The sequence below is a fragment of the Heteronotia binoei genome, chromosome 6, assembly GCF_032191835.1.
Source record: "Heteronotia binoei isolate CCM8104 ecotype False Entrance Well chromosome 6, APGP_CSIRO_Hbin_v1, whole genome shotgun sequence".
NCBI classification, from domain to species: Eukaryota; Metazoa; Chordata; class Lepidosauria; order Squamata; family Gekkonidae; genus Heteronotia; species Heteronotia binoei.
In genome coordinates this window covers 30,005,629-30,279,285 of record NC_083228.1, presented here as the reverse complement: position 1 = coordinate 30,279,285, position 273,657 = coordinate 30,005,629, and the positions used below count along the sequence as shown (strand labels likewise).

The window sequence follows — 273,657 nt, the reverse complement described above, 5'->3', positions numbered from 1 at the left end:
AACCAGTTCACAAACCATAGCTTGCTTAATCATGCAGGATACCCAACAAGTTGCATTTTTGTAGGCTCTAAAGATGATTTATACTTGGTTTGTACCTGTTTATCTCTGATTTCGCTAGTAGTAGCTTGTGATATCTGAATGGAGAAATCCTTGCTTTTTCTCTTGCATACAGAGAAGGAGGGCTTTTTTGTAGAAAAAGCCCAGCATGAACTCATTTGCATATTAGGCCACACCCCCTGACACCAGGCCAGCTGGAACTGCGTTCCTGCTTTTAAAAAAAACCCTGCAGAGAAGAAAACACATACCAATGGAAAAAAATTACCTCTAGTAACACTTAGTGACTCATAGACCCAGCTCTTTTTAAAAAAATCAATTGGTGTTGTGACTAAGAGAATTTCCTTCCAACTTCCTTTAGCACAGAAATTAAGTTCCTTTTTAGACACAGTCAACCTGGGCCCATTGATCCGTGCTACAGTAACCTGGGCACCCAAGTACTCTAATAGACTGTATGTGAAGTATCCATAGAAGATAACCTCATACCAATTGGCCCAAAATGCCACACACTGGTTATCTAGTTTAAGGCGCTTTGCTTACCTAATGCCCATCCTAAGATCACTGCATTGGTTGACTATTTCCAAATTCAGTTAAAGTGGCCGATTCTTCTCTTTATAGCCCTTAATGACATCATGTACCCAAAAGACCATCTCTTCTCATACAAGACTGCAGGGTAACTCCAATCAGCACCTCCTCTTCTTTCCCCCTTACACTATGGTAAATCCACTACTGCCTTAATTTGAGATTCTACTGTGGTGGATCCCAAATTATGGAACGGCCTTCCAGAAAGCATTAGGAAGACCTTTACTTAGTTAAAAAACATTGCACAGCAGAACAGTTTCGAATGGCATGAGAAGCTGGAGAGAGGAACTGGCAATGAATTGTCTTGGTTTTCTTTGGGTTAACTGGCTCTGTTCATTATGTGTTTCTGGTTATGTGAAATGTATTTTCATAGTACTGTGTTTTTGTTGTATCCTGCGCTATCCTGAAGAACAGCTGGCTTAAAATTAGGTAGGCCATCCTAATGCCACAGTGGGTTAACAAAATGCCATCAAGGTTGGGGTGGGTGGGAAATAAATAAATGGCAGCAGGATCTGGAATGTAAACATTGATAACTGTCACAGTGATACGGCATCTACACATTATCCAGAAATATTTGTTAACATGTCTGACAAATTCTGCCCAAGAAGGACAGGGGGCTTATTTTCATGCCTATTGCCCACCAGTTCCATTGGACACTTTGATTAGGACTTCCTTCAAGTTTCTTTTCTAAGAGGTTTATCTAACCTCCAGACAAGCAGCTCAGCACTGTAGTCCTATATTTAGTTGACAGCGCAGCAAAGTTCAAATGCTGGCCCAATTGCAAAAATTAAAGGGAAAAAAAAAAAAAGATCTGCTGAGCTGAGGTAGCTTGCCAGACAAGTAACACTAAACCTGCCTGGAACTGGGCTATGCGTCCTGCAAACCTCTGAATATATCGGCAGCCAAGCTCCACCAATCAGTGAGTTGAGACATACACAAACCAAAAAGTTCAGTATGCTGCAGCCAGGAAACTGTCTGCATTCAACCAGATCTTGCACATCTAATCTAAACACATATGCTGCCCCGAGAAGTCTCCCTGTTTTTCAGTGGCATTTAATGTTGGAATAGTTCACTGTAGCCTAATTTGAATGGAAAGTGTAACGAGTAATTGCAGGTGAAAAGGGGGCTGATACATTGTGTGGTGTCTGATTATCTCCTGCTGTTGAACTGGCCCCTCCCTGCTGTGAGTGAGCATTCTTTTCTGTCATTTAGAGAAGTAACTGCCGCTGTTTTGCCACAAAACATGTTTTCTCTCTTAGCTTACTGTTTGCTTCACTGTATATAGTTAATAAACAATGTTCAGTGTTACGTAAGCAAATACATGAGCTGAATGATTATTACTTCACACTGGACTCAACTACAAACTTTGCTAATAGAAGAGGTACAGTATCCTGAGCCTGGTGAGTGAAGGGATATTGCCCCACATTAGTTCGCACATTTAAATATAGAATATATATACCTCCCTTTGCCCTGAGAAGTCTTGCTGTTTTTCAGTGGCATTTAATTCCAGTGAAGCACATTTAGGATCGCGATCTTCAGTCAGTCAGTCCATCGGCTCAAAACTGTGCCTTGAGCCAAGGTGCTGCGTTATTATGTTCCTGTGACATAAGTACTTTGGAATCAACTCTCTTTTCTTGGGTAGAGAGATTGGCCACTGTTGAGTATCGGACTCTGCACCCGCGCCGCGCAAGCCGGGACGTCCTCGGGTTACCTGGCGCAGCGCGGGAAAAGTCACCGCCAATCAAGACCAAGCGCGGGAAGTTTAACTGGCCAGGATTGGGCTGGCCAGCAGGGGGGTTGATCCGGGGTGCATGTATATATTAGCGGACCCGGCCGCGTGTTCCCCAGTTCTGTAATGTACCAGCGATTAAAGACCAATGCCTTTACCACGTCTCGTCTCCCAGTACATTACACTGGCGACGAGGATGGGATCTAGGTAGGTCCGGCCGGAGACGAGGAAGGCGAGAGACCGCAGGATCGGGCAGCCCGCCGCCACCATGGCGAACTCGAGCGTAACGACGGGCCATCTTGCGGAATTCAACCCGGAGCACCCCGAGAGATGGGAGACCTACACCGAAAGGGTCGAGTGCTACCTGCGGGCGAACCTGATCGACGATGACGAGAGAAAGAGAGACGTCCTGCTGAGCGTCTGTGGTGAAGAGACCTTCGAGATCGCACGAGGTCTCTCCGCTCCAGCTAAGCTGACGGAGAGGACCTACCGGGAAGTCGTGAGGCTCCTCACGGGCCACTTTTCACCCCAACCGTCCATCGTCGCCCGCCGATTCCTCTTCCACAAGAGGGACCAAAAGTCAGGGGAGACAGCGGCGGTCTACCTGGCGGCCCTTCGGCAGATCGCCGGAAATTGCAACTTTGACAAAAGGGACGAAGCCCTGCGGGACCGTTTCGTCTGGGGCCTCCGCGACGAGCGATTGCAGCAGAAGCTCTTCGCGAAGGAGGAGCTAACGCTACAACAAGCCTTCAACGAGGCAACGGCCTTCGAGAGGGCCACCAAGGCGTTCGGCCAGCCACGAGGTGAAGCAGTCCACCAAGGGGAAACGGAGCCAGAAGACCGAACAGAGGAAGAAGCGTTTCAACTCCGGCGGCCCCAAAGAACGGACACAAGGGCCCCCACTAGACAGCGAGCGACGGAGAGGGCCACCGCCACCACCGGTCCCAGGTGCGCCAGCTGCGGCGACCCCCACGAGCGCCGGGACTGCCCGTACCGCAACCTGGACTGCCGCAGCTGCGGAAAGACGGGCCACATCGCTCGGGCTTGCCGGGCCAAGAACAGCCGCCGACAACCATCAGCGCATCACGACTCCCTGGACACCCACACGACGGCATCCACCACTCTGCAGGTATTGAACTTGCCCCTATCGGCCCCAGACAAGGTCAAAATGTCGGTCCTAATCGAGGGCGCCCCCTGCACCATGGAAGTGGACTCGGGTTCCTCCATCTCCATCATTTCGGAGGAAACCCTCAAGAAACTATGCCCCCACCGCCGCCTTCAAACGAGGCCAGCGGACTTCGTACTGAGGGACTTTCAGAAGAACCCAGTACACATCGTGGGGTGGGCCCGGGTGCATGTGGAAAGAAGGGGTTTCAGAGGGCCCCTGGACATCCTAGTGGTCAAGCGCCAACTGACCACACTTCTAGGGTTGGCTTGGTTCAATCCCCTGGGGATCCAGCTGGTGGGGGTGGACCACTTGCAGGCAAGCAATTTCGACGGGGTCTGCCGAGAGTTCCCCGAGGTCTTTGATGGGTCTTTGGGGAGCTATAAGGGTCCGCCCATCACCCTACCGATTGACCCAATGGTCAGGCCCATAAGGCTTAAAGCGAGGCGCGTCCCGTTCGCCCTTAAGCCGAAAATAGAGGCAGAACTGGACCGCCTAACGGCCCAGGGCGTCCTAGAACCGGTAACATACGCGGAATGGGAAACCCCCATAGTAACGCCCGTCAAACCCAATGGGGAGGTGAGGATCTGCGCTGACTACAAGTGCACGATCAATAAGGCGCTACAAGACAACCCCTACCCAGTCCCGGTGGTCAGCCACGTCCTAGCAGCGCTAGCCGGGGCGAAGGTTTTTGGGAAGCTGGACTTAGCACAAGCATACCAGCAACTGCCGGTCGACGCTAAGACAGCGGAGGCGCAGACGATCGTGACCCACAGGGGCGCGTTCAGGGTTAAACGGCTGCAGTTCGGGGTCAGTGTGGCTCCGGGGATATTCCAGAGCATAATGGACTCTCTCCTTAAAGGGATCCCCGGAGTTCAACCCTTCTTTGACGACGTTTTAATCGCCGCCCCCAATGAAGGAGAGTTCTGCTGCCGCCTGCGCGAGGTCCTCAGGCGGTTCCAAGCGGCGGGGCTGAGAGTCAAAAAGGAGAAATGTTTGTTAGGGGTCCCGCGAGTGGAGTTCCTGGGGTTCGCCGTGGACGCGGCGGGGATACACCCGACGGCGGACAAGACCAGGGCCATAGTCCAGGCTCCTGCGCCCAAATGCAAGGCAGAACTACAGAGTTTTTTAGGATTGTTGAACTTTTATCACACGTTCCTACCGCACAAAGCCGCCGTAGCGGAACCGTTGCACCGTTTGCTGGATAAACAGGCCCCGTGGGTCTGGGGCCAACGCCAAGCCGCGGCGTTCCAAGCAGTGAAGGACCTCTTGGTCTCTAACGCGGTACTTCACCACTACGACGAAAACCTACCCCTGATCCTAGCTTGCGACGCCTCCCCCTACGGAGTAGGAGCGGTTTTGGGGCACCAACTCCCGGACGGGAGGGAAGTGCCAGTCGCGTACTATTCACGGACTCTATCTCCAGCGGAGCGGAACTACGCTCAAATTGACAAGGAGGCCTTGGCGATCGTGGCGGGGGTGCACAAGTTCAACGACTACCTCTACGGTAGGCGTTTCACCATCGCCACGGACCACAAGCCGCTCCTGGGCCTCCTAGCTCCAGACCGTCAGACCCCCCAAATCCTATCCCAGAGGGTCCTGAGGTGGAACCAGTTCCTGAACTCCTACACGTATGAACTGGTCCACCGCCCGGGTAAAGCCATGGGACACGCCGATGCCCTCAGCCGCCTGCCGCTCCCCATGACAGAACCGGATCCCGCCCCTGCACATGGGGTAATGCTCATTGAATCGCTCCCCGAGCGCCCCCTGCACGCGGCGGAGGTGGCTCGGGCAACAGGGAGGGACCGCATCCTGGCACGGGTCAGGGACTGGGTGGGGAGGGGGTGGCCATCAGGCAAAGTCGAAGACGCGTTCAGGCCATTCGCGTCCAGGAAGGACGAGCTATCAACCCACAAGGGGTGTGTGCTTTGGGGCAGTCGGGTGGTGGTTCCCCCCCCCTTGCGCAAGCAGGTGCTGGAAGACCTCCACGAGACCCACCCGGGCATCGTGAGGATGAAAGCCCTGGCCCGTAGTTATGTGTGGTGGCCGGGCATGGATGAGGAGATAGAGGGGTGGGTGAGGAGGTGCCAACCCTGCCAAGAATCCCGGCCCGATCCCCCATCAGCCCCGGTCCACAGATGGGAGTCTAACAGGCGACCATGGTCCCGCCTCCACTTAGATTTTGCAGGCCCGTATCAGGGCCAAATCTTTTTTATACTTGTGGATGCCTACACAAAATGGCTGGAGGTGATTCCAGTAGCCTCAACCTCCACAGCAGCAGCCGTCCGGGCACTCAGGAGGGTCCTATGCACGCACGGGATCCCAGACACCCTGGTGACGGATAACGGTACTGCATTCACCTCCCGGGAATTCCGGGAGTTCACGGAGAGGTACCTCATACGACACATAAGATCCGCACCCTTCCATCCGGCCACCAACGGCCAGGCAGAGCGGATGGTGCGGACCACCAAGGAAGCACTGGGGAGAATAGTACAGGGGGATTGGGACCACCGCCTCTCAGCCTTCCTGTTCCACAACAGGATCACCCCAAACCCTATAACGGGATCCAGCCCCGCAGAACTGCTTATGGGGAGGAAACTGACAACACGCCTAGACAGGCTGCACCCCGACCGGGCCCCCGAGGTCCGCGGGTCCCCAGAGGTCCGGGAGGCGGTGCGGGGGTTCTTCCCGGGTGACCCGGTATACGCGAAGAACTTCGCAAGCGGTCCCGAGTGGGTCGCGGGGAGAGTCCTTAGGGTGACAGGTTCCAGGTCATACGAGGTGACCACCGAGGGGGGCCAGGTACTAAGGCGGCACATAGATCAGCTGCGCCGCCGCACCCTACCCGAAGAAACAGAGGAGGTAGGGAATAGGGATCCGCGGGCAACCGAAGGTCCGGAAGGGCGCTCGCCAATACAGGAACTACCCACTTATGACGCCCCTAGAGACACCGAACCAGAGCCGGAGCCTGAAACAGACCCCAACATCCCGCAGCCAGAAGCAGCATCGCCCACAACGGAACCAGCCTCCGCACCAAGAGCGACCCCGAGGAGATCGACACGGGAACGGAGAGCACCGGCGTACCTCCGGGACTATGTGGTTTAAACTAAGGGGGGAGGAGTGTTGAGTATCGGACTCTGCACCCGCGCCGCGCAAGCCGGGACGTCCTCGGGTTACCTGGCGCAGCGCGGGAAAAGTCACCGCCAATCAAGACCAAGCGCGGGAAGTTTAACTGGCCAGGATTGGGCTGGCCAGCAGGGGGGTTGATCCGGGGTGCATGTATATATTAGCGGACCCGGCCGCGTGTTCCCCAGTTCTGTAATGTACCAGCGATTAAAGACCAATGCCTTTACCACGTCTCGTCTCCCAGTACATTACAGCCACTCTGCCCTTGCAGCAGCCAAGGTTATGTTTATCTCCTCTCTTAACAACCAACCAAGGGTCTTCCAAAAACGCTGCCCACTTGGGCAAAGGTTTCAGCTTTTCATTCTCATTCTGCACCAAATTATGTAGATTTTCTTCATAAAACTGCTTTGCTTGCATTTAAAAAAAATGGGAGGGAACTCCCCTTCACATATATATATGATAATTCCTTTACCATAAGTCACTATTCTTATTATTCTTATTCTTTTAGCCACTTGGAAAGCAGCAGCCACATGTGGGGAAATAGATAAAGGTGACAAGTAGCAGGTCTAGCTCACCTACACAGGAAAAGGCGGAGGAGCAGCAGACCACATGACTGCAGTTGGGGGATTCCGCCTCTGAATCTTCTTTTGGACACAAAGCCTCCCCACAAACAGCGGGGGAGGAAATCAGAGGATGCAGAACTTTTCTGTTTGCAGGAAGTTTTAACAGAGGCTTTCAACCTTCCCAAAGGTAAGTTTTTTAACTTCCCAAAATGGGATCCTTCCTCTGCGTGATCCAATGCAGTCCTTTCCGCCACTTTGCATTTTGAAAATCAGACCTCTGTGCCCAGACTCTAAATTAAGAAATATACTTTTGGCAGATTCTAACTCTCAAGTTGCACTTGCTTGCTCCAGTTTTTTGACTGCAGGATTTAGAATTTGCAAAGATTTCACAGAGGAGTGATATAAATGTCCCTTAGGCTTTGCATTCTTCTTCTCCCCCCCTCAAGAATACTGTAAGTTCCCTTCTTCCCTTAAATACCTCCTTCTTAAGTCTTTGAGCTTTGTTAAAGCTGCAGTACTTTAGTCCTAAGCTCTGCTCTGAGTTCGATCCCCGGTGGAAGCTGGGTTTTCAGGTAGCTGGCTTGAGATTGATTCAGCCTTCCATCCTTCCGAGGTTGATAAAATGAGTACCCAGTTTTCTGGGGAGGAAAGTGTAGATGACTGGGGAAGGCAATGGCAAACCACCCTGTAAAAAGTCTGCTGTGAAAGCAACATCACCCCAGAGTCGGAAACGACTGGTGCTTGCACAGGGGACCTTTCCTAAACCTTTGTATATCATACTATAATACTCCCATACAAATGGCTGTACACTTTCTGTATTTTATATAAATTAGTTTGTTTTGATCTGTGCTGGCCATGGGCCGTAATAATAAACTGACTGACCCCTGTACCCCCAGAGTAGCCTTAACTCAGACTAAACGCAGGAAGTAGTACAGCTCTTAAAAAGTTCACTTGTTTATTTTAGGGTATTTTTATCCCTCCACTCCTCCGAGGAACAAAGGGTGTATGTGCATGCAATGTTTCCCCCGCCTCCATTTTATACACACAACAACCCGGTGAGGTAGGTTTGGCTGGGGATATATAAACCCAAGGTTTAGCCCAAAATGCTAACCGCTAAACCACACAGATTGTTTTCGGGGGGGGGGGGCTTAATTAATCCCCCCAAAAAAAATCTAACGAAAAAAAATACAATCTTAATTCCTTTGCCTCCCAGCAAAGGTCTTCTCCAATGTTCCCTCTAAGCTGCAGAGCCTTGTGAGCAAAAATTCTACCTTGTGAGCTGCTGCATAAATGAGTGTGCTCCGGGGTCATCCTTCCTGAGCTAAGACAAAGACGTATGAGCTGGGGGCTAAAAATCTGTGAGCTAGCTGACGCTAACTCAGCTTCGAGGGAACACTCGTCTTCTCGGTCAACACCGAAGGACATACAGAGACTAGCCCTAGAGACAGAAAGCCGGTTACCCACCATCGCGACGTTTACTTCCGGTCTCAGACCGAACCGCGTTTCCACTCTAACCTCCAATGCGAAGGCTATACGGCGGCTTTTCGTTACCGAGACGCCAAGCCCTAGAGCGACGCCACTCTGTGCCCGCAAGGCCAATTGCGGCACCGCCTTTTCTTACCGGAAGTTCAGCCTGCCTGTGCCGTCCTACTCTTTGCTTTTGCTACGGCCTTGACGGCTGCAGCCCCGGGCAGTCCATTCAGGAAGCGCCCGCCCGCCGCGCACAGGGGATTTGCCTCTCCCGAGCGCCCCCGCCAGGCTCAACCGAGCGCTGCCGCTTGCCTGCTTGCGGCCGCCGCCCGGGAGGGTGGCTTTGTCTCTTGCGCCGCAAGCCCTCGAATGGGTTGCTCCGTCTTACCGAGAGGCTAAGGCCGTGTCCCCTTCGCCCCACGCTGCTGACGCTTTGCAAGCCTGCAACTGCCTGCTTGGCCTCCCCTGGCCATGGTGAAGAACAGCAACAGCTGCCCTTTGCTGCTGGCAGAGGATGCGGGGAGGGGGTTGGAGGAAATCCAGCCGAAGCGAGAAGGTCGGTGCAGGAACCAATCAAGGCCAGCGCAGGGCCGAGAGAAGGACGAGGGAGCAGAGGTGCCCCACACAGACTGCAGCCTGACTGTGACAGCCCCCCTCCTCGCTTTAAGAGCGCCACCCAAGCCAGCTGCGCATTCCCACCGCCTTCCCTTTACCATCAGCATCGTACCTTTTACTGACATTTTTGTTGTTCAGTCGCACAGTCAATTCCGACGCTTTGCGACCCCATGGACCAAGTCACACCAGGCCCTCCTGTCTATTTATTTGCATCCTCAGGCATAATACAAAATGAGGTCAGCAGAGATCGGGAGTCGGGACCACAGAGGTAAACAGAACTGGAGAAAAACAGCACACTCAGTCCGTGTAGAAAATACTCAGTATAATCCACGATAAGTGATTTTTTTGTAAACTCATGAACAATTCAGTGATACAGATAATAAACCATCCTATGCATGACACCACTACTGTCCAAAGAACCATGCCATTTTTAACTGTAGTCCAACAAATGATAAAAGAACCGGTCCAATTTCGTTTCAGAAGTATCCTTCAAGGGACTGTCTTTTGCACTCATAAGGTTCAATAGAGTTGAAGTGCCATAATACATCTCTAAGAAATTTATAAAATACATAATGACTTATACAGACTGGAACAAGAGGCAACATAAATTAATGTACTTCAAGTACTTTACTCATCCTGGCTTTCCAAATTTGTAAATTCTTTCTGGAACACCACTGCCAATCCTTCAGCATTTGAGAGTGTTCAATATGCCATTGGTGGGTTCCAGGCTAAAAGACTAAGGCTGCTAATGATGTTCAGCTGTTGCTTTAAGTCTATTCATTGTTTTAAAGGCGCAGGTATTTGTACATGACTACAAAAATAGTCAATCCCATTCACTAGAAGAATTGCAGATTTATACCCCACCTTTCTCTCTGAATCAGAGACTCAGAGCGGCTTACAATCTCCTATATCTTCTCCCCCCACAACAGACACCCTGTGAGGTGGGTGGGGCTGAGAGAGCTCTCACAGCAGCTGCCCTTTCAAAGACAACCTCTGCCAGAGCTATGGCTGACCCAAGGCCATTCCAGCAGCTGCAGGTGGAGGAGTGGGGAATCAAACCCGGTTCTCCCCAGATAAGAGTCCGCACACTTAACCACTACACCAAACTAGCTCTCTAGGTCAATAGTCACTAGGTTACAGGGAAGAAAAAGATTTCCTAACAGTTCCTTCTGGGTATTAGAATATAGCTAGCCGTCCAGCAATATATGTTGGATGGAATCTGGACTGTTCACCCCACAAGGACAGACTCTCTCACTATACAGGATTTGGAGGAATCTGCCATTAAAAAAACATATTTGAAGGAAAAGCGTTAATCTTTGCCAACATAAATGCTCTCTGTTGCTGGGGGGCTGTCTCCACATACTGCAGAATAAAGGCCTATAAGTTAGGGAAGGAATAAATGGGTTCTCCTCCCCATCAGGGAGAAAGGTTATAGCCTCACCTTTCACATGCTACCTTATTTTCCCACTTAGATGGCATTACTGAGCTACTACAAAAGCTTTACACTTTCTGCCATGCTTTGTATTCGTAATGTAAATGCAATCCCTTCCTTGCAGACCGAAGGGGTACATTCTGTTCTACCACCTCAGCAGCCCACTTATCACACCGTGTTTAGACTAGGCCTTTGCAGATGCTTTTCTGCAAGAAAACAAGGGGAGAAAAAAAATGAATTATGCCTCTTGAGACAGGAGAAGGTGGGAGACTGAGCATTGGGCTCCTCAAATAACAATATGCTGACTGTCCCAGGGCCAAGGACTATTCACCTGGCCTTTACCAGAGCTAGAGCCTTTTTGGCAATAGCCACTGCTTGGGGGAATGCACTTCCACATGAGATCTGGGCCCTGCAGTACCACGAGAGATCCAGGCCCTCAATTCTGCGGGACCTGTAAAATGGAACTGTATTGCCAAGCTTATCGGGGAGACAGGGGTGTTCTTATTTAGCCTTCTGCTTCCTCCCCTCCTTTTGCTTCCCCATAATACCACAGAGGAGCGAGGAATAGAAATAAATACTATTTTAAAGAGCTCACTGAAAGCAGAATCTATCAGACCCAAGAAGGCTTTGGGTTAATGGGTTAGGGTTGTTTCATTGCTGGGGTTAGATTCTTGCATGTGTGATAAAAGTATTGAAAAATTTGCTGCCCATTTATCTTGGCTAACAACAATGGTGACACTTGAATCGGATTCTCCAGTATAAACACTATATCGTCTGCAAAAGCTTTGTATTTATAAGAGAATCTTCTAATTTTTAAACCTTCTATTTCTTCATCTTTTTGAATTTGTTGTAACAATATTTCCAGGGTCATTATAAACAACAGTGGTGATAACGGACATCCTTGCCTTGTTCCTTTACTCACTTTCAGTTCTTTAGTAAGATCTGCATTTATACACAATTTTGCATATTGATCTGTATATATTGCTCTTGTCATTTTTATAAATTGTTCCCCTAAATTAATTTTTTCCATTACCGCAAACATAAAGTCCCAGTTCAAGTTGTCAAAGGCTTTCTCTGCGTCAACAAAAAATAAGGCCGCTTCCTTTTCTGGGTGCTTCTCATAGTATTCCACAACATTAATGACAGCTCTCACATTGTCTTTTATTTGTCTTTTAGGAAGAAATCTGGCTTGGTCTTTATTTATAAAATTGATCAAATATTGTTTCAATCGCTCTGCTAAGATTCTTGAGTAAATCTTATAGTCGTTGTTCAGCAATGAAATTGGTCTATAATTCTTTACATTTGTGATGTCTTTATCTTCCTTAGGAATCAAAGAAATTGCAGCTTCCCTCCATGTCTTTGGGATCTTCCCTTCTTCTCTTATTGTATTTAACAGTTTCAACAGTTTGGGTGTTATTTCATCCTTAAGAGTTTTATAACATTTTGATGTGAATCCATCTGGCCCAGGGGCTTTACCCTCTTTAATTGCTTTTATTGCTGCTTCTACTTCAATTTTCTCTATTGGGTCATTTAATATCTTTTTCATATATTCCGTCAAAGGCGCCACCTGGATATTCCGTAGATACTCTTCCATTTTTTCTTTGCTTATATTTACACCTTTAAATAAATTTGCATAGTATTTAAAAAATTCTCTTTTAATTCCTTCTATTCTCTTTTAATTCCTTCTATCAGACCCAAGAAGGCTTTGGGTTAATGGGTTAGGGTTGTTTCATTGCTGGGGTTAGATTCTTGCATGTGTGATAAAAGTATTGAAAAATTTGCTGCCCATTTATGTCAAGAGTCATCTCCTCCATATTCCTCTTCCCTCGAAGCCTCAACTAAAGCAGTACACGCTGCTCTCTACCCGCACAGGATTCTGGCAATTCAAGCCTGTTTCACATGTACAGGAGGACAAATTGGCAGTGTTCCGAGATGTGTTTTAACTGTTCCTTTGCATAAGAGGGATTCCATACAAATAGGAAACTAACAACCTACGAGGAGCGGTTCAATCCCCTTCGTTTGCTATGCTGCTTTTCTGTTTGCTAGTAGTTGAGGGATGGTGGCTCAGTGGTAGAGCATCTGCTTGGTAAGCAGAAGGTCCCAGGTTCATTCCCCGGCATCTCCAACTAAAAAGGGTCCAGGCAAGTAGGCATGAAAAACCTCAGCTTCAGACTCTGGAGAGTCACTGCCAGTCTGAGTAGACAATACTGACTTTGATGGATCGAGGGTCTGATTCAGTATAAGGCAGCTTCATAGGTTCATATGTTAAACCTTAGAGAGTATTCCAAGGTGTGTGATCTTTCATGATGCTCTACCTGCAGTCCGAAGTAGATTGAAGCTTTAGGTTGCAAACCTGCACACAACATTTCTTTCAGAATAGACCCCAAGGGACTCAGCTGCACCTCTTTCTAGATAAATACACTTGAATCCTGGAACCATCCAATCAAATCTTTTCAGTTGGAAAGTGTTCAAAAATACACTTTCTGGATAAATCAAAGGGACAAAGAGGCAAAACTAATGACCCATGCACAGGCATCTGAAAGTAAATCATGCTAACTTTGATAAGATTGTCTCCTAATTAAATGAGCTCAGAATTTCAGCCTTGACTTACAAAGCTACTGTTTAGAAAGAAGTTTGTGTTGCATTAACTCTTGCTGTGAAACAAAAAGGCTACTGAGAAATATTCTACTGCAGCCTGGTCCAAATACAGTTTTAAGGGTGCATACATCCTTGCTGAAATCAACTAGCTTAGTTCCACCTAACACTGTACAGTTTTGTAGCCTTGGTCATGGTATTCAGTCATAAAGCAGGGTTTCGTGTCTACCATTGACTAGGTAAAGGTCACAAGCATAAAGTGTCTCCAGTATTTTCACTTCCAGCTTGTCAAAACTAGCACTGGGATGAAGTATGTAGGAGAACAGTGCCTTGAATGCCAAAAGAAACATTTAATTCTTTACCTATTAAATCACAATGAAGAACCATGCACTAGAGAACAAATAAACACTAGCCTGCCCTCTAGTTCCATTTGAGCTTTGTACCCAAAGCAGGATGTTATGCACATACACATCAGAATCTTCTAGGTATTTAAGCCCCACTTTACTCTGTGAGACCACCCCCCCCCCCCCGTAGGTGTGCAAATGATTTTAGCCACAGAAGACAATCCAAGGATTCTGCTTTCCCCTGACCTGGTGTTTGCTTTGTGCTCCAGTTAAAAAAATTTTCACGCTTGAGTTGCAGTTGATCAAATTAATTATTAACATTACAAAATAAATGCAACAGCTGATTCACATGCATGATAGCTTTACTTCCACATGGACTGAGGCCGAGACAGAAAACCTTATGCAAAGGTCAGGTGTTAGAAATAGCACACCTGGTAACAAATGTTTGTTATGGTGGTAAAGACTGGTTTGAGAGAAAAACCAGACACACGCACACACAGAGTGGTGATTAGATCGATTAACAGAAAGGAAGTCACATTTAAAGCAAGTGGGAGCCACAAGGGCATTCATAAGGCAAAAGGGAGGATTAGGTTGAAAGGAAGTGCACCTTTGGAGCCCAATTTCTTCTCCTTCATCACTGAAAGGACCTTTTGCAAGGAATGGGGTGGTAAAGCCCAGGAATGACCCACCTAGAAGGTCTCCACATGCTTTCTAAGCAGAAAGAAATCTAATCCTAAACTGATTAGCACTTCCTTGATACACATCTGAACATCTCACTTTGCATTTAGAGCCTTATATGATCTCATTCCATTCTGTCTGAGGACGTGTGTGTGCACACAAAAGTTCACACCCTGAATAACACTGTTGGTCTTAAAAGTGCCACTGGACTCTACCTTTGTCCTTGTGAAGCTGCTTATTCCTGAGGCCATCACTACATCCTCTGGCAGTGAATTCCACATTTTAAACACTCTGTGTAAAGCAGCATTTCCTTTTGTCTGTCCAAAGGCATCCAACTTTGGAAATCCTTCAGCCTAATTAGATGCCCTTGAGTTCTAGCACATTGGAAGAGGGAGAAAAATTTGTCAACTCTCTTCATCTCATATATATAATGTATTGCATGTCTTGATGCTTTTAGCAACTCCTCAAAACCTCTTTTTGCATGTCTAATTATTGATTTTTATTTTTTTTTTTGCTATGAGCCCTGTGGCACAGAGTGGTAAGCTGCAGTACTGCAGTCCAAGCTCTGTTCATGACCTGAGTTCGATCCCGGCAGAAGCTAGGTTCAGGTAGTCATCTCAAGGTTGACTCAGTCTTCCATCCTTCCAAGGTTGGTAAAATGAGTACCCAGCTTGCTGGAGGTAAAGTGAAGGGAATGGCAAACCACCCCGTAAAAAGTCTGCCATGAAAACGTGATGCAACATCACCAGAGTCAGAAACCACTGGTGCTTGCACAGGAGACTACCTTTAATTATTGATTTCCATTTATTTCCCCAGAGCCTGTGGTTTCTTCTTTCAATTCATTGGGGCAGACCTTCCACTTTTTAAAAGAAGTTTATTTACTTTTTATAACTTTTTTGACTTGTGTTGTTAACTATGCAGGCTTTCTTTTAGAATTTAATTAGTTTATACGCTGCCTTTCTCCCCAGTGGAGTGCCAAAGTAGCTTACACCATTTTGCTCTCCTCTATTTTATCCTCACAACTACCCTGTGAGATAGATAAGGCTGGCCCAAGGTCACCTAGCAAGGTTCCCTGGGACAAGTGGGGATTCAAAACTGGATCTTCCAGATACTAGTCCGACATTCTGAACTACTGCACTACACTGTCCTGGAGTGAGCTAGCTATCCAAGTGGATTTAGAATCAGCCTAAGGATGTAGTCTGTTGTGCTCACTGGACTTGTTTTGTTTATTGAAATTGCATTTTGGTCAGTCACCTGGGATCCCCACAGGGGAGAAAAATTAAGTAAAACAAATGTGCGAGCAAACATGCATGCCCCAGAATGCAAGCATTCAGAATGTACTTAGCTGATGAAGCGGTTTCATCAACAAAATATCTCTTCTAACACTAGCACTTTGCATTGTGCACTATAGGGGACAGGCAGCGAGCAGCCTTCTCAGTAACTATGGCAGTCACCTCACAGTCCCTTTGAGGGCCAAGTGAAATTTCCAGGTGCCATGAAAGGCAGCCCTACATACAAAACTGTGTAGTAATTCAATCTGGATGTTGTTAAAATATGCATCAAGGAACAGCTGCAGCTGGCATATGAGCCAAAGTTGATAAAAAGTGTGCCACAGAGGAAACCTGAGCCTCCAGAACCCAGCAGCACCCTCAAGCTACGAACCTGCTTTTTCAAGAGGAGTATCCACCCACCTTTAGCATGGGTGGATTCCTCCACCCTTGACTGTTATTGACTTTCACCACACTCCCATTACTTTAAGAATTTTCCAGGATTTCTGCAGACAGCACTCTTAAGGAGAAATGGAGCTAGGTGTCTTCTGCAGTTCAGGAGGACCAATGAGGATACACTCCAGTCCCCATCACTTTTGTTAGTCATTGAGACCAAGGCTGTTTCTGTTCCTAATCCAGAATGGGTCTCTCCATAATCCGTTTCTTCCAAGTGTGTCAAAACATATGACTATTATATGTCTTTTTAGAACCTACAACCACGTATGTCGTTTGGGCGTTTCTGTCAAAAGCAGGCGACCGTATAATACATTTTAACGGTCCAACAGAAGAAGGTGGTTTTGTCTGGTGCCGCCCTTCATGCAAAACCAAGAAAAACCTGCACCTCCCCAAATCCTCTCTTTTGCACTGCGTTTACAGCTTTTCGTCCCTCTGGTGGTCTTGACCCCGCCATCCGATAACCAGCGAGACGGCTAGAAAGTGTCACAGGCGCGCAGCGGCCCTCCCCAGCCCAGGCGCCAGAAGCCCTAGATGCGCGCAGCTCCAGCGTGGCTCCTCACGTCTCCCGGGTGCCACAGCACAGCAAGTTCAATGGGGTTGCCTTCCCAAGCAAGCAAGCGAGCGAGGGGCTCCGGTGCTGGAGCCTCCCCAGCGCCTGGGCCCGGCGCGCACCAGCCATATCCGGCGGGGCTCTTGGCTCGCCCGCCCGCCCGCTCCCGCCTCCTCGGCGCGCCCCTCCTTCGCCGCCTGTCCCCGCCTCTCCTCCGGGCCCTCTCGTTTCCTGCTGCTGGCGGAGGCCGAGGGAGAAGGTGGCGGTGGAGGCGGTGGACGGAGAGAAAAGTGCCCCGGCGACCGAGAGGCGGCCCGCGCCCCCCCTTGCTCGCCCCCCAAGAAAGTCCAGCGCCGCCGCCGCCCCCACCCCCTCCTCCTCCTCCAGCGTCCTCGTCTGTCTCCCCCTTTCTTTTCTTTTCTCTCCCCTCCTTCCCCGCTCTCTCCCTCCTTCCTCTCCAGCCACTTTCGCCTCCCGCCCCGGGACAATAGAGCAGGGAGATGTCCTCCTCCGCGGGCGGCCACCAGCACAGCCAGAGCCGCGCCATCCCCACCAGGACGGTGCCCATCAGCGACTCGTCGCAGCTACCTCATGACTATTGCACCACGCCCGGGGGGACCCTCTTCTCCACCACTCCTGGAGGTAAACCCAGGCCGGGGAGGGGGGCCGGGCCTGCCTTGCTCGACGCGGCGTCCTGATCCTGCAAGCCAACGCGCTGGGGAGGCGGGTTGCAGGGGGCCGTGCAATTGAGAGCCTGCAACTGTTGCGCAGGGGGCCCTGCGGGGATCCTGCGCTTTCCGGGAGCGTTGCGTTGGGTGGGTGGGTGGGTAAGCGGGGGTTTCGCACGGGGAGAAAAAGGTCATGAGTCCTGGGTGGGAGTCCCGCGGCGCGTGTCCCAGGAAAGCAAAGCGCTGTGCCCGAGCATGTCTCCTCGGAAGGAGGCCTCGCTCTGCCGAAGCGTGGCGAACGCCCTGGGGTCAGCACCAGCGAAATGGCGAGGGCAGCAGCAGCAGCAGCAGTCCGCGCCTATGGCGAGCAGCGGGCGGGCGAGGGGGGAGTGTGTGTGAGGGCAGAAGCGCGCGACTTCCCTCGTAGCCGAAAAGGGGAAGCGGGAATAAGGGTTACGTAAAAGCCAACACGAAGTTGTGTCCCCGCGTGCGGGTAGGATCGCGGCCGGGGAGGCGAGGCCTATCTTGGGCACAGCAAGGCTGGCGGCGGCGGCGGCAGGGAGCTATTTGTAAACAAGGCCCAGGAGCCTCGAGGAGAAGCCCGTGACTGTTGCACAATAGGAGAGGAGGAGCAGGGCTGGCGCGGCTGGGGGAAGCCTCTTCGGCAGCTGCCGCCGCGGGAGGGAGGCCGAGAGACGGGCGCGAACTCGGCCGCTCTGCCTAGAGGAAGCCCTGGAGAGAGCGGGCCGCTGCCCGCAAAAGAAGCGTTAGGGGCGCTCCCTCAGTGGGTGTGGATGTTGCTGGCCGTTGAGGCCGGGAGAAGCCGCCCTTGGAGGCCTGGCCTCTCGGACAGTCGGACTGCTCACTCTTTACCAGTGGTTTTGTTAATAAAACGGATAGTAGGAGTAAAAAATGCCGCTGTCTTTTTGTATGTTGAAAAGGCATCTAACTGGACTCTCTTGGCCACACCAGAAGGGGCTGCGTGAGATACGAATCCTTCACCCTAGCCCGATTTAAAAACTTAGGATAATAAACTGACTGATCCTGCACGCAGCGGTTCAGTAAAGGCACGCAGGCAGAATGCTTGGAAAAGAAAAGGAAAGGTCCCCCGTGCAAGCAGCAGTCGTTTCCGACTCTGGGGGTGACGTTGGTTTCACAACGCGTTCACGGAAGACTTTTTACGGGGTGGTTTGCCATTGCCTTCCCCAGTCATCTACGCTTTCCCCTCAGAAAGCTGGGTACTCATTTTACCGACCTTGGAACTTCCAAGTTGGAAGGATGGAAGGCTGAGTCATCCTGGAGCCAGCTACCTGAAAACCCAGCTTCCACCGTGGATTGAACTCAGGTCGTGAGCAGAGCTTAGGACTGCAGTACTGCAGCTTTAACACTCTGCGCCACAGATCTCTTAGAATGCTTGAGGGAACTGTTAGTCTGGTTATGGAAGAACTGGCCCAGGGTGTGGGAAACCGTTTTAGTCAGGCAGTGGAGTTTTTGCTGTTGAAATATTAGTTGGGAAGGCATTGCAGTTTGTCGGCGAAGCAGTGGCCTGTTCTTGCAGTCTCCAAATGCAGTACTTTAGAAAAAAGGCTAGTAGTCCCCATGCTGGTTTCTTACTGATGTACAAAACTAAAATATCTAGACTTCCCTAAACTAAAATATCTGGACTGTTCTCTCTGTATCCCTTAAAAACTCAAATATTCTTTGCCTCAAGCATAATTTCCAGTTGTCGTCAAATGATATGTTAACATCAAGGTTCACCTGTTGCACCTATGCTAGTAGGAAATGAGGATCGTGTATTATATGTCCACTTTATGCCATTTTCTCCTCAGCTCTTTATACCTAACATGGACTGCCATCTGATTCCATGGGAATCAGTATGACTTGTATCTGTGCAATTATGTACAGAAATATTGCCCTTTTGTCAAATTTTGGCAGGCTTGTGGATTGTTAATATTTACCAGAAGAGATATTTTAATTTGCCTTTATCACCTTTTTTTGCATATCACACTAGTGCCCAGTGCATATCACACTGAGTCCGCTTGCGGAGAGGGCGGGATATAAATGCAAAGTAATAAATAAATAAATAAATAAAAAAAAACCCAGCTCTTTTATTTGCACAGTTGAATTGAACTTTGTATGAGGCCACCCAAAATTATTGATGACTTGTCACTTTCTTCTGTGAATAATGGATTTCCCTCATGAACCTGCTGCATTTTGTGCTACTCCTCTATTTAAGCCCTAAGTATTTGAATTTATGGGGAGGGAGGGCCCCTTTCACTAAGACACTGTGCCTTTTTTGGTAGATAGTGGATTTTTGGTTCCATATGGCTGAGAACTACAATGATAACCTCTCAAGTGAAAGCAATTAAAAGAGAACTTCATGGCTAGAATATGTCCAAAAACTATAATAGGTAGCAAAATAAATTGTAAAAGTGCCTCTGGATTTCTAAAGTATTATAGTTTGGTTCAGACCATGCCGTAGTTGTAACCCTGCACAGTTAAATCATCTTGCGTGTGTTTTTGGCCCTTACACATTTTGGGGCTGTATTTATTTCTTTTTTTAATACGTTTTTATCCTGTCCCATCTTCAGGATGCTCAAGGTGGCGTACATGATCCTCCCCTCCTTCATTTTATGTCAATCAATATGGTGTGAGGTTAGGAAGTGAGAAAATGACTGGCCCAAGGTAAGCTGGTAGATTTGATAGCAAGTAAGGATTTGAACCTGGGCCAGTTCAGCGCTCTAACTTCTACACCATGCAGGCTATCCTTGGATAGCTGTAACAGAAATTTAAGCAGCTTCAGCCATAAACCTGAACTTTGTGACAGTGATGTAGGTTATTAAACCTTAGTTCCTAAGGTAGCATTTCCTCCACTGGAGGGTGTGTGTGTGTGTGTGTGTGTGTCACGAAGTTTTATTAATTTCAAGTTGCTGCTCTGTGGTGGCAGTTTTTTTTTTTTTGGTACATCAGAAGTTCTGTGTAGAAAACAAACTACACTTCTTCATGAGACAACTTCTTAAGGAAAATGGAGCTTATATACACAGTAGATACCTCCATTTGAGCTAAATCCAATAAACTTAAACTTAATGTGAGTTGACCAGTTATCTGAACTTGCTGTGTTTTCTACACAGTCATATATTTCCATGTAAGCTGCATTCTTCAGTTCCATTGGAAGCTCTGGCTATCCAAATATTTGACAGCTGGTTATCTCAGCAAAATTATATATGTGAATTCCCCTGCACTTCATGGCAAACAGTCCACCCTGAGCCACTTTCACATGGTCACCCTTAGCCTCCCATGGTCCAGGATGGATTGGGTCAGGAGTAGCTTCCCACTCCAGGAGGGCAGTATATCAATAATAGGAAAAGAAAATGTGAAAGAGGACAAATGCAAGAATTTAAAGTAGGAATTACTGTCTGCTTGTTTTTTCCCAAACATTTTTTTCCTCAGAAGAGGAATTAAAAGGTATACTTGCCTCCAAGTTAGACATTTTATTTCAAATACGTATATCCTAACTTTTCCCCAAATGACCTCTCAGCATCTTAGAAACAATATCAATAAAACCAAAAATGAATTCCAAAACATTGTGAAAGGAAATAATCCACTCAGAGTACATTAAGAAAAGGAGCACTGAAAGCCCTGCTGTCTGACACCCTAGGCAAGGCTAACGTCTGATGCCACCCCCCTCCCCTGCATTGATAACATCACCAAGTCACATGGGGAGCGCCTAATTTGGTGCCCCCAGAAGGCTGGTGCCCTAGGCAGTCGCCTAGTTCTCCTAGTGGCATGGCTGGCCCTGCTTGCAAGCAAAGCAGCCTTGTACTCTAAAGGTAACCCTTCTCACTGCCTCCTGAAGCCAGCTCCACCAGGTGGGTGCAACAAAAGAAAACGTATGCCTTAGAAGAAGAAGAGCAAAAAAATCCTGGCTGGGGAGGAAAACTGACATCAGGAGCATAACTAGCGCATGGGGGTCACATAAGGAGAGATAGACATGGCAAACGGCCCATCATACTTAGCCTCTTTTCTTTGCTGAAGAAGACCTTAAATGAAAAGCTGATTTGCTATTAGCAATTTTGTTTGCACTTGACCTAACATGATTCTTTCTTGGAAAATAAAGGCTTTTTAATGTGACCTAGGTGTGGCAGGATGAAAGTAGCAGCATATCAGTAGATCACATATTGCATGATGATCTAGAGGGATTCAGGTGAAGCTGGATGAGGTTGAGCTTGATTTGATCCAGCAAGCACATTTTATGCTAAATGAATGCATACTTGGGATCACTTAACTCTTACAGTATAACTAATGCATTTGAAGAGTACTAGAATATGCACTCTTAATGTTGTAAATTTATAATGTATCTGTGGCCCAAGGGATTATAATTAAAATAACAAAACTGGTCATGTTGGCAAGACTAATGTTGGCCTGTCCATATCTTGCAGAATTTAAATTGTTCCTATGTTGAAATCACTCTAGGAAAGGGCAGACCAAAGTGGTTTTGTGCAATCTGCCTTTGGAAATATTGGTGGATGCATACCCAAATATTAATATTTTTATAGCCATAGAAAGGGTGTGGCTCAAAGGGAGTCAAATGAGGTGTCCCAGGTGCTTTGGGAGCCAGTGCAAAGTACCAACGATTGGAATAGTACTGTAGAGTGTGTCTATGGTAGATAAGTAAAGGAGAAAGAGTTTAGGAAGGACAAAGTATCTGCTTGCTGCTTAGGGGTGCCAAGAGGAACTGAGGAGAGGCAAAAAGCACAGAAATTTGGCAGTGTTTCGCTTGGTTTCTCAGCTTATACAGTGTTCCTTCTGTCTTGTTAGGAGACAAGTACCATGCTTGGTCTGTTTTTGTTTTGTTTGAAAGCACTGAGTGTGCCTTATTACCTGCCATGGACATTGGCATTTTGCCCAAGTCAACAGGGCGTTGAGGCTAGTGCCAAGAGGAAAAAGACATGAGCATTCGTCCAAGAATTGACACTTTTGCTGAATCTTGCATTCAGAAGCAACTTCATGGCAAACATCTTGGGAGCTGTGTTGGCTGAACAAAACTGAAGTAGAAGGCTTTTCCCAACTCGTCAGTTGTTTGCTGTCTTTCAAGAAATGGGTTCTTGTTGAGAAAAGGAGTCATTGCTGCTTTCTGAGAGCAGCTAGAGAAGGTAATGACAGTTAAGTTTCTCCTTCCTGCAGCTATCAGTTCCAGGAATATATATGGGCACAGAGCATGCCTTTAATTCCTGATCACCACAGGGTGTCCTTACTCAATGTTTATTTACTCTTTAGTCCTTAGCATCTTGTTTTCACGTTCAAGGGGACTAATATATCTCAGACTAGTTTTTCCCTTTGGATTAAAATTGCAAAACACAAGGCACAGTGTCTTAGTTTCAAACTTCTGTATTTCCTGAGGCTGTCAAGATCAAGGAGTTGGTTTTGAGACTGTTCCAGCACAGCATACAGAAAGGCTGAAAAGAAAATACTTTAAAAATACGACTGTGGGATGGATGGTGGTGCAGGACTGAGGTGCAGGTTATGCAATCAGAATCCTTCCTGTCCTTCTTAATTTGCATGGACATCTAAACCTTGGTGTATTCAAATATGAAGAGTTTAGATTTTTAAATTTTTATTATTATAATATATTTGTTGCCATGTAACCACTCATTAGCTGAACAGTGAAACTTGAGTAAAACTGTACAGTACTGAATGGCATGCTGGGTTCCGGCATCCGGTCTAGGAATATGGAATAAATGAGCACACTGATTTGACTCCAGTATCCTGGATTTCATGCAGCTTTGCAGAGTGGCTTCCAAGAGACTCACTGCCCACCACCTGCTGTAGTCACCTGTTCATCTCTCTGCTAGTACCAGCTGCTAGTTTGGACCCTGTAGTGGTTTACAGAAGTATTGTCCCACTGCATATGTTCAGTTAGCTTAGTAAAACCACCTCTCTGGAATTAAAGGTCTGTGGATGACAGATTGTTACAGTTCAGTTTTGGGTGGGACTTAGTGCTGTTTTTACTTGGCAGTAATGCTGCGCAGTGACACCTAGTACCAAGTCATCATAAGTAGAGGAATGGTATGGTTTTGCACAAAACACACTTGCTACCTTCCAAACCTTTGGTTTTAATTTCTTGGTTGTAAATTATCACCTGTCATTTTGAATGCTTTCACTTAGTTTCCATTTATATCTGTATTTTAATGAGGTTCATGATCAAAATAATGACTATGGAACTGGCCCCTGTGTTCATGGTGTCATCCAAAGAACCTGTTTAATGTATTGCTGTCAGCAGTGAGCCCTTTTTCTAGGCAGTAAGCTTTGCAGCCCAGTTCTGTTTCCGGACTCCCTGTTGTTGCAGTGCAAGTGGTGGGGACAATTGGGGGGCGTTTAAGCTACTGGTATCAGCCAATGTCAGCTTTCTTTCTCTGTTCCTGTCTCTCAAATATTGCATAGATTATGCTCATGTGAATTATGAGTCCTTGATTCTATATCCCATATTATTTTAGAATGTCCTCTCCTGGCCTCACAATGTAGACAATTTTTAGCTGAATATCTCCAACACAATGTATTTACTAAAAGGAAAATTCTATCCTACCTTTTAGAAGATGTTAATCCCCGTATTACTACATGTATTGTGAACTTCTTAGTAGAAGCCTATAAAATTAAATCTAGACATACTACTGTATTTTAATTGCTGGGTGTCTACTTTTGATTAGTATTATTGGCTGCTATTTTAATTGATTGTTTATATATTGTTCTTACTATATTTCAGGCCTTTGTACCTACTTTTGATTGTGAATCATTATTGCTCTCATGCAAATAAAGGTCTGAACACTGCATAGATTTGCATTTTTGTTTGTAGAAAAATACAGGATTTATCTTTTTACATTCCAAAAATATGCCTGATAATATTTTATATGCCAGCTAAGGTTATAAATGGTGCATTTAATTTTGCTGAAGTAATAAAATAAATTTTAGGTTTGATTGGAAAATAAGTATTGCATATATTTCAATTTCCCACCAATTTTCTATGTCCCTCCCCCCCAAAAATGTTTTTTTTTTTACCAGAAATTGTACATTTCTATATCCAGGATAAATGTGCTTAGGGTCAGCTGATGTTGTCAGCAGCCTATTGCAAGTTCCTTATCCTCCAATATATCTGCAGATACTGAAAATAATTAAACAGGTCTGTATCCCAAAGTAAGCTTTTGAACCACCCCCATACCATACCCCCTCAGACTTTGGGACTGTGCCTAACAGATTCTGGAACTCAGCTCAAATCCTAGTCTTTGGGAATCTTGGAGGCATCTACCTCTTAGAAGCTCAAAATCCAAGCTTTGGGTTGGAGAACAGAGTATGTCCCATAAGAATTCCAGAGTCTGTATATGATGGGCCATCTCAGAACTTATTTTGGGCATAGAGCTGTTCAAGTATCACCAGTTTTGTGACTGGATTAGAGAGTAAAGAACTGGAACTGACTTCGGCCTCCTTAGGATCAGAGTGTTAAGTGGCAAAGTCGAGTTGGAATGAGTGAGAAGACAATCTAAAAATGGATGAGTTCAATGTCAAAATGCTTCCTTGTGGAAACTACCAATATTAAAATCCAGATATTTAAAAACCTGCCACAGCTGAATGTACAATCTGTGGTTTTATGCATTTGTTTATTTTTAGTTTTTTAATCTAATACAAATAAAAAGACATACAAATGCCTCAAGGTTTTAGTACATGCGCAGGTGATGCACTGCATAGCTTCTGGAGGCCTCACCTGCATACGTTATAGTTTTCATAGCTTTGAAGTGGCAACTTCCTAAACATTTACAAGAAGCCCAGGCCTGGGTGTTTTGTGGATAGTGTTTGAAGCTTGTAAATAAGTTGAAAATAAGCTTTCAGATTCTGTTTACCCATTGCATGCTAGTCTTCAGTCACTTAGAGGACTTTTATGGCCTGAAAGAACACCAGTAAGGAATCAGTTCTCATTGAAGTTTGTAAATTTTTCCATGGCTGGACTCTTTTAAAAGATTGTTGCTTGCTACAGGTAACAACCAACCTGTCTTGCAACTCCCTTCTTTTGTCCTCTGTTATGTAGTACCTGTTGATGTGGCCTGGTGCACAGAAGAACACCTTTGTTGTGTCATCTCATTTGATCCTATGGATGTAATGGGACAAAAGAAACTGTTGCTTTGTTTTGTTGGGGTCAAGCCATCAGGAGCGTTTAGGTCATAACAAAAGCCATAGTTTGGTTATTTATAGTACTTTTGGCAGCCGTTCTGGTTGGTTGCCTATATAAGGGAAATGGAGGCTAAGGTGTGTGATTACAGAAGAGCCAGTCATGACAAAGATGAGCATATCCGAGATCTGAGCAGAGAGAAACGATGAGTGAGATTCAGAGGAACTCAGATGGACAAGAAACAAATATCTTTGTTAAGAAGAGAAATGGGGAGGCTGAAGAGAGGCATCACTTCCCAATTTTTGTCAGTTTTTTTTAAAAAAGAAAATGTTGTTTCTGAAGTGCTGCAGTGCTTATTCTCTTCCTTATCCCTTTTTGCCTTTCACATACCAAGAATGAGAATTCTGCAGAATAATTTCCTTTGTCTATTCCATATATTCTAAACCTTTGTGCTTGCTTTCATTAAAACCAGACAAGATAACTTTCTTAAGCTGCAGTAATGCAGTCAGTTGTGTTACAACAGCCGTTTTTATTCTGCAGTGCAATTAAATGGATGTTCTGCCTTCAAGGGAAAGCTGAGCGGTAACCAGAAAGACCTACTTGCTTTGTGGGACCCCTGTAGATTTGCCTGTTATTATCATTGTTTTTGTTATGCCATTTTGCTAGGGCCATGTTGCTAGGGCACATGCACACACACACACACACACAGAGAAGGTGCCATACCATTGCATTTTTGAGCACTTGTGCACAGATGGCGCGGCAATGCTGCAAAGAAGATTCCCCCATGCTCCTGACAGTTGGTATGTTATTCAGTATGATCCACCTTCTGACCCTCAGCTTATTTCCCATTTCTGATTCCATTAGTCTGCGCCTTAAATTCTTGGCTTTGACTCTGTGTCCTCTTGCTATCAAGTTTTTTTTATTTTATAAAATGTATAACCTGTTGCTGTTATCTGGTATTTGAAGTCATACTAAAAAGGTCCCTAAAACAGCTTGCTCTGGTCCCTCAGGTTAAAGTGCCTCTGTTGTGTAGCTGTAGTAAAAAAAAAAATTGTGTCTGGAAAACATTTGATCAGGAATCATCTTTGTGTCTTTGATTGATGTATCTATTGCACAGACAAGCTCTTCCAGAATCTTTAAGTGAAAAGCATGAGGGCATTGGGAGTGTTTTGAATGCATTGACCGAGTTTGAATGGGTGTTATAGCTGCTCCTCAAACTCTGGAGGACAATACCCAGACCCAAACTTGTTATCTTTTTAATCTGTTAAAAACATTTTCACTACTTTGCATACTACTTTACTGCCCACTCCCTGTATGTAGGACTGCTAATTCCATTCCATACTATTGTCTGATGAAGTGTGCTTTTAGCACAGGAAAGCTCACATTTTGAATAAAACATTGTTGGTCTTAAAGGTGCCACTGGAGTCCAACTTTGTTCTCTAGCTTCAGACCAACACCACTGTCCACCTGCATCTATCTGGAGGATTGCATTGACCTTCATGCTGCCTTGAAATTGACCAGCTTTCCGCCTCCTAACCAAGAAATAAATCAGGAGGGTTAATATGGCTCTTGAGAAAGCCATGTAGTAATAGCAGAAGGGTAGATGGTAAAAGTATATGTAAAAATATAAAATGATCAGAGAGGCATTTCTCAAAAAAGAATATAGAAGGAAGAAGAACAGAGTAAGCCAAGATGACAGTTGAGGTGATTGTGGTGGGGCAAGTTGTGTGACACTAGCTTCTCCATCCCAGGATCAGCCAGTATTTGGCACATTGGGTGCCTTTGCACTTCAGCAGCACATCCCAAACCTTCCAATTCCAGGAAGATTAGAATGGAATATTATGTAGTGAGTAATGGCAGTCAGTGTGCTAACCCCTAGAAGCTGCCAGAAAGGGAAGAGGCAGAAGAAACTGACAACTATTCAGAACTCCTAAATGGCAGGGAGCAAAGAGATGTGAAGGAAGGAGATGGCTGTGACAGGGATGAGAGCAGAAGGAAGCAGCAGTGTGTTCTTCTCTCGATTTGAAGCTCAAGGATCAGAGACAGGGCACTGGTCTTTGGAGAGCACCTCCCAAGTACAATTTGGCATGGATGGCTCTGTACCTTTGTCCTGAGCTGGAGGACTATCCCTGACTTTAACAGTGCTTTGGAGGCAGTTGCCTTTGAAGTTCAATATAGTGCCTGAGATTAGATGCCCCTTTGGTATACAATTGCAGTGAGGACAAATTTTGGTCTGGCTGCTAAAGTCAGCCCAAAATTGTAGACCCCAGAGCATGTTGCCTCTGTACATGGGGAAATTAGGCTGTCATGTTAAAGTGGTGTTGAAATCAAGTGCATCCTAAAAACAGCAGGAGGAAAAATATGCCTAGGAGTCCTCATCAGCTTACAAGCTATATATATGTGGTAAATGCTAACATCTTTGGAGTAAACTTACGAGGCTTTTATCTGCAGCCAATTTGGAGTAAACTTACGAGGCTTTTATCTGCAGCCAATTTGGTGTTCATGCATTGCAATCAAAGCACTTGTTTTAAAAACAGCAGCAAAAATGCATGCACAAATGAATGTATTATGACTCCAGGCAGTTGGCCTACATACAGGTTTGTGCCCTATCTGATTAGTTCTGTTAAAACAAGTATTGTTTCTAACTTACACTGGACAGGGAAGAAAAAACGCCCCCGGGTTTGCCAATCATTTTTCCATTCCCTTGTATCCTAGGTACCCGAATCATCTATGACCGCAAATTTCTGTTAGACCGCCGCAATTCTCCCATGGCTCAGACTCCTCCTTGCCACCTTCCAAATATCCCAGGAGTCACCAGCCCTGGTACTATGACTGAGGATTCCAAAGTGGAAATAAACAATCTGAACAATCACGATGGGAAACCTATCATAGGTAAGAGAACATGGGTAGTAGTAGGATGTATTTCCGGTGTAACTTTAATGTGATAATTTGCAGTCTAGGCTGCATCTGTACAGGGATTTTACCCACATGGAATGGAGGAAAGCCCTGGATTTAAGAGGAACACCCGCATGACAGTGCGCTCATTCTTAGACTGTCTGTTGACATCGCTGGTTCTTTTCCTTTTAATCTGGGCAAAAACAGGACCTTCCTCTCTCTGGCTTAAAGGGGAATTGCAAAGTGGCACATTTATCCGGATGCTGGGCCCATAACCACCATGGGGATGGGGTGGAGCTAAGTTCTGCTTTCAGAATGGTGTGGGGCAATTTGTTTCAGTGTGCCATTCTCTTGCAAACTGCCCCCTTTTAGCCATTTAGAGGTGTTTTCCCCCCATTTCCCAGTTGATTCACACTGTGGGATTGCAGTCAGGCTCAATAGGGAAAGAGAAGGTGAGGGCAGAGGGGAACTTGTGAACTTGGGGTTGTCTGGGTGATCATCACTGTTCCATTTGTACTTCAGCCAAGACATGATGGGGGGTGGTAGAGGCAGCGACTGCTCTGCACAGCCTGGAACCAGCTTACCTTAAGGATTGCTTTCTCCCATATGAACCTACCTCTTTGCTCCAGTCATCTTCAGAACCCTTGCTTCGGTCCTCCCTCTGCCCCATCTGAGGCTAGACAGGTGGCAACCTCAAAATAGGCTTTCTGATTTGTGGCACCAAAAGTTTGAACTCTCTCCCCAAATTCATCTGTCTCACTTTGCCAGTGTCTTCTGCCAGCGAGGGAAGCCTTTTTGTTTTGTTTTGCTTGGCACATTCTCAGTAACAGTTATGAGCCTCCCTCCCCTGATACTGGTGGTGTTTGTTTTTATGTGTTTTTATTGAATTGTGTTATAATTTTAAATGGTTTTTACATTAGGGACCCTGTTCCTATGGAATGGTGGAAAAATGTTTTTAGTAGCTAAAGGTGCAGAGACGGGCGCGTGTGGATGGTCTTCCTGCCTGTTGCTGTGCCGTTTTCTGCTGCTCCCATGGCGGAGGCCCATTTTCACACTCCCATCTGCAAGCAGCCCTACTTGTATCAAATTGCAATTTATGTGCTTCCAAGTGTGAGCCAAAAGTTAAGCAGCTGCTTTTCCTGGAAGAGTAAGCGGTGGTTCTTGCTTTGTCCCTGCTGTTCCACCATCCCTCTCTCTCTGGTTATGGAGTTGAAAAGCAAGCCTCAGGAGCAGGACATTCACTTTTCCTGGAGGTTTAAAGCAAATGTGGGTAGTCTGAGTCTTTGCTGGCAGATGGGCTGGGTGGAGTGGGATTAGCCCAGCTCTGTCTCCTGGCTTTCAAACCTGAGAAGGCAACTAGCATAATCATAGATTGTTTGTAGTGATGTTTGTGTTTTAAATGGCCGGAGTGGTTGGAGGGTTACAGAGAGGAAGTAGATGGCAGCTGACTGTGGGAAGGGAGTGATCAAATGGGCAGGAGAATGGCACGGTTGAAGGGTCTTATTTATTTGAGAGTCTGATTCCTGTAGCCTCACTGTTTGTCATATTCTGCTCTTGCCCTGAGATGCTATAATGATAGCAATAATGCTGCACCTTTTGTTAATCACAGAAGAATAGGATTGCCAGCTCAGGGTGGGGAAACACCTGGAGAATTTGGAGGTGGAGCCTGGGGAGGTGGGGTTTGGGGAGAGGAGGGATTTCAGCAGGGTACGATGCCATAGAGCCCATCCGGCAAGACAGCCATTTTCTCCACGGGATCTGATCTCTGTTGCCTGGATATCAGTTGTAATAGCAGGAGGTCTCCAGACCCCACAGAGGTTGGCAACCAAAACACAACAGACCACTGATGTTTCAGATAGTTTGCTTGAAAATTGTTTTAACTCCCAAGTGCAGCTTAGGATGCGTTCAGTTATAGCTACAGAATTTATTGCTTTTTAATATGAAGTTTTGTGCAGATCTCATGTGAGTTGCTGATATGTCGACTTGTTTAAGGATATATAATACATCAGTGGGGTAAAAAATAAGAAACTGTTCATTGCTGCACCTTAATGGTTGTTAAATCATAGGAAGATTTAACCTGAAGTGGTTGTGGCCCTGTGGAGCATCTGTGGCTGTGATGGCATTTAAGTCCTCAATGAGATTGTTTGCTTTAGCCCATTGATGGTTGACCTGTTCTACAAGTACACCTAGAGTTGTAGCCAAAGTATGATATACCATATGTTCAAGTGCTGTGCCTCTGTGCCATGAATTTCACAGGGAGCGCCTGCACATACACTTGCCTATATAGATTTCTGGGCTAAAAGGTAGAACTTACAAAATGATATTGACAGCTGCCTTAACTTAAAAACAAAACCAAAATATCTGATTTGCTCCTAAGTGGTGGTTGTGGCCTAGTCTATGCATGTAGTAGAATGAAGTGACAGAATGTGTTGCAAGTGGGCAGATGTTTCATCACATCAAACTCTGTACGAGTGAATAAGCCAGCACCTCAGGGACAGCTTCCACCCATCACTTTCTTTGCTGTATTGCTTTTCTTCTTAGTAGGGAACAGTTTGTTTGTTTGTTTTATTAAATGCAGGAGTGCATTCAAAGCTAGGATCTATCTGCCATCTGAATTAGTATATCTTGCTCATCTGGCCCAAATTTCATAAATGATTCACTGCTTGGAACTGTTAAACATGTTGTGCATAACATTTGTCGTCCAGAGGCTCTGTTCTGATACATGTGTGTCTGCTTACTTCCCCACCAGGTGATGATGCTCAGTTTGAGATGGACATCTGATCTTCCTTGAGGGTAACCATGGAGAGATACCAACTCCTGACAACCTGCTCACACCTGATTTGGCCAACAGGATCAACAACTGAAGGATGGAAGAAGCAGAAGCCGTTTCCACTAGAATCCCCACTTCAGCTTTTGAAGTGCCAAAGGGATAGGAGGACTGTTTTCCCCTTTCCTTGACTCCCTCCAGCCATGCCATGCTGTCCCTTACCCACTTTACCCCCCCTTTTTTTTTATGCCTATCATCTTCCTGGTCTGTGACTGAAGCCCATGTTAAATTTATATAGAGCTAAGGAATGAATCTTGGCTTCTCGCACTTTAGAGACATCCTACCAAATCATGCACATGTGAGAACATACTTCCATCAGTAATTGGATATTTATTGCAAGCTACAAAAAAAGGGCCGTGAAACATGTCTGAAAGGGCAAGGCTCTGCTGTTGTTCTCTTCTCCCTCCTGTCAATCTTAGCTTAGAAGCCAGTTGCTGTTTCTTTTACTACTGTATGGAAAGCACTCACTTGGGGTCTGTTCCTCATTCCTCCTGTTCAGTCAGCGTATTCTCACAAATGGGAACATGGTGAGGTTCTCCTTTTGCCCTTCTACTTAATCAGTTCCTGTCTTGTTCCTTTGGAACAGGAGTACTTAATCGAGAAAGAGAGCCATCATGTGATTTTAACTACTTGCCATTTCATCTCAAGGAGTGCCTCCTAGAATATCCTGCTTACAAATGATTGTGTCACCATCTCCAAGCTTGAATCCATCAGTGTTAAAGGGGAACCAAGGTTTGTGTGGCTGTAATGTAGGGGTGTCGTGGTTGACAATCCTCTATGTTGTTTGTCCTTGACCGGTCTTTAATTTTTGCTGCTGTTAATGTTTGCTGAATTCCTTGCAAGTCTACTATTGTGCCAAAAGGATTAATCAAAATAACCTGGCTATGCTTGACTAGGAGGGGCTTGGCAAAAATCTGGTGCTCTTGGGAAAGATTCCTGTGTAGGCTTTGGGCACCCTGAGAATAGGTTGTTGGGTTACTGGGATGCTGATTTCACGATGCATGACTTCAGATAAAATAGTGGGAACTGTTTTGTATTTTACTGCAGTTTTCTCTGGAGCAAATTCATCCCTCTGCAGGATTCCTGAATTCATGCATTACTGAATCAGCTAAGGGAGCCGATCAAACTTGAGTCTGTTCAGAGCCAGTTGTGGTGTACAGAATAGTGGCCTCAGTTGCCAAAGGCCTCACTTACTCTGCTCATTTGGATTTGTCACCCATTTCTCTCCCCCCCCACCTCTTGGGTTCATGTACTGATTATTTCTGCAGGGGGTGAACTTTGCTCACATTAACTGCTGCTTGCATGGGGCTAACAGGATTGTTGCAGAGAGAAAGGACCCTTGTGAAGGGAGTGCTTAGCCAACCAGGTTATCTTGTGGCAATGGCAATCACTATGGGGGGAAAGAGGTCCATTTGTGTTCAACAAGTTGAATGAATTCAGGCATTAGTTGCAGTGCCTCCTGAGAAACTGAAATGTGTGAAGTGGTTAGATTAATCGATTAAGAACCTATGGATTGGTTAATGGGCATCTGATAAATCAGGCAATAGCTTTTGATGAGATGTTAATTATTTTTTAACATACGTACCTGCAAAAGCGGTAGGTGTTTGATGTCCTCTTGGAACAGGGATTTCCACCTTTTCCTTCTTTCTCACACAAAGAATGTGTGTTTCCCTTGCAGTTTTTTTAAATAATTGATTCATTGATTTGAGCCCATGAAATTGGCTGTAATTTCTTTTTCTATGAGATGTTTCTCCCAGTTACCACGTAGCCAGTCCTTGCCTCATATTACATCATAAACCTTCCCAACAATGGAGATGATTCATGGGCTACTTAAAAGGCACATTATCCATTTCCCTGTGACTGATTCTCACCCCCATTCTAGTGATGGTTGAAAAATGGAATAACACGGGGGCAGGCAAATAATATGGGAAACTTTGTCCCCATCCTGCAATGTTGGAGGGAGATGTGGCAACCTTGCTTACGATACTGTTGTTTAAGTGGAACTAGCTTGGCCTGGGACCCAGCCCTGGGAAATGACTATCAGTCTCCCCTTGTCACTTGGAAATTGGTCCCAGAGGCCAGTTTAGAGGGTGGAACCTCTGCTCAGTTCATTGATTCACCTTCTTCTGTCTCTGGCCCCTGAGGCAGAATTCTCATGATCGCTGCAAATTTGTTTTTGTGATTTATTATTTTTTTTTTAAAGGGAGGGCCACTATTATGGAAAAATCATTTTGTTTTCTTTCTGCATGTGTGGCAGTTCAAGGGGGGAGCAGAGGAGGAAAATACAAGACTTGTTTGGTTCACTTTTTTTCTTTTTCTTTTTGCCTACATTAAAATGTGAATAATACAAGAGCAGAACTGCTTTGTAACTGTTGATCTCTCAGGAATAGGCTCTGTTTGCGGTGTTTCCAGGGAAAGCAGCACCACTTCTGAAGTTGTGGTCAAAAAGCGGTTTTAAACTGTGATTAGTGTAGAGGGGGCACTCTTTTTAGGGCACTGCCTGTGCTTCCTGGTTGGGTCAGGATTGTTCTGAAATGCAGTGTAAGTTCAGCCTGCAGTTATAACTGGTTGTATTTCCATCTTTCCTCCTTCCGAAGCACCAGCAGTTGTTTCGGGAACCTCACTCTCTATAGGTGAGGTAGGACGGATACAGCTTTGCTCCACAGTGCTGTTGGCTAAACTAAATCAACTTTGATAAGGAAAAAGAGGAGGACAGTACTTCAGGTGTTGCTAACAGCCACTTTTCTCATCATGGTAGAAGCTTTTTAAATTAGTTTTGGATTCGAGGGGTGACTTCAAAGTTATTTATCCCCATTCCTCTAAGGTTTTAGCTGTTAAAAAGAGGTATTGACGGCTCCAACCCTTCCACAACACAGGGGAAAAAATTGGATTTGAAATACAACAAAATTTTTCATGTGCTGTAATCTGTATAGCTGCTGCTTGTACTGGCTTGCTGTTGCCTCCATAGGCTGCGCTACAAACACGAGAGGGGTATTCTAATAGTCAAAGTGCAGACTTGGGACTTGGTGGATTTCTCTTCTTGCTCTGCTGCCAGTTTCCTAAGCAAGTCACTTACTGTGCCTCAGTCCTCCAGTCTGTAAAATGGGGGGCGATAGAATCCTACCTCACAGGGTTGTTGTGAGGATAATTTTTTTGTTTTGTTTGTAAGGTACTCTTGATTAAAATAGGGATGAGTGCCATAAAGAAGCCAATCTTTGTTTTCCTTATAAAATTGCAGAGTGGGTCAGTCACAGCCACAGAAGTATCATCATCTGTACAGCAACTGATTTTTCATAGGAGTGATATTTTTAATTGAGCAAAAAGTAAAGGGTCAGAAGTATTAGCGCTGACTCATTCCTGTTTGAAGCTGAAAGATGGGGATACATCCTTCCTCCCCAGGGCAAACAGTAATACAGGCCATTGTGCATTTCATCTCCACCATCCATCGTCTGTCCCACCCCCACCCCCACCCCCATGTCTTGGCCTCCGCAGAGTAGCTGTGGGGCAGAAGGGAATTGCTCTGGCAACACCTGTTGCTGTTCACACTGATAAGCCAGAGGTTAAGAAAGCTGTCTGCCAAACTAGACAGTGAAGTAAGCGTGTAGCCACCATGGGGACAGCATCTGTAAGTTTCCTGTGGGAGGTGTCTTCTGCAGTGCTGCAAAGTCCGGATTTCAATTGGGGCTGTAACATGGGGAGAGGAGGGGGGTTCAGCTCCGGTGCTATTTTCCCAACTCCGGGGCAGTGCTTACCTCATCGGGGGGTGGGGGACTGCACATGCATAGTATCAGGCAGCCACAAGTTAAATGCATTGTCTAGTTTGGCTCCCCACTTCATGGAGGAGAAACTGAAGAACCTGAGAGGGAAGTGGGCATTAAGCCTTGGGGGGAGGGTCTAGTTTGAACAACCTGGGCTACCAGGTGCCTGTCCCATCATAGCAGAGTGTGTAAACAATGCCAACAACACTAACTAATACACACACAAACTTCTCTAGTTCTACCTGTCTTGTTCCCTACCTGTATTCAGTGCCTGCCACGTCCTATAACGTTGACATAGAAACCATTCCGTGTGCAGTCTTTTTGATGTACCATCACCGTGAGAGCTGCATTTCTGTGCTTCCAAGTCCTTACATGCCTGTATGTTCAGCATCACCAGCAGTTGGGAGGGAGTGGAGAATGCAAAGACTGTTTCCACCAACTTACCAGCCATGATTTGAACAATCAAAACCCTGAAACTGAGTGGCCTGCTGTTTTAAGATGTCAGTAGCTATGTAAGAGTAAAGATTTTTAAAATGTCCTTTCCTCTTGTTTCCCTGATTAATAAGAAGTATGCTAATATATTTTTTACCATTTTGAATATTTATTTACTGTTTGCATTCAGATTGCGCGTTGGAAGTAGTTTGAAATCTGTTTGGACTGTGGCTTCTCTCATTCTCTGGCACTGTGCTGTTTCAGAAGCTGCAGTACAACATTTGAATAATATTCAGTTATACATTAAGCCAAGGGCTGTGGCTCAGTGCTAGAGTATCTGCTTTAAATGCTGGTCTCAGGTTGAGCCTTTGGCACCTGTAGATAAATGGGTCAGGCAAAAGGTGAATCAAATGACCTTATTGTGAGACCCTGGGGGGCTGCTGCTAGTTGCAGTAGTCAGTACTGACCTCGATAGACCACCAGCTTGACTTGGGATATGGCAGCTTCATGTAATCAAAAAGGGAAGGGTAGGCTTGCCTGCAGTCATAATGGAAACATTTAAGTATCTTCTTGAAATCAGTTGTTTGTGGTCTGAGGCTTTCCTGGGCTCCGAAAGCTTTTTTGGACATGTGGGTATCATACCTTGCCCAGAAATCGTTGCAGCAGTTATGTGATGCTTTAGGTTTTTGTTTTGGTCTGGTGGAGGGAGAATAGGACTTTTCCCACCTGCAGTCAAAACTAGGCAATTGTCGCCTTCCAAATTTTGTAGGATCGTGTTTTAAAAACTGACCTTTATTGCTTACAAAGGATATTGCCTTCAGCAGTTCAGCCTGGCACACACAGGACCTGGTTTGAAAATAACCACTCACCTTATGGTGTGAGAGAGTTGTCTCTTTAGTGATCAGATAGGACAGATTTACAAGAGTTGGTTCTGTTTTCTTTTGGGTGTGGAAATCTATGCACAAGCAGGGTAGTAGAAATTCTTGTGGGGCTAACTAATTTCCTTAGAACTTCTTGCCAGATTGGATTAGAATTATCAGGTCACCCCACCCCACCCCAGCCTGCATTTAACCTTTTGGAAACCAATCTACTGAGCAAACTGTACAGGCCAAACGGTCATCACCATTTGAGTGATGCTCGTTTTAAAGTGTTTAATTCTTTTTTGATACTTAAGGAAAACTATCCCTTGTGCCAAGGAGGGAACTTTATCAGCACCAGCCAGCTGAAAACAAACACAGCAGCTCTCGCTTCCCTCTGTTCCTTCCTCTGCCCAGCACTGTCACTAATTGTATTAAATTACAGACCTTTTAATTTAAAAAAGCCAATCAGTTTAAACAAATAAAATGAAAGTTGATGTGGGGTCTCTGTGCATAAGGCACATGACTGCTCTCTGATAAGGTGTTTGGTGTTCATCCGGTTTAATCAGCCCCTTCCTTAAATATTGGTTATCATTCTCCCCCCTCCAGTTATTAGTGGAATCAAAAATAATAAACCCTGTTTGCCTTGAAAAAAAAATGCATCTGCAAATTAAATATCTTTTGTCCTGCTGGTCCTTGCTCCCTTGTGTTTCATGCAATTCAAATTGTATGGCAAAACTTTTTAAAAACTCAGGTTGTTTTGGAAAATGAAAAAAAGAATATTAGGGAGTCACACAGCCATGGTACAGCTTGTTCACTTGAGGATGTAGCTGCTGCAGGAATGTCTAGCAAATGAGCAAGGTTTAGAAAGAGAACTTGACAGCCAAGTCCTGTGTGTGTTTTCTTGCAATGGAGTTCCACTGAGTTCAGTGGGCTCTTTCTGGGATGGGTGCATCGAATTGCAGCATAAACACTTCATCTGTTGCTCTTGGTTTGCTTTGTGATATTGAGTTTTGCACTTTAGCAGAAGCATAATGCACCACCACTGCTTTGATAACGGGAAAGTTGCACTAATTTTGAACTACAGTGCAGTTTTGCTTCCAGGGGTCGCATTCAGGAGTGATGCTAGATCCCCAGCAGCTGCTTAAAATGTTTGCTGCTGGTTTTTGCTGGTCCTTGTGCTGCAATGCCTTTACTTGAATTTCTGTCTGGGTTTGAATGCGTGGGAAAGGCCTCCTCCTGAAACTGCTAACATAAAATAGCCCTGCAGCCTCAGAACTGTGGCCCTGTAAACAGTAGGGACAGCCTTCTATTGTGGGTCTCTCAGAAAGAGACCACCGGAATTTTCAAATGACAATTTATCTTGCAATCTGCATGCTTCCTTTTTAAAAGCTCTTTTAGTGGCTGCTGCCAAAGGTCAGCTCTACTTCAGATTAGATTCGATCGTTAATGGATTAACAGGCCAAGGGACCTTATAGACCTACAGATTAATCCCGCCCCCCCATCTTTATGGTGGTAATTCTTCTCTAGAGTTGCAGCCCTATGCACACTCGCATTCAAACCACTGAACACTGCGATTTATTCTGAACAGGCCCAGGGAATACAGCAAGGGAGGTCTGCTTATGTGTTTTTGGCTAATTTCATTTTCTAGACAGTGATTCGAGGGCAAGACCCAGTTTGTTAGACTGACCACCTTGTAAGGCTCTGCTGTAATGTTGGCACCATCTTGTAGTAAGGACTTTACGGGTGTGGAGCAGGTGTGGTCAGGCACAGTTCAAGTATGCTATACAAAACCCAGACACATGTGAAGCTTAGACAATGTGTATTGAGTACAACTTTAAAACACTTGCCCCTTTTTCTTACTAGTGAAGTTCTGGGTTAACTTCTACTGGGCTTGATTCAAATTCGGTAGCCCTGCCAGGTGCAGTGGTGTTGGATCAGGCTTGGTCTGGATGTCACCTTGAGCTTCTGCTGGGAAGAAATGAAGCCATTCAGACAGCCCAGTGAGGCTGCCTTCCTTGCTGTGTTGGGTGACAACCTCACTTTCCTTCATGCTTTCTGTCTTGTGTGAGTGCTGCTGGCTGTTTGTTCATGTACGGGAACTGGGGGGAACGTGCTGGAAAGAAAAGGCACAGTGATGCCATGAGCAGTTGTTGTGATACTTTTTCAGTGTGTTGCCCAGTAGGAAGCATTGGTTTTAGTCTTGCCTTTGTGATGTGGAGACTTGTCTGCATATTTGTAAGCTGCAAATGCTTTTTAAAAGTTTGTTAAATGTTAGTGTAATGCCTGCCTCATTGGACTGTCTGGACGGCTTCATTTTGGCCACCAAACCAGCCAAATGTCTGACTTTCTTGCCACTGAAATAAATCTATACTAGGAGGCTGAGCCTTCTTTGCTATGCCTTATCTTTCCATCTTCTTTCCTTAGAAATGGAGTGTGGCTGTTTTCAGACAAACAGTGGTTTGTTTGTGACAAGCACTGATTTGTTGATGTGCTTGCCTCCTCCTTCCTTCCTCTTGCAAGTGGAGCATGATTCCTGATTTCCAAAGGCTTCTAGTTAACTCAGATAAGACCTCCAAAATGAGAAAGTTATCAACAGCATTTTGCTCACCTGTCACAAACAAACCTCTGTTTGATGTCTCAGTGCCACATTTTGTGTTCAAAACTCCATGACTTGAATGTCCTGTCTGTGCTTTTTTCTGTCTTTTGAGATTGCAGGTGAAAATTAGTTTTGCTTAGGGGGTTCTTTGTAGCCTAACATTTCAGGTCCTGAGTTTCAAGGAGCACAGTTGTTGGATCCTGACTAAAACTTGGACTTACTTTGTCTAGAAAAACTGTAAAATTCAGTACAGTAGTCCCTTTAAGCTGTTTTTCATTCTCTTCCCTTATGTACATCGAGTTGGTATCATCCAACCAGCTCTTGGAAATGGGATTTGGATATATCAAGCATAAAATGATTGGAAAAGTGGACCACCATTTGCTCCCCCCCTTGCAAAAAAAAGGGGGGGTAACTATGGTCTAAAATTAGGGACAGTACTGAGAATATTTGTACTGGGAGGGTTTTTTTTACCTCCGATAGCTTGCTCTTCATTTGTCAGACTCATGCATAACACATGCATCTCTTTCTAGGACATAAATCCACACTAATAATGGTAAAGGATAGAATCAGTAATGTTTAAATGCTTTTACTTGCAAACTTACTGCTCTGATTTTGTTTGTTTTAATAACTCCTTCAGTTATAGTTAATGATGGGTATGTATATGTGGCCTTGAGATATATCCAGTGTTATGCTGGAGAACCAAGATCCTTCCATTTGGAGAGGACAGAAGCCGCATTGAGAACACCCGGCCAAATCAATGGTGAAATTTCACGTCCTGTCACCAAAGAGAACCTGCCCAAAGTGTCAGTGGTGGTCGTTCCACCAGTGAAAGTGTTTCCAGGCCCAAAGAAAAAAACACAGTTCTCTCACTATTAGCAGCTGAGTTACAAAATTGCTTGTGAGTCCCCCCCCCCCCTGTAAAACCATTAAAGGGCCCATCTTTTGACCATGAAATGATATAAGCTGTCTTAAAAGATCCCAATTGGGAGAGGTCTCGTATCAGACCTGTTCTTACACTGGATGTCTTCAGGAAAGCTGGTACAATCCTTAGATCAACAAGTAGCATTTGATATCAACAACCCTGGGTGTCCTGTCTGCGGCTACCGCTTTCCTGCAGTTTCTGGAGCTTCTCACTATTAGCCATTCTGTCCTTGATATTTCATTAAATGGTCACTTTCACATTTTCAGAACTTCTTAGATTTCAGGACGGTGTGAAACACGTTCTGGATTAGTTTTGTCATCAGGATCTTTTGGCATCAACGATGCAGAGATTCTTAGTCCTTCTATCTCTTTCTAAATATCAATTGGCTAAGATTGATGCAACCATGAATTTTAAACTCTATTCTTTCTCCCTGTGAGCTGGGAGAACAAACCCTTGAGTGTTTTTTATAATCTGCTTAGTGATAAGGGAGGAAATCTTGAGAGGTTTTTTATAAGGGGTTCCCTCCTTTAAACTAAGCTTATTCTCCTGTTTAACAAAGGGTGGAGTTTCAGTTCTGCGCTGACCTTAAGGCATGGTGGTTCATAAAACTTGCAGTCACAGAAGAGGAATCCTCCGTATGCAAATCCTATGTGGTGATAAGCTGCTTGCCGTTTGTGTCGACTTTATGCTGCACAGTGTGTGTGGTGGGTTGAAAGGTTCGCTTGAAATAGTCATTTGGCAAAAATCAGGTGACTGGAAAATGAGAGACCTCTAGTGTGGAGAGGATGAGTGCAAAAAAACAAATATGTATATGTATGTGGGTGGATGTTTATACACACACAAATATATATAAATATATATTTTAGAGAGAGAAAAAAAATAAAAGAGCTATTGATTCTTCTAATGTGGGGAGAAATTAACTTAGGGCTTATGACATGGACTGTCCGCTTTAGTAGGCGATCACATTTCACAACAAAGCAAAACCCAGCTTTACAACATCCAAGGATAGTGCATTTGAAATGGAATACCAAGAGGTGTGTCCAGCAGGGACGAGATGTAGACATGGGGGGGCGGGATTAACAGGCACCTTGGTCCCTGGGGGCATCAGGAACAGGGCTCCCACCCATCCACCGTCTTGTGTCCATCTGCATCACTGCAAGGTAGAGATCCAGTGCCTTTCTTTGTTTTGGATTGGAGAAGAACTATTTGTGACATTGTATGGCAGCTTCCTCTTAGGCTTATGCTGACCTGGGTCAAAACGTAGAGGCTGCTGCCACTAAAATGACTGAATGTTCTTGACTTGTTTTTAAAAATTGATTATAACTGTCCCCTTCCCGTTTACTGGTCCTTCACTTCCTTCCTCCCCCTCCGTATTTTTCTTCGTTTAAATGTAATCCTGGTTTTAAAAGCAACAGAGGTTGTCTGAACAATTCTTGGGCTCCTTCTGTACCATTCTGGTTTTTAACTGAAACAGGTGTTGGAAAAACACTCTCACCAATGGTTGCTGTTACAATGAGATCAATAAAAGATCTTGATTATATCAAGGTACAGTGTGTTGGGTTTCCTTCTTGAAAAGCTTGTGCTAGTTGAAGATGTGGCAGTAATGGAGTTTTAATGTTGGTATTACACTTGCCAGCTTGGCGGGGAGGGGAAATCATCAGTTCATGAACCACCTTACTTTCTTAAACCTGCCCTCTACACTCTGTTAAAGCATAGCGCATATTTTCAGATCAGCAGCAGACAGAAACAATAGCACAGGCTGTGATTCTGCTTGCAAGTTACTTAGAAGATATTGGATTTATATTCCGCCCTATACTCTGAATCTCAGAGTGGTCACAATCTCCTCTACCTCCCCCCCCCCCCAACAGACACCCTGTGAGATAGGTGGGGCTGAGAGAGCTCTTACAGCAGCTGCCCTTTCACGGACAATTCCTATGAGAGCTATGGCTGACCCAAGGCCATTCCAGCCAGGTACAAGTGAAGGAGTGGGGAATTGAACCCGGTTCTCCTGGATAAGAGTCTGCTAACTTAACCACTACACCAAACTGGCTTCAGTGTGGCTTAAGCAACTTGCATGTAGGACTGCAGCCAGTCATTTACACCACACATGCATATGGCTCAGTTTGTGGAACCCCAAGGGTGACATCTGTGAACCTCAAGGAGTTTATTTTGTTAGCTGAGAGAACAGTTCTGTTGTGTATGCCATGGGGAATGGGGAAAGGGCCTTGCAGGGGAAATGGCTGTGCCTGAAAGTGATAAGGCCATGTGACAAGGCAGAGTTTATTTAGCTTGTTATGGTACACAGCAGTCTTGTGACAGTGTTAATTATCACTTCCTTTCTCTACAGAATCATAATTTGAGGAATTTGGATGGAGATCTTTATCTATGCACAGTGTCGTCGCTGAACTACAGTTCCCAGGAACAGGGAGGAGGATAGAATGGCAAACTAGTATATTTTTGTACCTGTGGTGCCTTCTGCTTTTGTATGTGAAGAAACTTAATGCATCTGTATGGTATGGTGTGCTACCATAACACACACATTGCTATGGTGGGATGTAGGCCGTAGGTTTGTTATCTTTAATTTGTATGGCTTTTCACAAGACAAATTTTTGTCCAAGCCAGCGCAGAGGTCTCCGACTACTGTCTACAAAAGGCTTAGGAATGAGCTTGATCCTACCAGCATTTCCTTTGATATGAGGGAGAAGAGCCTATTTTCACCCCACAGAAGGACTAAGCCAATATTGAATGGGCAAAAAAAGACCCAGCATGAGGCTGCAGTAAGCAAGGGAATTAGGAAAGATCACCCCACCTCTCATACAAACAGATCCAACCCTTACTCCAGAGCAATCATTATAATATGTGGGACTGGTTTATAGCCCTTCATGAACCAGTAGCTCTGAAAACATTGTCCATCTTGGGGTGTCATAATGAAGATGAAAACTCGGATTTTAAAAGAAGCCATGACTGTCCATGACCTAGAGGGCCCACGCTAGCCAAATCTTATCGGATCCCAGAAGCTAACCAGGGTCAGCCCTGGTCAGTATTTGGGTAGGAGACCAAGGAATTCTGGGGTCGCTATACAGAGGCAGACAATGTCAAACCACCTCTGAACATCTCTGGCCTAGAATGCCCTGTGGGGTCACCATAAGTCAACTGAGATTTGATGGCGCATTACACACACACTACTGTCTGATGAAGTGTGCTTTTAGCACACGAAAGCTTACATTCTGAATAAAACTTTGCTGGTCTTAAAGGTGCTACTCGACTACTACTTATCTATTGCTTCAGATCAACATGGCCACCCGCTTGGATCGATACAACTGCCCTTGGACAAGAAGAGCAAAGGAAAAATAAAGGCCAGGAGAACATGGGAGTATCATGTGCATAAGATCCAGGGAAGAAATGTGTTTGCTTCGCAGACCTAGGAACCTTGTGTGAAAAAAATCCTTCTTCTAAAAGTACCCTAAGAAATAAGGTAGAGACTAGGATGGACGTTGGGTGCAAATAACATTTAAAGAGCCAATCTATACAACTGCAGTCTGGAGATATATATATTTGGAGGGGGCACCTTTACGGGAAAGGACTGGAAAGATTAGATGTACACATGTGCTGCTTATTGCACAGATGCATGATGGGAAGCTGTGCACATCCCCTTCTTTAGCAATATGCTGCATCCCCTGGCTGCTGTATTACTTTCATCATAAAACTGGGAGGAGGAACAACGGGATGGGTTGTGATTTCCCTCAAGACATTTTGTTTGGATTTAACGAGTGGGTCAGTTCCTGATGCACTGGTGGGCTGCCCTAGGAAGGTGGGTGTGTGCCCTGCCTGTGGAGGCACAATTTTGACTAGCCTTCAGCATGCTTGATCTGTTTCGTTCTAGGAGGCAGAATAAAAGAATGGTTACCTATTAGCAATAGAAAAGGGGAAGTTAACGTCCTGCGTTCCTGCACTGACCTGCTCTGCTTGTTTGCGGGGGACAAGAGAGAGCCCTGCTGGTTAAGCCCACCTGTTTGTCTTTTTGTCTTCGGCTCAGTTTAAAAGGCTCTCCATAGGCACCTCTTGTACCCATCTAAGTGTGACACATTGTATGATAAGAACAAGTGAATGGGTGGCCATGTGGAGAACTTATTTCTGATTCACTAGCGACCAACATAACCTTTAAATCCAGCCTCAGGGCATGCATGTTTTCATTCAAAGGATGCTAAAGTAAATGGCGGGTTGCACTGTGTGAAAAAGGTACCACAGATTAACTTCCCTTGATACTGTGTCAAATGCAGGGGGGTTATGGATGTTCAGTCCACTGAGTCACAGTCATGAATCAATTACAGACACGCACTTTATTTGCCCATCTTAAAAAATGATGGGTTGTATATCCTACCATTCTGCTCACAGTGATGGGTGATGCATTCTGTTGGTGCCAGTTGTACCCTGCCGGAAGAAGTTCCTCAGTGGGTGGCACATGCCATGCACTGCCAGGATATGTGTCTTCCCAACAGAATACACCTCTCTTAGCTGAATGTAGGTGATAGGATGCAACCTTTTGTTTTCATTATTCTGTTTCTGATGGTTTCGACAGGGAACATTTTTTTCTGTAGCTTCTTTGTATTTCACTCAACTTTCAGACTGTCCCTTGCCAGATTTCAGACAGACATGGATAAAAGTAACAGAGTTTTCTGCGATTAAATAAAGGTTTGTGAATCAAGAAAGGGAGAATATTATCACTTTTAGAAAGCAACTTTCTCCAATCATTATGAAATTTGAGGTGGTAATTGTCCTTTCCTTACACGGAAGAAGAGTTGGATTTTTATACCACGCTTTTCTGTACCCCAAGGAGTCTCAAAATGGCTTGCAATCACCTTCCCTTCCCTGGAACAGACACCCTGTGAGGTAGGTGAGGCTGAGAGAGTTTTGAGAGAACTGTAACTGACCCAAGGTCACCCAGCTGGCTTCATATGGAGCAGGAGTTGGGAATCGAACCTGCCTCTCCAGATTAGAGTCCATTGCTCTTAACCACTACATCATGCTGGCTTTCATAAGTCAGCATTACAGAGTGAGTAGAAAGAGAAGGTTGGCACCCTGAGAAGGAAACATAGTTAAACAAGGGGCAGGGGCTTGTGTCTGGCATTCCAAGAAAGGTAAGGGAGGCCAAATTGGCAGGCAAAAGGCAGAGTCACAAAAGGTGCACAAGAAGTAGGTGATGTGATGCTTACAATACCCACACCCTGGGAAACCAATTAAGAGTTACACAGTGGGAAAAGAACAGGTTCACAGCTCCAGGTCAGCATAGAAGAAGAGTAGATTTTATACCCCACTTTTCCCTACCCTAATAAATCTCAAAGCGGGAATCACGTCCCCTTCCTGTCCCCACAACAGCCACTTGTGAGTTGGTGGGCCCTGAGAGAGTTCTGAGAGAACTGACTGGCCCAAGGTCACCCAACAGGCTTCATGTAAAGGAGTGGGGTATCAAACCCGGTTCTCCAGATCAGAGTCTGCTGCTTTTAAACACTGCACCATACTGGCTCATAGGCAGGTACTTCTAGATATCTAATCAAAATGTTTCGTGGCCCCTAAACAGGCAGATTACCAAGGAAGACTATACTTACAGTGCAGAAAAGAATGACTGGCAGATTTGTGCAATGGATAGCAGCATGCATTTTGCAATCCCAGGAAGTGGTACAGAGAGGGCTTAGAGGCAGGTGCTTTGCTTGCAGCTATAGGAAGGAAGGCAAGAGGGCACAGCAAACAGTGGCTGGCATCTGGCACCCTCAATTCTCTGAGCCTTGTTGGTAGAAACAAAAGGTCTAGTAGCAGAATTCTCTTATGTTGCTAGATGTTTGACTTTGATGCTTGGAAAGATCTTATGTCTGTTTCATATCTCTTGATCTCTTCTAATTCCTTCTCCAACCCCTTAAAGTCTCTAAACCAGACTGTCAGGTACAAGTTTATTCTTTGTTGTTTCATTTTGTTCACCACACCATAACAATAAGGAGCTTCTTAGTTCATTTTTCAATAGTTTGGAAACAAATGCACCTCTCTAAGGTCAACTGTCTCTTAGGTATGTTGGCGGTTGGGGTGGCCTGTAAAATGCTTGCTTGAATTAGTTTGCTGATGACATCATCCAAGTATTTATGTTTTAACTTGACAAGAGTCTCAAGCAGCCCATTTTTTAAAAAGATGACTAACAAAAGCTGGGAAGTTGCCTTCTGGTTACTTCTTTATTTTGTAATTGGCAAGTGATGATTTTTCATATATTTTGGTCATGAACCATCCATGCAGTCAGTGGTAAGATTTGTTCAGTGTCCATGTCACATACAGTAGCTGGTATCCAAAATGCTTGTCATTTCCTGGCAACAGCCTCCCATTTCCTTCCTTCAGAGCTGAGTTTCCTAGATTTGTATGCTCTGGGATGAGCCTACAGAGAGGAGAATTAGCACACACTGTGCACTTCTTTGGATCCTGGTCTAGAATTCTGTGTTAATATAAAAACTAGAAATGTACAAGTTTTTATTTTGATCCCAAACTTTCACCAATATTAATTTTTGCATCCATTGTTTTTGCATTTCCCACTGTTTCAGCAAGCAACATGTTTCCAACTACAAGTTGTTCATTTTGCACCCAATTGCAACAAAACTTTTAAAGACTGTATCCCATACCTAAGGAGTTTTCCTTGCCATATTTTAGAGATGAGATAATGGGTCTAAACTTTATAGGCAAAGCTAAAACACTCACACGTAACTTTGTTGATGTCTGTGAAATTTGGGTAAGATTTTCAGGTATTATAACCCTCACCCAAAAGATCAGTTCTGCCAAACAGAAGAAAGGGTTACGAGCATGTTAAAAAAGAAAAGCATAGGGGCGAGTAAAGACAAAACAATGAAAAATATTGCATTTGTTCATTTGTGATTCCCATTAATTACTATTTTAAAACAAATGAGGCTTACTGGTAGAGCCCCTGCTTTGCATGCAAAATTTCCCAGTCCAACTCCTGGCATCTCCAGTTAAAAGGACCACACAGAAGGTGATGAGAGAGACCTCTTCCTGAGACCCTGGAGAGCTGCTGCCAGTCAGAGTAGATAATACTGACCTTGAAGGACTTATTGTCTGGCTAAGTATTATGTAGCTTCATATGTTCATGCGAAATGAAGGTGCTTCCCTGATAGCAACATGTCAGTAATTTCCACTTGATGTTATTGCAAATGTACACAAACGCTCTCTACAGCACTTTGATCATTCTCTTTTCCAGAGACGTCTGAAGTTATCTGGACCAACTGCCTATAATCCATTGCTTAGCCAACTCTTGAATGAAGGCTGCTTTCCAGCTGGTATGATGTGGAAGAGACTCTGCTTAGGGTGCAAGTGTGCATTCAAGAATCTGGATTAACTAGTCTGCTATCCTGTAGTTTAGGGGGCAAGCTATATTTAGGGACAGATATGGTTTCATTCCTTGGAAATACTCCATACAGAGAGTGCCCATCTTCTCCTCACTTAGAACATGCCTGAGGAATAGTGATCATATTCCCAAATGCATGGAAACTTAAAATACCTGTAACTTGCTCAATACAGACAAAACAGTCATGCTTCTTGGGGAAGAGTTTAGGGTATAACTAGAGTTTCCAACCTCCAAGTGAGGACCTGGAGATCTCCCAGAATGATCACTGATTCCTTGACTACAGAGATCAGTTCCCCTGGTGAAAACATCAGCTTTGGAGAATGGACTCTATGGCATTATGCACCCTCTCTCCTCAAGCTCTACTTCCAAATTTCCAGGAATTTTCCAGCCTACAGTTGGCAACCCTAGAGGTACACCTGCCTCTCCATCCAAGGCTTCTTGTGCACCTGACCCTCCAGTATGAGTGCTGTTAGTGAAATACATCTGAGGTCAACATAAATTCATCACTGCCCCTAAATCCCTTCGCCCAGCCCTGCCAGCAATAAATCTTTCTGGTTTATGCCACATGGACTGCAATTGAGCAGAAGTATTTCTAAGGTACAAAGCAACTGTCTACAATTTCAAAATGCTCTTGTTTTAAAAACAGAAACATGAATATATGACTCATCTTTGAATTCCTGTCAATCAATTTAAGCAGCATGTTATGGGCTTACTTGAATCCACCATCCTTATGTTTCTTTAATAGGATGCCACAAAGCTATGTTCTCCAAATTTATTGAAGTAAGGCTTGTGGATATAATTTCTGAGCCTCTGGCTATTATTTTTGAAAATTCTTGGAGAATAGGAGAGGTGCCAGAAGATTGGAGGCAGGCGAATGTTGTCCCCATCTTCAAGAAGGGGAAAAAAGACAATCCAGGTAACTACCGACGCGTCAGCTTGACGTCTATAGCTGGAAAAGTTTTAGAACAAATAATCAAACAGTCGGTCCTGGAACATTTAGAAAGAATGAACATGATTACTAGAGCCAGCATGGTTTTCTTAAGAACAAGTCATGTCAGACTAACCTGATCTCTTTTTTGAGAAAGTGACTACCTTGCTGGATCGGGGGAATGCTGTAGACATCATTTATCTTGATTTCAGTAAGGCTTTTGATAAGGTCCCACACACTATCCTTGTTGACAAGTTGGTAAAATGTGGTTTGGATCCTGTTACCGTTAGGTGGGTCTGTAACTGGTTGACAGATCGCACCCAAAGAGTGCTTGTGAATGGTTCCTCATCCTCTTGGAGAGGAGTGACAAGTGGAGTGCCTCCGGAATCTGTCCTGGGACCTGTTTTGTTCAACATCTTTATTAATGATTTGGATGAAGGAATAGAGGGAATGCTTATTAAATTTGCAGATGATACTAAATTGGGAGGGGTTGCAAACACAGAAAAAGACAGAAACAGGATACAAGATGACCTTGACAGGCTGGAAAACTGGGCTAAAACCAATAAAATGAATTTTATCAGGGATAAATGTAAAGTTCTGCATTTAGGTAGGAAAAATCCAATGCATGGTTAAAGAATGGGGGAGACTTGTCTTAGCAGTAGTATGTGTGAAAAGGATCTAGGGGTCTTAGTGGATTATACGCTGAACATGAGTTAACAGTGTGATGCAGTGGCTAAAAAGGCAAATGCAATTTTGGGCTGTATCAACAGAAGTATAGTGTCCAGATCACGTGATGTGATGGTATCGCTTTACTCTGCTCTGGTAAGACCTCATCTGGAGTATTGTGTTCAGTTTTGGGCACTGTGTTTAGCCTGGAGAGGAGGTGGCCGAGAGGTGATATGATCACCATCTTCAAGTACTTGAAGGGCTGTCATATAGAGGATGGTGTGGAATTGTTTCCTGTGGCCCTGGAAGGTAGGACCTGAACCAATGGGTTGAAATTAAATCAAAAGAGTTTCCGGCTCAACAGTAGGAAGAACTTCCTGACCGTTAGAGCGATTCCTCAGTGGAACAGGCTTTCTCAGGAGGTGGTGGGCTCTCCTTCCTTGGAGGTTTTTAAACAGAGGCTAGATGGTCATCTGACAGCAATGAAGATCCTGTGAATTTAGGGGGAGGTGTTTGTGAGTTTCCTGCATTGTGCAGGGGGTTGGACTAGATGACCCTAGAGGTCCCCTCCAACTCTGTGATTCTATGTATGGTCTGTACAAGAAACAGCCAACTTTGTGACCTTCCATCCCTCCATTCATATCTTTGCCTCACATGTGTCTCCTCCTGGACAGACAAGTTCGGCAGTAACGGTATCTTCTTGCAGAAAGGGCTTCACTGTATAAAGCATCTGTGCCCAGGCATTGTGTGCAAAGCCCCAAGAGGTATAACGTGAAGTACAAACCGTTTATTTTACTTAGAACGTGCAAACTCCCCTCCCTTTCTTTGCCTGAGAAAGTAGGCAAATCATTTCCCACAAATGAAGTTTGATAGAGCTATCAGGTTTTATCCCAATCGGGACAGATAGCCCAATCTTGTCAAATGTTGGAACCTAAGTAGGGTTGGCCCTGGTTAGCGTTTGGATGCTAGACCACCAAGGAAGTCAGGACTGTTATGCAGAGGCAGGCAATGGCAAAACACTTTTGCCTTGAAAAACCCTACAGGGGTCGCCGCAAGTCAACTATGACGTCACAGCTCTTTCCCCAATCAGGTTTGACCTGCAGGGCAGCACAAGCCTTCTTCTTGCCACATTTGAGTGCAGCTGGTGGAATGAGTTGAGACTGGGGTCTGTTTGTCATCTTCATCCAGCTGGCTGATTTTCATATGAAGGACTTGTGACTTTGGTCCCAAAGTAGTGCCTAGAAGCTGTTCAGCACCTGTGTTGCTGGAGCTCTACTGCAAACACTGGGGGGGGGGGGGGGGGGCGGGATCTGAGGGTTCTTCTGGGGCAAATGTAGTGCCATCTTGCAGAAGGGAGCATTTGACACCAGGCAGAGAGTTCAGTTATTATGCATAAAATGAAAGTGTTGATGTTTGGACTGCTTCCATCACAATTAGAGTCTTTTATGAATAAAACTGTGGGGTAATTATTTTACCAAATATTTGTCCGATTTTAGCAGGATGCTATAGGCTGAATGGAATTGCTTTCAAGGCTCAATGGTGGCATGTCAACCACCATCCCTGGTCTTTCTAAATGGATTTTAATCACTAAGAACAGCATTTTCTTAGTCCTTTCTTCAGAAATCCAGTGTTTAAACTTGGACTTTCCTTCTGTTTGTGGAAGGGAAAGATGTTTGCTGTTCTTTGAATCTCAAGCTGCAGTTAAGGTACCGGAAGCTTTATTATCTGCATGTCAGTTAGATGATACATCGTGACAAATGGTTCTGGAGCATTATTTACTCAAATCAAAGTAAACAAATCATAGCTACTTTCTTAGCAAACAACAGGCAGGGCCCTCTGGGAAGCAATCATTTGTGGAAGAGCTTCCCTTTCTTTTCTTTGAAGTCACTGTGGAATTAGAAACAAATTCTACTTTTGGATTATCTGGGGGTTTTTTTGCCTGCATCAGTTAATTTTGGATTATCTGGGGGTTTTTTGCCTGCATCAGTCAAATCCTCCTTCAATGCAGTGTAAATGTGTGAGATGCCTTGCCTTCAGAGCCAGTCAGTTCTTGTTCAGTTTGAGACACTGAAGTAAAAGAAGACGAAGAAAAGTAGGTTTTTATACCCTACTTTTCTCTACCTTAAGGTTTCTCAAAGCAGCTTACAATGGCCTTCCCTTCCTCTCTCCACAACAGGCCTCTTGTGTGGTAGGTGGGGCTGAGGGAGTTCTGACAGAGAGAACTGTGACTGGCCCAAGGTCACCCAGCCGGCTTCATACAGAAGAGTGGGGAATCAAACCCTGTTCTCCAGATTAGAGCCTGCTGCTCTTAACCACTAAAGCACGCTTGCATAACATCAGTATTTCTATGTATCCAAGATCAAGGAGCTTGTAGCCCATGTTAGCCCCCAAGAAATGAGTCTAATTGGTTCTTAACAGTATGTTCGGAACATGACAGATGTGATCAAGAAGGGTGTGCATTCAGAAACCACTTTACTATAGGAATGTTGGGTTGGGGAGAAGGTTATCTTCAGATACAAAAATTCTAGCTCTCTGTGTATCAGTTGCAGTGCTCTTTAGGAAGCCAGCCTTGGAATCTGGCTATATCAGATTCTCATTGTTGCCTTCAGTCAAAAGGATTGATTGCGGTTATAGACAAAACACTTTGCTTGCAAGAGCTGGCTGTTTTCCATGTTAGATTCATCATGTTGCTTTAACAACAGCTTGTTACAGATCAAAAGCTCAAGAGCTGTCTTGTCAAATGACGTGTCTTCTCCGCAGAAGCTGATCTTGCTTTGTGGAACAGAAAAGAAGGCTTTGCTAACCTCTGCACCTTCCTCAGTGGCAGCCACATTCTTCTACAATCATATCTTCATGGTGGCTGAGACTTAGCTTTCCTTCTTCGTAGTAGAGCAGGCTTAGCGGTCGCAATCTCACGGGTACACAACAAGAGGCCGGGACTCGTTTGGGGTGAAAATATTTCAGCAAACTCTGGAAGAGAAATGTAAAAATAGTCATAGGGTTTCTCTGCCTTCAGGGTTTCATTAAGTACTACTTAATGAAAGACCCAGTTCAAGGGAAAATAATGCTTTGATAGGAGCAGCAGAACAACCTCTTTCAGCAGCTGTGTATACAAGTTACATTTGCAGGCTTCAGATGTATTAAGCCAAAGCAATGGAAATCATGTCATGTTTCCAAATGGCGACTGGATGAAGTTGACTGAATACATGTGTAAGAGTAGCAGCAGGCCAGCTCAAGTAAGGAGGGAGCAGTCATGACCCACCCTGGACTGGTCTACCTTAGATTATATAATGTGACCAGGGCTTTTTTTGTAGCAAGAACCCCTTTGCATATAAGGCACTCACCCCTGATGTAGCCAGTCCTCCTGGAGCTTACAGTAGGCCCTGTAAGCTCCTGGAGGATTGGCTACATAAGAGGGGTGTGGCCTAATATGCAAAGGAGGGGTGTGGCCTAATATGCAAAGGAGTTCCTGCTACAAAAAGTCCTGTGTAACACATCTAATTTATTGCTGTTTCATGTTTGTGATGTTAAGTCATGAATTACCTATTTGTGATGTTGTCATAAATTAAGAAGAAAAGCAATGAAGACCCAAGGTTAACTTCCACCCTGTTTTATTACAAAACTGTCCTGAGCCTGCCCTGCATGAACTGATAGCCTGTATGAACTTAGGAGGTCAACGTGTGTGAACGCAAGTCCTCTTTGTGTGGTTGAGAACCCTAAAAAGGTTGGGCTGTTCCTCTGTATAGAAAGCCTATGTGTTGTGGGATCTACACACTGCGCTACAGAACTGATGAACAAAGGAAGGCAGAGATAAGGGTCAGCAAGTGAAATTCCACTCCCCCTCCCACTTTCACAAACTGAGCATCTGAAGATTTGATGTAAAGGTCTTGCATCCATCAGTAGTCAGAACTCAAGGAATCCCTGTGGATGCCAGCTAGGGTTGCCAATCCCCAGGTGCAGGCAGGGGATCCCCCAGTTTGGAAGCCCTCCCCCCGCTTCAGGGTCATCAGAAAGCGGTGGGAGGGGAGGGAAATGTCTGCTGGGGACTCTGTTATTCCCTATGGAGATTTATTCCCATAGAAAATCATGGAGAATTGATCCGCGGGTATCTGGGGCTCTGGGGGGGGCTGTTTTTTGGGGTAGAGGCACCAAATTTTCAGTATAGCATCTAGTGCCTCTCCCCAAAATAACCCCCAAGTTTCAAAAAGATTGGACCAGGGGGTCCAATTCTATGAGCCTCAAAAGAAGGTGCCCCTATCCTTCCATTATTTCCTATGGAAGGAAGGAATTGAAAAGGTGTGCCGTCCCTTTAAATGTGATGGCCAGAACTCCCTTTGGAGTTCAATTATGCTTGTCACAGCCTTGATCTTGGCTCCACCCCTAATATCTCCTGACTCCACCCCCAAAGTCCCCAGATATTTCTTGAATTGGACTTGGCAACCCTAATGCCAGCAGGGCTTTTTTGTAGCAGGAACTCCTTTGCATATTAGGCCACACCCACCTGATGTAGCCAATCCTCTTAAAGCTTACAGTAGGCCCTGTATTAAGAGCCCTGAAAGCTCTTGGAGGATTGGCTACATCAGGGGTGTGTGGCCTAATATGCAAAGGAGTTCCTGCTACAAAAAAAAAGAGCCCTGGATGCCAGGCAACATTGTGCCTAAGAACTGCACATTCTCAGAACCTTATGTGCCACCAGGCTTGATATGCTCCATATCAGCACTCTCACTTTTGAATTATGGTTGCCAGGTTTCCCCTGGACACCAGTGGGGAATGGGAGGGTTGCCAGATCCAAGTTCGGAAACTCCTGGAGATTTGGGGATGGAGCCTGGGGAGGACAGGGGCCTTAGTGGGAATACACTGCCACAGTGTTCACCCTCTGAAATATCCATTTTTTCTCCAGGGGAACTGATCTCTGTAGTCTGGAGATAAGCTGTTATTCCGGGGGATCCACAGGTCCCACCAGGAGACTGGCATCCCTGTTTGAACACCACTGGAAAACTTTTGGAGTTAGTCAAGAATGTGCCAGGCTATGCCAAGGTAAACATTTGACAAAGAGTCTTTAAAAGGAAGGAATGCTGCTTGTATTTGTACTGCCATGGAGAACACCTGATGGCATTGGTCAGCTCAGTTAGTGGTAACATAAGTAAATTAAGTCACTGACACAATTACAGCATCTGTTAGCGGAAGGCAAAATTTCCTGTAAACAGAATTAATAACCCATCCAGGGACACCAGCAGGGAATACAAAACAACAATTTAGAAATTACTTTCATGCATAATCATTTATATTTTCTATTTAACGAATTCGCAAGACTGGGAGAGAGAAAAGGGATGGTTCTCTTCTGTCTCCAAGAGCCTTGAACTGGAGTTTATGCAGGGCTTTTTTTTTGTAGCAGGAACTCCTTTGCATATTAGGCCACACACCCCTGATGTAGCCAATCCTCCAAGAGCGTATAGGGCCAGCTGTAAACTCCAGGAGGATTGGCTATATCAGGGGCGTGTGGCCTAATATGCAAAAGAGTTCCTGCTACAAAAAAAGCCCTGAGTGTCTGTAAGAGCTATGGGAGAGCTAAGGTCTCAGTGCTGTGCCTTCTCATCTTCATGCCAACATCCAGCTGAACTATACAACATGGAACACAGCATTAGAACGGCTATCAAAATATCTACTGTGTGTATCATTTTATATACCATGTACACCCTTCTGAATTTTAAATAAACTCAACAAAATTATCTAAGAAAATCCATATGTTACATTACTTTCTACATCCTCCCAGTCTTATCACCGCCATTTTATATTTGATGTACATGACCATTGATATACAAAAGGGTCAACAATTAGCAAAAACTGGTTGTATCACAGAAAGTTTTAAAACTCTAGTCCACTGTGGGCAAAATAGTCCTTTTCCTAAATGGATAAGGACTCACAGCCACCAGAGGAGTAATATTAATTAGTAATCCATATTCATAATTGCACAGTCAAATGAAATAATAATTCTTAAACTTGCAGTCTACAATTTGTTTCCCCACGAGAATTAGAAAGTTGTTGTGTCTTTCTCACCCATGAGATTATGAAACTGAAAGATGTGGTTGTAGGTTCCATAACTAAGATACTTGCATAAAATTTTCTCTGGTGAAGAATCAAAACTAAGAATTACCTTGCTTTCTCATCAGAAGATTTCACCATAAAGAACAACTTTCTGCGATACAGCCTGTTTTTGCTAAGTGGTGACCTTTTTTGCATATCAATGGGCATGTGTGAATGTACATCAAATATAAAGTAGTGGTGATACTAGTGGGAGGATGTAGAAAGTAATAAATAACATATGGATTTTCTTAGATAAGTTTGCTGAGTTTATTTAAAATTAAGAAAAGTGTCCATGGCAGATAAAATTATAATTTCAAACCTTTAATAGCACAGCATAAAATACAGAGAAAAGATTTGGATAGACAAGTCAGAATTGAACTTAGGTTAGACATGAAATCAAGCATAGCCAGAGTTGTGTTGGAGAATGGTGGCCAAAAATTTTGCAACAGCACAGGTAATTTCTGAATTAGAGTCGTTCAGGAAAAATCAACAGAAAGACAAATCGTTCTGATTGACAGTAGGAGGGGAGAATCTGTGAAACAATTCCTGACGGGGGTTTTCATATAGATGACAATTATTCAATAAGTGAAAAACTGTATCAGAGGAGTTTGCACCGCAAGAACAGTGTCTTTCATGAAAAGGAATTTGGAGATATCTCCCCTGCAAGACCTTGGAGAGACACTTAAAGTTATATGTACAGTAGATTTTTTATAAACATCCAGTTGAAGCCTGAAATTCTCCTGGAATTACAACAGATCTCCAGACAATAGGGATAGGTTTCCCTGGAGGAAATGGCAGCTTTGAGGGCAGATCTATGGTGTCACATCCCTACTGAACTCCCTGCTAAACTCCACTCTCCCCAGGCACTGCCCCCAAATTTCCAGAAATCTTCCAAACTGGAGTTGGCAGTCCTATTGCCATTGGATCATGCTGTGGCTATCTGGAGATGTTTAAATGTCCAATTACTGTTTCCAGGCTGTAGGACTATTTCTCTGGATATAGTAGATACATGAGAGCCAATGTGGTTGTAGTGGTTAGAGTGTTGGACTAGGATCTGGAAGACCCGGGTTCGAATTCCCTCTGCCATGAAAGCTCGCTGGGTGACCTTGGTCCAGTCACATGCTCTCAGCCCAGTCTACCTCACTGGGTTGCAGTGACAATAAAATGGAAGACAAGAGAACCATATACGCTGCTGTGGGTCCTCATCAAGGGAAAAAGTTGGGATATAAATTAAGTATATAAATGTACATCTTACACATAAGTCTTAGCAAAAAAGAGCCAATGTTCATTCATTTTAAAAATAAAATAAAGTACCAATGTTCCCTCTAAGCTGCAGAGTCTTGTGAGCAAAAATTCTACTTTGCAAGCTACTGGCATTAAAATTGTGAGCTACTGCATACACCAGTGTGTTCTGGGGCCATTTTTCCTCAGCTAAGACAAAAATGTGTGAGCTGGAAGCTAAAAATCTGTGAGCTAGCTCACGCTAACTCAGAGGGTACACTGATCAGTACCCGGGTAAATGTATGATTTAAATTGTGTGTCTAGCAAGACATGAACTGAAGAATTAACGTGAATACAAAGAAAAATCATGCATCCATGGTACACGTGTTCACTGCAATGTGTATGCTGGCCTATTTAGCCCTGCAGATGAGTCCCAGCTGAGCCTTCCTGTTATAGCAGCAGACCAGAAAAGAGGAGAGGAAGTTGTGGGAAACAGACAGGTAGAGCTATGCTAACCACACATTTTCAGCACCTTGTCCCAGCATGCGTAAGAGAATGGTACAACACCCACAGTAACAAAAAATGGCCAATGATTGTTTGCTAAGTAATAGTCTAGCTGTGCTACTGAAAGAAAGGTAATGGGGATTCTTCCTAAAAGAGAAGCTTTTGTTTGTTTGATCCTAAGCAATAACATCCCCAGCAAGCTGTCTGCATGCAAGTGGCATCCACAGGAAGATCTTACTTTGCACAGTCTTCTGTCTCTTTTTAGAAGAGAGCCTCCTGGGGTAACAAACACGGCATAATCTCTGACATTTGTAGCAAATCACCTTTTCCCCTAGAGTTCTAAATGCGTCTCAAAACAGCAACTCATTGTGCTTGCCTCACCTCCCGCGTTGTCCAGATTCTTCTGGCGTGAAATTATCATTTGTCAGATACATTCTTTGCCAAACATTCTCACCTGCTCGAGCGCCAAGGTCATGCTGCAGCATCTTTTTCAACTGCTGCCAAGGTTCGACACGAATCCTTTCTTTTCAAAGGCACAGCTCAGCTGCTTGACCTGCAGGCCCTTCCAAGGGTTTTTTTGTTTAATTATTTCCAGCATTATTTGCTTATGAGAATAACAACAACCGTGAGTGACAAAGCGGCTGTAGCACGGCTTCTTTGGAGATGCCCTGGTTTGTTCGGCACGTTTATGTAGGCAACAGCCCAGTTCCCCAGATGTGTGCAGGTGGATAAATAGGCCCTGTCTTAAATAAACAAGGCTGTGCATCACATTTCTCTTTGCAGCAATGAGAACTGTCAGTAGGAATGTGGAGGGCGGGGGGATGAGGTTATGTATTTGAAATGCAGAAGAGATGCTCCATGAATTTGTATAGACTTGTGTAACATTTCAGACCCGCAGAGACCTTCTAACACTTGCCATTTTGTTAATCTGTTTAAAGTGCTTGTTGGACAGGCTGATACTGGCTTCCACTTTTGTGTAAGAACTGTTCATGCTGACTAATGTAAGAGGCCATTCTTTAGTCTATTGAGGGACTGTTTTCCCACCAGCTGGGGAAACAATACCAATAATCCATGGCACACATTTTCTTCTGCATTTTCCTGCAAACCCAAGTGGCATCTTGTTTTGAAGAAGAAGTTAATTCATATACAAGGCAAGACTTCACCCAAACAAAGATGCATTCATTACCTTATCTGAAGAGTTGTCTTTTCCGCTTCCCTCAATATTGTTACCATTAGTAACGGCATGCATCCAACCATCCACAGACTTAACACTGCAATTTTCCCCAATCCCCCCTCTTGCTGCTGCCCACCAGGTCCCCTGAAATTTTGTTGGGAGGAGTCAACAGACCCACATGAACAGCATACTGTGCATGGTAAGAGTCTGCAGTGTGAGGCAGGAATCGCCCACCCCTCTTCTGTAAACGGAACTGCCGTTCTGTTGGAGGAACTGAATAGCTGAATACGTGCCACTATACACATATTTTAATATTTGATTCTTTTTACATGGGGCTCTCAATGGTCTTCCAGATTGCTGATCAGATCTTTATCTGGTTGCTTTTAGTGATTCTGCAGCACTGAGTGTTTTCTGGCCATTCACTGGGCTGCCAATATTTACAGTGGGAGTGGATTCTGTGTCTCTCGTGATGCCCAGCTCTACTAACATAAGAGGATGGAAGAGGGATTTCATCCATTTCTTCCTCCTCATTTCAATGGCCTGTGCTGCATGGCTTTTTGCTCAACGGGTTCCCCAAAGGGATTGCTTTTTCAGCACTCACAGGCAGCCATTGAGAAAAAGTAAAAAAGACTCAGTGCTACTAACAACTTCTGTTAAACAATAATAGGATCCAGCCCACACTTTGGAGTCCATTGGTTGGGACATTTATAAGCTCTTATTTTGCTCTAGCTGGGGCTGCTGAGGTGGAGTGAGGAGGGGGAGAGGAAAGGAAAGGAAAGGTTCCCTGTGCAAGCACCAGTCGTTTCTGACTCTGGGGTGACGTTGCTTTCACATTTTCATGGCAGACTTTCTACAGGGTGGTTTGCATTGCCTTCCCCAGTCGTCTACACTTCCCTCCCAGCAAGCTAGGTACTCATTTTACTGACCTCGGAAGGATGGAAGGCTGAGCCAACCTCGAGCCAGCTACCTGAAAACCCAGCTTCCACTGGGGATCGAACTCAGATCGTGAGCAGAGTTTAGGACTGCAGTACTGCAGCTTTAACACTCTGCACCACAGAGCTCTTTTAAGGAGGGGGAGAAGGACAAAATCCCTCTCATGGGCTCCTGGACCCACTGGAGACCTCACAGAACTGAGCCAGTCATGTGATTTATTTTCTTTTTTTTTTTTTTTTTTAAACAGTTTTTTATTGAATTATTCCACCTTATAAGGACAAAAACATATAAACATACAAAACATACAAAACATATTTCTGTACAGATACATATAACTCACAATCATCTCAACGCTTTCAATCCCCCTCCACCTCCCAGACATCCTCCCAAACACACCGGGAGTGACCAGAGAATAATGTTTTACTTTCCTCTTATTCCAACAACATACCTTTACTTTTTACCCAACTATATATCGGTTCCCAACTCTCTTTACATTTTTGCGTGTTTCCATCACATAACCTTGTGGTCATTAAATCAAGTTCCGCAGCTTCTGTAAGCTGAACAATAAACTCTTCCCTGGAAGGTATTTTTGGTAGCTTCCAGTATTTTGCATATAATATTCTTGCAATAGTTACAATATACATTAGCACCTTAGTTGTTTCAGGTGGAAGATTTTCCCTGCAAACATTTAAAAGATAGAGCTCCGGTGAGTGTCTAAGTTTAATTTTCAAAATCTTCTGGGTCCAAATACTAATTAAGGACCAATACTTTTTGGCATGTTCACATTTCCACCATATGTGGAAAATTGACCCCTTAACCTTTCTGCATTTCCAACACTTGTCTGAGTAACTGGGGTAGGCTTTAGCTAATCGTTCCGGCGTCAAATACCAGCGATAAATCATTTTATACAGATTCTCTTTATACAAAGCTGGTTTGATCAATTTTATATTCCGTCTCCATATTTTTTCCCAGTCATCTATTGGTATGCTGTAACCGAAATCTCTCAACCATTTAACCCAAGATTCTTTCACCACCTCTCCCTGCATTTTTTCCCTGAGTAGCCACTCATAAGTTTTAGAGATTAACTTCTGATCCATTTGAATAATTTGGTCAAGGTCATTTAATTTTCTGGAAAAGCCTATTTCTTTATCTTTCTGATATCTTGATTTTATTTGGCACTTCAACCACCAATCCAGATGGTCCATTTCTTCTGCTCGGAGGTTGTTTTGTCCATCTAATAGATTTTGGTAGCATATATTGTTCCAAGTGTAGAGATTCGGGTGGGTAGATGCCTCTACCGGTGATAACCATGATGGGGTATAAGAATAAAACTTTCTAATTTCTAACCAGGCTCTATAAAGGGATCTTCTGATCTCATGTCTCCAGAAGGAACTGTTTTGCGGGGGACTATGGTACCAAAGGTATCCGTGCCATCCTTTCTCCAGGCCTGCCCCTTCTAATACTAGTATTCTTTTATTTTTCAAAGTGATCCAATCCACTAACCAGACTATTCGACTAGCCATATGATAGAGGTTCCATTCTGGCAAAGTAAATCCACCTCTAAGTTTGCTGTCCTGAAGTACCTTAAGTCTAATTCTAGGTTTTTTATTCTGCCAGATAAACTGTAAGATTATTTTGTTGACCCGTTGAAAAAATGACTTTGGGAGCGAAATAGGAATCATTTGAAAGAGGAATAATATTCTTGGCAGCACATTCATTTTGATAGTGGCTATCCTGCCCAAGAGTGAGATTTGTAAGTCTTTCCATCTGGATAAATCTTGTTGTATCTCTTTCACTAATTTCTCATAATTGTTTCTGTATAAATCTTTTAAGTCTTTGGTCATTTGAATTCCTAAATATCTTACTTTTTTCCCCTGTAGAAATTCCGACTTTATTTCAAATTGGCTAATTTGCTCATTATTCATATTTTTAGTAAGAAATTTTGTCTTCTGAGCATTAATCTTAAGTCCCGCTACTTGCCCATATTGTTTAAACGTTTCTTTCAAATAAGCAATAGATATATTGGGATCTTCCAGCACACATAACATATCATCTGCGAATGCTTGAATCTTCAACTCCTCTCCCTTAATTTTTATTCCTCTTATTCTGTTTTCGTCTCTTATTCTTTGCAATAATGGCTCTAAAGTTAAGGCAAACAAAAGAGGTGACAACGGGCATCCTTGTCTTGTTCCTTGTGCCATTTCAATCATGTCCGACTTAATGTTGTTAAAATTGATTCTTGCCTTTTGTTTAGTATAGATGGTTTCCACTAAATCACAAAAGTTTCCTCCGCAGCCCACTGCCTTTAATGATTTTATAATAAATTCCCAGTTCACATTATCGAAGGCTTTCTCTGCATCGACAAAGATAAACGCTACCTGTTTCTCTGGATGTTCTTTGTAGAATTCGATAGCGTTTAGTAAAAATCTTAAGTTTTGCCTCATTTGTCTACCTGGTATAAAACCTGTTTGGTCTTCATGGACAATAGTTCCTATAACCTTCTTAAGTCTATTAGCCAGGACACTGGCAAAAATCTTGTAATCGACATTCAATAAGGAGATAGGTCTGTAATTTCTCACTTCTGCTGGATCTGTGTCTTCTTTGTGTATCAATGAGATCAACGCCTCCTTCCAGGATGCTGGTATTCTGTGATTTTTTTGAATATCCTCAATTACATTTTTGTACGGAGTGAGGAGCTCTTCTCCACAGGTTTTGTAAAATTCACTTGGTAGTCCATCTGGGCCTGGTGCTTTATTTGGTTTCTGCTGGTTTATCGCCTCCACTATCTCATGCATAGTAATTGGTTTTTCTAATTTTTCTTTTTGTTCTTTGGATAGCTTTCTCATCTTAGTCTTGATTAAATAATCATCTTGCCACTGTTTATCTATATTTTGACCTTTATATAATTTTTGATAAAAATTTTGAATTATTGTTTTCATCTCGTCGATTTGCGTTATCTCCTTTCCTTCTTCATCTCTAAGTAGCTTTATGATTCTCTTATTTCTTTCCTTCTTTAATTTATATGCCAGCCATCTACTAGTTTTATTTGCATTTTCAAAATGGGTTTGTTTCATCCATTTCAACTGTTTTTCCACTTCTTCCATTAATAGTAAATTAATCTGATGTTGAATAGCGGCAATCTTTAATCTTATCTCTTCTGTGTTTCTTTCCTTTTGCTGTTTTTCTTGATTTCCTAATTTGAGGGTCAGTTCTTTATACGATTTCAGTCGCTCCTTTTTTCTTTCCGCAGTATATCTTATTGCGATACCCCGAAAAAAGGCTTTGAAAGCGTCCCAAATAATGTCCATGCTAGTGTCTTTGATTACATTATTTTGAAAAAATTCTTTAGTTTCTTTCTTGGCTATTTCCAAAAATTTGTTCTCTTTCAAAATCTGTAAATTGAGGGTCCAACGAAAGCTTTTTGCTGTTTCTAATAGTTTGACCTGTATCGGGTTGTGATCAGCATAGGTTCTGGGTAAAATTTCTGCCTGATGAAGACGTAACACTAAATCCGCCGACAACCAACACATATCTATCCTCGACCAGGACTTATGCACGGATGAGTAAAACGTATAATCATTGGTTGTTGGATTCTTAGTTCTCCACGCGTCTATTAGGTTTAATTCATCCGCTAATTTTAAAAAAGCTCTAGGCAAGGTATTTCGCAGCTTTCTTTTCTTCTGTTCCTCAAATTTTTTATCCTTTTCTGTATCAAAAACCGCATTATAATCGCCTATAATGCAGCAATTCTTTGGGTTAAGTTCTGTCAGTTTTCTGTGTAAAGCCTGGTAGAATTTTTCCAAATTCTCATTAGGGGCATAGATATTGGCTAATGTCACTTTGTTGCCATTAAGTTCTATCTCTATTATCACCACTCTTCCTTTTTTATCCGTATAAAGGCAATTTGAGTAAATGGATTTGGATACATAAATGGCTACCCCTCTCTTTTTCTTCTTTGGATCAGATGAATGGTAAAGAACCCCTAGTTTTTCATTTTTCAGATATTTTATGTCTTTTTCTTGAATATGTGTCTCCTGTAAACAAATTATTGATGAGGAAGACTTTCTCAGCTGCTGAAAAGTTCTTCTCCTTTTTCCTGGGTCATTTAAACCATTAACGTTAACCGATATTATTTGCAGCCCAGGCTTAACACTCATTTTGTCTGATCTATACTATCCGGTATTAATTTCTGGGGTTTTTTAGTTTTAGTCTTCGTCTTGATTCTTTCTCTTTGCGACCTCTGCGGAGCTCTTTCTTCTGAATTACTTTGACCGTCTTCTTCTTCTTGTTCATCCTCCGTTTCCGACTCTCGACTGCTTTTCTCAATATGTTGTTCCCAGAATTCTTCTGCTTTCTCAATCGAGTTTATATTATGTCTTCTAGATTGATACGTAAAAAGTAATCCTTCTGGAACCAACCATCTGAATTGTATCGAGTGACTAATCAACCATGATGACAATTTCCGATATTTCACTCTTCGTTGTCGAACTTCCCAGGGCACTTCTCTCAAAACCTTAATTTTAGCATCTTTCCATTTCAATTCTCGTTCTTTAGCTTTCCTTTGAATTTTCTCGCATGTTGTGAGATGAACAAATTTGACTTGAACTTCTCTTGCCAAATTATGCTGTCGTGTGTAATTTGATGAGACCCTCTTAACCCATTCAATTTCTCTACTTCCTTCCTCCAAACATTCTACATCCTCAGAAGACAGCATTTCTATTACTTTCTCCATTATGTTTTCATTCTTTTCTTCTGGTATATTTTGAAAGCGTAATATATAAGCTGCTTTCTCCATTTCTAGCCTTATTACTCTTTCTTCTAATTGGGCCAAGCTTGCTGCATTGTCCCGAGTTCTGTTGGACATCTCTTTTTCTTTTTCCTCTATCCTGTCCACTTTGGCGGTCAATCTATGGATCTGTTGAGTGTTCCCCAATAATTGTTTCTGAAATTCTTCAACCTGTTTGTTAGTTTTTATTATCTGCCCCAATAGATCAGCTTTCATCGTCTCTAGCGCTTCTTGATTTTGTTTGAAGCCCTCCATCACCATATGTTGTAACTTTTCAATGGCATCTTGATTTGTTCCCTCTGCCCCTGATTTCCCCCCTCCCCCAGGCGTGGGTGGGGGGGTCGCTTGTCCAAGTTTTTTTGGGCCCATATCTGCCCCCTAAGATCTTTGTTTGATTCTAAATTAAATAGTTAGTGTTATTTTTAGAAGCTTCTTCCGTTTACGATTCTCAATCCCCTTATCCAGGAGGTTCCTTCTATTAAATAATTTAGTATAATTACTTATTTTTAGCCCTCTATAATCAGCAACAATTCAATTCCTTCAGCAATCAGATATAGTTCACTTCAGTTCATCCAATACTTAAAATCAATTCAATTCATTCCATACAGAAATCAAATAACCTTCATTGCTAATTATTAAATCAAATTATTTTCATTACTACTCATTCAATACCTTAATTTAAATTCTATTTCTTTCTAATATATAATTACCTTGAATCCTAATAGCAAATTCACCTTTAAACAGTTAATTTCTATTTCTATTCCAACTACTGCAAAATAGTTTCCTTACCAGTTAGTCACTATACTATTAACAAAAGTGTTCAGTTCAATTCTTTACCCTCTAGTAGAATTCAATTCAGTTTTCTGTCTTCCAGCTCTCTGCAGTCCAGTTCTCTACAGTCTAAATAATTGTCTCTTCTGTAATTTATCTCCTATTCTGTTCCCCTTTTCCAATTATTTCTATTTGTTCCGTATAGTCCCTTTATTTTTCTTCTATTCTTCTGTTCTTCTGTTCTTCTTCTTGTCTATAATACTGTCTATATTACTCTATGTGTTCACTGTCTATGTCCGCGCCGTTTCTTGCAGTATCCCAATCAGCTCCAGAAGCGCCTAAAAGCCCATCTTCAGTGGGGAGACAGCCGCAACAAAGCGTTGCTAAAAACCGTCTCTCCACTCTTTATCCGATATGTGATTTTTCAATTTCTATTTCTTGGCCTCAGTTTATCCTCTATCCAGTAAAAAAGCTCACCAGCCTTGTATATTATTATTTTTAGTAGAGGACGCCATTCTCTCCCCGCCTCGTGGTTTCACTTTCGACTACAGCAGAGCCGCCATCACACTGTAATCCACACCGCGTCTTTCATAGCTCCCCTCTTTCGCTTCTATCTTTTCCTGTTTCTCCCTCCTTCCACCTTCAGTATCTTTCCCTTAAACACTTCAAACCACCTTCTCGACTCAACTACTTACTCCGTCCATCAGTCTACTTGCTCAGTCCATCAATCTACTTACTCAGTCCATCAAATCCATCTCTTCTTTCCCGAATACGACCTCCGCCGCCGCCACCGCTGCTGTCCGCCGTCTGTCGTCCGTTTCTCTGCCCGGCCGGCTCGGTCTCAATTCTCCCACCTTAGTCTTGGCTTTAGTTTTCAGTCTTCTTCTCCTATCCTTGTACTATAGTTCTCGCCATCAATCAGTCTCAGTTGCCTTTCCATCCCGCTTCTCTCCACTTCTCTCCGCTTCTCCTTCCCTCCATGTTCTTCACCTTCTTTTCCTCCGTTCTGCGTCTCTCCGACAGAGCGCTCCCTCCGCGACCCACATGCACAAGTTTCAAACTTCGATGAATCCTCTTGGAAGGTACAGTTATGTTTCTTCTTGTTGTTACGTGCGATGGATATGCATGTTATCTCCGTCTGCTCCCTTGTCCGGTGGCCCGGTTAAGCACCAGAGTGTTGCTGGGCATCGGCTTCAGGGGCTCATTGGATCTGAATAGGGAGCCTCCGCTACCCATCCAGTCTCCAAGTAGCGCCCCAAACTGCGACGCGTCTTCCGACGCTTCTTTAGGGGGTACTTTCAGGCCGAAAGCCCCCCCAAATGCCCAGCAAATCCAAGCTTCTCCCGGAGCTCGGGAAAATGCTTAGCGACACCACGCCATTACACCGGAAGTCCCTCATGTGATTTATTTTCATCAGGTGTTTGGGCTGGGTCTGGATGGTGTGGGACCATACTGAGAATCTTTGTTAGGGGGTTTGTAGTAGTTCCTGGTACCAAAGATGCTTAAAAAAAAACATCACCTGTGTTTAGTGCTCATGTACAGAAGTTGAACATTTGCCCTCAAGTACCAGATGGATAAGAGCTGCATCTACTAACAGAGGCCTCTATCACGTCAGCCTTAACTTTCTGAGGAAGGAGGAAGATGGAATGTGTGATTTTATCTCTGCTGAGTAGAAAAGGCAAGGAAGTGGTGATGGTTGGTACAAAGGAAAAAATGAAGACATGGAGGGGGAGAGAGAGGGAGAGTGTTTCAGAACACTGTGGTGTTTTCCTATAGGTGGGTTGACTGAATATTCTTTTCAAATACCCGTTTTCCCCTGGAGATTTAATGGGAAGCTACTAAGACAAAGAGATCATAGGTTATGCTGATTTACCTGTACATATTTATCTGCGCTGACTGCAGTAGTCGGTAACACTTGTTTTGGAGTTTTAAAACAATTTAGCTTTGCTGGGTCCCAAGTTGTACAGACCTCATTTGAAGCACATGAACCAGATACAGCGCTGAAGCAGGTAGCCCTGTCAATTTACCTTGGGGGAAAATAGCAGGTATAAAAGTATTTTCTGTCTTTCAGCCACAGCAATGTTGCAGCTGAGAGTTCAATTCATTTCGTTTTATATTTGGCAGAGGCAGGGCTGGATCTAGGCTGGGGGCAGAGGGGGGTGCTTGCCCTGGGCGTTGACGGAGGGGGGACGCCAAATTGGGTATGGAATCCATTGTATTCTATGGGAACATAAGATAGAATGGCCCATAAGGGGGGGCGCCATTTTTTTATTTTGTCCCTCCTCCTCAAAAAATATGTAGATCCAGTCCTGGGCAGAGGCTAATTTTGACATTCTTACCTGTATGTAGGCATTGTTTGTAGGCTGGAATCCCTCATCCAGTGGGACAGGACATTTCCCCTCACAGCGAAAGGCATTGTACTGCTTTGGGTATACAACCCAAGAGCCCCAGCCTATCTGATCAAAATCTACATGGAAGTCGACTCTGCGGCACAGGCCTCCATACTCAGCTTCTTCTGAGCTTGGTAAAGATGAGTTGAGGAGCTTCTTGTGACGCCTGTGTCTCTTTGTGCCCCAGTTGGGTATGATGTCTTTGGAAGTCCTGTGTATAAAATATTTTGAGCTTGTCGCTGTTTGGAGCAAGGTTGAGCTGCTACTTTCTCCCCCTCCTTTGGAAAAACTGGAGAAAAGCACCAAGAATGCCTTTTTGTCAGCAGACCTACAGAGGCTGGTCACTCTCCTGAGACCGTGTTCGTTGTTCCACTTTATTGGATCATTTTGAAACGATTCCTTCACTGAGCTGCTATCGGTGAACCACTTGGAGAGCTGCTGTGTGACTTCCACGACTATCCAGCTTGAAGGGAATGGTGGGGGCACCATAAAGGAGCCCAAGTGGACAATGTGTGGGCAGTTGTGATGATTTTGGCAACTTGTGTCCTGCTGATGAAATAAGTCTACCCAGACTGGATCACTGGCCGAGGGAAAGTTTCTCCCAGGCCTGGAGACGTGGAGTCGTAACTCAGCCAACTGCAGCTCCTCTCCTTGAGCAACAGGAAGGTTGAAAATGATGTTCCATTTCTGTCCTACTTTATGGACACCTATTATATAAATAAAGCACAGAAGATCAGCAAGAGAAGACAGCTTTCTATAGGCTCCTCTCTAGTTCTCACTGAGGAGTTAAACCTAGATTGTACCACTTCAGTGGGGGCCAGGGGTGGAATTCTACCAGGAGCTCCTTTTCATATTAGGCCACACACCTCTGATGTAGCCAATCCTCCGAAAGCTTACAAAAAAGAGTCTTGGAAGTTCTTGGGAGGATTGGCTACATCAGGGTGTGTGGCCTAATATGCAAAGGAGCTCTTGCTAGAATTCCACCCCTGGAGGGGGCTCACATGAATGAATTTTAAAGGAAAACAGGCACTGGGGAGAAGTTAGGCTAGTCAGAAGTGGAACAGTCTGAGGCTTAGTGAGGCTAAGTGAGAAGCTAGTGAGCCTAAGGCCTGGGAGCCTTGGTCTGCCTTACAAATGAACATCCTGACTGCCAAATAATATCTTGGGGTGTTACAGAAGATGTAATGTTCAAAGAATACATCACCGACTCTTTCAGGCAAGCAGACAAATAAGAGTGGAGATAATACAGAATTTCAGAAATCTGTCTCTCAATGTGTGAGTGAACCAGTGAGGGAAACTTCTTGAACCACCAGGAAGTACCAACTAGGAGAGAGATCCAGGTGATCAGCCTTGTTGGTCTGAAGCAACAGAACAAAGCTGGAGTCCTATAGCACCTTTAAGACCAACTTCTTCAACTGGGAGACAAATAGACATAGTATAAAAAAACAAAACAAACCCCAGACTGTTCGGTTGGACTGCCATTCCCCTCCCCCGCCCAGTAGGGCATTTTCTGCCTTTTAACAATGGCATGATAGGCAGGAAACAACCAGTAGAACAAAGTAGGAGTCCAGTAGCACCTTTGAGACCAACAAAGTTTTATTCAGAATGTAAGCATGTGTGCATGCACACTTCTTCAGACGAGGAATGAGGTACAGTGGGTAGAGCTACATACAGCTGGTGGGCAGTGGTTTAGAATGCAAAGCGGTACAAAGTTAAAATCCAATGGCAGAATAGCAAAATTAACAAATTGAGAAAACCTTTGATCTGGGTAGGTAGCATGAGCAAGGGAAACCAATAAAACAGTAGCACGTCAGAATATGAGAATGTCTGTTAATTATTCTATTGCTATTCTCTACCTATTGTACAGATCCTCAAATCACCAGATCCCTTCAAAGAACAACCACTGAGTAAATGAATATGCCTTCTGCCAAGTCAGCTCAATAGTTCATCATACTCAATATTGTCTACTCTGACCAGTAGTGGCCTTCTTAGGTGATCGAAGGTCCTCTCCAACATCTGCTGCTTCAGATCCTTTTTACCTGGAGATGCTGGGGACTGAAGCTGGGATTGGAACTGCCTCCTTGTTTTGTTTCTTGTTTCCACTGGAAGGTGTTCTCCTGTCTGCTCCTGTGGAGATCCATGACAACATAGGCCTGACCCTATCCAAAGTACTAGCCTTATTTGATCTGTACATTTTGTTCTCTGGGACCAGCTAGTAAGACTTTGATCTTCCAGCTATACTCTAATCAGTTTTGGAAGGGGATTCTCTACAAAGGATTAAAAAGAGTGTGTCATTGATTGGGAAGGGGTAGGGATTAATAATGCTTTTATCCTAAATAATGGCTAAACAGAGGAAGATTTATTCATGTCTCTGACATTCTTTGTGAATGGTGGCCTCGAGATAATCTAATCACCTTAAATTGAAAGGACAGCTAGCTACAGGATGTGGATTGTAAATCTATTTGTATTTCTATAGGGACTGATGTCTGGGCCAGGGTTCCCACATTCTCCTTGCTTTGGTCAATGAAAGAGTACAAAAAGCCTCCAAAGCTGGAAGCAAGGTAAGTATTTGGGTGGGGGACAGCACAAATGGATGCTTTCAGAGCCCTGTTCCCCAGGGTGGGGTTCACTCAGCCAGCAATGTGGATTGAGACAGCTAGGAGTGTCTGGAAAGAAGGGCTTGAAAAGGTTTCTTGGCTTCCCATATACTTGTATATCTTGGCAGGCAGATAAATTATCTCTGAATTCAACATTGTGAGGATCACCGGGGGCTATAAGGAAACCGAAAGGAATATGCCAGAATGTGGTGAGCAGTAAGGACCCCTCCCAGGCCCTGAAAGTACATGAAAGACTTTCCAAAGGCACAGTGGAGGGTCATGTCTGTTTGTTGCTTCTCTTGAGGCTGGGGCTGTAGCTGCTTCTGGCAGACCACGAGAGGAAGAGGGAAACACCTGCACCAGTGTTCTTGGCTGGTTGGGAAAACTGCAGGACTGAATAGGCTGTAGATGGTGTGTAGAGGTTGCAGCAGCAGGGGGGGGGGGTGGAGCTGCAAGCCTTCCCGAGGAAATGTCCTGTGCTTCTGGGTATTCACCACAGTGCTGAATTGAGAACAGAGGCTGTGTGGTCTTTCCTTGAGTGAACAGCTACAGAACTTAATGTGACTCTTGCTTGGTTTCTTTCTTGGGCCTGTTGCCTTAATAAAAGACTCCAGCACTAGGGGCTTGTGCTAGGGTGGGAAACAAAAGAGGCACAGTGCCTCAGATTTTCAGAATCTCTTCCATTTGTGCAATATTTAAAAGGTTGCCATTGTATTCATTTCTTCCCTCCCCTTGGCTGTTGTCATCATGATAAATACGATACTGGCATCATTTACGGTATATTGATATTTGAAAATGAATAAGTGAACGGAATCCTATTAGAGATGGCTAATCCAATAAATGATAGCAACTCACGCAAAGCTGTTATCAGTTATCTTACAGTGAGAGAAGAGATTGTAGGTACAATAAGAGAGAGGAACTCAAAAGCTCATTCTCTACTTATGTGGTACTTTGGGTTAGTAAAAAAACCCAGCAAAACACCACTACTTTTTCTGAATTCTTTAAACCAACCTTGCTACACACAATCTTTGCCCAAGGCAGCAATCCTAAGAATGTTTTCCTGGGAGCAAACCCCACTGAATAAAATGGGGTTTACTTCTGAGTAGACATGCTTAGATGGCTTCCTAAGTTACCAAATAAAATTGAAAGGTTTTGGTTTGAGTGTCAAGGGGCGGAAGCAGACAGGAATCTGACCCTCCTTATAACTGGATTTGCCAGGGATTGAACCTGGGACCTTCTGTGTGCCAAGCAGATGCTCTATCGCTAAGCCATGGGCCCCTTCCAAACCAGTCTGGATTTCTTCAGGTGTCATTAAGACAGACAAATGGAGCTCAGCTGGTTTGGCTTATTCTTGTTGGTAGCCCATTCAAATAACAATTTCATTCAGGACGATTACAAGGAAATATTAACCTGTATGAGCTCCATTCCACTCAGTATGGATCAGTTCTTTACACCAAGATGAAACACCTTAAGAAGTTGTCCCTGATACTGAGTTGAGCAAGAGATAAAACCTCCCAACAAACTACCTAGCCTCTGTTGAGTGACTTTCTCTCTGGCTTTTATAGGCAGTATGGACATGTGCTTTGGACCCTTGTCTGGTATAAGGAAGGCACAAGATTGCACAGGTTTGGGTGGTTTGTAGGGATGTAAAAAAAAGGATGCAGAAGAAAGAAAAGAAGTGCAAAACAGGTGTTTTATCTCCAGCCCTCAGTATTGTCATAAATGGGGGGTGGGGGAATACAGACCATTGCTTATTCTGCAGTGATGGCAAAGTTTGTGAGTCAACACTATCTCTTCTAACACAAGACAAGCAAAAGTTAGACTGAAAGCATGGGAAGGTCTCCAGCATGCCTGAGTAAGCTCTTGAAGGCCATGCCAAATTCTCATTTCAGCTGACTCGGCGCAGATATTGGTACCGTTCCATAATGATTCCCCTATTAAAGATAAGCACAAGCTAACCATGGATTTAATTAGCCTTGTACAGACAGCTGCAATTATCTGCATATGATGCTGTGTTTAATAAAGCCAATCTGATTGGCACAGAAAGAAATGCACTTTAGTGCATTTGCTGTTTTGGCATTGCTCTGATTTAACAGGCCACTAGTGCCCACCTCATTCTGCTGGTGCCTCTCATCCCTTGCAGATATTTTGGGCATGGGGAGCTACTCTTAATTTGAGAAGTGCCTAACTCAACTGGGCACATTAGGAGAGTCCCACGAGCACAATGACTGCCTCACCTGGGCACACTCCCTTCCCTTTTCCCTTGGATTTCTAAGTGCTCATTTAAACCTCATCCAAGGTTTGTGCATCTCCCAGCATTTCCTGCCCTCAATATGCACTTACCAGGAACTTGCAAAGTGTGAATATTATTCAATGGAGAATAGTTTCTGTTTGCTGATCTCATTTTCATAATCTAGGTCTGTAACTCTGACTCAACACAGTGGAACAGGGGAAACTTTAAGCTGCTTTTTCATGAAGTTTAGTGAACAAGTCCAGGCTAACTGAGTTTTATGCTTGCACACAGATTAAGGTGGTTGTCAGAGACTTGTCCACATCTGAAAGCCATTTGCTTGAAAATGTTCCAAGGGCTCACATCCTTTGTTCCCTTCAAACCTTCCAGTAAAGCCCCCCCATTCATCAATTACATTGTTATTCTCCCCCCACCCCCATAACAAGGGACTCAAGGTAGTATAGCTCAAATTCTACCCATTTTACTCAGCACAACATCCCTGTGAGGTAGGTAATTCCAAGACTGACAGACCCAATGTCATCCAGTGAGTGGGGATTTGAACCTGGCTTTCCTTATGCTTTCCTCCAGCATTCTAGCAGAACCCCTGTGTACATCTCACACTGAACATGACTACATCCCACATGAGCATTCATCTGTTAGTAAGAAAAATCCAACACACCGTTCACTATAAAAAAAAATTATGAAGTAAAACCAGGAACCAATGCTTGGATAAATGTGGGATTTAAATCTCATGTTCAGCAGTAAACCTGTTGAATATAACATAAAATTACAGTTAGATCCAAGTGGGCAGCCGTGTCGGTCTGAAGACCAACAAAGTGGGAGTCAAGTGCACCTTTAAGACCAACGAAGTTTTATTCAGAGTTTTGTTTTATTATTTTATTCTAGCACACGAAAGCTTCCATTCTGGATAAAGCTCTGTTGGTCTTAAAGGTGCCCCTTGACTCCTACTTTGTTCTATCAAATTGCAGTCCCCAGACAGGTGTCCACCGGCTGCCTTCACTGTAACGCGTGGACATGGCTGCCCCGACTCCCTGCATCCCCAATAAAGGATGATGCTCAGCGCCCTCCTCCTCCTCCTGGCCAGGTGAGCGTCCCCTGCCGCGGTCCGTCCCACCCCGCAAGAAGAAGGCGCGCAATCCCCGCCGGCTTACCGTGCGGCCGCAGGCTCCGGACGACGTCCGCGCGGGGAAGGGCGCCCCGGTAGAGCGCCCTCATGTAGGCTGGCAAGGCGGGAGACGAGCCGCAGCGCCGGAGCCTGCCCGCTTCTGGCCCCCCCAGCCCTGCCAGGAGGAGGAGCAGGAGGCTGCCCGGGCGCATGGTGGCCCTTCCCGCCCAGGCCCCGGCTCTTCTGGCGCCTGGGCTGCTTCTCCACGCCCAGTTCAGCGCGCCTCAGGGCAGAAGCCAGCCAGACAGAAGAGGCAGCCGGCGGCGTGACGCCCTCTCCGTGGCCCCGCCACAGTCTCCGGCCCTGGAGGGCCTCACCGGGCCTTCAGGCGCTGCGCCCTCTGTAGGGTTGCCAGTCCCCAGGTGGGGGCAGGGGATCCCCCGGGTTGGAGGCCCTCTCCCCGCTTCAGGGTCATCAGAAAGAGCGGGGGAGGGGAGGGGGGGCGCGGAAGGAAATCTCTGCCGGGCACTCCACGATTCCTTAGGGGATAACGGATAATTGATCCGCGGGGCTCTGGGGGAGGTGTCTTTTGAGGTAGATGCACCAAAATTGCAGCGTAGTATCTCCTCGAAAGACTCCCCAGGTTTTAAAAAGATTGGACCAAGGAGTACAATTCTGAGCCCCTATCCTTCGTTATTCCCATTGGAGGGAAGGCATTCAAAAGGTGTATGGTCCCTTTAAATGTGATAGCCAGAACTCCCCTCGGAGTTGAATTGTGTTTGTCACACCCTTGCTCTTGGCTCCACCCCCAAAGTGCCCAGATATTTATTGAATTGGACTTGGCAACCCTTAGCCCTCTTGCCCTCGGAGAAGCAGCGTCCGGCAGCCAGCCTCGCTCCCCTCCCTGCTGGGCCGCGAACGTCGCTCTACAGTTCTCCAGTTCGCCAAAACCTCTTTCGCCTTCTGTCTACCCGAAGGGTCTCAGGCAAGATTTGGGGTTCTGTTGGTTGCAGCAGACCAACATGGAGGCCCTCCCCGGAATTTATTGTCTTCCTTTTCCTGGCTTCTTGCATACTCTCCACTTAATTTAGGGTTGCCAAGTCCAGTTCAAGAAATATCTGGGGACTTCGGGGGTTAAGCCAGAGACATTGGGGGTGGAGCCAGGAACAAGGTTGTGACAAGCACGATTGAACTCCAAGGGGAGTTCTGGCCATCAGATTTAAAGGGACTGCACACTTTTTAAATGCCTTCCCTCTTTTGGAAGTAATGAAGGACAGGGGCACCTTCTTTTGGGGCTTATAGAACTGGACCCAGTGGTCCAATCCTTTTGAAACTTGGAGGATGTTTTGAGGAGAGTCATGGATGTTATCGTGAAAATTTGGTGCTTCAGCCTCAAAAAACAGGCTCCCCAATCCCCAGATAACTGCTCATCAATTCTCCATTATACTTTATGGGAATCGGTCTCCATAAGGAATCATGGAGTGCCCAGCAGGCATTTCCCTCCCCCGTCCCCGCTTTCTGAAGACCCTGAAGCGGGGAGAGGGCCTCCAAACCAGGGGATCCCCTGCCCCTACTTGGGGATTAAGTAACCAAAGTGAAACACAGATAGGGTGGCAGAGATACAAAGTAATGCTTCTCTGTAAGGTTTGGAACACTTTCCCTATGAAGAAAGGTTAAAACACTTGGGCTCTTTAGCTTAGAGAAATGTCAACTGCAGGGTGACATGATAGAGGTTTACAAGATTATGCATGGGATGGAGAGGGTAGAGAGAGAAGTACTTTTCTCCCTTTCTCACAATACAAGAACTCGTGGGCATTCAATGAAATTGCTGAGCAGCCAGGTTAAAACAGATAAAAGGAAGTACTTCTTCACCCAAAGAGTGATTAATATGTGGAATTCACTGCCACAGGAGGTGGTGGCGTCCACAAGCATAGCCAACTTCAAGAGGGGATTGGATAAAAATATGGAGCAGAGGTCCATCGGTGGCTATTAGCCACAGTGTGTGTGTGTGTATATATATATATATTGGCCACTGTGTGACACCGAGTGTTGGACTGGATGGGCCATTGGCCTGATCCAGCATGGTTTCTCCTATGTTCTTATGTGTATAAGTTAGTCTCAATTATGCTTCTGAAAGCTAACACAAATAAAGTTACTCTAACACAAAAATATAACAAGCCTTATCAAAACATATTTATAGCAAATGAAATATCAGCAGGAGAAGAGCCAAACACCTGACATTTTTTTTTTAAGTCCACAGAGGCAATTTCCTTTTTCTTAAGTCAATTTCATAGAAGGTGCAGGTTCAGTCTCCCCTAAAGCAAGTAGAACGAAGGACCGCCTTAAGAATGCCAAAGGGAATGGGCGAACCTCAGCAGGTCAATGTAGATTTTTAGATGTGCAGGAAATTTCTATTTTTACTGCATAAGAACTAAACAAGGTATTCAGAAATTTGGAACCCGTTTTCACCTTCCAGGCTTTCTCTCAGCTCCAATCATGACAAGGCTCTTCTCACTAAGATCCATAGCTTCTGTTTTTTACAGTTCCAGATAGGTTACTAACTTGACTTTTAAAAAATATATGTGTGTGTGTGTGATTAGGCGTTTGACTCTTCTCCTGCTGATGTTTTTGTGTTAGAGTAATGTTATTTATGTTAGCTTTCAGAAGCACAGTTGAGACTAATTCATACATGGAAGCGTTGCTTTGTATCTCTGCCACCCACCTGGGGATTGGCAGCGCTACCTTAAATTTTTGTTGTTTACTCAGCAACCTAAGAATCCCACAATTTACACTTAAATGCTGACCTGCTCTCATCCCTGCACTGCTTGTTAGGGAATTGCGCTCAACAATTACTTGGGTTGCCAGCCTCCAGGTGTAGCCTGTAGAGTAGGGGTCAATTTCTCTGGAGAAAACAGCTACTTTGGAGGGTGGACTTTATGGCCATTATGCCCTACTAAGATCCCTCCCTCCCCAAGTTCTGCACCCCTCTGATCCACCCCACATCTCCACAGGAACCTCCCCACTCAAAGTTGGCATCCCTAGCAGTTACAGAATTGTGTGACAAGGCTGGATTTCACACCTTGGTTCTACTATTGTGCTTTCTGAGCCACATGACTCCTTGAACTAAACTGGGCCCTCATGAGTCTTCAGTATTGTCATAGCACTTTCCTCAACAAATACGTCCTTTATTTCTTTAAGTACTTTATTTCTGCTTTACACCTTCACTTATATTTCCTCATGCCAGCCCTTATTTTACATCTAAAACATGCTGCTTTTTAATTCATTGGCACCCTTTTTAGACTTATTCCCCTGTCTTCTTCACCTTAAAAAGTCCTTCACCCTCATATATTAATTATCTATTGGATTTATGCCATTTGTTCTAAAGCCTTTTCCCACCACAACCATGTGAGATAGGTTAAGAGATCATGATAGAGCCAAGGTCAAATTCATGGTAGAGAGCAATTTGGATTCAGGTCTGCTCATTTCTTTCTTTTCTCTTCTTGGTATTTTTGTATTTTTATGTGTGTATATGTGAGCATCTGGAAGTCATGGTGACCTCTGGTGACTGGCCTGTACTGAAGGCCTAGAGGACATTCAGAGAGGCAGCTGAATAAAGCCTGCCCCACCCTCCTGGCTCTAGTATTTATTTATTTATTCATCCATTTACTTAATTTATATCCAAGGCAGGCTCAGGGCGGCTTACAGGGAGGCCTCCCTGTATTCCAAGGAGGTCTCCCATCTAAGTAGTTGACAGCAGGGGTGGCCCGACACCCCATGGTGCCCTAGGCAGACTTGCTGCCTGGCACCCCCTGCACCTCCCCCCTCCTTGCCGCAGCTCTGCGCAGCCCTCCCCCCGCGCCTCCCTGACGCACCTTCTCCCTCCCTCCCTTTGGACCCTTTCCCACCCTCCTCGTGCCAATTTCAACGCCAGAACCAGCTCTAGCGCTAGAGCCGGTTCCAGAGTTGAAATTGGCACCGAGGGGGGGGGAGTGGGTGGGAAAGGGTCTGAAGGGAGGGAGGAGGAGGCGCGGCGGGGAGGTGGGGGGCGCGGAGATGCGGCGTGGAGGGGGGAAGCATGGAGTCGCGGGGGGGAGGTGAAGGGAGGGAATTGAATGGAGGGGCGGGCGGCAGCGGGCAGTGGTAGTGGCAGGGGGCTGGGGAGAAAGGCGAACTAGGTGCTTGCCTGGGGCAACGGAAGGGGGATGAGGAGGCCAATTTTTCTCCCCCCTACTCTCACGGCGCTCTAGGCAGCTGCCTAGGTTTGCCTAGTGGGAGGGCCGGCCCTGCTTGCCAGAGTCCACCCTTCTTAGCTTCTGCAATCTAACGTGATTGGGCTTGCCTGGGCTATCCAGGTCAGGGCTAGGTCTGCTCATGTAAAGCTATAACAATCCTCTGCTCTATCTTCCTTCCCTTCCAGAGGATATAAACCTTCTTCTGGCATCTTCAAATGACACCTCACAGGTCCGTTAGATGTGTCTTAATCTGTAATAGATCTGATGACAGGTTTTTCATGTTAGTCTGATGCTTCTCTTAATTCTGCAGGGAGGGATCATGTACTGTTTTGGTTCTTAGAATCCAGTCTTATTGCTTGATAACTGAAGACAACAGCTTTTGACTACAGAATCCCCCTAGTTTGTGGCAATTCCTCTGTTTCATTGACTTTCCTGAGTGGATTTGGGGGGAGTCATATCCCTTATCCTTTCCTCCTTTTATGATAACACTCTTTTATAGCAGTAAGCTTCTCTTTGTTTTACAAATCCCATATTCGCAGGGATTGTGTCATCACAAAGATCTGGATCCATCTGCAGTAGACTGTATCAGGATGCTGCTTGTTGCCAGAGCTGGATTTATGCACAAGCTAAGTAAGTGATGGTTTAGGGCAGGGGCGGTCAAACTTGCTTAATGTTAAGAGTCACACGGAATAAATGTCAGATGTTCGAGAATCACAAGACATGAATGTCAGATGTTTGAGAGCAGGAAGGAAGGGAGAGAGATGGGATATGGAGAGAGAGAGGTGGAAATAAAACAACTTTAATATTAAATGCAGTCTCCAAGCTGCCAGGTGGCTTGGCTTGGAAAAGTGATTTAAAGAGAGAAATGCCTTCTCTAAACTGGCTGACAGGGCAGTGGGGGGCTTTGAGAGCCACACAATATATCTGAAAGAGCCACACGTGGCTCCTGAGCTGCAGTTTGGCCACTCCTGGTTTAGGGCCTCAGATTATGAGGGGCCTCTAAATTCAAAAAGTAAGAATTATTACATTACCATGGGAATGGGGGTTAAAGCCATAGGGGGCTCTTAAACTTGACACAGAATCATAGAACCACAGGGTTGGAAGGGGCCATACAGGCCATCGAGTCCATCCCCCCCCCCCTTCAATGCAGGATCAGCTTAGAGCATCTTTGACAAGTGTTTGTCCAGCTGCTGTTTAAAGACTGCTAGTGGGGAGGGAGCTCACCATTTCTCTCAGTAGCTGATTCCACTGTTGAACAACTCTTACAGTAAAAATGTTTTTCCTGAGGTTCAGCAGGTACCTTCCCGCCCCTGATTTAAACCCATTGTTGTGAGTCCTCTTTTCTGTTGCCAACAAAAACATCTCTCTGCCCTCCTTTAAGTAACAGTCCTTCAGATACTTAAAGAGAGCAGTCATGTCCCCCTCCACCTCCTTTTCTCCAGACTGAGTATTCCCAAGTCCCCCAGCTTTTCCTCATAGGGAGGCCTCATTTTGGGCAGGAGCTCACAGGAGCAGAGTTCCAGAACCTCTAAATTTTATTGTGCTCTTTCTTTTTTACCCTCCCCTCCTCCCCAAAACCCCAAAAACTTGCTTCTGGGCTCCATTGTTCAAACCCTCTGTGAGAATTTTGCTGAACTCTAAGATTTGACAAACTTTCGAATGTTTTCCCCCCACCAAAAATGGGAAAGTAACCAAAACATATAAAGCAGACAGATGGAAATCTTCATCATGCCACTGTGGCCACATAGGAGAAAATAATTTAAAAAGTATGATGGGAGTAAGGTTTTATTATGACAATTGTAATTCAAGAAGCATTTTAAGGTAGATGTTGAGGTTGGTCTTGCAGGACGTATTGGGGACATATCTGTGCTGATTTGTCTTGACTTGCCTTGGCATGTCTAAATCCAGTCCAGTTTGTTGCATGGTCAAGTAAGAGCCCTACTATTTACTATATTTGTATACTGCTTTTTCTTTACTTACTCAAATTGTGTCCTGACTGCATTTTTGACCATTCTATAATATTTATGGAACTGAGATTTCAGCAACTATCGCCCAGTATTCTATTTATAATATATGTTTTTCGGAGGAGGTGTGATCAATAGCCTCTGCACATAAACATATTGTACAGGCCCATTCATCCAATTAAATTAATCGCATGGGGGAGGAATAAGGCAGGGAAGAGAGGTGTTGTTCACCTCAATTGCTAAGCAGCGCATGAAGCAAGGCATGCTGATGCCGGTATTGTGTTGTTTCTGGTGTGATAGACGCACCCTCTCTGACCCGTGTAGGGCCATCTGCAGCAAAGGGGGAATACATTTTCGTCCTACATCTTGGATCATCTGCAGAATAACTGAGTGTGTGTTTGCAATTCAGTGCCCACTTACTTGAGAGGATAGTGAAGTGGTAAAATGGAAAGGACCACTTCCAAATGCAGGGAATGGATTCCAGTTTTGTATGTTCCTTTGCATAGAGAACTCCACACACACAAAAAAAGAATGCACAGCAGGGAGAAAGGTTCTATGTCTTTGCTCACTGTGCTGATTGCTTTTTATTATTTTGACTGTTATTATATTCATTGGTAGTCCAGTCTTTCACTGAGACTTAAGGTGGATTACACCATTAAAAACACTGCAACAAACCCAGATCTGGATAGCCCAGGCAAGCCCCATCTCATCAGATCTCAGAAGTTATGGCAAATACTTGGATGGGAGACCTCCTTGAAATACCAGCGGTTGGGAGGCAGGGGCAAGCTCTATTCAGCCACCTCCCTGAATATCCTCCAGGCCCCAGTAGGGGTCGCCAGAGGTTGCCATGACTTCCAAGTGTTCACATGCATGTGTGCACACACACTAATTACCAAAAGTGATATAACAACACCCAACAGGTTTTAGCGTAGAGGACTGTTCCAAAATGTGATTCTTCATCTGCAGCATGTAGCAGAACAGTCTATTTTACTACCTAATTCTGCATGAGTGAAAGATTGAACTCCCTGAGATGTACTACTGAGAAAACATGCACAGAATGGTGCTAGATATTGTTTTTCCTTCAGCAGTAGACACAAAAAGAATGAGGTTCCTTTTTACTTGATTGCTCTGATCATCTGCACAGGGCATACACAAGATTTTGAGGAAGATTTGTGTTGTAATTGTGCTTGGGAATTTGTTCCTTGATGCAGGCTTTTAAGAAGTATAAAGCCTATGTATAGTTGTTAGTTCCATTTTAAGTTTTTGACACTAAAATGAAGCCTAGCAGCTTGTTGTTGTTTTCTAAATTCAGATGTTGTTTTATAACAGCTTGCAGCATTTTATATCTTCATGTTTACAAAGAGGTTGCACAAAGTTCAAGTGTAAAAGCCGGGCTGTGTCTTAGTTCTGATTATTATCTCTTGGACTGGATAAATTTGCTATACAGGCCAACCAGCAAAGTTAGAAAACTAACCCCAGTGTGTGAAATGCCTCTACAATACTCCAAAATCCTGAAATGCTGAGTTACTTGCATCAGTTTTCTGGAAATAATTTCCATCGCTTTATATTTTCCATTTTAAAATTTAACTGTCTTGCCTTTTAAATAGAACAGAACAGCAGCAGCTCTGTTAAAGAAGGGTGCGATCACAATTACAGTGTTGCACCTGTAAATTCCATTCATTTTAATAGGATCTGCACACATAACTAGGCCTCAAACCTGAACATCACAAATTATGAAGTAATATTATTCTCACAGTATTGCTGTATCAGGCAAACTGGTGGCATCGGCTTGCATAGAAGATTGCAGATGATTGGCCATGTTTTGTATTTATTGCCTCATAGGAAACAGGCCATGTACTATTCCATTAAAGCTTGAAGAAGGATTTCAGGAAAGCCATTCAGCTTTGACACTACAGAGTTTTATGTGGATTTTGCACTTCTGATGTGCTTTTTACTAAACACAAATTTGAGCAGATGTCGGAGGATGGTGGAAGACAGGAGGGCCTGGCGTGACTTTGTCCTTGGGGTCTCAAAGAGTCAGACTCGACTGTGCGACTGAACAACAAGTAGCTGAATATGCCAAGATTCAATACCTGTCTTGGCTGGGAGGGAAAAAGCAGAATGATCAGTACAGCAATTTTATTATCTATCTTTGCTTTGTTAACTGACTCAATGAAGTTTAGGAGAGATGGAAGTCAGGTAAAGCAACAACAAACAAACAAAAAAGCAAGAATAAATTAAAATATAGACAATACGATTCTAATCACTGTGTATGTCCTGATGGAATTTACCTTGGCATGTTGCCTCTGTGAACCAGCTCTGCCAGAAATACTCTCAGCAGACTGCAGATTGGCAGGAATAGAGGGAAAATAATTTTCTGTGGATCCTTCAATGGTGCCACTGCCAAATTCATTAAGGCATGATTGGGAAATTTCAGGCTTAGCTTGAAAGCAGGTGACAGCTTCTTCAAATACAATTGTTAATAATCTTTGGGGTGAAATATGAACTTGTTTAGTCTATGATTTCTAACGCAATTTCTGTGCAAGTTTTCGGAACAAACAGCTCACATGAAACTGGGGCAGAAGCTACAGACTGGGGAATTTTTTTAAAGGACTCTGAAGTGGGATGGAGACTGCTACAGCTTAAAGTGTGCACCCTTAAAAGGTGAACTGAAGACTGTAATCCCTAGAAGTTTATGGACCCCTTTTAAGACTCCACCCCCCATCAGGTTTTCCTTTGAAATGCCTCTGGTTGCATGCCACAGGCCACTTCAGTGGTTGTAAACCTCCTTAGGGTAGCTTAGAATGGAATCGGAAAAATCTTTAGAAGTTCTAACTACAGCAGTGGAAGTTAAAGCTGTGATAACTCCACTGAGAGTGGCAGTCTTTAGGCGTTAGGTGTAGTGTAATCTTAAACAATGTTCCCTTTAAGCTATGGAGTCTTGTGAGCAAAAATTCTACTTCATGAGGTACTGGCATTAAAGTTGAGCTATTGCATAAATTAGTTTCCTCTGGGGCCATTTTTCATGAGCCAAGACAAAAATTTGTGAGCTGGAGGCTGAAAAACTGTGAGCTAGCTCACACTAACTCAGCTTAAAGGGAACACTGATCTTAAGCATATACACTCAGAAGTATTGGGTTCTGCAGAATACAATACTTACTCCCTAATAAATGTATTTATGATTGAAGGTTTAACTGGATGCTAATAGCAAATTGTGACATGTATAGTATAGATGTGGGCTGTTGGATATCCTACAGCTGATAAGGGAGAGGGAAACACACTGTTGTGGTTAGACATCCAGGTTACTCTGCCATGGAAGCTCGTTGGGTGATCTTGGACCAATAATGGACTCTGAACCTGACCTACATCACAGGGTTGTTGTGTGGATAAAATGGAGAATGATGCAAGCTATCTGGATCATCATTAGGAAGGAAAACAGAGCATAAATGAATAAGTAATGGCCGCTCACAACTTGCTTTCTTAACATACCTGATTGGACTACTGTAATTGAAGAGTACAATTTATTTGAAAACAGATGCAGTAAGAAGGCAGAATAATTATATCTTATAATGTGTATAGAAAACCATGTTAGTTTATCCTAGCACCTGGGTAAAAATTAAAAGACAATTTGAAAAACAATGATACTATGATTTGAATCTACTATAGATTGCTAAATCTAGCAAAGGACAAAGACAATGTCTTTCTGAAATGGAGTGCCATATCTCAAGAATGCAACATGGAGTAATGACATTTCAACTAAAAGTCATCTGCTGGAAGATGTAGGCAAGGCTAGGCCAAGGGTGTTGAGTTCATTCGTTACGAGGGCCAAAACTGACATAAATGGGACTTTGTGGGGCCAGGCCATGCATATCACAAAATGTAATGTCGGGTAGTGGAGATATATTCTTTATAAAGGATTAAATATTTTTTTTAAAATTTAAAATCCAAACGTGCTTAAATCTCTTGTAATGTTTTGTTTAAAACAGAAAGCTGGGGGAATAGTGGGATTTGACAATGCAATTTTAAAAATCAAGAAAAAACATAAGGATCACAGCAGAAACTAAACATATAAAATGAAATGGCTGGGCATTACAAGCTTCTCCCCTCCACCTGGGTCTACTCAGATTGGTGATGGCTCTCCAGTGTAATATCTTCCTTTGGCTGTGAGTTCTCAGGATAGAGCACTCACTAGGCACCAGTTCTCAGATCCATTCAGCAGAGACAAGCTGGCTCAAGGCATCAACCCTTTATTTGCAAAAAGACAATTCCACCAAGCAACAGCTTCAACTGGCCATACAAACACTGGATAGTGAAAGGACTTGAGCTCCACTCCATTGAAATGCGGACAAAGTTGCAAGGAAAATACGGCATGGATTTTCCATTAAGGTCTCTGGACCAAGAATAGTCTATCTGGACACGGATACCTTAATGGAAAATCCATTCCACATTTTCTTTGCAGGCCCAGATGAGCTTCCTGCTGAAGCAGGCAAAGACAAGGCAGAAGAAGCTGAGAACTTTGGCAGCCTCAGATCTTCAAAGGGGGAAGACAAGAGGGGTTGGAGGGGGGAGAAAAGAGCCATGGGCCTGAGTAAAGCCCTGGTTGTGGCCCATAGGCCATAAGTTTGACATCCCTGAGCTAGGCTACTTTTTTTTTTAACCTGCCTTACTAATGGAGGAAGTAGCAAGGGCCCCCAATATTAATGTTTAACTAATACGATTTAGTAGATGATGTGAAGGAAGTGGTCATTTTGAAATTAAAGATCCTGAGGAAAGGAAGAGATGCACTTAGTAAAACATGTACTTTGAACTCTTGGAAAGCTGATAAAATGAGGAAAATGCTATATAAGATCCCATGTCTTACAGGAGAAAAGAATCTATGATGTGTGGATTTATTTTTAAAAAAAGAGACACAGTGCCAAAAAGATTAACTCACTGTAATTGACAGTCCCAATAAGAAAGAAGTATGGAAGCCATTTTTTTTTTAAAAAAACCCAGTATGTTTATATATGGTTTCACTTACTGGTATGTTAAAGATTTAAAAGGATGCGTATAAGAAATGGAAGGAGAGACAAATGACCAAGAATGAATATGAACAGAAAGCTCAAACATGTAGGAAACAGGTTTGGAAAGCAAAGTGTGGAATGAACAGAAGTTACTAACGGAAGTTAAGAACAACCAGAAGGAAAGGGGCTTTGAAAATATATGTTGGTAGTAAGCAAAAGAATAAAGATAAAGGTGGTCCCCTGTGCAAGCACCAGTCGTTTCCGACTCTGGGGTGACACTGCTTTCACAACGTTTTCATGGCTGATTTTTTACAGGGTGGTTTGCCATTGCCTTCCCCAGTCATCTACACTTTCCCCCCCAGCAAGCTGGGTACTCATTTTACCAACCTCGGAAGGATGGAAGGCTGAGTCAACCTGGAGCTGGCTACCTGAACCCAACTTCTGCTGGGATTGAACTCAGGTTGTGAGCAGGGAGCTCAGACTGCAGTACTGCAGCTTTACCACTCTGCGCCATGGGGCTCTTAAGCAAAAGAATAAGGATGCAATAAGTTCGTTGCTTGGTAAGGCATATGTGTTATATGCTGTCAAGTCACTTCCAACTTGCCATGATCTTGTGAATTAATGGCCTTCAAAATAACGCCTTGTTTAGGTCTTGCAAACTGAAGGCCATGGCCTTATTTATTGAGTCAATCTATCTCATGTTGGATGTTCCTCTTTCCTGCTGCCTTCAACTTTCCATAGCACCATTTTATTTTCCATTGAGTCTTTGCTTCTTATGATGTAATCAAAGTATCCTAGCCTGTCATTTTGGCATCTAGGGAGAGTTCAGGCTTGATTTGATCTTATGCGTATTTTCAACATTCCATGGTGTTCGTAAAATTCTCCTCTAATGGCAAATGAATAAACTTTCTTGCTGTCAGCTTTCTTCGTTGTCCAACTTTCACATCTGCAGATGATACAAAATTAGGATAAACAGGTCACTTCTTAAAGGATGGAAATGAAATTTCAACCAGATTATGATGTCAAAAAACTGGGCTCTGATGAATAAAATGAAATTTATTAGGGGTAAATGGATAAAAAGCAGTTTATATCAAGAGAGATGACTAACATAATCATGCTTCAGTCAGAAGAAAGCTTAAGTGCTGTTTGAGGAAAGTATAATTTTCTCATGCACAAAACATTGTATGTTCAGTGGTCTCTGCAAGAAACAGTATTTTTACCAAAGAAGCCCAACTTTTGGATCAGCGTAAGGGTGAGCAGATGTCCAGTTACTGTGCTAAAGCCAGTCCTGTGGACTTAGGCACCACCCTAGGAATCCAGGTTTAAGGCAGTGTCGAGTCTCACAACCATCCTCTACTCAGTTGCTGTTCATTTTTACATCTCTCCTCGCTCAGTCGACTGAGCAGTGGATTTTCTTTTATGCCTCAGTCTAACATTAGATGTGATCTCTTAAAACATTTCTGGGAACGCTTTGAACCTTTCTTTTCATCCGTACTAAATATCTGTGTTGGGTTTGAGAGACAGGGAGAGGGAGAGAGAGAACAAGCTGGTTCCCTGGGACAAGAGCGAGAGCAGTAGCTGAAAAGAGCCATCTGTCTGCCTGTGCTGGCTGGGAAACAGCTGCTGCAGCTGTGAAAGAGCAACCGGTTGCGCATGCCCCTCCCTGCCTCCCTCACCGCCGGCGCTTTTGTAGGGTCTGTCGCAAGCTCGCCCCTACAGCAGCGGCAGCGGCTTCCCTAAGCGGAAAGGGGTGCCGGGCACGCCGTTGAGAAGCCCCGCTTGCCGGAGCGCCTGGGCCGAGAGGTGCCCGGAAGGAAGCATGCAGGAGAGCGGCTACTAGCGAAAGGTGGGTCCTCCTCCGGCGGCGTTCCGGGTGAGCGGCTCTTCCGCCTGGAGGGTGTCTGCGGCGCACGCCTTTGCACGGCTTTTGGCGAGCTGGCAGGAAGGAAGGAAGGAAGTGCGCCCGCCCGGCCCTGCAGGTCAGCTTCGTGCGCCGGCTGGGGGAGAGGAGCCGGGAAGCCCCGACGGAGAGAGCGGTCGGGGCGCTGGATCCATGTGGCTCCTGCCCGCTAGTGATCGACGCTGGCCTGGGCTGGCTCCCCGGAGAGGAGCTGGAGGACAGGAAAGCTTCGGGGCGAAGAACTTTTTGCATTTGATGCAGGCGTCTGATTTAAGGGAAAGCGGGGCCGGGGTGGGGGTGGGGGAGGAGAATGGCTCGCATTCTGAAGTTGCAGCTTGCAGTCCGTCGGTATGCATGCTTACTCGCAAGTAAGCCCCACTGACTCCCTTGGCGCCTACCTCTTAGTAACGACGCTTGGATTGCAAGTTTTACAGGTTGATCCTGTGCGTGTATTTTAGTGGGGCTTGCTCCGAAGTAATTGGACCGAGCTGATAGAGCCCTTTGAATAGCCCTTGGTTGTGTCTTCCCCCTGCGAGTCACGAATGGATAAGGCAGAAGAAAGCCAAGAAGATGGTTAAATTAGGCAAAAGAGTAGAGTTCTTCGCCCCGTCCCTCTGTATCGTCAGTGCTTTAACGAGGGGAAGATCTAGATCAGGGGTGGCCAAACTCGCTTAACATAAGAACCATATAGAATAAACGTCAGATGTTTGAGAGCCGGAAGGAAGGAAGGAAGGAAGGAAGGAAGGAAGGAAGGAAGGAAGGAAGGAAGGAAAATAGATGGGGGAGGGAGAAGTAGAAAGAAAGCAGTTTTAACTTTAAATGAATTCTGCAAGCTACCAGCTTGGTTTGGCTTGGATAAGTGATTTAAAGAGAGAAATGTCTTCAAGCCAGCTGAAGGGGCAGTGAGGGTCTTGAGAGCCACACACTATATGTGAAAGAATCACATATCGCTCCTGAGCCACACCTGATCTAGATCTCAGTGGGATAGATTCTGTGGTTTAGCTTTTCTTTAGCCTCTTTTAAGTGGAAGGGATCTGGAATATGTGATGGAGTGCCTCTGAACATACACAGAGTCTCTCCTTTAATCTTGAGAAATGGCAATTCGGCCTCTGCAGAATAGGTTTCAGAGAAAAAACTTCCCGATCAAGACATTTAAACAGGCTGAATCTTTGAAATTAAACACTGCCAGGTGATAATGAAACTCCACTTGGCCATAGGTCCTAATTCTTTGTGGGTCTGGGTTGGAACATGAATCTCAGCTGAGGAGACAGAGGTTGTCCTGGTGTTGAAATCCCAGACAAACCCATTGCATGTAACTGGGAAAAAGAGGATATACATTTTAAAAAAACACACACACCCCACACACATTTCTGTGTGCTGGATGGTGGCTGCTTTCTAGAAATAGACGCAGTATTTCATGATGCAGGACAAAGTGGCACCCTTCAAGACCAACAAAGTTTGATTCTGAAGAATTAAATCTGAAGAAGCGTGCATGCCCATAATAGCTTATACCTGGAATTAAACTTTGTTGGTCTTAAAGGTGTCACTGGACTCAAACTTTGTTCCATTGCTTCTGGCCAACATGGCTACCCACTTGAATCTATTCCATGATGTGTTTGTGTAGGGGACCATTTCTTTCTGATTATTTGACCAATTACTTCTCTGCAAGAACAAGATAATCCTCAAGGAATTTGTGCGTGTTTTTTTTTGAGGGGACTACTTCCAGGGGGTGCAACACTTTCCACTACAGTTTTCATTTATAGACCCCCTCCCCCAGTAAATACACATCTTCCTAAAAATATCCTAAGGAAAAACATTCCCTCTCTTCCCAGGGGAGTCACTGATAGAATCAGTACTCTCAAGACTAGGAGGAAAGTCTTTGCAGCCGGAGAAGGCGGAGTGCTTTTGGCTTCCATTAGGAAGGAATTATGTTTGCTTTGCACGGGCAGCAACATTTAAAATTTTAGAAGCTTTCCCTGCTAGACTTGGCCATCGACCAGACCACAGAGTGCATTTACTATGTGGGCCTTCTGTGAATGCTGCCGGAATGTCCTTCATCTCCTTGCTGCGCCACAAGATCTTTTGGAAATGGTTGTAATAACAGCAAGCAACTGAGTCGGTGCAGGCCGCTGTTCATTTCTGTGCCACTGAACAGGAACTCAGATTCACGCCCAGGAGGGGTGTGTCCAGGCTGGCATCTTCTTGTGCTAAGTTCTTCTTGATCTCCTTAAACAAGCCAAGAGATGTGCTCCACCCCACAAACTTTACCCTCCTTTATTCCTGGCTGCCTGTGCCACGTCTAAGGTTCCCTGGCCACGGAAAGCTGGTCTCCTGTTTAAAAGCACTTCCACAATTGTTGTGGACAAGTTTGAGGGATGGTTTTCTTGAACTGGTGCTGTTAACAGTTTGACCTCTGGAAAAGTGGTCTGGAAATGTTTCCAGGGAGTAGATCCGGCACTGCTCAGCTTCTCAACTACGGTTTTGTGTTGCTTCCTCCAGAGCTTTTCCTTATTTAAGGGGGGAAAAATCAAGTCTCTGTGTGACCCTGCAATGCTTACCTAGTGATACTGGCACCATGTTAATTTTACTGGCAAATGTGTGGGTGTGTGGAGAGGTGTAACTTGGTGCAGTAGAACATATTTTGAATGGCAAGACCGCAGGCTAAGTTCCACTAAAAGGATGTTGGCTTCTTGAGTGATCAAAAGCCTTTTTGACTGAATCCTTGGAGAGCTGCTGGAAACTGCTTCCATACTTTATGCCCTCATTGCTGCAGTGAATGCAGAGCTTTCACAGGGGCAATTCTTCATTCTCTATTCCAAACCACACCCCCACCCCTGTCACCAGAGGAGTTTAAAATCCTGCTCTGTTATTTTTAAAAGCTGGCAAAAACCCTGCTGGTGATGAGGACTCATGGCAGACGCAAGAAGAAGATAATGATATTGGATTTATATACCGCCCTATACTCTAAATCTCAGAATCTCAGAGAGGTCACAATCTCTTTTACCTCCCCCACCCCCCACACAACAGACAACCTGTGAACTGGGTGGGGTTGAGAGAGTTCTTACAGCAGCTGCCCTTTCAAGGACAACTCCTACAGAGCTATGGCTGACCCAAGGGCATTCCAGCAGGTGCAAGTTGAGGAGTGGGGAATCAAACCCGGTTCTCCCAGATAAGAATCCACACACTTAACTACTATACCAGTTTGCAGGGGAAGTTGCACTGAATGGTAGGGGTGTATATTTACAGCTTTACCTAGTGTACTGCAGCCTGAAGAAACTGATAATTTCCTAGGCAATCCATCGCTCCTGTTGCTGTAGTATCAACCCTCTATTGTAATTTTGTCAATTGTTAATTCTGGCATCTAGTGTTTTTTGTTAATACTGAAATTAAGTTGTTTGTTTCAAAATATAGAGTAGCAAGCCAAGACTTGTATTAACAATAGTTATTTCTATACAGTTTTTCCTTTGTTACAATATAACCTCCAGATGGTGGCTGGAGTTTCCCCACTATTTCAACTGTTCTCCAGGTGACAGAAATCAGTTCACCTGGAGAAAATGGCCACTTTGGAACTTGTGCTCTATGGCATGATGCCCCAAACCCTGCCCTTCTCGGACTCCACCACCCCGAATCTCCAGATATTTCCCAGTTCGGAGCTGGCCACCCTACTCAGTTGCCCACCTCTTCCTGTGTGGAAACTGAAAAATCCTGTTCCAATTTTGAGAGCTAGGGTGAAGTGAATCCTGTGTGGAAGCAGCCGGGGAGACTGAATTGGACTGAAAGGATCGGGGTCTGATGTGACAGAAGGCATATGTTCTCAAAACAGAATTTAAATATCACTGTTTCAATGGTCTAGACCAGGGGTGTCAAACATGCACCCCAGGGGCCAAATCAGGCCCTCAGAGGACTCTTATCAGGCCCCTGAGCAACTGGCTGTCATCTGCTTCCTTCTCCCTCTCTCTTGCTTCCTTCTGCATCTCACCTTGCTTTGCAAGCCTTGCACATTCGAACAGGAGGTACAGAGCAAAATCTTGATTTTCTCCATTGGTTGAGGCTCCTTCACCTCCTGGTCCCCTGGGGAGGGAGGGGAAGGGCCGGAGCTTCCTTTGCCCAGTTTCCTGGATCCCATGGGAGAAATACAAAGAAAGCACCTTTAAGACCAACAAATTCTAATGTTTTAAGCATGTTTTTAAAAGTTTTTTTTAAAATCTTTGGTCATGTTTGTCTGTGTCCTTTAAGAAGTTTATATCTCTGCTGTGTGCTATCTAATATTAAATGGCCCGGCCTGACACAGCCCAACAAGGTCTCATTTATGTCAGATCCAGCCCTCATAGCAAATGAGTTCGGCATCCCTGGTCTAGACTCTAGGCTATGGCTCTTCCCTTTGTGGCAGGAGGGTACTTCATGGCACATGGCATCTCTTTAATTGGAGGTGTGTGAATGCATACTCAAGTTGATTATTAAAGGGTTCCCCCCCCCTTATAATGCTCACTCAAATGTATGAAATACGATGGAAGATATCAAATTAAAATCAACCGCTTAACCCCGTGTCATTAAAGTCCAGCATTGCAGGGGGCTGCTTTTTCAGGACTTTATGTGAGTATCAAGGACACAGGAGGCATGTCTCTCCATTTGCACGGTCTACCCACATGTCCTTGCCATGTGGTCAGTGAACAGATGGCATAATAAAAGTGAGAGCTCTCCGTGGGTCTTGCTGATCATCTGGTGTTTGCTTGCTTGGTTTGTTCTTTTGAAGCAGAAGTCTTTTGTATGTTCAGCTGCTCAGTAAGAACAATCATGAGAAGGACACAGTTGTAAACTTCCAAGGGCACTGGAGAAAGCCTTATGGGATGAGTGGGCTGTGACTTGGTTTTTGAGGTTGCAAAAGGTGGGTGTCATATCACAGAGACTGGATTGCCCATCTTTTGCTGTGGAACCTGTAGATGTCTATGTAATAAATCTTGCTCTATACTACAGTATAAGTTTTGGGGAGCACAACTGAAATGTAAGCTGTAAGTGATTTTGTTAGTAGGGAGTTTCTAGGCTTTCCTTTGTGCATTAGAGTTCTGTAAATCGGCATTATGGAGAAAACATGGTCACAGGCAGTGTTCCCTCTAAGCTTAGTGTGAGCTAGCTCACAGTTTTTTAGCCTCAAGCTCACACATTTTTATCTTAGCTCAGGAAAAATGGCCCCAGAGCAAACTAATGTATGCAGTAGCGCACAACTTTAATGCCAGTAGCACACTAAGTAGAATTTTTAGCTCACAAGACTCCGCAACTTTAGAGGGAGCATTGGTCATGGGCCTTTAGATGAGAGAAATGGCAAAGAGCATTTTTGGAATTATATTTGCTATTTTGGGTGCTGGTGTCATTTTTTTTTTTTACAATGTAATCCTAAAAGGACTTACAACTTGCTAAGCCCATTCATTTCAGTGAATTTTGAAGGTTATGACTCTGTTAAGGATTGTGCTGTAGGACAGCAATAATTTGCCTTTCCCCCTCTCCCAGTTCTGTGTATGTCTTCTCATTATTCTTTGTGTACAGCTGGTGCCAAAACTCTAATTACGCAAATTGTTTATCTAGTATTTCTCTGAATTAATTGATTTTTTTTTTTAAAAAAACTTGCATATTTGTTGTGCGACTGCAGTTGTTTCTTGCAGCTATTTCAAGACTGCTGTGGTGATGCTGGCCTGGCATTTTTTGGTTTTGCACTTGCACAATTCTTACAAAAGCTGGGTTCTTTTACAAAGAGGTGACTTCTTAATGGTTTGATTTCAGTCTTGCCCTTTTATAGGGTGCTGAAGGCAGCTGACAACATTTAAAAAGTATAAAAATTGTAACAGATAACAAGAGCACCATCAAGCAGCCAAAGAATCCAATGACTATCCCCCCTCCCAATAAAATTGATAATATTCTCACTCCACATGAAACATCCAGCAGGGATAATGGAAACTAATTAAAACTTGGCATAAGATGCCATTGAGATTTAGCCGTCTTCAAAGTTCACCTGGAAGAGAATGATATTTATTGCTTTCCAGAAGGACATCAGTGAGCAACCGGGACTTTGTGTCCAGGAGGTTCCTGAGTGTGTGGGCTCAGAATTCAAAGGTGAAATTGCTGATCTGCTAACCAGTATATGTAACTTGTTGCTAAAATCAGCTTTTGTATCAGAGCACTGGGAATTGGCAAGCGTTACCTCGATTTTTATTAAAGGGTTATTATTTATTATTGTTAAATAATAACCCTTTTTATTATTTTTATTAAAGGGTTATTTATTTATTATTATTAGACGATGCATGGAATGAAAACTGGATAATTGCAGGCCAGTTTGTCTAACGTTTGTTCCAGGTAAATTAGTAAAAACTGTTTTGAAAGGTAGAATTATTAAGCACATAAAAGAGTAAAGCCTGCTGATGGGAAATCAACAGATCTTTCCCAAAGGGAAGTCCTGCCTCACCAACCTTTTGGAGTTTTGTAGAAGATTCCCAAGCGCATGGATAAGGGTGATCCTGTAGATATCCTATACTTGGAACTTCCAATTTTTTTTGACAAGGTAAGCTTAGGAGTCATTAGGTAAGAGGATGTGTCTTTTTATGGAATAAAAACTGGATAATCAATGGGAATCAGAAGGTAGGAATAAAAGACAGGAATAAAAAAAAGACATTTCTCACAGTGAAGGGAAGTGAGTAGTGGGTTCCCTCAAGAATAAATTTTGGTTGCTAACAGTTTCTTCAGTGATCTGGAATGGAGGAGGGAGTATTGTGACCAAATTTATGGATGATGCCAATTTATTCAGGATGGCGAAAAGCAAAACAGATTGTGAAGAGCTACATGTTTGTTCTCTAAATGGGCGGAGTTGGCAACAACATGGCAAATGAAGTTCAGTGTTGGTAAGTGTAAGCCAGAAAACCTGGAACAAAAAAAATGCTGATCTTTATGTGTTGATCTACATGGCACTCCACAGAGTTAAAAAAGAGAATACTCCAGGTAGATTCAGTCTGTATTTTCATGGTGGTTGAAGATAGAGACAGTGACTCATTTCAGACATCGCACAAAACTATGGTTTAATCAAATTACTAGTGTGATTATATGAATGCAGGTTATTCTACTTCTTGTTAGCTAGGGAACCTTCCATCTAGCATCTGAAACCAGGATCTGAATGAACCGCAGTTCATCTTTTATTTTGTATGATGATGAAGACCTGCATGTTTAAACGAGTTTCTTTTCATATGTCCTTGTGTACCCCAGCTACAGTTTTCAGGCTGTTCCCCCACTTAAGATAGCCCACCTGGCATAAACCAGAGCCTGCACCTTTTCTACGATAGCTCCCACTTTATGGAAAGGGTTCCCTGAAGAGGTGAGGGGAATCCACTCTTTAGAAATCTTCAGGCAGTGCTGCAAGGCCAGGGTATAAACTGCACACATCTCTTTTGTGGGGAAGGGATATTTGGTTTTTTTGTTTTTTTTAAAATGCTTTAAACTGTGTTTTGAAATTGTGATTAGTAAACCTCCTTGGGAGGAAAGGCAGCATGGTGTGGCACATCAGATCCCTTATTGAATGTAGCACCTTAACTTATTGTAGTTTTAAAAATTTTATGTAACTGTTTTTAAATGTATTTATTAACCGTATTTTACAAATGCTTTGTATAATAATCATGGTATATACCATGTCCTGTTAGCCGCCCTGAGCCTGCTTCGGCGGGGAGGGTGGGATATAAATAAAATTTATTATTATTATTATTATCCCAGAAGCTAAGCAGGATGGGTACTTGGAAATGAGATTTCCAGGGAGGACTTTGCAAAGGAAGGCAATGGCAAACCACTTCTGCTTCTCACTTGCTGTGTAAGCCCCTTGCTTGAGTCACCATAAGTTAGCTGTGAGTTAACAGGACTTTATACACACACAAGCTACCTTGAGCAGTAAGGAAAGGCAGCATATACATATTTTAATAAATCTCCAAACTGAGCCAATTAATAGTTAAGCTACAGCTTACCAGACAAAAGGTATCTGCATGTGAGGATGTTGAAAGGCATTCATGTTGAGGTTTAAATTAAAATAAATTTGCATTTTAATTTACACCAATAAAAATGTCATTTGTTCAGGTAACAGCCTCCCATCACACAAATGCCAAAACCTTAATGTGTGGCGCTGACAGATCTGTGCTTTAAAAATGTTTCATTGATACCATCAAACAGTGGCCAGAGTTTCTGATTTGGCTGAGTCTTTCTGCAGAATGGATCATGTACTGGGAGATTTGTGCTGGACAGACTGCATTGTGTAAAGTAAGCCTTGATCTCTTCCCCAAATTTCCCCAAGTCTGTTTGAACTAGTATTGTTATGATTCGGGTGGACTCTTTTGACAACACCAGTGGCACTTTTGATGTTTTTAACTATCAATTTATGTTCTGCTAAAAAAGGACACTGCAACTGCAATTTTCTGAAACATACCAAATATTGCATTTAAATGTAAAGTTAGCTGTTTGTGTGTGAATGCCTTGATTTGCCAGAAGAGGTCAGCATGAGACAGCTTCTGAAGATTTTGATGGGGTGGGGGGGAGATACAAAATCCAGTTGCTCTGATTAAACTGTACAATACTGAAGTACCAAAAACCCTCCTGAACTAATCTGATAAGGACTCATAGGCAGAATCAAATATAAAATAGTTTGTGATGCTTTGGGGATGAGATGCAGGAAATGGCACAGCTAATTCAAATAAGTCTGGATTGTGCTGAAATGGGTAGAGATTGAGTCTGTGGTGCTAAATCTGTATACTTCCTTTCATGCTGCCTTTCTCCTTGGAATAACAGCAGTGAGGAATCTCACTGTCCGCTATCTAGTATTACATCATCCATATATTAACCCATGTTCCTACCGCAGGTAAGGGAAAAAAGCAGACGTCTTTCAGCACTTTAAAGATGATCAGATTTAGTGTGGCCTAAGCGTTTGTGGACTAGAGTATGGGGGTGGTAAGCTCCCCTAATTGAAGAAAATGAATACTAACTAATGTGCTGACACTATGTTGTAAGATCTGGACTGCCATTTTTGGGGTTGCTAGGCAACCCTGTGTAACCCCATTGGGTTCATTCTGTGAGAAGAGTTGGTAAAGAGTAAAAATGGAGGGACGGAAGCTGGACCAGCAGGGGTGAGTATGTGGAGAACTTTTCTGAGGAATTCTGTAAGTATAGTTTTGTAGGCATCTCAGTGCTTAGAAACCCTCAACTGCTCCCACAAGGATCTCTGCAAAACTTACAGCCATCTTTGGGCAAGCTGAAACGATCTGCCATTGGCCCCAACTTGTTATGTATGATTTTAATGTCAAGGTAAACATGGTGGCCATTCACAAAACTCCTAGTATTCGTTAGAAATTTAAAGATTAGTTAATGAGGGGTTCCACACCAAAAGTATCCGCAAGTAAGGCTAACCCTACCCCCCCTCCCAAACCCTCCTCATCATGTAGTACCTTTTATTGGGTCCAACCAAAATAACACTAAACAGGGTGCAAACACTAAACAGGTCTCCAGATCTCTTCATCAGACCAATGTTTTAAAAGGAAGGGGAAGAAAAATACACCTTTGAAGCCGTGGTATAAAGTCCCTCCTCACTTTAACATCCAACCTGATGAAGAGTTTTAGAGAACTCAAAACTTGGAACACTGTTATTTAGTAAAAATTATCAAGTGCCTTTTTTTAAATTGTTGCCTTGGACCAATGTCACTATGTGTAATTTCCAACCAGAGGGCTGAAAGAATAAGTTGTTAAAGGTCTCAACCAAATACATCCAAAATGACATCCAAAACTACAATTTATACTGCTTGGTAGGAGAGATCCCGCACCCCCCTTCCAGCACGCTTTGCTTTCTCAAGTAACTTCTTAAACTTTCTAAATCAGTCATCACAAGCTGGATCCCTAGAGAGTGAAAATCTTCTCTTTGGGATGTAATGAAGGCTTAGGGTCACTTCCATGGAAACCCAAATGAATGTGAACACTTGTGTAGGATGGTCATCTGTTCCCAGTAGGGGCCTTGTAAACACCATCTATGTGGTTTCCTTACAAAAATTGCTTCACAGAGCATAACTTTTTAATGTTAAGTTTTCCTCCATTCCTTAGGACTTGACTTCACAGACTTCTTTTCATTAAGGAAATTTAACAGTGAGCTGCTTCCACCTCTCTTCTATAGCTTCATAAATAGTAGTGTGACAAAAAAGAGAGGAGAAAACTGTGATGAAATCTCTGTTGCTTAGAGACAGCCTGGCAACAGACCGTATTTCAAAAAGCAAGGGGGAGCAAGTAAAAACAATCAAGACTTGACACCGTTGTGGCTAATGCAATTGCTGGAAAGTGGTTTCCCCCCCTTCTTTTAATCTTCCAAATTGTGGTGTGTCTAGTGCTGTTTAAAAATGTTAAAAATTGATTGTTCTTTTAAATATTCTTTGAACTGCTGTGCCTCTTTCCCTTACAATTTTTAAAAATAAAAACTTGTTTAGATATTTTGCTGCGACATTTCAGTCCTTTAATGCCTCAATATTGGATTTTTTGTCCAAAACCACATGTTAAAAGGAGTGTTGTAAATCTTACGACACCTGCAGCAATATGCTTGCTTAAGGTAGAAATTGATGCTGTTTGTTACTTACATTTTTGTTCATTATGAAAATGTGGAATGATTTTTTTTTTAAAAGCCAGTTGTAGCTGATGCCTTCCCAAAATGGTTGTGCTCTGTCCCCATACCTCTCTCTCTCCAACTGTCCTACACCATTTTCTCTCACTCAGGTTCTTCCTCATGTTAACAGCGATTGACTTGACTAGGGGAGACAGTAAGTCTGTGGCTGAAAATCCGTACATACAACCCATAGGGATTTCCTTATCTGTGAACTAAAAAAAGTGGAAGGCCAGACAAGGAGGGATGTTTCACACATTAAAGTCTTCTTGTTCCCACAACTCTGTTGACTAGGCTTCCCAATCCCCAGGTCCCAGCGGGAGATCCTCCGGTTTTACAGGCTTCCCCCCTCCCCCAGCCAGCTGGCCGGAGGGGGAAGCCCCACCCCCACAGCCATTATGCACCTCCATGAACAATTCCCATAAGGAATGATGGGGAATTGATCCGCGGGTATCGAGGGCTCGGGGGGGGCTGTTTTTTGAGGTAGATGTGCCAAATTTTCAGTATAGCATCCAGAGCCTCTCCCCAAAATACCCCCCAAGTTTCAAAAGTATTGGACCAGGGGGTCCAATTCTACGAGCCCCAAAAGGAGGTGCCCCTATCCTTCATTATTTCCTATAGAAGGAAGGCATTTTAAAAGGTGTGCTGTCCCTTTAAATGTGATGGCCAGAACTTCCTTGGAGTTCAATTCTGCTTGTCACACCCTTGCTCCTGGCTCTGCCCCAATATCTCCTGGCTCCATCCCCAAAGTCTCCTGGCCCCACCCCCAAAGTCCCCAGATATTTCTTGAATTGGACTTGGCAACCCTACTGTTGACAGGTGTATTATTCAGGCCTGGAGCGTAATTCTTAGGCATACACAGGCCTGACCAGGATCATGGTGTGTGTGCGGGGGAAGAAAAGGAAGATATTGGATTTATATCCCACCCTACACTCTGAATCTCAGAGCAGTCACAATTTCCTTTTACCTTCCCTCCCCCACAACAAACACCCTGTGAGGTATATGGGGCTGAGAGAGCTCTTATAGCAGCTGCCCTTTCAAGGACAACTCCTACAAGAGCTATGGCTGACCCAAGGCCATTCCAGCAGCTGCAAGTGGAGGAGTGGGGAATCAGACCCGGTTTTCCCAGATAAGAGTCTGTGCACTTAACCACTACACTAGACTGGTTTGGCCCCCCTTTCCAGTTTTCCATGTCTGGGTCACAGGGAGCCACTAGGAAAACTCAAATGTATTGTTGGCTAATGTAAATGTATCCAGGGGCAAACAGTGTCTTCCCAGAGAATGTTGGAAAAATGGCACGGGAGGGGTCTTACATTTCCTTTCTCTGCATGCCATAGTCCTGATCTGAATTGGGCCTGTATATGCCTGGGAACTGAGGTTTGGGAACAGAGCTTCCCAGAACATGTTGGATGATAGAACTTGTGGAGGATATGGGGACTTTGTGACATGTGTATCAGCCCTTGGATCTTTGGCTGCTAAAGTATGGAAAGGAACCTGTTTGATTTTTAATAGCCATGTAAGGGGAGCATCTTGGTTGAAGCAGTTTACCTATCATATTGTTCTAGGGCTCCTTCCTAGAAGAGTGACTACAACATCATATATGGAGAATATACTTCCCTCACCACTAAGTAGTAACTGTGTTTGGCATCTGTGGATCTGCGATGGTGGTGGAAGGGTGTCCAGCCTGATACCTGTAATTTTCTGCCTGACTAGAGATGTTATAGAAATGTAGGGATAAATGGAAATCCTGGAAAGTAAATGAGAAGGCTGGGGATTGAGGTTAGGCTTCCCAATCCCCAGGTCCCAGCTGGGGATCCCCTGGTTTTACAGGCTTCCCCCCACCCCCAGCCAGCTGGCCGGCGGGGGAAGCCCCACCCCCACAGCCACCATGCAGCTCTAGATCTTGGGAAGGTTTAGAAACCCTCAAACAGGTCCATTTCAAAATGTGTGTGTGCCTTTAAAGTTGAGCAGGAAGTACTTCATGGGAAGGGTCAGCAACACAGTCCCTCCCTTTGTTTTGCTTTCGTTTCAGAGCAACTAAGTGTGTGTGTGTGTGTGAGGGAGAGAGGGAGCATAGCCCCTGTTCTTTTCAGATGTCATTGTGGAAGAACCAGGCCCAGTAAGTGTGTGAGTGTGAAAGAGAGAGGGGGTTGCCAATCCCCAGGTTTGGAGCCCCCCCCCCCGCTTTAGGGTCATCAGAAAGCAGCGTGGGGGGGGGGGAGAGAGAAATGTCTACTGGGCAATTATTCCCTATGGAGAATGATTCCCATAGGGAATAATGGGGAATTGATCTGCTGGTATCTGGGGCTCTGGGGGGGGGCTGTTTTTTGAGGTAGAGGCACCAAATTTTCACTATAGCATCTAGTGCCTCTCCCCAAAATACCCCCAAGTTTCAAAATGATTGGACCAGGGGGTCCAATTCTATGACTCCCAAAAGAAGGTGCCCCTATCCTTCATTATTTCCTATGGAAGGAAGGCATTTAAAAAGGTGTGCTGTCCCTTTAAATGTGATGGCCAGAACTCCCTTGGAGTTCAGTTATGCTTGTCACACCCTTGTTCCTGGCTCCGCCCCAATGTCTCCTGGCTCCACCCCCAAAGTCCCCAAATATTTCTTGAATTGGACTTGGCAACCCTAATGGAAGTAGTGGGACAAGACCCCTGCAAAAATTGTGGCTAGGAAATTTGGTGGTTAGGAAAAATTTGGTGGATAGGAAATAGAGGAGTTTGTTTGCTTTTTTGATGTGTGGGACTTGAGGGGAAGTTGCAGGGGAGCAAGGAAGCAATCTGGAGCTTGGAGGGACATAGAGGGAATCCTTCCACACAACTGTTTTTTCTGCATTTGCCAGCCCTTGGCCTTGATGTGGGGGGAAAAAATCTCCATCCTGTATCTGTATTGTTGGTTTTTCCAGGCAAAGCAAAAAGAAAGCTAACCTCCAATCACTACCAGTGAGATAGACCTTATCTTTGCTCCTACCTACTCAGATATTTACTGAGTAGGATGTTCGCAGCTCTTCCTACCCACAACTTAGCGTTGCCAAGTCCAATTCAAGAAATATCTGGGGACTTTTTGGTGGAGCTAGGTTGTGACAAACATGTTTGAACAAAAGGGAGTTCTGGCCATCCCTTTTAAAGGGACCACGCACCTTTTAAATACCTTCCCTCCACTGGAAATAATGAAGGATAGGGGCACCTTCTTTAGGGGCTTATAGAATTGGACAGCCTGGTCCAATCTTTTTGAAACTTGGAGGGTATTTTGAAAAGAGGCTGAAATTTTGGTGTCTCTACCTCAACCCGCCCCCCCCCGAGCCCCAGATACCTGCAGATCAATTCACCATCATACCCTATGGGAATTGGTCTCCATAGACAATAATGGAGTGTCTAGCAGACACCCCCGCTTTCTGATGACCCTGAAGCAGGGGGAGGGCCTCCAAACCAGGGGATCCCCTGCCCTCACCTGGGGATTGGCAACTCTACCACAACTACTGGCAGAGAAACTAATGTCTATCTAGGACTGACATTAACAATAATGGCTGCCAAGAGCACTAGAGAACCACTGCTCCCTTGTTCTTCCTACACACTGTATTCCTCGAACATGTGTCAGTGTCTATACGTGACGGATCCTTTAACCTGGAAGTCAGCCCTGATTTGGTTTCTGGGGATAACTTCTGCTGGTATGTACGGTAATACAGATGCACAAAAATTCAGGGCAGAGGTGGGGGTTGTTTAGTTGGTTTTTTTTTAACTGGAGCAGGTGTTTGGTGAACCCTATGAACTGTGCCTCCACTAAAGAAGGCATTCATGAAGCATACGGAGATCAAAATCTCTTCAGAAGTAAGCACAGTTGCCAGTTGGAGGGCCAGTTTAATTCGACCCGCTGTCATTGGTTTTGCTGGGGAAACAAAAACACTGCAGAGCTTAATGGGCAAAGAGTTGTTGAGCCAGGCCAAAATCAAATTAATCCCCTTGGATCAGTTTGTAAGGTGCGGAGGAAGCCTGGCTATTATATCCGTAGCCAATGTGTTATGTTCAGATTTAAAGACCCATCTTCAAGCTTTACCATTTTCGGACACTGGCTGGATTCGGTTTACATTCCTCCTTCCTCGCTCCTCTTGACTTTGAATGTGCCGAATGCTATTTTTCTTTCCCTTTGGCCTGATAGTATCCTATAAATATTTGGCTTCTGTGGCAGCTGTGGTGCGAGTTGACAGTGTTGTCAGAGAAAGGATAATATTTAAAGAGCATGTTTCGTTTATGTGCAGTTGACGCTTTTCCAAATGCTTCCTCAGGCAAAGCTTGTTGGCCATAAAAGTCTCTGAAGGGTCTTACCAGTTCAACATCAGTTGCTGCCCCTTTGTTTTTGGGATGAAAGAGTGAAATAGGTAATTTGAATCTGGGATGTGCACCTACTAAGATGCAAGGAGGTGAAAATAATGTCTAAATAAGACTGTCTTCCTCTAGACGTGCATTTGTGCTACACAGCATGGAACTGAGCATAGATCTGACGTTTGTGTAGATCTCTCCTTTAGTCAAAAGCTCTTAGTCCACTGAAATTTGAAGCACTGATCTGTTTGGCTGGAAATTGGTATGGGTTTGTCTGCCCACCGCAGCCTGCTGTTCTCCTCCATCCTACCTGTTTCAAGGATTTCAGACTCTTTGACCAGCTCTGCCATGGGCTTTTTTTGTAGCAGGAACTCCTTTGCATATTAGGCCACACCTCCCGATGTAGCCAATCCTCCAAGAGTTTACAGGGCTCTTAGTACAGGGCCTACTGTAAACTCCAAGAGGATTGGCTACATCAAGGGGGTGTGGCCCAATATGCAAAAGAGTTCCTGCTACAAAAAAACCCTGAGACTGTACTATTGTAATACACCCTGTGTAGGTCTGCCCTTGAAGTCAAGTTGGAAATTCCATTTAGTGCATAATGCTGCAGTTCTTTTACTACTGAAAGCTAGGTGGAGAGTGAGTGTCACACCTGGTATGCAGTTACTCCATTGGTTACCAGATTCAGTTGAAGGTACTAGCCATCACTTGCAAAGTCCTTGATGGCCTTGGACTCACATGCCTGCATAATAATAATAATAATAATAATAATAAAATTTTATTTATACCCCGCCGTCCCCGCCGAGACAGGCTCAGGGCGGCTTACAAAGTATGGCAAAAGCCATGTTGAACAATTCAATACAATTTACAATTTACCATTAAATTTTTACATAATCTAAAACAGTCTAAAATCAGTCTAAAATAGTCTCATCTCATTGCTATCTCAGTTATATTAATGATAATGATGGCGTGATGTTTATTTCAGGCTCCATCTTGGAAGGCTAGCCGGAAGAGGGCAGTTTTGCATGCCCTACGGAATTGGCTAATGTCCCGTAGGGCCCGCACCTCTTCCGGCAGCTGGTTCCACCATTCGGGTGCTTTTATAGAGAAGGCCTGTTCTCTAGTTATTTTTAGTTTGGCCTCCTTTGGCCCAGGTACTTCCAGAAGGTTTTGTGAGCTGGATCGCAGTGCTCTTTGGGGAACATATGGAGAGAGGCGGTCCCTAAGGTAAACAGGTTCTCGGCCATGACCTCCTCTCTGGTTATGCTTTGTTGTGACAGCTTCAGTCATCTGAAAACACAACCCTGAAAACCCATAAGATCAGTAGCTGCCCATCATGCGTACTCTGTGGCTCCCACCTTGCGGAACGGCCAGCCTGAGGATACATCTATAATTCTACAGAATGTGCAAAACAGGAGGCCGGTTTTAAAAGATTACAACTGTAGTGCAATAGAACAGTCCAGGGTGGCACTTTTATAAGTGAATAGGATTGTAGTTTATTATATGTATCACCTTGTCTTTACTGTGTTGTCTTCCATCGTGTAATCTGTTTTCTGCAGTGCTTATGGTGTACCACACCTTAGTAGACGGTTTTTAAAAACTTGTTTCTAAATTAGTGATCTAATCTTATCACATTGTCTGCTGCATATTTTTTTGTTTACTGAATGCATTGTTTTAGACGTTTTGTAATCCACCTTGAGTCTTTGTGAGAAAGGTGGGCTATAAAGTCAACAAGTACTCGTTATGAACTTTTGCCAGGTAACTGAATTGGGCAAGTTTTTCATAATATTGCTTGCCTTGGTGTGGAATCCTGGAATGCTTAGGGGAGGCATATGGGAAGGAAGCACTGTCTCAGAAGGGTGCCAACCAGTGGTGTCGGCCACATGTGGCAGGACTGCTGCAGAAGGTAGCCTCCCTGTATCCTGCTGGCACAAGCAACAATGACCCTTTCTAACCCTCTGAAGCAAAGCACAATTAAAGATTTTCTGTTGTTTTTGTTGTTGATGATGTTGAAGAAGAATGAATGGTCTTTCAGTTCTGAGAGATGCAGAGAGAAGAAACTAAACTGCTGTTTCTTCAAAACTAGGAGTAATGCTTTTGTATGTGGAGAAAAAATTCCCATTCTTACCCCACTTTCCCTTAGAAGTTGGGGCCCTGTGTGGGTTTCCTGCTGCAAATCATGAAACCCGGCCCTTCCCCTATGCTCCTGCTTTACACTGTAGCCATTTAAGGTGGTAAATGTGAGCACTTTTAATAGGAAACGAGTCCTACTGAACAAGCGTAGAGTCAGCATGCATCAGTCAGCATCTTGCTCTTATTTTGGTTTTCTCTTCATTGTAACTGCTCAAAACTTGGTTTTAAACATTCCAAAATGTCTTTTTATATAGTGCACTTTCTTGTATATTAATTTTCCTCTTAAATGTTGATTTCAGATGCAAGCAAGTAGTTTCTGGTGGGAATAAGGGAACTTTAATACAATTATCCTTATTCTTATAACATTTTTTTTTTAAAAATCCCAGCATAGTCCTAAACCAAGCTCCTGATGGCAGCTGCAATGTATTTGCTACTGAAATGTGAGTCCTGTAGGATGAGGGGGGAGAAGTCCGACAGCAAACCCAGATATACTTCTATGCAAGTGACCATACAGTTGCACTGTATTTTCAGCAGGCCCCTTCATCAGGTTGGGTTGTGTCTTTGGCCTTTATTCCCCTTCAGTGTGGTGCTGCCCTTTTACCAAAACCTTGGTGAGGATGAAGGAGTGACCCATCTGTAGGTGCTTCATGCATGCAAGGAAGTGGTAAAAAGGTAGGCACAAGTACAGAGAACTTGTGTTTCCGCTGCCCTTTGCTTCCAAGTACCGTGCAGGGAATTGGCTTAATTCTTCTGCAGTGAAAATGCACAAGTCACTCCCACGCCCACCTCTTTCTTTCAATTTGTGAAGCAGCTGAGTCAACATTCTGTCCCCCATCCCAGGATTAGGATACTCTCTTGCTGCTGAAACTGCTACCAGTGCATCACAATCAGATGAACAGTCCAAAGGAGCTAGCAGCATGGTTGCATATTCCAGAACGGCACTTATCTACTTGTCACGTTCGATAGAAGGCTGATGAATCCTAAAAGGAAAGCAAATGTTTATTTATAAAGCATCTTTAATGGCTTCAGAGTTGCACAGCAAAAAAGCCCAGTCTCCCAACTCTTAGCCCAGTGTTAATCACTGTACTGCACTCACCAATGCTGTGTGTGTGTGTGGAGTGCTGTCAAGTAATGTCCAATTTATGGTGACCCAGCAGGGTTTCCAGGGCAAGAGAGTCTTTGCCATTGCTTGCCTCTGCATAGTGACCCTAGACTTCCTTGGCGGTCTCCCAGCCAGATACTAATTAATTAATTATTGTATGACATTGTATGTACTATAGCCAGGAGATCCTAAGATTGCCTGGCAGCCTGAAGTTCTACCTCTTTTAGCATTATGCATCACTAGGTAGACTTATTTTGGGGGCTGAGAGAGTTCTGAAAGAGCTGTGACTGACTCAGGGTCACCCAGCTGACTTCATGCGGAGGAGTGCTAAATTGAATCCAGTTCTCCAGATTAGAGCCTGTTGCTCTTACCCACCACACCACACTGGCTCTGATTCTGCTTAGCTTCTGAGACTGGGCTAGCCTGGGCCATCCAAGTCAGTATAAATGCTACTGACATATGAATAGATGGCACTGCTTGTCTAATAATGTCCTCTTTATTGATTTGGAGAGACCAAAATGGCTTTGAGAGTGCTGGAAGCTGAGAACTGGAAGCAGCTGGCTTGCCTGACAGACCCTCTTTCCCCTCCTTCCAATTCCCTTCCAGTTTGGTGGATGCTGGGGCCAGTTTGGTGTAGTGGCTAGGTGTACGGACTCTTTTCTGGAGGAACTGGGTTTGATTCCTCACTCCTCCACTTGCAGCTGCCGGAATGGCCTTGGGTTAGCCATAGCTCTGGTAGGAGTTGTCCTCAAAAGGGCAGCTTCTGTCAGAGCTCTCTCAGCCCACCTACCTCACAAGGTGTCTGTTGTGGGGGGGTGGGGGAGGTAAAAGGAGATTGTAAGCCACTCTGAGATTCAGAGTATAGGGTGGGGTATAAATCCAATAGAGAGCCCCGTGGCACAGAGTGGTAAAGCTGCAGTACTGCAGTCCGAGCTCTCTGCTCACGACCTGAGTTCGATCCCGGTGGAACCTGGCTCAAGGCTGACTCAGTCTTCCAATCTTCAGAGGTCGGTAAAATGAGTACTCAGCTTGCTGGAGGGAAAGCGATGATTGGGAAAGGCAATGGTAAACCACTCCGTCAAAAGTCTGCCATGAAAATGTGAAAACAACGTCATTCCAGAGTTGGAAACGACTAATGCTTGCACAGGGGACTACCTTGAACTTTATAAATCCAATATCTTCTATCTTCTTCACAAGAAGAGGGGATACATATGAAAATCAGAGGATGGCTGCCAGGGACCTCCCATCACTTCTGCTGAGATGGTGAAGACTTGTCAGAAGTGCTGTGGCTGGAAGCTGGCCCAATGGTTGGATTCTTGAGGAAGCCCTGCAGGCCCTTCTCTCCTCCTCTCTTCCCCATCAGCTGAAGGAAACCTTGTCCTCCTGGGGCTGTTGGTGTCTCCTAGCGCCTGCAACTCCTTTTCCAAGAATCCCGAGCTTTTCATTGGCAGAGAAGCCCACGTCGCTGACCCTCTATTTAAAGTCCACCCCCACCTCCTCCGGCTCGCAGGCGGTGGAGGCTGTTCCTCTCGGAGGGTGTGAGCTGCTGCTGCTCCCCTCGCCTGTTTTTTGCTGGCAATTGCTTGCTACGATTCGATCTCTGCAGACAAAATCCCGCAGTCTGGACTTTCTGCTGCCGGCTCCTCCATCGATCGCCTGCTGTTCTCCCCCACTCCCGCCCCCGAGATGGGTTTAACTGCTTAGGGGCTGAAGCAGCAGCTGCAGGCTTTTGATGGAGCGCCCTGAGTATTGGCAAGACGCAGGGAGAGCGCCTTCCTTGAAAATCATTGCTGACAATTGCAGGTCTTGTGTGTTTTTGCTGAAGCTCTGAAGGTTTGAACTTCCCCCCCCTTCTTCCCCTGGAGAGGAAACTGGATGCCCTCCGCTGCTGCTCGAAATCAGGTACAGCAACGGGTCTGCTGACTTCTTTGGTTCTCAGCCCCAGCCTCCCTCGTTCTAGGACGGGAAAGTGGACCTGCTCGGGCAGATGTAAAGGGGAGGGGAAAAGACACATTTAGCATCATTTTTTTCTAGCTGCACTCCTTGTTACACTGGCCTCTGCTCCGGCTTATTCTTTGCTTTGGTCATTTCTGGAGGGGATCCTTCATTACTTTGTTAGTGAGTAGCAAGTACTCGATCCTCTGTTTCAAGTTGAGGATTGTGGAAGGTTTCCTTTTCCCACAGCCTTAGGTCTTGCCTGTTACTCCAGTGTTTGTATATATCATCTGCTGAGTACTGAGGAACATGTTGGAAAGACATCGGTGCTGGAAAGTTGCAGTTTCTCTGCATACTTTTGCTGTGTGAAATCAACATACTTAAAAAAATAATCTGGCTGGTGCTCTAGGGGTGGGGGGTGGGGTGGGGCGGAGCGGAGCGGCTTCTCTGTCAGTGTCCTGATGGTGAAATTGATAAACTTGAAAGGAGAAAAGCTGGTGTTGGCTCTTTAAAAAAGAAAATAACAGTCCTTAAGAATGTATATAGCACTTTAAAGAAGCTAAAGTATGTCATACATCAATGGTGGTGGGTTTAACTGGATTTTAAAAACATTTTCCCCCTTGTTTTAAATGGAAGGGGAAACATTCAGTCTGCAGTTTGGAGAGCTGATCACATTATTAAAGTGTTAAAATCTGGGATGTTGAGGATTGTGCGCTGGAATGCCTAGGCACCAATGGGACACCAGGTAGCCTGTACCTTACCCACACTGCTGCTGTGGTTTGTAGAATGAATATGCATTATGATTTTAAATGCGTCAGTTTGCGAAGAAATGCTGATGTTAACGGAATGTGTTTCCAAGTGTGTTTTAGTGCTGAAGCCTTCATTGTATTTCTTGAGTAGCAGATTAGGAAAACTCCCTTGTAGCCAGTTCCTTTTTGGCCCTTGTCCCAAACCTTTATGACTCTCCTGGTTTGTTTTGAGGACTGTTCGGCTTACAACATGGCACTGCTGATGGGATGGGGAAAAAAACCAATGTTTACCACGAAGGTGAAATGTTTGCAGTTTATAGTGAGATCTATGCAATCTTTGCAAAATGTTCTAAGAAAGGGGCCTTGGTGAACTCGAAAGGGAGAAGAACTTTTGTTCCGCTTGGCTAGGGAAGATGTTTTTGTTCTGGGACTGAGAGAATGTGTGGTGGGTAGGGCAGAAGGAGATTTTCAGATCTGGGGCAGTCTTGCGAGTCTGTGGCAATAAAAACAATGGAGTCTTGTGGTGGCACCTTAAAGACTTGGCAGATGGCATCAGCCTTGATGGACGTGCAGCTCACTGCTGTGGTCACACGTGTGGCACCTTCAGAGGGCTTTGGTCAGGTGAGTGGAACGGCCACTTTGTGGTGCCACCTTGAGACAGAAAGGTGGGAAAGGGGAACATAAATAAATGAAATGATCACTTTCCTCCTCCCGCATGAGTTGCTGGATCTTTTGGCCACATTTTGTTCCCACCCTGTTTTCCCCTTTTTCTGAAGTTGCCTACCCCACTCAAAGGGACTCTCAATGCAGTCCTATGCTGAGTGCCTCCGTTGAGTTTGGTGTGCTTGGACTGGTGTAACCCTGCATAGGATTGTGCTGTGTATATCTGACAAAGGAGGGCTCTTGCTCAGAAAAAGCTTATCCAGCAGAAAGACTGTTTTGTTTTGGTTTCAAGTGCTGATTTGGTGGAGAATATACGGCAGGAAGAGTTTGCATTATGTGACAAATACAGGTATTTGTTTGCACGCAACAGTCAAAGAGGCAAACAAATGCAGTACTGAAACAGATTTGGCCTTCAGCTGCCCTAAATACAGTGGTCCATCCCTGTGTAATTGGTAGGTGCATGTTGCATTGTAAAGGGGCTAGTTTTGATAGCAGAGAGATGAGCCTCAAGAACAAGTCTCTGGGAAATTTATAACAATGGAGGCACAGCTGCACAGGAGAATCATAGGTCTACTTAGATGGGTAAGATTGGATGTGCAAGGGAAGGTTCTCTAGCTGAGCCACCCAAGTGACCTTTCTGGAGCAGTGCAGTGAGGAAGGTGCCAGTGCCCCACAGAGGCTTGGCTGGTTCTCCATTGTCAGTGGCACAGGATGGGATTGGCATATCACCTCCTGGGTCCATGTCACGATTGGCCCAAGGGATGATGGGTATCTTGCGTGAGGTAGCAAAAATAACTTGGAACAGGCCCTGGGTGGATATGAATCTTAACATTGAAAAAGGGTGGGGGAAGGAATCCAACAGCTGGATACTTTCAAGGTCCATGTGTTTTGAAGAAGGCTGATGCCAGCATCTGGGAACATGTGGGCCCCATCTGACCTCTTCAGTTTGAGAGGGTGGCAGGAAGTCATCTCTGAATCCCTAGAAGCACTTGTTGAAGAATGCCAACAATAACAGCACGCATTTGCCCCTCTCTAACCCATCCTTAACAGCGTTACTGATGTAACTAACACGAATTTGAGCAGACTTCAGAGGATGGTAGAAGACAGGAGGGCTTGGCATGACTTTGTCCATGGGGTTGCAAAGAGTTGGACTCGACTGTGCGACTGAACAACAACAAACCCATTCTTAGACTGAGGTCACTGGCTTTGCCATGCCCAGCATCCTGGCATGTAAAGTGGGTGAGCTTTTTAAACACGGGGAATTGGGCTAAAGGAAAGAAGGTTTAAATGACTTTATTGTGGGCAAGGATACAAGAAAAATCAGTTCAGGTTATTCAGCCATACCCCTGAAGTAAAATAACACGAGACACATGAGCTCTGCCCAGTCAAAACTAATCCATGAGCCTGTTCATGTGGAAGAGTGAAACTTAAATTGACTGTGTTGTCAGGTGACATTTTACAAGTTCAGAAAATGCGGATGGGGGAAGGCAGACTTTTGACTCAGTTTCAGGGGATCTTCACCTTAGATATGAGACTGATAACCCCCATATAAATATTTTGTGGCTGGTTATTTGTGAATTTATACCCTGCCTTTCTCCACAGTGGGGACCCAAAGCAGCTTCTGTTGTTCTCCTCTCCTCCGTTTTGTCCTCACAACAGCTTTGTGAGGTAGGTTAGGCTGAGAGTGTGTGCCTGGCCTAAAGCCACAAAGCAAGCTTCCATGACGGAATGGAGATTCAAACCTGGCTTTCCTAGGTCCCAGTCAAACACTTCAACCATTACACCAGGCTTGTTCATAGCAAGGACTGGCTTAAGTGTGCTATGGGCATGCAGTGGAACTCTAAAGCTACATTTTTCTGTGCAATGACATTTAAGGCCAAATTGCATGTTACCCTCTACACAGGTTGTGTCTGGGAGTCCGTGCTGTTGTTTACTCTGGCATGAGTTGCTGATTCCCCTCAGTTCTTTGTGAACGTAGTGCCCAATTCAGATCAGGATCCTGGTGTGTTGGGATAAATGGATTCAGTCTTTCCCATGTTCCATTTTCACAGCTCCTTCCAGGGAGTGCCGCTGGGAAGGCTGAAGCCCCTTTCCCCCACTGAGACTGAGTATGGAGGAACTGAGGGTAATCCACAACTCACATCTGACTGAAGGACAGTGGGGACCCCAGACGCAACCTGGGTGAGCTGCAGCATGTGCATCGCTCCCTTGCATAGGTGTCTCTGTTTGGGCTTTTTTTGAGGAAGAACAGAGTTCTGGCTGGCTTGGTGTCAGGGGGTGTGGCCTAATATGCAAATGAGTTCCTGCTGGGCTACCAAAAAGGCCCTGTGTGAAACAATGGTGATGTCAGGGGATGTGGCCTAATATGCAAATGAGCTCCTGCTGGGCTTTTTCTATAAAGAAAGCCCTATGGACTGTGCGTTGTCAGCGGTCTGAGCAGGTTAGCCATTCTTGGCACCTTTCCTCTCCTCGTGTGACCCTTATGAAGTCAGAGAACATTTTTAGTCTGTTTTAAAGCAGCCGAAGTAGTCCCTACAGTCATGCAAGCCTCGCCTTGTTTTCAGTAATGTTGTTACCACCATTGCCAAACCTGGCTATGTGATGTCACGCTCCCACCTGATTGGCTGGATCGCTTAAACAGGCAAATATAATTTTTTTCTTTTAAAAAATGGTCCAGTGGGGAAGAAGGGAAATTGACCACAAGCAGACATGAATAAGTTAGGATGACATTTTTCCCCCTGTTTTCTTTTGGGGGTAGGCATTTAGCCTCCTTAAAAGTAGTACTTCTTTCCCCCTGAAAATGTTCTTGTGTCGCCTTCTACAGCCCTAACCTGGATAGCTCAGGCTAGCCTGATCTTGCAGGTATTGGAAGCTAAGCAGGGTCGACTCTGGATAGTATTTGGATGAGGGACCACCAAGGAATAGCAGGGTCAAGGAAGGCCATGGCAAACCACCTCTGGACAGCTCTTGCCTTGAAAATCCCACAGAGTTCCCATGAATCAGCTGTGATGATGGCACTTTCCACCACCAGCATGCTACAAAATGCAATATGTTGTACATTGAAGAGATATTATAAAATCCATCCATTTACTCTTGGAGTGCAATTGAAATCTATTGTACGGGGAAAATCCAAACTGAGGGTTGTGGTGCAGGATGCATTTTTTAATTTATAAATGTTGTTGTGTATGGGTGTGAGATATGCAGTGCATTTCCTAGATAAATTCTGATGTGTAACTTACGGCGTTTACTGGCTGCAAGGCATGCTTTTGTCTGTAGCTTGAAAAGCCACATCGATGGGGCCTGTCAACTTCTGTTAGCCATAATAAGAAAAATGAAGCCTCTGTATTCAGTAGCAGTATATCCTCTGAATGCTTCATGTGGGGTGGAAGGAGGTAAACAACAGAGAAGAGCTCGGTCTTCATAACCCTGGAGTGTAAGTTTGCTGCTCATTAGTTGCTGATGTGGAACCCTTGAGTAGTGGCTGAGGGCTAGACACACCTGTGTGTTGCTAAATACCATCACTTGAAAAGTAAAACACTATCACAGTAAAACACTATCATAACAAGTATAAGAACAGCAAAACACAAACTGCATTCAAAGCAGCCCTTTAGAATTCCTCCTAGGAGAAGCATCTATTATATTCTTCTGCAGAAAGCTTGACAGAGACGTGAAAAAGAATTCCATGTTGCTACCCCAGTCATTTCTGCCTGAGTCTCTCCTTAGTTTGGCTGCCTTTGAAAAGAGTTTGTGATACTTGCCTGACACTGATTTCCTATTGGCCAAAAACCAGTGGCAGTGTGAATAACGAATAAACAAATTCGGGGTGGGAGGGACCTGCAAGCTTCTTCGAGGAACAGCAAAGGAATTTTAAAATCATTCTGAGATTAGCAAAAGAAGCTTTCACAAAGTGCCCCCCCCCTCCCGGGTTGTACACTTTTAGTAACTAATTTTCCTAAGAAAAATTTGTTTTCCTGTGTGAGCCAAGACAGAGGCATTGGAATGAGAGGCTGAGCTGTGTGAAAGGAGAAATCGGCAAAGCCCAGCTGCCTACTTTGGAGGATTCCTTTTGGCTCATATAGGGAGCCGTTCAGCTCAATGGGAAAGAGTCGTGGTTCATATATTTCACAGCCATTCTCTCATAGGGAACAGGAGGATTTGTGGGGCCTGAGAGGCAAATCAAGCTCTTGAGGCTTTCCGTCTTGTTGCAAAGTTGCTGCCAGCCTTCGTCTACTCCCCACCCTTAAGCTTGCCGCCCCTGAAGTCTGTATATAAATAGCTGTGCTTTAAAGGCTGTTCAGGGAGACTGCAAAAACAAGTCCAAAGTTGGGTACTGGAATAAAAGCTGGGAGAAACCCTGAGGATGTTTCATCTGGTTCCTCTGTTGCAAGTGAGGCCACCGGTGAAACCAGTGGTGCTTTAGTCTGCTCTACCACTGAGATGGCCATTCACTGTGTCGAGGGTGCTGTGTACTGGGGCCTGTGGAGCAAATGGTTTATTTGCAGCATGTAGAACTGAACTGCAAATGTGATCAAAAGGGAAAACCCTGAGTAAGTGCCCCTTCTGTCGATATCCAGCCTGATTTGGGTGGCTGTGGGCAGGTTTCCCAGCTCTTAGAACTCATGTGTCCATTCCTTATACCAACTGTATAAAGAATACCTTTATGTGTTCTGTGAAGCTAATCTAGACCAATGGTGTTCCAGCTTTCTGGACCCAGGATCCGCTCTGCATGGGGCTCACTGAGCTGCAAGCATATAATAGAAAGTTGTATGAGATCATGAGATGTCATGTCCAAGACCAAAAGAGGTGGCAGCAGACCAAAAGAGGTGTGCATAGGAAACAAAAGCTGAGTACTGTGAGGTGAACAGAGCTAGAAGCAAGCTGAAGTAAGTAGAGGAATCATCTGAACTATTGAGTAACCTCACCACAGTGTCTTATGGCACCTCTGGGCATGTAAACAAAGAGCTACGCCCCTTGCTGTCTACATATGTATGGCGGCAAAGGGTCCTTCAAAAAAGCAGAAAAAAATATGGTGGCTTTGTAGGGGCTCATGACCCAGCAGGTGGGGGTGACCTCTGTAACCTGAGACTCTTGCCTTGAAGACTTGTTCTCAGTTTAACCCAGGTTTGAGGAGCTATAAGCAATTAACAGACTCTGCATTTATTGCTGTTGTGACACTCTTCAGTTCTGACATGTTTATTGACTTTGCTGCTTTCCAACCCAACAAATGGAATCTAAAACAAACTGGTTGTTCTTTCTGTTTGTTAATTGTACTATTTTGCCATAGATTCTAGCTTGGTACTCTTTTGCACGCTTAACCACTGCCCACTAGCTGTGTGTAACTCTGCTCACTGTACCCCATTTCATTGTCTGTTGAAGTATGCATGCGCATTCTGAATAAAACGTTGTTGGTCTTAAAGGTTCTACAGGTCTTCAGCTTTGTTCTATTGCTTCAGACCAACATGGGATATGGGGGGCGGGGGCAGTAGAACCTGGAGAGAAGGTGCCCCCTGGTGCAGAGTGGCTAGCTTGAGGACAGGTTATGTAGACTGTATTGAAGTCAGTAGAAGCTCCTAATGAGGGATATGTAGCTGTATCCTGGGCTACTAGAATCAGAAGGTTCAGGACAAACAAAAGGAAATGCCACTTCACACAGAGAATGATTAAAATGCAGGATTTGCTGCTAGAGGATGTGGCGATGGCCACAGGAATAAACAGCTTTAAAAGGGGGTTAGATATATTCATGGAGGCTAAGTCTATTAATGGCTACTAGCCATGATGATGTGGAATTCCAGAGCCAGGAGGCAACATTAGGGGGAGGCCTCTGCCTCTATGCCCTGTTGTTGGCCCTCCAGAGGAGCTGGCCGGCCACTGTGTGAGACAGGATGCTAGACTAGATGAAGCATTGGTCTGATCCAGCAGGGTTCTTCTTACAGTATTACTTATTGTATAACTAATGGTGCCTAGGGTAATGTCAATTTCAATTTAAAAAACAAACTCCTATGAATACAGAGGGGGAAAAAACTGAGTAGAAAGCAACCCCCCCCAGCCCATTTTGTTCTTCAGGGATTTGTAGAGCCCTGCCCCCTTATGAACTGCTGTCCATCTTAATTGCAACAATATGGAAAGATTACGAAGACTTTATACATTTGATCCTTGTTGCTTTTGGGATTCTCTAATTGGCAGGAAGAGTAGCGGTTTTTGCTATGAATAGAACTGAAATCATAGTGTTGGATTTCCAAATATACATCCTTTTGTATGGTGAAGTCGTGTCTCCAGGCCAGGCCTTGCGCATGCCAGTGTTTCATGTTATCTTAAGTGGTATGTATCGTTTGGGGGTTTGCATGGGTGTTTCCACTAACTCTGGGTCAAAAACCTCACATTGTTTCTTGTGTTCTTTCTTATTTTTGGCCTACCCTGTTTTGGCATCTATATGGAGAGTTTTCTGATCCCAGTGGAGAGCAGCCCTTTGCAGCACTGGCTTGGCTATAGATGGCAATTTTATTATTTTTATGTAGTATTACTGTTATATGTGGTGCATTACAGAATAACACAGTGGTGGGGAGAAGACAAGTCCTCGCCATGGCAGTTTTTTTCTCTCAACCTAAAGTACTTCACAGGAGTGTCAAGAGGGGAAAATGGGATAACCCTGCCTATTCTGTTCTGAGCTCACTGGAAGGATTGAGGTGGCGGGGGGGATAGAGTTGGGTGACCTAAGATTGTCAGCTCTGGGTTGGGACATACCTGAAGATGGGGGGGGGGGCAGTAGAACCTGGAGAGAAGGAGCCCCGTGGCACAGAGTGGCAAGCTCCAGTACTGCAGTCCAAACTCTGCTCACGACCTGAGTTCAATCCCGGCAGAAGCTGGGTTCAGGTAGCCGGCTCAAGGTTGACTCAGCCTTCCATCCTTCTGAAGTCAGTAAAATGAGTATCCAGCTTAGATGACTGGGGAAGGCAATGGCAAACCACCCTGTAAAAAGTCTGCCAAGAAAATATTGTGATGTGATGTTTGTTACCCCATGAGTTGGTAACAACTTGGTGCTTGCACAGGGGATTACCTTTACCTTTTTAGAGCCTGGAGAGCTTGGGCCTTGGGGAAGGAAGGGACCTCGGCACAGCAGGGTATAATGCCACAGGGTGTCCACCTTCCAAAGTAGCCATTTTCTCCAGGAGAACTGATCTTGGTTTTCTAGAGATCAATTCTAGAGATCACCTGGAGGTTGGCAACCCAGAGTGACCGCATCTTGCTATAATGTTATGAAAACATGATGCAGATAATTTCAATCCCAGGTATCCTTTAATAACAGATTTGAGTCAGATCCCAAGTTAACTCTTCCATTGGATGAAAAAGCATTCTCTTTTGTTAGCACCCCATAGCCCACTCCCAGAACACTGAAACAGTCCAACTTCACTGCTCTCTTATCCTTGCAAACAGCGTTCTATTTCTGCTCAAAACTTTTTATTTAAAGGCTTCTATTGAGATCAAGTGTGTGTGTATTCAGCTTCAGAACCGCTTTTCTCAGCTTCTAAAACTGCCCTTCCTCCCATGATTTAAGGCGCAGTCATTAAGTCACTTTTAAAATGCAGAGCGATATATTTCTTCAGAACAATATTTTAACGGATGCTTGGAGAGGCTACTGGAAATTGTGGCTTTAAAAATCCATTTGGCTAAGTGTTTTGTTTTGCTGTTCATAACAATATCATAAATTTGAGGAAAAGAAATTTAATCTGCCCTCCTTCATGTAAACACACTGTAATTCTAATAAAGTGTACAGATTCTTTTGGCTTTTGGCAAGCAGCTCTTTGCATATATTTGATGAAAATTATATCTGTTATGTCTAGTTTTCTACCACTTCTCCTTACACTGAAAACAGATGTCATTTTACACTGTTTTCTCAGTTGCTGAATGCCTTTGTGCATTTAGGCCTTGTTCCTGTGGTACTAGGAATCACATTATTGTTAAAGAAGCCATTATGGGATTTCCACCCCCCCCCCCCCCTTTTAAGCAATAGGCTGTTGTGGTTAAGCAGCATAGTTCCCTTTACTAGCAACATAGGCTACGAGTTTTAATGGGAAGAAATCTCAAGTTTCCTTTGAAAAAGCCCTTAAAGTTCCCTTTGACATGCATTCAGGAGCAGGACTGGATCTACATGGTTTTTGAGGGGGGGCAAAATAAAAAAATGGCGCCCCCCTTATGGGCCATTCTATTTTATGGTCCCATAGAATATAATGGGCTCCATACCCAATTTGGCGCCCCCCCTCTGTCAGCGCCCAGGGCAAGCACCCCCCTCTGCCCGCCCGAGATCCGGCCCTGTTCAGGAGAAAGATGAGCCAGTGTGTGCATCAGTGAAATGAGTTTTCTTTGGTTTGAGTGTGTACTTAACGTTGTGCAAGGCTGTTCAGCCTCATTGCTAGCGGTTAGGGTTGACAATCCCCAGTTGGAGGCAGGGGACCTCCCAGTTTGGAAACTTTCCCTCCACTTTGGGGTTAGTAGAAAATGGGGGGGGGGGATGTCCGCTGGGCACTCCATCATTCCCTATGAAGATTGATCTCCATAGAGTATAACAGAGAATCAATCTGTGGATATTTGGGGCTCTGGAGGGGCTGTTTTTTGAGGTAGAGGCGTCAAATTTTCAGCATAGCATCTGGTGCCTCCCCTCAAAAAACCCCAAAATTTCAAGAAGATTGGACCAGGGGGTCCAATTCTATGCGCTCCTAAAGAAGGTGCCCCATCCTCCGTTGTTTCCAGTGGAAGGAAGGCATTTAAAAGGAGTGCAGACCATTTAAAATGTGTTGGCCAGAACTCCCTTTGGAGTTCAATTGCGCTTGTCACACCCATGCATTTGGTTCCACCCCCAAACTCTCCTGAATCCACCCCCAAAGTCCCCAGATATTTCCTGAGTCAGACCTGGCAACCATAGTAACTGTATTGCTACCATCAAAGATACAAGTTGTCAGCCAGGCAAGCTTTGCTTAAAAACCTCACTCTTGACATTGCCATGATTTCTTATTCTATGGATTTATTCAGTTCATTTCACTGCCACCTTTCTGCCATTGCATCCAACATGTCTTGTGGTTCAAAATAATATAAATGATTTGAACAAATTATCTGGCACTTAGCCAGTTGCCACTTACTAGTTTATATGCCACTTGTTCTCTCCCCACCCCCCACCCTCCATATAGTTTCTACCACCAGAACTGCAGGAAAGGGTTTAAGTGACATGTGAGATATTCATGACTTAGCTAATTGTAGTGCAGTAGATAGGGTTTTAGTTGTGGGGATCTTTGATTGACCCTAAAGTTCATGGAGGGCTTTGTGACCGTACCTCTGTCTATAAACAGCTCTGCTCCTCTGCCATTTTTGGTCCCCTCTTGGACATCTGTGTGTGGTACAGAAAGGACACAATAGTTTTGTTCCTTTGCTTGTTGTCCTAACATTAAGGTTTTGATTGTAGTTGTCAAATTGCACGATTGACCCCCAAACTGAAAGGCTGATGATATTTTAGATGTCAGGGGGAAAGGTTATAGGTTGTCCTGCTCCTTGGCATAAGATTCCCTCCCCAGGACAATGTCAGAAGTGACACATTCCAAGAACGTGTCTTATTACATTATTAATAATAGACGGGGAGAGAAGACAGTGTGCTACAGCCCAATTGTGTCAGGTCTCGGAAACTAAAGTTAGTACTTGGATGGGGGACAAGTGAGGAAGAATGTGCAGAGGAAGGCAATGGCAAGCCACTTCTGCTTCTCACTTTCCTTGAAAGACCCTTGTTGGGGTCACCATGAATCAACTGTAGCTTGACAACACGTATGTATGTAATAATAGATATAATAATCCTATTATAACAGTTATTTATTTATTCAGATATCTCATCACTCCCTTGACAAGCGAGTCTCAGTACAGCTTACATCAAAGAAAAATACAATTCAATAAACAGTCATAAAAGTAATAATATATATAACACAGTTTAAAGCTAACTATATGAATCTCCTATTGAACATGGCTGCAACCAACTACCCAACAATAAAATGATCTGGTGAAAACAATACAAGAATCACCCAGCATGTGCAACGACTTATTAAAAGCCTATTGGAAGCATTCATCTTGCAGGCATTGAGGAAATTAACAAGTTCCTGCTGGGCGCACATATCCTCTGATAAATCATTCCACCAGGATGGGGCCACCACAGAGAAAGCCCTTATCTTGGTAGAGGAGAGGTGAGCCACTTGAGTGCTGGAAACCATCCAAAGATTGTGTGATGAAGAATGCAGGCAATGTGAAGGGATTGTAGTGTGAGAGGGGAACCATTTAAGGCTAAAACCAGAACCATGAATTTGATCTGGAAACCAGTTGGCAGCCAGTAGGGATACCAAGCCTCCAGGTGGGACCTGGGGATTCCTAGCAATTATAGCTCATTTCTAGACTCTAGAGGTCAGTTCCCCTGGAGCAAATGGCTGCTCTGGAGGATAGACTCTGTGGCAATGTACCCCACTGAGGGCCGTGTTCTCCCCAGGCTCCCTCCCTAAATCTCCAGGAGCTATCCAACTGTGATCCGGCCACCCTAGCAGCCAGCATTTCGATCAGTATGTTAAATAATTTTGGACTATTCATTGGCAACTTCCTCCTCTCTCTCTATAAACTTTTGCAGGTGCAACATTCAGGTTGCCTTGTATCCCCTCAAACAAGTGTCCCCCCCCACAATGGATTTGGATTACTTGTTCAACAGTGAGTCACTGGCTGGTGTATAGGACGGCCAATCTTCAGGTAAGGCCTGGAGATCTCCCAGAATTACAACTGATCTCCAAATGACAGGGATCAGGTCCCCTGGAGAAAATGGCTGCTTTGGAGGGTGGACTCTCTGGCAGTGTACCCTGCTGAGGTCTCTCCCAAGGCCCCAGCCCCAAATTTCCAGGTGGCAGTTGGCAACCCACAGGTGTACCCGCACATGTGAACCTGACTTCGCCTGTCTTCAGCATGCCATTGCGACTGTAACCTTCAGCCCAGCTGCTTCAGGGTCTGTTCCAGTGTTGCATTGCATGTCAGTGGTCCGACACTTCTGAGCTCATGAGCCGTAAATGAGTTCTGAATTAAAATCTTCTGTGTGTCAAAACCTGAGTCCCAGGATGGATTAATGTGCTGTAAAGTGATATGGTAACAAACATTCTAGGATCATGGCGAGATCTGACAGAGAGGTGCCACAGATTACAAATGCTCCCCTGCTGCGCAGGATGTGTCTCTTGGCTCAGACCTGGTTTAACTAAACAGCCAGCAAAAGCTGCTGCCATAAATTGAGGGGAAAAACAGGAAGATGGAAGGGAACTATTCCCCCCACCTCCTCTGCAAGAGTTGTGTATCTCAGGTTTTCCCCCCTGCATGTACAAGGGGTGGGATGTTTACTTCCACACCTACTCTTAATTTTCCTGGAGATTTTATTACCGTTTCTTGCGGTTTGTAAATGGATCTCTCATTCTAGTAAGAGCCAGTGTGGTCAGTGTCATGTAGATAGGGTTGCCATGTCCCCTGCGGTCTCCGGTGGGGGACCATAGAGTTTCCCTCCCGAATTGCTAGAGCATCCAGGAAAACCATAGAGTTTCCCCAGAAGCTCCTAGAGCGACCGGCGCATAACATTGCCAGCGCGATGACATCACTTGAGAGTGACATCATCGTGCCATGGGCGTCGGGAGGGGATCCCCCACCAGCCCTATGCGGGCTGGTGAATTGGGGACCTCCCAAGCAGGAGGACCCCCGCCTGGCCCGGGAGCATGACAGCCCTAGGTGTGAATCCCTACTCTGCCCTGGAAGCTTGCTGGGTGATATTGGGCCAATTAAACTCTCAGCCTAGCCTACCTTACAGGGTTGTTGTGAGGATAAAATGGAGGAGAGGAGAACGATGGAAGCTGCTTTGGGTCCCCATTGGGGAGAAAGGCAGAGTATAAACGAAGCAAGAAAACAAATACATAAAATACAACACCACAAAATAAAATACTCTTTTAAGCCTTTGGAAGTCCTTCCTGAGAAGGGTGTAACTTTGTTTAAGATTCTGCTGAATCTTTCTCTCTTTTAAACACTGTGTTTTATAGGTGAGGAAAACAAGCTTGAAAAAGTATAGTATTTAATGATCTGCTGAAGTTCCAAAATAGCACAGGCTAGCCCAACCTTGTCAGATCTTGGAAGCTAAGCCAGGTCGGCCTTGGCTAGTATTTGAATGAGAGACTGCCAAGGAATACCAGAGTCATGATGCAGAGGCAGGCAATAGCAAACCACCTCTGAATGTCTCTTGCCCTGGAACGAGGTCACCATAAGTCAGCTGGTATTTGATGGCCAAAGACAGAAAACATGCCCCAGTAAGATTTCCAGGGCTTGGCGTATATGGAGTTGGTGGGATAATTAAAGTGTTGGAACAGGAATAAATCAACCCAAGTGCAAATCCCCTTTCTCTGACATGAAGAAGTAACTTTTGTTAAGGATGGCATTGTAGGTACCCTAGTGCTGAGGGAGTTAGTGGTCCGGTCTGCATCACAGTGTGGTTGTGAGGATTAAAGGGGAATCTGCATAGACCATTTGAGTCCCTTGGGGGAAGGGTGAGCTAATAATCAGATAGGGTGTTTTCGCACTCACGTTTTACTGGCGCCACGACCCTCCTGACGCCGGCGAATCTGCATGGATTTCGCACCAGAAGCGCCGGCGCACCCAGAAGCGCCGGCTACTTCCGTCGCTAAGCCAGCGCAAACGTTTTCCTGCATCTTTGCGATTTCCGTTTGCGCTGGCTTAGCGACGGAAGTAGCCGGCGCTTCTGGGTGCGCCGGCGCTTCTGGTGCGAAATCCATGCAGATTCGCCGGCGTCAGGAGGGTCGTGGCGCCAGTAAAACGTGAGTGCGAAAACGGCCATAATTTGTTTGCCATTTCCCATAGCTGGCAAAAGTGGGACAAACTATAGGCATTGGCTTTATTGAAATTGAAATGTGCAAATAGGACAATTCAGTTTTTCTTATTATACAATGTAAGCTATCTTCCCCTCTCCTCACATAGCTAGAGTTGTGAGGGGCTGCTAAAACCCACAAATCTTTCCCCAATTTCTCCCCCCCCTTCACATGCATGGGATTTTGGGGAAGTATTGAAAAAAAACTTTTCTGAATTGTTTGCTCTGATGAGAATTAATGGAAATGAAATTGCATGTGCTAGAATAGGAATTTGTCTGTCTGGGGGTGGCTTTGGTTTCTAAGCCTAAGGGAGCTTACTCACAACTAAGCCCCACTTTAATCATTGGGGCTTACTCCCAGGGGAGTGTTGTTGTGAGGAATGCAGCCATATTTACTAAGAACACAATCTTTTGTATCTGCATAACAGGGTTGAAATGTGCATATTGTGTTTAAGCTTTAAGCCCAGTTTATGGTCGTCTTTTTGTCAGCTACAATGTTGATGGTTTCTGATTTCAGATTTTTCTCCTCCCCTCCAGAATATTCCAACTGGCAGCTATTGCAGCTCTATGTCTGTACTAAGTATATTTGTAACTCTTGCTTAAGTAACATATAAGTAACTTATATATTACTTTCCACAAATATGCTAAGCAGTGTATTATGTGACAATTCAGTTACACATAATATTTTCAGCTTCTAGGAGGGGTCTGGAGATCTCCCAGAACTACAGTTGATCTCCAAACTTGAGAGATCTGTTTTCATGGAGAAATTGGCTGCATTGGGTGGACTCTATTATGTTGTTATTATTAGCCAGATTGTTACCACACTTTTCTGCCTTCATAGGGCCACCTAGGCGACTAACAAATTAATTTTGGCAATGTAAAACATTATCTTTTAAAAAAGGTAAAGGTAGTCCCTCATCGCAAGCACCAGTCGTTTCCGACTCTGGGGTGATGTTGCTTTCACAATGTTTTCACGGCAGACTTTTTCCAGGGTGGTTTGCCACTGCCTTCCCCAGTCATCTACACTTTCCCCCCAGCAAGCTGAGTGCTCATTTTACTGACCTCGGAAGGATGGAAGGCTGAGTCAAATTGAGCTGGCTACCTGAAACCAGCTTCCACCGGGATCGAACTCAGGTCGTCTTAAAACCAACACACAAATACGTCACTGAAACAAATTAAAATCAGAGCTTAAAGGAAAGTATAGGAGATAAAAGTAATAGTGAAAACATTGGAGAGGAAGGAAGGATCACTGATGGAATGCCAGCATATAAAAGTCTTCACCTGCTGGCAGAAGATGGCAACAGATGGGGACAGGTGAACTGGTCTGGGAAAAGAGTTCCAGAGTTTTGATTCCATCTTCCACATAGCCACCAACCTAATCTCAGAAGGCAAAAGTACCCAAAGAAGGTCTTCTGAAGATGACAGCAGTGGTCGGATAGGTTCATAAGGGAGTAGGCAGTCCTGCAGATATGTTGGTCCCAAATGACACAGGGCTTTAAATGTCAGCACCAACACCTTGAATTGTGCCTGGAAACAAGTTGGAAGCCAGCGTGCATGAGCCAAAATTGGAGCGATATGGTCCCTACAACCCACTTCAGTCAGCATCTTGGCTGTAACATTCTGCACCAGTTAAAGTTTCAGAACAGCTTTCAAGAGCAGTTCCAGATAGAGAGCACTGCAGTAATCTGATCTAGATGTACCACAGTGGTGAGGTCTTTTCTGAAGATGGAAGACTGCAGCTGGCTAACTGGTTGATGCTGGTGAAAGACACTCTTTGCCACAGCTGCCATCAGCTAATTCATCAGAAGGCGTGAGTCAAAGACCACCCTCAGACTATGGACCTGTTCCTTCAAGGGGAGTGCAGCTTCATCCAGAATGGATGATACCTTAAATCCCAAGTCAGAGCTTTCACCCACTAGTAGCACTTCTGTCTTATCAGAATTAAGCTTGTTTATTACCCTGCATCCACTCCAGAGCTGCCTCTAGATGCTGGTTCAGGGTTTCTACAGCCTCTCCAGGATCAGCTGGAAATGTGAGGTAGATCTCTGAGTCTGATCTGCATATTGATGACAGTCCAGCCCAGATCTTCAGATGACCTTACTCAGCAGTTTTATGTAGAAGTTAAAAAGCACAAGGGACAAGATGGAGCCTTATGAGGCTCCATAGGCCAAAGGTCAAGGGGCTGAGCATCAACACCCCCCACTACCTGCTGAAACCTACCCTCCAGGTAGGACCAGAACTGCTGCAGAACCAATCCCGTCCTGGAAAGGTGATCCAGAATGATACAATGATCAATGCTATCAAAAGCTGTTGAGAGGCCCAGGAGAATCAACAGAGTGGTTCTCCTTCTGTCCATTTTCTGGTGGAAGCCATCCCCCAGAGTGACCATTATACCCTGCTGAGGTCCTACTCCACACTTCTCAAGCTCCACCCCCAAATCCCCAGGAATTTCTTAACCCAGAGTTGGCAACCCCACTTATACATAATGAAATCAAGTGGTGAAGGTTTAAGTCTCGGTGAAAGTAGGCACTGAACTCCACCCCACCCCTGCATGCCTTGCTTTCTGTAAGAAGATTGGAAAACCACAACCCTGCTTCCCCATTTCAGTTATTACTCCCAATTTTACATCTTTATCCAGAATTGCCCCAGCTGCAAGCACAGTTCTGCCTCCCCCACCCGCCACAAACGCTTGTCTCTCTTCCTTTCCTTTGTTCTTTGTTTGGGTTTCACCCCCTTGGCCTTATTCTATATAATGTTGTTAGCCCACCCAAGTTCTTCAGAACAAGAAGTTCAAACTGGTAGCCACAAGAGCTGCGTAAAGCTCCATGAAAAAATAATCTCTGCTGGAAAGAGCCTTTAAAGATGCTCTTATCTTTTGACATAGGACTGAAAAGGAACATATGGGGTGTTCCGTACGTTCCCTAGGAAATACCAGAGGACAGCCTTCTTGGAGAAGTCACTTCCTTCCTTGTTCTCTGTAACTAACTGGGGCTTTCTTCCACAATAACATTTCCTTTTTTAACAGCCACTTGCTGTAATCCCATTTTGTTCCAACCTTTAGGTCACAAACAGATGTAACTCTGGATCTGCACACTGCCCTTTAGGACGGAAATGCCTTTTGTCCATTTTGTATGGTTCCTTTTTCCTGTCAAATTAGGCCAGCATTTCCCCTGGAGAAGTTAGTGTTGATTTATTATACATAGTTGGTCTGGGAAAACCCCACGCGGTGCCTCAGAGAGTGGACTGTGTTGATGAAGCCTCCTAGTTTGTTTAATTTTCGGAAGGACAGAGTTATTGAGCCTTGTGAATAAAATCTACAAATGTGGGCTTTGCTTGCTAAAGTCTGAACTTGGTCTGCATTCACATCCAGTTCTGAGGGCGTGGGACTTTACTCAGGTTCTTTGATACTCTGTGTTCCACATGCCTTTTCCAAAGCTAGAACGAAGAAGCTGGAACCTCTCCCTTCCCCTGAGAAGGACAGTATGGCAAGTGATTCCTGTGCACAACAAGCTGCTTGAGAATAGGTGGGTGTGTAGGGATCCCGTTTTCCTGTTCCCATGGAGAGACCAGAAGATACGATCAAGATGATGTATGATGGGGATGGCCAAACTTGCTTAATGTAAGAGCCACATAGAATAAATGTCAGATGTTTGAGAACTGCAAGACATGAATGTCAGAAGTTGGAAGGAAGGGAGGAAGCTAGATGGGGCGGGAGGAGAGAGGTAGAAAGAAAGCAACTTTAAATAGATTCTTGTCTTGAAGAATTGATTTAAAGAGACAAATGCCTTCTCCAAGCCAGCCAGTGGGGGCTTCAAGAGCCACACTACATGTGTGAAAGAGCCACAGTTTGGCCATGCCTGAGTATGATTAGAATTGGTCAAGATGAATGATCTTCCTGGTTTACCCCCTCCCACCAACATTACAAACATGCTTTATCTTGTTTAAAGAATGCCTGCCTGCCAAAGTATATGTCTGAAAAACTCATGTGCTATAACTTTTCTGGGCCTGTACTACTTCAGAGTTGAGGAGAAAGGTTGCATGTTTAAATGTACACCCTTCAAAAGAAATAAACCACTGCAGAGGAGCCTTCCTGCTGCAAACCTATGCAAAGTTCCTCTGTTCTGTGCTCGTTGATTTCAGTGGGAGAAGGCTGGATCACACAGGCCTGTACCAAGGTCATGCGCCTGTAGTTTGAGCCAGCAAAGCCAGTTAATAATCTCTTAAAAGTTTGTGATGTTGTTATGACGTCAGTTAATAATCTCATAAAAGTTTGCAGTGTTTATACTTCATATGATGGTCTCCAAGGCCATTTATAATCAGAAAAAAAGAGAAGTAATAAAAAAAGAGGCTGCCCATGGCACTGTGGAGAGGGCAATGATGTACCATCTTCTCCCCACTTCCCCTTGCAAATCTTCAAAAGCTACAGGGGGCTGTGAAGCTAACTGGGGCCAGGCAGCACCAGGTATTTTTAATCCCTAGGGGATGAGGTCCATCTTCACCCTGTCAGAATTAGAGTCTGCAACTCCTGGTTCTTTTTAGCTGATGAAGGCATGGCGGTGGTGGTGATGTGAAGTATTCTCACCCCATTGCTACCTCCTGCCTTAACCTCTTAAACTTATTGCTAATTGGGGTGAGTGACAAAACGGAGGCCAAAAACTAACGCTGCCACCACTTATTTTTGTTGGCAGGCCTGAGAACTTAACCCAAGTCCAAGACACCTTGTCGCTCTGTTGGTGTAAAGTGCCGTCAAGTCACAGCAGACCTATACAGTGACCCCACCAAGGGGCTTTCAAGACAAGTGAGAAGCAGAAATGGTTTGCCGTGGCCTTTCTCTGCAGAGCCTGCCTTGGTGGTTTCCTTTCCCAGTACTGACCATGCTTAGCTTCTGAGATCTGACAAGATTGCGCTATACCAGTGGTGGCAAAACTTGCTTAATGTAAGAGCCACATGGAATAAACATTAGATGTTTGAGAGCTACAAGACATGGACATCAGATGTTTGAGAGTCGCAAGACAGACCGGAAGGAAGAAGACAAATAAATGGAAGGGGGGAGAGTTGGAAAGAAAGCAACTTTAAATGCATTATCCAAGCCACTGGCTTGACTTGGAGAAATGACTTAAAGAGACCAAGCTGGCCAATAGGGCAGTAGGGGCTTTGAGAGCCACCCAGTATATGTGTGAAAGAGCCACAGTTTGGTCGCCTCATGTTGCCTTTCCTCCCTTACCAGCCAGTATACCACACTGGTTTTCCAAAGTGTGGCTCTCGATGTGAGGAAATGCGCTTGTGCTGTGAATTTGTGCATGTCAAGTAGTCCTTTCTCAATGGGCTTTGTATGCTCTTTTCCCTGCTAAAAAAAAATAGGAAGGAACCTAATTGGCATTGGTAGGAACGGATGGGTGGAAAATAATCTTTCCTGTCTGCAAGTTGCTGTCTCGCTTACTTGTCATCTCCAGATTTTCTGGGCATGGCTTGGACACAGACTTGTCACTCTGAAGAGTTATTTGTGCTTAGCTGCTGGAGCGATGGAGCAGTGTCTTATGGGCAATGATTTCCCCTCCTCCCCCCAGTGCTGAAAAGAAAGGAAGGCCAGGGGATGCTTCTATCTCGTGAGCACAGTCCTGGACAGATGCATCCTGCAGCTGTGGGTCTCTTTCTGTTCCCTGGTAGACACACTGTCTATATTTAGTCCCATTGTTAGGTCTGGCTTTGATTCCCTGCCAAGCTCCCTACTTTGGTGGAATGTAAATTCAAGATGTGTGAATAATTGTGGCACTGGACAGCTTGGGAAAGGAATGAAGCTCCAATAGGAGGGGGATTAAGCAGGGAATCTTGCTATCTTGTTACTCAAAGCAGAGAATACAGAAATGCAAAACCTGGCATTTGGGGATGCTTCTCTGTTTGGTTGTTGCTTCTCTGCTTGTCTTCTGGAAGGGGAATTCTGAGAAGCAGCAGAATTGGGAACTGTGGGCAAGCCCTTTTTCCTCTTTCCGCTTTTAATTTTAAGGATACCTTGCGAAAAGAGGGAACTGCCCATCAGACCTGCAGGGAAATGTGGTGACAACCAGCCAAGGGACAGCTCCCACTTAACTCTGCTTTGCATGTGAATTATTAATAATGAGCAAAATTCCACTGTGAGAGCTAGGAACTGGGTTTCTGCGGGACAGTCTGCTGCTAGTAACATGTCCAAGGGAGGCAGGGTCTCCTGCCCAAAGGCTTTGCATAACTGTCTCCTATATTTTCTGTTGGGCTCAGCCAACCCCATGCTCTGCATCAGTGCTTCAGTCACATACTTCTCCCCCACCCCCCAATCTCCTTTCACCCCAAACTTCATTTGGGTCAGGCAAGTAATTGACACCACAGAAGTGCAGATGTTAAGTCAGTAACCAGTGGGAATTACATTCCTTTAAAAAAGGCCATATTTTTACCTGGTAGATGAATTTCAAATGTAGAACCCCTTGATTCAGTCCTTCACGGATCATTAATTGGGCTCAGAGACAGATTAAGGGGGGACAAATGGTCATCAGAATTCCTGTGTTGAACCAAGAAGCTTGAAAATTTATGACTTTTTAATGTCATACGGTTAATATTGTAAAAAGCAAGCAAACAAAATGGACATAAAAACCTGTATGGTAAGGGTAAAGCGGAGAGCTTTTAGTGTCTAGCCCCACTGGTGGACAGCCTGATGGCACCTGGTTTTTTGGCTACTGTGTGACACAGAGTGCTGGATTGGATGGGATGTTGGCCTAATCCAACATGGCTTCTCTTACGTTCTTAAACTCTAAAATGTGTTCACTGACACAAAGCTATAACATGCTCACCTAGTGCCGTTCACAGCTACAAGATGTGGTAATGTCCACTACCTTGAATCCAGTCTTTTCATAAAGCATCTGTCGTGGAGGATGAGTGTTTCATGTTACAAAAAGTTCCATGATCAGAGTTGCTAGACCCTTGGGATAAACAGCAGAGAATGAGGGTTGGCATTATGGAAGCTCCTGTAATGTATCTGTCTGTTCTTGGCAACTTCAGTGCAATCCCTCATATGTCCACTGAAGTCGATGGGTTTAGAAGGGTATGATTGTACTTGGAATATGCACCGTACATGGCTGGTTGGTTTAAACTATCCAGGCAATTGTTTTGTGGGGTTGACCAGAGACATATTCCCTGTATTTGTGTCTGACAGCGCAGGGCTTTTTTTTGTAGCAGGAACTCCCTTGCATATTAGGCCACACCCCTGATGTAGCCAATCCTCCAGAGCTTACAGGGCTCTTAATGCAGGGCCTCCTGTAAACTCCAGGAGGATTGGTCATCAGGGGTGTGTGGCCTAATATGCAAAGGAGTTCCTGCTACAAAAAAAAAGCCCTGGACAGCAGCTAGATTATTGAGAGAGATTTACAAACCAGGCAATGTGATGATACCTGTCCCCGCAGTTGGACACACAGGCCACTTCTTCTAGTCACTGATACTTGCTCTGATATACACAGATAGTCTGCACCATTGACAGAATTGCCCTGCATGTCAGTCCTTTAAGAAACTGTTTTGTGCAAGTGGACATTGCAGCATCCCTTCAAAACAAATCTGATTTTGCATTGTGTGGGGAAATGTCTTAAATATGTTGTCAAAGGCTCTCATGGCCAAAGTTCGTTAGTTGTTGTAGATTTTCCAGGCTGCATGGCCATGGTCTTGGCACTGTAGAACCTCATGTTTTGCCAGCAGCGGTGACTGGCATCCTCAGAGGTATAACACAAAAGGCTAGGATCTATCTAGCCTTCTGTGTTATACCCCTGAGGCTGCTAGTCACAGCTGCTGGTGAAACATCAGGTTCTACAATGCCAAGACCACGGCCATACAGCCCAGAAAATCTACAACAACTAAAATGTCTTAAACTTACTGTCTGCTGAAAACCATGTACACACACACACAGCCAAGAAGGCTAAATCTGTACTAAAACTTTACTAAACTGTAAGCCATAATCCTAAGACTTCTGATGAAGCAGCACATTCATTGCACAAGAAACCTCCGCTAAGATTCTGTGTGAGTGATGCGGTGCTAACTCCTGAACTGGATCAAGTTCAGAGCTATTGCGAAGGCTGCCGGTGGGATTTTGTGTCTGTTTTGTATCTTTATCTGATAGGGTTTAGATTAGTACGGCTTTAGGCCTTTATTAATTTTGAAGGCAGCCGTCGCATTTTTGGAGTAACCGGAGAAAACACACAAAACATGTCTGGTTTCTGATGAGAAGGCTGAAAGGCGAGTGCTGACTCAGCAGCTGAGGTTACAGCTGATCCTTTATACTCTCTTGCTTTGAATCTTAGGAGCAGGGCAGAAAAATAAGCATCAAGAAAGATCGTTTTTATAGGAAGATGATTCCTTGTAACAGTATTCTTAAATCTGAGAATCTTTGTTCTAGTGAATGGTGTTTCGTTTGCAGAAATGGCATGTTTTGTCTGAATTGGCTTTCCTCCTGTTCTTTTGTTTCTACTTTTGGTGCTGCTTACTTGCCTCCTGTGCCCTGCTTCTGTCTTTTTCTCTCTCGCTCTCTGGGCTTGGACATCTGCCTGCCCATCCTGCTTTTGTTAAGTGTTGCATTCTAAGAAAACAAGATAGAATACCATCAGTCTCCCAAGAACGTAAGAAAAGTGGGTTAGGAAAGCAAGCAAACTGTTATCCTCTTCCTGGATAATATTTACATCTAATAATCTGTGTTCTTAAATATTGAATTTCTGAACTTCAGCCAAGTTCTTTCTGCATTCTCAGCTAGAGGGCTTCCTCCTACCCCATTCTTATAGGCTCGTTGCCAGGACTCAACCCTTGGTTGCCCATGGAAAAGTAGGGAGGGCAGAGCATGTTAAAATAAGGCAAGACTGACAGATTCTTATGGGATTATTGACTAATCAGAGACTCAAAAGGCCAACAGAACCCCCATTACTGGCTTCCAGTTGTAGTAGTGGGTAGTATCTGAGGGCTGGGTCAGTAGGTGAAGTTTTGTTCAGGTAGGAACCTGGGAAGTTAAATTCCTAAAAAACAATAAATGTAAAACATAAACACATAAATAATGCAAAATTATGAAAAATACATGTATTTATTACAAGATCATTTAAAAGCACCCAACTGTAGCCTCAGTACAAGATAAAATCGTACAATATACACAAATGAAACATAATGTGACTGAATGCATTTTGGCCAAACTGGATGTTGTAACACTAATTGTTGTTGTTGTTGTTCAGTCGCACAGGCGAGTCCGACTCTTTGTGACCCCATGGACAAAGTCACACCAGGCCCTCCTGTCTTCCACCATCCTCCAAAGTTGTTCAAATTCGTGTTAGTTACATCAGTAATGCTGTCCAGCCATCTCATCTTTTGCCGTCCCCTTCTTCTTTTGCCTTCTGTCTTTCCCAGCATCAGGATCTTCTCCAATGAGTGCTCCCTTTTCATTTGGTGGCCAAAGTATTTGAGCTTCAGCATCTGACCTTCCAGGGAACAGTCAGGGTTGATTTCCCTTAAGACTGACTGATTTGATCTTCTTGCAGTCCAAGGGACTCTCAAGAGTCTTCTCCAGCACCTCAGCTTGAAAGCATCTGTTCTTCTGTGCTCGGCCTTCCTTATGGTCCAACTCTAGTTAATCTATGTAGGAACGAAAAGGAGTTCTGTCGAACAGGGTATAAATTGTTAACAAATTGCATCCAATACTTAGTTGTAAATGTAAAATAGTGAGGAAAAATTATTTACTTATAATCAATGATGTAAGGCCTCATGTGATATCACCTTGTGTCATAATCAGGCGCACAGAACCTGGGTAGTGTTTCAGTTATTTGCCTAGAAGAATGAAAGCAGTGTCCTAATAGTCAATTTTAATAATTAGAAATAGCATAAATTAGATAGTCCAATTAATGAAAACATACTAATTACCTTCCTATTTTGGTCCAGAAGATGCAGTCTCAAGTGGGGTTGCTAGGTCTGTGTTGGAAAATACCTGAAGACTTTAGGGGTGGAGCTAGGAAAGGGCAAGATTTGAGGAGGGGAGGGGCCTCAGCATGGTAGAATGCCATGGAGTCCCCCCTGCGAAACAGCCATTTTCTCCAGGGGAGCTGATCTTTGCCAGTTGGAGATCAGTCGTAAGAGCAGGAGATCTCCAGGTCCCATCTAGAGGCTGGCAACCCTAGGGCTAGTGTACCATAATGGTATGTAGTGCAAAGTGGCAGGTTCCTAAACAACTATGCCAAGCTGTAGGATGATGCAATCTTGATGCAATCAAGATTGGATGATCTTGATCAGGGTGGTGGTGTAGAAGCGAAAGAAAAAAAAAATGTATTGCCGATGTACCAGTATATCAGTCCACAGTTACAGGAGAATTATGAGGAAGTGACAAAACCCCACCACAATAAGTTTTGCTCAGATCTGGGCCTTTGCTGTGCTGCCTATTACCAGTTATAGGCCAGTAAAGGATTGCGGGGGGGGGGGGGGCATGAGAAGAATTTTGTAGATCTGATAGCTTCCTGGCCTTCAGATTTGGTCTGATGAGGGGGAGAGGGGAAAAGGGACTTACCTAAAGTGTGTGATCATGAAGTGATTTTAATGGTATATTTGAAGGACTGTGCTTTGTTCCGTGGTGTGATGTAGGATCCTGTATGTGTGCACGGGGGTATATGTAAGAAAAGCCATGAAGATCCTTATAGAGCAGGGGTGGCCAAATGTAGCTCTCCAGATGTATTTTGCCTACAACTCCCATCAGCCCCAGCCAGCATGGCCAATGGCTGGGGCTGATGGGAGTTGTAGGCAAAAAAAACATCCAGAGAGCTACAGTTGGCCACCCCTGTTATAGAGCTGTCTTTACTTTTTGTATACTGGTTTGCTGTCTATGCGACAAGTAAATGTTCTGTTGTGGCATCGCGGCTAAAGCTTGTTGTGTATTTATTACTGTTTGATTGCTTCATAGGGTTGCCAAGTCCAAATCAAGAAATACCTGGGGACTTTGGGGGTGGAGCCAGGAGACATTGGGGTGGAGCCAGGAGTAAGGTTGTGACAAGCATAATTGAACTCCAAAGGGAGTTCTGGTCATCACATTTAAAGGGACCACACACCTTATAAATGCCTTCCCTCCACTGGAAATAATGAAGGATAGAGGCACCTTCTTTGGGGGCTCATAGAATTAGACCCCTGGGTCCAGCCTTTTTTAAATGTGGAGGGTGTTTTGAAGAGAGGCACTGGATGCTATGCTGAAAATTTGGTGCCTCTAACTCAAAAAACAGCTGCCTAGAACCCAGATTCTAGTGGATCAATTCTCTATTATACCTTATTGAAATAGGTCTCCATAGAGAATAATGGCGTGCCGAGCAGACATTTCCCTCCCCCCCTTACTTCTGATGACCCTGAAGTGGGGGGAGGGCCTCCAAACTGGGAAATCCCCTGCTCTCACCTGGCACCCTACTGGCAATCCTATTGCCTCAAAATAGGCTGAGAGCGCCCTGTGACCATCTTTCCCCTCTCTCCTTCTGTTTCAGAGGCAACTGTAGTTATAGTGTTCTCTGCACTTGTGTTGTCACCAGCTAAAATTAGCATCAAGCCCTAGTTGGTAGTCAAGGTGAGAAGCAAGCTTGCAAACTGGGGTTTGCAGCTAAGGCTGCTTCCAGGTATCCCAAGAAGCAGAAGTACACCTTGATGCAAACGGGTTGTTGTTGTGCTCCTCTGCCTCCCCTGTCTTTCTCCCCATCCCTCACAAAATACAACTTAAAAGTTTCCTGTCTGGAAAGCCTTTAAATCAGCAATCAAGTGCTACATTTGATATTTTAACGCATTTGGCTTGATGGCCCCAGGCTTGTGCCATTCTGATATAACTATATTGTGGGGGGAAGGGAAAAGAACTGGGATGCTTCCCCCTGATTTTCTTCTCCCCTCCCTGCTGCAGAGGGCCACACATCAATCCCAGCACTTTTGCCTCCAGTGAAAGCTCGAGGTTTTAGCCTGTGTCCCCCTGTCTCCTTCAGAGGTAAGCTAGGAAATACAAATGCGCCCTCTCCTATACAAATGTAAATGTGGGCCATTCATTCTTCTGTCCTCGCTGGAGGACATTTGGCACTCCAAGCATGCCCCGCTTTGCCATCTTCACTGAAAGCAGGTCTCGACAGCCCTACATAATTATAGCCTACCATGTTGGATTGGCCGACTGAATGAAACAGCGTTATGTAGCAGAGCAATTTGGCTGTAGGTCCGTCTTCTCCAGCACAGCAAGCTGATGCCTAAAACCAGCTGCTGGTTGGTGCTGAATTTCCTGGTGATGATGGGAGAGAGGCAGGCTTTTATGTTCTGATTTCCCAATGGTTTGTTAATCTTTCCCTTGTAGACTTGAACCTAATCTTTTTGTGTAAAATTCCTGGTTTCCCCCCCCCCCCCGGCCTTTTCTCTAAAAAACGCTATTTTGGATATTTATTTTGGGGGAAATCTTCCACGTGTCATACTCAGAAAATGTTTCTACATTAATACTTTTTTAAAAAAAAGTCTTGACTAAAAAGTGCTATGACATTCTGTTTTACATACTTGTGGAAAGTTTAGAGCGGGGGTGGCCAAAGTGCGGCTTGGGAGCCATATGTGGCTCTTGCACACATATTGTGTGCCTCTTGAAGCCCCCGCTGCCCCATCAGCTAACTCGGAGAAGGTATTTCTGTCTATCATTTCTTCAAGCCAAGCCAGCCAGCGGCTTGGAGAATGCATTTAAAGTTTGTGCAATCTCAGATCTGTGGACCAACATGACTATCTATAGATTTTGTCGGTACGTATATTGGTCATTCAGTGCTGTTTCCTGGAGGGGCTGGCAGTAGAAGGAAGTGAGAATTCAAAGATACTATCATGAATTAGCATTCATAGGTGTCAAACATGCAGCCTGAGGGCCAGATCAGGCCCCCAGAGGGTTCTTATCAGGCCCCCGAGCAGCTCACTGTCTCCTTCTCTCTCTTGTTTCCATCTGCAGCACAGCTTGCTTTGCCAGGCTTGCTCAGTCATGCAGGAGCTAAAGAGCAAAGTCTTTATTTTCTCCATTAGCTGACCAGCATATGGAGCAACTTATGTACAAAACCTCACAGTGCCTAGCCATTTCATGTTTTCCCCTGGATCTTAGGCTCAAAGCATTGATCATGGGATTTCTGTAATGAATGTCAATAAATCAAAAGTAGGTTTGCAGCTTACAGACACACGCCTGAACAACACCTGAACAGCATACTCAAGACTGCTGCAAAACGGACCTTATATTTAGATTTTGATGCAGTAATTCAGAGCAAGAGGGGTCAGTTATCAGAAACTGTTAAACAAAATATTGCAAGAGTGCTAATTTTTTAAGCACATTTAATTTTAAGTTTTTTTAAAAAAAATCTTTAATTGTCTTTATTTGTGTCCTTTATAAAATTTTTATCTCCGCTACCTGGCATTACATTTTATGACACACACGGCCCGGCCTGACAAGGTCTCATTTACATCAGATTTGACCCTCATAACAAATGAGTTTGACACCTCTGAGCTAGATTGATAGTTTCAGAAGGTAGCCATGCTGGTGTGCAGTAGAATCCAGTAGCACCTTGGAGACCACCAAGATTTTGGGGATATGAGCTTTCTTTGTCAGATGAAACAGTTATATCTGATGAAGGGAGCTTTGACTCAAGAGCTCATATGCCAAAGTTCTAGATGAATTGTTGAAAGAGTTGTGGATATGTCCATGATGCACTGGACTGTTCCTCTCTCTGCCCAGCAACTGTGAGGCCAAATGGGCCAAGCTACTCTGTTGAAGGATAAGAAGGATATTTATTTATTTACTTTACTTGTAGTCTGCCTTTCTCACTGAAACTCAAGATGTTCTGATGTGTGGCAGCACAGTTACACATTTTAACTCGTTCTCTGCTAGCGGTCTCAGAGTTGTGGATGCCCCTTTCAAAACTTGAACTGCTGTTGTTGAAAGATGTGGAGAGGGTTGCCAGCTGCCAGCTAGGAAATACCTGGAGATTTTGGGAGTAGAGTCTGAGGACGATGGGGTTTGAGGAGAGGAGTCTACTTTCAAGAGCAGCCATTTTCTCCTGGTGAATTAATCTCTGTCACAGGGAGATCAGTTGTAATAGCCAATCTCCAGCTACCACCTGGAGGTTAAGGCAGAAAAAGCACAAACCTCTGTGTAATTATAACCTCAATGCAATATTAAAAATTCTTTAAAATGATGTGTATTATTTGGTTGTCAATTTCACAAGCAATATGATATCTAAACAGAAAGCTCTACAAACAGAATAAGACCAGAACAGGGAATCCAGTAGTAACTCAGTCCATTCCTATAGAAGGCCAGATGGGTCTTATAAAAGTTTATAGGTCTCTGTTCCAGAAAAGGCTATTTATATGTTCCAAAAGGCACAATTATGATCTGGTTCCAGCTTCCAGTGATGGGTAAACCAGTGATGTTCCAGACCACGTTTAGCTGATGCTTTTTCCAGCCCAAACCAAGTTGAAAGCCTTCAGAAATACTTCCAGTGATGTAAAGACAATGTTCAAGTTGCTTATATCACTGTAGACTTCCTAAAGGTCTCAATTTTAATTATTAGATTTATAATCTGCTCTTCCCAAAAACTGACTCAGAGTGGATGACAACACATACAATCTATACACATACAATTATTATACAGCTAAAAGATGACGTAAATCACACGGAGGGGTGCTTGGTGACGTCTCTCTTCTTTTTAGGCTCTTTTTCTCAGTGTAGCAGAAACACCATGGAAGAAAAGGTCCTTGCCAGAAGAGGGCTACACTTCTGCCAGCTGCCCTTCTCACTGCTTCTTCCCTGGAACTCCTTCCAGAGAAATCTTCTGTTTCCTCAAGAAGAAACAAAACACCATAGTGCTCCTCTCAATTGTCTACTGTCAGCCACTTGAACATCCCAAGATGTCAGCTCCTCAAATCGGTGGAGCTGACAGCACAAGCTTGCGGTGCCTTAACATGTTCCATACTCCCTCTCTCCAGATAGCGTGTCTTACCTGATCTTTGTCCAGCTAGTCTACAAAGCTTTTCCTGGTAGCCATGGGCCAAAGCTGATAGTTTCTTTAAGCAGAATCAGGAGAACAAGAGGCCTTAACAGCTTGGGCCGAAGCAAATCCTTTAATTTTTGTTTGTTCCTTTATATTTATTTACTCCATTTCTGTACCACTTTTTCACACTGTTCAAAGCCACTTACTCCGCATGTGTGTGAAGTGCTGTCAAGTCACATCTGACTTATGGCAACCCTATGAATTAATGATCTCCGAAATGTTGTTATCAGCCTTGCTCAGGTCTTGGAAACTGAGTGCTCTGGCTATCCTTATTGAGTCAGTCCATCTCATGTTGCTTAAAATCAGCCAGGCGAAGGTGTCTGGGGAGCTGGCAAAGATGAACACAATTTTGTGGTTTTGGTTAGTCATAATAAGATATTAAATGACTTGGAGGAATGGATTTTTCTCTGGATCTGCCAGTGGACAGTCGTTTTTGAAATGACCTCTGCTTGACTTTAACTTCATGCCCTTGGTGGCCTAGAAGCAGGGGAAAAACCTTAGTATTTGCATACTTTAAAACTTTTGGTTGCCTCAGCAATTTAATGTTGCATTTACTGGATATTTCTTTTTGCCTGCATTTGCTATGCTTCTCAGTAGCTGAGGGCAGCCTTTAGAAATCTGAAGGGCTGCACTAAAATGAAATGTACGGAAATCTTTTCATTGTTCTTTTAAAGAAGAAAAATCACCTTCTCTTCCTTATTTCCAAACCCCACACAAAATAAAGTCAAATAAAGGGTATTGTTGGTTTTTAAAAGAACTCTGGCTGTTAACAAGAATGATGATTTTTAGAGGAGGGTAAACCTTAAGGTAAAGTTTTATAATCCAGATAACATTAACAGTTTGAAATAAAGGGCACATTCATTAAAATATTTTTCAACTAGGAATCTAAATAACTTAGCATATTATGAATATTGGGGAAGAATAGGTGATGATTTAGGCTACCCAAGTCAAATTTTATTGTATTAACCATTGGCCATAACAAGATTGCAAAGCTTTCAAGTACTGCAAAACATTACAGTAAAATGCCATAAAGCTAAAACTACAATCGCATGAATAAAATGATAAAATTAGACAATAAGACAGGAATAAGATAAACTGGTCTACAGGTTAACCCTTATGAGGCTGCCCTGGCTCTGATCATCCTAGCAGCAAAAGCAAAAGGAGCAACCCTGATCTTGTGTCAGACCTTAGACGCTAAGGAGGGGTCGGCTGTGGTTAAAACTTGGATGGGAGACCAGGCTGCTGTGCAGAGGAAGGTGACAGCAAACCGCTTTTATTTGTCCCTGGCCTTGAAAACCCTATGGGGTCGCCATAACCCAGCTGCAACTTCATGGTACTGTACAGGGGAGTGGGCACAGGCCGAACCACGGACCTAATTTTCTCATGGACCGGGGTCTGGTTCATGGTCTGTGAGTCCAGTCTGTGCCATCCCACTGACTGACATAGGCCTCCCACAATCCTCCCAGGAGGTTTGTAAGGTCTATGTTGGCAGGTCTTGACTTTTGCAAAGGTGAGTGGTGTGTGAGTGAAGGCCAGGTGGAGACTTCACCCATGCAGAAGTGGGGGAAGTCGTTATGCCTCACTCGGATGCTGTGTGTGGCTTTGCACAAAGGCCATTTAAATTTTAAATGGCTTTTGCATGGACCAAACAGACCATGACCCTGTCCAGTAAATGTGGAGGTTGGTGGTCTGGGGGTCAATAAACCCCATGGACCTCAAACCTTCACGGTCCATTTTTTTCCCCTGGACCATTTCCATCCCCTCCATATACACACCTAGATGATGACTCTTTAGCTGAATAACTGGAGAATTCTAAATATTTTAATTGCCTTTCTTCAAAGAATCTGGGGAGCACATATAGGGCTTCATTTAATTCTTTAGATATTTATAGCCCACTTTGCTCCCCTATGTAGATCCAAAGTGGTTTGCAACATGTTTTCCTCCTCCTCTATTTTATCTTCCCAACAGCTGTCTGAATTATGTTAAACTGAGAGTGAGTGGCTAGCCCAAGGTCACCCAGTGAGCTTCCATGGCAGAGGATTTGATCCTGGGCCTTGCAGATCCTAGTCCAACACTCTGGCCATTACCCTGTCAGTAATGGAATCTATCTTAACACAGTTTGACAGCTCTGTTATGACAGCAGGTGATCTAGCTGGCATGCTAGGTCACAGTGACCTTATCTACAGGCCGGTTTGAGCCGGCTGAAGACAGGTGGAAAGGACCTGCTGAGTCAGCATGACTGTGGACTGCCAGGATTGGCTGACAGAACTATAAATGAACTGTGCTTGCAATGCACAGGTCTCTCTTCGAGAGTACACTTGCTGGCGGAGCACTTTGGTCCTGTGTTTAATGTATTTGACTGCACTAGTGAGCACGAGTTGTATATATTGTAAATACACTATTTTAGCACTAGCTGCAGGTGTCTGGCTCACTTCTTTCCTGGGGCTCACCGTTGAGCACATCACACCGCTCTCTCTGCTAACACCCGCACCGACATACCCCGCACTGGCTTCATAGCTATGAGGTGTGAAAAGCTAGGGGAAGTGATGCCAAAGCTATCAACTCAACTTTATAACTGAAGGGATCCCGGTGTTTTGTTTGCAGTACACTTGATAAAAAGGCAACCCTGGCCTTCTCTGTAAAGTGTTTTTCTTCTGTGTTTCAGTTTGATAAGAAGCTCCTGCACAAATGTAACTGTGGACCAAATAGTACCCACTGACAGAGAGAGGTCTGTTATAAGAAGCAGAATTGTCTCTAAATAGAATATATTCCAACTTTCCCTAAAGCTTCAGCTGTTGTTTTTAAGGGCATCGTATTTCTGTGTGAAAGAGTCCTCAGAATGCCTCCAGCAGCCCTGTTTAGTGTATTTTTGGTATTTAACTTTCTAACAATCTGTTTGCTGTCTTAAGGAGTCCAATACCCAGCTGTCTCCAGAGGCTTTCTTAAGTCACGTCAAGGGTATTGTAGTAAAAAAGTCTGACAGCGGAAAAAAAAATTCAAGAGTTTTAAAAAGCAAATTTGTCTAATCCTCTGCTGATAGCTTTTGGTCATGTTACAGGGCACTCCTAAACGGAGACACACCCTTCTGAACCCATTGACTTCAACTGAGATAGGCGTAACTCTGTTTAGGATTATACTGCTGGAATATTTGCGGTGGTACTTTTCCCTGAGTAGAAAAAGACTTTTATCAAGCATGTGATAGAGCTTGCTGTTTGCCTTGGAAGCATTTTCATAGGTGTTTTGCCTGTGATCTGTGGAAGGAATGACAAAATTTTTCTTCTATTTTCTTTAGAAAGTGGGTAGACATCTTTTATAATAATGGACGAACTCCTAGCTAGTAACTATAATTCCTCTACAACAGCAGAATCCATCAACATGAGGACCCCCTTTTTGATCTGAACATTTTAATTAATACAACAAAAATAAGATCTCCCTTCTTTCCAGTGTGTGCTATACACCAGACAGCTATTTTGCCTAGAACTGGAGAGAAAGTGGATTAGCTGCCACTTATTCCTTATTTGCTCTTCCTTGTCCCAGCCTGCCCATTTCTTTGGGAAAGAAGCAATATGCTTGGATGCCTCCCAGGTAGAGTTACTAACAGACAGATAGGTTCTGAGGTTTACTGATCTCAGTACCATAGATGCCAGTTTCCCTGGAGGAAATGGCCACTTCAGGAACTAGAGCCTATGGCAGGGGTGGCTAAACTTGCTTAATGTAAAAGCCACACAGAATAAGCATCAGATGTTTGAGTGCTGCAAGAAATGAATGTCAGATGAAGGAAGGAAGGAAAATAGATGGATGGGAGGGATGGAAATAAAGCAATGCTGACTGCCTTGGCTTCGAGAAGTGATTTAAAGAGAGAAATTCCTTTTCCATTCTGGGCAACAGGGCAATGGGAGCTTTGAGAGCCACACAATATGTGTGAAAGAGCCACAGTTTGGCCACCCCTGGTCCATAGCATCCCACCCCTGCTGAGTTCCCTCCCACAGACACCACCCCCAAATATCCAGGAATTTCTCAAGTGAGAGTTGGCAACCATATCCCAGCTAGGGATGCCGTTCCCCAGTTGGGGGTGGGGAATCTCCCAGCCTGTTGGGCTTCTGCTTGTCAGTGGCCAGCTGCCTGGCAGGGGGAAATCTCACCCCCAAACATGATGTGCTGTCACCACACAGAAGTGATATCATCACATCAGCAAAGTTGTGCAACAACACTCTAGTTCTGGGGCAAGATTCTTTCATTTGAGGGAGATTTTACCACAGAATTTTGCCTAAAAACCAGAGTATTGCCATGCAATGTCCCTGATGTGATGATGTCACTTCTGTGTGATGTCAGCATGTTGTGGTGCTCCACCCCCACTCTTGGAAGGTCCCTCCCCCTCCCCCCCAGCGCAATCATCAGACCTGGCAACCCTACTCCCAGCCTTAATCTCCTTGTGAGATCCTGAGGCTCTCCTGAAACATAGGAGGTCCTGACTGCTCCCTGGTGAACATCCTGGTCATTTCCACTAAACCACCACTGCTGAATACCACAGCGGCAGTGCCCTAATGGCAAGTGGTTCCCGCCTCCCCAGTTCCTCTTTTCAAAGATATGATCAGTCCACATTTATTTTAGATGTCTCACATGACTCTTCGGGGTCCCTGGTCCTTAGCATGAAAAATGCCAGTCTACAGCATGGCTTAATGCTTATTAAAGCATTTCTATTCTCACCTTTTTCACCATCTATAGTGTCTCAAGGAATGTTTCACAAAATGCTAAGCCTAACAGAGCGCTTGAGGACTGAGGCCCAAATTTAATGTTGCTGTGGTGTCTCTTGACTCTGTCAGGGCCCGTTGGCCTGTGTGTGCTAGACTTTCAGTTCCCACTTCTGTGCTGCTGCCATTCCTTCCTGTTTCTGTATTTATAGATTGCTGCTTGATTTTCCAGTTTCCTTCAGACCTTGTTTTCCTTTCCAAATAAATTCCTCCTCATTTGTCTGTTGCACTCCCTTATGTGGCTGCCTTTTTAAAATCCCTATGGGGGGGTTTCTGTTTCTGTCTTCTTTGGCCACTTCCATCTGCCTCTATCTTTCACCCACCGGCAGTTTGGGTCCCCACGTCTAGCACTTGCTGGGCCTCTGGGCCTTCCTGTTACTTCACAGCAACTCAGTCAAGACTCAAGAGGCTTTGCTGAAGGGACAGCACATTTGTGTTGGTTAACTGCTGGACAGCTTGTGGGATGAGGCTGGGCTGGGGCCCCCTATAAATCAGTGTATCACAGCAAAAATATAAACGTTGATAGTCCAATATTTTAAATGTTATTTCATAGAGTAGTATTAAAGCCATTTTATTTACATACAGACTTCCTGAAGCCCGTACATCTGTCCTGTCATCATTCCCCCTTTTTATACATTCTAGGAACACACTGCTCCTCCTCCTTGTTCAGTTGCAATTCTTGTTCACCGCTTGTAATGGTGAAGGTGCCATTTCATTGTAGTGAGGATCTAATGCTGAAGACAGGATTATCGGCTCCAGATTGGGGAAAACCTAGAGATTTGACAGTGGAGTTCAGGGAGGGGAGGGACAGTGGAGTTCAGGGAGTTGCCAGATCCCCTGGGCCACTAGCAGGTGATGGGGGGGGGGGAGGTTAGAGTTCAGGGTCCCCATTCCTCAGGCTGGGGTAGGGGATCCCCCACTTTTTGAGCCTTCTGCCTGCTACTGGCCAGGAACTAGAACTTTTTTCTACAGTTATATGAATTTTAATGTTGCTTGGAAACACATAGGGATGTGGGATTGGAGAGTTTGATACTTTGTGTATGCTAATACCATTTAAAATTATTCGTACATAAGCTTGTACACATCATATATAGCTGTTTATGTATTTTGTGGTGCTGTGAGCCTCTGTTGTTGTGATTTTTAACCCTAGTAGGGCTGCCAGAGCCAGATTGGGAAACTCCTGGAGATAGAGCCTGGGGAGACAGGGACCCCAGTGGAATACAATGCCACAGAGGCCACACTCCAAAGTATCCCTTTTCTCCAGGGGAACTGGAGTTTGGACTGTAATTCTGGGGATCCCCAGATCCCACCTGGAGGCTGGCATCCCTAAATAGAGTTCATTTGCCAAAGCAGCCATTTTCTCCAGGAGAGGTGGAATAAATGTTTGAAATGAATAAATAGTGATCTATGTAGTCTGGAGATCAGTTGTAATTCTGGGAGCTCTCCAGCCCCCACCTTGAGGGTGGCAGCTAAGGCTGCCAAGCTCCCACTGGGGTGGAGCCCCCAACCCACTGGCATGGAGTGGGCTACAAGGGGCTCCCCACCCCCAAAGAGCTCCCATCATTGCACAGCGTGCCTGGCGCGATGACATCACCAAGTGGAGATGTCATTGTACCAGGCACATCACATAGGGACGTTCTAGCATTCAGGTTAAAAAAAACCCTCTATGGTACTATAGAGTTTTTATCCTGAATGCTAGAGTGTCCTCCACACGATGTGCCCAGCGTGATGATGTTACTTCCAGGTGACATCATCATGCTGCACATGCTCCGTGCACATGTGGACTCCCCTGATGAAGCCAAGGTAAGACTTGGCAGCTCTAGCTGGAAAGTGTTAGTGAATGTGAGCAAGGAGTCCCACAGGGCTTATAAGACACATGTCTGAGTGTTTAGGCAGGGTACCCGGGGGAGCAGATGGAGCTACTTGTGTTCTCAGAAGAAAAACCTGACTTCTTTATGGGATTCTATCCTCTGAAAGAGGCTCAGCAGAAATATTAATTTCTAATAATAAGGGAAGGCTAGATCATCTCTCTGAATTACTTTAAAGAATCTAGTAACAAACAATCTGTCTTGCTTAGTTCAAACAAAAATAAATGCCATTTGAATGCTTATTCATAAAGACAGAAGGTAATAAAAAAACCCAGTGGAAATCTATCCCTAGGTGGCCAATTACTCCTCTGTTTTCATGCAACATCTGGAGTTAACTTTTCCTTGAAAAAGAATTGAGGCTTTTGAGGATAAAAAGTGGCCTTGCCTTTTAGAAAGCTATTTCTTTGAATGAAGTGCTGGCTGGCTTGTGCTGTATCTGTATTTTTTGAAGTGGCTCGGAATATGAAACGATTAAATGTTATCTGTCTTCTCAAATGACAGAATTTTAAGACTCAGTGTTTATAAATGGGATTTTTCTTAAAATAGTTGTGTAGGGAGTTATTTTCTCACGTTGGCCATTTTGTTGGAAACATTTAACAATTTCTGACTGGATTGTGAGTACAGCATGCCTTGTTTATGTGTATCATAACTGTAGAGAATTTGTTATGATGGACCCAATCTGGTAACAGTTTCCAAGGATGTGAGCAAGTAAGGCAAATACTGAGAATATGTAATTCACTGGACTTTGATGAATTTGAATTTTTGGGCCCTACCTCGTTTTGGTCTTGCCTTTTGCTGGATGCAGTTGTCTGGGTTACTGGTTTTTCAGCTTTTGTGAAGTCTCTTTCCAACTATGTGCAACTTGGTCAGGGAGGGAGAGAGAAGAGGAGAACTATCCACTTCTGTCTACCCCACCTCAGTCTTTAGATAATTAATTGTTCTGAAATTACTGCCACTTGCCTGGCTCATGTTTTGCTCCTATTGCCTATGAGTTGCCTCTTTTGGTAGCCAAGGTAAATGAAAAGAGCTAGTCATGTTCTCCTGTAGTCTGGCCCCCATGGAGGCAGCTTGTATATCTCAGGGTTCCCAGCCTTGTTGAGCCTTTGAGCACTTATTTTGAGTATGGGGAGTGGGCACCACCACAGAATTGATGCTATGTATGACTGCGTCAATCACAAAATGGCTGTTGTAGTTTGCTAGAGCTGATCAGAAAATGTCAGGAGGTTACAAGCCAAGCATCCTCCTACAGTGGAGAGAGCTGTTCCAGAATGGGTGTTCCCTGCAGACACAAAGGTGATGCTTCCTGGGTTCTTTAGAAGCAGCTCCAGTGAGGAGGCAAAGGACAACCAGAACAGCTCTTTGCTTCAAAGAAGAGATGCTTTGGCAGGCACTGTGGAGCCTGTGGTTAGCACACTGGTGATCACTGGGGTAAAACAATCAGATGATGCAAGAAACATGTTACTGGAATTGAAAGGTAGGAAGGAAGGGCTTACTTGTCCTGTTTAATTGCCTCAGAAACTTTGCAAATCAGTGCACTGCAAGAACTGTTAGCTGTGCTAGTTTCCTCATGCTGTAAATTCAGGGCGGAAGACCCTCAGGCCAGAACTATATATTATGGCAGGTAAGGGGTTATCATTGAAAAATGTGGCTCCTGTTTCATTCCCTCTTCCTCCTCCAATGTTCTCTAGTTATAGCTAGTGCACAGCAAGTTTCACACAAGCTGCAAGTTGCAGCCAGTAGGGTGGTTTGGAGGTGTGGAAACAATGCAATCATGTCATGTACAATACCCTCTCTAAGCTGTGAGGTCTTGTGAGCAAAAATTCTATTTTGTGAGCTACTGGCATTAAAGTTGTGAGCTACTGCATAAATTAGCTTGCTCTGGGGCCATTTTTCCACAGCTAAGACAAAAATGTGTGAGCTGGAGTCTAAAAAACTGTGAGCTAGCTCACACTAATGCAGCTTAAGAGGGAACACTGGTCATGTAATGTGTTGATGTCATATAATGTTATGTCCTATATGTCACCTAACTTTACCAGAGAAGGGGGGAGGATGGAATATGGGGTTTCTGTGAGCTGGTGCTGTGATTTCTAGTTGCAATTTTAGAAGAATTGTTTCAGTCAGGGAAATGCTTAGAATCAAAAGATTGATTCTGCCAGGCAATTGTTCTTGATTGGCTGGTTGAATCATAAAGGCAAGCGGTGATGGTGGAAGGAAGATATCTCTAAGCTAGCAGTTCCCTGTGCCAGCGCTGGAGGACTTGCAGCTGCAAACATGGCTCCTCATTGCTTCGAAGGCAACCAGCTGCTTTGACAGCTGGAACTTGTCACAGTGAGTATGTTGTGCTAGACATCAAGAGAGTTGCAAGGAAAGGCTCGGGAATGTTGCTTTTGCACAAAAGTTACCAATTCTGGGCTTAAACAGTGGCTCAAAATAAAAGTGTTTTGCAAAATTCACATGATAAAAGGGTAGAATGTAATCTGGTAAGTCTGTGTTTTGGGGCACACTCACATATTAATTTGCCACTTTGGGGTGCTATTATAGCCCTGCTTACATGGATCCCCTCTGTGGCATCCCCAGTGCCTTTTTATGCAACTTCAGTTGGTGTGCTGGCTTTGGCTGCTTTGCAAAGCATGATCTGGCCTTAGTTGTCCAAGCTTTGATCACATCCAGATTAGACCACTGCAGTGTGTGGGCTTTGAAACACATGATCTGGCCACAGTTTTCCAAGCTTTGATCGCAATATGACATATGCAGGGCTGCATTTGGAGACTGTCCAGATGCTTCAGCTCATGCACAATACAACAGCAAGGTTACTACATTCTGGTGTGGGGTTTTGCCCATTTCAAAGGTTAGTTTCCAGTCTGCTTCAAGGCATAGTTTCTGATTCTAGTAACTAAACCTTAAATGGTCTGGGATTAGGATATTCAAAGGGCTGGCTGCTCACATATGTGCCTGTACATCCTGCTATATGAGACCATCCGTTTATGAGACTAGAGGAGTGACCAGAAGCGTCAGGGCTTTCCCTTTTGGGCCAGCAGCCTGAGGAACCACCTCTCTTTGAATTTACATGACCCTAAGGATGATTCCGCACTAACCTTGCTCCGCGCCAGGCTTACGTTTCTCTCCAGAACAAGCTAGCGATTTCGCACCAGCTGCTCCGCGTTGCTATTTTGCACCAGGGCAACCCTCAATTTGCCGTGCTGCAGCGTAAACCTGTTTTTTCAGGTGTATGCACGCTGCAGCGCGGCAAATTGCAGGTTGCCCCGGCACAACATGGTGGCGCAGAGCAGCTGGTGCGAAATTGCTAGCTTGCTCCGGAGAGAAACGGAAGCCTGGCGTAGAGCAAGGTAAGTGCGGAATCATCCAAAGTTTACTTAGGTTTTGGTGCAATACTAGAATATTTTTGTTCTCCCAGCTTTTTCAATTGTTGCTGATGATTTCTCCTCTCCTGTCTGGCAGTTGACATGCTGATTGTTTTAATGCGGCTGTGAGATGGGATTTGTTTCTGTTGTTTTTTTAGGAGTGATATCCCTTGGGTTATTTTCCTTGTATTTATTGTTCTGTATTGTTTTAATATTGCAAGCCCATCTCTAGAGTAGTAACATAGAGAGACAGGGTATAAATACCTTAAAATGGGTAACCAGGATGTGTAACTAAAGGAGTCTTCTCTCCCCCCCCCCCCTGAAATTACCAAGAAAACCCTTGATTTAAAGAAGACTGCAGATTTATACCCCGCCCGTCTCTTTGAGTCAGAGACTCAGAGTGGTTTACAATCTCCTATATCTTCTCCCCCCACAACAGACACCCTGTGAGGTGGGTGGGACTGATAGGGCTCTCACAGCAGCTGCCCTTTCAAGGACAACTCCTGTGATAGCTATGGCTGACCCAAGGCCATATTTCTTGTTCCGTATTGTTTTAATATTGCAAGCCCATCTCTAGAGTAGTAACATAGAGAGAAAGGGTATAATACCTTAAAATAAATAACCAGGATATGTAACTAAAGGAGTCTTCCCCCCTTCTGAAATTACCAAGAAAACCCTTGATTTAAAGAGATCTGCTTTCCTTGCCAGACTTGTCATCTTCCTTGTTTCTCAGCAAGACTGGATCTACATGTTTTTTGAGGGGGAGCAAAATTAAAAAATGATGCCTCCTTATGGACCATTTTGTCTTATGCTCCCATAGAATACAATGGACTCCATACCCTATTTAGCACCCCCCCCCTCCATTGGTGCCCGGGGCAAGCATCCCCCTCTGCCTTCCCGAGATCTGACCCTGTTTCTCAGTGCTCCTATTTGGTTTCCCTGGAGACAAATTCTAGAATAACCCAGTGTTTCTGGTCATAGCTAATGGTCATAGTTAATGTGTTGTGTCAAGAACTGTGGTGACTGAATGAATATGGACACATATTTACCAAGTTGTAACTTACTTTGCCTTGGTTCCTGTATGGTACGAGAAGAGCTGAACTATGTAAATGGATGTCTTTGCTGTTTCTCCCCCTTCCATTGCAGTCTTCAGTCCCACCCCAATTGTGCCCCTTGCAGCAGTGGACCCCCAAGAACATCATGAGTGACAAAGTGGGGTCAACAGTGAGGGGTGGGAATCAACAAAAATCATTCTCCTGTTCTGCAAATGGAAGTACCTACTAGGAGTGGTTTGGTATCTGAAGAAGGCAGCTCATAGCCTGCCACAAATTTCGTTAGCCTTTAAGGCGCTACTGGACTCTTGCTCTTTTCTACTGCTACAGACAGACTAACATGGATACCCGTCTTATACTAGGAATGGAAAGAGCATTTAGGATCCAAGCCTGTATATGGTAGCTACTTGGTTATATCATCTCATTCTGCTGCTTGAAAAATGCTGAGAATTGTACCTTTTCTCCTCATGGAGAATCTGAAGGATTCAGCCAAGCACATTTCAATAGCAAGGGAAATTGCACAACTCGATACACGAATTCCCTCAAGGTTTGTTAAAGTTCTTTTGCCTGTAATAGGTTTCATGGTAATTCATATATCGATCAGCCGAGGGGGGGGGCGTGTTGGTAGAAAAAGCCCAGCAAGAACTCATTTGCATATTAGGCCACACCCCCTGACACCAAGCCAGCTGGAACTGCGTATCCATGTGTTTCTGCTTTTAAAAAAGCCGTCGATCAGTATAAAGATTACAGAGAAGGGTACACAATTTTTTTTTCTGTTGTCTCTGGAGGTAGTGATGAGATGCAACCAGGAAAGTCCTCATTTGCTCTGGCTACCTTTGAGAAAGCATCTCTCCTGAATGGAGATCCAGGAGGAATCTTCAGGTCATAAACCCATCCCTCTCTATATTGTTTGAAGGAAAACAGAAACTTTCCTTTAGCAACAAAGTGAGTCCTAGGCAAGAATTGCGCAGAGACACCTTTTGCAAAAATTTAAGGCCATATTAGTGTGGAAGGTAACTGATGATTATGAAGTAGCTTGATAGTGTGGATATGCATGTACACAAATTATAAACAGAGACTGAGCTCTTAAAAATACAGCTTATCTATTGTGCCCTGTGTATGTATGTGTACACACACACATTCCTGAGGGCTTAATAGGCTATTACCTAGCATCCTCTAAATCTTTAATATCAGGTATGCCAGACTTTTGTTTGTGTTGGCTTATTCTCCTATGAAGTGATTGCTGGAACACTGGCCTCATCATACCTGTGGGTTTATTGTGGGCAAATCTTTTTAACTCTGCTTTGTGGGAGGAAGGGAGGAGTTGGCTGTATTTCAGAGAGCGCATCCTGAATTTATGACAGCACATACCCTGAAAGGAAACTGTTTCCATTGGAGTTGAGAATCCATTAGAGGGGATCTTACTATTTTGCAAAACTGAAAGCTGCTGATCTTGAAGAACCAGAAAAGATAGAATGGAGAGGGAGGCAGGGGAATGGATGGATATGTGCAAATACGTTTATGGTTATATTGACTTGTGGTTACATATGTTTATGGGTTTGGACCAGGAACTAGGGTGGTAGTATTCAGTGTATGGATCGGGACAGTCAGGTGAGATACAGAGCCCTACCTGCTGGGTCATGAGACCCTATAAAGCTGTTACTTTTTGGGGGGGAGGGCTAACTTTTGGAAGTCCTGCTGGCAGTGTGCTTGCTTAGAGTAAGATACTGTGCCTCCTGTCTTTATTTCTATGCCAAACAGAGTACCAGTTCAGCAAGATGGAAGGTCAATTGGTAGTGAAAAGGATTCCACCATGACTTGTGTGTGCGTGTGCGCATGCTGTTGTGGCTTACCACTTGATGTGTTTCATGACCCTGGCTTTCTTGGTCTGCTGCCCATAGTCTGGTGTTCCCACTGGCCCGGCTCCACCATCTTTCTTGTTTCACAGATGTAGCTGTTTGGCAGACTGGCAAAAATCTTAGTGTTCTGCTTGTTCTTAACAAACACCCCCCTCAGCTTCTCAAAAGCAGAGCTATAATGTCATAATTGCTAACAGAGCTGTAATGTCATAATAGGAAGGCTTTCGAGGTTTTCTGAGAATGCACATGAAGCTGCCTTATACTGAATCAGACTCTTGGTGCATCATGGTCAGTATTGTCTACTCAGAGTCTCTGGGGTCTCAGACTGAATTTCATATCTCCTACTGTCTAGTCCTTTTAATTGGAGATGCTGGGGATTGAACCAGGGACCTTCTGCATGCAAAGCGGATGCTCTTCCACTGAGCCAGGGTATCACATTAAATAACCTTCAGACTTACAGTATGCAAAGGATATTACCCTCCCCCACCCCCCGCAACAATCAGTGCCATGTCATCTTGGTTTGTGCTCACGCACCAGAGCTTGCAAGAGCTGGAAAGGGTTATGCGTGTGTGTGTGTGTGTGCATGTGCACACCATTTGCTTTGGACTGCTTGCAAATCCTCTGTTTGCTCAGATGGGCCACCTGCTGGCTGATCGTTAACAATTTATCTGGCTGTCGATGCCAACAAACACTTTTGCAACCCGTTGTTTAAAATCGATGTCACAAAATGCATATTGGAATGCAGTCTAAAAGCAGATTTTAAAAACAGACTTCATAATTGCATTCTGATAGGGAAGATGCATTTTGCGCAGGAAAAATCACCCACTTTCAATTCTAGAAGAGTAGCACTATTAATCTTTGCAGTGCTTTAAAGATAAAGATCAGTTCTGACCAATCCCTTACTCAGTGTAAAATAGCTTGACGTGCTCACTTAGACTAGTTAATTGAAATTCACTCTGAGGCACAAGTGTTGATACAAAGGAGTAAGGTGACATGGAAGTCAATAAAAAATTTCCATAGCAAGTGGTTTGTGTTTTGCCATTTCAGGCTGAGTTGGCACATCGTGATTATTGGAAATATGCACGCACGCCAGTTCTTACATCCAGTCATTTTTCATACTTTCCTTTCTATAAACTGCAGAGCCGTTATTAAGTGGCTTTACTTTTTGAAAACAGCTTAAAAGGAAGCTTCCATTTTTAGAGGCAGTTAAACTCTGAAACACAACATTTGAAGACAATATCAGGAGGAGGCCTTGGTCTCTTTGTCCTGTTTGTTGACTGCTATGTTAACCACAGTGCTGGACTAGGTGGACCACTGGGTTTGATCCATCAGGGTTCTTCTTATGTTCTTAGAAGGTTTACCTTTGAAACTGCTGAAATGAAAATGGGCAAAGAATTCACAAGGTACAATGAGCTTGTGGCCCATTTCATAAAATATAGAATGTGCATTTGGATTCAAATTGATGAATGTAGTTTCTGTAATATTCTTATTACCAAATATGAATTCCTGAAGAGTGTCATCAAATAAAGCAATTGTTATCAAATACCAATGCTGCAATGGCTGCTTCATAAAGGTAATATTGGTATAGTGGACAGCAGTGGCATGAATCCTGCATGCATTTGATGATTGTCTCTGTAACAGGAAGCCTTTGTATCCTGGGGTGTACAATGTGCCTTCAGAGGCATCTTGGATTTGTGCAATTTCCTTTGTGGAAGTGACTTCCAAATTTGGTTGTTGTTTTTTAAGCGAACCAGCCTCCTACTTCATTGTAGTAATCGGTGAATGGAAGAGTGCATTGCCGTTGAGTATATAATGTTCTCCTTACCTCATTGTGTGTCTGCCTGAGACCCAAACCTGATATGTTAGATTATTCAGCTTTGTGGCAGCATTCCTAGTGCTGGCAGCAACAGTAGAAATCAATTACTCTGTGTGTGTGTGTGCGTTTAATTATGACTTTGTTTTAAAACAGCTGTTCAACTAAAACATGCCCAAGGCAATTTGCAGAACAATAAAAAACAATGAATATAAGTTAAAACATAGTAAACTGTGTTTAAAATAAATTTAAACACAGTAAAATCAATGTCCGTATCTCAATAGTGTCATTCCTGTCTCCCTTTCTTCCCTGTAATCTAATCTAACTCAGAGGTCTTCTGGAAAAGACACGTCTTCAGATCATCCAGAAAGCTGTTGGGGAAGCAGCCTTTCCAAATTTGGGGGTCCACAGCTGAAAAAGCTTGCCCCTGGATTCCCAGCAGCGGACACTATGCTAAGGCTGATTCCCAAAGAAAGACCCTCTGGAACTACCTCATCTTAGGTTGGTGTGTTGGTTGATACAGTTGGAAGTGGTCCTCCATGTACTCTGAGCCTAAGGTGTCTATGTGGTACTGTCACTTCAGTAATGTAAATCAAATGGTGGATGGGATATCTGTAGTTGCTATGGGAATCCATGATTTGGCTTTATCCCAAAGTGTGGAGCACTATGTTCATTTTACAGTAGACAACATTATGTTGACTTCTGTCATAGAATCATTGCACTGTAAAGAATAAAATTTTGAGGTGGTGGTGTTTTTTTTTTTAGCATACACTCATTTCATATGGGGGCTGACTGGGAGGCAGGGCAACCTCACTGTTGTCCTGCTTAACCTGAGTGTGGCCCAGAACACCCTAAACCTTGTCATGCACAATACATAACTGTTTTTGTGGTGAGCAAGTTGACTTTCTATGAAGCTTGTTGCCACTTGCTTATTCTTACAGAGTAGATTCTAATAAACTTCCAAGGAATCCCATTCTAGCCTCTTAAAACAGCTGCTCCAAAGAACCATATGTAATGGTGTCAAATTGAAATTCCTGTATCTGGAAGAGTTCCTGTGATTATTTCACTGTAAGAGTGCTCCCTTTGTTAAACTAATAATAAACTGGACTTGATCATTAGCTGTATCTCTTTCTGATTTATGTTTATACAGTTGCCTGTGGATTATGGGTACAACTGCTAGCACAGCTCAGCAGACAGTGGCCACAGCAACATTTGAGAACATTCACGGCAACGGAACCATGGACGACCGCCATTCCCTCAGCATCCACTCCTTTCAGACAGTTGGTCTCCACAACAACAAAGCCAAATCTATCATTACCAATAAGGTAGCACCAGTAGTCATCACGTGAGTGTCTTGGTCATCACAAAATGTATGTCCTGCTTCTCAGACCTAGGACTTTTGATGCCTTGAACAATCAGTCAGTAAAACTGTTTTGAAATGTGTTCAAAACCAAACTCCATCAAATCAACAAACAGGCTATAATGTGTGTCTTATACCTCCACTCTGTGAATGCTTCTCTCTGAGTGCTATGTAAGAAGTCCTCTGCTATGGAACATGTTTTTTCTGGTGTGAGGGACTTCTGTTTGTGTAATTCCAATGTTTTTCAATGAATCTCAAGAAACAAACTCCACAGTGGAGGACTGCCTCCCTATTGCCCAGAGAGAAGCTGTTGCAGAGCAAAGGTATAGGATCCAAGCCTATTTCTTGTTATTTCTTGAAAATATTAAGGTACAGAGGAAAGAACAAAGTGAAAAGACCCATACAGACCAGTGTCAAACTTAACAGGAGTGTTTCAGCCTGATGCCTGAAATATGCATCAGATGGATATCCACGGAAAGGGAGCACTACAAGTTAAGGTGCCGCCACCAAGAAGACTCTTTCCCCATAAGAGTGGAGGCATGCTAGAAGGGTCTCTGTGGAAGATCTTAACTGTCAGGCAAGATTGCAAGGGAGGAGGTAGTCCTTTAAGTACCCCACCCTCAGGGAGTTTATGACTTTAAATGCAACAGTAACAAATGTAACAATTTGATTTGTGCCTGAAAACAAATAAATAGCTGGTGCCATTTTAAAAAATAGTAAGATATATTACCAGCAGGGCTTTTTTTGAACAGGAATGCACAGGAGGGCAATTCCATCTGGCTTGACATAAGGGGTGTGTGGCCTAATATGCAAATGAGTTCCTGCTGGGTTTTCCTACCCCCAAAAGCCCTGATTACCAGTAACTTATACTGATCAATGAACTTGCTGCAGCACTTGCACCAGCTGAAGCTTCCAAATAGTCCTCCAGGGGACCCCATTCAGGCATCGCTGTTTCTTTACCCTCCCTTGGTTTTTTCTATGAATGTCTTGGTGATGGGGAAACAGGAGAGGGGGTAGTCAGAGCCAGCCCTAGACTGTCTGGCACCCTAGACAAGGCTAACTCTGGTGCCCTTACCCCTGCACTGATGACATCACCAAGTCACATGGTGCCCCAGAAGGCTGGTGCCCTAGGCAATCATCTAGTTTGCCTAGTGGCAGGGCTAGCCCTGGGGATAGTACATTAATGGATCAGATGGAGTAGGAAATAAGCTGCCTGCATATTGATCCAGTGCTTGAAAATGCATTGGAACTGTTCAAATGGGGGGGGGGGGGGGATCTGTTCTTTTAATTTATTTCATGTGGTTTTCACAGCTACAATTGTAAAGAAGAATTTCAGATTCATGATGACTTACTAAAGGCTGGCTATACTGTGGGTCGGATATCAGATTCTGCTCCAGAGCATTATCTTGTACAGGTGAGACCAACAGACTAGCCTCTACAAAGGGTATGGGGAGGCTAGCACATCTATTATACGATACCAGAGTGAGATTGTTATATCAACATGTTACTTAATTTTGATTCTTATTGCTCTGTTCTGTGTACAAATGGGAAGACAAGTTATCTGCAAGATTCATTTTGTAGGTTCATTAGTCTCAGCCCATTGTGGAGAATGGCTTTCTATCACACAGACCATGGTTTTCGGAGTCCAACCTAGAATGTGTTTATGGGGATTTTTCTTCACACCTTTATATATTCCCCCCATCCCTTGGAAAACTCATGGCATCCTTTCTACCCTCTTGCTGATCCCCCTTATAGCTTGCATGGTAGGCTAGTGCAGGAGACTTTCTGTGTTTGATTCAAGTCCTTGGTGTCCTCCTATAATCTGCTGCAGAAGGATTTGAGGGCCATCAGCTGGGCAACTGCAAGGAATTATCAGTTTTATGAACTGGCTTCTCCCTGCAAGGCCTGTTAGTCCCAAATTGCTAGTGGCTTGCATTTGCTGGCCACTAGGGTTTTGCATTCATAGAAGGCATGTGGTGTTATCCCATGTTTCTCTCCACTACTGCAGTCCCTTTCAATCCCTGGGCATCAATGATGGGTTCATGTAATTTCCATATATTAAATAGAGCTTTTATGTAAAAGTTGGCCTCAAAGCGTTCCTCTCTCTTGTGTGAATTTCTAATGAAACGGTGAGGAACTTCTTCTGAATCAGTAGCCGGCTTAGCAAAGCTTTAAGGGGAATACCTGTAGTTGTGTGTTCCTGAAAAGGATGTAGCTGATGGAAGACAAGCATAAGAGATGATTATATTGAATGAATATTGAGTCAAGAGCCAAGAGGAGGCTTATTTAAGATGGTTGCTTCATTTCTCTCACTTTTATTTGCATATTTAAATTATTGCATTGCCCTCTCTGTTTTACAGGGGAAATATTTTATGGTCCGTGATATATACAGTAAGTTAGATGTCTTGAACACCACCAGCAGTTGTGGTGCTCCAAACTTTCGGCAGGCCAAAGGGAGCTATTCGGTGTTCGGCATGGGCCAGCCTGGCCTCAGTGGATTCAAGCAGGTTTTGCAGAAACTCCAGAATGATGGCCATAAGGTACATGTGCATTTTTGTTTGTATAAACAATTTTATTAGTAACATATGGTAGCAGAACTATATCTACAACTTATAAAAAGCTTAAGATAAAAGAAAGATCTTTCTACCCCATATCTTACTTTCCCCCCACCCCTCCCTCCGTTACTTGACCCCCGCCAGTGTTATTTTCTTTTAAAAATACAAGTATTAAAGGTACCCTTAACTATTAAGAAAAAACAACCCCCCCCCCCAAAAGTTATATTCTTATTTTAAAAATCTTAATCCTCATCAAAGATTGTCCAATGCCCTTTTATTTTCCACTCTTTTTCTACGTATCTTCTGAATTTCTTCCACTCCAACTTAAAAAGTTCCAAATCATAGTCTCTTAGTTTTCTTGTTAATTTGTCCATTTCACTCCATGACATAACTTTTGTAATCCAATCCCATTTCTCTGGTATTTTTTCTTGCTTCCACAGCTGCGCATACAATGTCCTAGCAGCTGAGAGCAAGTACCATATTAAAGTTCTATCTTCTTTTGGAAATTTTTCCATTTGTAATCCCAGCAGAAAAGTCTCTGCCACTTTGTTGAATTCATATCCCAAAATCTTAGAAATCTCTTGCTGAATCATCTGCCAAAACATTTTAGCCCTTTCGCAAGTCCACCACATATGGTAGAAAGAGCCTTCATGCTTTTTGCATTTCCAACACCTATCTGGCATCTTGTTGTTCATCTTTGCTAATTTTTTTGGAGTCATATACCATCTATACATCATCTTAAAACAGTTTTCTTTAATACTATGACATGTTGTAAGTTTCATAGAATTTTTCCACAAATATTCCCAAGATTCCATCTTTATTTCTTTATTTACATTAATTGCCCATTTTATCATCTGAGATTTCACTACTTCATCTTCTGTAGACCATTGTAAAAGTAATTTGTATACTTTTGAAATTAATTTCTCGTTATCTCCAAGCAGAACTCTTTCCATTTCTGTTTGCTCCTTCCTTATTCCTTCAGTTTTAAGGTACATGTGCATTTGAAAGCAAAACCTAGCATATGTCCCTCTGTGCAGGAGTCAGAATATGAAAGGTGGATTCTTGGGTGTAGTTTGTAAGGTGGATTCTTCTGTATAGTTGGCAAGGTAGATTCTTGGGTATAGTTTAGACAGACAGTTCATACTTGAAGGGAATTCTGTCTTAGCAATGGAAAATTAATGCATGAAGGGAATTCTGTTTTGTCTTAGCAATGGAAGGTTGAAGATTTATGAATCTGACAAAGGAAGCTTTGTCTCTTGGTCTCTAGCTACTAGACTTGAATCTAGATTAAAGTCTAGTAGTTGTATGTAACTAGTCCTCCATGGAGTTGAGTGCAACATCTTAACTGCAAGTAAGTCTGCATGATAGGTTAGGTTGAGAAGATGTGATTTGTTGGAGGCCACTCTGTGAATTTCATAGTTCCAAGCCCAGTACTTCAGTTGCTATGTTGCTCTATTTGTTGTTTTTGTAGAGCTACACAGCAAATAACCAATGTGGTATAGTGCTTACTTTGCTGGAGTAAGGTTAGGGTTAAATCTGGGTTCAGACCCTACTCTTCCATGAAGCTTACTAGGTGACCTTGGACCTTCTCAGCCTAACCTACCTCACTGGGCTGTTGTGATCATGAAAACAATACACCACTCTGATCTCCTTAAATATAGATAAAATGGATAGATTTCAACTTCGTATGTACACAGCACTCTTCAGATTAATGATAAGAGTAGCAATGTGCTGTGCATAGTCGTTTTGCTATGCCTAGAATATTTGAACTGAAGTATGGCACATATAGGGCAAAGTAGAATTCAGGGGTTATAAATAGTTTGTGGTGAGTAAAAATGGCTTCCAGACAGGTAAAGCAGCAGCCATGTTGCCTGGCAACTTATATATGGGTTCTTTACTTTTCTAGTTTCGTACTTGGAAAGAATTTTTAGCAAATTGTGTATCACTCTTTCACAACAGGAGTGCATCATGTTCTGTGTGCGTGAGGAGCCTGTGGTTTTTCTGCATGTGGAGAATGACTTTGTGCCTTACACCCCCAGAGGAAAGGAGAACCTGCATGAAAATCTACACAGCCTGCAGAGAGGCATCAAAGTAGAAAGCCTGGAGCTGGCCATTCGAAAGGAGGTGACTGTGGGTGGCAGAAGGGAGGGTGCGTTGCCTTGTGGGGCACAATGACAGAGCCACATCCTTTGTTGAAAGGCTTGCTACTGACTCCACAATGTTAGAGTCTCTTTGGACTGTGGTTTGTGATCCTTATTTAAGTTACTGCTTTTAATTTTTTTTTCAGATGCTATCTTTTTAATTTTTTTAATCTCATAATGTAGTTCACTATGTGTTAGTATTGATCTGGAAATAAGCTTTTGTTGATTGATGGCGATCAGTGTAAGTGAGTGGGGGGAAATGAAACGATGATCAGATTGGGAATCCTCTGATATTTCTGAGTGGTTAAGAGATCTATACACTGTTTTGAAAAGCTGAATTCATACACGACCAGTATGGGATCCACTTCCTTACGGTCTGGTCAAATGCTACTCTGGTCAGATCTAGATGGACAAGCCATGTGGGTGGGATAAATTAAGCCATGTCGCCATCTAGATATTATCAGAGCAGTGCTAGGCCATGAAGAAGTATCCTTGTATCTCTGTGGCAACATCTGAATTAGGCTTTAGGAAAGAAAAAAAAATCTGTCTGGAGATGTTGTTGAGATGTGTTTACATAGCAGGACTCTTCTGAGGTTGGCTTGTTGGATTGATCTGTTTGAAGATACATGACTTTGCCCAGTTGAGAGAGAACACCTACTATGTCTACAATGATATTGAACATTTCAAAGATGAGCCTCATTTGGTGAGCATCCACTGTGAAGAAGATATCCATGTGACTGAAGAAGTCTACAAGAGGCCGGTATTCCTGCTGCCTTCTTACAGGTGACTTTTTGAGAGAAATAGACTTCTACCTGCCAATGTATCTTAAAAAAGTAACATGGCCTCAGCAAAAACTATTGAAAGTAATCCTTTTAAAATCTTATTAAGTAAGACCATAAGAGAAAGCCATGTTGGATCAGGCCAGTGGCCCATTCAGTCCAACACTCTGTGTCACACAGTGGCCAAAAAACCAGGTGCCATCAGGAGGTCCATCAGTGGGGCCAGGACACTGGAAGCTCTCCCACTGTGCCTCCCTAAGCACCAAGAATACAGAGCATCACTTGCCCCAGAAAGAGAGTTCCATCAATATGCTGTGGCTAATAGCCACTGATGGACCTCTGCTCCATATGTTTATCCAACCCCCTTGAAGTACATATAATGTGTAGACACTGTATGGTGTGAAAAACAAGATGCAGGCCCCTGCCCCAAAGCATACAAGATGAAACTGGTCAGAGGGGGACGATTCAATGGAGGCATAATAGTCTATAACCTGTCATATGAATAGGACTTCTTCTTTCCCATAGCTTTCTGGATGTCAGTATTTGAGGGCTGTGTCTTCAAAGCAGATTGAATCAATTTCTCCCATCCCATTAACAAGCTCTCTTTGCTGGCAGGTATCATCGGCTGCCTTTGCCTATGGATGGAGCTCCTTTGGAAGCACAGTTTGATTCTTTCATCAGTTTCCTCAGGGTAAGGGCTGATGCCAGACGTGAAATCTATAAAACAGCCTCCTTGGGAGGCAAAAACTGTAATCGCTCAGATAGCAGAACGCTATGCTTCTGTAATTGCCACAGAAATTATTCCCATCAGGTGGAAGTCAGATAAGCTTCTTCCCCACCCCTCCACAAGCGATTTCTGGAGTGACCTTGGGTCAGGCATAACTCTCTCAGAGCTGTTCTCTCACAAAGCAGTTTTCTGTCAGAGCTCTCTCGGCACCACCTACCTCACAGGGTGTTTGTTGTGGTGAGGGAAAGGAAATTATAAGTCACGCTGAGATTCCTTTGGGTAGTGAAGAACAGAGTATAAATCCAATCTCCTTCCTTCTCTTTTTATTTGCTGCTACCATGAGTAGGTGTAGCAGGAGGTGTGGATGTTTCTGACTGTTTGGTTCTTGTTTCTGAATACATGTGTGAGTTTATATTAGCTTTGCAAACATGTTCAGGGATGGCTCAATAGAAAGTTTTAGATATTGGTAAAACAAGGGTCTTTTCCAGTTTCCCAATCACCTCTATTTTCCTTGACTGAACATGATTCTCTTCCTTTGTCTTTTCCATCATCCATCCCTATGATGTTTTACTCTGGTTTGCGATGAGATTTTAAAAAATATATTGTTCCATCATATCTGACATGACTTGTCAAAGGAATGCTTTTCCAATGCCAAAGCATTTCTTCCTATTTTTATGTGGTAGATTAATTCTGAGAGAGGGGAAACTGACTTTAATCTATGTGGTAGATTAATTCTGAAAGAGGGGAAACTGACTTTTTCCCCCAGACAATAAACCATTTTATTGTCATCAACTGGTGTCTGCTTGTTAGTTCTGTCAGTCCTATTGTAATGAACTATTCAGTTTTGGCAAATGAGACATTCTGATTTCTTGCAATTTTACCTCAGGGCTAGTTATTGTTTGATGAAATTAAACCTAAATTAGATTTGTAATCCAACAAGGAGTGTCATGAACAGCAATCGCAGTTTTTTTAAGAAAATGAGACTTGTAGTATATGTTTACTTAAGCAAAAGACCAGCATTATGACAACACATGCCCTGTGAGGCCCAGAAAGCAAGATGGCAGCCATTTTGATAGAAATGCCACTACACTACTATTGCCATGCCAAGGATCAGTTACTCCTACTCTTCTCCCTCCTATGGGGCTCCTTCCTCTCCCTTCTTGTTATCCCCTAGAGTGGGAAAATGTTGCTTTCCTGGTATCACTGTCTTGCCAGTTGTTTTGGGAAATGCCAGCAGTCCAAGGAATGTTTCTGCTGTATTTTGTTCTCCAGGAGAGTCCAAACCTGCTCCTTCTCCAAGACCCCAGCAGGCCGCCACCTGCTCTGCTCTTCAGCTGCCAAACAGGAGTGGGAAGGACCAACTTAGCCATGGTTTTAGGCACTCTGGTGCTTTATCACCGCAAGGGGGGTTTGCAAAAGCAAGAGTAAGTGTGGCTTCTCACTTTGAGCTTGCATAAAGGTGCAGCAGTGGTGACCAATGGATATTGGAGAGTCAGTCACTTTCCTCCAGAGGGCATGACTCTACTTTTTAGGAATCTGTTTAATTTCAAGAGACCAAAAAGAGACCCTGATGCTAGCCTGCCCCACAAAGTCGTTTTTGCACTTCTTCCCACAGTTTGCCATAAGCAAGGGAGCAGATGTGATGATGCCAGCCAGAGCAAACCGTTTCACATGACTGTAGTGAACCAAGCCATGAAATACAGAGGAAGGCATGGGGAAGACTGTGCAGGGGTATTAACTGGGAGGGGCATGTGCTGGAACTGTAGTGCTTACAAGAGGAGCATTCTGTATTGTCTTTGTTATTATGTATAGGTGGCAAGATTCTTCCAAAATGTAAACCATTGTAAGTCTTCACAGGTCCATGAAGACCTTGGTTTGAGAGATGCTATTGACTCTAGGAGTATTTGGGAAGTGAAAATTGGGCAGTTGCTCTTATTTATTTATTCCTTGGATTTATATCCCACCCTCCCCGCCGAAGCAGGCTTGAACTAGAAATATCTGAAATATTTCAAGGCAGGTGCCGCTACTTTTGAGTGTAATCAATTCAAACACCACAGCTCATGTGCTTCTTATTTAATGTGGAATGTATAATGAAGTCAGTGAATTTTTAAGAGGATGGAAAAAGAGAGCTTTATACACTTGGAAGAACCAGTGTGCACACTTTGCAATCTTTTTTAAAAAAGATTTTAAAGAAACCCCAACAACAGTCTGAATCTGGTTTTTTCTACTCACAGCCTTCCACAGTCCACTAAATGCCCGCCAAGGGATCGATTTCGGATTATTCAAAACTTCATTGACAGGGTGACAAAAGGCCAGCAAATAGTGGAAGAGGTAAGTGACTTCTGACTGTGCATTACTTTTTTGCCAGGAAGTGCTCTGGGTATGCACATCCCCACCCTTGCTGTATTTAGCCACAGTTGGGTAGAAATTTATTTATTTATTTATTCCAGTTTATATCCTGCCCTCCCCTCCAGAACAGACTCAGGGATGGGTACATGGTGGCCTGGATCCAGTGGAGCATTTCTGTGGATGGAAGGAGTTCTGCCCACAAAGTACAACTTTTTCACCTTCCCCCTGCTATTGGAGCCCCAAATGCCCCCTGAAGTATAGCTCCATGAGGAGGGCAGGAGATGCCCAGGAACAGCATTGCAGAGGCATTAAGCAGGGGAGGGGGGAGGCAAAGAAAGTCATGCTCTGTCGGTAGAAATCTTTCTGCCTGCAGAACTCCCCCATTGGATTCAAGCCAGTAGGTCTTCAAGACTAAATGGGGAAAATGCAATTACCATCTATTACAGTTTCATGGTGCTCACCTTGTTTAAACGTGACTGTACTATGTAGGCTGTGTATAAAGATCTGCCCCTGATCCTAGTGGTAATTGCTATGGTATACCAGTAAGGAAATGCATGATAGCCTAAGAGAAATTGGTATTCATCAAAGTAACTAGTGCTGAGCTATGATGTTGGATTGGCGGACTGGATAACTTGAAATCCCAGCAGAAGACAGTTACTATGAAGCTGTAGTGAAAATCCAATTCTTGGTGGACTGTACTCTTGTTTGCTTAGCATAGAAGGCAATCCATGCCAAGCATAAGGCTGATGAAAATGTTACCTTCTCCAACCAGGTTTGAAATGATTTTCTGAGATCAGAAAATATTTGTCCTTTGGGGCTCTTGTTTGGACACATGTGCTAGTGGGAAGAAGGGTCATATGGCTTTTTAATGAATAGTGAATGAGGAAGTGAGTTTAGTAGCCAAAGGTGTGGCCTTCCTACTTTTGTACAAGAAGAAAAGCCACAGAAGCGATCAGGATGTTAATAGCCTTCATGGTCCCCTCCCACTATGGTGTTCATTTGTGAACTCACATGATTTGTGGGTCGTCCAGAAAGTTGCTACAGACCAGTCAGGGAGGTATATTTAGACAAAATAATGCTTTCAGGTAACAAGAGAGGTAGGAGGCAGATGCAGAGGTACAGCAGGTGTAAGGGAGTGGAAAACAATTATCTGAATAAATTGACAGATCGTTTGCTTTTTGATATGCAAAGGTGGATGCTGCCATCTCCTTGTGTTCAGAAATGCATGACATGAAGGAAGCTATCTACGAGAATAAGAAGAAATTGGAAGGCATTGGAGAAAACTACCAGATTCAGGTACTGGCAGGAGCTGAGTTCTTACATCTTCAGTTGATGTACATGGTATGTGGGACTGCTTTGAAGACAACTTGGAAACATCAGGTGCCACAAAATGTAGCAGGCAAGGACCAGCTGCATGTTTTGCTAGTATTGAGACCACTCCATTGGCTACCTATAGGCTTCCATGTTTAGTTCAAGGAACTGTTGCATATCTTTTGATGCTGTTTACAGTCTGGGACCCACATACCAGAGTGGCTGCCTTTCCCTGTGAGAACCTTCATTCCAGCTTCCCTCCACTCAACCACTGCTTTGGGTTGTACTTAGTCAATCAAAGTGAATATTTACAGGGAGCAGCAAAGAAGATGAGTCTGCTGTCAAGAGCAGTGTGGGAACTAAACAGAAGGTTATTTTATTTATTTACTTGATTGATACTGCACTTTTCTACCCAATAGGCAGAGCCAGCACATCCATAAGACTACATTCAGCAGTTGCCTCATGCGCCGGCTCTTGGGGGGTGGCATTGTTTCTGGGCATACAGGGGCTGGGAGAGTTCTTCTGGCCCCTGCGCACCCAGAAACAATGGCACTTTCAGTCCTGGGGCGCTCTCCGAACTTGGACTGAAAGGCACCGCGTGCCCAGAAACAATGACACATGATGACATTGTGATGTCATCACCATTGTGATGTCATCATGCCTTGCCCCAAGCATGCAATTAAATGACTGGGGGGGGGAATGGGTGTGCGTTGGGATTCTGCCGCAGGCTGCTTACAATGCTGCTTACACAGTTCTCTTCCCTTTTTATCCTCACAATGAGCTTGTCAGGTAGGTTAGGCTGAGACAATGCAACCGGCCCATGGTCATCTAACAGACTTTTGTGGCAGAGTGCAGATTCAAACTTGGGTCTCCCAGATCCCAATCTGACACTCTAACCATTATGCCATACTACTGAGTCCATGGAATCTTCTTTCCCAGGACAAGAGAGAAGGGGTATGTGTGTTTATTTGTGTAAGATAGACAGAGGAATTACTGATAACTGTAATGTCTGGATGCTGCCTTCCCACCATGCATTTGAAAAATCCTCAATTAGTATGACTGGGAGGGGGTTCCAGGGCACTCTTGTTACTGCCCTTTTTTCTCTACAGAGGGGGCCTCAACCTTAGAGTGCTTTTGGAATTTTGAGAATTATGTCCTGACCTGGGTTACCCAGCCCGATCTCATCAGATCTGGGAAGCTAAGCAGGTTTAGCCCTGTCTAGTATTTGGATGGGAGACCTGCAAGGAATACCAAGGGTGTGACACGGAGCAGGCAACAGCAAACCACCTCTGAATGTCTCTTGCCTTGAAAACCCTATGGGGTCGCCATAAGTCAGTTGTGACTTGACTGAACTTTCTACCACCAGTGGGTGCTAAAAAAAAAAAAGAAAGAATCTGCCACAGAGGTGGAGCCAGTCACAACATACCTGCCATGTGGGCTGAGTCCAATCCCAAAACATAGGGAGGTTCCATGAAATGTTAGACTCCAAGGCAATCATCCTTCAATGATAGAGACTGCTTTTTAAAATGGATGCTCCCTACAGATACAAAGATGATGCTTCCTGGGCTTTTCACTCCAATGAAGTGGAAGAAAGTCAGGATTGGCATTTGGCTTTGAGGATATGATGTCTTGTGGAAAAAGCAAATGGGCACTGTGGTGCCTAATGGGTACAACACTGGTTATCATTACCATACTGAGTTATTCAGTTTGTTTATTGCATTCTTCATCCAAAAAATTGGTGTGTATGTGAGGATACTCGATCTTCCAGCAAATTTGTGAATAGTAGAATTAAGGATTTCACAGGAATTCTATGAATTTTAGAATCTGACCCAGAGGCTATAGTATTGGTTAAGTTCCCTACAATGGTGTCAGAGTCTGTGAGAAATGAAAAACAAAACAGAGACTCAAGGCAGATCTGAGTTTGTGGTAATTGTTGGTCTAGACTGGGGTTTATTTATTTATTTTAGTATATTTCTATTCCGCCCATTCCCCATAGGGCTCAGGGTGGAGTGCAACATATGATAAAACAATAAAATGCAATAAAAAACTTTTTAAAAACAGCCTGCGGGCACATTTGGAGCTCTGTCACAGTGTAGTGGGCACAGACACAAAATAGCTGCCACAGGAGGTGGAGACAGCCATAAAATGGCTGCCGTAGCTGTCCTTCAGTCACAGTGGTGGCAGCTGCTGCCAAAGCAACATTTTTTTTTAAAAAAAAAAATCTGTTCAGCCAGTCAGAAGCCTTGCTGGGCAAATGCCCCACCTGACTCTGCCTAGAAACACTTGGAGGATGCCAGGAAAGGCATTGGCAGGTGCTATGGCATCCAGAGGTACCACACTGGGTACCCCTGATCCAGACAATAGATTGGAATTGTGGGTCTCTTTGGGAAGTTGGGATCTCAAAAAGAAGTATCTCGGAACTACACTTCTGCATCCTGCTAAGAATGTGTGCTGTACATTTGTGCTGTAGGTATTAGGGATGGGCATGAACCATATTTTTTTTTTGTTTGAGTCATGGATGAACCACAAACAGAACCATGAACGCATATGAACAGGAGGATGGTTTGCAAGCCAACACAGTTCATATTGGTTTGTGAGCCATTTAAGTTTTTAAAACCCAGCTTTTTGCTTCGCGTGGCTTTTCGCAGTGACCAGAAAGCAGAATTTTCCAAGCAGCTGAGTGGCAGGACCTGATCTGCTCAGATTTAAGCTCCCGCTTTTTGCTGTCTGCCAAAAGCTGTGGGGATCAGAAAGCAGGGTTCTAATGTCATTTAAACCAACAGCTGCTTTCTGCTCCTTGCAAAAAGCTGCAGGGAATAGAAAGTTGACGTTTCCAAGCAATTTTTCATGAACAGCAGAAAGCAAGGACGAACCGCCTCAAAATTTGTGGAAGTTCATGGATGTTCTTCAGTTCATGAACATTTCTTCAAAAACCACAAACAGACCACTCAAAATTCATGAAGAAGTTTAATTTGTCAGCCAAGCTCATGCCTAGGCATGTTCAAAGTTTGCTAGGCAGTCAGTTTGACTGAGAGCTCTCCTTTCATCCACAAAGGATTATGTTGGCAAGGTATTGTTTGTAAGGCGAGAGGCATTCAGAGGTGGTTTCCTGTTGCTTGCCTCTGTGTAGCAACCCTGGACTTCCTTGGTGGTCTTCTTGCTTAGGTTCTGAAACTGGGCTCGCCTGGGCTACCAAGGTCAGGGCAAGCAGGGTTATACCCCTGTAGTTCGGTTGATTTTGGTGGAGTTAGAAGGGTACAACCCTGATTAAGATTGCAGTTCTAATCCTTTTTAAGATCAGTGTTGAAATATGGTTAACATCTGCTCAGCATAATTCCATTACAAAGTTTCCTGCTCCTTAAGGACCAAGGAGAATGAATGCTTTATCTGAATGATTTATATAGTGATTTATACGCTAATTACCTGAGGGGTGTTTATGTGCTATGCTTTTTAAAATTAGATCGACTATGCACCCCTCGTAGAATTGTATTCTAATTCCGTCGATTTGAATGAAAATGGTATAACTCTAACTGGGATTGGATTGTACGTGTAAATTTGAAAAATGATCATTAGCCTTGCCTGCAGTCACCCAATAGACATTTAGCATTGTCTTCTCAAGCCTAGTCTTTGTAAACTGTGTAGTTCAGATATTTTTATGAGGCACGTACTTTTTACATCTGTAGCTTCTTCCTAACAGTTGACAAGAAGTTTGAAGAATGGCAACAGGAAAAACAAAGATACAAGGTTTACTACTTCAGTGTTCCTTGTGAAAATCTCCTGTGCCTAGAATACATAAACAGGATAGACTATAAAATTCTTAAGGTGTAAATGATAACTATAAACAAGGACAGCCTGTTCTGAAAGTCGGAAAGCTTTCCCCAGGACAACTGTTTATTCTGAAAACCAGAGGGATAACTTCTGTTTCCAAGAGAACATTTGGACTTGGAAACAAAAGCCCTTGCTCCTAATTTGTTTGTTATTTGTCATATTTATACCCTGTTCTTCCTCTAAGGAGTTCAGGGAGGTACGTATGGTATGGTGTCAGGACTCGCACAACTTGGCAGACGTCATTTGGGAGGATCAGTTTATGTACCCCTGGCCAGCTCTGGCCAAAGAAAGGAACTACAGGAAGGCTAGTCACAACAGCTAAGGAAGCTTCTTTATTACTATTGGCCAAAGCAAGTCACATGGTATCCCCTGGTCTGGTACAGCAGCCAATCAGGCTTGCTTGCTTTTTTGCCTTGGTCCTCTCTGCCTTTTCCTCACCCACCTCTTAATTGAACAAGAGCCAGTCTTAACAGAGTATCCCATTTGATCCTCCAAGCAACCCCTTGGTGTAGGTTAGGCTGAGAGATGGTGGCTTGCCTGGTAGTAACAGGCCTGGAGGGGGGAAAAATCTGTTTAATTTGACTGAATGTGTGGAAATGAGCAGGTGAAGTTTTTCATGGTATGGAGATAAATAACATCCCCATAAGCCTGTATGAAAGAATTGGGGCATTTTCCTTCAGGTAATTGACAACCCTAATTGGGTCCAGGTTCCATACTGTTAGCTTTCCTCATTGTTGAAATCTGAAGGGGAGGCAAGGTTGCTCATGTGTCAGGGAAATAAAAATGGTTTTCACAGAGATCTGATGTAGCATCATGGCTCTGTGAGTCAGGTCATCCCTGATTTAAATCCTGCCTTTTCTGTGAACTTGTTAGAGGGTCTTAAGTGTGCCACTCTCTCAGAGCCTCAACATCCCTTCTGGGCATAATAATACCTGCATACCTTAAAGGTTTTTTATAAGGTTGAGATAATTAAAGTCAGGGCTTTTTTTGTAGCAGGAACTTCTTTGCATATTAAGCCACACCTCCCTGATGTAGCCAATCCTCCAAGGGCTTATAGGGCTCTTAGTACAGGGCCTACTATAAGCTCCAGGAGGATTGGGTACATCATTGGAGTGTGGCCTAATATGCAAAGGAGTTCCTGCTATAAAAAAAGCCCTGATTAAAGTTAAAAACTTGGAACCCTTAACATTCTAAACATTAACAGGGGTGGAATTCTAGCAGGAGCTCCTTTGCATATTAGGCCACATCCCCTGAAGTAGCCAATCCTCCAAGATCTTACAAGACTCTTTTGTAAGCTCTTGGAGGACTGGCTACATCAGGAGTGTGTGACCTAATATGAAAAGGAGCTCCTACTAGAATTTCACCCCTGAACATTCTGCCAGTAGAAGGGCACTTCCACAGAAAGGAGGGAGGGAGCAACTTTTGCCTGTTCCCTTTCCTACTGTAAATCCCCTGCATTACACCCAATGCTTTTCCTAGATGTCCCTGCAACCCAGGTATGTGTGCACATTTCCAGTTTTGCTGCTATTTAATTAATTGTGTAGACATAAAACTAACCCCTAGAAGTTAAAATGACTAAACTGAGACTGTTGTACTTTGGTCACATCATGAGAAGAGAGAAGTCACTGGAAAAGACAATAATGCTAGGAAAAGTTGGAGGGCACAGGAAAAGACATAGACCCAACATGAGATGGATTGAATCCATCATGGAAGATGTTGTTAAGGACAGGACATTTTGGAGGTCATTAATTCACAGGGTCGCCATAGATCAGAAGCGACTTGAGGGCACTTAACACACTCACACACACAATCAGTTTGTTCACAGCAGAGTTCGTGCAGTTGACAGCCGTGAAGTGAAGTTAAAGATGGTATGATGAGGACTGCTAGGTCAGATATTCAACCTCGCAGATCTAGCTGTCCATCACATTATTAACCTGCCTTTCCTCCAAGCAACTTAAAGGCAGTGTACATGTTTCTCCCTTCTCCATTTTATCTCCACATCCGCCCTATATAGGAGGTTAGTCCAAAAATGTCTGTTCTACTCATGGCTGAGATGGGATTTAAATCCAGATCTCCCTGTTTTCTAGATTCATGCTCTAACCACTACCGCACACTGGATGTAATGTTCTGGCCTATGTGTTTTGGGCTGTTTGTGCATAGGCTCACATGAAGTAATAAGAACAATAGGACCCAATGACGGATAGGTGCACTGGGGGGACTGGGGGAATCCCAACTTCCTTCTTTACTTCCATACAGTGAATTGAACACTGTGGCATAGAGTACAAATTTGAATCTTAATGCACTTTTCAGCGTGCCTTAGGAATGTGTGTGAAGTGCCTGATTGGGCATTGAGTCTATAGTGAACATTCCCTCATATGCGCTGTGTGGTCATGGTAGTTCAGGCCTTTTGTGCTCATTGCATGCTGGCTGCATGCAGCACATGGTGATGTTACATGTGTGAATGGACCATTGCTAGAACTTTCAGACTGCATTCATGGTAATGGAAGACAATGGTATATAATGGAGTTGGCTTATGCATTTCAGAGGCAAGCCATCAGGTGTAGAGTAGTCTAGATGTGTGTGTGAGAGAATCAACACTAAGCCTTCGGATTTGAAAGAGGAGGCAAGCCAACCATACACAGAGAAGCCACTTTTATCAGATGCTGGGTATAAACAGGAGGACCATCTCCATGACAACCTTTCTTGCAAGAGTTGGGGCATCTGTGAAGCTGCTGTTGGCTGGCTGGTGGTGGAAAGTGCAGCTGACTTAGAGCAATGCTGTAGGGGTTTCAAGGCAAAGGTAGTTTGGCAATGCCTGGCTCTGCATAGCAACCCTGGTCTTCCTTAATGATCTCCCATCTCCAAGTACTAACTTAGCTTCTGAGACCTAATGAGATCAGGACCACCGGCTAGGTAGATGGACCTTTTTTCAGATGCTGGGTATCTGAAAGGGCAGCTGCTGTGAGAGCCCTCTCCAGCCCCACCCACCTCACAGGGTGTCTGTTGTGGGGGAGGAAGGTAAAGGAGATTGTGAGCCGCTCTGAGACTCTTTGGAGTGGAGGGCGGGATATAAATCCAATATCTTCTTCTTCTTTTTTCTGACCCAGTAAAGTGATTGTTATGTTTTTGGTCTTGGTACTCAGTCTTCTTCCTTCCTATGAAAACAAGATTCACAACTGAGAGTGTCTCCCAAGCATACTTAGACCAATTTCGCATTTAGCCCTTCCCTCCCTTTTATGCGGGGCTCCGCAAGGTGGCTCTATTTTCTAGATCCTGCATTGGCATCTGTAGAGCGGGGCTGTGTGTTCCCTGCTTGCTCCTTGCCGCATGCAAACTCGAGAGTTGAAAACAAGACCAGGACAAAGGCTATTGAGAATCAGAGACTCAGGGATGGAATTCTAGCAGGAGCTTCTTTGCATATTAGGACACACCCATGATATAACCAGTCCTCCAAGAGCTTACAAGGCTCTTTTTTGTAAGCTCTTGGAGGATTGGCTACATCAGGGTGTGTGTGGCCTAACATGCAAAGGAGCTCCTGCTAGAATTCCACCCCTGCTTAGACTCCTTCATATTGGCTACCACCACCCACATTAGGCTTTACTGCTCTCTCATTTCATATTAGTTTCTTGGTCTGTTCTTTCCCCTCTTTGCTATAGCACACGTTTCTTCCTCCCCTTGAGGTTCAGCCGCTGTTGGCTGTCACTTCCTCTCTTGATCTTCTCAAGCAGCAGCTTTGTGGGAGCTCCTCCACAGTTCCTGTCGTCATGACTTGCAGCTTGCCCTTGCAGGATATGGCTGGTGCAGGCCCTTTACCGGCTCTGAGAAATCAGCTTTTGGAAATGGCTCCACTTTTAAACACGAGCAGTGTTTATTTGAAGCTGAAGCACAGCAATAGCTCTCTTAAACAATGGAAAAATTTCTGGGAAAATGTTCTTATTTGGACAAAACACATCAGGGCGGAGGGGAAAGCCAGATTATGTAAGGTAAAGTGCAGGCCTGGACAAATAGTCAGGCTCCAAGCCAGTTCTAGCCCACCTGCTATGAATGGTTGACCATGGGGGGGTGTCAAGCAGCCTCCTGTTTTACTGCCTGCCTGGGGCTGCAAAACAGGGGGTGGTGTCAAGTACTTGGCAAGGCCCACTGTGTGACTACTGGGCTGCTTTTTGTGTCATGCAGCCCGATCTGACTTTGTTGAGCTGGGGAGGGAAAGAACCACTTCATGCATTATGGTTACCCCAGAATCACACTTGCTGCATACCCATGAAAATGTTTGGGGCTTGTGTGCTCTCGTGTTTGTGTCTGTGTGTGTACTTTGTAAAGCAGTGTAAAGTACATAGTGTCACAACTTCAAACTTCCTTCCATTTAACTCTTGCATAAATCTCTCCCGCTGAAGTGTGTGGGACTTAACAATTCTTAATTCGGGTTGGAGCAGTGCCTAGTAATTCTCCCCCCCTCCCCCACGATGTGTGGCTGGAAATATTCCATGCAAGAATATCTTAGCTTAGTCCTAAACATCTTTCTTAATCTTTTGATAAATGACTGCAGGCCGGATTTCTCTAAGGGATAGCAAGTAAATATTGATGAAAGGCGATTGCATAATGCCAGAGATTTCCAAGGGATACCTGCCAAGTTCTTCCCACTTGGGGAGAGAGAAAAGTTTCTTATAAATATGGAGTTAAATGTTAATGTTCTAAAGTTTTCCATCAGGAGTGTTATAGTACAGAGGTCCCCAATGCGGGGACCAGTACCTGGGCGTGGGAAGGAAGTGGGGAGGAGGCAAAGGCAGTGCCGCTTTTGCAGCGGGTTGCTCGCCACTGCTGCCGCGGTTTTCCCTGTTGATCAGCTGATCAGCCGGGGTGTGTGTGTTTCAGCCTTTAAAGAGCCTGGGAGGAGCTTCACCATCCTTTCCTGGGCCTTAAAATTGTGAAAACGGAGGGGGGAGGAGGCGCTGTGCGGGGGGGAGGCCAAATTTGGTGCCCCCACCCTGCCGGCCCTGGGACCATGGTGAGCGGGCCGGCCTGGGACCGGTCTCTGGTGCCAAAAAGGTTGGGGGCCACTGTTATAGTAGATAGACTAGGGAGGTTTGGGGTAAAATCTTCTCTCAAGTATGAAACACATCTTGAGCCTGTCACTCTTACTCAAATTGGTCCCCATGTTGGGATACACATGTGTGGGTATCCCTTACATGTGCAGAACTAGAGACTGATACCAAATGGATGTCCTGAGTCTCTTGTATATATAGTTGTCAACTTTAGAAGAGCTGTTTTTTATATCCCACTTTTCTATACCCTAGGGAGTCTCAAAGTGGCTTACAGTCACCCTCTCTTCCTCTCTCACAACAGACACCCTGCGAGGTAGGCGGGGCTGAGAGAGTTCTGAGAGAACTGTGACTGGCCCAATGTTACCTAGCAGGCTTCATGTGGAGGAAAAGTGGGGAATCAAACCCGGTTCTTTGGATTGGAGTCCACCACTCTTAAGCACTACATCACACTGGCTCTCTTTAGAAGAAATAAGCTGCCTGGGGCCAGAGGCATAACCAAAAAGTAACTTCATGGACCAAACGAAGACACAGAATAGCAAAGTAAAGTAAAGTAAAGTAATAGCAATGCTAGAACTTTAGCATCCATGTCCTCTTTTATGAAAATGTCAGAATCCAAGCTGTTATAGGTAATTTGAACTTTCTGTTGTGAGGAGTATTAGTGAGGGATATCTCTAGCTGATGTAATGGGAACAGGAGATGTGTCTGATTGGAGATGACTGGATTAGCTTGGTGATAGGTGTGAGTCATGTATTTTATGTGCGGTTAACCTGCTCCCGACTTATGGTGACTCTATGAATTAATGACCTCCAAAACTTCCTATTGTTAACAGCCTCCTCAGGTCTTGGAAACTGAAGGCTGTAGCTTTCTTTAATCAATCCATTGCTTGCTGGGTTTTCCTCTCTCTCTTTTTTTGCTGCCTCCAACTTTCCCTAACATTATTGTTTTTCCAGTGACTCTTGTCTTCTCATAAATTGAACAAAGTATGGTAACCTCAGTTAGTCATGTTAGCTTCTAGGGAGAATACAAGTATGACTCATATAGTCAGGCGATGGGTAGATGGTCCTTTCTGGGTACTTGATGAGCTATCCAGGGAAGTCTAAATAATGAAGGAAATCCTGAGAGGACAGGTTATTGTTACTCAACGCGAGGGTGCTATGAGCTTTAGAGGACCACAAAGAAGAGCTTTAATTATTGGTGCCCTGGAGGTCTCTCAAAGGCTACTTCCTCTTGAATGAGACTGGGGAAATACATGCCCTAATCAAGAGACTCTGACTTGGTATGAAAAATGGGTTTATCCAAGCCAGGCCAGAGGCTCTTGGTGCAAAAGATCTGGAGCTTTTGGTGTATGTGGAGAGGTTATGGAGACAGCAACTGCAAAGTTATTGTGAGGGGGGGGCATATTGTGTATGCTACTCTGAGTTCTTTGAAGATGAAGAGGGCAGTAAATATTAGGGAGGGCTCTTCCTGCAGCTGGATTTTTCAATTTAAATGTTTCATAAATCTTATTGGAGTACTTTGATTTTTTTTTTTACTTCAAATGTGGGGAAACATACAGGGCATGCTTGGGGGTTTGAAAGCTAAGTGCAGAACTGGAAATGGTGCTGGTAGTCAGAAGGAAGTGTGGATGCTGTTACAGCAAATCATTGCCCCTAAGATGGCTTCAGATGAGAACCCTTCAGCAGACAATATTTCCTGGAACTGCTGACCAACTTGTGAAAGTACAGACAGGAACTGGATTCACAGTGGAAAGCCGTTATGTGTGTTGGAGTTCAGTGCATCCCACAAGTCCACCATCATGATGCATAAGAGAAGCCAATCTTGGTTCCAGAACTCCTCATCTTGAAATCCACTTTTTTAAAAACCAAGTTTCTAATGGGCATGCAGAAGAGACCCTCTGATAGTGCCTCCTCGTCGATGCACAGAAGAAAAATAAGGACATCCTCATATGTGCATTGATCATGCGAAATTCTTTTCTTGAACCAGAATTTGAATACTTCAAAAGAATACACACAGCTCTGAGTCTTTTCACTCTCTAAGCTGGCATGGTTTATGCAGGAAGTGAATCTTCTGTTCTCATAATTTTTTTGGCATGTATGTATTTAGGTTAGGTTAATTGTGAATATTTTTTTTCCACTGAATAGGCACTGTGCAGTTTCCCAGCTGAATTGGCTAACTTGTATTGTATTCCTAAGCAGTTGTGTCCCTTATTGTTTTTGTGCCTTGCAGGGAAACAGCACCAAAGAGTACTTCCTTCAGAGGACGTTGCAAAGCCTCGAGCGCTATTTTTACTTGATTGCTTTCAACTATTACCTTCATGAACAGGTGAGGGTTCTTCCTGAAGCTCTTAGTGAAGAATGCCCACTCTGCCTCCTTGTCTTGGCTGTCCCTTGGGCAGGGGGAATCTGAAGATCCTTGGCTCTGTTGGTGAGTGAGCAGGGCCCTCTGATCCTTTGTTGGCAGCCTTGCAAACACAGCCACGAAAGGTTACTAATTTGCATTGTTAAAAAGTACCTGTATTAATTGGTTGTGGTCAACAAGGAGGCGAAAGGAACAATATTTGTAAAGATTACTGGGAGACTTCATATTTGGTCTTGGTGAGTAGCACTTTAGTAGCCTGAAAGGAAAGATTAATAAAGCCCAGGCTCCACTATGGCTACACTACAACTTCTAATGAAGAATTAAATGAAGCCCCCACGTGCATTTGCAGCCAGCACCAGAATAGCAGCGTCATTTCCACACACACCCCCATGCAACCCAGGAGATGTGTGAAAGACCGTTTTCCCACTGACCTTACTCCGGAGCGACGTCCCTCTTCACCGCGCAGCGTCTGCGCGGATTTCCCACCAACTGCTGCGCACAACCAGGAAGTGCCGCGGCTTTTGCATCGCAGATATAAACCACTAAAAACCAGTTTACATCTGCGACGCAAAAGCTGCGGCTCTTCCTGGTTGTGCACAGCAGTTGGTGGGAAATCCATGCAGACACTGCATGATGAAGAGGGACGTCGCTCCGGAGTAAGGTCTGTGGGAAAATGGCCAAAGAGTCAATGTCACGGCTGGGGCCGGGTCAGGCAAAGTCCAGAGGCAGTCCAAGGTCTGTAGCCAGCAAGCAGGAGTGTCCAAGGTGCCAAATCCAAATCGCTGTGCAAGTATCGCAGGTCCAAGGTCCAGAAGCCGAGGTCAGGGAGTCCAGAAGTCAAAAGCCAAAGTCAGGGAGTCAGGAACCAAAGTCAAGCCAGAGTGGATGCTAGCACGTCAGGGAGATGACTAGTTGCTTCCACAAAGCCTCCTCCCAAAGCCCACAGCTATATAGCCCTCTGCTGGCTGTTGCCCATTTGGGCTAATTGCTGGCTCTGGGAGGCAGCCAGGATCCTGTTACAACTCAAGCATCCTTGCTCTTAGGAGGGCCAGAATCCTCTCAAAACTCAGGACTCAGGGAGTGTCTTGCTTGTGAGCGTGCCGCCCTCCTCCGATCCCTGAGGTCCTGACGGAGGCGGTCACGCACACGAGCCACCCGAGAGGGCGAGGCAGGGGGGCTGGGATCTTCTTCAGCAGGAGGCAGGGGTACTGGTGCAGGTGGCAGGGGTACAGTTTCCTCGGCAGACTCGTCTTCCTCTGCAGGGTCCCCAGCACCCATGACAGTCAAGTGTTTGCAGATGTAGCAAGCAGACAGCCCTGGAGCCTATGATATCTCTACAAGCTGGCATCCCTGTCTCTAGGAAAAAGAATAAATAACTGGGGTGAAAAGTTGTATGCCCCATCTTTTGCTCCAGACACCTTTCTCTCCTGGGCTCAGTAACAGCATGTTTGCTCTGCAGACAGAAACCTGCTTGCAACAGGCATGGCCTCTCTGCCCCCACCAGCATCGCTGCCTCTTTATCTCACCTCCCAGGTTCTCACGTCTCCAGTGCTGCAGGGTCCAGCTCAGGGTGGGAGGAGCGGCTGCCTACCAAGCTTCCTCCCCCTGGCCATTCTGACCCTGAGCTCCAGCAGCTCAAAGCGCCACCAAACCTTCAGGAGCATGAGGGCAGATAGTGGAAACTGAGCCCAACACAGAAGCTCACCTTTTAGGCTTGTCATTCTCCTTAGTGCTGTTCCTGCCACACATCCCTCCTGCAGCTCCAAGCAATGAGTGGTGGGATTGTGTGGGCTTTTGGCCCCATCCACTTCAAGAGGGGAGGAGAGAAGAGAGCCAAAAAGTGCAAGCTCCACTTGGCAGCTGAAAGGGTGATTCCCTCCACCTCTCGCTCCCCCCCTCCCCACTCTGGGCAGGTCAGTTGTGGCCGCAGGACATGCATTTAACAGCTCTGCTGTACATTATTAAGTAATGAAAATGTAAAGCTGTTCAGTGTCCTTGCCAGCAAGATTTTGGTCCACTACCATCTTTTGGGGGGTATCTTATATATACATGTGTGCACCTGGAAGTCATGGCGACCTCTGGTGACTGACCCCTACTGGGGGCCTGGAGGATATTCAGGGAGGTGGCTGAATAAAGCCTGCCCCTGCCCTCCCAACTGCCGGTATTCCAAGGATTTCTCCCATCCAAGAACTTGCCAGAGTCAGCCCTGCTTAGCTTCCAAGTTCTGATGAGACTGGGCTTCCTTGGGCCATGCCGGTCAGGGCTAAGTGCTGTAGCATCTGAAAGACTGACAAGATATCCAAGGTAGCAGGATCTCCTTTTCATATTAGGCTACACACCCTCTGATGTAGCCAATCCTCCTGGAGCTTACAGTAGGCCCTGTAAGAAGAGCCCTGTAAGCTCTTAGAGGATTGGCTACATCAGGGGTGTGTGGCCTATTATGCAAAGGAGCTCCTGCTACAAAACAAAAGCCCTGCTTTCAAGAACCAGAATTCCCAGGGAACTTTCTCGAAAGCTTATACCTTGGAATCCTTGTTAGTCTTTAAGGCACTACTGGACTCAAATCTACTGCAGACCAACGCAGCTACTTCTCAGCAAGGTTTTCCTATGTGCTCCTCTGTGTGGATTACTTGTGATAGTGTGCAATAATGGGGGTCACAAGCATATTCCTGAAACTGCACCTGTCTCTCTCCTTCTCTCTCTCTCTTCCTGACTGGCAGTACCCCCTGGCCTTTGCTCTCGATTTCAGCAGATGGATGTGTCGGCATCCTGAGCTATACAGGCTTCTGGCAAACATGAACCTGGCAGAACATACAGTCACAGGGGACCACATAACTAAGGGCGCACGAGTGCTGGTGAGTTAACGAGATGGATTTTCTCCGGCTTCAGAATTTATCAAGAAGCATTCCTATGGCGTTGTTCAGTTTAATCAAGATACTTTCCCTATCAGTCTGCTTTTCAAAACATAGTCTCTTCAGCAGAGCAATAGCTTGGCCGTTGCGTCCTCCTACAAGAATTGTACTCGTGGATCTTTTCTCTATGTTTCAAATGATTCTTTGCTCTCTTCTCTTGGAAGTCATTTTAAAAATCATCTTCTGAGGATGCAATCAGATTTATCCAGGGTCTTCTCTGTTCCCATGAGAAAAGGAAACGTGTATTCTTCCAAGGAGCCTATCAAACGTTGTGCCTGTATATCTCTCTTGTACCCTTCCCCATTACTGAGCACCTGTTGAGATGAGACAAATCCTCAGCACCTGAATGTGCTTTGTGGGATTCTTATAAGGACCCCAAGGAGTCCCGTGGCACAGAGTGGTAAGCTACAGTACTGCAGTCCAAGCTCTGCTCACAACCTGAATTCGATCCTGGTTCAGGTAGTCGGCTCAAGGTTGACTCAGCCTTCCATCCTTCTGAGGTCGGTAAAATGAGTACCCAGTTTGCTGGGGGGGAAGTGTAGATGACTGGGGAAGGCAATGGCAAACCACCCCATAACAAAAAGTCTGCTAAAAATAGTCACATCATGATGTCACCCCATGAGTTGGTAACAACTTGGTGCTTGAACAGGGGACTACCTTTACCTTTATAAGGACCCCACTCAGGTGACTCTGAGGCCCTTGAGGCTTCTTCTTATGCCTTTAGGAGTTTGGAAGGAGGCTATTTGTAAAAATTGTTGTCTTTCCCAGGGAAGTTTTATTTGAAGCAGGAAATGCTTGATGAGATAGATAACTTTTGGAAGTCTTGCACAAGAAGGAGCAGTGGCCAGTTGCCTAGATTTCTGGCTACAGTCTCTGGTGTTTTCCCCTCTGTTGAAGGTGATGGATGAACGGTTTTCTCCAGATGTGCTCAGCACCATCAAAGAGATGAGCGTGGCCAATTTCCGGAGGGTCCCCAAGATGCCTGTGTATGGGATGGCACAGCCAAATTCCAAGGTAATCAAATCATATTGTGTGGATTTTAGAGAGGATGTGAGAGGGAGAGATGGGACCAAAGAGCACCTAAGAAAAAAGGGAGGTATCCTCAAGAAAATTTGCATCCCCCCCCCTTTTTTGAGCAACGTTGTTGGGGTTTCCAAATGTCCTGCGCATTATGCAATCCACTGGAACCAATAATAACATTGTGAAAACAGTGGTGTTTTATCTATTTATTTTTACTCTGGTAGTAGTATTGGTTTCTGGACACATTCAGTGCTAAGCGCTATTTGAAATCACAGCAGCATTCTCTTTGTGGGCATCTTTGGAAACTGATGGTGTTGGTATACTAGTAAAGGGATGGTATCTTTGTCTGAACCAGTTTGGCCATCACTGCTATATGCCTCGGCCCCACCTGCTTCTGCTTCCTTCAGAACCCTGCATCCATCCTCCAGTTTTTCCTTGAGAGGTTTACTTGAGGGCAGGGGTGGCATTCTAGCAGGAGCTCCTTTGCATGTTAGGCTACATTCCCTGATGTAACCAATCCTCCAAGAGCTTACAAAAAGCTTTGTAAGCTCTTGGAGGATTGAAGAAGAATAAGACTTCAGATTTATACCCCGCCCTTCTCTCTGAATCAGAGACTCAGCTTACAATCTCATATATCTTCTCCCCCCACAACAGACACCCTGTGAGGTGGATGGGGCTGAGAGGGCTCTCACAGCAGCTGCCCTTTCAAGGACAATTCCTGCGAGAGCTATGGCTAACCCCAAGCCATTCCAGCAGCTGTAAGTGGGGGAGTGGGGAATCAAACCCGGTTCTCCCAGATAAGAGTCCACTCACTTAACCACTACACCAAATTGGCTACGTCAAGGGTGTGTGGCCTAATATGCAAAGGAGCTCCTGCTAGAATTCCACCCCTGCTTGAGGGAATAATTCCTCTTGTGCGTTGACAGTTACCAAGGGCTAATCTGGAAGAAGCAATGGCAAATAATTGATCAGAGCCTCCTCTTCTCATTCAGTTTATTGCTGGGATTGAAAATCCTGGGGAGGGAGGGAAGCTCATAATAAACACACACAACCTCTGGAAGGCATCCATTGGCTTTCCGTGAAGGTGTGGAGGGATAGCTCTCCATACTAATGGTGAAGGCATTGTTTTGAGCAGGAATCATGGCAGAGCAGGGATGCATGTGATTTTAGCAAATACCTGTTCCCAAGCCTGGGTTTGTTGCAACAACATGCCTGCACTTGGTGAGAATGAGGGGTACTTTGGCCCGCCATCATGTGCCCCTTTGCTCCTACATGTTCTCCCCTGGTCAACCTATTGCAACTTTCAGAAGCTAGCTGAGTGGGGGGACAAAGGGGGATAACTGAAGCATCCTGAGGGACTTTGTGGAGGAGAATGGGGTGAGAGAAGGTTTAGATACCCCTCTCTACTTCCTGCTCATTTTCCCTGGCAAATATCCTGTTCCTTCATTAGCAAGAGCAAAACAAGAGACTGGGAACCTTGCATTTCCCTCAGGATCTAGCTGTGCCCCCTGTTATTCTTGCCTTTTGGAAAGTCCTTATGCTTTTCATAACACCCCCCCCCCCATTTCCTAACAAATAGTGCCATAGAAAGAAAAGGCATCATTGTACTGTGGAAATACTGAAGAATCCCAGAAATCGAGTTAGAGTGAACGTAAGGACATAAGAGAAGCCATGTTGAATCAGGCCAATGGCCCATCCAGTCCAACACTCTGTCACACAATGGCAGAAAAAAACCCAGTTGCTATCAGGAGATCCACCAGTGGGGCCAGGACACTAGAAGCCCTCCCACTGTTGTCTCCCCAAGCACCTAGAATACAGAGCATCACTGCCCCAGACAGATAGTTCCATCCGTACCTCTGCTCCATATGCAATTTGGACCTCTTGGCTCCAAATCTGCCAGGAGAACTGTGTAGTTTCTCTCTCAAAATCCAAATGTGTGGAGACACCCCAAAAGAACTGTTAACAGCTATGGCTTCCTCTTTAACCACAGGACCTGTATCAGATTAAAAGTGGATTATTAGTTGTGACCTTGTGTCACTGTTTTTATGTAGGCTATTGGGAGTGTCTTAAGCTACTTGACTGATGCAAAGAGGAAGTATTCACACATCTTGTGGGTGAATCTTCGTGAAGAAGTGGTTCTGGAAGGAAATGAGCAAACCTGTACTCTCCGGGAGGGCAGCAACCTGGAACAACAGATTACAGTGCCTGCGACATCACCTGAACAGCTAGAGGTGAGCTTTCTGACACTGTTTTAACCTCCCCTTAACACTTCCCTGCAGTGGAGGCTGATTACTGTGCACAGCTTTCTGAATGCTAAAAGGGTGCGGATTTGTTTATATATCATTCTGCATACTATTTTTGTGAATTTCAGGTGAATGTTATGTGTGTTAGTTTTAATGCTACATTTATTGTAATTTTGGAATATTAAATAAAGATCATTTATTTGTGGGGGTGGGAGAAGGTTGGCTGCAGGTTGACTAAAAGTGGCCTCCAGCATAACCTAGTTTGAGTGGTGGGGATTCTGAAATGGAGAGTAACTACTCCTCTCTTCCTGGGCAGAAATATGGGGAGAGAGAACCATTTTTCAAAGGCCCCTTAGTCCCTTACTCAGCAGAAGAGAAATGGTGGGTTATTCACTATTCTTCTCAGCAAGGGACCAGAGGAAGAAGATTTTAATTTTTGGAATCCATGTGCCAAGTCCACACTCCCATCCCCAGCATCAAATGCATGAATCTCCTGTCAGTTGACGCTGAAGAAGATTACGTCTTATTTTTCATGCTTACTTTGTAGATAGGCTGTATTTCATAGCCCTTCTGTATGTTATACTGAGACAACCGCACATTTCTAGTTGAGCCCTCCTCGAGCTGTCTCTCTCAGCTCACCCTGTTCCTCCTCCTCCTACTTCTTGGCTTCATGACCCACCTGTGAGAGAGTTACTGCCCACTTCTGAGTCCAGACTCAGAAGCTGAGAATCACTGCCTTGGTAGTAAAGCAGCCATGGGCTGGCTGCCAAAGGGTAACAAGGCATCTCAGCAACAGCTGGTAGGTTTGTTTTGCCAATGGAAAAAAAATCAGTGGGCTCCTCACAATGAACAGACCAATTGATGCACGTACACACGCCAGAAATATAAATTTAACAGACCACTAAGTCGAGTACAGATTGTTTCTAGGTATCCAGAACTACACTGTGTTTTTCCAAGTTCTAGAATCAAGATAATCTCAGATATAGTGGACTCTAGATCCGCTTCATAGTGAATCCGGCTCTTTTCGACGCATGAGTTTAGGTTTTAATGGGCTAAAAAACAGAGCAAAGTTCAGAGTTCAGCAAGTCTAAACTGAATTACAGAGTTTGGAGGAACACAGTATATTCCTGGATATAGGGATCTTCCACAACTGATCATGCGTGACTTGGAAGTGCTTGTTAGTCTGTTATTCACTGCACAGGAGCTCAGAATGCCCCTTGATATGTTCATGTCTAGGGAAGTATTTTGGCAGCCATGTGCCATTGCTAACAATAAGAGCTTGCTGTTTCAATCCAGTCTGAGAATTCGCCAGTCCTGAAAGGATGATATAGGGCAGGATTTATTGCCTGTTTCTATTAAGGATGGCATGTTTTTTCTTCCACTTCCACAATCACAGCTCCTCTGGATTATGTTTGTTTGACCAGGAATCTTTGCTGTTGGACTCAAGTGGTGTTGTTAAATTTTATAATCTGCTTGCTGATTGACTCTTTGTTTGACTAAGAATCATGGATTCAACCATAGTTACCATTCAAACGTTCTTATGTTTTGTACTTGGTTTATTGATTGAATAGTTCCATCATACTTGTAATCCGACTTGAGTCCCAGTGAGAAAGGTGGACCATAAATGAAAATAGAATAAAACATGCTTAACACAACTTCATCTGTGCATCCCGTCTTTAGAAACTGGAATCCGTTTTCAAGAACGACGTGCTCAAATCCCAGAAATGGCTTGAGGTTTATCTGGAACAGGAGAAGCAGATGAAGATGTTTAAGACCTGCCTGACTATGCAAGAGATATTTAACCAGCACAAGAGTACCTGTCAAGGACTAGTGTACAAACGGATTCCAATTCCAGACTGCTGTGCTCCTAGGGAACAGGTAAGCCCATCTGCAAAATCCCTCCTAGGTCTCTAAGCCTGTTGGTCCTAAACTAGTTCTATAATGGAGCTTTTGTGCCTCCAAGACCCAGTTGGTTGGGCAGCAGTTATGTGGGAAACAATTGCTTTCTTCTTTGACTTTGGCCTGACTGCGGTGCTGCTGTGTCCCATGTAGCTACTGGTGAGAGCCAGTGTGGTGTAGTTAGGAAGTCTGTGTTCTTCAAGGCTCCACTTTGTTTCAGAAGTCACTGGTCATTTTGGGCTGGTTGCCCATGCCCAACTTGACCTTCCTCCTAATGGTAACTGTGAGCTTAAAACAGGAAGGGAGTGCGGTCAAATTCAAGACAGGAGGAACCATACCTATTGTCCTAAGCTACAGGAAGAACAGACTGAAAATGTAGTAGACTTGGTCTCATGATCATAGAAGCAAAACACTGTGTACAATTCGTTCAGAATTCCATACAAGACCAATAAACTGTAGATTATTCTCAAAAACTCAAAAAGGGCCACTTGACCCTTTGGGTCTTAATAAGTAAATTATATAAGTAAGCTATATAAAATTGCAATTCTAGTGGCTGGCTTTTGGGTTTTTTACCCTTCTTATTCTTGATAATCAATTATTTACCATTCCAGTCCACATTTCATACATAAATCCCATACATAGCAGAAGACAGAAGCACCCGACTACAATATCCTGTAAAGTTGATTGCAGCGACGAGTTGTCAGTGTGGTTGTAGCACAGGTGATGACATCCACAAAGTCAGATCAATTTCAGTACTGTTTAAAAGTGACAACACTGTGCCATTAACAGTTATGAACACTGTTGTTCCTATATTCAGTGAATTGTGACCAGAAGAAGATTATAGAATAGAAACATGCTTTTGTGTACCTGGGATGCATGTTGTCACTTTTGAACAGTACTGAAATTGATCTGACTTTGAGGATATCATCACCTGTGCTACATCCACATTGACAGCTTGTTGCAGTCAACTTTTAAGAGTGTGTCTGTGTTCTGCTGTGTATGGGATTTATGTACGCAATGTGGACTGGAATAGTAAATAATTGATTATCAAGAATAAGAAGAGTAGTGAAATAGTTTTTGAGAATAATCTACAGTTTATTGGCCTTTTATGGAATTCTGAACAAATTGTACAGTTTTGTTTATATGGTTAAATACCTACACTGTGGTTTCCTTGGTTTGTGTCGTGATGGCAACTTGCAAAGGGACTTTGGCAGGGTGGAATTCTAGTAGGAGTTCCTTTGCATATTAGGCCACACACCCCTGATGTAACCAATCCTCCAAGAGCTTACAGGGCTCTTAATACAGGGCCTACTGTAAGCTGCAGGAGGATTGGCTACATCAGGGGTGCGTGGCCTAATATGCAAAGAAGCTTCTGCTAGAATTCTACCCCTGGACGTTGGCACTTGTGCAAAGGGGATCGCCCCCCATGTGGGAGCGCACTGCATGGGACGTGCCCCTACTGAGCTAAACCATGAATCCATCAGGGGTTCTGTGTGCTCCTGTGGGTCATTTGTGCAGGGCCAAGAAGCAGCAGAAGCCCTTAGAAAAGTAACACTGGGACTGGGGCAGGAGGGGAATTCTGGTTCTTGCAGAAGTCTTATGACTGGCTTTGGGTAATGCCCACAAGTGTGGTCAGCTGGCTGCCCAGCCTTGTCCTTGGTTGCCTGTGGCCACTCATCGGTAACCTCATTCTTTCCCCTTCTAAAACCATTGGATTTCAGAAATGCCACATCATGCTTCAAAGAAAAACAGGGACACAAATTATTTCATTCCCATTCAGCAGAACAAAAACATACCTTCAGTTGCATTCTGCTGCTGAGTTGAGTGGCCAAATAAGTTTTAAACTCAAAGTTTGTTTTCCTTCCATCCTAGCCACTTGGCCCTTTGGGTCTTAATAACTCTGGAACCAACTCCCGGAGGAGGTATGGGCCCTGCGATGTGTAAATCAATTTCGCAGGGCCTGTAAGACATACCTCTTCAAAATAGCCTTCGCCCATGCCGAGCTAAGATAACGTCGCTGTGTATGTTTTCTGTTCTTCTACTGAATTTAAGATCTATTTAGCACCTTAATGTCAATTTTAATGTAACTGTATACTGACTTAAGATGATTTTATTGTTTATATGATTTTATTATATTGTATTGCATTTATGTGTTGTGAGCTGCCCTGAGCCTGCTTGTGCGGGGAGGGCGGGATACAAATAAAAAGTTATTATTATTATTATTATAAGTAAGTTATATAAGTAAGCGATATGAAATTGCAATTCTAGTGGCTGGCTTTTGGGGTTTTTTTCTTGAATTATGTATTAAGGAAGAACCAAGAGACATGGGGAAAAGTGATTCAGGGATGGCATTTGTAAGTCAGGCTCTGTTTTTAGGCACTGGTCTCTCTATAATTGCTTGTTCATCTCCTAAATCCACAGGACAGTCCATGTGCAGTCTCCAGTTAGAACTCATGGCTTGTAGTTCAGTTCAGATGAAACAGGAAACAAAAAATGTTTCACTAAAGCTGGTGTGCGCAGTGCTGCCGGGTGCACATAAACCCTCTCAATTTGTGTGTCCTGAAAGACGTCTCTTCTCACTCGGTGCTCTCTGTATTCCATTCGCAGGACTTTGATCAGCTTCTGAAAGCAATGAAGGGCGCTCTAGCGGAGGACAGCCGTACGGCCTTTGTCTTCAATTGCCATAGTGGGCGAGGAAGAACGACAACCGCCATGGTTATTGCAGTCCTCACACTCTGGCATTTTAATGTATGTGCTGACTGAGAAAGGGGTGTTCCATTCAGTAAAGGGTGTAGAATTCCCAGGGGGAGGGGCTCTGGGACATTCTTGGGAGATGTTCTCAGGGATTGAGCTCACATCCTTTGTTGTAGAGTGTCTTCTGAGTCATAGTTCAAAGATCAGAGTTTAACCTTTGATGCCCTCAATAACTAAGGTATCACATACTTTGCAGAACATCCCTTCCCATTAATATCAACATGCCAGATTCTGATTGGGTCCCTCTAGAGCAGAGGTTTCAAACTCATTTTTTATGAGGGCTGGATTTGACATAAATAAGACCTTGTTGGGTCGGGCCATATCGGGTTGGGCTGGGCCATGCCAGGCCATGTGTGTACCTATTTAAGATTAGGTAGCAGAGATATAAATTTTATAAGGGACACAAACACAAATATATATTTTTAAAAACTTAAAACATGCTTACAACGTTAGCACTCATTGGTCTTAAAGATGCTTTCTTTGTATTTCTGCCATGGGATCCGGGCAACTGGGCAAAGGAAGCTCTGGCTCTTTTCATCCTTCCCCAGGGGACTGATTGGGGGGGAAGGAGCCTCAGCCAATAGAAGGAAGAGAGGCTTAGCTCAGTATCTCTGTTATGCAATTGAGAGAGCCTAGCAAATCAAGCTCTCCCTCCCCCCTTCCTCAGCCAATGGAGAAAATAGAGGTTTTGCTCTAGCTCCTGTGCAATTGAGCAAGCCTTGCAAAGCAAGCTGTGATGCAGAAAGAAGCAAGATATAGGGCAAAGGAAGCAGATGACAGCCAGTTGCTTGGGGGCCTGATAGGAGCCCTCCGAGGTCCTGATTTGCCTCCTGAACTGCATGTCTGACACCCCTGCTCTAGAAGGAGGTTGTCAACATGGGGTGGTCTTTGAGGGTGGGGGGCAGTTCTCCATGGGAACTCATCATTTTGTGGCACTCTTAACATTTATCTGCTGCATGGCTTAACAATCTAATTCTCATTGTTGTAGGGAATCCCTGAGATCATCGAGGATGAAATTGTGAGTGTGCCTGATGCCAAGTACACAAAAGGGGAGTTTGAGGTGAGTGGCATAATTTCCAGAGCAGTGCCTTCCAGTTAAATCCTGCTGTTCCTAAGGCAGTGCTTCTGAAGTGGTCTTCAGGAAACCTTCGTCTTTGCAAAGAAAACAATGCATACCACTATCCCACTGAGTATGGGCTTCATCTTTTGGACTGTGAACCAAACTAAACATGATAGTGAACCCGAGACCCCCATGAGTTCACCACTGCCATTTAATAGTGATTTTAAAATGTGGCAAGGCCCTGATTTGGCATGGGCTCATGGCGCAGTGCTCTTTCCCCTCACCTTGTGCAGTGTAGTGAGAAGGAACTTCGTGCTGCAGGCCCATGCTGGATTGGGTCCTTGTGGCTTTTAAAACACCTGCACAATCGCAACTGTGCAGTAGGCATGAGATCCCCATCACATGTCATGGGACTCCTAGTTCCTGCCACATTTCAGCAGCTGCTGCCGCTATAGGCTTCAGGCTTCCCATAACTGTAAGTAGGGCTAAGCAGTTGGGAGAGTAAGCTGCTATGTATTCTTTCACATTGTGGCTCAGAGGGGTATGGGGAAGGCAAAAGATGATGTCCCAAAGAATCACAGGGTGAAGATTATTGATGCAGATGTTGGAAGAGCATGCTGATACTTTTCTTCCTTTCTCATAATACTAGAACTCGTGGGCATTCAATGAAATTGCTGAGCAGTCAAGTTAGAACTGATTAAAGGAAGTACTTCTTCACCCAGAGAGTGATTAACATGTGGAATTCACTGCCACAGAAGTGGCGGCAGCTACAAGCATAGACAGCTTCAAGAGGGGAATGGATAAGCATATGGAGCAGAGGTTCATCAATGGCTATTCGCCACAGTGTAATGTTGGAACTCTCTGTCTGGGGCAGTGATGCTCTGTATTCTGGTGCTTGGGAGGGCACAGTGGAAGGACTTCTAGTCCCGCTGGTGGACCTCTATATGGCACTTGGTTGTTTTTTTGGCCTCTGTGTGACACAGAGTGTTGGACTGGATGGGCCATTGGCCTGATCCAACATGGCTTCTCTTATGTTCTTATCTGTGACTGCATTTAATGTTCTTCCTGCTGGCATATTATAATGGCTGAGCTGCTCTGTATGTGATGTGTAAGTGTGCCCTGTTCTGGGAATTTTATTATGTGTGGCTTTTGTGCATGCATCTGACTTTGTTAGTGTTAAAACATGCTGATCTTTAGCTAGTTGCTGTCTGCATATGCTTTAAAAAAAACCCTAAACAGACAGATGTAATGTCCTAGGTGGCCTCAGAGGCAAACAATAGCTTTCCTTTTAATAAAAGATACTACATAGTTTTAGAGCTTTTTTGTAGAAAAAGCTCAGCAGGGACTCATTTGCATATTTGGCCACACCTCCTGGCATTGCCATTGTTTCACAGAGAGCTTTTTTGTAGAAAAAGCCCAGCAGGAACTCATTTGCATATTAGGCCATTCTCCCCCCCCCGCCCCTTCCCGGACACCAAGTCAGCCGGAACTGCGTTCATGTGCGTTCCTGCTCAGAAAAAGCCCTGCATAGTTTCGGATTTTCCCTTTTTTAGGGCATTTTTTTGTTTTTCGAAGGTGGGTGGTAAGGAAAAATTTCCAAAGGTGATTCACAGGACTCAAAATCCATTTCAAATTCAAATCCCAGATTAAATGTTTGACTGCTCCAAAGTCAATTGTCTATTTATTTTATTTTATTTATTCAACTTAATGAATTGCCCTATTCTGCCTCATGCTGCTCTGGGCAATGCACAGCAAAGAAATAAAAATACATGCATCAATAAAACCAATTACATTAAAAACAAATTACAGACCCAATGGCGTCTTCTTAAAGTGCTCTTGTTCTTGTGTGTCCTAAGCGGAAAGGTTTCATTTCACAAATTGTGCTGCTGCTGTTGTCTGTCAGGTTGTGATGAAAATAGTTCAGATGTTGCCGGAAGGACACCGAATGAAGAAGGAGGTTGACATGGCGTTGGATACGGTGAGCGAGACGATGACGCCCATGCATTATCACCTGCGTGAAATCATCATCTGCACCTACAGACAGGTGAGGTGGCCTCTTTGTGACAAGGGCAGGTGTACCCTGGGTGACCTGCCTCGGACTTTTGCACAGCTTTGACTGTCCTACTCTCCTCTGAAATGGCAGCATGAAATAGTAATACCCAGACTTGACTATATTTGACAACTAGGCAGGGTTGAGCATGTAATGAACGTACAAGAGAGAGGGAATGACCTGGCAGGAATTAAAATGACCTTGACAATGCGAAAGAGTTTTGTAGGTTGGAAGTTGCCCCATTGAGAGCTCTTGGTATGTCTGATCCCATCATGCAGTTCTGGGTGGGAGGCGTTGGCTCTGCCTTAGAAGCTGGAAATCCTCATTCTGGACTGGGTGAACTTCAGACTTTTTTTTTTTTAATGTATCTGAGTTTGCTGTTTCTGAATATGGAGATTCCCGTTAGTTACCATGCTAGTAGCCACTGATGGACTGCCTCCATGAATCTGTCTCCATGCTAGTGCCTACATGTGAAGCTGTTTGTACTAGGTCAAACCAGGGGTGGAATTCTAGCAGGAGCTCCTTTGCATATTAGACCACACACCCCTGATGTAGCCAATTCTCTGAGCTTACAAAGTTCTTTTTTTGTAAGCTCTTGGAGGATTGGCTACATCAGGGGTGTATGGCCTAATATGCAAATGAGCTTCTGCTAGAATTCCACCCCCGAGTCAAACTATTGGTCTAGCAAGGCTACTATTGTTTGTTCTGACTGGCAGCAGCTCTCCAGGGTCTCTGATGGTGGTCTCTTGCATCATCAAGTATTGCATCCCTTTTTTGTATTTTATATTTTATGTGTGTGTTTGCACACACGCATACTTGGAAGTCATAGTGACTTCTGGTGACTGACCCCTACTAGGGACACGAAGGATATTCAGAGAGGTGGCTGAATAAAGCCTGCCCCTGGTTCCCAACTTCTGGTATTCCAAGGTCTCCTATTCAAGTACTTGCCAGAATCGCCTTGCTTGGCTTCTGAGATCAGGCTTGCCTAGGCTATGCAAGTCAGGGCAGGATTGGATCCTTTTACCTGAAGGTGCCTGGAGTTGAACCAAGGGCCTTCTGCATGTCAGGCAAATCCTCTGCTGCTGAGTTGGATCGCCATGTCCACTGGCAGGGAATTCCACTATTTATTTACAAGTTCAGTAGAGAAGCACTTTGTCAACTTTATTGGGCACCTCTGAGTTCCATAAGGGGAAACCTTTGGAGGCAAGTTTCATGTCTGATCTCAAGATGGTGACATCTGTGCAGATGCACATTCAAGCTGGCTTTGTGCCCATTGCACTGGCTGCCCATTGAGTACCAGATCATTCATTCATTCATTCATTCATTCATTCAGGTAATTTATATTCCGCCCTTTCCAAGACAGGCTAAGGGCGGATAACATTTTAAAACAGTAAAACAGCAATTAAAACCAATAAAAGTAGACAATACAATTTGGCAGCTCAGCTGAGCACATAATATACTGAACATGAGATAGTATAAAATCAGTATTTCAGCAGGGTGAGGGTCAGCCGATGGAATAGGATGCCCGCTGGTTCAAGGTTATGGCATTAACCTTTAAAGCCCTCTGCGGCCTTGGACCTGCATATGTGTGGGACCATCTCCCTCTGTATGTGCCCTTGCGCTCTGCTGAACAGCATTCGCTGGTGGTCCCTGGCCCAAACGATGTCCACTTAGCCTCAACCAGGGCCAGGGATATTTTCTGCCTTGGCTCCAGCCTGGTGGAATATGCTCCCACTTGAGATCAGGGCCCTGCGAGGTCTTCTGTAGAACAGAGCTATTCTGCCAGGCCTTTGGGCTTCCCACTATTCTGCCCTCTGTGTTCATGTTGTCCACATTGACGGGCCCACTAGAATCCACCACTGAATCCATATGCTGAGCAGGTCCTTGCTCTCTGTTTTGGTTGTGGTATCCTCGGCACTCCATATGAGGCATATAGACCACTATTGTGTTTTCGCCATCTGGTGTTTGGTTTTAACTGTGAGATTTTAAATTATGTTATGTTTGTATTTCATCTGTAAAAGGGAATCTTGCAACCCGCCTTGAGCCTGCTTGTGGGTACGGTGGGATATGAATCTAAGCAATCAGTTCAAAGACGGTAAAGGCTCTTAAAACATTGCTGCACTGCCACTATTGTGAGCTTCATTGATTTAGAAATGTACCCAGAAACCTTTTTTTAAAGTTCTCACCCAAATTCTCTGCCCAGCTCTGCATTTGGCATTCCAGCAGAATTACAGCCTATGCCAAGCCCTGTCCATTTTGCAAAGCACTTAGCGGGCATAGTCTGTATCCAAAGGTTTAGGGAAATGTGGATTGTGCTGAGGTTTAGAAAACAGAAGCACCTAAGGGAAAGATTCTAAGTGCTATGTGATCCGGAGGCTCAACTTGGGTTGCCTGCAGCCTCGAGGGGGGAAAAGTGTCCTGCCCCTTTAATGAAAGCGCCGTCTGTGGAAATGGATAGGTGAAGCTTTTCGTGGCACGGAGACATAAGAGAAGCCATGTTGGATCAGGGCAACGGCCCATCCAGTCCAACACTCTGTGTCACACAGTGGCAGAGAGCCAGTTTGGTGTAGTGGTTAAAAGTGCAGACTCTTATCTGGGAGAACCGGGTTTGATTCCCCACTCCTCCACTTGCACCTGCTGGAATGGCCTTGGGTCAGCCATAGCTCTTGCAGGAGGTGTCCTTGAAAGGGCAGCTGCTGTGAAAACCCTCTCCAGCCCCACCCACCTCACAGGGTGTCTGTTGTGGGGGAGGAAGGTAAAGGAGATTGTGAGCCGCTCTGAGACTCTTCGGAGTGGAGGGCGGGATATAAATCCAATATCATCTTCTTCTTCTTCTTCTTCTATATATACATGAATGACATCACCTGGTCAATAACATCCCAGTAAGTATCTATTCAAAGGTCGGGACATTTTCCTCTTGGCATCCCTCAATATCCATTTATATAGCATCCCTTGACATCCATCCTGGCATCTGTTTATACACTATTTGTATAAGTGTATTAGAGAGGAATCTTTTTTCATGTCACACGGCCTGATCCAAAGCTGGACCATTTTGCCCTGGGTTATTTCTTCCACTAACTTCCTGCCCCCCCCCCCCACCCCTGGCCAATGATGTGGGTTTTTAAATTTTTTAAAATACATTTTGTTTTATTAAATCTAATTCAATACAAAGGGAGCATAGGAAAAATAAATAAAAATATAAATCTAATATACAAAAATCCAATTTAGACCATTGAATGCGTATAACAGACCATTTACAAAAATGGTATGCAATGTGCTCGGTATTAAGAATTGAGAAATAGCCTATAATTCATTCTATTAGACAAAAAAGAAATTTCCCCAAAGAATTCCAAAACCGGGGCCCAAAGCAAATCATAATCTATAGCCAAATCAATATCGTTATCGAAGAAAGGGTTATCCATTGTCTTTCCCATTACATACTGGTCCCATAACTTGTCATACTCGTGGGGGTATGTGGGGGTTTCCAATTTTTAGCAGTCCAGTAAATTCTAATCGATGCTGTACTAAAAGCAGGTTGCACCAGCAATGGCATTACCGTGTTCATTTTTTAAAAAACCTGGAACCTCTGAGTGAGTTACCAAGTTCTGGGACTATGAGGAACCTCTCTGGAGGAGCATTATTTTAGTAAAGCAAGGGGAAAACCACATACAAATGAGCAAACACGATGTCTTCAGCTCTGTTGCCTCCTCCTGTTTCATGCTTGCATGCACTGCCTGCGGCATTCATTTCCCTGTGCGGACAGTTAGAGGGGCACTCAATGATGCTCCGGTTTGTTTGTTTTTCACACTGTGTGATAGCTGTATTTATGCCCCTGTTTAACTCGCCAGAGCATTGCCTGTTTGCTCAGCTAGACAAACTTCCCGCCAACCTCTAAAATGCAGTCAATGTGACTACAATACTCTTTGCTTCTTTAAGAAATGGCGGGGGGGGGGGGTGTCCCATCTGAAGAAGATGAAGATGATGATATTGGATTTATATCCAGAGTCTCAGAGTGGTCACAATCTCTTTTACCTCCTCCCCCCACAACTGACCACCCTGTGAAGTGAGTGGGGCTGAGAGAGCTCTTACAGCAGCTGTCCTTTCAAAGACAACTGCTACGAGAGACAAAAATGTGTGAGCCGGAGGCTAAAAAACTGAGCTAACTCACACTAACTCAGCTTAGAGGGATCACTGGTGGTGGTGGTGGTGGTGGGGGTTAGCTCCCCCCTTAGGCGCCATATGCCGGAGATCCAGAATGGGACAGAAGATTCTGGGGGTTAAGGGTCACAACCGGTTAAGTGCTCTCAAGTCACTTTCAATTTATGGCAACCCTGTGAATTTATGCCTTCTAAAACGTCCTGTTGTTAACAGCCTTGCTCATGTCTTGAGACTGAGGGGCATGGTTTCCTTGACAGAGTCCCTCCATTTATTTTATTTTATTTTATTTTATTTTATTTTATTTTATTTTATTTTATTTTATTTTTTATTTTATTTGATTTTTAGCCTGCCCTTCCCATAGAACAGGCTCAGGGCGGGTTACATCATAAAACCAATCAATAGTAAAAAAAACCAATTAAAATATATAACACCTAAATTAAAGAGAACAATAGGTACTAGAATGGCAAATTGTGCCTCACAGACATGGCCTCTTGTCCATGTCCAGCAGGTCTTGTAGCCCTGGGATGGAATGAAGGGGGGAGGCTGATAACAGTATCTCATGTTGGGTCTTCCTCTTTTCCTGCTGTCCAGCTTTTCTGAGTATCGATGTCTTTTCCAGTGACTCTTGTCTTCTCATAACACGACCTCAGTAGTCGTCTCCATCAGTGTTCCCTCTAAGCTGAGTTAGTGTGAGCTAGCTCACAGTTTTTTAGCTTCCAGCGCACACATTTCTGTCTTAGCTCAGGAAAAATGGCTCTAGATCAAATTAATTTATGCTGTAGCTCTCAACTGTAATGCCAGCAGCTCACAAAGTGGAATTTTTGCTCACAAGACTCCACAGCTTAGAGGCAGTATTGATCTCCATTCAGTCATTTTAGCTTCTAAGGTTGATTTTATCTAGAACCCATATATTTGTCTTTTTTTTTTTTGGCTGTCCACACTATCTATAAAACTCTCCTCCAACACCACATTACAAATGAATCAACATTGTTCTTGTCAGCTTTCTTCAATTTTCACACCCATACATACATACATACATATGTATATGACTAGTAAGGTGGCATTTATATATGTATACATATATATGTGATCTCAGTCACCAGCAATCAGGGCCTTTTTTTTTAGCAGAAATGGACAGGAACACGTATTTGTTTCAGTTTCTGTCCCACCCTCCCATAAGGATCAGGGTGGGTTAAAAAAGAAAAGGTAAAGGTAGTCCCCTGTGCAAACACCAGTTGTTTTTGACTCTGGGGTGACGTCACATCATGACGTTTTCATGGCAGATTTTTTTACAGGGTGGTTTGCCATTGCCTTCCCCAATCATCTACACTTTCCCCCCAGCAAGCTGGGTACTCATTTTACTGACCTCTGAAGGATGGAAGGCTGAGTCAGCCTGGAGCCGACTACCTGAACCCAGCTTCTGCCAGGATCAAACTCAGGTCGTGAGCAGAGCTTAGGACTGCAGTACCGCAGCTTTACCACTGTATGCCACGGGGCTCTTTTCAGGGTAGGTTACAACAATTTTAAACAGTTAAAACAGTTCCAGCTGGATTGCCTCTTGGGGAGCCAGTTTGGTGTAGTGGTTAAGTGTGTGGACTCTTATCTGGGAGAACCGGGTTTGATTCCCCACTCCTCCACTTGCACCTGCTGGAATGGCCTTGGGTCAGCCATAGCTCTGGCAGAGGTTGTCCTTGAAAGGGCAGCTGCTGTGAGAGCCCTCTCCAGCCCCACCCACCTCACAGGGTGTCTGTTGTGGGGGAGGAAGGTAAAGGAGATTGTGAGCCGCTCTGAGACTCTTCGGAGTGGAGGACGGGATATAAATCCAAAATATCTTCTTATGCAAATGAGTTCCTGCTGGGCTTCATCTACAAAAAAGCCTCGTGTGAAACGATGGTGATGTCAGGGGGTGTGGCCTAACATGCAAATGATTTCCTGGTGGGCTTTTTCTACCAAAAAAAAAAAGCCTTGCCAGCAATACATCCTAACACTTCTCTAGCTCTTTCATGGCTGCCCTTCCCAGTTTCCTTCTGATATCTTGGCTGCAGTTCCCCTTTGGGTTGATGAGATCACTTGGTACCCCTGGGTAAATATTCTTCCCCCATCGTGTTCTTTGCAAATTTGCCCAGCTCTGACATCCTCTTCCACAATCTGAGTCAAGCCCAAATCATATACATGGGATGAAAGCTGTCAGAAACCACTTACATACGACTGAACCTCCAGGCCACTAGTGATGATTTAGTAATGGTGAACCACACTGTATGGCACTATTGGATGAAATGCCCCTAACTTCTAGTGATACAGTCCTCCATGTGTTACTTCTGTGACTCACACATGGGGAAGCAGTGGTGGTGAAAAGTGCTGTCCAGTTCCAGATAACTTATAGCAACACAGAAGGGTTTTCAAGCTTAGAGACATTCAGAGGTGGTTTTCCATGGCCTGTAACCCTGGCCTTCCTTGGTGGTCTCCCATCCAAAGACCAACCAGGGCTGACCCTGCTTAGCTTCAGAGAATTTAAGAGATTTCTGTCTCCGAATGTGTGCTTGTGAAACTCCTTGACTGTTTCTAGTTGGATTGTAAGGAACTGACTAGTAGGGTGGCGTTTAGTCCCTTCCTTGAAGGAGGACTTGGAAATAGACTCAAAGGCTGGATGGTGTCTCCGTCGAGCTGGAGCCAAAGTGTCTTTCTGTCCAGATTCTACTGCTTGAAAGTTTTAGGAACTATTTGCACCAGCACTTAATTGTGATTGGACAAAGCATTCTACCTTATTGTAAATGGATTTATGTGTAGTGTGCTAATTGATTTATTATAAGAATCATATGGGAAATTAATTATATATTATCGAAGTTGATGTTCAGTAATTTGTTCATGGTGAATGTATTTTTTATTGTTCTTCTTTAGCTTCATAGGCCTGACAAGATCGGGCTAGCTTTGGCCACTTGTTTTCATTAATGGACTAACCAGTGGATGGATCCAAGTGGGCAGCTGTGTTGGTCTGAAGCAGTAGAACAAAGTAGGAGTCAAGTTCACCTTTAAGACCAACAAAGTTTTATTCAGAACATATAGCTTTCATTCTGAATAAAACTTTGTTGGTCTTAAAGGTGTACTTGATTCCTACTTTGTTCTAACCAGTGGACTGATCCAAGCGGGCAGCCGTGTTGGTCTGAAGTAGTAGAACAAAATAGGAGTCATTTTTCACCTTTAAGACCAATTTAGTTTTATTCAGAACATAAGCTTTCGTGTGCTCTAAGCACACTTCATCCAGTGGACTGTGAGCCTCCTTTGGCCTTCAGAACCCAGAGTTGCACTTCCAATCTCTACCAGCAGATGGCAGGGAAGCATCAATGGTTTCCCATCAGTATGCCTGGAGAAGAGAAACATTCCTTTCATTGGATGCACATATTGCTTCTGAACACTCCGGAAACTTTTACTGCTCCTTTGCCAAAGTCTGCAGACAGGCCTTTTGCCTTCCAGCTACAGGATAATAGAGATACACTGTATACAGATTCTTAATAGAGGTTGACTAGCACATCACACTGACCTCAGCTATGTCTTCTGTGTTTTGGGTCTATAACCAGCGAGAGAATTAAAAAATCCTGGCAGGGCACTCAGGGCTAGAGTGAATGTTTCTTTGAACCAGAGGTGACGCTTGGGTTTGCAGAGTCTTTTTTATAAAAGGATTGAAGCCAGTAACTTTGAACATCTGAGCAAATGTTGCCCCAAAACCCATGGCTTTGTTTTGAGGATAGGGTTTGTTGGGAGATGGCGGATAATGCGATGTGACCAGGCAGGTTGGGGAGGGGGCAGGACAAAGCAAACAATATGTTTCCAGCCAATGAGGTGCAGGGAGGATGGCATTTCTCCTTCCTTTTGAGTCCTTATAGCATTTCCTCTTGCAACTCATCCCTTATTTTACATAAGCTGTGCTAAGCAGGGTCAACCCTGGTTGGTCTTTGGATGGAAGACCACCAAGGAAGGCCAGGGTTACAATGCAGAGGCCGGCTATGGAAAACCACCTTTGAATGTCTCTAACCTTGAAAACCCTTCAGTGTTGAAAAACCCTTACTCTAAAAAAGTTAGAGCTGTTCGATAGTAGAATCAACTATCTAGAGAGGTAGATTACAGATAAAGAAGAAGAAGAAGATATTGGATTTATATCCTGCCCTCCACTCCGAAGAGTCTCAGAGCAGCTCACAATCTCCTTTACCTTCCTCCCCCACAACAGACACCCTGTGAGGTGGGTGGGGCTAGAGAGGGCTCTCACAGCAGCTGCCCTTTCAAGGACAACCTCTGCCAGAGCTATGGCTGATCCAAGGCCATGCTAGCAGGTGGAGGAGTGGGGAATCAAACCCAGTTCTCCCAGATAAGAGTCCGCACACTTAACCACTACTCCAAACTGGCTCTCCATAAATATGCATAGGATTGCTGTTTTGTAGCACAGTCCGAGGCATGCCTTCTGGGAAGTAAAATTAGATGTCCAGTGACATTATATGAATTAACAAAATGTATCCCAACAAAATCTATCCCAACCTAAGTCATGAGTCAAAGCTCACTTCATCAGACATCTGCAACGTGCACTTACAGGATCCATCTCCTATGGATGTTCATTGCAGACATCCAGTGGAGAGCTCTGTCTCATGAATGCGTAATGCGGAAATAAATGTTAGTCTTTAAGGTGCTCCTGGAGTTCTGTTTCATTTTGCTGAAAGTTGGCTTTATTACATTCATTGATGCTTACTCTCAAGCAGGTGTGTGTAGGATTGCAACCTCACACCGCAGTCCTGTTGCATACTTTCTCAAAAGTCTGTCCAGTTTTATTAAATGGAATTTACCCTTTAGAAAGCATGCATAAGTAGGGGTGGAATTCTAGCAGGAGCTCCTTTGCATATTAGGCCACACACCCCTGATGTAGCCAAGAAGAGTCTTGTAAGCTCTTGGAGGTTTGGCTACATCAAGGGTGTGTCCTAATATGCAAAGGAGCTCCTGCTAGAATTCCACCCCTTTGCATAAGATTTCAGTTTGTGTCTCCTTGATGCTTACCCCCCTTCACTTTTTAAACTATTAGTATTGCAGTTCAGCTTCCAAACTAGCATGTCTGGATTTGCCTCCTTTTGTGCTCCTTCTTTGGCTCGCTGGTTCTTTGCCGTTTTTGGGTTTTTGTGGAGCTTTGGTGAGCCACTAGAGGGCAGTCTGCAACAGTCAAAACCCCATCTAGGCTACGAACATTGCCTTTTAGTGAAAATAGGAAACCAGTGGTTTTTAGATGGTCCTTAGCAAGGTTTCTATATCTTGGACTCTTGAAAGTAATTAAAAATATCTGAGTATGTGGTTTCATATTTTTCACTGGGAGTCAGTTGCATGTGGGTTTTGGGCTATTTTAAAAAAGTTATCAAAATTTTAGTAGCCACCCTCCAGAGATCCTTGGGTATGTTGTATATGGGCATCTCTCCAGCTAACAGAAGGGTGCCAATCATCCATCAGAAGGAAAGGGGAGGTCTGCCTACTTCATAGGAAATGATCAAGATCATCAATTGACTGTTAACAGCCATCTGTTCGCTAGTGTGAAGGCAACCAAGATCCCACAAGAGACACCATGTGCTTTCCTGACTGTAGCATGCGCAGAGTTTCCCTCACATTGGGCGTGGGGGGAGGAGCAGGATCCAAACTGGAGGGCAGTCTTCATCTGCACACCCTTGTTCAGTTGGGGCAAGTTATTTAACATTTATCAAGTGTGCTTGGGGCTTTTTTTTAGTAGCAGGAACTCCTTTGCATATTTGGCCACACCCCCATGATGTGGCCAATCCTCCAAGAGTTTACAGGGCTCTTAGTACAGGGTCTACTGTAAGCTCTTGGAGTACTGGCTACATCAGGGGTGTGTGGCCTAATGTACAAAGGAGTTCCTGCTACGAAAAAAGCTCTGAGTGTGCCAAATGTACTAAAAAAAAGATACATAATCTGAAAAATGCAATGAAACAAGATGCACTAAAACAACAAAAACTGTAGCCAGATCTGATGACAGAAACAGCTGTGGGCATGATTTGTACTGACTGTAACTTAACAACTTTGTCCCAGTTTGGTTTTGGAGCAGACAGCTCTAAACAGCGACAGACGGCTGTGCAACATCCACGGCTCCTAGGAATGATGAGGGAGACTGAGGTCCCACCACTTCTGGACAGCCCTGTAGCCAGGATTTTTTCTGAGGTTTGGTGCTGGAGGGGGCACTAATTAAATCATGTTAGTTAAACTAGCGGAAATCAAATTAAGTTTTTTGCTCTGCAAGGAGTCTGTATTGCTCTCCCAGGCATGACTTCTTGTGCCGTGGGACTGAAGGCGCCCCTCTTCACCCCTCTGGCAAAACGAACCATCTCTCCCTCACCTTATAAGCCCTGCAGGAGGAAGTTCTGGTGCTCCAGCAGGCAGAAGGTCCAGTAGTTTGCATGACCTCTGAGGGTGGCTTGTGTGAACCACACCAGAAAGAAGCTGGGAGTCAAAGCGCAGGGGTGGGTTGAAGGTGCCCATGATTGCCTGGTAGCCGTGATCCCAGGCTTCATCTCTCCCATGGCTTGCTATGGGTGGGAGATGGGATGTGGCAGATTCAGGAGGAGGCGTCACCCCTCCCACCCCACCTAGCTACATGCCTACTTCTGGGGATCCAGGATATTGCTGGCCAGCCTAGAGGACAACACGGAAACTCCTGATACAGTTTTTAAACATCACTAGCTTGGGTGGGAAAGGGACAGGGATCTCATTAGACTGAGTGTGTAATAAGCTGGGCCTGAGCTCAGAAGGGCTTGGGCTTGGCTTGCGATGGGCTCCAAGGTGTTCCAGAATCCTCCCTAATCTTACTTCAGTGACATCACCAGGGCTTTTTTTGATCAGGAATGCACAGAAACACAGTTCTGGCTGGCTTGGCGTCAGGGGGTGTGGCCTAATATCCTGCTGGGCTTTTCCTACAAAAACAATGGTGATGTCAGGGTGTGTGGCCTAATATGCAAATTAGTTCCTGCTAGGCTTTTTCTACAAAAAAAGCGCCCTAGACATCACTAATCAAAACAGCAGCAGCCCATCATGCCCAAATAAATAGAAGCACTCAAGGCCAGGGCTTTTTTGTGTAGCAGGAACTCCTTTGCATATTAGACCACACACACCTGAGCAAGGCTGCATGGTTCCTTTCCTCTGCCCTGCTGCCAGGTGGGGGAAAAGGGCCACGGGACTGCCCTGCCTCACTGAAGCTGTTTCCTCTTACAAGGGAGGCAGCTTCAAGGCAATGCCATGCCTCCTCCTTTCTTCACCCGGCTGCCCGGTGTGTGTGTGGGGGAGGGGCCATGGGACTGCCCTGCCTCATGAAGCCACGTCTCCTTCTTACTCTGGCCGGGTGCCAGGTGTGGGAAAGGGGCTGCAGGACTGCCCTGACTCTCTCTGAAGCTGTTTCCCCTGCAGGGGAGGCAGCTTCAAGGCGACAACCGCGCCTCCTCCTTCCTCTGGCCAAAGCCACGCCTCCTCCTTTCTCTGGCCAAAGCCACGCCTCCTCCTTTCTCTGGCCAAAACCGCGCCTCCTCCTTTCTCTGGCCAAAACCGCACCTCCTCCTTCCTCTGGCCAAAGCCACGCCTCCTCCTTCCTCTGGCCAAAACCGCACCTCCTCCTTCCTCTGGCCAAAGCCACGCCTCCTCCTTCCTCTGGCCAAAGCTGCGCCTCCTCCTTTCTCCGGCCAGCTGCCGGGTGGGGAAAAGGGGCTGTGGGACTGCCCTGCCTCTCTCTGAAGCTGTTTCCCCTTGCAGGGGAGGCAGCTTCAAGGTGACACCACTCTCCTCTGAGCCCAGCTAAGAAGTCAGGCTCGGAGGAGAGCACAAACTGGTGTGCAGTTCTGCCACTCTCAGCTTCTGGGGAAATGGAGAGAGGCAGAGCAGTGGGAGAAGGCACCTGAAGGCGGCCTGTAAGTGAGGTGGTGCCTGAGGCCGCCACCTGTTTCGCTGACTCCCACGCACGGCCGCTGCTTACAGTAGGCCCTCTACTAAGAGCCCTGTAAGCTCTTGGAGGATTGGTTACATCAGGGGTGTGTGGCCTAATATGCAAAGGAGTTCCTGCTACAAAAAAAGCCCTGCTCAAGTATAACACCACATTTCTATGATTCTTCAGACATAGTGATAACAGTGAATGATCTTGCATGCCCACTTGAAGGGCAGTGTAAAAGTTAGAGAAGGTCTGTTCAAAAATTGATCAGTATTAGGGGAAGGAAACTCGAGGGGTTTCTGAATTCTCCCTGTGCTGTGGGAGTTCAAAACACAACTAAGATTTGATGTGTTAACCTGGTAAAGTTTTGTGCCTTCAAAACAAAAAGTAGGAAGGGTGGAGAAACAGAGACGTGTTTGAATAGTTTTCAGTGACTGCAAGCATTTTTTTCTTCCTTCCCCATTCATCATATTAAATCGCCCAACAAAATAAATTTGTAGTAGGTTCAGAACGCATAAAATTAGTTCAGAGATAACATAGCTCATACAATTCGCTGCTACAAGATGTGATGATAAGCTTAGGGGGCTTTTTAAAAATTATGATACAAGGGAAAAGGCACATCTGTCAGCCATTACTGAACATTTAATATGGTGTGGCACCTTGAATATGTACTAGAAAGGAGACTCTGAAAGGTGCATAGATTATTATAAATTAGCTGTGATAGGTAAATGGTGTGTCCATGTTAAGATGCAATAGGCCTTTGAATATTGGATGCCTGGGGCTATTTATTCATTGTTATTCCCTGCTTGTGAGCCCTTGGAGGCAGCTAGATGGCTTTTTCTGAGAGCAAAATGCTTTATTTGATGGATTTTGATTTGATTCAGTTAGGCAACTGTCCCCTTAGATGTAGAATGGAGAAAGGCATCTGGGAGAAAGGGTCATTTTGAGTATAGCTAGTGACACCAGCATCTTCTTAGAGGCCATTTAAAGCAGCCTGTCTTTTTTTTTTTTTTGTGACAGCACAGCCCACGAGAGCTTAAGTTTATGAACCCAGGTTTGTTTGTTTGCTGCATCCTCGCCGCTTGGCGCTTCTGTGCCTTCAGATCTTGCAGCTTTTCCGGGCTGGTATAAAATGTAAATACAAGGCCAAGGAACATAAGCCCTGTGTTCTTGCAGCTCTGTCTTCTCCCACGTCCTGTGAAAGAGTCCTCTTTCCCCATGACCTTGACTCAACCGTGCTCCAGCGTGGTGTTTTTGGAAAAGGAAAGCAGAAACCTTCCAAAATAACAAGTGGGCACCTCATGGGCCTTCAGAGGAAACTGCCAGGGAGGCTGGGCTCCCTCTAAAAGATTTGTGTCTTGGAGCTCAACTCAATAAATGAAAAACAGCGAGTGTTGTCCAAGGCAGCAGCTCTGTGCTGATCTTTAACGTGTGTATAATTGTCAGGGGTCCTTCGCCCTTTTCTAGGCCTACCATTAAATACAAAAATGTGTCTGCTACTCCTGGGCAATGAAAACAAAACCACTTGCATGCAGCAGTCGCTCTTTCGAACAGCTTCTAGACTCTGCAGTTGCCTCTATCACTCTATAGGCATATATCTAGCTATATCTGTTATTATTTTTATCAATACTAACAACGCCTTTCATAGTCTTCTCTCTCTTCCTAGAATTCCATGATGCATTGCAGCATTTTAAATCGATGCAGCAAGAGTGTATCTGTTCATACTGAAGGCACAGTTCCTATGGGATAAGTGATCTTCCCAAGGGTGAACTCCGACTTCTCAGCCTCTTGCTGGCAAAGTCAACTTTTTTTGCAACCAGCAAATGGTCCTTCCAGAAACGAATGACCTGCCTTCTGCCCGCCTCTGCTATAGAGTGTTCCAAGCAGTTACATACATTGTGATTCTTATCCTGATTCCTGTAAAGTAGGATGGTGTAAGGCACAGAAGAGAGAGTCCTCTCTTCTTGCTACTCTGTGGGCCTGGCATGGCTGAAGACTGAATGAACGTACTCTGTCTTTCTAGGGAATTACTCTCCTGATCTTCGTTCAAGGAACTTCTTCCTGTGTTACTTTCAGGGCTGCAAGTTCCTGTGTGGGGCGGGGGTTCTCCTGCTTTGGGGGTCCCCGACCCACAGTGGCCCAGTGGGAGGAATCCCCTCCCAACATTGCTGGCTGCTCTAGGAGCTTCTGGGAGAACTCTATGGTTTTCCCAGATGCTCTAGCAATTTGGGAGTTCAACATATGGCACATAGAGTTTCCCATCTAATATATGCTGAACGCAATATGAAGCGAGAAAATATCAAATATGATTAGCACCAGATTGTTTTAATTGTTCTTAACTGTTTAAATTGTTTAATTTGCTTTAATTGTTTAACTGTTCAGTTGTTTTGATCTTACTGGTTGTGAGTCACCCTGAGAGTTTTCCCAGAAGCTCCTAGAGCAGCCAGCGCATGACATCGCTGGCTGAATGACATCACTTATGAGTGACATCACTGCACCCCCCGCTGGAGGCCACGGGGGACTTGACAACTTTAGTTACCTTCACAACAACCCTGTGAGGTAGATTAGGCTAAGAGAAAGAGAAACTGGTTCAATTTTTATATCCTTTTGAATTCTCATTTCCCAGAACTTCCAGTATTCCAACCACTACATCACACTAACTCTAGTCTTTGCCTTGAACTAGTCAGTTTGTGGCAGAGGTTATATGTGAACCACAGACGTCCTGCTTTGCGGTTCCTTTTCTTAGCCAGAAGTCTTCACCAGTAGACCAGTTATCTGAGATGCTTTTTTGGTAAGGTTAAAAGGAATGTGTTTAGGAAATGCTGTTTGCCTTGGGGTCAGTATGGGCTAGAAGTCAAAAAACGTGAAAATCGGGATTTTATGAACCCACTGCCACAAATCCAATTTCATATCCTGACCTCCACTACTGAATTTGTGGACTCCTTCCCAGACCTATCTTTTTAGGAAGCAGGTTTAGCAGTTCCTTAATCATATCATCAGGGCTTTTTTTGTAACAGGAACTCCTTTGCATATTAGGCCACACCCCCTGATGTAGCCAATCCTCCCACAGCTTACAGGGCTCTTAGTAGAGAGCCTACTGTAAGTTTCAGGAGGATTGGCCATATCAGGGGGTGTGGCCTAATATGCAAAGGAGTTCCTGCTACACTCCCCCCCCCTTAATCATAAGTGTAATAAGGAAGCCTGACCTTACAAGTGTGTCCTCCCCTTTTTTCTTCTTCTGCTCATTTGTTTGCCTTATCTGCTACTGCTGCTTCTGCGTTGCTGCTGGTGGTTTGTGATGATCCCATAGTGTTCTCAAGGCAAGAGACAAACAGGAGTGGTTTGCCATTGCCTGTCTCTGTGAGCAACCTTGGACTTCTTTGGTGGTCCCCCGTCTTTTTGGCGTTATTTCCAGACAATATTTTTTTTCTTCCCAGATTAGTCACATGGGCAGTCCCAGCTAATGGAGATAGCATAGCCAATGGAATGATGTCATTGCGTCAGAGCCGGCTGTGTGGTGACTTCATTGAGGGTGAATGAAGTTGACCAAGACAGGCAGCAAATGGGGAAAATGTGAATGGGACAGCTTAACATTTTCACAAATAGAACTGAAATATCATGACGAAAGGGGGAGTGGCTTTTGATATTGCCGGAAAATGTTCTTGAACTCCTTTAGGCTCAGCCTGGTTTGGCATCTCATAAACCTTTTACCCTCAGTTCAACACTTAAGGTGAGAAATGCTGTGGCTCTTTGGAGGCTAATTGGTGGTATATGGTGTACAAGTGTGGAAAAATTTAATGTCTGCTTGGTACTAAATCACAGGCAGTGTTTCTCCAGTCAGACCATATGAGGCCTTCAATCTTTGCACTCTTGAACTGCTGCTGTTTTTGCCCTGAGGATCAAGCCAGGCTGACTCTGGGGGCCTGGAATGTGGTTTTTTTCACACAGCAGTTGGTTTTCGTTTGGCTGGACTAAATGGGTTCCAGGTGGCAGAAGGAAAAGCCCTGCCCTCACTGTGTTCTGAAACACGGGGGGGATATTTTGGGCTTTTGCCCTCCCCCTCTTTTCTTTAAAAAAAACTGAGCTCAGGTGCCTCTTAAACTTGCGTGCCAAAATTCTGAAACAGCCCTCTCCAAACCTTGCCACAATATTGGCACAAAGCCCCCTTTCTCTAGCTCAGCAGAGTCGGACAAAGGTGAAGGGAAAATGACAGAGGCCCAGAGCTCTTAATTTGGCATCAGATAATCCCCCAAAGGGCCTGTTGGTGCAACCGTTATCTCTCCCTTTTTCTTGCTACATCTGCTCTTGCTCAACTCTTGGGCTCACCAAGGACTTCAAGGTCCTCTGCCCTTCCTCCTGGCCTTGTCTATCTGCAGCGAGTATCAGTGATTGGATCACAGCCAGATGTGGCCTCTTCAGCTTTACCAAAGTGCCTGCCATGGTCTCTGTTTATAAAACAACAGGGCTTTGTCCCTCCCTCTTTGCTTAATCTCATCTGTGTTGCTGCCTTTCCCGCCACTCCTCCCCCTGATGCCTGCCAGACTGCTGGATTTGTTTGAGTGGGGCATGAATTTTTGTTGCTCTGGTCTGACCCTAACTAAAAACTCAGAATAGCTCCATGTGGAAATGTCCACCATGGACGAGGGAGGGGCACATAGTAGCTGCCTGTGCACCCCCATGTGTTCTCTACTTTTGGAGCAGGTGATATACTGGAGTACAGACTGACATTGTTTCAACAAGCTATATGGCATCTCGATCCCAGGACTTTGGGAGCCGTGATCAGTCTTTACATGATCCTTGCCCCCCAGCCCTGCTGCTGCTCTTCCAACCCAGTGAGTTTAGTTTAGCTGGATCCAAGCCAGGCTGATCTTTGTGCTTTTCTAAAATTGGGGATTGTAAGACTTAGCAGGGTACTTACAACTTGTCTGTATTGGCTTGCAGGGTCTATCATGTGCCAGAAGTCAGACAAGGTAGAGTTGGTGGCTTAGAGTCTATCGTACATGTTTGAGTCCATGCCTAACAGTCTCTCTTGGCTGGTTTTATAACCCCATGCCTCAGGCTTGCAACCAGTTGCTCTGAAGCAATTCTGCAACTACTCATCCTTATTACCAGCAAGCAGCTGGCATCAGGCCAGGAGGTGTGCACTTTGCCATCTTGTCTGTAGCTCTATTCTTAGCCTCTGTCAGCAGCTCGGTTCTCAGTCTCTGTCTGCTGTGCTCTAAGGGTGTGTGTGTGTTAGAAAGCAAGCTGTACACATTTCAGACATTATAGAGAACTGTTTGTGTTTATTTAAAAGACGGATGTGATGTACTGTAACTTAGATCCAATTAGGATGTCTCTGTTCCAATCCCGGGAAAGATGTAAACATTGCATTGGTCAGAAAGTACCTAGGTGTGAAAAGCTTTGATCTCGGATGCAAGATCAATTGCCTGGTTTCCTGTCCCAAAATTGCTTTCTGGGAAGAAGAAGCCAGGAGACAAAGACTCATAAATTAGCCATGTAACTGAGGAGATGTAGTTTACCAAGTTAGTGAGCTAAGTTTTATTTCTTTTACTCCCAAGTACCTTTTTCTGATGTTTTATGCTAGAAAACTTTATTTCTTTTTATAAGCAATCGTCTCTGACTCATTTATGCAAACTCCAAGCCTCTAATTTAAATGAATCCCAACAGTGTGATACTAGTGGGCTGGGAAAAACCAACTGAGATTCACCTGCTGAATCAGGGCTGGAGGGTATCAGTGGCTCTGCACCAGCTGTCAGCTTTGAATCCTAACCAGCCTGCAACTCATTTTCCTGCTGGTCAGCTTCTGTTAACTCAAGGCTGGCTACATGGGGCTCTTCTTCTCCTGAGGAGTTCTTGCTAATGCTTAGCCCTGGATGACTCATGACACTGCCTGCAGAAGAGACACAACTACTTCAGGTGCCTGGATTTCAGAACTAACCAGATCCAGGATGAACTGAGCAATCTCATTTGTAAGCTTTTCCATCTATCATTCCTTTTCCCAAGAGGTGACGATATTAGGGTCATGGAAAGTGAACCTTTCTATTGACTAGCCATACAGAAAGTACTGCCACAGAATCAGGTTTGGTGCAAAATATGAACCAAACTCTCAAGAGCATAGGAACAGATCTTTTCATTGGAACATCTCCTTATTTTCTCATAATTTTGTTGGCAAGTTCCAGGGTCTGTCTTCTGAAGGGCAAGTTTACCCATCCTTCTCAACAACAGGAAGAAGATACTGGATTTATATCCCGCCCTATACTCTGAATCTCAGTCTCAGAGCGGTCACAGTCTCCTTTACCTTTCCGCCCCCCCCCCCCACAACACACACCCTGTGAAGTGGGTGGGGCTAAGAGAGCTCTTACAGCAGCTGCCCTTTCAAGGACTGCTCCTGCTAGTGCTGTGGCTGACCCAAGGCCATTCCAGCAGGTGCAAGTGGAGGAGTGGGGAATCAAACCTGGGTCTCCCAGATAATAAGAGTCCACACACTTAACCACTACATCATACTGGCTCTCTCAAGAGTCCTCATGCCAGCTTTCTGGGTACTAGTGATATTTTTGTAGGCAGTGCGTGGACTAGTTCTCACATGTAGAAGGGAAAATGTTGCCGTAATATTGGTCTTATAAATTGCATCTTGGCCCATTATATCTTATCAGAACGACCTTTGATGGCATGTGCTTTCTGAAAGGCCCTGCATGTAAAGAAAACCTTTGATGAAATGAACTTTAGGATAGTAAACTACTTCTTCCCAAGCTAAATTTTCATTTTGCCCGTTGCATGTAGTGAGGCCAAGAGCAATATTTGCAGCTCAGAGATGCGGGAGGTGTGTGGTCAGGTGTTTATTTGGCAAGTGAACAGTTTGCTGTTGAATATGGCCCTCATCAAGTGAACATGATCTCAAAGTTGCATGTGAATTTATGTTAGTTGACTTAATTATATCTGGATTGTTTTTCTAATTGCCCAGGTAATGGAATTACTGTATTTTTGTCCAGCTATGCTTGGGGTTTCTAACTGCTAGGATGTAGGCATTAAGAACATGTTGTAGTACCTGCCTGGAGTTAATGAAAGCTTTCTTGGAATGCGTATGCTTTTGTAAATTATCAAGATCTGTCATTTTTCTGATTCTGGTTAATTCCTTTTTGATCTTAATGCAAATTTTTGAGACTCAGAATGAATGAATGAATGGAGAAATTCTGATGTTCCTGGCTGTTTCCTAATTGTTCTTTTACTTCCCTTACTTTGCTTCTCCTGATTTTTTACTTCTGGCAGAGATCTTTTTGATCTGTAATCTTTCCTTTGGAGATCTTTATCCAGAGCTTCATGTTTTTCATCAGCATGCGACCTCCCCCCCCACACCTTGAATTGAATGTCAACAATGTGGAGAAATATTCTCTAGCCTAGAATTCACCCTAGCAATACAACCATTTGGTTATGCTGTATCTGCGATACATTTATTTATTTATTTGCTTATTAGATTTAATGAATCACCCCAATCCTGGCCAAAGACGGGCTCTGGGAGGTGTACAACAACAGAAATACATTGATTTTAAACTGTTAAAACATTCTGAATAAAATATCACAACTTTTGGGCACCCTGATGGATTTTTCTCAATTATGTTGTTCCATCATGGTGAGAAGGGGTGAGCCCGAACATATGAACATATGAAGCTGCCTTATACTGAATCAGACCTTTGGTCCATCAAAGTCAGTATTGTCTTCTCAGACTGGCAGCAGCTCTCCAGGGTCTCAAGCTGAGGTTTTCCACACCTATTTGCCTGGACCCTTTTTTGGAGATGCCAGGGATTGAACCTGGGACCTTCTGCTTCCCAAGCAGATGCTCTACCACTGAGCCACCGTCCCTCCCCAAAGGGATGGCAGAAGAAGATGCCAGCTTGGCAACCGTCGCTGTCCTTGTTTGAAAGCCTGGCGGAACATCTCAGCCTTACAGGCCCTGTGAAATTGCAGCAGATTCTGAAGAAGCCCTGGCCCATGTCAAGGACAGCTGGACCTCTTTTGGGCTGGGGATGACCGATATGTTGTTACCCACAGAGCATAATGCTCTTCCAGGAATATAGTGGAGGAGGTGGTCCTGTCGATACGCTGGAGACTCTTTGCAAATCTGTAGCTGGCAGAGGAGACGAGCACCCAGAATGATCTCCCAAGCACAGAACACTCAACTCTTGTTTGTGCAAACAGAAAGCCCGAGGAACAACAAAAGGTTTCCCTTCTCATCCCTTGCAAGAATGTCGCATCTGAGGGGACAGAGTCATGGACTGGAAGATCAGAGATTATCAATTATCTGGTTGAATGGAAAGAAACTCTCTTATCTTACAGCCTGACACCTGGGAGGCAGGAACGTGCATTCGGTTTATTCAAATTGAAACAATAATTTAAAAACCCACCTCACTGGTATTTTTCGGGTGTTTTTAAACCTAATGCAGATCAGAGATCTTTATTCAGCTACCAATGTAGCTGACTCTCCGCCCTGCCCCCCGCCCCCCCCCCCCCCCAAAAAAAAAGCCAGCACCACCACGCTTGGAGAAGGCAGGAGACATTTAAAGAGACTGTGATCTTTTAAAATGCCTACTCCTCCAAGCTCTGCCACCACCATTATGGCTGGAGTTCAACTTCCCTTCTGAGTCCACTTGCTGGGTTGTGCCCCCACTGCCATGCATGGAGGCATTTAAAGACACCATTATCTCTTTAAATGCCTCCTCTTCTAAGGCTCACTGCTGCTGCCATGGTGTGAGCATGACTCGGCTAGTGAACTAAGAAGGTTCACTGCCTGAGTTGTACTGCTGCTCATAGGGCGCGGTCACACGTACCATTAGTTTCGACACAGCTCCGTCTGGCTGACGGATTAAATGTGTTCGTTCAGACATCCACATCTGGCAATCGAGCATCATCCGGCGTCATCCAGGCTTGCTACGCATGAATGGCGCATTAATTTGACAGCACATAAAGTCCGGCCCTTTTGCAAAACAGCGGCACAGGATCGGCTTTTTGTTGTTTGGACAGCTCACGTGCAATACTGCCTCTCACCATTTTTTTCAAAGAAAGCCCCAGCAGACATGCGCATTGCCAGATCATCCGGGAATCTGAGGTGACGCTTCTGCTTCTCCAATGAATACAGGATTGGAGGGGGGGGGGGAAACGTTATCCCACTATTCAGAACAGGGGAAAAATTCTTTTTTTTCAATGTGGAGGATTTCAAGATATCATTGTCACTGCCAATTTCTAGGAAAATAATTCCTGGCAGTTCTGTGGTTTGGATCGGCAACATTAATTCTGGAAACTTTTGCTCTTCCCCCCCTGCCTCTGAAGAAAGTTTTGATTTCCCAGCTCCAAACAGTTGGGCGCATGTTCAATGGACCCCCTCCCCTCCCAGAAATCACCATCTGATTACACATGCTCCAAGAAAGGAGCGTGATAGTATTGGATGTCTGATCGCACACAACAGAATGAATCGCATTCTTGGATGCTTGTCTGAACTGCCCTGCATCGAATCAATATTCAGCAGTTCAAATTTGAGCGCTATACACCCGCTTTTAATGGTACGTGTGACCGCACCCATAGGGTATAATGGAGCCAATTGGGGGGGGGGTTCTGAAAAAATTGCTGAATCCCCATGCCACACCACTATTGGGATTCAGAAATGTCAGAAAATACTTTTCAGCTTCAGTATACCCAAACCTGAAAAATACCCCCCCCCCCCTTTTTTTTACACACCCCTACTAGGAAGCACAAGTCTCAAAGTGCTAAGTTTCTTCTTAGGGCAAGAGACATTTGGGAAAAATCCAAACTCTGAGAACTAAGGTAATACTGAATGTTTAACTACTGCAACCAAGTAATACTAGCTTATCCTAATTAAACATCATTTAGAATAAGTATCGAGTGTAGGATGAGAGGATTATGTGTTTTCACCTTTTCTTTGTATCCTTCCTCAGCCTGATGCTTGAACAGACCATGTGTACTCTTTTTATTTTTCTTTATTAAACTTATATGTCGAATACTCTAAGTCTGATCTCTGTAGACACACCACACTTATTTGGTCTTGCTATCTGAAATGTTGTAATGGGCAAGTAAGCTTACCACTCCTTGAACACAATAGTTTGAAATCATACAAGTACAGTCAATCACCCCCATTCTCGCTTGTTGGGGCAAAGTAGGAGATACAGCATTTAGGAAGAGCCTCTAAATGACAAAGTGGATATAGAGTGCAAATTCATCATGTGGGGGATGCTCTCAGTTACTACACAGCTGGTAAGCAGTGTTGCCAAACAGAGAATTAGGATGTTTGCAGGGTTTTCTGACCTCTGGGGAACCAAAAGGAACAGAAGAAGACCATAGATTTATACCCTGCCCTTCTCTCTGAATCAGAGTCTCAGAGTGGCTTACAATCTCCTTTATCTTCTTCCCTCACAACAGACACCCTGTGAGGTGGGTGGAGCTGAGAGAGCTCTCACAGCAGCTGCCCTTTGAAGGAGAACTCTGGTGAGAGCTATTGCTGACCCAAGGCCATTCCAGCGGCTGCAAGTTAAGGGGTGGGGAATCAAACCTGATTCTCCCAAATAGAGTCCACACATTTAACCACTACACCAAATTGGCTCTCCTTATAAGTTCCATAGAACTTATGTGTCCATTCCTTCCCAAGAATGTCTAGCATTTCCCAGCTCTGGTACTGTTTAAATGTTTGAACTTGTTCTGATCTTATTTCAGTAATATTCTTGCATTTAGTTTGGAAAGACAGTTCTGAGAAGTTTGATTTATTTTTTATTATTTAGAAAAGAATTGGTAGCAAATTTTGTGAGATAAGAACTATCACACCTGTAAGGAGAGGTTAGAGAAAGAGAAGAAATGGATATTCAGGGTGGATTTACTCAGATTTCTGGATGCCTCATGGGCCCAGAAACCATTAAAGTGACTGTAGCAGCCACCAGTTCTGACAGCCTCAGTAGCCAAAGAGCCAGTTTGGTGTAGTGGTTAAGTGTGCGGACTCTTATCTGGGAGAAACAGGTTTGATTCCCCACTTCTTCACTTGCACCTGCTGGAATGGCCTTGAGTCAGCCATAGCTCTGGCAGAGGTTGTCCTTGAAAGGGCAGCTGCTGTGAGAGCCCTCTCAGCCTCACCCACCTCACAGGGTGTCTGTTGTGGGGGAGGAAGGTAAAGGAGATGGTGAGCCGCTCTGAGACTCTTCGGAGTGGAGGGCGGGATATAAATCCAATATCTTCATCTTCTTCTACTTTCCACAGTATTGCCACCTGTCTGGTCACTTGCCCTCACTTTTATTGTGGCAAATTTTTACTAGGATTTGGATCAGCAGGGGAGGGTAAAGAAGCGCAACTGATTTGCTTATTTCCCTTGCTCATTCCCATTTAATAAGCAGACAGACACCATTGGGGAGGGTGAGCAGGTAACTGGCTAATGGTACTGAAAAAGGTTGGAAGAAGGCATTGGTGGCTGTTCCAGTTGTTAGTTCTTGGAGTCAGGTTTCTTAACATATGAAGTCTCTCTTATGGCTTCCTGTATGAACAGAGTGGCTGCATTTGTGTAGAGTACTGTAAAAGGCAACAAGATGGGTTCAGAGCTTATAACATGCAATTGGATAATAACTTAAATGGTAGGTTAGGGTGGAGAATGGATTTTGTGGCAGCTTATAGGAAATATTTAAGGATGCGGTTTTTGGTTGTTTTTTTATAGTGTCTTTAAAATAGAACTTCTGAATGGCCTTTTGGATGCTTTGCTCCATGAGGGCAGACCCTAGTACCTCAAGCAGCAGAATCCTGATCATATTGAGCTCAACAACAAGCTTCCCACGGAATCTGATGGCAGGCTGAATCCAGTTTGAATCCAAATTGCCTTTTGAATGCAGGGCTTTTTCTTTCTTTCTTTAGCAGGAACTCCTTTGCATTTTAGGCCACACACCCCTGACATAGCCAATCCTCCAAGAGCTTACAGTAGACCCTGTAAGAAGAACCCTGTAAGCTCTTGGAGGATTGACTACATAAGAGGGGTGTGGCCTAATATGGAAAGGAATTCCTGCTACCAAAAAAGCCCTGTTTGAATGCCTCCTGGCATGAATGGCTATAGAGGAAATTGCAAGGTTATTGGGTCAGCTCCCACTTTCTATTACTACTGAACTAGAGGGGTGGATTGTGTGTGAGTGTGGGTGTTTCTGGTTATGACTTGGGAGGGCTTCCTTCCCACACAACACAGACATAATTAAATGACTTTCTAACTGACATCTGTGGATGAGATTGGCTGGGAGAATAAAACCAATATATAATTGTACTGCAGTGTCATCTGGTTGATGTCAGTTTGAACCTTAATTTTATATAATCCTCTGATTCCCCACCCCCACCCCCAATCAATAAAGAAAAGTGAAAGAGAAGCATAACTTTTCAACAGAGCGTTTTTAATGTGACTTTTCATTCACGTGAGATGCACATATGGCTCTGCATGGCTTCTTTTTAATTCTGTTCCATTTAAAATGCAACGACAAAGGGACACGCAAACAGACCCACCCTCATTTCAGTCCAGCTGTATATGAAGATTGACAAGGCCCAACCGAGCCCTATGAGGGGATATATGTTGCCTGTAGCAACTATCGGTATCTCCAGAAAAAGCTACTCCTTATGCTGCAAGAATTCCTCATGCTAAATTTGAAAGACGTCTCACAAGCCAGCTAGTTAAGCTGTCTGCTTTGATGGAGATTTCTAAAACTAAGCCAGCCACAGCAGATGTTCAGAATGAGAATGTAAACAGTGCCCAAATTGCAATTCAAGCATGTAGTTTTCTACAAGCAACTATTTCCCTGACGTCCATGTGAATGTCTAGATTGGGGTCTCCAACCCTGTTGAACCTTTGGGCAGATTTGAAATTTTGAGACCAAGAAGTGTGCATCACAGCAAAATGGCGGCCACAAAGCAGGGTGGGCCCAAATACAAAATGGCTGCCATGGGGCTGTGGCCAATCTCAAAATGCTGTGAGGTTGTGTTAAGAGATTTCAGCTCAAGCATCTTTGTGTCATGAAGGCAGCTGTTTCTGAATGGTTGCTCTCAGAAGACACAGAGGCATAGAGATGCCAGCCTCCAGGTGACACTTGAGGGGTCCCTGAAATTGCAGCTCATCTCCAGACTACAGAGATCAGTTCCTTTGGAGAAAATGAATGCTCTGGAGAGTTTACTGTATGGCATTGTACCCCATTTGTCTTCCCCAGGCTCCCTCCCATAAGAACATAAGAGAAGCCGTGTTGTAGGCTGGCAACCCTACAAAGGAGTGATGTCTTTTGGGCTCTTTGCTTTGATGATGTTTTGGGGGATGAGAAAATGGTCACCACAAAACATCGGTGGAAACCATGGTGCCCATGGATACTATGGTGGGGATCACTAGTCTAGATTAATAGATTTACTGAGTCTTTTAGGAGTGGAGCAGCCAAGAGCACATTCTGATAGTGTAGAGATGTAGTTGCTGCTGTACATACTAGTACTGAGATCAATGTTATGTTTCTGGATCTCTATATATGGTGAGTCACTCAAGGCTGAAGACTAGAGCAAGGGAAGCAGTAACATGGTGTTACTTCACCATCCCAGAAATCCAATTGGTTCCACCTGACCTGGGCAGGCTATAAATGTCATTATAAATACTTCCAGGTCAGGGCTGAATTACTGTATAGGCAGCAACCAGACTGTATCCTATCTTGGCCTAGATGTATCTAACTGTTGGCTATCCTCCCCTATCCCAGTTCGGCAGCTTCCAACACTTGCTGTCTTGCTTTCCGCCTGCATCCTTGCTCCATCTTTAGTTAGCCTCCCTCCCACCCCAGTCTTTGCCACCTCCTTACCTCCTCTCCTGAGTCTGTACTAGCACTTTATCTGGTGAGGGAACACCAGGCAACGCAAAGAAAGTCTTCAACCACTGATAGAAGATGGTGACAGAAGGGGACAGATGAGTCTCTGGAGAAAGAGTTCAAGAGTTTGGGTGCAATCACCAAGAAGACCCTCTCCTGGGTTACTACCCATCTAATCTTAGAAGATGCCCCACCCCAAGCATAGCCTCGAAAGGTAACTGTAAGTGTAAGGTCACAAGGGAGAAGGTGGTCTTTTAGGTATGCTGGTCCCAAGCCATAGAGGGCTTTAAAGGTCAACACCAGCACCATGAATTATGACTGGAAACAGACTGGGAAGGAATCAGTGTAGATGGAGCAAGACTGGAGTGATATGGTTCCTACATCCCACACCAGTCAACATTCTGGCTGCAGCATTCTGCACTAGTTGAAATCTTTGAACATTTTTCAAAGGCAGCCCCACATACGACACAATGCAGTAATCTAATCTAGATGTAACCAGAGCATGCATCACAGTGGCCAGATCTTTTCCACCCAGCAAAGGTAGCAGCTGGCTTAGCAGTTGACGCTGACTCCTGGGCACAGCTGCCCCTTGCTAATCTAGCAGTAGGCCTGGATCCAAGTGCACTCCAAACTATGGGCCTGTTCTTTCAAGGGGAGTGCAACCCCATCCCTGCTCAGACTTTCTGCTCACCAGAAGTACTTCTGTCCTGTTGTTTGGTTTAACATAGCATAGAGTGCAGTGTTCCCTGTCTCTTGCTGGGTGTATTCACAGTTTAATAGGTAGGAAACTTCACAGCACAATTCTAAACAGAGTTGCACCCTTCCAAGTCCACTGAAGTCAGTGGGTTTTAAATAGTGTAACACTGCTTGGGATTGCACTGTATGGCATTTAGAACCAGTTTGGTGTAGTGGTTAAGCGTGTGGACTCTTATCTGGGAGAACCAGGTTTGATTCTCCACTCCTCCACTTGCAGCTGCTGGAATGGCCTTGAGTCAGCCATAGTTCTTGCAGAGATGTCCTTGAAAGGGCAGCCTCTGGGAGAGTCCTCTCAGCCTCACCTACCTCACAGAGTGTTTGTTGTGGGGGAGGAAGGTAAGCCACTCTGAGACTCTAAGATTCAGAGTGGAGGGCTGGGTATAAGTCCAATATCACAATCATCATCATTTATACTTTTAAATCTCATACATATTCTAAATAGCATAAATTTAACATGCTAAAGAAGTTATAAATTATGCATTTTATTTAAGCAGTAAACTTAGTTTTGATTAGCACAGAAATATTGCACATACTTCATTCCAACCTTAGAATCATAGAGTTGGAAGGGACCTCCAGGGTCATCTAGTCCAATCCCCTGCACAGTGCAGGAAACCCACAAATACCTACCCCAAATTCACAGGATCGTCATCGCTGTCAGATGACCATCTAGCCTCTGTTTAAAAACCTCCAAGGAAGGAGAGTCCACCACCTCCCGAGGAAGCCTGTTCCACTGATGAATTGCTCTAATGGTCAGGAAGTTCTTTCTAATGTTGAGCCGGAAACTCTTTTGATTTAATTTCAACCCATTGGTTCTGGTCCTACCTTCTGGGGCCACAGAAAACAATTCCACACCATGCTCTATATGACGGCCCTTCAAGTACTTGAAGATGGTGATCATATCACCTCTTAGCCGCCTCCTCTCCAGGCTAAACATCCCCAGCTCCTGCAACCTTTCCTCATAGGACTTGGTCTCCAGACCCCTCACCATCTTCGTCACCCTCCTCTGGACCCGTTCCAGCTTGTCTATATCCTTCTTAAAATGTGGTACCGAAAACTGAACACAATACTCCAGGTGAGGTCTCACCAGAGCAGAGTAAAGAGATACTATCACATCATTTGATCTGGACACTATACTTCTGTGGATGCAGCACAAAATTGCATTTGCCTTTTTAGCTACCGCATCACACTGTTGACTCATGTTCAGCGTATTATCCAGTAAGTCCCCTAGATCCTTTTCGCACATACTACTGCTAAGACTAGTCTCCCCCATTCTATAACTATGCATGGGATTTTTCCTACCGAAATGCAGAACTATACATTTATCCCTGTTAAGATTCATTTTATTGGTTTTAGCCCAGTTTTTCAGCCTGTCAAGGTCATCCTGTATCCTGTTTCTGTCTTCTACTCTATTTGCAACCCCTCCCAATTTAGTATAATCGGCAAATTTATTAAGCATTCCCTCTATTTCTTCATCCAAATCATTTATAAAGATGTTGAACAAAAGAGGTCCCAGGACAGATCCTTTAGGCACTCCACTTGTCACTCCTCTCCAAGAGGATGAGGAACTATTCACAAGCACTCTTTGGGTGCGATCTGTCAGCCAGTTACAGATCCACCTAACGGTAACAGGATCCAAACCACATTTTACCAACTTGTCAACAAGGATAGTATGTGGAACCTTATCAAAAGCCTTCCTGAAATCAAGATAAATGACGTCTACAGCATTCTCCTGATCCAGCAAGGTAGTCACTTTGAAAAATTCCTTTAAAAATTCCATTAAAAGTTGAGAAAAATCTTCACCCCATGACTTCAGAATTTCTGGGAATGATACATCTCTGTGCTTGGTTGTCTGTGCCCCATACTAACAGACTGCTCTGGCTTTTGATGCCACCAGACGGGGTACATCGTTTGTGCTGTTTTGGGTATTCCATTGTCGAAAGTGTTCTGAGGGGAGGATCTTTGCAAACTTCTGTGTAGCATTGACACAACCACACAATGTGTGGCATCCGTAGTGGAAACTGGCATGCCTGGCACCTGCCATACCAGGCAGGGTTGCTTGGGTAGACCTTGGCTCAAGGAAAATACTGTTCCACCCACAGCTGTGGATGCTTAATCATAGACTTACAAGGTTTCTTGCTGGAATGCATTACCAGTTTGAATCCCACTGTAAACTCTGAGCTAGCTTTTTGGCAGGTGAGCAAACCAAAGTGCAAATGGGCTTGAAAAATATGCCAGATTAAAAGCGTAGCAAAGGCTGGCAGTTTCTCTTCTGTCTGCCTGCTTTCCTATCCTATGGCAAGTAAGAGAGCAGTAAGAAAAGTCTGGGGATTCCCCCCCCACCCCTCTATTTTGGTACCTGTCTTATTTTTGGTATTTCAACAGTGTTGATGTGTCTTTTATTCACTATTTATTTATTCCACTGATACCCTATCATTCTCCCCAGTAGAGCATCTAAAGCAGCTTTGATCATTGTCCTCCATTTTACATTCACAGCAACAACTGTGTGAGGTGGGTTTTGGCTGAGGGTATGTTACTGGCCCAAGGTTACCCAGCAAGCTTCCATGGAGATTCAAACCTGGGTCTCCCAGATCCTTGTCCAACACTCTAGCCCCTGCACAATACTGGCAATTCCACACATGGTTTGCTTTTAAATTAGTCTTTAAGGTTCAACAGTTTCTCCCTTTGCTAAATCCAGGTCTTTGGAGTGCTGACAGCTAGCCTCCCCACTCCCTCCCCCCCCCCACTAGTATCTACCTCTGAACTGGCCCTTTGACCAACCTTGGTGTACTTTGTGTGTGTGATGTGCTGTCAAGTTGCAACCAGCTTATGGGGACTCTGTAGGGTTTTCAAGGCAAGAGACATTCAGAGGTGGTTTGCCATTGCCTTCCTCTGTTATAGCAGCCCTGGACTTCCTTGGAGGTCTCCCACGCAAGTACTAACCACGGCTGACCCTGCTTAGCTTCTGAGATCTGACCAGATCAGGCTAGCTTGGGCCTTTCTAGAGTGTGTGAGATTCTCTCAATGCGGTGTAGTTGCTGTGGACACGTTATCCAAGGCAGTGAGACTGAAGAATGCTTTACACACTCTGAAGTCAAATCTTAAACAGCACAGAGACAGAGACAACAAAACAGAAAGGGGGTGAAAGTGAAGACTGGGGCATGGGTTGTTATAGGGGAAAGTTAGAGGTTTAAGGAGCCCCGAGGCACAAAGTGGTAAAGCTGCAGTACTGCAGCCCGAGCTCTATGCTCACGACCTGAGTTCGATCCCAGCGGAATCTGGTTCAGGTAGCAGGCTCAGGTTGACTTAGCCTTCCATCCTTCCGAGGTCGGTAAAATGAGTACTCAGCTTGCTGGGGGGGAAGTGTAGATGACTGGGGAAGGCAATGGCAAACCACCCTGTAAAAACGTCTGCTGTGAAAACGTTGTGATGTGACATCACCCCAGAGTTGGAAATGACTGGTTCTTGCACAGGGGACCACCTTTACCTTTTTAGAGGTTTATAAGTAGATTTGGTGAGGAAAAGAAACAATAGCAAGAAATGAAAAAACAGCAGCATGGCAAAGCTGAGGTTGAATGACGATGCACCCAGCATTCAATGTGTCCACATTTCGAGCAGAGTGTACATGCTTGTGAAAAAGGCAGATCCAGCATATGCAAAAGCTCTGTTTCCAAACAGTGGCTCACTTTTTTAAAAGCCTTCTTTTCTTAAACGAGAGGCTAAACTAATGCAAAATTATGAGTCTGGCCAGTGGCCCCCTTTTGCTTAGTACTGTCTCCTCTCCCCAATGTCTTAGGCAAGAGGTCTTTCTCACTGTTTTGCCTGAAGTCCTTTTAAGTGAAAGATAACAGGGATTGAACCTGGAGCATGTCAGGCAATGAACCTGGGTAGGCAGCAACATGCACGATACACCACAGACGTCTATAGCCTTTCAGTACTCCTGCCTTAGACAGCAAAATGTTTCTGGCTCCTCCAAGTCTCAGGCAGAGTCCTTTCCTAGTTTTGCTACTTGAGAAGCTTTTAACGGAACGCTGTGAATGGATCCAGGGAGCCACCATAATTTTTATTATTCCGTGTTGTCCCCAAATGATCCTTTGTCTTGAGCAGCTGGTAACGCTGAGGCTTCCTGTGTGATGAAACAAGCTTGGAACTAGCCCTGCCTCATTCTCCTCCCAAGTGAAACCAGATGTGTGTGTGTGTTGATTTGGAGTGTTTCAGATAGTGAGGATGCCGTGAGTACATATTTTATTTGCATCCCAACTTTCCCTCCTAGGAGCTCCGAGTAATGCGTGTGAGTTTATTTCAGTGGTTGGTTTGCTTTTTTAAAAACCCTCATAACAGTACCATGAGGTAACTAGCTGAATTGTCACGTTCACTCGTTTGTTCATTTAAATGAAATTATATACTATTTCTTCTGTAGCCAGTGGGCTATACTAGAGTTTAAAGGGTTTTTCCATGTCAAAGGCCTGCTGTCTAGCTGCATGTTATGCTGGCTCTTAAAAACTGCTCTCCCTTTCGAATGGTTCCTTGCAATAGTTGATAAATCTGGCGGTTGTGAGAGAGAGCGAGGTGTAGTGGTCAGTGTGTTAGACTAGGAGACCCACATTCAGATCCCTTCTCTGCCACAGAAGCTTGTTGGTTGACCTTGGGCCTGTGACACTTTCTCAGCCTAAGCTACCAAACAGGGCTGATGTAACAGAAAAACAGAGGAGGGAAGAATTATGTAAGCCACTTTGGGTCTCTGGTGAGAAAACTGGGATATAAATGAAGTAAATAAGTGGATACAAATAAATGTAACCTTTTAAAGACCAGGTGAAGGCTTTCAGAACTGAGTTTGGCGTGAGTTCAACGTAACACTTCGGTGGCCAGCTTGCTACACGTGTCCCAGGAGCAGCACAGGTGGGATACATGGACAGGAGCAGGCGAGGCTATAGATGGAGCTGGGGTCAAGGGTCAGACCCAGCGTCTTTGTCTGCTTTGTATTGCTACCTGCTCCACAGTGCAAGGCTTTACAGGGAAAAGCGTCCTGAGGCCCAAGGGACTGCTACACTGCATACTTAAAGGACACACTCCTCATGCTTTGTGGAAAGTACAGTTGCCGAAATGTTTTGGCTACCAACAACGTTTTTCTTATATATGTTTATATTTATTTAAAAAAAAACTATCCCACCAGTTTGGTGTGCAGACTCTTATCTGGGAGGACCAGGTTTGATTCCCCACTCCCCCCACATGCAGCTGCTAGAGTGATTTTGGGTCAGTCGCAAGTTCTCTCAGAGCTGTTCTCTCAAGAGCTCTGTCAGAGCTCTCTCAGCCCCACGTACCTTACAGGGTGTCTGTTGTGGGGAGAGAAGGAGAAAGAGATTGTAAGCTGTTTTGAGACTCCGAGTGAAGGGAGTATGAATCCAATCCAGTCTTTTTCTCCTTCTCTTCCCTCCTTCTTTTTCTTTGTTCTTCTTCATCCAGCTATAAAAGCTCCCCAAGAGACTTAGGAAAAGGGAGGGGAAACATTCTTATCATGTTAACGTTGCTACTCGTTGAACCTGAGACTGCCTGAGGAAGCATGTCCTGAGACTGCCTGGGGAAGCATGTCCTATACCAGTGAGCCACAGCTCAGTCGGCACTTCCCATCTCTAGTCTCTGCTATTTAGACAGGTATAAAGCTAGAAGACCATCCAGTCCAACAACTGAGAAAAGACAGAACTGCCCACAGACAAGCTGCTGATAAATGAAATCCATGCCACAGTTTCCCATGAGGAGAACCCAAAACGGAGCATAGCACCTTAATGGCTATATCTGGAAGATTCCATTGACTGCACAAGAGTCAACCTACATTACAACATCAGATTAAAATTACATTTAAGTTGCCTCCATACAATAGAGATAGTTGGAGCTCCATGGGCACCTCCTTTCTCTTAACAGGAAATATGGTGTGTTTTTCTAAGAAGCAGTTTAGAAGTATAGAGATATAGGGAAATGCATATTATTTATGGAGTGCCCTGTTCATGGGTGATTCAGAGAAGGAACTATAACTCTGTTGTCTGAGAATTCCAGCGTATCTGATTCACTTCTTTTGGGTGTTGGACAGATCCTCATATTCTCTTGCAGGTTAATATTGTCTTTCTGATTAGGTGGTAAAGTGACAAGAGCTGATACTGCTTTTTTAAATGCTGCAAACTTAGGTGACCCCTGCGGAAGGCTGCTAACAGTCCCTGCCTCTTTTGAAATAGCAAACAAACTCTTATGTCAAGGTAAGCATTGCTCTTTGAAGAACCAAGAATTTTGTGTAGGGAGCAGTAGGCCAAGTGGGATTCTTGGCTTTGCTGTATGTTTAGGAAATATTGCTGGTGGGTTCGGTTGCCTGGATTTCACCGGCACACAAAGACAGCTTGGGCATTAATCTTCACACAGCCTCTGGAGCCTGTCTACCTACAGCTAAATTGTTGGCACATACCATGTCTCGACTGAAATGGCACTCTTCACCCCTCCCCTCTCTTTTCCTAATATTTTGTGGGCGGAGAATAGTTTTTGAGAACACAGCTTAAGCATCACAGAAGCTCTAACTCACTCTGAAGCTCTCAGCAGTATCAAGTGTGAAGTTTCCATAGACAATATATGATCCCCAATAGGTTTACATCAGCAACTTTATCTTGCTTGTGGGTGAGGTATAAAAAGCTACATTTTCCCTCAAGTTCTTCGAGAATGATGGATTGGAGGGCCCCTGTTGGTCAGGGGAGAAAGGAGGTCCTTTTCTAGATTCTAATGGCTTCCAGCCTGTTTGGGTGGAAAGACATATAACTTCACTGTGTAGCAGACAGATTGTCTGCTAAGAGAAATGAATGGCTTTAGCAGACTTGAAAGAATACAAGACGCTCAGTGCATGCTCTAAATATCCTCTGACTTACTTGCCTTTTTTTGTTCTTGAAATAAATCCTTTAGCCTGATTAGTTTTTAACATTGTCAGGGTGCTTTTTACCCCTCTTGGGATGGAACTCTTTCAAACACTTCCCTTGAAGAATCCATCTTTTATGCAGCAAATTGACACCAAAGGGTGAATATCTTCTTACTTTTCATTGATTTTATATATGATTCACTTCTTTTGGGTGTTGGACCGATCCTCATTCTCTTGCAGGTTAATATTGTCTTTCTGGTTAGGCGGTAGCTATATATATTCCTTTGCAATGATTTTTCAGTGAACTTGATGGAAGATCTAAGCTTCCTGATTTAGACTGCAGATAAGGGAAAGAGCTATATTAAACCTTCTCCCCAACCCTTTACTATATTCAAGGAACTCTTCTACGTGGGGGGGCATTCAAAAATATAAGCCTCTCATTTATGGTCCCAGGTTCGACAGCAGAATTTTGCTTAATTCCTTTGCTGCTTTTTACAACCTTCTATTTCTGTTGCCTGCTATGAATAATTTTTAGAATCTCCTTAATTGGCACTTTACATAGGGAAGCAGTTGAATTTTGCAGTTTAGACCCTCCAGGGTATTTGAGATAGAAAGTAATCCTTCAGTTTGCAAAAAGCTCTCTCTCTAATGGTGGTGGCCAAATGGAATGCTCCAATTGCCTGACTGGTGCACTCAACAAACTATTGGTCCATCACGCATCGGTCACCACCTCTGGGTTCCTACTGGCTGACTCCCTTGTCCTCTGCCTACTGCAGGCCCAGAAACACTGAACAAACTCCAAAACAGTCTTACCTCAGAGACAGACACATCTTTAAAGGTTCTCTGTTCTATCAACTGGTCTCAGAAAGGGCTGCTGCTCTACTGCGACTTCATGAAGCATTTCCTCAGAGGCCATAGCGGCTGCCTCTTTCCTGTCACTCCCTCCCCTCAGCCTTGTCCCAGGACAGATGAGGATTGGGTGACTGGGGAAGCTGCTAGCCAGAGCCTGTTCCTAGGCAACCAGTAAAATGAGTCCATAAAGGTAAAGCCTTCAGCTGAATATAATGCCATAGAGTCTACCCTCCAAAACAGTTATTTTCTCCAGGATGGGGAGAGAGATCAATTGTCTGTAGTTGAGTTCTGATCCCATGAGATCTTCAGGCTCCACCTGGAGGTTGGCTACCCTAGGCCTGGCAGCACCCTCTGGGTGACTTGATGCTACCTGACTGGCATGACTTAACTAGGCCTGGCTGCTTGCTCCTGTTCAGCAGCCGCTCCCCCGCCCATGACAGCCAGTATGAGTTGCCAGTTCCAGATTGCAAAGTTCCTGGAGATCTGAGGGGTGGAGCCTGGAGAGAGTGGGTTTGAGGAGGGGTGGGACATCAGAAAGGTAGAATGCCATAAACTCCACCCTCCAAACCAACCATTTCCTCCTGGGGAACCATTATTGCCAATCTCCAGGTGAGGGCTGGCGATCACTCAGAATTATAACTTCTCTCCAGATGGCAGAAATCAGCTCCCCTGGAGAAAATGGCTGTTTTGCAGGGTGGACTCTGTATCATTATACCCTGGTGATGTCACTTCCCTCCTGCTTTGGTCCTCACTGTGGAGACTGTACTTTTCCTAGGCAGAGGCTGCAGGGAGGGGGGAAGAAATGGAAAGTTAAAGTCAGATCAGTTCCCCTACAGAAAACAGCTGCCTTGAGGCACATATTCTACTATGGTATACCATAACACAACCAGGTCAGGCAAAAAACCCCAAACAAAAACAGTTTACACCACAAGCTTGTGTTGGTGCTAAATGCCACAAGACTGAACATGACAGGAAAAGGCTGCAGCAATGCACTGCAAACAAAAGGAATGCTGAGCGCCAGCATCTGTGTGATTGTCATCATTCCCCCCCACACCCCATAATTATTCTTCTGACTGGCATGAATTAACTAGGCCTGGCTGCTTGCTCCTGTTCAGCAGCAACCCCCTATGACAGCTGGTATGACTTAGCAGTTGCCAACTCCAGGTTGGGAAATGCTTGGAGATTTGAGGGGTGGAGCCTGGAGGCAGTAGTGTTTGAGGAGGGGTGAGATTTTAAACAGGTACAATGCCATAGACTCTACCCTCTAAATAATCAATTTTCTCCAGGTGAACCATTGTTGCCAATCTCCAGGTGAGGGCTGGAGATCACTCAGAATTACAGCTGCTCTCCAGATGGTAGAGATCAGCTTCCCTTGAAGTGGGGGGAGAGTGCATGGTTTCACTTGGATGGGTGGAAAGACAGCAAGGGTGAGGGGGCACTCACCCAGAGCCTCTTGTATTTTTCTTCACAACAAGCCTTATTCCTGGTAATTAATAATGACCGTACGGCATTGTGTGCAGAATAGCCAGGAGTTCTAAAGATTTTCTGGCAGCATTATGTTAGTGGTGAGGTAGATTTGTTTTTAGTGACTGAGAGAGCTGTGAGAGAACTGTGACAGACCCAAGGGAATATATTGGCCTTTGTTGCAATTGACAAGTTGAGAAGAAAGACCCAAGCCAGCTTTCTTTCAGCATCTGGCTAAAGTTGGAAGGTGATCCTCCAGCTGACAGAGCTCCAGGCACAAGGCAGTTAGCATCTCTCTCCTGGGGAGGTCCAGCCATCCAATCTAAGTATACAATCAACTCAGAGAGAGCTCTTAATTCCCCTCTCTTACCTGCTGGTCTTTGGAAAGTAAATTCAAAACACTGTATAATGGAGTTGAAAATCAACCATGTGTTTAAACATGTGGTTTGGGTAAAGTTGTAAGTTGCAGAGAATGCATACAGAGCAAGACCGCATTTGCAAAACAACAGTGAGGGTTTGGAGGTGTGTGTGTGTGTTTATTTATTTATTTAAAATCCTCATAAAGGTTATGATTTTTTTCTCATTCTCCCCTGCTTTATAGCAAGAGACCTTTGCAATTGCAAGCTTAGTATTTGCATCTGTATCCCTAAAATTTGCCTATGGAGCTACCATAAAATTAAGCATACAACCTACTTGGCAATGCAAGACTTGAACTGTTGCATGAAAGGGGCCAACCAGTCTTATCCTATTGCTCAAAAAGCAGAACCATTTTCTCATTATTCTTCACTGTGCAGTCCAGACTACAGAGCAGCACCAGCAGCAAGCAGGAGGGAGGGAGGGAAGGAAGGAAGGAAGGAAGGAGAGAAGAAACTGTAACTGTTCAGGCAGGATCACTGGCTAGTTTCATTGAGGTGGGGAGATTTCTTGCTGTCACCTGTTTGAAAGAGGAGGCTTGTGCCACTTGCAGCCTGGCACTTGGATCCTGGAATGGTAATCCACTAGCATGTGATCACCAGTAGTGCTGCTAACATTCTGGAGTGTCACACTGGAAACCAGATTTTATGGTGTTTGTTGTTCAACCTTTACCCCAGTCTCTTCATGTACATGCCATGTATGTATAGATGCTTTAAAAAGTAGTAGGTACTTAATTTTCTTAACAGGCTATCCAATTATCATTTAAGATAAACGTGGGACTCTCTTAGTATTACTCTGTGAAAAAATCTAGGCCACAAGATTACATGGGAGGATATTCTCTTTGCAGCTAAGAAGAAAGAAAGATGGTTTAAGATTACTTTTTCTGTGGAATTTTTTGTCCGCATTGGATTTTGTGTGCAGTGCCTGCTTACAGAGTAAAAATAAGAGCCAAGTGGAGATGGGGGAAATGGAGCTCTTATAACTGGTTCCTTTTGGAAGTGGGGAAGATTCTACAGTATGTGTTTGACCATACAGCTCCTGAAGAGGTTTGAGGATGAATTTAAAGTTAAATTTAAAATTAAAGAAGGAATGTAAAGGTAAAGACATAATGGAGATTGTGGTACCATCTAGTCCAGTGTACTGTTTTATAAGGGCTTTTTTTGTAGAAAAAGCCCAGCAGGAACTCATTTGCATATTAGGCCACATCCCGTGATAGCACCATTGTTTCACACAGGGCTTTTTTGTAGACAAAGGCCAGCAGGAACTTATTTGCATATTAGGCCCCACCTCCTAACAGCAAGTCAGCTGAAACTGTGTTCCTGTGCGTTCCTGTTAAAAAAAACCCCTGTCTTTTACACGCTGGCTAACCAGTTGCCTGCAGATTGAAACAAACAGATGGTGAGATGCTTTGGTTTGAGGAATGTCCTTGAGAACAATTAAAAGAATGCTTTCTCAGTTTTCTAAGCAATAGAACATTGTATAGAAAAAAGTGAGGTGGGGAGGTATGTGGAAAAGCACTGAATTCTAATTCAAGCTGATACAGACTATTTTGAATCCTTAGAAGTGAATGTTTTTTTTTTTTAAATACTGTGATAAAAAAGTCAAATGTGTTATTTGTAGAAATATGCTGGCCTGCATACTGCTGTGATTAACAGCTCACCAATGCGATGCCTAGAAAGAACAGAACAGGCTATTCACCGAACCTAACTGTTTACACAGATACTCTCTTGGGTTTCTTTGTGTACTCCAACTAGTGAAGCTGCAGCTTTCCAAGTGTGAATAACATGGAATGAGGGAAGTGTGAAACTTGAAGGGCAATGGATGCTTCTTTGTGTGTTGGGTTTTCTTAGGAACAAGGCCCTGACTCCCCCCTCCCCCCAAGAGACAACAATGACCATAAATCTGTTTGTAAGCTCCATGCCAAGCAAACACACTCACACTAGAAATAATCTGCCCTTTTAAACCATCAACTCCACCAGTTTTCCCTAGAGATACCTTTTTGGTAGGTGAGCGTATCTGAGGTCCGACCGCATGTAAATAGAGCTGCTTTGGAATGCTGTGAGCTGTCCAACAAATGTGATTCAAGGAAGAGTTGCCATCCAAGGCCTCTTAACACCTGTCTTAAAATAGATCCAATAGGTTGTTCTTTTTGGCTGCTGGGATGAGAAATTCTTGGCTGTTTCTCATGCCTTGCAAAGAAACACACACGCACACACCCTTGATGGCGTCCTCTTCATTTTGTGTGATAGGAATACAAACTTGCATTCCTCACGTTGGCATTAATTGAGCTGGTGATGTCCTAGGAGATGCTTGGGTATCACATAGTGTGTGAACTTTAAACCATCACGGGATACTGGACTGGAAGAAAGAGAGGAGAGAAGAGGATTCAGAATGGAATCAGGCAGGTAGCGATGAACAGACCCTAATTTAGACAGGGCAAGTTTATAAATAGATAAAAATTTCAAACAGCCAGTTCCATCCCATGTATGTTGGGTTGAGCCAGGCAGTTGTCCAGAGAATTTTTATCCCCAAACACATGCATTGAAAGAAAGGATTAATTCACACTTGCATTTGCACCAATGGGCGGGTGCAACATCAAAGGATTACATGCATGTGTGAATGAACACTACAGGGATAGAATTTTTCACAGCATTTACATCACCTCAAAGACCATATTTTTAATGGAGTTCATACAGTCAGAATCTGGTAAACCCTCCCTCCTATTCTATATTTGAATGATGTACGTTCACATGTGACCCACTTCCAACTCTTACCAATTTTTCAGTAAATTCTGTTTCCATTAAGCCAAATGTGCATAAGAAGCACATCATGATGGTTATTAGAAAGCTTTGGCATGTACTTTTATCTACACTATCCTTAAACTTTTTAGTGGAATTGGAATTTTTGCAAAACCATTGTATCTTTTAAATGGCTCCTTCTAGCACTACCTGTTAAATACTGTGAAGACTATATCTATATTCATCCTGTCTTTTCTATATAAAATAAGTTGTGTGAAGATTAATTACTCCAAATTATTATTTAAATACATGTCAGGGTAACAGTGCTTATTAACAGGTAGTGAATCTTGCAATCCCATATGCTTGGTTTTTTATGCTTTATCTGGTTGTTTAGAATTTGTATAATTGCTTTATCTTTGAAGTGACCCGCCTTGAGCCTGATTGGGAAGGGCAGGATAGAAATGTGAAATAATAAATAAATATGTAATCATAAATTATGAACATATGAAGTTGCCTTATACTGAATCTGACCCTCGGTCCATCAAAGTCAGTATTGTCTACTCAGACTGGCAGCGGCTCTCCAGGGCCTCAAGCGGAGGTTTTTCACACCTATTTGCCTGGACCCTTTTAGTTGGAGATGCCGGGGATTGAACCTGGGACCTTCTGCTTCCCAAGCAGATGCTCTACCACTGAGCCACCATCCCTCCCCAATTGTTTATATTTATTTCAGAAGGACTTGTTTCCAAGTAAATAGCAAAGGCTACAGCCTGAAACCTAATCTAAGGAGTGTGGAGGGAACAAATCAGCTTAAATCTAGCTATGTGATAGCCCAGCTGTAGATGCTTTGGGGCACATCTATCCCCACGTCAAGGGAACTAGATATAAGGAGCAAGAAGGGACTCAAGAGTGGACGGTGTGGAAGCCTGTGCTTTGGAAATGGCACTGTTGAAATTGCTGGAGGTGAACTCCTCTCATTACATCAATGCGTCTTTCACCAGGAATGGCAGGCCAGAAATTATGTTCAGTGTATAAGTCAGACAATCTGTCAGGGTCAGTATTGTCTGTTCTTTGGGAGGGCAGGTGGTGTGGTGTAGCTCAAGGGTGGCCAAACTGTGTCTCAGGAGCCACGTGGCTCTTTCACACATATTGTGTGGCTCTCGAAGCCCCCACCAGTCTGTCAGCTGGCTTGAAGAAAGCATTTATCTCCTTAAATCACTTCTCCAAGCCAAGCCAGCTGGCTGCTTGGAGAATGCACTTAAAGTTCACCTCTCCCTCCATCATCTTCCTTCCTTCCTGTCTTGCAGCTCTCAAACATCTGATGTTTATTTTATGTGGCTCTTATGTTAAGCAAGTTTGGCCACCACTGGTGTAGCTCGATCTCATCAAGGCTAAACAGGGTTGGTGCTTGGAAAGGAGACCACCAAGGAAGACTCTGCAGAGGAGGGCAAAGGCAAAGTACCTCTGTTTCTCATTTGCCTTGGAAGCCCCATGCTGGGGTCGCTGTAAGTCAGCTACTATTTGACAGCACTTTACACACACGCACGCACACACACACACTATGTTCTTTACTAGTGGCAGCTCTCTAGGTTCTTAGATAGAAGCAGGCTTTTTTGTAGAAGAAGCCCAGAGGGAACTAATTTGCGTATTAGGCCACACACCCTGACATCACCATTGTTTTACGCTGGGCTTGTTTGTAGAAAACGCCCAACAGGAACTCATTTGCATATTAGGCCACACCCCTGGACACCAAGCCAGCTGGAACTGTGTTCCTGTGCATTCCTGCTCAAAAAGAAAGCCCTGGGTAGAAGTCTTCTGCATTGCCAACCACCTGAGCCTTTTTACTGGGAATGCCAGGGAGGGACTGAACCTTCTGCTTCCAAAGCAGGAATTCTACCACTAAACAATGCCCCCTCACCTATTTGGAGTAGCACAGTTTGAAGGAGACGGAGAGGAAATAGTCTCTCCTAGGAAAGATATCTGGAAGAAGTTGCATAAATACTAAAGAGCAAGAGAGATCATGGGAAAAACTAGAGGAAACAGGCATGTGGAAACATTTTTAACAACAAAGGAAACACTCAAGAAAAAAAGGCCAGCTAAAAATTAATATGGCAAAGGAGAGAAAGAAAAAACACAGATTTAAACCCAAATAATAACTCACATATGGCCTCACATACCTACCTTGGATTACTTGTGGCCAAACAGAGAAAAGAACTGGTTTATATCTTCCCTCCTTGATGGCTTGAAGAGAATTCACATTTTCTTCAGGTTACCAGGTGGCTGGCTATGTGGAACCCTGTTGAAATTTGCAATTAAAAAACGAGACAGAATTCTGCAGATGGGCACTTCAATGGGAGAAGGAAACGGCAGATGCTCAGAGCAGGGGAAAACAAAGCAAGATCAAATTGCCACAAATGATGAATTTTATTTTCTCTCCCTCTGATATTTCATTGTAATATTCTGGCAGCTGTCCCATGGGTCCATTAATTTTTAGGGAACAGAGATCACAGAATACTTCTGCTGCAGACTTTTAAATTTGTTGCAACGTAATACTGTCATTGGACACTGATATTTTTAAAATTATGTATGTTGCAGGTGTGTTTAATTAGAACAAAACGTCTCTCGGAAGTCTGGGTTATAGCCCGTTTGGGTAGCTGTCTGGGGAGCATGTTTTCCAGCTGTGCAGAGTCTGAATCTAAAATTGGTTAATTTGTTTGCATTTGAGGCCTACAACTTTCTGGCGATTCCTGGGTTGCCTGTTTTTTTCCATCTCCATAACATTTACAAACTAAAAAAAAAAATGACTGTTATTAAGTGCAAATGGAATCATGTTCAATCATACTGCCAGTCAAAACAGATCAAAAAAGGCAGATTTTTGCAGCTACTTGCTGTATTGTTCAATGGATACAGTCCACAGCAAGGGAAATGTGCCTTCACTGACAAGAGTAAGATACTGAAGTACTATTGATTTCAGTAAGAAGCTGCGTATGTGTATCCTTAAAATGTAAAGTGTGAATGCAGCAAAGCTCTTACACATCCCAGGTGCATACATCAGGGTGTCATGACTGGCTACAGCTCTCTGTATAGGGTGCTTTCAGGGACTGTGGGGTTGGAATTATTGAATGCCCACAACCCAGTGTGTCTGTCTAGCTCTAATATTACAATTATTGTTTCGCTTTCTAGTAGGAACAGGGCTTTTTTTGAGTAATGGTGATGTTGGGGTATGTGTGGCTTAATATGCAAATAAGTTCCTGCTGTGCGTTGATCTGTTTGCCTTGATCCATGTGTACAGGGCTTTTTTGTAGCAGGAATTTCTTTGCATATTAGGCCACACCCCCTGATGTAGCCAATCCTCTTGGAGCTTTCAGTAGGCCCTGTACTAAGAACCCTGTAAGTTCTTGGAGGACTGGCTACATCAGGGGTATATGGCCTAATATGCAAAGGAGTTCCTGCTACAAAGAAAACCCTGCATGTTTAAGAGTTGTATTCTGTGATTCCATTTGGAATTATTATGAATTTATGAGAGATCAAGCAGATGAAGACTATCAAAACAATCTTGACGTTCCGGAAAGAACAAGTTCTCTTCCTCTCTTGCTGGTTTTCTGTGCGTTGCTCCAGAACATTTGTCAGTTATTATTGTAGGCACCGTTTTGTCCTCATTGAAGTTGGACATTCTTTTGGAGGAACATTATAGCATGTGGATTTAAAGAGACAATATCTGGGAAATTTGGCTATTGTGATTTGAGTGTTACATTGTTACTTTTTTGGAATGATATGAAGAAATTATATTCCTATATATGAAAGATGCATACTATTTTGTATAGTGAATATATGTTATATATTTTATTCTATTGCCATTTGCACTGAAGCCTGTCTAAGATCACAGCTGAAGAAAATGGCTGCTTGGAAGGGTGGAGTCTATGGTATTATACCATGCTGAGGTCCCTCCCTTCCCCAAACCCCACCATCTCCAAGATCCACCCTCAAAGTCTCCAGGTGTTTTCTGTCACGGCTGGGGCCGGGTCAGGCAAAGTCCAGAGGCAGTCCGAGGTCTGTAGCCAGTAAGCAGGAGGGTCCGAGGCGCCAAATCCGAATCACTGTAGAAGTATCGCAGGTCTGAGGTCCAGAAGCCGAGGTCAGGGAGTCCAGAAGTCCAAAGCCAAAGTCAGGGAGTCAGGAACCAAAGTCAAGCCGGAGTGGATGCTAGAATGTCAGGGAGATGACTAGTTGCTTCCACAAAGCTTCCTCCCAAAGCCCACAGCTATATAGCCCTCTGCTGGCTGTTGCCCGTTTGGGCTAATTGCTGGCTCAGGGAGGCAGCCAGGATCCTGTTACCACTCAAGCATCCTTGCTCTTAGAAGGGCCAGAATCCTCTCAGAACTCAGGGCTCAGGGAGCGTCTTGCTTGTGAGCGTGCCGCCCTCCTCCGATCCCTGAGGTCCTGCCGGAGGCGGTCACGCACACGAGCCACCCGAGAGGGCGAGGCAGGGGGGCTGGGATCTTCTCCAGCAGGAGGCAGGGGCACTGGTGCAGGTGGCAGGGGCACAGTTTCCTCATCAGACTCAACTTCCTCTGAAGGGTCCCCAGCACCCATGACACTATCCCCCCCCCCAGGGCCCCCCTCCGTCGAGGGACCTGGAAGGTCGGGGTGGTCGTTGTGGAACTGGTGCACCAAGTCCGGGGCATGAAGATTGTCCTCGGGCTCCCAAGACCGGTCTTCTGGGCCGTATCCCTCCCAGTCCACCAGGTACTGGAGGCCTCCACGATGGTACCGGGAGTCCAGGATCTGGCGCACCTCATATTCTTCCTCATCATCCACCAACACTGGTGGTGGCGGCGGTGGGGAAGGAGTCCGAGCTGGGTCAGGGGGTGCAGCCGGAACAAGGAGGGAGCGATGAAACACGGGGTGAATGCGGAGGTGGGGTGGCAACTGGAGCCTGAAGGCGATGGGGTTTATTTGTTCAACGACGGGGTAGGGTCCAATGAACCGTGCATCCAGCTTGTGAGACCGACCAGGCCGGCGCAGGTAGCGAGTTGAGAGCCACACCTGATCCCCCGGCTGCACTGGAGGGCCTTCTTGCCTCTTTCGGTCCGCAGCCCGTTTATATGCCTCCTTGGCTTGCTGTAGCTGCTCTCGGAGCAAGTCTTGGCTGGCACGGAGTTCTTGCAGGTAGGCATCGACGGCGGGGACATTCGTGGGTGGTAGGATCGCTGGGAAGAACCGAGGGTGGTACCCGTAGGTTGCAGCAAACGGGGTCATTTGGGTGGATGAATGGACCGCGTTGTTGTATGCAAACTCCGCTAGGGGCAATAGAGTGGTCCAGTCATCCTGCTGGTAACAGGTGTAACAGCGGAGATATTGCTCTAGCGTGGCATTGGTGCGCTCTGTCTGGCCATCTGTCTGTGGGTGGTAGGCCGAGGACAGGTGCACTCGAGTACCCAGGCTGGAATGGAGGGCTTGCCAGAACCGAGAGGAGAACTGAGGGCCCCGATCGGAGATCAGATGGGCTGGGAGTCCATGCAGACGAAAGATGTGTTGCAGGTAAAGCTGGGCCGTCTCCTGAGCTGTGGGGAGTTTCGGGCACGGAACAAAGTGGGCCATCTTGGTAAATAGGTCGACGACCACCCAGATACAAGTCTGACCCTTGGAGCGTGGAAGTTCCGTGATGAAGTCCATCGAGATGGTATCCCAGGGTCCTGAAGATGTGGGCAAGGGCTGCAGCAACCCTGAGGGTTTGGCTGGGATGTCTTTGGCCCGTCGGCAGACGTCACAGGAGCTGACATAGCGGGCAACATCAGCGCGAACTCGTGGCCACCAGAATTCCCTTGTCAGCAAGTGGGTGGTCTTATGCTGTCCAAAGTGCCCGGCGGGTAACGAGTCGTGGGTCAGGCGTAGCACTTCTGCCCGCAAGGGCCCGGGCGGCACATAGAGGCGTTCGCGGTGTAGCAAGAGGCCGCCTCGAGTCGTGAACTCCCCTGTTGGGTCATCTTGGAGAGCCTGGAGGTGTTGCTGGACCCAGGGATCATTGGCCTGGCTAGCCCGAATGTCCTCCACGAGTGCTGGTGAAGTGGAGGTGGCTGCAAATACTGAGGGCGGCAGGATTGGAGCAGCGGGCGCGGTCTCAGTTGAGGCAGGGGCGTATTCCGGTTTCCGGGAGAGCGCGTCTGCTTTCCGGTTCTGGGTATGGGGGATGTAGGAGATCCGGAAGTCGAAGCGAGAGAAGAATAGGGACCACCGGATCTGGCGCTGGTTGAGACGGCGGGTGGTCTGGAGGTGTTCCAAGTTCCGGTGATCGGTGAGCACTTGAACAGGGTGGCGAGCCCCTTCGAGGTAATGTCGCCAAACCTCAAACGCCGCCTTGATCGCGAGCAACTCCCTCTCCCAGATGGTATAGTTCCTCTCTGCAGCAGTGAGCTGCCGCGAGTAATAGGCGCAGGGCTGTAGTGGCTGGGACGGCTCCTCGCGCTGGGACAGCACTGCTCCCAGGGCCACGTTGGAGGCATCAGCTTCCACCGTAAAGGGAAGCTGGGGGTCGGGGTATCTCAGGAGTGGCCCGGTGGCAAAGCGAGTCTTCAGGGTGGAGAAGGCGTTATCGGCCTCTGGGGACCAGTGGAAGGGTTCTTTGGGGCGGAGTAGTTGAGTCAGGGGTGTGGTCAGGGATGCGTAGGCCGGGATGAATTGCCGATAGTAGTTGGCAAAACCGAGGAACCGCTGCAGGTCTTTGCGATTCTGAGGAGCCTGCCAGGTCAGGACCGCTTCTACTTTTTTCGGGTCCATGAGGATCCCCTGCGGTGACACGATGTGCCCAAGGAACTCGACAGAGCGCAGGTCGAAGTCGCACTTCTCCAGCTTGGCGTAGAGACCATGGGCTCGTAGGCGCTGCAGGACCTGGCGGACGTGCTCGGCGTGCTGGGCAGGATTGCGGGAGTAAATTAGGATGTCATCCAGGTATATGATCGCGAAGCGGTCGAGCAGGTCCCGGAATATGTCATTCATGAACCTCTGGAAGACAGCGGGGGCATTGGTCAGTCCGAAGGGCATTACCAGGTGCTCGTACTGCCCGTATCGGGTCCCAAACGCGGTCTTCCATTCGTCTCCGGGCCGTATGCGCACCAAATTGTACGCTCCACGGAGGTCCAGCTTGGTGTAGATTTGGGCCCCCTTTAGGCGATCCAAGAGTTCAGGGATCAGTGGTAGAGGGTACCGGTCGCGGATGGTGATCTTGTTCAGGGCCCGGTAGTCATTGCACAGCCGGAGCTCCCCACTTTTCTTCTTCACGAAGAGCACTGGAGCAGATAGGGGAGAGGTTGAGGGTCGGATGAATCCGCGTTTCAGGTTCTTGTCCAGGAAGTCTCGCAGAGCTGCCAACTCCGGCTCCGACATTGGGTACAGACGCCCCACCGGGAGTGGTGCCCCAGGTACCAAATCAATGGCACAGTCGTAGGGCCGGTGAGGGGGAAGCTGGTCAGCTCCTGTCTCTTCGAAGACATCAGCAAAGTCCACATACTTCTGAGGGAGCTGAGGACCACCACTCGGGATGCCAGCTGCTAGAGTGGTGGGAGGAGTCAGATGGGGGCATGGGTCTTGGAAGCGTAGTTCCTGCTGGGCCCAGTCCACGATGGGGTTGTGCAGCTTCAGCCAGGAAAGGCCTAGAATCAGCGGGAAGCGAGGCATGCGGGCGACATCAAACCGCAGCTCTTCTTGGTGCTGCTGGACGTGGAAGGTGATGGGACAGGTCTCCTGGGTGACGGGGCCAGAACGGAGGAGGCGCCCGTCAATAGCCTCCACCAGCGACGGAATCCCTTTTGTCTGCACAGGGATCTGGTGCTGCTTCACAAAGGCGGCATCTATAAAACAGTGGGCCGCTCCCGAGTCCAGCATGGCATACACGAACAGCCAGCGTTCGTCAGGCAGACGGAGTTTGACTGGTAGCAGGAATGGTCCTGGGGTATCAGCCCGCTGTTCGGAGGACCCAGCTAGTCGCCCCAGGCTGGGGGGTCCACTTACGCCTGGGGCTGCCCTTTTGGCGGCGGTGGCAGCGAAGGTCCAGGTATCCGATGCTTAGCAGGGCAGCCAGAGGCATAGTGGCCTGCCGTGCCGCAGTAGAGGCACAGATTCTGCGTGCGGCGTCTGGTCTTTTCCTCTGGGGTCAGGCGGGGTCGAGCAGCTCCAAGCTGCATAGGCTCATCCTTGGTGCTGGTACTAGCTGGGGACGGGCGAGGAGCCAGGTAGCACGGCGCAGGGAGCCGGCGCCCTCTGGTCTTGGCTTGGCGGCGACTTTCCAGGCGGCCATCGATGCGGAGGCAGAGGGTGATAAGTTCTTGGAGCGTGGGTGGCTGCTCCACCCTGGCCAGTTCATCCAGGACCTCCTCTGCCAACCCCTCAGTAAACTGGTCCATCTGGGCAGCCTCATTCCACGCCAAGTCCTGGGTCAGGAGCTTGAATTCAGTGGCATATTGAGCCACCGAGGAGTTGCCTTGTTTCAGTGCCCTGATCTTCCGGTTGGCTGTGGCTGCTTGGACTGGGTTTGAGAAAGCAGCAGACAGGTGGGCCTCAAACCCCTGGTAATCAGTCAGTAGGGGAGAGGACGCGACCAGTAAGGGTGTGGCCCATTTGGCCGCCTGCCCCTTTAACAGACTGATGACGAAACACACCTTGGTTTTGTCATTGAGGAAGTCCCGTGCTCTCAGTTCAAAGTACAGCCGACACTGTGCTAGGAAGGCAGGAAATTCTTCCACGGCACCCCCAAATCTGTCAGGTGGGGGAACTGGGCACTTGGCTGGAGCACTGGCCGCAGGTTGTTGCTGCAAGTGCACTACTGCCTGTGTTAGCTGCTGTACCTGGGCTTGGAGCGCAGCCAGTAGTTCTGTGGTTTCACTTGCTTCAGCATCCATCCTGTGGAGTGGGTGTTTGTCGGTGGAAGCAATCTGTCACGGCTGGGGCCGGGTCAGGCAGAGTCCAGAGGCAGTCCGAGGTCTGTAGCCAGTAAGCAGGAGGGTCCGAGGCGCCAAATCCGAATCACTGTAGAAGTATCGCAGGTCTGAGGTCCAGAAGCCGAGGTCAGGGAGTCCAGAAGTCCAAAGCCAAAGTCAGGGAGTCAGGAACCAAAGTCAAGCCGGAGTGGATGCTAGAATGTCAGGGAGATGACTAGTTGCTTCCACAAAGCTTCCTCCCAAAGCCCACAGCTATATAGCCCTCTGCTGGCTGTTGCCCGTTTGGGCTAATTGCTGGCTCAGGGAGGCAGCCAGGATCCTGTTACCACTCAAGCATCCTTGCTCTTAGAAGGGCCAGAATCCTCTCAGAACTCAGGGCTCAGGGAGCGTCTTGCTTGTGAGCGTGCCGCCCTCCTCCGATCCCTGAGGTCCTGCCGGAGGCGGTCACGCACACGAGCCACCCGAGAGGGCGAGGCAGGGGGGCTGGGATCTTCTCCAGCAGGAGGCAGGGGCACTGGTGCAGGTGGCAGGGGCACAGTTTCCTCATCAGACTCAACTTCCTCTGAAGGGTCCCCAGCACCCATGACACTATCCCCCCCCCCAGGGCCCCCCTCCGTCGAGGGACCTGGAAGGTCGGGGTGGTCGTTGTGGAACTGGTGCACCAAGTCCGGGGCATGAAGATTGTCCTCGGGCTCCCAAGACCGGTCTTCTGGGCCGTATCCCTCCCAGTCCACCAGGTACTGGAGGCCTCCACGATGGTACCGGGAGTCCAGGATCTGGCGCACCTCATATTCTTCCTCATCATCCACCAACACTGGTGGTGGCGGCGGTGGGGAAGGAGTCCGAGCTGGGTCAGGGGGTGCAGCCGGAACAAGGAGGGAGCGATGAAACACGGGGTGAATGCGGAGGTGGGGTGGCAACTGGAGCCTGAAGGCGACGGGGTTTATTTGTTCAACGACGGGGTAGGGTCCAATGAACCGTGCATCCAGCTTGTGAGACCGACCAGGCCGGCGCAGGTAGCGAGTTGAGAGCCACACCTGATCCCCTGGCTGCACTGGAGGGCCTTCTTGCCTCTTTCGGTCCGCAGCCCGTTTATATGCCTCCTTGGCTTGCTGTAGCTGCTCTCGGAGCAAGTCTTGGCTGGCACGGAGTTCTTGCAGGTAGGCATCGACGGCGGGGACATTCGTGGGTGGTAGGATCGCTGGGAAGAACCGAGGGTGGTACCCGTAGGTTGCAGCAAACGGGGTCATTTGGGTGGATGAATGGACCGCGTTGTTGTATGCAAACTCTGCTAGGGGCAATAGAGTGGTCCAGTCATCCTGCTGGTAACAGGTGTAACAGCGGAGATATTGCTCTAGCGTGGCATTGGTGCGCTCTGTCTGGCCATCTGTCTGTGGGTGGTAGGCCGAGGACAGGTGCACTCGAGTACCCAGGCTGGAATGGAGGGCTTGCCAGAACCGAGAGGAGAACTGAGGGCCCCGATCGGAGATCAGATGGGCTGGGAGTCCATGCAGACGAAAGATGTGTTGCAGGTAAAGCTGGGCCGTCTCCTGAGCTGTGGGGAGTTTCGGGCACGGAACAAAGTGGGCCATCTTGGTAAATAGGTCGACGACCACCCAGATACAAGTCTGACCCTTGGAGCGTGGAAGTTCCGTGATGAAGTCCATCGAGATGGTATCCCAGGGTCCTGAAGATGTGGGCAAGGGCTGCAGCAACCCTGAGGGTTTGGCTGGGATGTCTTTGGCCCGTCGGCAGACGTCACAGGAGCTGACATAGCGGGCAACATCAGCGCGAACTCGTGGCCACCAGAATTCCCTTGTCAGCAAGTGGGTGGTCTTATGCTGTCCAAAGTGCCCGGCGGGTAACGAGTCGTGGGTCAGGCGTAGCACTTCTGCCCGCAAGGGCCCGGGCGGCACATAGAGGCGTTCGCGGTGTAGCAAGAGGCCGCCTCGAGTCGTGAACTCCCCTGTTGGGTCATCTTGGAGAGCCTGGAGGTGTTGCTGGACCCAGGGATCATTGGCCTGGCTAGCCCGAATGTCCTCCACGAGTGCTGGTGAAGTGGAGGTGGCTGCAAATACTGAGGGCGGCAGGATTGGAGCAGCGGGCGCGGTCTCAGTTGAGGCAGGGGCGTATTCCGGTTTCCGGGAGAGCGCGTCTGCTTTCCGGTTCTGGGTATGGGGGATGTAGGAGATCCGGAAGTCGAAGCGAGAGAAGAATAGGGACCACCGGATCTGGCGCTGGTTGAGACGGCGGGTGGTCTGGAGGTGTTCCAAGTTCCGGTGATCGGTGAGCACTTGAACAGGGTGGCGAGCCCCTTCGAGGTAATGTCGCCAAACCTCAAACGCCGCCTTGATCGCGAGCAACTCCCTCTCCCAGATGGTATAGTTCCTCTCTGCAGCAGTGAGCTGCCGCGAGTAATAGGCGCAGGGCTGTAGTGGCTGGGACGGCTCCTCGCGCTGGGACAGCACTGCTCCCAGGGCCACGTTGGAGGCATCAGCTTCCACCGTAAAGGGAAGCTGGGGGTCGGGGTATCTCAGGAGTGGCCCGGTGGCAAAGCGAGTCTTCAGGGTGGAGAAGGCATTATCGGCCTCTGGGGACCAGTGGAAGGGTTCTTTGGGGCGGAGTAGTTGAGTCAGGGGTGTGGTCAGGGATGCGTAGGCCGGGATGAATTGCCGATAGTAGTTGGCAAAACCGAGGAACCGCTGCAGGTCTTTGCGATTCTGAGGAGCCTGCCAGGTCAGGACCGCTTCTACTTTTTTCGGGTCCATGAGGATCCCCTGCGGTGACACGATGTGCCCAAGGAACTCGACAGAGCGCAGGTCGAAGTCGCACTTCTCCAGCTTGGCGTAGAGACCATGGGCTCGTAGGCGCTGCAGGACCTGGCGGACGTGCTCGGCGTGCTGGGCAGGATTGCGGGAGTAAATTAGGATGTCATCCAGGTATATGATCGCGAAGCGGTCGAGCAGGTCCCGGAATATGTCATTCATGAACCTCTGGAAGACAGCGGGGGCATTGGTCAGTCCGAAGGGCATTACCAGGTGCTCGTACTGCCCGTATCGGGTCCCAAACGCGGTCTTCCATTCGTCTCCGGGCCGTATGCGCACCAAATTGTACGCTCCACGGAGGTCCAGCTTGGTGTAGATTTGGGCCCCCTTTAGGCGATCCAAGAGTTCAGGGATCAGTGGTAGAGGGTACCGGTCGCGGATGGTGATCTTGTTCAGGGCCCGGTAGTCATTGCACAGCCGGAGCTCCCCACTTTTCTTCTTCACGAAGAGCACTGGAGCAGATAGGGGAGAGGTTGAGGGTCGGATGAATCCGCGTTTCAGGTTCTTGTCCAGGAAGTCTCGCAGAGCTGCCAACTCCGGCTCCGACATTGGGTACAGACGCCCCACCGGGAGTGGTGCCCCAGGTACCAAATCAATGGCACAGTCGTAGGGCCGGTGAGGGGGAAGCTGATCAGCTCCTGTCTCTCCGAAGACATCAGCAAAGTCCACATACTTCTGAGGGAGCTGAGGACCACCACTCGGGATGCCAGCTGCTAGAGTGGTGGGAGGAGTCAGATGGGGGCATGGGTCTCGGAAGCGTAGTTCCTGCTGGGCCCAGTCCACGATGGGGTTGTGCAGCTTCAGCCAGGAAAGGCCTAGAATCAGCGGGAAGCGAGGCATGCGGGCGACATCAAACCGCAGCTGTTCTTGGTGCTGCTGGACGTGGAAGGTGATGGGACAGGTCTCCTGGGTGACGGGGCCAGAACGGAGGAGGCGCCCGTCAATAGCCTCCACCAGCGACGGAATCCCTTTTGTCTGCACAGGGATCTGGTGCTGCTTCACAAAGGCGGCATCTATAAAACAGTGGGCCGCTCCCGAGTCCAGCATGGCATACACGAACAGCCAGCGTTCGTCAGGCAGACGGAGTTTGACTGGTAGCAGGAATGGCCCTGGGGTATCAGCCCGCTGTTCGGAGGACCCAGCTAGTCGCCCCAGGCTGGGGGGTCCACTTACGCCTGGGGCTGCCCTTTTGGCGGCGGTGGCAACGAAGGTCCAGGTATCCGATGCTTAGCAGGGCAGCCAGAGGCATAGTGGCCTGCCGTGCCGCAGTAGAGGCACAGATTCTGCGTGCGGCGTCTGGTCTCTTCCTCTGGGGTCAGGCAGGGTCGAGCAGCTCCAAGCTGCATAGGCTCATCCTTGGTGCTGGTACTAGCTGGGGACGGGCGAGGAGCCAGGTAGCACGGCGCAGGGAGCTGGCGCCCTCTGGTCTTGGCTTGGCGGCGACTTTCCAGGCGGCCATCGATGCGGAGGCAGAGGGTGATAAGTTCTTGGAGCGTGGGTGGCTGCTCCACCCTGGCCAGTTCATCCAGGACCTCCTCTGCCAACCCCTCAGTAAACTGGTCCATCTGGGCAGCCTCATTCCACGCCAAGTCCTGGGTCAGGAGCTTGAATTCAGTGGCATATTGAGCCACCGAGGAGTTGCCTTGTTTCAGTGCCCTGATCTTCCGGTTGGCTGTGGCTGCTTGGACTGGGTTTGAGAAAGCAGCAGACAGGTGGGCCTCAAACCCCTGGTAATCAGTCAGTAGGGGAGAGGACGCGACCAGTAAGGGTGTGGCCCATTTGGCCGCCTGCCCCTTTAACAGACTGATGACGAAACACACCTTGGTTTTGTCATTGAGGAAGTCCCGTGCTCTCAGTTCAAAGTACAGCCGACACTGTGCTAGGAAGGCAGGAAATTCTTCCACGGCACCCCCAAATCTGTCAGGTGGGGGAACTGGGCACTTGGCTGGAGCACTGGCCGCAGGTTGTTGCTGCAAGTGCACTACTGCCTGTGTTAGCTGCTGTACCTGGGCTTGGAGCGCAGCCAGTAGTTCTGTGGTTTCACTTGCTTCAGCATCCATCCTGTGGAGTGGGTGTTTGTCGGTGGAAGCAATCTGTCACGGCTGGGGCCGGGTCAGGCAGAGTCCAGAGGCAGTCCGAGGTCTGTAGCCAGTAAGCAGGAGGGTCCGAGGCGCCAAATCCGAATCACTGTAGAAGTATCGCAGGTCTGAGGTCCAGAAGCCGAGGTCAGGGAGTCCAGAAGTCCAAAGCCAAAGTCAGGGAGTCAGGAACCAAAGTCAAGCCGGAGTGGATGCTAGAATGTCAGGGAGATGACTAGTTGCTTCCACAAAGCTTCCTCCCAAAGCCCACAGCTATATAGCCCTCTGCTGGCTGTTGCCCGTTTGGGCTAATTGCTGGCTCAGGGAGGCAGCCAGGATCCTGTTACCACTCAAGCATCCTTGCTCTTAGAAGGGCCAGAATCCTCTCAGAACTCAGGGCTCAGGGAGCGTCTTGCTTGTGAGCGTGCCGCCCTCCTCCGATCCCTGAGGTCCTGCCGGAGGCGGTCACGCACACGAGCCACCCGAGAGGGCGAGGCAGGGGGGCTGGGATCTTCTCCAGCAGGAGGCAGGGGCACTGGTGCAGGTGGCAGGGGCACAGTTTCCTCATCAGACTCAACTTCCTCTGAAGGGTCCCCAGCACCCATGACACTATCCCCCCCCCCAGGGCCCCCCTCCGTCGAGGGACCTGGAAGGTCGGGGTGGTCGTTGTGGAACTGGTGCACCAAGTCCGGGGCATGAAGATTGTCCTCGGGCTCCCAAGACCGGTCTTCTGGGCCGTATCCCTCCCAGTCCACCAGGTACTGGAGGCCTCCACGATGGTACCGGGAGTCCAGGATCTGGCGCACCTCATATTCTTCCTCATCATCCACCAACACTGGTGGTGGCGGCGGTGGGGAAGGAGTCCGAGCTGGGTCAGGGGGTGCAGCCGGAACAAGGAGGGAGCGATGAAACACGGGGTGAATGCGGAGGTGGGGTGGCAACTGGAGCCTGAAGGCGACGGGGTTTATTTGTTCAACGACGGGGTAGGGTCCAATGAACCGTGCATCCAGCTTGTGAGACCGACCAGGCCGGCGCAGGTAGCGAGTTGAGAGCCACACCTGATCCCCTGGCTGCACTGGAGGGCCTTCTTGCCTCTTTCGGTCCGCAGCCCGTTTATATGCCTCCTTGGCTTGCTGTAGCTGCTCTCGGAGCAAGTCTTGGCTGGCACGGAGTTCTTGCAGGTAGGCATCGACGGCGGGGACATTCGTGGGTGGTAGGATCGCTGGGAAGAACCGAGGGTGGTACCCGTAGGTTGCAGCAAACGGGGTCATTTGGGTGGATGAATGGACCGCGTTGTTGTATGCAAACTCTGCTAGGGGCAATAGAGTGGTCCAGTCATCCTGCTGGTAACAGGTGTAACAGCGGAGATATTGCTCTAGCGTGGCATTGGTGCGCTCTGTCTGGCCATCTGTCTGTGGGTGGTAGGCCGAGGACAGGTGCACTCGAGTACCCAGGCTGGAATGGAGGGCTTGCCAGAACCGAGAGGAGAACTGAGGGCCCCGATCGGAGATCAGATGGGCTGGGAGTCCATGCAGACGAAAGATGTGTTGCAGGTAAAGCTGGGCCGTCTCCTGAGCTGTGGGGAGTTTCGGGCACGGAACAAAGTGGGCCATCTTGGTAAATAGGTCGACGACCACCCAGATACAAGTCTGACCCTTGGAGCGTGGAAGTTCCGTGATGAAGTCCATCGAGATGGTATCCCAGGGTCCTGAAGATGTGGGCAAGGGCTGCAGCAACCCTGAGGGTTTGGCTGGGATGTCTTTGGCCCGTCGGCAGACGTCACAGGAGCTGACATAGCGGGCAACATCAGCGCGAACTCGTGGCCACCAGAATTCCCTTGTCAGCAAGTGGGTGGTCTTATGCTGTCCAAAGTGCCCGGCGGGTAACGAGTCGTGGGTCAGGCGTAGCACTTCTGCCCGCAAGGGCCCGGGCGGCACATAGAGGCGTTCGCGGTGTAGCAAGAGGCCGCCTCGAGTCGTGAACTCCCCTGTTGGGTCATCTTGGAGAGCCTGGAGGTGTTGCTGGACCCAGGGATCATTGGCCTGGCTAGCCCGAATGTCCTCCACGAGTGCTGGTGAAGTGGAGGTGGCTGCAAATACTGAGGGCGGCAGGATTGGAGCAGCGGGCGCGGTCTCAGTTGAGGCAGGGGCGTATTCCGGTTTCCGGGAGAGCGCGTCTGCTTTCCGGTTCTGGGTATGGGGGATGTAGGAGATCCGGAAGTCGAAGCGAGAGAAGAATAGGGACCACCGGATCTGGCGCTGGTTGAGACGGCGGGTGGTCTGGAGGTGTTCCAAGTTCCGGTGATCGGTGAGCACTTGAACAGGGTGGCGAGCCCCTTCGAGGTAATGTCGCCAAACCTCAAACGCCGCCTTGATCGCGAGCAACTCCCTCTCCCAGATGGTATAGTTCCTCTCTGCAGCAGTGAGCTGCCGCGAGTAATAGGCGCAGGGCTGTAGTGGCTGGGACGGCTCCTCGCGCTGGGACAGCACTGCTCCCAGGGCCACGTTGGAGGCATCAGCTTCCACCGTAAAGGGAAGCTGGGGGTCGGGGTATCTCAGGAGTGGCCCGGTGGCAAAGCGAGTCTTCAGGGTGGAGAAGGCATTATCGGCCTCTGGGGACCAGTGGAAGGGTTCTTTGGGGCGGAGTAGTTGAGTCAGGGGTGTGGTCAGGGATGCGTAGGCCGGGATGAATTGCCGATAGTAGTTGGCAAAACCGAGGAACCGCTGCAGGTCTTTGCGATTCTGAGGAGCCTGCCAGGTCAGGACCGCTTCTACTTTTTTCGGGTCCATGAGGATCCCCTGCGGTGACACGATGTGCCCAAGGAACTCGACAGAGCGCAGGTCGAAGTCGCACTTCTCCAGCTTGGCGTAGAGACCATGGGCTCGTAGGCGCTGCAGGACCTGGCGGACGTGCTCGGCGTGCTGGGCAGGATTGCGGGAGTAAATTAGGATGTCATCCAGGTATATGATCGCGAAGCGGTCGAGCAGGTCCCGGAATATGTCATTCATGAACCTCTGGAAGACAGCGGGGGCATTGGTCAGTCCGAAGGGCATTACCAGGTGCTCGTACTGCCCGTATCGGGTCCCAAACGCGGTCTTCCATTCGTCTCCGGGCCGTATGCGCACCAAATTGTACGCTCCACGGAGGTCCAGCTTGGTGTAGATTTGGGCCCCCTTTAGGCGATCCAAGAGTTCAGGGATCAGTGGTAGAGGGTACCGGTCGCGGATGGTGATCTTGTTCAGGGCCCGGTAGTCATTGCACAGCCGGAGCTCCCCACTTTTCTTCTTCACGAAGAGCACTGGAGCAGATAGGGGAGAGGTTGAGGGTCGGATGAATCCGCGTTTCAGGTTCTTGTCCAGGAAGTCTCGCAGAGCTGCCAACTCCGGCTCCGACATTGGGTACAGACGCCCCACCGGGAGTGGTGCCCCAGGTACCAAATCAATGGCACAGTCGTAGGGCCGGTGAGGGGGAAGCTGATCAGCTCCTGTCTCTCCGAAGACATCAGCAAAGTCCACATACTTCTGAGGGAGCTGAGGACCACCACTCGGGATGCCAGCTGCTAGAGTGGTGGGAGGAGTCAGATGGGGGCATGGGTCTCGGAAGCGTAGTTCCTGCTGGGCCCAGTCCACGATGGGGTTGTGCAGCTTCAGCCAGGAAAGGCCTAGAATCAGCGGGAAGCGAGGCATGCGGGCGACATCAAACCGCAGCTGTTCTTGGTGCTGCTGGACGTGGAAGGTGATGGGACAGGTCTCCTGGGTGACGGGGCCAGAACGGAGGAGGCGCCCGTCAATAGCCTCCACCAGCGACGGAATCCCTTTTGTCTGCACAGGGATCTGGTGCTGCTTCACAAAGGCGGCATCTATAAAACAGTGGGCCGCTCCCGAGTCCAGCATGGCATACACGAACAGCCAGCGTTCGTCAGGCAGACGGAGTTTGACTGGTAGCAGGAATGGCCCTGGGGTATCAGCCCGCTGTTCGGAGGACCCAGCTAGTCGCCCCAGGCTGGGGGGTCCACTTACGCCTGGGGCTGCCCTTTTGGCGGCGGTGGCAACGAAGGTCCAGGTATCCGATGCTTAGCAGGGCAGCCAGAGGCATAGTGGCCTGCCGTGCCGCAGTAGAGGCACAGATTCTGCGTGCGGCGTCTGGTCTCTTCCTCTGGGGTCAGGCAGGGTCGAGCAGCTCCAAGCTGCATAGGCTCATCCTTGGTGCTGGTACTAGCTGGGGACGGGCGAGGAGCCAGGTAGCACGGCGCAGGGAGCTGGCGCCCTCTGGTCTTGGCTTGGCGGCGACTTTCCAGGCGGCCATCGATGCGGAGGCAGAGGGTGATAAGTTCTTGGAGCGTGGGTGGCTGCTCCACCCTGGCCAGTTCATCCAGGACCTCCTCTGCCAACCCCTCAGTAAACTGGTCCATCTGGGCAGCCTCATTCCACGCCAAGTCCTGGGTCAGGAGCTTGAATTCAGTGGCATATTGAGCCACCGAGGAGTTGCCTTGTTTCAGTGCCCTGATCTTCCGGTTGGCTGTGGCTGCTTGGACTGGGTTTGAGAAAGCAGCAGACAGGTGGGCCTCAAACCCCTGGTAATCAGTCAGTAGGGGAGAGGACGCGACCAGTAAGGGTGTGGCCCATTTGGCCGCCTGCCCCTTTAACAGACTGATGACGAAACACACCTTGGTTTTGTCATTGAGGAAGTCCCGTGCTCTCAGTTCAAAGTACAGCCGACACTGTGCTAGGAAGGCAGGAAATTCTTCCACGGCACCCCCAAATCTGTCAGGTGGGGGAACTGGGCACTTGGCTGGAGCACTGGCCGCAGGTTGTTGCTGCAAGTGCACTACTGCCTGTGTTAGCTGCTGTACCTGGGCTTGGAGCGCAGCCAGTAGTTCTGTGGTTTCACTTGCTTCAGCATCCATCCTGTGGAGTGGGTGTTTGTCGGTGGAAGCAATCTGTCACGGCTGGGGCCGGGTCAGGCAAAGTCCAGAGGCAGTCCGAGGTCTGTAGCCAGTAAGCAGGAGGGTCCGAGGCGCCAAATCCGAATCACTGTAGAAGTATCGCAGGTCTGAGGTCCAGAAGCCGAGGTCAGGGAGTCCAGAAGTCCAAAGCCAAAGTCAGGGAGTCAGGAACCAAAGTCAAGCCGGAGTGGATGCTAGAATGTCAGGGAGATGACTAGTTGCTTCCACAAAGCTTCCTCCCAAAGCCCACAGCTATATAGCCCTCTGCTGGCTGTTGCCCGTTTGGGCTAATTGCTGGCTCAGGGAGGCAGCCAGGATCCTGTTACCACTCAAGCATCCTTGCTCTTAGAAGGGCCAGAATCCTCTCAGAACTCAGGGCTCAGGGAGCGTCTTGCTTGTGAGCGTGCCGCCCTCCTCCGATCCCTGAGGTCCTGCCGGAGGCGGTCACGCACACGAGCCACCCGAGAGGGCGAGGCAGGGGGGCTGGGATCTTCTCCAGCAGGAGGCAGGGGCACTGGTGCAGGTGGCAGGGGCACAGTTTCCTCATCAGACTCAACTTCCTCTGAAGGGTCCCCAGCACCCATGACATTTTCCAACACAGACCTGGCAACTCTAGTTATCCATGGCCTACTTCATAAATTTTCAGTAACCATACAACATGAGGTATTATTATTACTATTATTATTATTATTGTCATCATCCTCGTCATCATTGTTATCATCATTATCATTGTTTGTTGTTATTATTATTATTGAATTTCTCAAAACAAATTTATTATTAATAGCTATTTGTTATTGATATTTATAATAATTTGGGCTTTTTTTTGTACATTTTCAGAAAGCAACACCTGGCTTCAATGTTTATATATATTTCTTTCTGAATGTGTGTTTCTTTATCTTTATAATAGTTTATTGACCACTGAGAAAGGCCTGTGTAGCTTGAATGTGTATGGTCCTATTGTTCATTTGACATTTTCATGAACTGTGTATGTGAAATCATCAATTCTGTATGTAAAATAATTATAGCTTATATAAAGCTCAAGTGGAAGTTCAATGTAGTTTGAAAATAGACTGTTTTTAATCTTTGACATTGTGCATACCATAAATAGATAGATGGGTGGATAGATAGTGGGTGATAGATAGATGGATAGATGGACGATAGGTGACAGATAGATAACAGGTGATAGGTAGAGCAATAGCTAATTACTTTTAGGTTAGCTTGATCCTTTTAACATTGTCGATATATTTTGGGTTCAGTTTGTCTTTCCCTTTTTTGTCCTTTGAAATCAGTTCCACCCAATATCGATATCCTGATAAACACCAACAAGATGGCGGTAGGATTCTACTTGCCATGTAAAGTATAAGTTGACTAATAAAATATGAACAGGCTTTGGCAGTTGCGCAGACCTCTTGTTTAAATGGGGCAGAATACCAGGACCTGAATGCAATTGTGGTGCAGTGCAGCCTCCCAAACTGTTTTCCATTTGTCACAGGGATACAAGTGTTGTGCTTTCCAGGGTGATATGATGGAGCTTTTTGAACTCTCTCCAGCTGTGATTGAGTGGATTGAAAATTTAGATATTAGTATTTGGGGGAATTGCCCAATCAGTCTGCATACTCACTGTATCAACTTGGTTACATATTTTATATTATTATATGCTTCCTATGTGTAACTCCACCATATGATAAATAATCCCTGTAACCAGCCCTGACAGGTTGCAGCATTTTGAGCCAACTGAAAGGCAGCCCCACAAAGAATGTATTACAGTAATCTAACTTGGATACGTTCAGAGCATGGTTCTTTATGGCCAGATCATGCTTTTCAATTAATTGATGGAGCTGATAAAAGGCACTACTTGTATCTTTTGAGATCTTAATCTTCCTTGAGAATTTAGCAGCACTATAAAATGGGTCATAAGTTACCTTAAGCTAAGAAGCCCAGGTCGGAGGAGTTGCCAAGCTGGCATTTTTCCAACTGCACCAGGTTAGGCAACTGACTTTGTACTTGTCTCATCCCAACCTAGCCACTATAATCCATGCAGCGATAACCTCCAGCATAGACTACTGTAATTCACTCTATGCTGGCCTACCCTTGTGCCTGACCCAGAAGCTCCAGCTGATCCAGAATGGGGCCCCTTAGATGGCGTGCATCCAACCAGTGCTGAATGAGCTGCACTGGCTTCCAGTGGAGCATTGGCTCCGTTTCAAGGTTTTGGTATTGACCTTTAATGCCATCAGTGGTCAGGGACTGCCTCTCTTAATATGCCCCTGGAAGAGTGTTTTGCTCCACCAATAAGAACATTCTGGTGGTCCCTGGCCATAGAGCAATCCGGCTGTCCTCGACTAGGGCCAGGGCCTTTTCTGCCCTGGCCCCCACCTGGTGGAACTCAGTGCCCTACAGGATTTATTAGCTTTCTGTAGGGCTTGCAAGGCAGAGATATTCCACCAGGCATTTGGTTGAGGACACAACGGTCTGGCATTCTTATACTCCCGCCTTCCCCCCTTTTCTCCATATTCCCTCCACCTAGGGGGCTGGCAGATACTGAAATTACCACAATCTTGATCACAGGTTGCAGCATTATCTGTTGGAGGAACTGTTTTTAATGTATTTTATTATTTTTAATATGTTTAATATTATGTATGTATTTGTATCTGAGCCCAGCTTGCAGTGAAGGGTGACCTAGCAAACTGAATGAAATAGATGAATAATAAATAAGATAAGAGTAGCAGATCTGAGCTGACTTTTTTTGTTAAGTGTCTGGCTACACTATTTTCTCAAAGCTAATTCTATTTTTGTTCCTCCCCTCCCCAGTTCTGCTTGGTGTTTCTATTCTATAAAGCTCTAATTGCTCATTTCTTTATATAGCAAAGTGGTTACTTAAATAGCAGTTCAGTCTGAAAAATGGGTAGCGTCTGTGCTCAGCTGGAAACTATGAATAAAAACCCGAACACACCTCAGATATCTGCCTCAGTGAGGGCTGTGTACGGTCATGACTCGGCTGAGGTCAGGGTTGGGGCAGGAGTTGGGAGGGGGCTAATTCTTGATTGTGAGCCTCTCAGGAACAAAAACATTATATGAAAGAATGGTGCCATTTATAGTTTGAAATCTCGTAGAATGCCTATTCCTAGTCTTGTTGTGTATGTATAATTTTCCGCATATATATGTGAAAGTAGACGATACTGTTGTTTTTTTCTATTTGAGAAAAGTCTTGTGTTTAAAAGTGGAAAGATTTTAGTATAAGCCAGTGTTTTAATGAGAGCTTGGATTGCCAAATTCAAAATATGCTATTATTTTAGACACCTTCACAATGACGTGAAGCACAAGAAAGGCTTCATTCTCAATTTTGGTGTTTTCAGACATACTAAATAATGCACTTTCAATCCACTTTCAGTGCTGTTTCATGCAGTAAAATCCAGTTTGGTGTAGTGGTTAAGTGAGCGAACTCTTATCTGGGAGAACTGGGTTTGATTCCCCACTCCTCCACTTGCAGCTGATGGAATGGCCTTGGGTCAGTCATAGCTCTCGCAGAGTTTTCCTTGAAAAGGGCATCTTCTGTGAGAGCTCTCTCAGCGCCACCCAATTCACGGAGTGTCTGTTGTGGTGGGGGGGGGGGTGTAAGGGAGATTGTGACTGCTCTGAGACTCAGAGTGTAGGGCAGGATATAAATCCAATACCACCTCCTCCTCCTTCAGTTGAAACATGCATCAGAGGTGGATCAAAAGTATTCAGCATGTGTAAAAGCACCTTGGTTCCAAGGGTTTTTTCATATGATGCAAACCTCCATGTGGGAGCTGCCAGACTTACATGGGGATTGTGATGCTTGTAAACGTCTTCCCATACTAGCCCAATTGCAAAAAGTCTCTTCCCATCACTGTCCTCCAGATATGTGCAGCCACAAATACTCACCATGTGGTCAGACAATACAAGGTTGTATACAGACCATCACCCCATGGAACATCCATAAGCTCCTTCCACAGGGCTTTTTTAGTAGAAAAAGTCCAGCAGGAACTCATTTGCATATTAGGCCACACCCCTGTCATCACCATTGTTTCACACCAGGCTTTTTGTTGGAAAAAGCCCAGCAGGAACTTGTTTGCATAGTAAGCCACACTCTCTGATGCTAAGCCAGCTGTGTTCCTGCTTTAAAAAAGCCCTGCCCTTCCATATAGGGGACTCTAACATATGAAGTAACCCTTGGAAATTTTACTTTGAGTAAATGAACTAAAGCTAAAAATAACTGCATTTCGGGGCAAGCCCTCATTATTTACAAAGGAGTATTATTTTGGGATGGCAGAGTCTAGAGGGAGCAGCTCTGAGTTATTTCCAATATGTATATATTTTTAAAAAGACAGCCCTAGAGCCCCCACTCAGTAGGGGGTGCAGTTTCAGCGTTTCGTTTCAGGGTATGAAAATATTTCATGCTAGCTGAGCAAACTAGTACTTATGCACTTCTGCAGGCTTCTGTATTAACTTTTGAGCAGTGCAAACTTAATTGTTCTGTGGTGGATCCAAAGACACATTTTTGTGGGCTCAAGAACTTCTGCCCATCGAGTGTGTCACACCCATTCCTCTTGCAGCAGCCTGAACACCCCCCCCCCAAAAAAATCTCTCTTTTTGGGGGGGGGGTCTGCTCCCCCAAGAGTAGACATTCAGAGGCCATTTTGGACTGCTGTGGGATAATGGCACCACAAAAGTTACAGCTTCTTCTGATATTAGGTTTGTGTAACAGGAATGGCTTCCCACATCATGAAGGTAATGTCAGAAACCCCAAGTCATACAGAAAAGGGACTCCTATTGTGGCTTCTTCCTACATGAGCTTCCTACTGATCCTTCCTATAGGATCAGTACTTTCCAATTTTTGCCTTCGCATTTCAAGAAGGAGCTGCCCCTTAGCAGTTGCAGCACCATGATGGTAACCTCAGGAAAGGCCCTGAGGTGTTGCATTTGATCAAAGAAAAGTGCGTCAGCTTGAATGGTGGGAAATTCTGCTGTGTGATATCAGGACTCAAACAACTGTCCGTTTTGTTACAGGGCAAAACTGCCAAGGAAGAGAAGGAGATGCAGGCATTGCAGCTGAAGAGCCTACAGTACTTGGAACGTTATATCTATCTCATCCTCTTCAACGCGTACCTCCATTTGGGGAAAAAGGACTCCTGGCAGAGGCCATTCAGCATCTGGATGCATGAGGTAAAGCAGTGAACATTCAGAAGACCCCGTCATCATAGATATGTGTCTGCACGGAAGGACACTGGCCATGTGTGAAAAGGCAAACCAAATTTTGGTCCCTTTTGATGACCAGCCAGCCTGTTCAGGCCTGATGCCACCAATATATTGGAAGCAAGATTTCATATACTTTGTGCATACCCTCCACCTAAACCCAAATTTCAATATCTATACCCTAGAACATGTAGTATTTTAACAACACTTTCAAGTCGCTTTTGACAGCTGGAAGTAGACTTAATTTTTGTAAAGCAAGGCTTCATAGGGTAATGACTTTCATAGCTGTTATTGAATCCTGATCTTGTATGGTGGGACTGAAGAATTTCAAAATAAATTTAGCCCAGATGATGAGCTGGAATGACCATGTAAACATGCATGTTTTGGTTGGTATGGAGAGGAGCTTTAGGAAGCTATTAAGCTGTTACCCAAACCTGTGTGTCCCTTTTTCACTTTGGTGCATTATGGTGTGTGCACTCTGGAATTGTTAACAGGTTAAGCATATGCTGATAACCATGAAGTGGAATGATTTTTGTCGTTTACTAGTCTATTTTATTGGGTCTTTCTTTCTTTCTTTCTTTCTTTCTTTCTTTCTTTCTTTCTTTCTTTCTTTCTTTCTTTCTCTCTCTCTCTCTCTTTCTCTCTCTCTCTCTCTCTTTCTTTCTTTCTTTCTTTCTCGCTCTCTTTCTCTCTTTCTCTCTCTCTCTCTTTCTCTCTCTCTCTTTCTCTCTCTCTCTCTTTCTCTCTCTCTTTCTCTCTCTCTCTCTTTCTTTCTCTCTTTTCCCATCTTCTCTCTCTCTCTCTCTCTCTTTCTCTCTCTCTCTCTTTGTCAGTCAGTCTTTTCCTGTTTTCCTCTCTCTTTCTGTCAGTCTTTTCTCTTGTCTGCTTCCTTCCTTCCCATCGCTAATCTGAGTAGACCTGGGGAGGATGCCCTGCCATTTCATGTTTTCCCAGCACTGCCATTTCATTTCTTTCTTTTTCTCTTTCACTCTCTCTCTCTTTCTGTCAGACTTTCCCCTTGTTTCTCTTCTTCCTTCCTTCCTTCTTTGCCATTACTAATCTGAGTAGACCTGGGGTGGGGGAGAAGCATGAAATGCCCTGCTATTTCATGTTTTCCCAGGATGAGAGCATTTTATATTTTTAGTTTTCTTCTGTGTGATCCTTGTGCTTTTTCTTGATGTTTTATTTTTAAAATTGCATTGCAAAATCCCACCATTATCCTACCTTTCCTAAACAAAATATTGCAAGAGTTTTAGGCTTGTTTGTACATCATTTGCTGTTTCCCGGCTCCACCTCATAAGACTCCTGGCTCCACCCCCAAATTTTTGTGGTTCACGAAGGAGAAGTGTAAAAATAACCGGGCCATGGGGGAAAAAAGTTTGGGAAACCCTGGTGTAGGAGCCAATTTCCACCTTTCCCCCCCTTTGCTGTCAAGTCATAGCTGACTTATGGCAACCCATAAGGTGTTCAAAGCAAGAGATGTTCAGAGGCAGGGCTGCGGCTGCCTCCTCCCCCCCTTCCTTCCTGGATCGTGTGGGAAGGAAGGGGGGAGGAGGAAGCAGTGGCGGCCACTCTTTCGGTGGCTCACTCGTCCTGACCCCTCAACTCTGCACTGATAATGATCGAGCCAGAGGGCCAGCATAGGAGCCGTGACCCTCTGTCATCTTTTTACCTGCTGATCAGTTGATTGATGTGTGGGGGCTTTAAATAGCCTGGGGAGTGAGTATGGCACTCCACTGCCCCTTCCTGGACATTGAAATGATGGGGTAGGGAGGGAGGATGAGGCCCCATGGGGGGGGGAGGGGTGCCGTGTTACAGAGGGGGGGGCAGCGAGTCTTCCTGGGGCACCATGCACCCCAGGGTCAGCCCTGTTCAGAGGTGATTGCCTACCTCTGTGTCCTGACCTTGGACTTCTTCAGCGGTCTCCCATTCAGATACTGACCAGGGCCAACCCTCTCACCCCTTTGGTAAGATTGGGCTAGCCTGGGGACATGGCATCCTACTAAAATTATAGATGCATGAGCGCGATGCTCCTTCTTCCCTTCCTTTTTAAACTCATCAAACTCAGCGGTTAGCTTGAATTATCTCCTAATAAATATGCAAAATGCTGGGGGAAACAAAAGCAAAGTCCCTGCAGACATACTACCCGGTGGGGGAAAAGAAAGAAGTACAGACATCCCAGCCCTTGGAGGAAAACAAAATGGAGGACGGTGCAGGACAACACTGTCAATAAAGTTTGGCTTCCTTTTTAATCACTGAGAACTTTAAGTCTATGGCGAATCTGGAGATAAAGCTTTTAGGCTTCTTTTTGAGCCTACTCAAACCTTTTCCGGCACATCTTGGGGAAATAAAATCCACAGTACAGCAAACTGCCCGAATTGCAGAAAGTGCAATGGAAATTATTATACTAATGCAGGATGATGTATGCAAACTTCACTCTTCCAAACAGCATTGGAAAGAGAAACTTCTGATGGTAGAAAATGATCTAAACAATTGTAACTTGAAATTCCGGGGCTTGGATGAACAGGTGGAAGATACTGCTGAGCCTGGATGCTTCTTAGCAAGTGAGCTACATTTAGAAGAAGAAATTGCCCTGACAATCACTAGCACATTCTGTCTCTATTCTCCTAACAACTCACATAGGAAAGAGAGATTATTATTTCTTTTGCTGATTTTCGAACCAGGAAAAAAATCTTTGAAGTAGTACAATCAACGGGGTCCTTACAACACCAAGGAAAACCAGTTTTGGCATTCCCGAATATTTTCTCAGATGGTATTGCAAAGCGAAAGCAGCTGAAGGACATGACTTCTAAACTTTTGTCTGTAAATATACATTGTAGACGGATTGTCCCTGCATGATTAAGTTTTTTCCACCAAGGCGAGAGATATGAGATCAATGATGAAGAGTCAGGTTGAGAAATTCTACATGTTTTGCATCTGGAGGGTTCTTATGAGCTGGACAAAAGATCACAGAAAAGGAAACTGAATTTTATATCCACTCCTTCACAAGATGTTAAAGCGCATGTGCATGCAGCCCCTCATGATGGTGGAACTTGAAAAATCATGAAAGGAGAGTTTCATCAGACAGATTATGTCATTTATTTTATTCACTGACAGTTAAGCATACTTTTGTTTTTTTATGAGGATGGGGAAGGTGGTTGTTTTGATGACGCGAGGTCCTCCTGTTTTCAGACACTCTCTGGTGAAGATTAAAGTATCTTGTTGCTTGTCTTGGCATTGCCAATCAAGCCTCTCGTGTGTGTATGTATTAAAGATTGGGCTAGTCTGGGCTATCCAGGTCAGGCAGTTTCTACACACCCCTGTTAAAATTCAAGTGATATACACAGCCTCCCCTCAAAACTGGAAAGGTTTGCTGAATGGCGTCTCTTCACTGTTGCATGACAATGGGTAAAGGTTGCAGTGCTCTCATGTTACTATAAATGGGAAACTCTTCAGTAGCTTAAATATTTTACATGTACAGTAATGGTGCTGTTGGTGATCTACAGAACCAGCATGTTAGGGTCCTCAGTTTCTGTCAGCCTAGTTCGCATTTCTTTCACCTCTGTTTCAGCAGTTCACAGCTACTGCTAGCTGTTCAACCAGCTGTCACTGAGAACCATGCCAGGATCCAAAGAACAGCATTTTTCCTTTTTGTTGTTCCATGTATCTCTCTTAAACCCTGCAAAACACCACACACATACCGTTGCTATTGCATTCCTTCAGGATTCATTCCCATGGAAAACAGCTGTTTCCCTATTTTTTGGTTCATTATTCTGAGAATATCTTCACTTATCTTAGAAGAGAGCAAGCCTCAGCTAAGTGGGAGATATTGAGAGCCTCTGGCTAGAAGGTCCACGGCTTCAGCAGCTGGAGACAAGGCAGGCAAGGGATAACTCTTTGTCAACAACTACTAATTTGCAAAAGCTCCATTTTGAGGAATATGTGTAATCTGAGCAGACTTCAGAGGATGGTAGAAGGCAGGAAGGCCTGGCGACTTTGTCCATGAAGTTGCAAAGAGTAGGACTCGACTGTGTGACTGAACAACAACAACATTTTGAGGAATATGTGTGGTGGGGAGACCAAGCCGTTATGTGCATCGTGCATTCAGTGAGTTACCAGAGAGTGCATGCAGCTAGCTACTTGGTAAATAGTCACCTCTTTTCATCTTGACAGGAAGCACTTGTAACAGTAAAAGAAAATAGAATTAGAACAAAGTAGGAGTCCAGTAGCACCTTTAAGACCAACAAAGTTCTATTCAGAATGTAAGCTTTCATATGCATGCATATTTCATCAGATATTTACAACAGTGATAAACAGTGATAAAATTTACAACTTTTAACAAAAGTTTGAATTAAAATAATACATAAAATACATGTCGCAGCAGCCTAAGCCAGTCCAGCGGTGATAATTCAGGGAAGTGCTATTGCCTCCTCGTAGTGGAGGGAGGCAGGGAAAAAGGAAGAGGAGTGCCAGACTAGATGGAGGACTGTTACTGTCCTCAACCAAACACCTGGTGGAACATCTCTAACTTACATGCCCTGCAGAATGGCCACAAACATGGATGCTATTCGGCAGAGATTTCCACCAGGTAGAGGCCAGGACAGCTGGATGTCTCTCGGGCCAGGGGCCACCAGAAAGTTCTTATCTTCTAAGTGTAAAGCTCTTATGGGGGTATTTCAGGAGAAGCAGTCTCAAACGTACATGGGTCCCAGGCTGTTAAGGGCTTTAAAGTCTAACACCATAACCTTCAACCTGATATGGTGCTCCTCTGGAAGCTGGTGCAGCTTGCACATCACAAGTTGAATATATGGAGGTCCCAGTGAGGACTCATGTGGCTGCATTCTGGATCAGTTGGAGTTTCCAGGTCAGCCTCAATTTGAGGCAGCCCTACGTAGAGCAAATTACATTAGTCTAGCCTGAAGGTGACCACTGTGTGGATTACCATAGCTAGGGAAGGGCAAGTCAGGTAAGGAGCCGGTTGCCTGACGTGGCACAGCCAGAAAAACACCAGTCTGGCAACATTTGTGATCTGGGCCTCCAGTGACAGTGAGGCATCCAAAATCCACATCCAGCCTCTTGGCAGTCAGTGCCGGTAATAAAGGCACACTGTTTAGAGCCAGGAGTCGGGGATAAGATAAAAACAAAACTGATATCATATCTTTTAGTTATTGCAAGAATACTTATAGCACAAAAATGGAGAGAAAATTCAGTGCCTACAACTACTGTGCGGCAGCATAAATAATGGAAATATTTTCTTTTTTCTAAACTTTCAAACTTAACTTAATTGTCTTTAGTTACATTAGTTTATTGTCTATAGTTACATTGAGGTATTAAAGCATAAATACCAGTAATAAACAATCTACAATTGTAACAGCTCAAAAATATATCAAATTGTTGTAGACAGTGTTGGTTGGTATTACATCATGCTCTGTTAGATATATAATTACTGGACACCACTGTTTCACAGTTTTCTTTTCATGTAAGGAAGATGAAACATTTGCAGTCCAAACTCTCTGCTCAAACAGTGGCTCAAGCCTTCTTTTCTTGAATGAGAGACTAAACTAATGCAAAATTATGAGTCTGACCAGTGGCCCCCTTTTGCTTAATAGTCTCCTCTCCCCATTGTCTTAGGCAAGAGGTCTTTCTTACCTTTTTGCCCTTTTAAGTGAAAGGTAAAGCTGCAGTACTGCAATCCGAGCTCTCTGCTCAGTCACGACCTGAGTTCGATACTGACAGAAGCTGGGTTCAGGTAGACGGTTCAAGATTGACTCAGCCTTCCATCCTTCCGAGGTCGGTAAAATGAGTACCCAGCTTGCTGGGGGGAAAGTGTAGATGACTGGGGAAGATGATGGCAAACCACCCCGTAAAAAAGTCTGCCATGAAAACGTGACTGGTGCTTGCATAGGGGACTGCCTTTACCTTTAAGCGAGTTTACTGAGAATAAAGTAATCCCTCCAGCTGTGTGGAGATGGTATTGTGGAGTTTTTCCAGCTGAAGGCTGGGAATATTTTCCGTATAGTAAAATGACTAGTTGTTCACTTATAACACATTTAGAAAACTATCAGAAGTCTTTTCAAGCTTTGTGGTTTCAGGTAGTCGAATATCTTGCGGAACAAGAAATTCTTCCAGCTAATCTATGTTATGCCAATTCTGTGTGTGTGTGTGTGTGTGTAATTTTTCTTTACTGGGCAGCAGGGCTTTTTTTGTAGTAGGAACTCCTTTGCATATTAGGCCACACACCCCTAATGTAAGCCAGTCCTCCTAAAGCTTACAGTAGACCCTGGAATAAGAGCCCTATAAGTTCTAGGAGGATTGGCTACATCAGGGGTGTGTGGCCTAATATGAAAAGGAGCTCCTGCTACAAAGAAAGTTTTGATGGACAGTCTTGTTATATGCAGGTCTCATCTGTTTCAAGCTTATATTATGTTTATACAGTCTTTATTCTTTTCTCGATGTATATCTTCTTCCAAATCTTAATAAAAATTGATTTTTTTTTAAAAAAAAAAAAGAGAGGCAGGAGTCGGCCTCCCAAACCCATGTCCCCTCTACCCAGCCACAGAACCTCCATCTTGTCAGGATTCAGTCTTGTCAGCCAGTTTGGTGTAGTGGTTAAGTGTGCGGACTCTTATCTGGGAGAACCGGGTTTGATTCCCCACTCCTCCACTTGCATCTGCTAGCATGGCCTTGGGTCAGCCATAGCCCTGGCAGAGGTTGTCCTTGAAAGGGCAGCTGCTGTGAGAGCCCTCTCCAGCCCCACGCACCTCACAGGGTGTCTGTTGTGGGGGAGGAAGGTAAAGGAGATTTTGAGCCACTCTGAGACTCTTCGGAGTGGAGGGCGGGATATAAATCCAATATCTTCTTCTTCTCCTCAACCAACTCTGCTTTAACCACTCCACCATGGCCTCCAAACCCTCAGCCAGATTCGCAGGGGTGGTATCTGGCCAGCCACCCATCAACAGCTATATCTGGGTATCATCAGTGTACTGATGACCATACCATCTCACATCGACATCCCAGCTGGAAACGCCACACCATGGACAAGGGGGCACATGTAGATATATAATTTTTATATTTATAATTTTTGTAACCTGCTTTACTTTGGTTTGCACTGCACAGTGAGTACAGGAAGAAAACAGATACCAAGAATGATATACTCAGGCAAGAGTGAGACATGAGCACCGACTGGGTTCTCTCTGGTGCTGTGTATATTTCTGTGCACATAAGTGCATACACACACAGGTCTGTGGAAAATATGGCATATCAACTTACCATTTTTGTGTTGATTTTAAAACCTCCTTTTCTTCCTAGACTTTGAACATTTTCAGAGGCTAATATGTTTACTTTTTTGTTTTGCCTTGGAATTAGGCTCATACCTAATGGGATTTATTTTTTCCCCTTTTTGTTAGCTAGCTGCTTTACCTCAGGGTTATTTTGAGGATGCTGCTCTGAAGTCATTGGGAAGCTAGATAAAAACCAGATAATGAAAATGCACTTTGCAGGAGACGTTTTCTATTTTGAACAAACACTGTCACCTCATGAGCCAAAAAATGTGCTGGTCAAAATGATACTAGTTTCTCTCCCCTGCCCCCACTCCACCATGTGCATTTCTTCTGCTCCTCAAAAGACATTGTCCTGAAGAAATCTCCTGATGTGAGGTGGTTTGGCCATTTCTACCTCTGTAGCCAATCAGGACAAGAAGTCATACAGCTCTTTCAAGGCTGGGCTGAGTCACATCCTTGGAGGATGAGGTCATGTGGAGGAAGCAAGAGAGATGGACTGCAATCCCTAACAAAGTTTGCCAGTGAGGCAGAGTCTCTCTTTCCCACTCCCCCCACCCATTCTCTTTCATGAGGTATCAAAGCTGTCCCTTATAAGCATCCTCTTTCTCCCTATTGTTCCCAGGCACAAAGAGCTTTTTCAGGCCTTCTTTTTCATTGGGCTTTTGGCCTGTTCTCTTTCTCATCCACAGGCAATCAACTCTTTCTGGGCTGCTACTTCCCCACTACTGTAATTTGGGAGGCTTTGTGGAGGCTGCCAGTAATGGTGGCTGAGCTAGGGTGGTCCTTGCAGCAATTTCAATGAGGAAATTATCGGGGTGGGGGGTGGGGGGAGATTGTGCATACAGAGAATTGGGGTGGCCAGGAGAACTGTTGTCTGGTAGAATGGTGTGTGTGTGTCTGTATATGTGTGTGTGTTATATTTGCAAATGGGAAGAGTTCCAGGAAATTCCTAGCAAATTAACTGTCTCACCTGCCTTGTTCCTCACAGATGCAAAAGACATCTCTGTGTTTTATGTAGCAAACATGATTGTTATATGCAGACCTACAATATACCAGCATTTGCTTCAGGAATCATGTAACCTTTGGACGATGGTACATCTTAAAACATCCTTGCAAGTGAATCAGGGAACCCTAGCTGGACTAAGGGAGGTGTGTTTGCAGGCTCAGCAACAAGCTGGATTTCTTCACAGCTGACCTTGGTGTCTGAACACAGTTTCTTCGCTTTGGCTTTGAAAGCAACTGAGTTTTTGGAGAGCCTCATCTTCTGTGCCTTCTTTTTAAAATCTCTTGGAGTCAAAAGTTGTTTGTTGCAGATTCCAGGAACAGAGAAAACTTTCATCTCCCCCACAGTGTGCATTTCATTCCATTGTTTTTCTTAAATGACAAATGAGAGCATAACCACAGGTAGTAATCTGAATTTCAAAGGCGAGAAGGTGGGCTGGGCCCCCTTAATGCAGCTAAAGGCTTCCTCTGTTTTATTTTAACTAAGAAAGCATTCCCCTGTCCTCCCCTACCCCAAGCCATTTTCCTTCCCATAATTTAAGTACCAGCCACCCCACAGAACAAACAAAATCTCTTTTCCTCTCACTTGGATATCCTGATGATGCAGCAAGAGGTGGGATCGTGACCGGGTGGACGGAGGAGGGTAATAAATTCTGCTTGCAAGACCTGACTGGAGTTTACAAAAGTTTTTTGTAATGTGAATTTCCTCAGGGTAAAAGAGTGTTAATGTTCTCCCACCCAGTCCTTTTTAAAATTAATCTTATAGGTAAATGTTCTTAGGCAAATGTCAATGCCTCCCAGCCCTGCTTTCTCCAAGCCTTCAAGCTTTTCATCAGCAAGCTGTCTGAATGGGCACTGTAAGTGCACAAAAATCAATACTGAATGCTTCTTTTTAGTGAGGCGTAGACAGAAATATACACTCCCGAGAGAAAGCCATACTTAGTTGCCTCTAAAGGAAGCTTTTTTTTTTCTTTCTTTCAAAAAAGCACATCTCAGAACAGGGACTTCTATAAAGACCTTCTGGTCTCAAAGTTTCTTCCCGTGAGCAGGGCTCCTTATACAAGTAAGAACTCTACTGATCTGGAGAGTTGCTAGTCGTGGGTTGAATTCTCCCCCATGAGAGAGAAACAAAAACTAGCACTATTTCTTAAATTCCTGCCTCCTAGGCTAGGCTTTGAGCAGCTTCCAGAAGAGAGCAGCTCCTTGTATGTAAACAAGCCTGCATAGGGAGAGGGGTGCCAGTCAGGAAGAAAGAAAGGGTGGGTGTGTGGGGGGGAAACCCTTGCATTTCCTGGCTCTTGAGCCTCACATTAAAAACATAAACTTCCATGCAAGTCAAATGATAAACCCAAGGGGGGAGGGGAGAGTAGCTGCTGCCACTGATATTATACTAGCCTATAGACAAGGAATTGGCTACTCTTAGGTCCACATCTGGCTCGCTGAGGCTCTGTTTGCAGCTCTCTCACCCCCAGTTGCCGACCAGTGGTTAAGATGATCATGTGGAGGGAGTGGCGGCTGTGACTACAAGACTTGTTGGCAGTTTACAGGGAGGGTGGATTTCCTTCCACCCAATCCTTCCTTTACGTAAAGAAAGTTGCTACAGAGGATGCCAGTTGTGATTCATGTGAGAGTGCAAAAGTGATCCAACATGGTATAGTCAGGGGTGGAATTCTAGCAGGAGCTCCATTACATATTAGGCCACACACCCTGATGTGGCCAATCCTTCTGGAGTTTACAGTAGGCCCTGTACTAAGAGCCCTAGAAGCTCTAGGAGGATTGGCTACATCAGGGGGTGTGGCCTAATATAGTGGTTAAAGTGCTGAACTAGGATCTGAGAAATCCACATCTGTATCCCCACTAGGGGTGTCCATTTGGGTTTACCTGAACCAAAACAACCCCCCCACACACACCTTATTGGTGTTTATCCTAAGTCTGGCTCTTTCTGCAGGGTGGTTTAAACTAGGCTACAGGAGAAGCTGTCCCAGCCAGGATCTGTGTGACTTGGGGGTGATCTCCATGCAGCACGCTCCATGCATGGCTTTTCCTGTGGTACGGCTTAAATCAGGTTGCAAGAGAAGCCAAGCCAGCCCCAGAATTGTGTATGGCATTTTAAAAATGTTGGTATTTCCGAAAAATCCTAGATCCGAATACTATAACAGTATTGGGATCTGTGATTTTTTTGGGAAATATTGACATTTTTTCATGTCCAAAAGTCTTGAACTGAAAAATACCGAATTTAAAAAATGCACACCCCTCATGCCCATTCATGCATTGGAAGCTTGCTGGGTGACCTTGGGCTAATCACCTGCTCTCAGCCTGACCTACCTCACAAGGTTGGTGAGAGGATAACATGGAGAGGAGAATGATGTAAGGCTCTTTAGGTCCCCTTTGGGGTGAAAGGCAGATATAAATTAAGAAAATATAAATAAATAAGGCAGATTTATCAAGGAGCAGCTGAGAAGAGAGGTGGTGATGATACCGCAGTGGAGCTTGCAGCAGTCACTGGGAAACTGCAAACATTCACAGTGTTCCAGGCAGTCAGTGTTACAGGTAAATAAGCTGCAACAAGTCAGGGTGAGGGTGTGTGTGGAAGTTTAGCGTGGGTCTCAAAATGATACATTGAATGGATTCAGCTGCACTGGAAATTATTCTGTGATGGTTAAATTCATATAGAAATAGCAAAATAACTAAGTTCTACTAGACAGAACAGTGGCTTAGTGATGACAGAAGGCGGAACTGTTCAGAGAGAGGAAAGAGGAGGTGTCTCGATCCTGTTTTTATCTGGCCTTGGAGATGAGCTTTCTCTTGTCTGTGTCCGCTATGAGTGGGAAGTTGCTAGGTGGCATGTGATGGGAAAACCTCCTCTCCGCCCCATCTCAGTTAGCTTTGCTGATTCGTATTGGCATGTTTGATCTCCTTGGTGAGAGATGAAAGGGGCATCTGCCAACTGTGGTTATGATCAGAGCCCGGCCGCTTTCGATTGAAGGGACTTGGTGGAAAAGGGCGTTGATCCGGTTGGGGAAGTGTGTGTTGGGGGTGGGGGGGGGAGGAAAGGAATCAAGCAGTAATGCTACCAGTGCCATGTCCAGGTCATCCGTGCCCTACGGGAAGGGGGATGGCTAGGAAATGAAGGAATGCAGTTTGCATGCACTCACTGCAGCTCTTGATTGGAAGCTCACCCAGCACTTGATTGGAAGCCAGAATAGGAGCCGGAATGTGCTCTGTTGTTTAACGAAAGCTTTGAGATAGCTGAGGGTAATAGCACTTGCTTTATTTCTTGGTTTTTGCTACCCAATGTGCAGAGGCTTGGAAGAGAGGTTCGAGTTCAGGGCATTCTCTGGCTGCCAGCAAGTTTTTCTTAAACCGTAAGGAACATCTTATTCTGTCCATCACTGAGCCCACCCATCTTGTGAGAGGTTGCAGCATGAAACAGCACCAGCAAGTGTGTAGTCGTGGTTTTTTCCCCCTCTGACTACTTAGCGTGAAAACATTTGACCAGAGCTTTTGTCAAAAACAATTGGCAGCCATCCTACTCCAGTGACCTTTCTTCGCAAGGTCTAACAAGTGAATGTGAATTGTCAGGAATCCAGGCAGGGCTATGGGTGGTCAGATCTAGACCTAGATGGTGTGGAGAACAGCTAAAAGCAGAGGGGGTCCAGAACGAGCGGGACATCAAAGCCTGAACTGAAGGATGTCTGTAGAGAAGGAGATGGCACTGCTGATGTAATGCTCATCAAACAGGGGCAATTGCAGATGTTTGGAACCAGTGTTAGAAAGTGGGAAATAATAATGGCAAGTCAAGAAATTGTCCTTGCTTGGGGTTTTGTAGCAATTCCTCAGTAGCAACACTGGGAATTCTGATTTCATTTCCTGCCCCAAATACTTTAAAAAATCAGCACCCAACTCAAGCATTTAAGCTGTCAAAATAATAGCTTAATCCTAAAACAGACAGATGGATGCAAAGTACTAAAATTGTCACTTCTCAGCATGTTGATCAAGTGATAAAGGATGTGGCTGGCTAACAGGGAACAATTTGTTAATTTCCCTGCTTAATTATTGTAACTCCAGGCACAGATATGAATAGCTTCTCAACGTTAAAAAAAAAAAAAAGTTAAGAATAAGTGGAGCAGGCAGGCTTGGAAATTGTTAAAAATTCCTGTATAAGCTTGGCTAGAAGGCTCTACGACAGAATAGAGACGGTTTCCTCCAGGGAGGTTTTGGAATGTACTTTATGATTATGAGCAAGATTTCCTAAATGGACCAATTCAGTAAGTGAACTGGAATTTGACTTGATCATTCTTTGAAATTTCCGCCAACTGCCATACCTGATGCTCTAGGGACAGTTTCCACAAAGTATGCCATCTGTGTGCAGGTTCTTTGACCTCAGCTCTTGACCTTTTTGCTATGCTCTGAATCCTAGATGTGCCTTGGTTTCCTGCACACAAAAGCAGTTTTGCAAAATTTCATTCTTGCATCCAAAGATCAACTAGTTGGCATTGCACACATGAAAAGCAAATCCTAATAAAGCAAGCTTAATTACTCACAGTGCACTGTTATGCAGCGTTACTTTTAAGTTAATTTGTGTTTGTGTTAAGTCCCATCCTGATTTACAGCGATCCTCTGAATTAATGACCTCCAAAACCTCTGGTTGTTAACAGCCTTGCTCAAATCTTACAGACTTAGGACCCTGGCTTCCTTTATTTTTAATGACTTTAAACAGGGCCTTTTTGTAGAAAAAGCCCAGCAGGAACTCATTTGCATATTAGGTCACACCCCCTGATGTCAAGCCAGCTGGAACTGTGTTCCTGTGCATTCCTGCTCAAAAAAAAGCCCTGGCCTTAAAATGGCGTAACTATGCATAGGATTGTCTTATCAGAGTCATAAGAAATTAGCAATGCAATGGAATCCTAAACAGTTATACTATTCTAAGCCCACTGACTTCAGTAGATTGAGAAAAGGGTAACTGTCTAAGATGACAAGACCAAACAATACCAAAGAGGGGTCACAATAAATTCCCTAAACTCCATTACATTGGCCACCACCGTATAACTAAAGAAGCATTATATTGTGGCTTAATGATCAGAAGACTAAAAGAATAAAAAATAACGGTGGTTTGCCCTGCACTCTCTTTTTAAAATGCAAGGATAGGGAGTATTTCCTTCTATCCTGCATTTTATAGTGGTCAGTGCCTGGTGCTCTGGCAACTTGTTCTGAATGCTTGGGTCAAATTTGGGGGAAGGGTTGGGAACGGAGGTTTCAAGAAAATGTGGATTGTGCATTTTGGAGCTCTTGCGAAGGAAACTCTGGATTGAGAACAAGCTTGGAGAAGAGCATAAACAAGCAGCTGTTTGTCTCATCACTGCCACATAACTAGATGAAATGCACCCAAGTAGTCTCTGGACTCTGCTCTTGCACATATTTGATGCAGGCCAGAGGGACAGAGCAGATGTTCCAGGAACAATGGGTTTTTTTTAACCATTTCTCAATTTGCATCTCCTTTTTCCTTACTGGGGCAAAAGCAATTTAGGAGGAACACAGCAGGGCAAGAACTAACTGCACCCCCAGAGACAGGGCCATGAACCAGATCTCTCTTCCTTCTGTTGCTTCTTTCTGAAGTTAACATTCAGATCAGGGGATTTGATCACAGATTACAAACGACACCATTTTTGCTTAACATGTACTTTGACCCTTTGTCAGCCCTAATACAAGGTATCAGGCCTTTTTTTGAGTAGGAACACACAGCAACACAGTTCCAGCTGATTGGACAGAGCTCCAGTTTAAAAAAAAAGGCCTCCAGCAGAGGGAAGACACTAGGCAGCCATGTGCTGCATCCTCTCTGCTACCTCCAGCCTCCAACAGGCTTACGAAGAGAGTGAGAGACACGGAGCTCCCCACAAGTGCCCCCCTGGGAGAAGCTGGACTGCCACTGCCTGCTCCACTGCATATGGCTCTCTCTCTCCAGCCATGTTTGGAGGGGGGAGTGAAACAAGGCCTCTCATTGGGTTGTGTGAGAACACACATCCGTGAAATGCAGCTAATGACATTGTACTGTTGTAAGAACATAAGAGAAGCCATGTTAGATCAGGCCAATGGCCCATCCAGTCCAACACTCTGTGTTGAAGAAGAACACAGTGAAGAAGTACTTCCTTTTATCTGTTTTAACCTGTCTGCTCAGCAATTTCATCAAATGCCCACGAGTTCTTGTATTGTGAGAAAGGGAGAAAAGTACTTCTTTCTCTACTTTCTCCATCCCATACATAATCTTGTAAACCTCTATCATATCACCCCGCAGTCGACATTTCTCCAAGCTAAAAAGCCCCAAGCGTTTCAACCTTTCTTCATAGGGAAAGTGTTCCAGCCCTTTAATCATTCTAGTTGCCCTTTTCTGGATTTTCTCCAATGCTATAATATCCTTTTTAAGGTGCGGTGACCAGAACTGCACACAGTACTCCAAATGAGACCGCACCATCGATTTATACAGGGGCATTATGATACTGGCTGATTGGTTTTCAATTCCTTTCCTAATAATTCCCAGCATGGCATTGGCCTTTTTTATTGCAAACGCACACTGTCTTGACATTTTCAGTGAGTTATCTACCACGACCCCAAGATCTCTCTCTTGGTCAGTCTCTGCCAGTTCACACCCCATCAACTTGCATTTGTAGCTGGGATTCTTGGCCCCAATGTGCATTACTTTGCACTTGGCCACATTGAACCGCATCTGCCACGTTGACGCCCACTCACCCAGCCTCAACAGATCCCTTTGGAGTTCCTCACAATCCTCTCTGGTTCTCACCACCCTGAACAATTTAGTGTCATCCGCAAACTTGGCCACTTCACTGCTCACTCCCAACTCTAAATCATTTATGAACAAGTTAAAGAGCATGGGACCCAGTACCGAGACCTGCGGCACCCCACTGCTTACCGTCCTCCACTGTAAAGACTGCCCATTTATACTCACTCTCTGCTTCCTATTACTCAGCCAGTTTTTGATCCACAAGAGGACCTGTCCTTTTACTCCATGACTCTCAAGCTTTCTAAGGAGCCTTTGATGAGGAACTTTATCAAAAGCTTTCTGGAAGTCAAGGTAAACAGCATCTATTGGGTCTCCTTTGTACACATGTTTGTTTACCCCCTCAAAGAAATGTAACAGGTTAGTGAGGCAAGATCTTCCCTTACAGAACCCATGCTGAGTCTTCCTCAATAACCCGTGTTCATCAATGTGCCTACTCATTCTGTCCTTGATAATGGTTTCTACCAATTTTCCCAGTATTGAAGTCAGACTGACTGGCCTGTAATTTCCCAGATCTCCTCTGGAACCCTTTTTAAAGATGGGAGTGACATTTGCTACCTTCCAGTCCTCAGGAACGGAGGCAGATTTCAATGAAAGATTACAGATTTTTGTTAGAAGATCCACAAGTTCAACTTTGAGTTCTTTCAGAACTCTCAGATGTATGCCATCTGGACCCGGTGACTTATTACTTTTAATTTGTCTAACAGTTGTAGGACCTCCTCTTTTGTCACCTCAATCTGACTCAGGTCTTTCAACACCCCTTCCAAAATTAGTGGTTCTGGGGCGGGCAAAAAGTTCTCATCTTCCACAGTGAAGACGGAGGCAAAAAATGCATTCAGCTTCTCAGCCATTTCCCTATCCTCCTTTAGTAATCCTTTTACCCCATTGTCATCCAAGGGCCCCACTGCCTCCCTGGCTGGTTTCCTGCTTCTAATATATTTGAAGAAATTTTTATTGTTGGTCTTTATGTTTTTTGCAATATGCTCCTCATAGTCCCTTTTTGCCTGCCTGATCACAGTCTTTGTCAACATGCGGAAAGTTACCTACTGAACTAGTGATATCACTTCCAGTGATGTCAGAGGGTGTGGCCTAATATGCAAATGAATCACTGCTGGGTTTTTTTTTACAAAAATAGCCCTGGAAAGCCTTATTCTACTTTTGAAGAGGGGCCCAGTGGTGGAGCATCTGCTTTGCATGCCGAAGGTCCCAGGTTCAATTCCCAGCCTCTTCAGCTAGACGTTTTCAAGTAATAAGTGACATGAAAAACCTTTACTTGATCCACTGGAGAGCCACTGCCAATCAGAGGAGACAATACTAACCAAGGACCCATTTTGAGGCACAGCAGCTTCACGTGTTCCTAATGTGACTGACAAACACACATGTAGAAGTAATCACTAGAAGTGACCAGTATGGATTCCAGTTCCCCATTGATGGCAGGCAGACTCCCAGTATGTACTGCTGCTGTCTACTTATGCTCAGCTGGTCAGTGAGCAGAAGCAGGCCAACCAAATGGGGGTGCAGCGTTCTTCGTCGGTGTGCAGTGACATCACTTCCGGCGTGACCTGGATGCACCAGCAGTTGCACCTGGACAATGCTCTAGCTCTTTTCTCCAAACTCAGGCAGATCACACCGGAAGTGATGTCACTGCATGACAACAAACATTGTTCCCCGCTGCAGTAAGTACCTACCTCCCCCTGCCCCTTCTTGCTGGTTGCCATGCCTGGGAACCCTAACCACATCTCTCCCCCTACCCCCCCAAGGATTGCTGTTTCAGCAAATCAGAATTGCTGCCTTTTGGGCTGTGTTTCCATCCCACCTACCCACTCCTGATTTACTTTTTTTCTTTTTCTTTTTTTACAAATTTTGGGGCGAAGGGGCTAGGAAAATTAAAGGGATAGCTCAAGGGTGTGTGTTAGGAATGATGGTTTTTTAAAAGAGCCCTCGGTTTTCAGTGCTGTCGGGGCCTTCCTGTTGCTTTTTTTTTTCATAAGCTTTTTAGCACAAACAAGGCCACATTGTAACTTTTGCCCACCAGCCTGCCAAAGCTAACAAACTTTGCAAATGCTAAGACAAACAGCTAGAAAAGTGGCTTATAAAATGGTTAAGCACCAGATACAGAAACGCAAGAAAGGGTTTTGGGGGGCTGGGGGAGGGTTGCCCTACAGTTCAGGCTTTTGTTGACTGGAGTGTATAGTGAACCTTTTGTGGTTTCTTTACATTAAAGACTGTGATGGGATGGAGAGAAGGGTGACTAAGGGAAGGGGATATCAGGAGTCATTTTGTAGAAAAATAGGTGGTGAAGCTCATCCAGGGATTGTTTTGTAGCTGAACATACTATTCAATGGACAAGGAGGTGGAACTCTCAGAAGGTTCAGGAGCTGTGCTCCTGTGAGCTCCCACTGAATCCGAGGCCTAGATAAGATACCTCTTAAGGTTCTCCTGCAAAATGCTAAAGGTGTTGCTGGCTAATTTTGGAAGGGGTTGGTTCAGAAGGAGGCTGCTGTAAGTGCAAAGGGGGTTGATTCAGGCTGCCTGATGTCAAACAGCATACCAGGATCATGTGTCTCCCAGATCACTCAAATGCAGGATTAGAAAGGTCTCCAGATGTGTCCAAACAGGGCTGTTGAGCAGCTGTGTGTGATGGTGGAACTGGGTACAGATCCAGACTACCGTTTTACTAATGGATGTGTTATGTAGTCAGGTCCTGCTTTCCAAGATTACTGAAGCTAAGCAAGCCTGGGTCTCATCTGTACCTGACTGGAAGACTTCCAAAGAGTGTTTTAAATTCCATGATGGAAGCAAGTTATGTTGCATTGAGATGAAGTTCCTTTCTGGGGAGACATACCTACAAACATGATGCGAGTTGGCTTGTGAAAAAGCTGCAGGTGCAGCGGAACGCGATTTAAGCTGGTGATTGCGTGAAGGCAAGAATTCCTCCTTCGGAAGCCGACACCAGTGGAAGGACTCCGTTTGGAATTTACTCCCAAGTAGTATTACTCCATATAGACTTTCTGTAAAGAATTCATCGGAGTCATCCTTAGAAACAGTGTTTCTGTTTGGAACTTTATGCTCTCTATATGATTTATGGTTTTGGAATGAAATTTGGATGTTTTTGCACAATATCGATTTTTGTAAATTTTGCCAAATTGTATTCTTGACACAATTGTTTTTAGATTTCTGTTTATATTGCGTTGCCATTTTTTCCTCTGCCCCTCTCTATAGAAGCTCCCCACCAACTCACAAACCAATTCGGGAAACTGAAAAGTTCATAGGGGTTCACGGTTTGTGGCTTCTAACAAACCATGAACCTCCATTTTCCTGGTTCATGCCCCTTCCTAATCAGGAAGATGGTAGTCATTGGAGAATAAATGGATACATAATCCAGTAGAAGAGAAAGGTAATTAATCATAAACTAAAAAGACCAGTTCCCAAGTTATAGGGAAGCAAGAGCTGTGGATCAGAGGAGACAAATTGCAGAATGGTTTTAGTGGGTCCTCATTTCATGTAAAAACTCCACCCCTGGCAGTGGAACCCCATCAGAATGAAGCATGGGATGCCTAAAGGTTAAATTAGAGCAAACACTTAATACAAAATGCAAAAATTGTGTCTGAGAGCGCATAAGCATCCAAAACATACGTGAGTATTAAAAATATATTAATCCAATAAGCAAAGTCCCATGAAGAAACATTCAATTTCATAGGGTGACTCCAAAGCAATTCATCAATCTCCTTAGAGTAAAACTCTTCAAAGTAATCCAGAAGCACGGAGTCCTCCCACTGGTGTCGGCTTCCAAAGGCAAATTCACCTTCACGTGATCACCCCACGTTCCACTGCGATGCAGCTTCTTCATAAGCCAGCTCAAAAAGTCATCCTGACAAGTCCTCCTACACGCCCATTTTCAGTATTCTTAAGTGACGGCTTGAAGCTTGAAAGTACATTATCTTCAAAAATCAATTAATACTTTGAAGTATTTTACTCTAAGAAGATTGATGGATTGCGTTGGAGTCACCCTATGAAATGGAATGTTTCTTCATGGGACTTTGCTTATTGGAATAATATATTTTTTATACTCATGTATGTATTGGATGCTTATGCACTCTCATAAAAGATACAATTTTTGCATTTTGTATTGTTTGGTATTTTTGGCACAGTTGTTTTTGGATATCTCACTGATACTGTGTCGCCATTGTTTCTGCTTAAGGGCTAAACTAGGCAGGATGTTGGCTGAGCGGTGGCAGTTTGGTTTGGGACTGCTGTGCAAAGGGGGAAGGTAACATTTCCCCCCTACACCCCCTCCCCCAACAAATCTGCTGTTAGGACAAATAGCACCACCAGGAAGGGGAAAGAATACAGGGAGAGATGATCAGTGCATCTCACCCAGCCCCTTGATCTCAGTCTGTGATAAACAGCATGAGCTGGTGTAGACTTGTAGACCCATCTTAAATGTCAGTGTTCTAAGAAAGACCTAGAAAGATCTTGCAAGCAGGCCCATATAGGGTTGTCAGGTATGTGTTGGAAAATACCTGGTGACTTTGGGGGTGGATTGGAGAGGGTGGGGTTTAGGGAGGGGAGGGGCTTCAGCATGGTACAATGCCATAGAGTCCACCCTTCAAAGCAGCCATTTTCTCTAGGGGAGCTGATCTCTGCCAGCTGCAGATCAGTTGTAAAATCAGGAGATCTCCAGGCCCCACCTGGAAGCTAGCAACTTTTAGGCTCATAGTAGCTGGGGTCAAGCTGTGTACCAAAACAGAAAGAGAGAGGAGCTGTGATCCCGCACACTAAATAATGCACTTTCAATCCACTTTCCAACTGGAGTTTACTGTGTGAACTGGCAAAATCCAATTGGAAAGTGCACTGAAAGTGTATTGGAAGTGCATTATTTAGTGTGTGGGATTGCAGCCAGAGAGAGAGAGAAATCCTGTATAATCCTCATGTAGAACCTTTCTCTCCTGTCCCCTGCAGGAAAGGTGCTATTTGATTTCCTCTCTCCTGTCCCTCAGATTATGCTGAATCGATCTTCTGGCTGCCCTTCAGAGCTGGAGCTGCCTCACTGTTCCCTTTTCAGCCCTTTGTGCAAGCAGTGCCTCCTCGGGTTGCCAGTTCTGGATTGGGAAATACCTGGAGATTTTAGGGATGCAGACTGGGGAGGGGAGAGACCTCAGCAGGGTACAAAGTCATATACTCCATCCTCCAAAGCAGCCATTTTCTCCAGGGGAACTGATCTCGGTCATCAGGAGATCAATTGTAATAGCATGAGATCTCCAGGTACCACCTGGAGATTGCCATCTGTGTTTCCTCCTGTGCTCAGCACAAGTTGCCTTCTCTGCTTGGAGCTGTTTGAAACATTCTCCCTCTTTTTTTTTCATTTCAGGTAGCAGCCAAAGCTGGAGTCTATGAGATCCTGAACCACCTGGGTTTTACCGAATTTGAGAAACTAGACGACAAACCGCTCTCCCGACTTCGCTACCGCTGGCAGGAACAGAGCCGGAGCTCACTACCATTTCGTGGGGAGTTTATTTAGGACCCAGCCTTATGAAGGGCCACAAGAATTGCAGTATTTCTTCAAATGCAGCTGAGTCTCTTTCTCTGTTTGCTTTTGTGGGAGGGTGTTTTGGTTTTTTTTAAAAAATATAAATATATAAAGAAAATGGAGAAATGTGCCTTAAAGGGAAGGACTGTGATTCCAAGAAGACGTTATACTGCCTTGAAAAAGACAGTTGAAACACTGTACATTCAATTGATTTTGGACAGGTGTCATCACAAATGCTGTGTCCGCTTCCCACATCCCTGAACATTTTGTAGCATGACTGCAACTGGACAGAGTGCGATCTTTTCCAAATGACTTTCTCACCAAACTGTTGCACTGCTCTCTGAATACTTTGTATATATGATGTATGTGCGGATGCCGGAAATACATGCATAGTATTGCTGTGTTGGGAAGTATTTGGTGGGTAATTCAAGATTCTTTCGTTATCTCTTTAGACTTGAATTGCTTCATATGGTGGAAAATAGTGTTGGGAGCGCCTGTTGGCAGATAATCACCCTCTGTCTACGAGCGGCGATTAGTGTGTGGATTCTCTCCCACTGTGTGTGCATGCAAGAGGATAGTGGGAAGGGGGAGAACCATGCGTACCCACTTCCTGTATTGTGCGTGTGGTGCTTTCTCAGCCAGGTTGCTTACCTGCTGCTTGCAGTTCCAGATCCTCTTTCTCTACTAGTGTGGCTGGAATTTAGGCAACTGGGAATTGTGTTTTGTAATGTGTATTATAAATGTATAAGTTGGATGGGTTTTGGAACAAGCGAGTACTGCCAACTCCTGAAAAGCTGCCCCTGTTCCCAAAAGCGACAGCCCCACCAACGTCCCAAGCTATTTTTTACAGCTTCTAGGGGCTGAATATAGGAAGCTATGAAGCTGACTTCCATGGACTCAGTTCATCTAGTTCTTGGTAGGCTCCTAACTCTTCAAGCATTTGCCCATTAATTCAGGTGATCCAATTGCCCTTGGTAATGCTGCAGGTACACTGGGGTTAAACTAGCTAGCTTTTTTTGGGGGGGGGGAGGGTCTCTTCTAGGCCCTTTCCTCTGCTACCCTCACCTGTTATCTGAGGGGAAATTGAGTGTTGCAAAGGGGTAGCTGTGTTAGTCACTCCTAACAAAATAAAGCGAAAATCTCGTGTTACTTTTAAAAACTAACATTTCTTTCACTATGAGCATTAGTGACTCACAGCCCACTTCATCAGGTGACCCACAAAAGCTCCCATTGAAATAAGTATTTCTAGCCCTTAAGGCCAATGAGTGTTGCCAAGGAGCAGTGGCTGTGACCAAGGAGTGGAGTGAAGCCGCCCTAGACGGCATCAGACCACTCATCTGTTTAGCTCAGTAGGTTACTCTGATGCTTCTTAGCTCTCCAAAGGGTGACAGCAAAGGTGTTTCACAACCCAACCTGATATCTTTTAAACTTGAAATTGAACCCTGGGACCTTCTGCTTGCAAGGAATGTGCTCTAACGCTGAGCTCTTGCCTCCCCTCCCCCATGTCTGGCCTTTCTATTCCTGCTTTTCAGCAGAGGCAGGGCTTTTTTTGAGCAGGAACACAGTTCCGGCTGGCTTGGTGTCAGGGGGCATGGCCTAATATGCAAATGAGTTCCTTCTGGGCTTTTTCTGTTAAAAAAAGCCCTGTGTGAACACTAGTGACATCAGGGCTGTGGCCTCATATGCAAATGAGTCCCTGCTGGGCTTTTTCTACAAAAAAAGAGCCCTGACTAGAGGAGCCTGGACATAGCTCCCACCAATGATTTTTTAAAAGGATACCCTGATTTCCTGTTAAAAGAATACCTTTAATTTAGAAATAAGGGTCAGGCGCTACCAACACTTGTTGGAAGAGGAGCAGTTTTGCATAACAGCACTGCGCTGAGTGGAAGGATGGAGGCTAAGGTTGCCAACCTCCAGGATCTGCCACTATTATACTTGATTTCTCGGTGATCAAGATCAGCTTCCCTGGAGAAAATGGCTGCTTTTTGAAGGTGGACTCTATGGCATACCCTGCTGAGGCCCCTCCTCTCCCCCATATCCCACCCTCCCCAGGCTTCAGCCCCCACGTCCAAATCTCCGGGAATTTCCCAACTCAGAACTAGCAGCCCTAATGCAGGGTGTGCCATGAACACAGAACATCCTAGTAAATATAAAGTCCCCCGTCTTCATGAGGAAGAACTAAACAATCATGTTTTGCCAAAAGCAGATGGAGGAGTAAAAGATGGATGCAGACAACTCAGCAGTGTTACTTCTTTTTTAAAAATCCAGTTTCAGGGAGACTACAAATTTGTCATAAAAATCAACAGACTGGCTTGAGAAAATGTAATGGAAGACAGGAAGAATTAAATTCAAAACAGGAGCCTGGAAGTCCAGACCGAGAGAGCCTTGTGCATAAGACAACCAAGCCCTCGCTGCATGCATTCTGCTGTGTTTGGATTTCCTGGCCAGACTGTGGATCCTTGCACTGCAGTAAAGTCTGCAGCATCCCCCCCCCCCCCCACTTTTTTATCCCATCCTTCTTCCAAGGTGCTCAGCTTAAGCATAAAAATCCACCCCCAGCCCCCAGTTATTCTCACAGTAACCCTATGAGGCAAGTCAAGCTGAGCAAGAGAGAAACCATGTTTGATTCTAGATCATTGACTGATCTTCATGCCAGTGGGAATTTGAACTCAGGTGTCCCCAGTCATAGCCTGACACACCGACTCCTCTACCACAGTAGCTGGGGTACAACTATAAGGACAAGAAACACATTTCCTTTTGAAGAAGTTGAATTCTGACCCTAGTGCTGTATGGCATTTATATTCTTCGTACATGCTGTCTTTGCAATTTGATCTCTTTAGTTTTGGTCTACTCCTCATGGTTTTAAACAGTGATGTAATACCAGTAAGTGTGCTAGATACTGGGGGAGATAGACTGGGAATAAAAACAGAGGTTTCTAGGTGAAATATCAGGGTCTGGGCTCTCACTCCACTGCCACCAACTCCCTTCCACAAAGTCTGAATACCAAGACTGTTTGTCAAGCATCGTGTTTCTGGGGAGGAAGCAATGCAGAGGGTTTCCCCCTCCCCTCAAGTGCAAAACATTTGATGTAGAATTTTATTGCTCCAGCAGGAATAATTTACAGCTGATGTCACTGAACAGTAGACTAGTACAATATGTAAGAGGCAGTCCCTGCTAGTTGTTTCTAATACAACTGTTTGAAAACTAAGATGTCCCCGGAGAGTGGAAAGGATGCTATTTTGAACAGTCAGAAGGCATATTTTAACTTAGGACTTGAAAGAAGCTGCTGAACCTCATTTGTTGAGATTCCTTGCAAAAAAGCCTGCTATTTTAAAGCATGTATTATAAAACAAATAGAGATTACTGTGCATGTTTTCCCTTCCACTGCCCCTAAAATGTACGTGATGCTGTATTTCTTTGCAAAGCTACTGTATATTTTGTATGCCAGGATTTTGTCTCCCTTTCTTAACTATTGTTTTTGCAATATCTTTGTTTCCCACAAACATATTTTGTTTCTTCCTGTCTTCTTGGCGACAGCCATTGATGGTTTCTCTCATAGGTTTACAGGTTTTTTCTAAAATTACTCTAGCAGAGAAGGGTCCCAAACACACACAATGCTGTAAAAGTTTCCCCTTTAGCCCAGTAGCACTGACCAACAGCTAAAGATGTCAGTACTTTCCACTCAGTATGCGTAAATATCAGCAAGTTGGTTGGGTATAACTTCAAGAGAGCATCTTACT

The 273,657-nt window shown here is 45.1% G+C and overlaps 3 protein-coding genes across 4 annotated transcripts; 2 read left to right on the top strand and 1 right to left on the bottom strand.

The window, feature by feature from the left end:
• Window positions 1–16,839: 16,839 nt before the first annotated feature.
• Window positions 16,840–34,376, top strand: EIF4EBP2 (eukaryotic translation initiation factor 4E binding protein 2). 2 transcript variants are annotated; one of them, XR_009555553.1, is made up of 4 exons: window positions 16,840–17,269; window positions 28,166–28,342; window positions 31,095–32,089; window positions 32,139–34,376. XR_009555553.1 is itself a non-coding variant. In XM_060241191.1 (3 exons), the coding sequence occupies exons 1-3, from the start codon at window positions 17,128–17,130 to the stop codon at window positions 31,124–31,126; spliced, it is 351 nt and encodes a 116-aa protein (XP_060097174.1). In that variant the 5' UTR covers window positions 16,840–17,127; the 3' UTR covers window positions 31,127–34,376. The 2 variants fall into 2 exon arrangements, 1 of the variants encoding a protein (XP_060097174.1); XM_060241191.1 differs by having other exon boundaries at window positions 31,095–34,376.
• A 16,806-nt stretch (window positions 34,377–51,182) lies between these two features.
• Window positions 51,183–72,922, bottom strand: NODAL (nodal growth differentiation factor). The gene is made up of 3 exons (XM_060240809.1): window positions 72,590–72,922; window positions 66,540–67,297; window positions 51,183–51,697 (listed from the first exon to the last, which is right to left on the bottom strand). The coding sequence occupies exons 1-3, from the start codon at window positions 72,753–72,755 to the stop codon at window positions 51,545–51,547; spliced, it is 1,077 nt and encodes a 358-aa protein (XP_060096792.1). The 5' UTR covers window positions 72,756–72,922; the 3' UTR covers window positions 51,183–51,544.
• Window positions 72,923–105,657: 32,735 nt separating this feature from the next.
• On the top strand, window positions 105,658–270,330 carry PALD1 (phosphatase domain containing paladin 1). Its single transcript, XM_060241190.1, has 20 exons — window positions 105,658–105,750; window positions 151,014–151,208; window positions 152,535–152,637; window positions 153,584–153,763; window positions 155,738–155,902; window positions 156,542–156,702; window positions 157,314–157,389; window positions 158,698–158,849; window positions 159,660–159,756; window positions 160,966–161,070; window positions 172,182–172,277; window positions 175,034–175,168; window positions 176,123–176,239; window positions 178,297–178,476; window positions 180,169–180,366; window positions 182,995–183,135; window positions 184,130–184,201; window positions 186,105–186,245; window positions 249,127–249,282; window positions 269,759–270,330. The coding sequence occupies exons 2-20, from the start codon at window positions 151,027–151,029 to the stop codon at window positions 269,906–269,908; spliced, it is 2,607 nt and encodes an 868-aa protein (XP_060097173.1). The 5' UTR covers window positions 105,658–105,750; window positions 151,014–151,026; the 3' UTR covers window positions 269,909–270,330.
• The last annotated feature ends 3,327 nt before the right edge of the window (window positions 270,331–273,657 follow it).

Excerpts from the sequence above, each read along its gene's own strand:
- NODAL (XM_060240809.1), bottom strand. The coding sequence starts at position 72,755 with ATGCGCCCGGGCAGCCTCCTGCTCCTCCTCCTGGCAGGGCTGGGGGGG. Across the intron at positions 67,298-72,589 it reads CCGGAGCCTGCGGCCGCACG|GTGTCCATAAAGTAGGACAG; the intron begins GTAAGCCGGCGG and ends TTTATATAATAG. Across the intron at positions 51,698-66,539 it reads CAAACAATGCCTACATACAG|AGTTTGCTGAAATATTTTCA; the intron begins GTAAGAATGTCA and ends TTTCTCTTCCAG.
- EIF4EBP2 (XM_060241191.1), top strand. The coding sequence starts at position 17,128 with ATGTCCTCCTCCGCGGGCGGCCACCAGCACAGCCAGAGCCGCGCCATC. Across the intron at positions 17,270-28,165 it reads CTTCTCCACCACTCCTGGAG|GTACCCGAATCATCTATGAC; the intron begins GTAAACCCAGGC and ends CTTGTATCCTAG. Across the intron at positions 28,343-31,094 it reads CGATGGGAAACCTATCATAG|GTGATGATGCTCAGTTTGAG; the intron begins GTAAGAGAACAT and ends CTTCCCCACCAG.
- PALD1 (XM_060241190.1), top strand. The coding sequence starts at position 151,027 with ATGGGTACAACTGCTAGCACAGCTCAGCAGACAGTGGCCACAGCAACA. Across the intron at positions 156,703-157,313 it reads TTCCTGCTGCCTTCTTACAG|GTATCATCGGCTGCCTTTGC; the intron begins GTGACTTTTTGA and ends CTTTGCTGGCAG. Across the intron at positions 249,283-269,758 it reads TCAGCATCTGGATGCATGAG|GTAGCAGCCAAAGCTGGAGT; the intron begins GTAAAGCAGTGA and ends TTTTCATTTCAG.